This window comes from Rhodnius prolixus, unplaced genomic scaffold (assembly GCF_049639745.1).
Source record: "Rhodnius prolixus isolate KJV_2025 unplaced genomic scaffold, Rpr scaffold_9, whole genome shotgun sequence".
NCBI classification, from domain to species: domain Eukaryota; kingdom Metazoa; phylum Arthropoda; class Insecta; order Hemiptera; family Reduviidae; genus Rhodnius; species Rhodnius prolixus.
Genome location: NW_027411604.1, coordinates 23,188,494 through 23,406,906, shown reverse-complemented (window position 1 = coordinate 23,406,906; position 218,413 = coordinate 23,188,494). Strand labels below are relative to the sequence as shown.

Sequence of the window (218,413 nt, the reverse complement as noted above, 5' to 3'; positions counted from 1 at the left end):
TCACGCACCATCACTCTTCTGTCATCCATGACCATATCATGGATTTTATCAATGATTTCTGGAGTAGTAACCTCAACTGGGCGTCCAGAACGTTCAGCGTCACTTGTGCCCATATGGCCACTCCGAAAATTTTGAAACCACTTATAAACTATTCTAATCGAAGGTGCAGAGTCAACATAATGTTTATCAAGCTTCTCTATAGTCTCCTCAGGCGTTTTGCCTTTCATAAAGTAGTGTTTAATCAACACACGAAATTCTTTTTCGTCCATTTTTCTGAAAATCACTCGACTTCCTCGATTCAAACGAATGCCAAACACAAAGAAATAGACCGATCTGGCTGAAACTTGGTGTGTGTTCTTCCAAGAGATGCTACTAACTAAACATAACCTCGATACTCGCCAGTAGTGCTATCTCTCTGACTGTGCACGGACTTTTCAAACGACCCTCGTATAATACAATTTCCCGCAAACAAAAACTTTTACGTTCTATCTGGGAACCGCTCAATGTCCACGCTCGCAAAAACTACACCAAACTCTCCTCTAATGTTTAATAATAATCAATAAAAACTTGCCGCTAACATGAGTGGTATAAAAAAAGACACAAAATAACTAATTAGAAATTTTTTGACTGTGTTCGACATCACAGCGGCTTGCATCTTTATTCAACACAATCTGGTAACACTTTTATAATTTTTTTTTTTTTTAAATTTAATTAACAATATTAAACAATTATTCTAAATAACAATATATTATAATTTATAAAAATTTAAATTTACACCACATATTCACAAAAATTTACAATAAAAAAGCTTATATTTATAAAATATTTAATTAAATTAATAAAAATGGCACATTTCATTAAAAATTCTTGATCATTTTGAATATTATCTGAACAAATATTTAAGAACACCTCTAGCCTGACTAGAATAACCAATTACAATAAAATATGAATACATAATTTGGATACTAAATTTTCTTACGTCTAAAATTTATTTTCAAAAACTAAAGTTTTGGATTTCTTTTTTTTCTTTTTTTAAAGGAATTTTTGGCATTTAACTTATAATTAATATTACATTAAATGAAACAAAATAGATTGTACTAAAATTATCTTATTTACAATTATATCGAAATATACTAAATCAGTCAGTCCTTTGTTGATCTTGATTTGGTACTGGTATTATGACGCTGGGCATTGGCTCCAATGGCGGCATACTGAAAATATAAATTATATCTTATTTTAATAGCTTTAAGTAATGATTAAGACGTTCTGATGTGCAGTACATAATTTCAGCTGGAAAATTTCGTTCATTCTTATAAAACCGGTCAAAATATGAGGTCGTTCGGTAAAGCGACCTTTCGAGTGCACTCTCACGGCTGCTCTACAAACTATTCTCAAATTTGGCTGTCTCGAAAAGCAACAAATTTATTATTATATCTTAGATTATTGGTAAAAAAAAAATGTCATATCGCTCTGATTAGTGCAGCTAAATTCTTTCGAATCTTAGTTAGCCTTATTTGAAGTAACTTCGTTAACACACCTCCCTGATTTATTACAATTAGAAGGTTTACTGTTATTTCATACATTAACTTATAGATGCATTATCAGATGAGAAGCTGATAAGTAGAAGCAAATTGCTTGCTCGAATTTAGTAAGAGAAAATTAAGCTAAGGTTCTTGAGATACCTACTTATTCGGCACGTGTTTGTTGATCAAATTTGGTTGTGGAAAGAATATTGTGGACGGCAGCATGAACTGCTGATCAGGGTTAGTTATCAGCACATCGCCTTCAACCGAGCCTCCTTTACTATCCAAATATAATGGCGGAGAATTTACAATCTTCTCACCTGTAAAGTATTAACTAGATTAGATAAAAATTTATATTTAGAATTTAATGGAACTCTGGTATTTTTTATACTGCTAGTATTAAATATAATCTAAATGCTTTACTCCACACACTTTTATGGCTAATAAATTTCCAGATCGAAGAATTGTTTTGTATGGGATAATATTAAGTCGAACACTGGGTTCAATACTTCTCGCTTTATTGCAGCAAGTCGTCATCGTTATGCGAACTTCGTTTGCACGTTGTACACTTTTTATGCACCTAGGCGCAGCCTTCTTACTATGCCTAACTAGTTCAAGATCAATTTAAGACGCCAACTTGAAATTTAAAACATTTAACGAGTGAACGATTTATTTGCCAATGAAGTTTTTTTTTTTTCATTTATTTTGTTATTTACAATCTGTATACAATAAGTAAATAAGAAGACTGAATATGGTGAACTGGTACGGGAGGAGAGCAGGAGGAGAGAAACTACCCAGCGGTAGCACTCTCTATAGGAGAGAGGAGAATGTGGGGAGGAGAGAGGAGAGTAGTAATTTAGGTCTTCAGCCTGCAAGGAAGTCGCGGGGCCACCGGCGATTCAGTCGGCAAGGAGTGTTAGGGATGTCAGAGGAAGCGAAAGACAGTGCAAGAGGATTAGAGCTAGTCGAGAGAGTAGTGTGGAAATTTTGGTATTTAGTCTTAGCGAGTTGGTCTATGAAGGGAACGTTGAGGTTGTTGTGAAGAGTGAGGTTAGTCACCATAGAAAGGAGCGTCAGCTATCTGACGGAGGAGGAGTTTTGACTGAAATATCTTGTACAGTCCTTACGTTTGTAGGTTTGGCTGAACAGCTCTAGTCCGTAAGTCCACATAGGTTTGAGGACAGTGTTGTACTCGTATATTAAGCTTTTGAGTTCAATGGGTAATTTAGAGCGTCGTCCAAGAAGCCTGTAAAGCAGTTTCGCACGTTTTGTCATTGCTTGTCTTTTAAGTTTAGTGTGTGGGTTCCACGTGAGCCAATGAAATTAATTATTTATGTTCAGGAACCTTTAGAGGTTTTGAATTGCTACCATAACGTTAAAAATTGTTATTCAATTTTTATACACTAGTTTATGAGTATTTCTGAACCAGCGAAGATAGAAAATATTCTTTATGTCCAAGATAAAAAATATTTTTTTAAAAAAAACAACTTAAATCGGTACAAAAACGTATTTAAATACAAAATATTAATCCAATGGTAGAAATTATTGATAATTTACCTCATTTCTTAAAAATTCTTGCTAAAGATGGAATTTTCAACTACAAACATTTATATATTTTATCTACAAATAGTGCTTAAAAAGGCGTTTTTAGTTTAATGAATTAAATTTATTTCAGAAAAGTAGATATTGGCTTAATTAAAGGTTAAACGAAGATATGAGCTGCCAAATTTGATTAATAAACAGCGAAATAACGAGGTAATAGAAGAAGAATATGCTTAACGTAGTCATGTGCAAAAAAGAACGATTCTTATTTAGTATTAGGTTCATCGGGTTTCCGATCACCAAATTATCAGCAGAATTTTACCAGCAGAACCCTGGATTTAGGGCTTTAACTTCTGAGCTGACAATTGCGTTTATCATCCATTCCGGTCGCAAAGTGGCACAGAACTTAAATTCCAGACAAACGAGGCTCGGGGAGGCCTAATTTACTTTTAAGGCATTCTGCATCAAAGGTACAGTGCATTCATTTCCTCTAAAGATAGGTCCCGTTAGTCTTTCGAATTCCGCTTTAGTGCTAGCTAGTCACTACCCTTACTATCAATTTCATTCAGCAGTTTCTTCTGAGATTGTGTGTTCAGCAAGGCCACAGCATTAATCTGTTTTGTCTGTAACCTTCTTCTCAGTCCCATCTAATGTCTTCGAAAAACCTGCGGATTTTCTGTTGCCAGAGCCCCGAATGTAGACAGAAGGCTGTTTTACTGGGTAAGGAGAAAGTCATCTGACAGAATTTTCTTGGCCAACAACCGTTGCTGAGGTCGGATGGGCCTGACAGATGTCAGTGAAAATTTGAGAAGACGCTGAGAAGTTAGCATCAATGAAGATGCGGCTAAACCACTTCCCCTTGAGAGGAATTTAAGACGAAAATGTGGAGGAAAGTTTATTTAAACAAGGAACTAGTTATCATTTTGAAAGCTAAACGTAGACCTTAATTAGAAATGGTAGAGGCATGAAATGAAGCAGACAATTGTAGAAAAATCTGAGATAAAGATGTAAATACTTGAATCAAAATAATGTTCAGGTATTTTTCGCCATTTAGGTAGTTATTGTTTGAAATTACTATTCAAATTTACTAGAAACAGTTTTCTTAGCTAACTTGAAATGAAAAACCACAGAAAACGTAATTTCATTGGGTGATAAACAACTCCAAAAACTATTATTTCAAAATTTCTGTATTTTTTTAAAGCTCTTATCACTCAAATTATCTAAGAAAGTTTAGTCTATTACTATCAGACCTGGAAACCCCGTAGGGGAAGTGGATTAGCCACTTCTTCAGGGTACTTGGCGTCCTTGCGGGTATCCCAGTCTAACAACATGAACATGAGCAACATATACTGTTACACCCCAATACATTTACACAGTATACAGGGCATAGTCATCTGTACAAGGAGGGGCTTATTAGCTCGGAACCGTGGTGCAGATTGTGTCAGGTTGAGGAGGAAACGGCCTTTCACTGGCTGTTCGATTGTGTTGCAATCGAGTGGTTGCGCTATGAATCCTTTGGCTCTTTGAGGCCAAAGGAAATAGTAGCGCAAAAAGAACTAGTAGGGAAAGTCCTCCACCTCCTTATTAGGGGAGGTTTCGTCTACTAGATCCAAAGGTGAAGGCACAATAAGTATCTCCTGTGGCTGCGGTGCCTTGGGGGCATAAGTCTAATTTAATCAGGATCCGGACATTAAGAACTGAAATACTATTACACATTACTAATGATAATGAAGGAAACCGTACCATCATGTTTAGGACTGTTGCTTTGTGGGTTTTTTGGTTTTCGCTTTCTAGTTTGTATCCCATCTTTTTTCATTGCCAGCGGACGATTTACCTGTAAATAAGAAAAAAGTGTGTAATCACTGAGACACTTATGGAGAGACAAATTCATTTAAAGCTTTCGTAACAAACGAAATAAGGGAAAATAAAGGCAAAAAAGGGAATAAACGCAAAATTTATTTGGTTGATGCAGCGATTACTATTAAGCTTTAAAACTCAGTTTTTATCACTGAAAATTTTATAATTAATAGATAAGAATGATATAACTTACGTTATGTAATTTGAAATACAGTCCGCAGGCATTGCAGACCGGCTCGCCAGTATTGTTTCTTCGCCACAAGGTCGTGGTGGTTGTGTTACAGTTGGCACAGCTAACTCCGGCTCTTCTATTGCCCATCTGCTGTTAAACTGATTGTTAGACATTTAAAAGAAATCACATCATATAGGCAATAGTTTGGAAAGGTTACCGATAGGCAGATACCATGGCTTCCATTTCTTACTTCTCATTAGTAGAAACTAAGAGAAGTATAACAGCAAGTGGAAGAGTTTCTTGGGTCTAAATCCGAAAAGGTGTAATAATGCTAGAAATATTATTTCAGGAAAAAATGTTTATCAGAGATCCTGGAGGAAAGTTCACGTCAGAAAAGTGCCCTTAAGTTTACTATTACCCGTATAAGAGCGATTACCAATAGAATATTAATAGAAATTATATAAAATTCTACTTTTCCACCATTTTAAAACCGGTATACTCATTATTCTATTTTTTTTAAAGAGAAAATTGACTTCAAAGGCCCTAGCGTGGTCGCAAATTCCTCAGATATCTACAAGGCAAGGTAGAAGCTATCCCAGCCCAAAAACTCAAACAACCCTCTTATATCAGTTAAACAAGACAAAAATTCTAATAGCGTGCAGAACTGGTTGATGTGTGCAACTATTCGAATAGAGCTAGTTACTGACATAATCTAGCTCACTGCCTAACACATAAGGTAGGTCTTTACATAAATCTTTTTTTAAATTATTATTATGGTTGCAAATATATCAAAAAATGATGAATATTTCTATATGAGTCACAGCACCAAAATTAAGTTAGGGTAATCCAAAATTTTGACACGCCGAGAGCTAAAGGTTCCCCATCATAGAATATACTTTTCTCAGTTATGAGCTATAGTTTTTTTCTGTTCAGATCCACAACTTGAGAAGATTTTGTCAGTTGAAATTTTTTTGGGTCATGACACGCTCTGAAATTGCGCTCCCCATATCTGCCTTTGTTATTTTATCACATTTTCTTATACACTATACTTTTCTCAGTTATGAGCTATAGTTTTTTTCTGTTCAGATCCACAACTTGAGAAGATTTTGTCAGTTGAAATTTTTTTGGGTCATGACACGCTCTGAAATTGCGCTCCCCATATCTGCCTTTGTTATTTTATCACATTTTCTTATACACTATACTTTTCTCAATTATGAGCTATAGTTATCTTGTGTACAGATCCATAAATTGGGAGGATATTGAGAGTTGAAATTTTTTTGGGTCATGACTTCATGGATCGAATTTTGCGCCCCTTAGTAAACTAATGCAGTATTAGTATGAAAGTAGGTTCACTTATACACTATACTTTTCTCAATTATGAGCTATAGTTATCTTGTGTACAGATCCATAAATTGGGAGGATATTGAGAGTTGAAATTTTTTTGGGTCATGACTTCATGGATCGAATTTTGCGCCCCTTAGTAAACTACTGCAGTATTAGTATGAAAGTAGGTTCACTTATACACTATACTTTTCTCAATTATGAGCTATAGTTACCTTGTGTACAGATCCATAGCTTGAGAAGATATTGAGAGTTGAAATTTTTTTGGGTCATGACTTCATGGATCGAATTTTGCGCCCCTTAGTAAACTACTACAGCATTAGTATGAAAGTTCGTTCACTTATACACTATACTTTTCTCAGTTATGAGCTATAGTTTTTTTTTTTGTGCACAGCTCCATAGCTTGAGAAGATATTGTGAGTTGAATTTTTTTTGGGTCATGGACACGCTCTGAAATTGAGCCCTCTGCATCTCCTTGTGTAAAAAACGTGTTAGTATGAAACTTTATTTTCTTATACACTATACCTTTCTCAGTTACGAGCTATAGCTTTTTTGGGTACAGACCCATAACTTGAGAAGATATTAAGAGATGAATTTTTTTGGGGGTCATAAATCTCTATTAAATCGCGACCACCGTTAGTGATATCGTATCTCCGTCAGTATACAGCATATTAGTATGAAATTTGTCCTTTAGTAAACTAGCATATTCTAATATGCTTAGTCACTTATCAAGTGGCTACGTTTGCTGTGATAAATAATTTTATTACTCAGGATATCTAATATGACTTCCATACCGTGAATCCCCTTACCCCAAATCATACGGGTACTAATAATCCGACATATTTTGTGGTTCTGAACGTGGTTATTCGTACCGAAACTGCTGATATTAATTTAAAGGAATATTAATTTGTTTTTTGGAAAAGATCCAAAAGATTTTTTTGTATTTACATATACATATTTACATATGTAATAAAACAACAAACCGTTTTAAAAACAATTAAAAAATTACAGCTGTGACTGATTTTTTTTAACGGTACAAGTTAGCCATGGTAAAGTGTATTCCTCTAACATAAAACAAAATATTCTCGAAGTAGAAAGAATACTCGAGATGAGCCACAAAGTATGCGATATGATAGAAATCTGGGGACCGTATTCCTTGTGAATTGTATGAAATTAACAAAAAAGAAATATTTTTAGAAAAAAGAATTCTAACTTACATTTGGCACTTTCTTGTGGTGTGTTCGCACTGGAGGCCGGTTCACGCCGTTTATCCTATTGTAAAGACCGCAAGCGTTGCACAGATGATGTCCTGTACCGTCTCTCCTCCATAACGGTGTCACATTTGCTGCACAATTTACACATTCCTTTATTTCACCGGACATCTGACCTACAATTTTAATTACTCATCATTATTAAAATTTTTTGCTGCTAACATTAGCAACAAAATTTGGTTCCTTTTTTTTCTTCGAAGGTTTATTCCAAAGGGTAAATACTATAAACCATATGTTTCAAGCATAAACTTCTTTTTTTGGAAACGAGTGTTTGAAATTTATTTTTAAAGAATTCCCACGTAATTACTAAAGTTTTATCTATTCTAAGACATTCTCTAAGCTCATATTGGTGATAACCAATCTAATTCGAGATGATTAGGTCAAAGTGGATGACCAATTTTTATAATTGAAAAATATAGTTAGAAATCTCGACAATTCGTTACTGCGGTTTTCATTCATCATACTACAGTTCTCATTTAATCATTTTCCCAAATTTAAGCTATATCCTGAATAATTTTATTTTTAAATAAAAAACGGATCAATATCCAATTTACAGAAACAACAATAACCATAATAATAATTTACCTTTTAGAGGTTATTAAACAGATTTATAGAATACAAATAGTTCAAAGAAATGGTTGACATCTGACTTTATTTAGAAAATTTTGTATATCTGAGCCAAAGAAATCTAAGTCAAAATGATTGGCTATCCGCATCATACGAAAGATAGAGAAGTAAAAAGACGTAATTATGTTTGCAGTACGGTACATTGAACGGAGAAGAATGTCCGTGTAGTATGGGATGAGATATTAAAAGAAATTAGAGAAAGAAGGTAAGGACAGTCTATTTGAGAATGGAGAAGTTTGCAGAGGTAAGAGAGGTCGTAATAAATTCTTCTGGTGGTAATATTAGATAACTTTATACGAGATAATTAGTATAGCAAGAATAATAATGATAATATGCAAAAACGAGGTGTAATGCGCATGTTTTGTTATTGAAGTAATTTCTTTATAGCGAAAATCCTTTTTGCTGTACCAAAATCCAATTTGAGGATACTTATTTCTTAGTTTACAATAGATATGCCAAACCGAAAACCGAAATTATAAGTTAAATGTAATTTAAAAAAAAAGAAGAAGTTAAATTTCCCTTCAATTGGATATTATTATAAAATATGCTTAAAACACATAGGCTTTTTCAAACTTTTCTAAATGGCTGAAATTACGAACTGAGTATAAATGAAATGACCTTTCAATGACCTTACCCTTGTACTTGCTGATTTGTGTCCCTTATGGTCGTTTAATCAACCCTTATACTTAACTTAGAAATTGTTTAATCAACCCAATACTGAGTAATCAAAAAGTAAATATGAAATTTATTTAAAAGTTTAACTTAGACAATTTAAGTACTTTTCAACCCAAACTTTACTTGGTCAGAATTGTCAATGTGTTCATCAATTGAAATCAAGAGTATACTTATATTGCTGAAGTAAATCGAGTGTAAAAAATGTTCAATTAATAGATTTTATTAATTTAAAACTATCTTGGATTTTAAGATAACTATAAATGAAGGAAGAGATGAAAACTTGGACTGGATTTTATGGGAAATCATCCAGAATTTAGTCGCTTGGATTAAAAGAATGAGTCTATATTTCCAGCAGTGCATTTATCACTCTTTGACCTAGCTCATTAAGTTAAAAAAAGGGGATGACTTTCTTTTGGAATGAACTGCTGGAGAAGATGCTGAACATTTCCTTAAATGATGACCCTCTTAGTTTAGAAAAAAGATAAAGGAAATAAGAAAAATTCGGGTCATGAGATAATGCAGTACTTTGGATTAGAGAGACTGCTATGAATAGACAACTGTATGCGAGAAGGTGTTGTCAGAAGGCCGAAAAGATTCCTACCATCAGGAGAGACATCTAGGTGGGAACAAGAGGAATCTATGAAATGAGGAAGCAAGACAGAACCAAATCAAGGCGTACGACCGAAATTTAATAGTCTGGAGATTAAAAAAAAAGTTAGGTGTATAACAGCCAGAATACAAGACGTGTCTAACCCCTAACTCAATACGTCTTAAAATGTTTTAGTCCAAGTAGATTTAGTTCAGAGCGAAAAAGTACTATTTATCAGACTTATCTAATGATATAGCCTCCTAGATATCTGTCCTTACGATTAGTGGATTGCAATATTTATAAATTATAATTTAAATAATTAATTGTAATTTATAATTAATAAATTCACCTGGATCATAGCTCTCTTCTAGAGTCCAAGCATTTTGTCCAGGATTGGTGAGCATGTAAGACGATGCTAGTTGCAGTTCTGAAGGTCCTTGAGAGATAGCGCCACCAGTCGGCTGGCCATTACCTGCCGTCACTAGGAAGTCATGGCCCCAATAGGCCTGAGGTTTATTTATGTACTGATAATCATTACTGTAAACGGCAACCTAGTAAACAAAAATGTATCATTATATATGGATTTGTTATCAATGAAAATCACTTATTTATTTAAAACAACAATATATTGTAAAGTATTACTTAAAAGTGATAGCAAAAACTTAAGTTGCTTTAAAAAATGAAATAGTTTTTGTTACATTCAACAAATTTGAGCAACCTAATCAAAACAAAAGAAATAACCACGTCAACAACTGAATTCATTGGCAATTATTTGTAGAACCTTTTCCAGTGAATTGCTGGCCTCCGGACTGTGATATACGAGGTCTGTAAATTAAGTAATGAGACTGAACTTTTTATTCAAAAAGAATTACAATTCTATATTACAGCCGTTTGAATGTTTTCGACTGTCCCAAAATGAGTTCCCTTGAGATGATTTTTCAACTTCGGGAAGAGAAAAAAGCCACAAGGACTCAAGTCAGGCGAATAAGGAGGCTGAGGAGCCACAGAAATGTTTTTACTGGCCAAAAACTCTGGTTTATTGAAATTGCTGTGTGACAAGGTGGTGGTGCACGTGTCTTCAAATGTTCACGTGTAAATGAATCCATTTCTCCTTCACTTTACTTTGAATAAGAGCCATCTAGTCCGATACTAGAACTTACTGATACCGAATAGCTCCTGTAAAAGCTCTCCAACCTGCGCTTTCAGTCTCCCAATTGCCGGCAATCCCCAAATACCAGGGCGTCCAAAATTAAATATGACCTAAACATTATTTTGGGAAATTGGTAATAAAAATGTTCCGAATTACTGGGTTACTGGTAAAAAATATTGTTCAAACATAAGAGAATGTATGGGCCAAGAATGGAGTTAACACTCCTTTATTGGCCCGGAGCCTGTCCTGGGAATCAACTACGGCTCGGTTCGTGCGGCTCTCAGAGATTGGATCTGGAGGGAGCATAGAAAAAACAGGGTGATGCTTCCTGGGGTTAAACACAGTAAAAGTATGATGCCTTGGCTGTGTAAACAAAGAGCCAAAGAGACTCTATGCTTGGGTAGAAATCAGATTACTCTGAGAGGACTATTCACAGGGCATATTAGGTTCAGGAAGCATCTGTACAAGGTGAGGGCTTATTAGCTCGGAACAGTTGTGCAGATTATGTTGAAATTAGTGTTGTTCAAGACCTGAGCCATAAGGCTATAAGGTTCGAGCCTTGAGTGCTCGAGCTCTCAGGGCACAGAGGGTGGCTCGAGTCAGAGTTCGAGCTGAATCCTCGCAGAGAGCTCGGTGAGTCTCCAAGGCTCGGCTCAAAAAGCTCGAGCTTTTTTTTTTGCTTTTTATATGAAGCATTTTATTTATACTAATTAATAAATTCATTTCTTAAAATAAAATCAAGTTATAGCAGCTAATGAATTTTTCAATATATTTTTGTATAAATGAATACAATAATTTCTAATAGATTACTCGTCATTCCTTTAGAATTTAAAAAGGCTCGCACTTTGTGAGCCTTCATCTCCAGGTTTGTGAGCCTCCAACTTGAGCTTCACGGCTCGAGCTTCGAGGGCTATAAGGCTCGAGCTCTGAAGGCTCGAGTCGAAGCTCAACTCGGTTGAGCCTTCAGCTCGAACCTCAACTAAACAACACTAGTTGAAATCGAGCTGTTGCGCTAAAAAAAACTTTGGAACTTTGAGACCAAAGGAGATGGTAGCACAGAAAGAACTAGTAGGGAAAGTCCTCAAACCTCTTTAGTAGGGGAGGTTTCGTCTACTAGATCCAAAAAGGGAGCTAGCACAATAAGCCTCTTGTGACTGCAGTACCGTGGGGCGTAGGTCCTGTCCCGTTTCTAAATCTAAAATCTAATGTAACGTACACTGCTTTGTTCAAAAATTAGATGTAAAGGTTTTAAAATGGAAGTTGTTCAATTAAGTAAAGAACAATGTCTAAAACACAGGTATGTATTGCAAGGTTGAAGATCGTTATCCGTGGCTACCTGAAGTGAATGAAATTTGCTACTTACAAGTCTCAATGAAATCGTACATAAATCAATGACCAGAAATTTCTGAATGAAGTCAGCCCAGACGATAGTCTGTCTGGCCTAGATGCAATACACTAAGCAGGTAGCTGTGGTTAACAAGTCTCGTAGAAAACTTAATGTTTTTCTAACCAATATTTAAAGGTATATTTGTACCTACATTTCCTGTCCGTCCAACTTAAATGAAAAACAATGAAACCCATTTTTAAAGAAAAATACAGAAAACTGGATACAAAAAAAAATGAAGTAATTTATGACTTTTATACTAAAAAAATGCAACAGGTAAAAGAGAAGAATAGAAAGTGAAACAGATGGAATTCCCTTGGTAACAGTGTGACCGGAAATGGGCACGAACGGAACCAACTGTCAACAAACTTTGGGACACACCGCAAGAAATTCTTCTTCGATTTGTTCTCTCTTTCATCTTTTTATTTTTCATTTTACTAACCCCACCCTTGCAGCCAATCTAGGCGACAAGGCAGTGCTCTCAGTCTGGTGATAACCTTTACTGGTTTACAGGGATCTGTAGCCTTTTTTTTTGTTTGTACCTCACAGTGAGGGAAGAGGAATCTTGTAGGGTGGGTCAGCATCACGAAACTAGGTAATGTATAGTTACTTCACTTTCTATTGTTCCTATATAAACTTAAAGGGTGTTCATTTTAGAGACGGCTCTAAATGCATTTCATGCTTAAACGGTTGATCTGAGCAAAAATTGGTAGAGGAAAAATTTGTTGCCCGTCACCTCCTCTAGTTTCAGAATATGGGAATTGATTTTAGATTCCTGCCCGCATACGCGGCAGACGCGCGACCAAAAGTGAGGGTTTGCAGTTGACCCCCCATTTGCATACGTATACACAGTTTTAAAGAGTATAAAAAGTTATGAAAGAAAAGCGGATACCGCAATAATGCCTTCAAACCTTCAAAGGTGCCTCCTCAGATACAGGAGAGCAGTTGATATCTCCTGGCTAACCTGGCTTGCGAGCCACCCTTTGAAGGCACCAGTACATACTGCCCAAGCTGCGTAAAGTGCATTATTTGATAAATTAAGGAATAAGTTTGATCCTTTACATGAAAGATATTGATCACTTAAATATGTGGCAGGAGGTTTCCAATTTTTTTTGGTAATTAAACGCAACTCTCCCAAAATTACCAAAACATTATTAAACCTTCTTGTTTGTAACAGATGTAAAATTAATTTTTAGCCATTTTGTGTATGCTCAAGAACATCTAAAGCTCTTAACATTTGATTTTTCTTAGAAAAATCACTCGGAAAACGACTTATTTCCCGATATTAAGAAAAATACTAGCTTTACTGCCTTGGCAATATTTTCAGTAGAAAGGGGATGAAAGAATACATAAAAATTACCTATCGCGTGCTCTTCTTTCTCTTTGATAACAAGTTAAAAAATTGAAATATGATTAATAAATATCAGATTTTGAAATGGCCTAGCACCTATAGTTTTTAAGATTTCGAATTGCGGTTTCCGGTTTCTTTCATAACTTTTTATACTGTTTGAAACTGGGTATATGAAAATGGAGGTCAACTTCGAACACTCACTTTTGGTCGCGCGTCAGCCGCGTATACGGGCAGGAATCTAAAATCAAGTCACATATTCTGAAACTAGAAGGTGACAGGCAACAAATTTTTTCTCGACCATTTTTTCGCTCAGAACAACCGTTTAAGGATGAAATGCTTTTGAGCCGTCTTAAAATGAACACCTTGACCTATAAGCAGACTTTGTAGTTTTGAGTTAACACAGAAGTAAATATGTAAAGATCTACCAAATACAGAAAAGTGGTTTATAAAAACTGGTCTAAGTTTGTTAACCATGAATAAAAGAGGCTACAAAGGCTCTATTTCTGTTCTCTCTTTTTAATATCTATTAATTACTGTAATTGCTATTTTTTGTGGACTATGAATTCAGTTATTCACGGCCTTAAAACCAGTGAAGTATTTATATCTGAAATATATTTGAAAAATTACTCCAATTTTGAAAGATATGAATTATTTAGATGTTTTCCTTAACTGAACTGGTTTTTGTCAGTTCCATACAATTTTCTAGGCGAAGAAACCAGTGTTTTTATCTTTTTGGAGGTAAAGCATTAAGAGAGATTTAGCCTCACTACTGATTCTCCTCTCTTAGAATGCATTGGTTCTCTTTTAATCTGGGGAAGGTCTGGGTCTTGGCACGAAGAGTGTGAGATCTCCACTTTCCAGGAAGCCTGGATTGTTACTAGGTAAGATTGGCCACTGCAGGCTTAGAAAACACATGCATCGCATGGACCTGGCAGATGATAGCCTCTGTAGGTTCTGTCAGGAAGAGGAGGAGGAAACGGCACTGCACGTGTTATGTCAGTATGAGGGGCTCGTGTGGCTAAGGATGTTACTTCTCGGAGAGGAAAAACCAAGGCCTGTGAGCTTTACCCAAGAGTCACTCTCCAGCATTAAGAGTCAGATTAAAAGGACAGGCCTAGCTGGTGAGCTTTAGAGTGAGGGGAGCCACAATAGATCCAAAGGGGTCGCAGTGGCGAAGTCCTTGAGGCCGCCCTAGCTGAATCTAATCTAATCTAGGTAAGATGGTAACCGGCGTTACCTAGAAACTCTTGGAAGAGCTTTTGGTTAACATGAGTGGTTGTTACTAGGTGAGATAGGTAATAGTCCCTACCTAGAACACTTTTAGGAGAGTTTCTGCAGAATCTTTATGGAGGACAATAGAAGGAGTAAGTTGTTTCCAGAGTGTGGTTTATTAATACCGGCTCCCATTTTTCCTCCTCGAACTTCCCAAGAATATCTTGGTGTGTTGTTTCATCACCAGGATTCCTGAATGTCTTAAGTGACTCTAGTGATTGACACAATGGATCTAATTCTAAGTAGCAGAGCAGAATACCCAGTTAATGAATGTCCCGTCCCGCTAAAGAAACAAAAGAAAACATCCTTCGCGAACAACTAAAGCTAAGTCCGACGCCCAATTAATCCAAGTAAATACCTGTCATGTATAGAAGTAGTTCTATATTAAAGGTAGCGATGGCGCCTATATATTGTAGCTGAACTCTCTGTTAGGAGTAAGTTAGTTAAGAACCCTAATGTAGATATCGCGTTAATCAGACTAACTTCTTATTGCAGCAGTAAAGTCATAGACAAAACCATTAAACAGGATATCCTGATAATGTCTTCTATAATAACCAAAAAGATAAAAGATTTACCTGTTGATGCGAAGACGGAGGTACTGTATGCTCATATTGTTGTCCATGTTGCAATTGAGCATGATGTTGTACATGATAGTGTGCATGTTTACCAGCCATTGGATCGCATACTTCATTCTTAATACAAACTTCATCCACTTCCTCTTTGTACGGCCCTATCTGAGAATATTCTTGATACTCGTCATGCTGGGCAGTGGTATAAATGGCTGTGGCTGTATTCCCACCGCTTGGATGTGGAGCCGACGCATATCCGACGGTTTCCAATGTCACATATGAGCTGGTACCTTCTTGACCGTTCAGTTTATCGTCGCGTTCAAATTTAATATGTACAGGATTGCCATAGTACCTGTCAGGACTGTACCTGCCAGCTGGTACTTGTTGGATAGCGTAGGTCTCATCAACGTACTGATCGGCTAACAATTTCTCATTATCCTCCAAAGGTGATCTATGTATTTCATTTAATTTGTAATCGTATTCCATACTTTTTGGCCTGTAACAATAAATCGAGATTAAGTTAGGTAACAAATAAGCTGTTCGTTTTTTTGTTTTTTTATACAATCGTATTTCTCTTATTGTATTAATAGGCAAAAAAAGATCGTGCGTATTTTGAAAGAGCGTTATACAGTTTGAGACTCTAGTTGCAATGGGATTAGATAATTAGGCTCTAAATTCCAGTTGACTTTGAACTAACTGAAATATTTGAAATACATAACATGAGTTTTGATTTTTTTATGCTAACATCATTTCCACTCTATGGATTTTGGTTGATTATGAAAAGCTTACGTAGTCTGAGAACGCTTTTTTGTTCCTTATATTAGAAACTTTTCGAACTTCTCAGAGACCATCTTCAGTCTACGATTCAAAACATGTACTAGATATATCGCAGTAAGAATAAAAAAAATGGACGATGGCTTTGGCAAAATATCTGTTAATAAACTCATCATGCAAGAAATCAACCGCTTATTTTATTACCTTTAATGAAATTTTTTGGGAATACACATTATAGGAATACATGTAATTACAAGTATAAAGGAAATCTTAAAACCATTACTTAAAAATTATAAAAACCAAGAAGTGACTATTGTTTGGCGCTTCCACTGCAGGATTTTTACTAAAGGAGGAGTTACGAAAAGTAAGTAATAGTAAAATTAGGATCGAATTTAGTTAAAAAATGTCCTTTTTATAAGTTGAAGAATTTGGAGAAGTGAAAGTTGGGTAATGCTTCATTAGGGGCTTCTTTAAAATTTGTTTGGCAAGTAATTTCACCAAGATCAACGAACGAATATATTTCACTACATTTATTCGATAGGTAAAAATGCATTACATTTAATTATTAAAGAATATTTGAATTATGTGGCATTTTCTTATCGCTTTTTTTTTTCAAAGTTCTTTGCTACAAATTCTCCATAACAATTACAAATGTGGTAGCCCTGAATTTTATGAAGATAGGTAAACCTATTGCACTGAAATGACAGTTCAGATCTTAAACCAAGCTCAGCTCATTCTGAAATGAATTTTTCTTCGCATTAACATTTCTTTGGAGCAAGATTTAAAAGATTTTTGGAAAACTAGGGCAGTAAAAAATCCTTCTTCACGAAGGTCTAGCTAAGTTTACAGGGCTTTTAACAACATTGCGGGTATCCTATTGCGTGGGCCAAACTCCCCTTCTTAAGTGGCACAGCGTCGAGACTTTTAAAGTGCAAATCTGTAACAAAATTTCGATTCGAATGACATTTCATTCATGAGAATCGGTTCACGCGTCGATAATTTGAAACGATTGCTGTACTTCCCCTTAATAGTTGTAAGAGCAGATCGTCGCTTTAATGATACATAGAGGAGTCCTAACCCTTTCATCCTACCAATTTTATCAAAATCGGGACAAGATTTACAGAGTAATTAGTAATAATAATTTTAAAGAGGGCCTTATATAAATGGGGCTAACTGCTCCCCCATTTGATATACAGCGTCGAGACCCCCAAAAGGCACATCTACATAAAATTCTGAATCGAATGACATCTCATTCATGAAAATCGGTTTATGCGTTTAGGCGCTACGCAGTTTACAAAAAAGGGCAAGAAGAACAAGAACAACAATTTCTGAAAATGCCGTTTTTGCTCATTTTTGGCAACTTTTTTGTCAAAATCTATTTCATCTATGTTATTGCAAAAAAAATAGAGTTATAAAGGAGGATTTGCCCTATATTTTAAAGAAAATTTGGGAATTTTATCTTTTAAAGAAAAATAGAAAAAAATTGTCAAAGTTGGGTGCTTTTCAACGTTACGCTTTTTCGTGCACTTTTTGACGATCAACCCTTATACAACTGTCCTACCGGACAGTTTTAATACTAAAAACATGAGCCATTCTCAAACACTTTTGCGATTACAAGGGTAGAGTTAGTTGAAGTACGTAACCTCTTTGAGAATACTCGTGTATAGTCAATTGAAATTGACATTTCTGGACAGACGATTTTAAATATCTTCGATTATTATCAGTGGATACCTACTTAGCCGAAACAGTTTTAGCGATTTTTTATTTATCTGTTATTGTGTTCTTTCTCACAAAATGTCTGTCACATTTTGAGTTTAATTGATCGTATTTGTGTTTTCCACTTTGTCAAACTCTGCCAAACAAAGAAACCCTTAAATACCCACGCACAGAACGTAGAAAGGTACAAAACATTTTGGTAATAGAGTTTGGTCTATTCTCTAATCAAAGTGATTTAACTACGTCTGATTTTGGTTAAAAAAATACCAAAAAAACGGTCACAAAAATAGGTAAAATCAGCTATATTATTTACCACTACCAATCTAACCAAATTTGCTAGCAATTTTATCTGTATTCAGAAGAATTTAGTACCAGTTTAAACAATTTAAACCGGCTTTCATAGAAACCACATAGAAATCAAACAAGTTATAGAGACTCAAATTCCAAAAATTCTGAATCTAAAAAAAGAGAAGCTGTTAACCCAAAGATGAGATTATACTGAACAATTTTAAATTTCTTCATTTTTTCGGTACTCGAATGGTACTCGTTAATGCCATCTTCATAAAAAGAAATATTTGAATAACTTATCAGCACTTTTAAAGATTATAGTTTTTGTAAGGAGTTTGTAATAAGCACTTTTGAATGAAGCCTGAGGTTCACTAACTTCCTGTGAAGAATGTTTCAGATAATAGTGATAGCGCTATTTTTACTTTCACTAACTATACTTGAATAGGAAATGTACTGTGATCACGTTAAATTTCCAATTTTGTGTTTACACCGTAAGATTAATAATTTTGAATTTCTTTGAATAGTCTCTTTAAAATTTGATCTGTTGGTCTGTTATGTGGAGTAAATGGTCAACATTAATCTAAAACCAAAAATAACGCGGTAAACTCAAGTTTGGTATTTGTACCACTATCGGAACAGCGGACAGGAAGTAAATAAATTTGTTTCCCCTGTTTTTTGAATTTTGCTGTAAAATGATTACTACAATGAGTTTTACTGTAGCATTTTATTTTTAATATCTTCAGGGGTAAATATGATTTTTTGAAGTACTTCTGGGATATAGAAGTTATTAAGGCTTTCCTGTACAGTACCATTTCAATGAAATGCATGAATTTGACAACTATCAAGTATTAATAAAGACGAAATAAATATCAAATTTGAAAGAGATTGACTGACCATGAGTGCATTATACTGGTTAGATTTTTGTAGTTTCAGCGATTGAAAACGATAATTTTAAACTGAACCTGCATAATTTTTGAAATCAATTACTTCAATTGATGAACCCTTTTGACTTTTCAATGATCGAGTTGGGCCCTTTTTTTCTATTTACTCAAACCCATAAGATTTTGTAAGTAAAACATTTATTTCTTCTTTTTTTTTACGGTTAAACTTCAAAAACACGACACAAACTTAATGTTAAATTATCACAAAATATCTAAAAAAAAAATTTGTGTATACTAACTGCTCAATGTAGGCCTGATCCGGTGGCGATGGTGTTGGTTCATGGTTTTCCGGACTCGTGGTTATCGTACCGGCTGTAGTTATCGTTCGAACTCCTTGATTTCTAATCACTGTACCACCATTTTCTTGTTCACTTTGCTGTTGTTGTTGCTGCTGCTGCTGCTGCTGCTGCTGTTGGACAGATTGTTGATGGCTGTTACCATTCTGTTGAAGAGCTTGTTGATGGCTATTATTACCATTTTGTTGAAGTGATTGTTGATTAGTGTGTTGCGATGTATCGTGTTGTGAGCCGACACTACTTGCTCGTTGCTGTTCCTCTTCCATATCTAGTAAGTCCTGTACAAAAAAATGATGAGCTAGCATCGGTTTTAAAATGTCTGTAGTCATTATTAAAATATATTGGTTAAAGAAATGACTGTGTACGAGACCGGAACACTGTCACCGAAGAGTGGAAGTCTAGTTTGTAACACTACTATTTACTAGGCAGGTCTAAAGTGACTCAATATGAACCAAACTCTTCCCCTACTTTGCCCTCCCAGACACGCTTCAAGTCCGCCCCTCTTCGATTTCCAAATAAAAACTACCTATTGTTCTGTTCCCCTTTTTAAGCACCTAAACAATCCCTTACTTCTAATTGAAAAACAAAAAAGATAAAAACCACCCCTAAAATATAACATAAACAAATATGGCTGATCCCTTTTATGAGCAACCAATCATTATCCCCTTTACGCTACTATACCACACCCTCTTAAATTTAACCCTTGTCAATGGAGCGCCATTTTGTGAATTTTATTCACGAATTTAAAGAATTCTTGTATTGGAAAAGCTTTTTTTAAGGAATATAAAAGAAAAAATTATTGGAAACTTAATTTTCAAATAGTTTTAGTCATCTTCCAAACACTTAGTTGTTAGTTTACAGAATAAAATTATAAATACAAGAAGTTGTTGAAGAACTGGTAAAAACATGGCCGGCCTATGATTTTAAATATTCGCAAAAAATAAATTAAAAATAATTGCTTTCTAGTTTGCATCAAAACCAAAATCTCAAATTTGAACTTTCTTTTACTTTTTGGGAGGTTTAAGGTGAATATATTTGAATATATTCTTCCAATAAATCACACAGAACGATTTGAAAAAAAAAAACAAAACGTTTTTTGGTTCTCCGAGGCTTTAAAACGATTATTGATGTATTCAATTAACGAAAATAGAAAAAAATCAATGATTATGATACTCCTTCAATAGGTGAAGGAAAATAAATGTTAAAAAACTTTTCATAATATATTGAAAATTACTTGCAACAAGAATTGAAGAGCTTGATGCAAAAAGGAGTTATCTACATTTTTTTTTTTCAGAAAATGTGTTTAGTGGCGCCCCCTATTGTATGTTCAATTCTACATCTTTTGGTGCATAAACGAGTCTTATGCAGCAGACTCGTTTATTATTACTTATTCTCTAACCTAGGTTAGATTTGCGAGCAAAAATGAGTTTTCTACTGCAGATAACTTTCTTTTGCTCCAAACAGAAAAGATGACGCAATCAATGAAACAAAAATTTTTATATTAGGTTTATTTAATGTTTATATTTGGTAGATATTATTATTATTATTATTTTTTTTTTTTTTTTTTGCGCATCAACAGCTGAGGTTATTAGCGCCCGGAGCTTTTTCCAGTGCACTGCCGGCCTCCGGACAGTGTTCTCTCGTTACAGACAACACTGTCCATCACCGGACAGTGTTGTCTGTAAGAAGCTCCTAGGAAGAGAAAATCTAAGGGTCAGCTGCTGGATTCGAACCCGGGACCTCCGCGTGGGAGTCCAGTATGCTAACCGCATAGCTAATCCCTTCCCTTGGTAGATATTATTATTTTTCTTTTTGACAGGCATGATAATATATCTAATATTCGCTTTGACAAAACCCAAAATGCCACTTAAAAGCTCAAAAACAAAAAATCTGTTGGACTAAAGTACTTAATATGTACTCTCAAGTTTTACTGAAAATTATGATTTTGGTGCAAAAAAAAAAAAAGAGTTAGCTGCAAAATAACTTTTGCTTATAGCAAGCTTAAAAAATGCCCTAGAAAGTTCAAATTGAGAGCCCCAAATGACATCATCACAATATATTAACTAATCTATTACAGCAGACACAACATAAGGAATACATCTTAAAGCATATTTAGTTTTTTGTCCCTACTAAAAATTTTAAAAAAACTGTAGATAACTCCTTTTTGCACCAAGCTCTTCAATTGAACATCATCAGATCATCAGGGAACTTTTAGCTTTGCATTTCGCAAAACCTATAAACAAATTACATTCTTTGAAACCGTAATTTCCCAAATTTTATCAAAAATAAAATATTTTTCCTTCAAACTATAAGATAAAACAAATATAAATGACAAATTTCCAAGTTGGATTCACTTGTCCTTTGTTATGCTACTCGTATTTCCCCTTGGGATTGAGATACGTACGAGGGTCGTTTGAAAAGTCCGTGCAAAGTCAGAGAGATAGCACTACTGGCGCGTATCGAGGTTATGTTTAGTTAGTAGCATCTCTTGGAAGGACACACACCAAGTTTCAGCCAGATCGGTCTATTTCTTTGTGTTTGGCATTCGTTTGAATCGAGAAAGTCGAGTGATTTTCAAAAAATGGACGAAAAAGAATTTCGTGTGTTGATTAAACACTACTTTATGAAAGGCAAAACGCCTGAGGAGACTAAAGAGAAGCTTGATAAACATTATGGTGACTCTGCACCTTCGATTAGAACAGTTTATAAGTGGTTTCAAAATTTTCGGAGTGGCCATATGGGCACAAGTGACGCTGAACGTTCTGGACGCCCTGTTGAGGTTACTACACCAGAAATCATTGATAAAATCCATGATATGGTGATGGATGACAGAAGAGTGAAGGTGCGTGAGATTGCTAGTGCTGTGGGCATCTCGAATGAACGGGTACATAATATTTTGCATCAACATTTGGACATGACAAAGCTATCCGCAAGATGGGTGCCGCGATTGCTCACGCTTGACCAAAAACGAAATCGTGTAAAGTGTTGCAAGGACGGTTTGCAGCTGTTCCAGAAGAATCCGCAGGACTTTAAGCGTCGTTTCGTCACTGTGGATGAAACATGGATACATCACTACACTCCTGAGACAAAGGGGAAATCTGCGCCAAAAAAGGCGAAGACCGTTCCTTCGGCCGGAAAGATTATGGTGACTGTCTTTTGGGATTCGCAAGGAATAATCCTCATCGACTATCTGGAAAAGCGTAAAACTATTACAGGTGCATATTATTCATCGTTATTGGACCGTTTGAAAACCGAGCTGCAAGAAAAACGCCCACGATTGGCCCCACAAAAAAGTCCTTTTCCATCACGACAACGCACCAGCTCACACCTCAGCAGTTGTGGTCGCAAAATTAATGGAAATAGGGTTCCAACTCGTTTCACATCCCCCCTATTCTCCAGACTTGGCTCCCTCGGACTACTATTTGTTCCCCAATATGAAGAAATGGCTGGAGGGGAAAAAGATTTTATTCCATCGAGGAGGTGATTGCGGAAACGAATGGCTATTTTTCAGACTTGGACAAATTCTATTATTCGGAAGGGATCAACAAACTAGAGCAGCGTTGGACGAAGTGTATAAGCCTAAAAGGAGACTATGTTGAAAAATAAAAAAGGTTTACCCCAAAAAATTAAGTAGTTTTTATTTTTGCACGGACTTTTCAAACGACCCTCATATAAGAAAATAAATACTGGTTAGTTAGGGATAATAAAGGTAACCTTATTCGAAGTTATTATTGTGGCAATACGAAATTTACTCAGTTATATCATATAAAATATGATAGATAGGTAAATAGATTAATCAAAAAACTAAATTTATCTTACAAGAAGGATTAATATTGATTAACTTGATCAGAAGTGGATGTATTCGAGTGCCTCACATCATCGCTACTATTAATCATTTTAAATAAACTATTCATTACTAATTGCAAAAAATAAACGAACCGTAAACATCAAAATTTGTATTAAATGGTTTTTATTTTCTTTTGGTGGAATCCAAATTGTTTTTGCACCAATCAAATATAATAAAACTGTGAAAAACATGTTTGTTGGATGGTTCATTGCATTCTTATTTTCCTGTTTTTACTTGTTTACCAAAAAAATTGGTTGTTAATATATTACGGATACAATTGTTTGAAAAGGAAGTCTCACTATTGTTACGAATTTCAGGTCAGATTCGATGACTAATAGATCTGATGACAAAAGACCTCGCCAATGTAAACAAGTATGGTGACGTGGCTAAGGACTCGCCCTTTAAGACACAGTGCCATTCGCACGTCACAACATGTCTATTTATCCAGCATACCCACTCAGTTTTCTATTTACAAGGAAATTTGGTTAAATTTTATTCTGTAGTGAAAAATAAGTTCACCGAACTTAAACTTCTATCAGTTAGTAAGATAGAAGAAAAACTTCTATCTGTTTAAAGTAGATTGTACACTTACTATGGAATGACTACTGAAATATTGAAGGATTTTAAAAAGTTAATACAAGTTACGATATTTTTAATTAATTATGATTATACCCCCACACTAGACTTAAAAGAACAGAACTGAACACACGCTATCGACTACTTAAAACACTCCTAGACGACAGATCAAAACTCTCTCTGGACAACAAAAGACTAATTTATACATCTATTTTAAAACCCATCTGGGCGTATGGAATAGAGCTGTGGGGTTCAACCAAACGCTCCAATCTTCAAAGGATTCAATCTCTACAATCTAAAATTCTTCGAACTATTGCAAACGCTCCTTTTTATGTCTCCAACCTGACTATACACACTGACCTAAACATTCCTTTTGTCACACAAGTTGCTAAAACAAGATACAGGAAACTCCTCTACAACCTGCAATCTCATATAAATCCTCTAGCTCAAAATCTTTCTTCTAGAACTCTTCCTGACAACCCGACAAGACGCCTTAAGAGACAGTGGCCTCGTGATCTCCTCTCAAGTGAAGAGAGCGACTAATAGCCTATTTTGGAGTGTTACCACTGGGTAACTTCTCCACTCATTTACTTCTACTGTTCACTGTTATCACTGTTACTTATAGCGCCAACGCGCTGATTGTAGCAAAAATAAACGCAAAAAAAAAATTATGATTATGATATTTTAAAGCATTCTTTATATATTAATATGGCTTCAATGTGGTCCATCAATAGGAACTTACACCGCACAAAATAATGCATTTTTGGGGATGAAATTGGTGCTAATGCAATTCTCTGGAATTCACAATATCCAAAAAAATACACACAAAAAAAAACGCTGTGAACTTTGATTTTTGTTAATGTGGGGATAAAAGTCATTTCCTAACGATATACGAGCTTTTCATGAATTGTGTACTCGTACTTTTCGTGATTTATTAATTCAACGATATGAAAGCATCCTCAAATATACAGGGTGTTCATTTTAAGACGGCTCAAATGCATTTCATGCTTAAACGGTTTATCGGAGAAAAAAAATGGTAGAGGAAAGATTTGAAGCCCGTCACCTTTAGTTTCAGAATATGTGACTTGATTTTTGATTCCTGCCCGCAAACGCGGCTGACGCGCGACCAAAAGTGAGGGTTTGCAGTTGACCCTCATTTTCATAAACACAGTTTTAAAGAGTATAAAAAGTTATGAAAGAAACCGGAAACCGCAATTCGAAATCTTCATAATTAAAGGTGCTAGGCCATTTCAAAATCTTAATGTTTTAACTTGTTATCAAAGAGAAAGAAGAGCACGCGATAGGTCATTTTTATGTATTTTTTCATCCCCTTTCTACTAAAAATATTGCCAAGGCAGTAAAGCTAGTGTTTTTCTTAATATCGGGAAATAAGTCGTTTTCCAAGTGATTTTTCTAAGAAAAATCAAATGTTAAGAGCTTTAGATGTTCTCAAGCATACACAAAATGGATAAAAATTAATTTTACATCTGTTACAAACAAGAAGGTTTAATAATTATTTGGTAATTTTGGGAGAGTTGCGTTTAATTACCAAAAAAAATTGGAAACCTCCTGCCACATATTTAAGTGATCTTTCATGTAAAGAATCAAACTTATTCCTTAATTTATCAAATAATGCATTTTTTTTTCAACTTGTGTAGCATGTACTGTGCCTTTAAAGGTGCCTCCTCAGATACAGAGAGCAGTTGGTAACCTCCTGGCTAACCTGGCTTGCGAGCAAGAGGAGGGTCCTTTGAACATATTCCGAAACTAGAGGCGACGGGCAACAAATTTTTCCTCTACCATTTTTTGCTCAGATCAACCGTTTAAGCATGAAATGCATTTGAGCCGTCTTAAAATGAACACCCTGTATTATGATATTCTATAAAAAATTCAAAAAATAATCTAATAATAATTCTCATTATTAGTAAAAAGTAATTTTCTTACTGAACTATGTAGCTGGTTTAAAATTTTTGTTGCTTATTTGCCCTCAGAACAGAGAAAAACACGGAGAATAATCCCTCACACAAGAAATTTTGTCCAATATTATGAAGTTAAATTCAAATTAATTATTTGAACAACAATTCAAGTAGAAACTCTACCATCTACTAACCCTTTTTGAATTCCCATAAAATTTTACATAAAACTAAATTAAATTGGTGATATTTTTCTCCTAAATTATTCTTTTCTTCACTATTGGAAGCAAGGTAATTACGGATATATCTCAAAATTCGAGGGGGAAAAAAATTAAGCGATCGGTTAGAATGAGAGTTCACAAAACATAAAACAGTAAAAAGTGGACACCAAACTTTGGATAATTTTGTTCTTTTCTTTTTGTAGAACAAGTTTATAACTTTAAAGAATTTGTGGAATTTCTTTAATTTACCTATCGATTATTTTAATAAGTTAGGAACTGCCACAGCAGTCGTACCAACTGTTGAACGCAACTTCACTGAAGTGCCGTAAAAAAAGAAGAAAATTTCAAAAAATAACTGACAATCCAAAATCTTACTGTTATAATCTTACTATTTTTAACCTACGAGAAATTAATTTATTAAAAGCTGTTGAGTTTTCGAAAATAAACTTCAATACTTTTTTTCCCCTTCACAGTTTGACGTATATTTCATTTTTATTTTTCTAAGTGAGCTATCAATTTATTAATTAAAGAATACTAAGAATAAAAATTAAATATGGTCGTAGATCAATAAAAATCTTATCAAACCAACTATATATTAAAAAAAGTTTTGTAAACAAGTTCAATTATATCACGCAATCTTTTTGCTATTGTTCCCCAGATGTCATTTTAGGTATTAAAATTGCTGTTTTTTTTGTAATTTTAGTAAAACATCTCAGTTAATTAAATGATTTAATTATTTTAAAAGTGCAAGATCGAAGCAACATTTCTACTGTTTTTATCAGAATGTCACTAAAAACCACTTGTGCTTCTTCTTCTTTGATTTTCTTTTTTTTTTCTTTTGTTCAACTCGAACTAATAAATTCAGACATTTTTTCTTAACATAGCTCACGTAATCATTATATACGTATATATATTTAAAAATAAAAAAAAAAAACAGGAAATACTCGAATACTTTATTCACATAGAGATAAATTAAAATTGCATACTTCTGCATATTTTGAGGTATACGAGGGTCGTTTGAAAAGTCCGTGCAAAAATAAAAACTACTTAATTTTTTGGGGTAAACCTTTTTTATTTTTCAACATAGTCTCCTTTTAGGCTTATACACTTCGTCCAACGCTGCTCTAGTTTGTTGATCCCTTCCGAATAATAGGATTTGTCCAAGTCTGAAAAATAGCCATTCGTTTCTGCAATCACCTCCTCGTTTGAATAAAATCTTTTTCCCGCCAGCCATTTCTTCATATTGGGGAACAAATAGTAGCCCGAGGGAGCCTTGTCTGGAGAATAGGGGGGATGTGAAACGAGTTGGAACCCTATTTCCATTAATTTTGCGACCACAACTGCTAAGGTGTGAGCTGGTGCGTTGTCGTGATGGAAAAGGACTTTTTTGTGGGCCAATCGTGGGCGTTTTTCTTGCAGCTCGGTTTTCAAACGGTCCAATAACGATGAATAATATGCACCTGTAATAGTTTTACCCTTTTCATGTCGATGTTGATGAGGATTATTTCTTGCGAATCCCAAAAGAGAGTCGCCATAATCTTTCCGGCCGGAGGAACGGTCTTCGCCTTTTTTTTGGCGCAGATTCCCCCTTGGTCTCAGGAGTGTAGTGATGTATCCATGTTTCATCCACAGTGACGAAACGACGCTTAAAGTCCTGCGGATTCTTCTGGAACAGCTGCAAACCGTCCTTGCAACACTTCACACGATTTCGTTTTTGGTCAAGCGTGAGCAATCGCGCCACCCATCTTGCGGATAGTTTTGTCATGTCCAAATGTTGATGCAAAATATTATGTACCCGTTCATTCGAGATGCCCACAGCACTAGCAATCTCACGCACCTTCACTCTTCTGTCATCCATCACCATATCATGGATTTTATCAATGATTTCTGGAGTAGTAACCTCAACTGGGCGTCCAGAACGTTCAGCGTCACTTGTGCCCATATGGCCACTCCGAAAATTTTGAAACCACTTATAAACTGTTCTAATCGAAGGTGCAGAGTCACCATAATGTTTATCAAGCTTCTCTTTAGTCTCCTGAGGCGTTTTGCCTTTCATAAAGTAGCGTTTAATCAACACACGAAATTCTTTTTCGTCCATTTTTTGAAAATCACTCGACTTCCTCGATTCAAACGAATGCCAAACACAAAGAAATAGACCGATCTGGCTGAAACTTGGTGTGTGTTCTTCCAAGAGATGCTACTAACTAAACATAACCTCGATACGCGCCAGTGGTGCTATCTCTCTGACTTTGCACGGACTTTTCAAACGACCCTCGTATTCGAGTCAGGGTATTTTTGGGTAGGTTTATTTTGGATTTCTTTACTTGCTCACGAACAGAAAGTATTTTGAAGTGGTTTACAGTTTCATTCTGATATTTCTAGGTTGAACACTGATAGGATGGATATTCGCTTACATTTCTTTCAAAAACTATATACACTTACTAACGCTGTGAAAAGAACTAGTTTTGCTGCTAATTTCTAAATTGACATGCCACCGGAAAAATTTGTTTTCAAGGCATTCAAAACACGAAAACTGGTTTTTAGAATTTAGTTTTCTAAAATGTGCGTGTGTTGAGGGTGAGTGTTTTAAATGGAAAATCAAGGGAAAAAACCACCCTAATAAACTGAAAATTTAAAATTTTTAATTAGGTTGTACTCTAATCAAAAATAAATCATTCGGGTGTTCCCTTAAGTATTTTTCTCGGTTTTGCTGCCTTAACCTTCTGCACATTACTAGGTGTACCATTTTTAGTTGAAGTTTTGAAGAAGAATAGAATTTTTTTTACAGTTCAGTGAAATGTAAGCATCTGTATTATTAATTTTTTTTTTTGTTTTTTCGTAAGTTCGTACATTTAAATTCTCTAAAAGTTTTTCATTTCAGTTTTCTCTCAAAAAAGGCACCATTGAGCTTTAAACGTGACGTATCAAGTGCCCGTTTAAAGATCAGTCAAAGTTGTTGTTTTTTTAAAATTATTACGGACAAAACCAATCATTTAAATTGTCTTGTCAGTCTATTTACTGCTTTACCATCGATAAGGTTTTAGTTCAGATAATGTGGATTAAGTAATATAAATTCTGTAAATAATAATTCATAATAATATGAATAATAAATTACGATTTGCAGTAAATAGTTGATTATTATGAATTCCAGGTTATTTTGTTTTTTTAAAATCAATATTTACTGTTTACCATAACCGCGATTACGACAAGAACAGGTTAGATTTTGGATTGAGATCGGAGCTGTAAGACTAAATCTACTGCGTTCTAAAAGTACTATTGTGGCTCCCGTGAGTCCAGAGATAGTAAGCTCGGATAAGTATCATTATCATGTGCTATAATAAAACGTTGTTTGCCTAATAGAACTTAAACTCCATCAGTTACCCACTGTAGACCTCAGCAGGTCTATTTTATGAGTGTTGATGAATGTCAATTTAAGCCCTGTTAAAAAAGTTAGCTAGGAAGTCGCAGGTTTACCAACATCCCTAAAGAATCATTTCCTCCTGTGGGCAGACAGAATAAAAGATAATTTAAAGTATCGTACCTAGTATTTAAAAATTCAGATTCATGATAAATACTGTTTATACTGTTTCAGGGGTATGATATGCGGTAAGTTATCATTTGAAAATTCGAAAGGATTATTTATAACTATCAAATTTTTTTTCCCAAATTTAGATGTTTTTATTGATCATTTCAGTAATGGTATTAATATTTGGGTAAAAGTTATCACAAATATTGCTGTTTAGAAATTCAAGGCGATCTACTGAATTTGAATTATAAGCCATATTATGATAAATAAAGAATATCGGTGCTCTCTGTGTGATTTAAACTAGAATGAAGATACGTTCCATTTCACAGCAACCTGCCCGCTGTTGAATGAATTTAGAAAATCTGCCTTCAATAAGACTAACCTGACACAAGAAGAATTAACTGAAATTTTAAAGGGAAAAGATTGGCAAACATTGGGGCTATTTGCTAAAATGGCGGTTAATTATAGAAACTGTTTAGTAAGCAATTGCAACTATTACCCATTTAAATTTAGGTATTTCTGTTCAGTTTTTTCCTTAACAGTTTTTTCATTGCATTTTTGTTCTTTAAAAGTTGATTTTGGTTTTTACTTAGCACGGTAGGTCCATTTATTTTTATTAATTTACTTTTGTCTCAAACTATCACTTTATTTGCTAATTAATCTCAGAGAAGTAATTTTATTTTTCTGCAACCATGTTGGGAAGTTCTCATTACTCAATTAAAATCAGCTGTGTAATGCCCAACTTCCCACACTAGTGGGGGGAAATTCCCATTAGTGTCACTTTCCGCACAAGTGAGTGGAAAAACTTGATTGTGCTTCCTTGATATAAGAAGTTTTGTTATTAACATAAATATTTTCTGTAAAACTCTAATAAGCTTATTTAAATTTATTTTATTTAAATAATTAAAAAACGAATATTAAAAAATAAAATAAAAATTGAAAGGAATATAGAAATAAAAATAATACTTTAATAAATAATTAGATATTTTTAATTATAACAGTTAAAAAGGTTATAGTGTTACCTTATAGAAATTTAAAATGGATTCTAGTGATGCCTGTTTAGAAAACACTCCTCCATCAATAAAAGAAACAGCAGAAAATGTAATAAGTAATGTAAATACGTAAGTAATGTAAATAATTGTAATATAACAATAAATGTTTATAATAAATAAATTACTTTTTGTAGACTGTAAAAATGAAATTTTTAATTTTATTAGTTAATAAATGGTTGCAGAAAAAATATAATATTTAACTCTAGTGTAAAGTATTTTCCTCACACTCGGCAATTTGCACTTGCACTCGCATCGCTTCGCTCGCTCGTGCGTGCAAACCCTGCCTCGCGTGAGGAAAAGTACTACTTTCCACACTTGTTAAATAAATAACTATTGTTAGCAACAGCTCCTGGCAGACGGATTATCCATGTTAAAAAAATGATTAATTTATGTATGGTAATTATTGTGCATATTTTTGAAAATAAAGATTTTAAATTAAAATCTATCCATCTATTGCTTTTTAGATGTTCTAGAATCAATGCTAAAAGGATTTTGGGTATCTAAAAGATATACTTAGAATGTACAAGCAGGCCGGAAGACTTCTTTTGTAGGACATTCATGACAGTCGAGTGAAAGCTTGGTTGAACCATATTGGGCTCATCTTTGAACTAAAAGGGACTCCATACCCCATTAGTAATAATCATAGCAAAAAGACGACGAAATTAAGAAGCGTCATATAGCCTTGAACACAGGTTTTGGCCCCACAGCAAGCTAGAATTCGGGCATGACAGTGATCCCATTTCAAAAAAGCACAAATTAATACACGTAATTAAAAAAAAAAAAAATAGATATTAGTACAGTTATTAATTGTTTTCAACAATTAAATACTAAAAATTGTGCGGTGAACACAAATACGAAATCCAAACCAAAGATGGCGACCAGGTTTGATACATTACAGTCGCTCAGCCCAATCTCTTTGTCTCGCGTTCTAAAGCCAGAATACAACTTGTAAATACAATTTTTTTTTTTATTATTATTATTATTATCAAAAATTTATCTTTTTTGTTTGCAACGAGATACGGAGAGGTGATAATCTATGAAGTTATAAATTTGTTGTTGCCCTGTGTCTGTATCTACAATAATTTTAATCTATATCTTGCTTCTAGATATCTTTTTCCCACAAACGCCTTTTTTTTTTTTTTGATAACATATTATCATATACCCCAGCAGAGAGGAGTTATCATATATTTCAGGTATTATTATTCGTGCCCAGTTCAACGGTGACCTTACTACATTGTTGGAGCTCAGGGAAAAAACTTACCGTCTCAGCGATACAAATGGCCAAGCATGAGGTGACAAAGTGCCCGGAGAACGAGTATTGTGTGGTGAAGTGCCTCGGTAAAGTGTCTTGTGACAAAAACATGGGATCAAATAAAGAGTGAACAAGGATATGAACATTTTAGTAAGTGTTTACCTTATTTTTTTTTTTTTTTTTTTTTATTTAGGCTCATACAGCGGCGGCCATTAAATTTCCAATTAAAATCACGCAACGTAGTTTTTAAAAACAATTTAAGAGGGGATTGCTTACTTTTTTAAAAAATATAGTCGTTATTAATTATGAGGCAATTTAAGATCTTTTTAAATAAATAAATAAATAAATACATAATTATCTATATAATTTATTTAAATTAGAAATTGTTTAAAATAACCTATAATTTTCTTATTTATTTAATATTTTATTTTATTTTTGATTGGACGTAGCAAAGCATTTTAAAATTCTAAAACATTGCAAAGGCAAATTTAAAAAAGCAATTTAAAGCTGGAACACCATGCAACAATAAATATACAAAAAATAATGTTTTAAAAAATCAAAAACTTACCTGAATAATTGTTAATTAATAATAAAATTTGTGGTTTTTAAAAAAATATAGCATAGAATATCGATTTATCAGTAATTTAATTTAATGAATGTATATATCGATAGAACTTAATGTTTCAATTAAAAATTTTGTAGTTTTTTGTTTTGATGAGGAAAACAAAAAAAAAATTGTTAAAATTTTTTAAAAGTAATAAAATACTAGACACAGGTGAAGTACTGAATATGGACTGGCTTCTACTTTGGGAAATTTCTTATCTCTGATGGCCCCCTCTCCTAAATGTCCGTTAGCGCGTTGGTTCCACTTCAAATTATAAATATTTTTTTTTTTCTTTTTTTTTTAGTTACAAATTAATTGTTAAGTCTCACTATATATTCGTTTTCTAAAATACATTACCTTAAAAAAGCTTGTAATAGATATTATTTTCTCTTGTAAATTGCCCATCTTTAATTAATCAACTGAGCAATAAAGATTATCTTAAAAAATTTCTGTACCATATCAATGACTGTATCCATAATCTGTCCAGATAATGTATCATACATACATATCTTACATTTGAGATACGAAGTATCCATTTCTTTACCAGCATCTAGTGTTGAAGAAGGCGGAACTGTGTTTTAAATCCCATGGTGACGCTAGTAAGTCCTCAAATAATTCTCCTCGCTTATACGTTGAAAATTGCTGCATTTCTAGGTTTGGTTAAAATTTTAATATTTGTTTTGTATTATTAAAGATTTAGGTGAAATTAAAAATAGAATATCTCAGTAAAACCAAACTTAGAATTTGACTAAACTAAAATTCAAATTTAGGGTGTAACTGTCACAAGGCTTTTTCCAATTATAATCTTGGTTATCTTTTTATTTTTTTTTTTTTTACTAGAATAAGGAAAAATAATTGTGGCAAACTTTCAATATAAAATATTAGAGTATGTGGTCCAAATAACTCAAAAAGAAAACACGCAGAAAGTATAAATTTAATTGGTTTAAATGCCCTGAAAAAACTGTTTCTTTAAATTTATAAACTTACGCATTGTAAGTTAGTGTAAATAAGAAACTTTAATATGTACACGATAAGACAAAATCGGTTGAATGTAACATCTGATTTTTCCATTTGCATTTTTGAAAATTAACATTGTAGTTTTGTGCCAAGCGTATATTATACACATTAGGACGGCTAGTTTTGGATGTAGAGATTCAGAAAAAAGAGAAAAATACAAAATCTTCTTTAGTTTTACTGGAGTTTCCTTATTTTTAGTTTCTAACATTGTAGTTTTGTGCCAAGCGTATATTATACACATTAGGACGGCTAGTTTTCGATGTAGAGATTCAGAAAAAAGAGAAAAATACAAAATCTTCTTTAGTTTTACTGGAGTTTCCTTATTTTTAGTTTCTAACATTGTAGTTTTGTGCCAAGCGTATATTATACACATTAGGACGGCTAGTTTTCGATGTAGAGATTCAGAAAAAAGAGAAAAATACAAAATCTTCTTTAGTTTTACTGGAGTTTCCTTATTTTTAGTTTCTAACATTGTAGTTTTGTGCCAAGCGTATATTATACACATTAGGACGGCTAGTTTTCGATGTAGAGATTCAGAAAAAAGAGAAAAATACAAAATCTTCTTTAGTTTTACTGGAGTTTCCTTATTTTTAGTTTCTAACATTGTAGTTTTGTGCCAAGCGTATATTATACACATTAGGACGGCTAGTTTTCGATGTAGAGATTCAGAAAAAAGAGAAAAATACAAAATCTTCTTTAGTTTTACTGGAGTTTCCTTATTTTTAGTTTCTAACATTGTAGTTTTGTGCCAAGCGTATATTATACACATTAGGACGGCTAGTTTTCGATGTAGAGATTCAGAAAAAAGAGAAAAATACAAAATCTTCTTTAGTTTTAATCGGTTAAATTTGGTTATAGAGTGTAGTGGTGCTCTGTAAAAGATAAATTTTCTTCTTATTTTAAATTTTTGCCGAATATTTAGCTTTTGTAAAATTTTAAGCTGTTGGCGCTTTATAGAAATAAATATATTAAATTGAGCATAATTCCAAAATTCTGCCGAAGCTCATAAATTAAATTTTTTAATGAAAAAAAAAAAATAAATAAAAACGGAAAAATTACTTGTACTCTGTACGTTGTTCTTTCGATTCTTTTCGGGAAAATCGCAATATAAAAGAAAAAGTAAACCCTATTCAAAAAAAAAAAAAGTCTCTCTAGCTACATAGTTTATTTAGAAAGATTTGATTTCCACAGATAAAGCCACTTCCTCGTTGTCAATTTAAGCTCGTATATGTGATTGCTATTTTAGAAGTTTAAAGTAATTATTAAATTTCGGATATAAGTTGTAATGTTTAATTATTTGTTATTAGATTAACAATTTACGCCACTGAATGAAATAGTTATAATAATATCAATTAATATTTTAATCTATATGTTCGAAGTAAGCGATTAATATAGGTTTTTTTTAAATTACAGATAATGTCTAAAGTTGGAATTAAAGTTCTTATTAGACAGAAGAACAAAATAGAATTTAATATGAGTGCCCGGATATTTTTGTATTTGAAGAGATAATCAGAATTTGGAAAAGAAAATGACCTTTTAGAGATAGCAAAGGATGATGACTCATTCCCTTGAAATAATTCTTTCCACTCCCTTTGCCCTACAATAAACCCTTCTCTAAGTTTTCCTTAGACTATAAATGTTTACGAATTTCCACTTTACTAAGTAATAGTAAACAATTTATTCTTTACAACTATTCATTTAAGATTAAGTTAAGAAAAAAGATAATAATGAAATGTTTAATATAATAATAGTTCAAAATAAATGTCTTATCTTAAAACTGATTTACTGTTTGGGTAAATTGGAACTTTCAGATTTCCTATATTAACGAGAAATATTCAATGTTCGACGAAGATATCGATCCTACACTAAAATAAGGACCTTGCAAAAAAGAAAAAGGCAATTGTTTATGAATTCGCACATCTTTTTTGGTCAAAAAATCTAATCGATAAATTTTCAAAGATTCATTTTCTCTTACTGACAATAATAGTAAAATTAGAGGAGATAGCAAAATAACCTGCCTTCTTTTTTTCACAACCTGTAACAAAATGTCTTTCTTTAAAAAAAAAAACAACACAGAAATGCATAAATAATAATTATTTTCACAGTAAATTTTTAAAATAAAAGTCATTATTGATTTAATAAAAACTTTTTGCTTTGTTTTTAAAGATTATTTCAAAAAAATCTCAGAAATCAACTCTGTAAAATCACATTTCTGTTTAACCCACTTTCTACAAAATTTGAAAAGCTAGAATACTTTTTTATTATCCTTTTAATCTAATAAAATAAGATCTGCAAAATTTTATTCTTGAGATACTTTAAAAGGATACTTAAGATTACCGTTCTCTAAGAACCCTAAAATTGAAAAACAAAAATTGATAGGGTTTAGGTTGCCAACTCTATAAAGTTCCAAAAAAGGACACCCAAAAAATATTAGGTATATTCAGGGCAGTCGAAAGGATATTGGGGCCCGGGAATATATAGGGTGTACAGCATAAGACTACCGTTACTTCGGGAGGCGATTCTGGGCATCGTTTGCAACAAAAATTTCTATATAAACTATGGCTCGATTCGGCTCCGTTTTATAGATATTTTTAATTTTGTTTTTTCAAAGTATTAATACTTTTTAGCAAACAGTTGTCTGTATTTCTCAAACTATTAAAGCTACAGCAATTTCAATAAGCTCATTAGAAAGAAGGTTAAATTTCCTTTTAAATAAGTTAATTTATATTTCAAAATAATAATATCAAGTATTTCACTTTGTGGCCCAAACATAAGAAATTGCAAGTTTCTATTTTTTTCCAAAAACTTTCGACTTCATTTTTCTCAAAAATATTATATAAGTTTAAAACGTGCACTATTCATGAAAAACATCTACATACAATCACCTTTCGAAAGGTGTACAATGCATGGGGGTTATTTTAAAAATTGATGCAGAAATCTGTGATTAATTGCAAAAAAAAGTAGGCCTCAAAACAGCGTCGGCATTATGAAATGAATTCAACTATCATAAGAACATAATTAATCAGAATCATCAATTCCAGTACCATTTTTTTGCATTTTGTTCATCGTTACATCAATAACCTGTTGACCTATTCAGTTCAATTAGAACAGAAAAACAACACGCCAAATGAAGAAATCTCGGAAATCAGAACTTAAATCAAAAATACAATAAAATAAATTAGATTTGTGTGAATAATATCTGAAAAAAAGACAAAAGGCGTCCTTTCCCAATTTAAGAAAGGACAAGGACAACCAGGTGTTAAAAAAGGATTGTCTTTTCCAAAAAAAGGGCAGTTTGCAACCCTAGTTTACTATAATGTGAATATTTAGTAGTGGCCGAAGTGACGATTTCTAAACAATAAAACATTATCAAAATGAGAAATTATCATTCAAAATTCCAAGGTTTTTCTTATTTTTGAAAATATACCCTGTTGGTAATACTTCTTTTTAACAAGTGAGCTGAGTAATAAAAGACTGCTCCAAAGAGGTTTTGATAAAAATAATCCATTCGCTGCACACTTCCGTTTAGGAATATGATTTATAGAATTAATTAAACTTCTACCGTTACTTAATTTTTCACCTAGTTTCTACTGTGTTGCCAGCGAAGCGATGGAGTACGAGCATCAACATTTGGACATGACAAAGCTATCCGCAAGATGGGTGCCGCAATTGCTCACGCTTGACCAAAAACGAAATCGTGTGAAGTGTTGCAAGGACGGTTTGCAGCTGTTCCAGAAGAATCCGCAGGACTTTAAGCGTCGTTTCGCATGAAACATCACTACACTCCTGAGACCAAAGAACAATTTAAACAATGGGTTACCAAGGGGGAATCTGCGCCAAAAAAGGCGAAGACCGTTCCTTCGGCCGGAAAGATTATGGCGACTGTCTTTTGGGATTCGCAAGGAATAATCTTCAACGACTATCTGGAAAAGGGTAAAACTATTACAGGTGCATATTATTCATCGTTATTGGACCGTTTGAAAACCGAGCTGCAAGAAAAACGCCCACGATTGGCCCACAAAAAAGTCCTTTTCCATCACGACAACGCACCAGCTCACACCTCAGCAGTTGTGGTCGCAAAATTAATGGAAATAGGGTTCCAACTCGTTTCACATCCCCCCTATTCTCCAGACTTGGCTCCCTCGGACTACTATTTGTTCCCCAATATGAAGAAATGGCTAGCGGGAAAAAGATTTTATTCAAACGAGGAGGTGATTGCAGAAACGAATGGCTATATTTCAGACTTGGACAAATCCTATTATTCGGAAGGGATCAACAAACTAGAGCAGCGTTGGACGAAGTGTATAAGCCTAAAAGGAGACTATGTTGAAAAATAAAAAAGGTTTACCCCAAAAAATTAAGTAGTTTTTATTTTTGCACGGACTTTTCAAACGACCCTCGTAGATAACCCTATTAAAAGAGAGTAAAATCGCGAACAGCCCTTATAAGATTGTATTGTGTTTATTCTTAACAGTTAGAATATCAGGAATTTATGTTTAATTTTGTTTATTTCTCTTCCTAGGAGCCACTTACATCTCACCGTCCGATGATGAGGAGTGTTGTCTGTATGGAGAGAATACTGTAACCGCAGACCGGCACCGATGTATGGAATCATTCGTTTTTGATTTGGAAGCGAATCGCGAAGGTAATGGTGGAAAGAGGGCCAAAAAATATGTCTTGATGAAGGAACTCTAGGCTGTGAAAATAAAAATTTAAAACAATCAACCAGTAAATGAACGCTAAGTAGAAAAAGAAATGAGGTACGTACTAAAGATCAGGGAAAGTTAACGATTGAATTTATTTCTAGTTATTTATAATAACTTTGTAATTAATTTATTGAGGTTTCATTCGGTTATAAATTAAAAAATGAAGATTAATAACATAAAAACCAGCGAAGTGGTGAAATTGCAAAATGTTTGATCACTTTTCACTGTAATAAACGGGATCTTGCCGCCGGCTGAGTTCGGGAGTCCTGAACTAGCCTGTTCTTTAGAGTTTGCGACTCTACTAGTTACAGGTTAAAATATTATGCTTGCATTTCTCTTATGTTTTTACCAACAAAATATTAAGCAAAGGTTATGCATAGAAAGAAGTTGGAGCAATGGGCTTTCGTTAGCTTTGTTCAAATTGAGATTATAGTCCTTATAAATAAAAATTGAGATGTGCGAACAAATGTTTGATGCCAAATATCTTTTTTTAATGATCAATGAACGGCTGAAATTTTTTTGGGGAGGAACAAATTTGGAAAACGCAGCTGAAAAGCGTGGCTTCTCTGAGCAAGCTGGACTCCAACGATAGAATGAACGTCCGCTTTTGATAAACATACGAGGTGTGGCTATTAAATAACGAGACTATTGCTGTAAAGCATTTTATTTTAAATTTATACAAATTTATCACCTCGTATGTTTAAGTAAATAAAATCGACACCAAATGGTCTCAAGCGTAAGTTATGTACAGTTTTAGGTTTTCTAAACATTATTTAAATAAACTTTTAATAAAACTTGCAGTTGGAAAAAAAACTGCACACTTGTATGACGACTCCATCAAATGGGATTACTTCTGATGTATTTATGGTTGAATGTTAGGGGATTACGTCATACTTAGCTTCATAAATTTTATTAATATATTATTACGTAATGAATTTACTTTATTATTATGAGTCATCAATGTACAGAGATTGTTTTTAAAGAAATACATTTTTTTCTTATTCTCTTCAAAAATATGTTTAATTATGACTGCATAAATTTATCAACCACTGGTAAACTGAAGCAAGAGTTAGTCGTGTGAGCCTTTACACCAGATTTTCAGGTATCTGATTCTTCCAATGGTTTTTCCGGGACACCAGCAGGGATGGGAAATATAGGTGAAAAGGAAAATGTCTTGGATAATTTGGAAATAGCGTTCACTAAGAATATTAATTATAAGTGAAGTTGTAATTAGAAGAAAGAATTGAAGAAATTTTCTAGGATAATCCTGGGTGCATATGCGGTCAAATGCTTAGAGAAATGTCAAGGAAGGTATCCTGGGCAGTTTTGCTTCTTCTCAAGGAAGGGATACAATGGTTACTACAATTCTGTGAGTGTGGGGATGCGAGAGTAATAGTTATGGAAGTTCTACTCATCTAAACTCGAGAATGTTAAAAATCTATGAACAACAACAACCAAGAACTGCTACCAACTTAATCTATTTAGGCTAATACACATTTTAATTCATCGTGATCTGAATTTTTCTTTCTAATTCGGAAAAGCTAAACATGTAATTTCTGAGTACGGAAAAGGTTTTACATTTAATTTTATGAAAGAAAGAAGATAGTCTATAGTCTATTATGAAGAGAGTATGACCTCATGTAGTACTGACTTTGTGGCACTCATCCAGAGGAATCGAGAACGATTATTAGTTTTTTAAGAGATAGAAGAAGTAATATACAAACAGATTTGGAAAGAAAGGTTGATACCAGCAGCACGTTGCTCTCAAACAGGTTTGGACATGTTTAAACTATAGGTGGCCCAAAAAATTCTGTTGGATTATGCAGAGAAAGAGGCTGTCCTCTCCGTAGACAATTATGAGATTTATGGATTAGAGGTGATGCTAGCATAAATCACATCAATAATGATTATTTTTATTGAAGATTTGATAAAACACTTATAATTAGTGGGCACATCAATTTACATACTATGCAAAACGGTATTATTTGAGATTCCCAATTTCGTGTACTCCAAAATTTTTTTTTAAATTTATTTATTTTGTAATTTACAATCTGTATACATCGTGTACAATAAGTAAATATGAAGAGTATGATGAACTGGTGCGGGAAGAGCTGGAGGAGAGAAGCTACCCAGCGGTAGCACTATCTACAGGAGAGAAAAGAATGCATGGAGAAGAGAGGAGAGATAGTAGAATTTAGGCCTTCAGACCTCAAGGAAGTCGCGGTGCCACTGGCGATTCAGTCGGCGAAGAGTATTAGGGATGTCAGAAGAAGCGAGAGACAGTACAAGAGGATTAGAGCTAGTACGAGAGAGTGGTATGGAATTTTTGGTATTTAGTCTTAGCGAGTTGGTCTATAAAGGGACTGTTGAGGTCGTTGTGAAGAGTGAGGTTAGTCACCGTAGAAAGGAGCGTCAGCTATCTGTCTGAAATGTCTTGTACTGTCCGTATGTTTGTAGGTTTGGCTGAACCCCATAGCTTAGGCCGTAAGTCCATATAGGTTTGAGGATAGTACTGTATATCAAGCGTTTTAGTTCAATGGGTAATTTGGAGCGTCGTCCAAGTAATCTGTAAAGCAGTTTCGCACGTTTCGTCATTGCTTGTCTTTTAAGATCTAGTATATGGGTTCCACGTAAGTCGTTTGTCTATGTAGAGCCCAAGGTAGCGCACCAGATCAGTACAAGGAAGAGGATTGCTATTGAAGAGGACAGGTGGACAGGAGCCCCGCCGGAGAGTAAACGTGGCATGCCGGCATTTCTGTGGGTTCATTTTAATCCGCCCAGGATTCTATTTTGTGTAAATGTGTCTGTAACTTGTATGAAGCTGATGTAGGATGTGTACTTGCGGCTAGTATGGCTGTATCGACTGCATATGTACAGAGTAGTGTAGAGTGTTGTACAGGTATCTCTGATGTCCAAAAATTAAAAAAGAAAAATGCAGACAATGGTTTTACTGATAAAAAAAAAAAAAAAAGATAAAATTTTGTATGTTCCAGATAACAGAGTGCCATGATAAAGTTTAAACGTTTCGTATTTAGATGTTAGATTGTTCAGTACAAAGAAAGGACACTTTTGACAAGAAACTACCGATCTGAAGATTTATTTTCTAGCTTTACAATCCTGATTAAACCATCTTACATTTCAACAAATTTATACGCATTAAACAAAAGTTTGTCTCCAATTAGCCGTGTTAATGCTCGAATTAATGTAAAAGGATTGGTAAAAGCGAGTCTCATCGTTGGTGGACGTACTTCACTTTTTTTCAGAACAATCGAAATGCTGAAAGAATGTTGTTCAGGTATTTACAACTCGGAAAAGAATTATTTACTTAACCATCTTAACATTCCTTCCTTTTAAAACGGAAAGTATGGAGTTGAGCATTTTTTTAAAAAATGGGAACTTACTTAACCAATGTTTACTCTACTTATTCCGCCAGGTGTATTAAATTTATTTAAAAAAAAATTACGAATTTAATAAACAATATGGCCAGTAACTTGTAAGTTAATAATACAGTTTTATACTGTTACTTTCTCAGTGTTTATCAACTATAACAAGGCGTGAGGACAGATATATACGGGCCGCACAAATATTTGTTTAATGATAAAATGTATTCTAGATAAGTAATCACACCTTGGATGTTTCATAAAAACTACACTGTAAAACTCTTCCCATATTAATATAATTCCTGTAATAAAAAATAAGTAAAAAAAAATAGAGCAAAAGAATGTTTGAAATGATATTACGCCGTATTTTATTCAGTTTCTCAAAATTATATTCGTTCTTAATAATTATCAAGGTTTTTTAAAATTTTATTTTTACATCGTTCAACTACTAATACCAAGAGTTTAAGTACTTAACTACTCTAAAAGAAATACAAAATTAAAACAGTTAAAAATTTGTGTTGGTCAATTGATTTCCAGTATTGAGAAGCTACTTAAGTTTTTAAAAAATATTTTTTGAAAATGGTTGGGTCGATTATATTAAAAATTCAAATTAATTAATTATATCAAAAATATGTTTTTCTGCAACCATGTAGGGAAGTTCTCATTACTCAATTAAAATCAGCTGTGTAATGCCCAACTTCCCACACTAGTGGGGGGAAATTCCCATTAGTGTCACTTTCCGCACAAGTGAGTGGAAAAACTTTATTGTGCTTCCTTGAAATAAGAAGTTTTGTTATTAACATAAATTTTTTCTGTAAAACTCTAATAAGCTTATTTAAATTTATTTTATTTAAATAATTAAAAAACGAATATTAAAAAATAAAATAAAAATTGAAAGGAATATAGAAATAAAAATAATACTTTAATAAATAATTAGATATTTTTAATTATAACAGTTAAAAAGGTTATAGAGTTACCTTATAGAAATTTAAAATGGATTCTAGTGATTCCTGTTTAGAAAACACTTCTCCATCAATAAAAGAAACAGCAGAAAATGTAATAAGTAATGTAAATACGTAAGTAATGTAAATAATTGTAATATAACAATAAATGTTTATAATAAATAAATTACTTTTTGTAGACTGTAAAAATTAAATTTTTAATTTTTTTAGTTAATAAATCTAATGGTTGCAGAAAAAATATAATATTTAACTCGAGTGTTAAGTATTTTCCTCACACTCGGCAATTTGCACTTGCACTCGCCTCGCTTCGCTCGCTCGTGCGTGCAAACCCTGCCTCGGGTGAGGAAAAGTACTACTTCCCACACTTGTTAAATAAATAACTATTTGTCTAGTTATAGGTATGTAACAAATTATAATATTAGTAATCAAAAATAAGATCCAATGAAAAAAATAGTGGTCTCACATTTAACTCCTTTTTCTGGCTTTTGAACTATTTGTGGTTTCAAAGAATTGTTTTCCAAAGAGGGATTCGTTTGTGAGAATTCATTAATTTTTAAAGTTTTTCCATCATTTAAGATACTTATAACATAAAAAACTCTTTTTATGAGATCTTATTTACAAAATAATTTAAGCTAAACGCCATCTTAGAACTACAAAATAAACATTAGTTTATTGAAGGTAATTGAAAATTTAGTAGGTACTTTAAACTTACGATACTGTTATGGTTCTGGAGCTGCTCCTGGCTAGGTAAACGTAAAGTTTTTGGCGCTAATTCGAGAGGTTATAACCTCGGTAGGCATTCCAGATAGAATTACTAGTTACAATATATTTTGCTGCTGTGTTTAAAAGAGAAGAATAACCAATCCTAGAGTCGTGATTATCTTAGATATCCAGGTGGCTATCCAGAACCTGCGAAGATAATTTAAGGAGGATGGAACTGTCAAGATTGACTTCTGATAATGACAAGAATATAATTTCTGGATGTCCGGATATGAAAAGATAATAAGTCTGGCTCTCCATAGTATCTTCCAAGTACTAAAAACTGTTTACGGTGAAGTAAATACTGCAATAGTTCAATCAACAAAGCATGAGAACATCACAAATAGTCATAGCAATGGGTACCACAGGCCGTCAAAAAAGTTGATTTTATTAGCCAATCACGTAAATCGATTTAAGAAATTACTTCAACGAATCCTATAGACCATTTTCATCGCCTGGACCTGTAAATAGGATAGCCTTTGCAGGTTAGACAGAAAGAATAAGAAAGGGCACAAACCGTATTAGGTATTTTCTATCAATATGGTGGGCAAGCAATGACTTCGAGTCTTTGGAGAAGAAAAACTAGCGCCATAAAGCTTGGCCCAGGAGTTCCATTCCAGATTCTACAAAAATAAGGCTTGAGGATGTTACAACAAATTCCTCATGGTGGTTTTATAGGATGACTAACATCTACATCCTCTGATATAATCTAAACTAATGTCCAATTTTTAGATTACAGAATTATGTTTAGAATGCAGACAACAGTTAGAATCTAGTTTCTATGCAGATGTAAAATAGTTAAGCCATTTAATGTTGTCTTAGAGCAGGAATTTTCTAGATAGTTCTTGTAGACTATGTTACATTCACTTGTTTTATACCTTATTATTAGAATACTTTATTTATATATATTTTTTCATTTTTCCAGGGGGATTTCGACCTCTAAACTACCCAGGGTGCGCTATGTTACTGAGCTTTAGTCTAATCGGATGATCAAAACATTGTATTGACCAGTAACTCCTTAGATGCGTATTAGAAAAAATATTATTTAATCTCATTCTACTGAAAAGGCTGCCGTTCTTTGCACCATTGAGGAACAATAAGGTCGCTGAATTTAATCCTTTAGATTATGTTGGTATCTTATCTAGATGAGTCATCGGTTTTTAACCTCTTATTTACTGCACTGGCTTAAAATGTTTTTCAAAATAGAAAGAAATAAGTATAACCAAGAGCTTTTGTTTGGAATAGTCGATAAAGGGCAGATAATTTAAGAATAATACTACGACAAAGGGCAGATTGGCAAGTTAGTGCAAGGTCCTTAGTGTTCAAGGCCACTTTCTCTTATTTACGTCACGGAAAAGCTTGAAGTGGGTCCCTTCAGTCTGGAACAAATGTTTTAGCGATTGGCCAAGAAGGAGAGAGAGAGAAAATAAGATTATCCTAATTGTAAAAACCTGATGAGAATAGAATTAACATTGCACAATCTTATGTTAGTAACCTAACCATCTTTAAGCTCCCAAAATTTAAGAAAATACTTAATTCTTAAAAGCATTATTCAGTTTACAAAAAGGAAGCATTTCGCTTCAATCTTAAATAAATCTTAAATCAATTTAATCTTACAATTTCGTCGAAATATTGAAGTATCCCTTAAAATATACTTATAAGGCACAGGACCATTAAATACACTGAATACACTTCAGAAGTGAGCCTACAAATTCTTCTAAAAAAGTAATCCTTAATTGAATTTTTCACAAAAATAGTGTTAGAAATAAAAATTATTGGTCTTTTGTGCTTAAAGAATTTTATTCGCTCAGTTAGTAACCAATTTGTTCCTAGTTAAGACCAATTTGAAATTTTAAGTTTTAACTTCTTGCAACTTATTGTTTTTGAAATACATTGTAAACCAGTACACATCCACCAACCATTTTTTATGAAATCTAGGAATATTATAATTAAGAATAAAAATAAAAACGTCCAAAAATGCATTAGCGTGATACCTAGCGGCGTTTTTTAAAACTATTAGTTTTAAAGATTGTCGCTAGATAGCATTACATTGTACTTAAACCTTTAGCAAACAGGCAAATACATCTATAACCTGAAATTCAAAGATGAACCTTTACATTCAAATTTATTAGAAAATTTTTCTTATTTAAGTGGTACTTAAAAATGCTATTTTAAAACAAAATAGATGAGATCAATTGTGACTTATTTTCGGTACATGAGTACGTTTATGGGATCGATCATATTTTGTTTAAAATATTTTTTATTAATTAATAATCTATCTAAAGTGTGGCTTCCGCCCCTTCTAAGACACCTAATTTGGTAGTGAGACGTGAAGCCTCGCCTATAAACTTGACATAAATTAATGCTTTCGTTTTTTTAATTATTACAGATTAACTATAAAGGGAGTAATGCAAAAGTAGGAGTCAAACCTGTGAACCATTGGCCGATTTGTAAAGAATGATCACTTAATTCATCATGAATCATTGTGAAGGAAACCTCTTCTCTAGAGTGTACCGCTAATGTGACATGTAGTAAAACTTCAAAAACAGAACCTTGAGAATCTTTAGCCCGCAAGATCTTCAGGTTTAAATTAACTTTGTACATCATACAGCAGCAAAACCATAATGCTTTATTAGAAGTTGAAGAGAAATATAATATTTATGTATTCTAATGTAACAAAAACATATTGCGTATACAGAATACTCGGTGTTAACTATTTTTAGTTTAAAATCTAATTGCCAAGAACTAAAAAGTGCCATTTTGTTACGTTTACATTTGGTAGTGGCCATTGATTTTCCCAAATTTTGTAACGAAAACTAATGAATGATCTGAATAAGATGCTTCCACATGTATTTTTACCAGAGGTGAAGCTAGAGTGGAGTATTTGTTTTTGTATAGGAAAAACCCCACAGAATAGTACCTGCGGATAAAACCAAAAGATGGCAGCAGAAAACAGTCAATCACAATGCCATATAAATTTGGAATATTAATAGAACATACATAAAAAAAAACTAATAAATTTATTTAAAATCGAAAAGCTTTCATTTTTTACCTACTTCCTAAATTCCAAATACAGTTCTACTTCAAAGGAGACAAACAACGAGATTTTTACTCAAAAAGATTTTGTATCTCTGGCTTGACGTTTCTTGCATCATATAAATAAGAGGTAAAATTACATATCTTTTTTATTTATTTATTTTTTGGTTAGACACTCTTAAAAAATCCGTGCATTGTAAAATTTTGTATTATTCAACATATTTAAATTTCCAAGGAAAAATAAAAGAAAGAGAACTCTTAAAAATATATATTTACAACACAAACAAAAAAGGACTTATATTTTTAGATGTGAATACATTATAAAATATTTACAAATTTAAAAAAAAGAATTAACTACACAGTTAAAGAATTAACTGCAGTTAAAAGAATATAGGTACAGTTAAAAAAAATCCAAAAATATTATAGGACAAAATAAACATTTAAACTGGAATTTTTAAATTCTGAATACGGAGTTACTAATTGCTTAAAAAAGTCAATGATAGAAAATAATTTACTTTTATAAATTCATTTTATATTCGCTTACAAATAATTATTTAAATAATTTCAGATTATTACTGAAAAACTAATTTGGGGCATCTGTTTTTATATTATTTTTTGTACGATAATACTTCTTATCCTACAAAGACAATGTAATAATTAGAATCACTGGGATTATTGATTATTGATAATTAGCTTGAAGAAGTAAAACATAGAAGTGTGCGAATTGTAAGTGAATTTGAAATTTAAAGCTCTACTGAAATTTTAGACAAAAGGTCAGTGAAGTTCAAAAATCATTAAAATTTATCTTACGATTTCGTTAAGAAAGTTATTTTTTACTTCTTTAATATTACAAAAGTAAATATTATTTAAATTGAAAGCAATAATAGATTACTTGCTGCGAAGGCCTTCAAGAATTCCAAATGTTATGATAATGAAAAACATCTACATTTTTTGCCTTGTATTCATTCTAGAAATGTCTTGCTTAAATTTTAATTTCGTAAATGAAAATCCCAAGAATGAATCAATAAATTCTAAAGTATAATAGAAATTTCAAATTCTTCGCCTAAAAACCTGTTTTTGTGTTTTGATATTTCTTTTTTTTTCTGATTTTAATGAAATTTTTTCTGCAGAGGAACAAAGTTATCTCAAAAAATATTGTGGTTTTATGTTTCCAAATTAATAATATATGTAAGTCAAGTGTTAGGATAAAATGAAATAATTTTTCTTTCTGAAATTAATGGAAGAAACGCTAAGAAGTACTCAGACTGACAGGCAATTTTAAATTTCACGCCAGCCATTTTCAGATTAATTTCATAATTGAATTTGAGACTACGACTCACAGGATTCTATTAACATTAATTCATCGAATGAACAGACATTAGGGAAGAATTTTAGTAAAAACGAGGGGGAGATTTTCGAACTTTAACGATTAAATACTTTTTGAGTTGTTACGAAGTGAATAACTAAGTGATAAGAAAATTCGAAGCGTTTTCAACAAAACTGATCACAAAATTTCCAATGCGCAAAATGTTTGCTAGTTTATTTGTAAATTCCTGGGTATACTTTAAAAGAACTCGAAATGCTAGTTCTGTTGTTATACCTTTGTAGTATACCTTAGCTACGCCCAAAGAAAAAAGGTAATTCTAGAACACAATCGAGAAAAATGCATAGATTTCTTTTAACTAATTCAAGAAATTCCAATAAACGACATCTAAAGAAGTTAAAATAAAAAAACTAAAGCAATTGGAAGTTATACTTTAACAATTGGATTTTCGTAAACTACTATATATCTTTGGTATTTCTAACTGCATTTTGTTGCAATTTACAAATTGCAATAATTTGTTTATAAACAAAAAATAAAATTACTAACAAATCAATAATATAATAACTTTAAATACAGTAAAACCTTCAAAATAAGGTACTTTCTTGGAATGTTCACGTATGGATTACACCCAGAAAGAACTATAAAATTAGATTATTTACAATAATTCCTTAAAAATAAGTAATAAGGAAAACTAAAAATAAAATAATAATTACATAATTTAATTAAATCTAATTAAATTGGAACATACATAATATACTTTTCTGAGTTTAATATTTTCAAAACATCATAAAAAGTGTACAAAATATTTTATTTAAATATTTTTTAGATAAATTGCACAACAAAAAAATAAATAAATAATCAAAATTCAATGTTTAAACTACTTTCCTTTTGTGGTAAAAATCATTTAATCTTGAATTTATATGATTTCATTGTAGGCTAATAAAACTTAATGAAAATAATAATAATACATAAATAATAAAATATTTACAAATCATCAGGGGAATCTTGTTTTTTTTTTAAGAAACATGAAAAGGACAAAAGAAAAATTATTTACACTAATATTTTACAATATTCTGGGATGCGAATATTATATTTTCGCCCCTAAGGCATGGAAAGTAATTTTTGGAAAATATTCATCTCTATAAATTTAAAATATGAAGTGTAAATTGGTAGTTTTCTAGAGTATCATTAAATTTCCTTGTAAAATAAAAAAAAAAAAACATGAATTTGATTTCATAACTTCCCACTAGATAGCACTTGCAGACCTTTCATGACAACAATGAGAGCTTTTCTCAGGTTATGTTTAATCAGTTTAAATTTTGAAATCAAATAGTAACAATTCAGGCGATTACACATGGTAATAAATAATAATACCATTACAATATTACATAAAACTTGAACAAAAAATGAGATTCTTCAATTATTTACAAATTGAAATCAAGGTATGAAATTATAATAATTTTTAACATAAAATTAAAATAAGCAATTACCATCACTTACATTTTTGGCCAATTTTATTAATGATCTAGTCATACAAGTACTGATGGCCTGTCTTGTTTATTGTTATTATTACTACTATTATTGTTATTATTGTTATGCGTAGTGACAATATGTGGCGAATCAATATTTTGTACACCTAGATCATGTTTCGTTGCCATTTCAATGTATGATAAACTATGGGCTGGATATATTGGATAGGCTAAATTGTTTGTAATATTTGGTACAGTTGAACGAGGATCACTGAAACCTGTAAAAAAAAAAAAAAAAAAAAAATCATAAGTAAATAAAAAGAAATTAAACATGTCTACTTAAGAAATTTTAGCAATCACTAACGGATATTTTATCTAAATCTGACGGGTTTTCTCACAGGAGTGTAACAGGGCTCGATATATATCTGTAAAATATTGTAGTCCTAGATCGTAAAAGCACCTGCAGATTTTTTGGGAAGATGGAAGAGACCTCCAATTCACCTTATGGCAGAGTTGGAATTTTAATTGCATATTCTGACCTTCCTTAACTGTATGCAAGAGATAAGATCTTAGATTTCACAAAAATGGCACCTAGTAGGTTTCAAACTTTTTACCGAAAGTACTCTTAAATGAATTTATCTAAGAAAAAATTTTCAGATCAAAGTTATAGTTTTACATATACACATAAGTATACCAAGTTAAAGAAAAATAACTCCTAAAATCCTAGGCAGTTGCCAGATGTAGGAGAATAAACACTCTCTTAGCTTCTGAGCATTTTCTTAGGTTTTAACTCGAGGAGAGACCACTATGAAGAGCTAATTTTGAAGGCACAATAGCTAATCTAGGAGGCACAATAAATGTACCAAGGTTGCAGTGCACTATAACCTCCCCAAAATCGACACATTCCATGAACTTATCAAAACTTTTTGGTGTGAAAAATTAGTTTAAGAAAATTGCGGAAAATGGGGTGATTTTGACTACCCTCTAAATTTTGAGTTATTTTAATCATTGTAGATTTTTCATCTATAATTATTTCATAAAGTGTTCGAAAAGCAATAAAAACATTAAAAAACTGAATTACCATTGTGTTGTTCCAGTTTGAGCATTCTAGATGTGGTGTGCGCAGTTGCATTCTTATTACTACCTTTAGGTTTTCGTTTTCTCGTCTGAAATGGTAATTAATTTAAAATATTTATTAAAAAGGTAATTTTAACAGTTTTAATCTAAATAAGATATATGTGATTGTTTTTATTTTAAGATATTTGCCTATTTCTTTTTTAGTTTTTTTCCGTTTTAACAAAATAGTCTCCCATTTTCAGAAAATATATATAAAGGTTAGTGAGATTTATTATTATATATTAAGCCACTAGGGAGAGGATTAACTGAGTGGCTAGCGTACACTAAATTCGGCGCGACAGCATGTGAAGTTTAAGCGCCGAAGCCTTTTACCCACCTCCAAGAAGAGAATTGGAAATGCGTTTAATTTAATGGGTCTTGGATTTCAAGCATTGGGAATATAATTCCTATAATTATATAATATAATTCCCCAAAACTTCATAGTCTATGCTTATTCATTTAGAAATGTTAAAAGTATTATAAAATTAAAATCTAAGTTAAAAAAATGAAGAACTTTGGATCATATATAACAACAATTACCTGGATGCTATCTTTTTTCATGGCTAACGGACGATTTACACCATGTAATTTAAAATATAGACCACAGGCATTGCATACTGGTTCTCCTTGGGTATTTCGTCTCCATAGAGATGTTGCAGAAGTACTGCAGTTAGTACATGTAACACCAGCTCTTCTTGATGCCGACTAGAATAACAGAAGCAATCAGGAACGGAGTAATTAATATTTGTACATTGAATATTCAAAGTTTTGTTCTAATTAAAGTTTAGTTAGGTTAATCAGATAAATTCAAAAGACTAATTTTCAATAAAGAAAATTAGTCGAGATGAAAAACTAAAACATAAACTGCTAGATATTATTATAACAATTTTTTTTAATCAAATCGAATAGATTTCTACTCTGAAACTATCAAAATTAAAAAAAAGTTATAAAGATAAATAATTTTTAAGACCAGAGAATGTTTTTTAAACATGTGGCGCTGTAATTGTTCACTTTACGTACTAATGTCGGTGTTCCCTTAGAAAAGGTTATTTGTGCAAAGGTAATTTTCTGTTGATCGCCCAATAATTTTAAATTATTCATTAATCCTAGTGAAATGGTGGTTATTTTACCACAAAAAGCAACTACCAGAAAATATTTACAGGTTATCACTTATTATTTACCTTATTTTTAGTTGTTCCAAAAAGTAACACAAAATCAAATTTACTACATAACCATTTTTATTTTTTCAAACCCTGCAATTTACTTACTTATTGAATATTTTTATAGACTATAATATCTTTGGTTTGTCTTTTTTCTCACATCAGATTAACTGAAAGATTTAAGTTCTTGAATTCTACGGGCTGATATCAATTTCATGTTTTCAAATTTATTTTTAAAACAACTGTTTTTTTGTTTCTTTTACCTTTAACATTATTAATCAGCAACTTTAAATTTAAGAATTTTAACTAAAACAACAACAACACAATGTAGGATGTTTCTTAGATTTTCTTCTTAGAAAGTGTTAGGTTTTGGAGGAGTTAGATCCGCCCCTTACAATTATTAATAATTTGATTTTATTCTTAATTTTGTTTGTTGTGTTTCGTTTTAATTTTTTCTTGTGCTTTATTTTCTTATGTTTTATAAAGAAAGCGTGTAGTGAATTTTGGTTTTAAATTCTACCAATAAGACTGCTTAGCTTTAAAATATAACGGGCGACTCATGTTTGTTTGAAGACTACCTTTCTTAACTACAATTTATTTAATCTTTTAAAGACATTGAATTAGTAAAAATATATAATTTTTTTTATTATAAATTATAAATTGATAATCAATTATTAATCATTAACCCAAACAAGATCAATATTTCAAAATCAAATTCAAGCTTACACCTTGCCATAAACAGTTAAAGGAAGGTTATAGTATGAAAGAAGGATTTCGTGTTACAGCTGTACATGTTCAAATGTGTGTTAAAGACAGTGAACATTAATGTTCAAATATCTTTCCATAGCTTATTTTTGTTTAATATATTTTAACTGTGCGTTCACTTTAAAATGTTGTACTTCAAAAGTTCTAAAATTCTTGTATATTCCTTGCTTATTTTATACAGTAAAATAGCTGTAAAAATTGTACATTTATTCAATAATGTTTTGCTCAATAGTTTTTCCTATCTTCTGCTAATTTTATTTAATTTTTAGAAATGCTGTAAAACAAGAGTTACTGCTCATTCTCATGGGAAAGCTGAAGTCAATTTTCTTTTCCGCTCAAAGGTAATTTATTTGAATACATTGATTTATTCGAATTTTATGTTTAAAGTTCGAATATTTTTTACTTGTAAAAAATATATAAATATTTATTGGACTATGACTTGAGCACTTTCTAGCTTTAAACTTTATTAATTGAAACCGCGAAGTCCTGAGTTTTATTCTTCAAGAGCTTGCTTAATTTAGAAGCAATCTAATTACTTTTCATACAAATTTGATATAGTTATTTATTTTGAAAGCTTAACTTTTAAATTTTATTATTTCTTAGCACAGTACAGTGTACAAATTGGACAGTACTGTTCGAAGTTCTTAGTAAGAAAAAATCTCTGAACTGAGAACTAGAATCCGGGTCATGGTTGCCAAATTCTAACACAAATCTTCACCACAAGAAGATATATTTTTTTAGGATCAAACCTAAATATGACGGTGAACTTACCTAATTTTTGTTTTTAAAGATGTGTGTACCTTCGAAATAACATACCGAGGAATATCTACTTAATTTCACTCGTTGAAAGTTACTTGTAATTTGCTTACTGTTCATTCACAATCAATTCTTAGCGGTTGAAATAAAGTCTTAAGGATAAGGTTTTATTACCGTGAGGAGGTTATTAATGTGGCATCTAATAAAAATTACCTAGAGGCTCATCGAAGCTCTCCAGCAAGTTCGATTCCATTAACTGTCTACAAATTGAAGTTTTGCTCTTATGAACAAAATTTCAGCTTTATTTTTGCTGAAAATTCTATAGTACCGGCCAGACCTTTGAAATGCTGATTTTTTTTTTTGTAAGCAAATACTCCTGTAGAGGTACGACCTATTTGGAACTCGCGGTTTGATTTATATTTATTGCAATATTTTAGTTATTAATCAATGACATATTTATTTAATTCAATGAACGATTAGTCCATCCAGACACTAACAGCAATTTTAAGCAAAGAGAAATGAATTATTAAACACATCTACTGTTATCATTGGATTTATTGAATAGCTCCTCATTTTATCTCTTTGCAATTAAAAATCATCTGGATGTGAATTTAAAAAAAAAAACAAATTTATTGTGACGTAGGCCTTAATTGTTACTGACCTGTATTTCTTGTTGTGCTGATAGTAGCACTTATTTATTGGGCACGTAGCCGAGCACCTCAGGTTCATTGTAAGCTACCGAAGGTGTGCGACTTGAGGAACGTTACGCAGAGGTGATGATACTCTAGGAACACCAAGAACACTGAAGAAGTGGCTAGACTTTGCTTCAATTCTCTTTAGAACTAATAAAATATTTGCAGCTTTCCACCAATTTAAATGTATGTTTTCAAAATGTCCTTAATCAATTTACATAATGTTTATGCTGGATTATGTTAGGTGGAATTTATTTTCGGCAATTTTATTGTTAACTGGTGGTAGCAACATTAGCCGCTTTCACATCTTTAGCACGATGAAAACGAAGCACAGCGCTTTACATTTTACAGTCGGCGGGATTCTCAATTGGGATACTCACAAATACGAGGTAAACACGGTCGTATGTTTCCTTTATAGCGTCTGCTTTCTTACTGACAGATGTAGGTACACAGCGAGCATGCGCTGAATGCCGACAGCAGCACTGCAGCGGCCGAATATAGCAATTAGATTTAAATAACATGCTTTATAAGAAACGCCATTGTTTTTACCATTATTTACGAAGCACAGTTGGCAAGGTTGTAAATATTACTCACATACTAAGAACTTATTTCATTTAAATAGATTCTTTCTTGCTAAGTGCACCCTATCGTATATTAAGCTTTATTTAATTTCATAGTTTCAGAGCATAATCTTATATTATTCTAAAAGTAACAAAAATTCTTAAAATATGAAAAGCATTGAAAATGTTTGAAGAGAATAAAGAATAAAAGATAGAAATAAAATTTAAAAAAATGTTTTACCAGTCTCCTGCTTGGTTTTTCATCGTAAGTAGAAGATACCTGTGGTCTGGTGTAGAGAGCTTGGGCATTCTGGTAGAGGGAACTCTTGAAGACCTCACCACCGCCTGGTGTTGATGCCACTGCAACAGAGTTATAGTCATCATTGTAAATAGCCCAGGCGGGGGTGCGGTTTACAACAGGCCCCTTTACTCTCAGAAGACCCCAAACAACCTCAACAACCGATATTTCATTCTTAGCCAACATTTTTTTTAATTTTAAAATATTTAAATAAATATACAAAATACAAAAAAAAAAAAAATCATTGATAATATTTAAATAAATAGTTGGCTAAGAAAGATTTCATTTAGATTATAGAATATATATTCGGTTAATAGTTGAGTCTGAGGTCTTACCAAGCGCCTTGGTTGCCTCACCAATGGTCTGTTCATTCCATTCATTTTATAATATAATCCGCAAGCATTGCAGAGATAATGGCCAGTGCCGTCTCTCCGCCATAATGGGGTACTGATCGCTCCACAGTTGACACATTCACGGCCTTCTGTATAACATTCTACTTCTTGTTCACTGCTATAATCTGTTAAGCCATCACCTAGGGGTCATAACCGCTTTTGTAAAAAAAAAAAAAATCCTACTTTTTTATTTATTTATTTATTTTTTATTTTTCCCTAATGTGTTATTTTGGACATAATTAAATAATGCTGTGACTCACATTTTTTTAATGATTCATCTATATGAGTAATTCTTTTAATATGTGTTAAAATGAAGTGCCCCTTTTTCATATGTTTCATTGCGCGCGCTTTGTTGTGAATTGTTTACATCTTAGAAGGAAGGTAAAGTGAGGTTAATAAAGCAGTACTACACGCATTTAGAGTTGAAAGTTAGTCTTGTTTTGTAATAACATTATATTATAGAAATTGACTATATAAACCGATTTTCTGTTTTAGAATAAATCGGTTTACAGATACTGTGTCAAATTAATCCTATTAACAATATTATAAATAGGTTTTTATAGTCGATTTCTATAATATAGTGTTATTACAAAACAAGATTAACTTTCAACACTAAATGTGTGTAAGACTACATTATTAACCTCACTTTACCTTCCTTCTAAGATGTAAACAATTCACAACAAAGCGCGCGCAATGAAACAAATATGAAAAAGGGGCACTTTGCTTTTACGTTACAGCTGGCAATAAGATCACAAAAAAAACATATACATATCTTTGTATCTGAAGTAATTAGATATTTGTAGTGATTATATTGGAATATTTGTATAATTTTAATTTTGGCGCATCAACTAATGAGGCCATTAGCGCCCCAAATCATTTAAGCTTCTCTCTTTGCTGGGTCAGCACGTTGTGACCTTCTGGCTTCCAGATGCAACACCTTGTTGAGCAAGGTAGAGTGTAGCCTAGGTGCAAATAATTTTTTTATTATTATTACTTTCTCTTACCCTTCGAAAGAAGAAACATTGTTATCGTGCAGCTTTAAAAATTATATCGTGCACAAAAAAAAGTGATTCTAATCGATGTCAGGTTATTAGGGGTGAATGAATGAAGCTGCCGATGGTCTTGCAAAGGAAGGTAGGTCTTTATTAACGCTGTTTTCAGTCTAAATAATAATTATAGTCTGAATTCAGAAATAATTAAATATGTTATACAATTTTGAATCGGAAAAAATGTATAAGTTAATAATAGCAAATCATGTGAATGTTCACATCAATTTTTTTTAGGTTATGATTAGGTTGAGGCTTTAAAAATAAATTTTCAAGTAAACCAAAACTGCGTAAACAAAAAGTCCGATTGCGTAAATCAGTCGAAATTATTTCAATAAACAAAGATAAGAAAATTAAAAAATAAAATTACATTTCCTTTAAAAAATTTTGTTTTTTAAAAACGCGAACAGTATTATTATTATTACAATAAGTAGAATGTGTTAACTTAAGTGTTGATATGGGTATGATTAGTTAAAAACAGGGGCGTTACTAGGAATGCCAAGACAAGGGTTGCTCCGGAGGATGGAACATATTGTCGTAGTGTGTGTTTCAAGATATTCTCTCTCTTTCAAAAAAAAAAAATGTAACTGGGGGCAGATTTATGAAGATGTGCATAATGAGTGGGCGGTGACCAGTCATACAAACAAGACAAATTGTCCCATGGGGAGGTTATATACTGGGAGGGTTATACACTTGGGGTGGGGGGAGAGAAATAACCAAGGCCTGTCAATAATATTGTGTGGCGATGCCCCAAGCGGTTTGTAAAGGTCATAATAGAGTGACAGAGGACAGTTCACCACTACCGTCTTTCTCTTATCTCTCTGGTCCCACTGGTACCTCCCTCCTCCTCTTACCCTCCTCACTAGCTATATATATTAATATTTATATACAAACAAATATACAGACAGATATTGTACTCTTCTATATTCATCGCATATTGCTTACTTTAAAACGCCTACTTTTTACTCTTAAATTCAGAGATAAACATTACACCAGAAACTAGAAGAAAACCTCTACACTTGACATTTTGCTACTCAGGCTGTCGCTCAAGTTAGTCTTGTTAAATAGCGTGACAAGATAATTTTCTGTTACTTTGTTTATTGCATTTTAATTACCATTATTTTCCATGGCCACACAATTTCTGACTTGAGCATTTCTTTTTGTACTTCCTCTTGCACTACTAAGAGGAGAAGTTTTGTAATCGTACAGTCTGGGTTTTTGACAGGAAATATCAGTTGTAAGTTCAAGTGATTGTGTTCTTGTACAGAAATTGGTCTTTCTCCTCACTATTTCTGACTTTACGTACACAAATCTGTAACATCTGTGATGATTCTGAATTTTGATCTTTTATAGAAAAAGAGAAAATAAAATTGTTAAGTCGTATTATTTTTTTAACATTACACAACTTCGTGCAGTTTTTGACGATTAACCCTTTATAAATACTGTCCTAACGGATATTTTTAAAAATATATCAATTATAACTGAAAAACGATGAAAATTACAGAAAATTCAAATTTTATATTTAGCGTAGGTGCAACAGAGGATGCCATTATCAAATTTTGGTTTAAGTTATTTTTTTAAAAGATTTTCTTGAAAATAGTTTCCAAAATTTTCCTTACAGTTGTTGCGCTAATAATAAATACCTAGATCTAAAAACTTTTATTAAAACTGCCCGGTAGGACTGTCAAAAAGTGCACAGAAAATGCGTAACGTTGAAAAACACCCAACTTTGACAATTTTTTCATGCTTCCTTATCTTCCAGCATCCGTCCGACGATGCTGTCCGGAGCTATCGGACCGGTGACTTCCTACAAGCTTCTTCTTTTTTGTACCCATCGTGTACACTCAAAAAAGGTGTACAGGGCGTCATCCGAGTCTGAGTCCCCGTAAATCCACGCCCCAGACGGCCTTTTCCCTATTTTTTTAAGGAATCCTGCGAAATACCCGTGGCCAGTAAGGAATTGTGTGAGGTAATAATCCACCTCCCCATGTTTCCTTTCTGCCCAGATCACCGGGTCAACAATTAATTTTGCCGTCCATCGCCCATGGCGGTCATTGGCCCAGCAGGCTCTCCAATCTTGTGCCAGCCTAGCAGTGGGGAGATGAGGTTAGTTAGGGCTTTAATTTAAATTGTCAATTAGGTTCAGGAAGCATTTGTACAAGATTGGGCCTACTAGCTCGGAATCTGGTGCAGATTGTGTCAGGAAGAGGAGGAAATGACCTCTCACTTGTTGTTCGATTGCGAGTTGCAATCGAGCGGTTGCGTCATGAAACCCTTGTGGCTGTTTGAGACCAAAGGAGATAGTAGCGCAAAAAAGAACTAGTAGGGAAAGTCCTCAACCTTCTCTAGCAGGGGAGTTTCATCTACTAGATCCAAAGGGGAAGGCCCCGCTATTTAATCTAAAACTTAATCTAGGGGAAAGGAAGTAAGTTAGGCTTTAATCTAAAGTGTTATTACTGTTTATTGGACTAGCTAGTCATATGTATATTATTAATTATTACTGTTTATTGGACTAGCTAGTCATATGTATATTATTAATTATTACTGTTTATTGGACTAGCTAGTCATATGTATATTATTAATTATTACTGTTTATTGGACTAGCTAGTCATATGTATATTATTAATTATTACTGTTTATTGGACTAGCTAGTCATATTATTAATTAGAAAATTTTAGACTTTATATATATATTTATAAACAATAATAAATTCTAGGAGTTGTAAAAACTAAAGAGATTGTTCGCTATAAAACTAAACTTTTTTCGTTAAACAACAAGCGGTTATTTGTAATGTCTGAAGGGCAAGAAAAAAAGAAGGAAACCGGAGCCACGGTGTTAGGGATGCAGATGAGGGCGTGTGTATGCATTGCGATAAGAACGGATGTAATCCTCAGGTGTGTTTGTCCAAGCGAAGGCCCACATTGGGCCATTACGCGCTCTATAATACCACCACTAACTTTCACCTTTTCACTCACCGTGAAGCCAAAAATAAATATTGTTTTACAATTTCCGTTTTTATAAGTTATGGGATAAAATTAATATTATGTTTATTACAAATTGCATATTTGAATAACTAATTGAAAGGATTAGCTCAATTGCTGGATTCGAATCCAGTTGGCTCTACTTGGATTTTTTTTTTATCAGAAATCTCTTACAACTCACTATTCTGGACATAAATGGTGATCTCTGTAAAGAGAGAACGCTTTATTGTAACCGGCATTGCACTAGAAAAGATTCCGGGCTCGGATATTGACGCGCCTTAAATCTGGATTGAAAGAGAAAACCCTTTTTTTCCAAAAACATTTAATAAAAAAATGAAAGCAAAAGGTAAATAATTTTTCCTCTTTAGACCCGACTCATAAACCCAAAAATTAGCCCAAACGCTTCTAATTGGAAAACGAATAAACGACTTGAATTAATAGATAATTCGTAGTACCTAAGTTTTTATTATTATTATTTAAAGCGCGTCAAAATCGAGTGTTCACTCGTTATGGACAACTCTACTCATCATCAGAGACAATGAGTTGAAAGAAGTAAGAAATTCCTAGCTATAGAAAAATGTGAGGGACAGCTGCCGAAATCGTACCCGGGATTTTCGCGTGGGAAGTCTGTATCGATAATCACTTAGCTAATCCATTCTCTCAATAATTTTATTATTAAAAACAAAAAACTTTATGCGCCTAATTGAATCTGAGTTATTTTATACATGAAACATAACTAATAGAATGGAGGAACTACGTAATGTTAGCGCCCCGTGTCATACAGTTTTATAACTCGTTGAATGAATATCATGATGCCGCTGATGTGTGAGACGACAGGAAAGGTTATCTTGGAAGGTTATGGGAAGAAAGTTTTCTGGGTAAATAATTTATTAAGGTTGAGGTTTTACGAAGTTTCTTGTATGAAAGGAAGCAATGTTGTTTACAAATGGAATTTTAAGATCACTGTCTATATTGTAGTTAATTATTGTTGAAATTCTTATTTTTTGCACTCATTAAAAACTCTTTTGAGCAAGTATATATTCATAAACAATCTTATGAATGTATAACGACTTCCCAATAAAACAGTTATAATCTCTTATTAAGAAATATTGCCCGCAAGTTATTTCTATTTTAAACCCTTTAAAAATCAATTTACAGAAAGAATTTCAAATTAAAGGGTCAGTTTTGTTTATATTTAGTCATTATATCAAATTAAAAAAAAAAAAAACACTGCTGTTATTGAAAAATTCTAGAAATTATTGAAAACTAAAAAATAAATAAATGAAATAAATAAAATAAGAACACCTCCAGTGTTGAAGACTCTTTTAAAATTTATACACATATCTAGTTCTCAGAAAGATTAGTAGCTGTTGCCTTATAAATAGTAAACAATAAACAGAAATTGTACTATTAAGAGTTAATTATTTTAGAAGTTATATACCTTTCAATTTAAAGGAAAAGGATCTATAAAAAATACTCGTTTTATTTATCTAGTGTTCAAGAAAACTTAACACATATGTAGTGGTAATCGTGTGTCGTGTGTGTGGTTCATTAGATTGATCAAAATTAGTTTCATTTAGGTATATTGAGTAATAAAAATCAACTACTAAATTCTAGAATTGTTTACATGAAAAACTAACTAAGTACGTATTAGTAAAAATAAATCTTGTGTGTGTATATTAGATGTTAAATATTAAATTGGAAAAAAAGTTAATATTCATAGTGAATTGAGCCGACAATAGCCGACAAAAACCGATCGCTTTCGGCTTGTTAAAGAGAATTGAGAGAAATTATAATAAAAATACGGCGCAAAGGCTGGATGGGTTACAGATCTAGTAATTCCTAGAATTCTCTATATTTTCTAGCTAATTTGAGGTTCTCTAACCCATTGGGCATTGATGGCATAAGTTTGGACTGAATTTACTGTTCTACAGTTAGTTTATCCACCTTATATCGGCAACGGATGATCGTACAGAGTTCAAATTTGATATTTCGTTCAAGTGACATCACAGGAAGCGACAGTAACTTTTTTGATCAAAATAGCTTCTCTGGAAATACCACTTTACTGAATAGATTTTTCACTTTTCCAACTTTTTCTCAAAAACCGCTTCTTAGATTTTCTTCAAACTTGGTATAATTATAGCTAACAAATAGTTCTACAACATTTATAAGTAACATTTTTCTGTAATAATTCGATTAAGGGCACTTTTGGGGGAGGGGGTGGGTGGGTCAGTCCGGTAGAATGCCAGTTCGCTGTAATGTATGGACTTAGCTTTTTGGTAGACTACTCTTTACTGAATAAATATTTTGTAGATGAAAATGGTCAGTACAAGGGTCTGTGACATCTAATAAATTTTATAAAATATTAATAAAAAGTTAATGCAGTAAAATTACTTAAATGATATCAATGAAGTATGAATGAAATGTTTGAGTACTTGCTGATTTGTATACCTTTTGGCGTTTAACCAACTCTTATACTTTACTTTTTAAACTGTAAGTTTTTGTTAAGGATATTATTATAAAATCCATTGTATTTGTGAAATGCTTTTTTCAGCAAGCATAAGAAGTGTTTGTTGCAAATTTGGAGATAAACCCCTTTTTAATTTATATTGTCAATTATATTATTTGTCTATGGAACTCATTTCATGGCGGAAGTAACTCATTCCCTTATCTAAGCACTCCTGTTAATTACATTTAATGAGGGCTTAATTGCATAGCCATTATATGTATAGATTAGCAATAAAAAATGAAAAAAAAAAAAAAAATTTTGCGCCAAACATTTATTCTCTAATTTTTAATCCAAATAATTAAACCCATGTTCTCGGCGTTCCGTGCAATTTTTGACCCTACCAACTATTAAGCTCTTGATTACCATAGTTATATTTAGCATTTAGGGTTTTTTTTTTTCACAGTTCGAGAAATAAAAAAAAAATCTAAAGTACCATTGTCTGGAATCGAACCCAGAATGTAGTGGCGAATAATTAAAAATAAAGACTAACAATAAAGGGTAGAAGAATTGTGTTTAAGGTATAAGTGTTAAAAATGGTTTAGACCAGCAGATCGCTACTAGGTACTTGGTCAAGATAAACAATCACAGCTGTGATGTGCCGATTCCCCCCTCGCCGTTCTAACACCCCCTACTGCGCATACTATAAAAACAAGCCGAGTAATACTATAATAGCAAACTGCTTAATCTTAGTCAGCATATTTACTAAGAAAACAATACTCAAATTAATAACACCTTATACTTCCAGTACTAGGTCAAGGTATACCCCCACCATCTTTTTCTTATTAATGCCATTATTATTGTTGATCATTATGTCATCTATAAACTGGAAGGTTATTGACTTTTATTTCTTTTAATTTCCTAATATTATTCCTTTTAAATCTATTTTTAATTTTCCCCATTTAATTCATATAAATGGAATAAATTATTGGGTTAACAGAATGCCATTAGTTTGTAAATTACCTGTTTACAATATTACTCTGGGGACAAAATGTTCTTGTTTACTTCTTCAACATTATGTTAGCCATCTTTTTTTGTCTTTTTGTTTTGTTTTGTTCATTAGCAAGAGCCATCCGGCTGCTTTGGTCATGCTCAAATTCAAAGATTGATTACTTTTATTAAGAACAAATAGATTTAAAGAAGATATACCATTCTGAAATTTATTTAATCGACTTTGTCGATTTATTTAATCGACTTTGTTGATTTATTTAATCGACTTTATTTTAACTTTGTCTTATTATGTTTTATGCTAAGTATTAAGATCGTGCTAAATTTTAGAATTTGAAGTCTTTTGACGTCCGAAATAGTATTTTTTTTTTTTTTTTTTTAGAATGGTCTCTGCTTGCATGAGTGTTACAAAAAGCGAGAGAATGGTTTTAGCAAAATGATTCAAAGAAGAAAAATGGCAAGAAAATAATACATTATATTTTGATTTAATCTCAAATCAATCCGACGGTAAATTTTATTGATTTCAAAACAGAATTTTGATTTATAGCAATTAAATACTAGTTACATGGATTAAAATTCTATGTATAATTATGATTATAGCATTAGGAACTTTTGTGTTTATCACCATATTTTATTTCAAACTAGTTAATGGCCAACCAGCGGGGAAATATTTGTTTTTAATACGCTTCATTTATTTTGTTTTAAATTTTAAAAAGTAAATTAATAAAAAAAAATTTATTGTACAAAACAAATTATTATCTACAGACCACAATAATTACAAAGCGAACGCCAAGCGTTTTATATTATGTTACGCCCGTATAAAACAAGGCATTACCCGCCAGTTGGATATATGTATATAAAAAAAGCGTTGTAGTATAAAATGGCGCCAAAGACTGTAGTGAAGAGTACTTGGAGTGTATAGTTGGGCGGGGATCCCTCTTTTAACCTCTCCGTCGGCTGTGACGTCATCACCATTGTCATATCTACCGCCATTATAAAGTTCATCATTTTTTATTTATTTACTTCTTTTTTTTAAATAACCGCTTACCAGTTAATCTGAATATATTTTTTATCTGTGAAACCTTCATTATTCGGATGTATTTAGTCTCACAAAAACAAAAGTATCAGTACATTGTTAGTTAGGTTCTTTATTAGGAATACATTTTAATTAATGCTGTTAGGCGCTACAGTAGCCGAGCGAGGCCCGCAAAGATGTATCCAAAGCTAAGATGTATTGTTGGTTTAGCGGGTTCGATTCCCTAACTCTAAGTCTTGGATTTTATTTAGTGGTTAATATGAGAAATTTACAGGTAATGTACGTTTACTACTCGCCTCCGTCCACGTCACCTAATTTGGCAGTTGGGCGTAAATAACGCCTGAAGAAATAGGCAATTTACTTTACTTTAATTTATGCTGCACAAGTCGATTATTGTTCAGTAAGAAGGATTTCAATTTCTTAGTTGCCTAAATAGGTTTTCACCAATATTGTAGGCTCTAAGTAGTTATTGTAGGTTTGTCCTTAGATGACTGTTTAGTTATTCATAATTCGGATTAAAAAAAGAAGAAATTCCACAAAGTTAGGTTTCTTTAGTTGTGCTATACTTAGAAGCCTGCTCTAACTCAGACTACCACTTTGCTTGAAATGCCTTTTAGTTAGGGAGACTACAGTTTTCTTGGCCGAGGTTCGGATGTACAGACTCGCCGGACTCTGGTAAATAGCTTTTTATTTTTAAATTCACTACAAGCATATTTATTTTAATGCTTATTTTAAATAAATCTAACTTATTTTATGAAGTTACAATTTGGTAATTCAACTCTGTCTAATGAAGGTTGTCTGGTCGTTAAAATGGAATTCACGTAAAGAAACCCCAGTCACATAAAGTATTGCGCAAGATAAAATAAACGAATCCCTACCACCTCCACCCCCTCCCAAAGAGGATAAATAATGCCATTCCACATTTAACAAGAATATAGTTTGATAAGAAAAGAACTTCCTTTAAATTATTATCAACAACAATGTCTTTGAGTGTGTACGTTTTGTGTATAATTAACTAAGTTCTATAATTATCTAATTATCTAGAGGCAATGTACTAGAAATGGAAGCCTATGTACTTAGATTTCTTTAATTAAGTGTATGTACTCCTTTATAGTAGCGAGAAAAGCCTTAACGATTAACACCAGCGAGTCATACGATTGGTTGCAGTTTGTAATGTAATCTATAATTTATTTAAATAAAAACCACTATTTGCACAGTCTATTGTGTGCAATCTATCTGCACTATTTGTGCAGTCATTCATAATACTTAATACATCATAATACATTAGTTTTTTTGATAAAATGTAGTCATCACACGTGAGATTCGAACTAGGTATCTCCCACTTAAAAAGCCACACTCTTGACCACTAGACCACCACCCTGGCAAGATATTCTTACCCTAATCATAGGTCAAGAGGTATTGCATACTGGTTACATTAAAATGATGTGATGGTTACTTTTATTTGATGATAAAACAAGTTTATCCTGATTCACCCACAACCGTTACATTTCACTACATTTTTTTAAATCTTCAATTATTATTATTTTTGTTCTTTGCGTCACAAATAACATTTTTTGCAGTCAGAGGACAATATTGAAAACCGATCACGAATCGGATAAAATTGTAACTTTGATCTTAAATATCCCCGACAAATATTAGAGATATCGAAACGGGATCAACATAATTTTTCACAATTTTTTATGTAGTTTTCATAATCATTGTCAAAACCAGTGGTTCTTATGAAACCCTGATCAGTTTTTTGCCCGTAACTCCGCCAAAAATGAAGATACAGTATCGGGAGTGTAAAATTTGAAAACTAGACAAAAAAAACCTATAGTTTATTTAGTGGGTTTTTCCGGATTTCCGCTTTCCTAAAAAGTTATTAGCGATTGGTGCGTTTTAAATGGATCACCCTGTATAATAATTGTACCACCAAAAGAAGGGTTTAGCTCTGTGGATAACGTATACTGCATTCTAACTGAGTGATCCCGGATTTGTAAATGTTGTAAATATTAAATAAATGTTGCTCTGGAATAACAGGCAATTGCACAAGTTATTAGGTGAACCCACACTGGTGGCTTTTGTTAATAAATAAATAAAAGACTGCGGTGGCTAGGCCAAGCGCAAAGAATGCTAGATACAAGGCGCCTAAAAAGATGATGACTGGTAAACCAGAGGGGAAAAGATTAAGGTGGAAAACAGATGGGTTGGATGATGGTAAGGATGATCTCAGGAAGATAGGGATGATAGTGCTGCACGAGACCGAGACGAGGCGAGACTTTATGCAGTCTCGATCTCGGTCTCGTTCGCTCAAGTCTCGGTCTCGGTCTCGTCGAGATATCTCGGTCTCGGTTTTTTTGAATTTTTGTTTAAGCATTAAAAGCGGTTTGCTATTAATAATCTTTTCAAAAAATGTTACTATTTTCTAATAATTATTTTAATTTATATATTGGTAATGAAAATGTGTGTAAAAGAAGACAACTACTTACACTTCAATGCATCATATGTTACTATTATTGTTATATATCTTTATATAATTTCAAAAAGATGTTAAAAACGCGCCAAATGAAAGACCCAAATAACATATCTGCCTGCTATAACAAGTCGATTCGTGAAATAAAAAATACACTTCCCAACAAACTTCCCGCTCCATTAGTTACGGCTGTTGGTGAAGATAAAGAATCTGATGGACCTTCACCTTTTGACGACGACGACGACGACTGCATCAATATTTTTGCACCATTTGCTCAAAAATCAGCAAATATCACCGAAGCATGGAAGACAGAAATAATTAATTACATCAAATTAGACCAAGCACCAGTAGACGTTGACATTTTAGAATGGTGGAAAACACTTGAGAATTCCTTCAAACATTTGTCTAGAATGGCAAAAGATATTTTTAGTATCTGTGCAACTTCAGTGCCATCGGAAAGATTATTTTCGCAAGCTGCGATGATAATGACCAATAGAAGATCTTCTCTAACTTCTGACTCAGATGTATCAATGCTTGGGCAAGGTGTATCTTAAAAACGAAAATTTGTGGCAATATTTTTTAAGTGCATAGATAGTCTTTTTTTTCAAATTCACTAATTCCAAAATTCTAAAATATAATTCAAATAATATCTAAGTTCAAAGTATTAGATTATTAATAGTGAAATTTATGAAATTGAATGATTGAATGATATGAATAGTGAAATTTAGTGAATTTATGTAGAAATTATGTAATTCGAAGGGGGCCGCCACGGTAGCCGAGCGGTGCGAGACCTGCGAAGCTAATGTGTATTGTGGTACTGGGTTCGATTCCCGGTCTTAGGCCTTGGATTTTATTTAATGGTTAATATGAGAAATTTACAGTAAAGTATGTTTGCTAGTCGCCTCCGTCCGCGACATCAAACTGGTAGTTGGACGTAAAGCCCCGCCTGAAAAAATAGGCGATTACTTTACTTTGCTTACTTTACTTATGTAATTCGAAGTCAAATAGATATAGTAATATTGAACATATATAATAAAATCGTATCTTTTAATAATTAATTCAATACCCGTAATGATTATTTATTAATAAAGAACACAATTTTATAATTTTGTAGCTAAAAATTAATATTTGAAAAACCGAGACGAGACCGAGATTTCTCGACGAGATATATATCATGTCTCGATCTCGGTCTCGGTCTCGGTTGCTCAAGTCTCGTCTCGGTCTCGGTCTCGGTACCGAGACCGAGATTTGTCTCGTTTCTCGTGCAGCACTAAGGGATGATCAGAGGATGAAGAAGAAAATCCGAGAATAGACAGAAATAGCGATTCATTTTTAGTTTCAAAATAATTTAAATTGAAGTGATAGGTTTTTAGGTCAGTAAACAGCACATAACATAAATAAAATCTTTATATCTGTTAAATAAAATCCAAAATTTACTGCCCACTACGGCTGTATTTGCGCTTTACCCGAAACTCTGAACTTTTTGGGATAATAAAGTTTACGGAGAAACAGCGAGTATTGTCACTTAAAAAGAGCGCATAAATGAAATTCTGCAGAAAAACCTGAGAAAATATTTATTAAATTTCTATGTTTCTGTATAATTACAGGTGAAAAGAAATGCTAATTAACAAAACAGATATAAATCTTAAAAAGAAAAAAGAAAACCCTAATATTTATTGTTGTTACAATAAATCAACAATATTATGGCGATAAGAAACATATAAATGAAATACATAAATTGTTCAAGGCTCTTTAAACCGAACTTAATAGTTTATTGACGAGTTTTGCCAATTTTCAGTTTTTAATATTTCACTTGATTGCCTTTGTTTACTTATTCCTTTTAACTACATTCTTTGCTAGTTCCTCTCCTAGAAGTGGAGTTAATAGAATTTTCTTAGAAACAAAGTATCTAATCAATTTTATAGATCTGAATGCGTATAATGAGAATATAAATTGAAAAAATAAAAATAGAGAAATCCTCACATATTTAAGAAATCAATCAATCAATTCAGTCAAATATTTAACTTGCGCTTTATAGTTTCTGAGTACTAAGTTATTGTCATGTCTCATTAAGGTATCGAAACTACTATTCAGTTTCCATAAAACTTTTACTCATTCACGCACCTCCATGAAAAGATGATTTCTTTCTTTAAGCATTATAATTCTAAAATTCAATTCTTTCTTTAAGCATTATAATTCTTAAAATTCAATTCTTTCTTTAAGCATTATAATTCTTAAATTCAATTCTTTCTTTAAGCATTATAATTCTTAAAATTCAATTCTTTCTTGAAGTATTACAATTCTTAAAATTAAATTCTTTCTTTAAGCATTATAATTCTTAAATTCAATTCTTTCTTTAAGCATTATAATTCTTAAAATTCAATTCTTTCTTTAAGTATTATAATTCTTAAAATTCAATTCTTTCTTTAAGCATTATAATTCTTAAATTCAATTCTTTCTTTAAGCATTATAATTCTTAAAATTCAATTCTTTCTTTAAGCATTATAATTCTTAAAATTCAATTCTTTCTTTAAGCATTATAATTCTTAAATTCAATTCTTTCTTTAAGCATTATAATTCTTTCTTTAAGCATTATAATTCTTAAATTCAATTCTTTCTTTAAGCATTATAATTCTTAAATTCAATTCTTTCTTTAAGCATTATAATTCTTAAAATTCAATTCTTTCTTTAAGCATTATAAATACAATATTTAGATAAAATAATAAACTAAATTTTTTTTTGTCACAAAATTTTTAGTAAAATAAATTTTAATAAACAAACTCGCTAAAATTTAAATTATAATTATTTTCCTGATTCATGTATTTCTTTTAGTGGTTGAATTCATTTATGTAACAAGGAAGACGAACGGTTGTGGTGTTCTGCAAATAAGGCAGTCTACGTGACGTCAGGCCAGATAACGTATTACTGCCTTTCCTGACTTTTATATGTAAACACAATTTTCTTTCCAATTCTTTTCTTTTAATATAAAAGATTTAATTTCATCTATTATGAGATAGTTTCTTTTTTTTTTTATTTGTTTATAGTATTCAGAGTTAAGGGTGGGTTTTTTTAAATCACTAATGAGCATCAGAACGGTTGTAATTTAATTTTTAATTAGGTAACGAAAAACATTCAGGAAATAAGTAACCTTTTTTTCTCTTTAACCAATTAACCAATCACAGTATTGTTGGTAACTTCAGCGAACATTAGCAAATCAGTAAATATTGGGTATTGTCCTTGAGATTAAATTAATATTATCACATAATGTAACTAAAAAGGTATATTAAATTCTGTGCTAAGAATTATGTGATCGATTTGAGCGGTTTTAATAGTATTTTTTTGAAAAGACAATACATTTTTTTTTTTTTTTGCATTGTAGCTCTTATTTTTATTGTATCTCTGACGGTTTTTGGACTTACATCCTTCCTCAGTTTACTTAATTATTTATTTATTTCAGTTTTATTTAATTTAATATAAAACAGATTAATCAGTTTGTTGTAAAGATCTCCAACTTCACTTACTTCTTTTACTAAATGTTTTGGCTTAGTACACTGGTCAGCAAAATGTACAAGCTACAACGGATAAAAACAAATCTAGCGCTGCAAATCTAAAACCACATTTTCAATATTTTGAAGGGCTTAGATAAAACAGGGCTTAAAAGTGAATCTCGTATTCTAGGAGTATTTGTAATAGAGTGTAATAGAGACTAAAAAAAACAATTTTTTTGAACTCTAAAGGTCTACAAAATAAATTTTTCGACGAAAACTTATCATTGAAAATCTAGACGATTACCACATTTTTGGTTATTATTCGAGAACCGAAAATAAAAATGGACGTTTAACAAAATCTAACGTTAATGACTCACACGTCTACAACTCTCAACTTTTCTGCACACTCTAAAGTGAGCTCAATCCAAAAAATAAAATGAAATAAATAAATAAAAAACGTTTAGAGTCTTCTCTTTAACTCAGTTATTGATGAAATGAAATCGGCCGATAAGAAATAGTTACTTAAATTAAATAACTAATCTGCCAGAAAACAATTAGAACAAAGTTTAGTTTAAGTTCTTGTTTGTTTTAATTTTAATTTTATCGATTAGTTACTTAAATTAAATAACAAATCTGCCAGAAAACAATTAGAACAAAGTTTAGTTTAAGTTCTTGTTTGTTTGTTTTTATTTTAATTTTATCGATTAGTTACTTAAAGTAAATAACTAATCTGCCAGAAAACAATTAGAACAAAGTTTATTTGTAAGTTCTTGTTTGTTTGTTTTTATTTTAATTTTATCTTTAAACTTTCTAAGTTTAAACTCTAGTAAATATTAGTTATTAAAGTGGTTAGAAATACTCATGGAAAATACAAAACTAACAAACAATCCATCCAAACTTCTCTAGTTCTTTAGTAGTTTGTCTCCAAAAAGTAGAAAAAGCTAGAATAGTTGCTTATCTTTAGGATATTAACAGCTTTTAAGTATATTAGTATTTTTTTTCGTATGATTTTTTTTGTTCTGTTTTGTTTTTTGTTTTAAACATTAACTGAGACAAATGACTAATATTTCATGGTAAATTTCCCACTAAATGGCCTCTACGACAGCATCTCTTTAACCATTCATCATACTAGCGAACAATCAATCGTCTCTTTTACACAGGACCTCACTATTCTTGCTACTGTTCTTGGACAGTCCTTTTTTGTTTTACTAATAATCTTGAAATATATATATATATTTTTTTGGTTCGTTTGTGTATAAATGAAACGTTTCATACAAAAAAACACAATGAAGAAAACTACTAAGGGAGCTTATATGTTTGTTAATAACAAAACCATTACGTTATATGTGACAAATGCAGCGTTCTGTTGTGGGAGCCCATTAGTAGTGTGACTACTAAGTATTGTACCCCCCGCTAACCCCTTCCAAGTGTCAAATCACTAATGACTTGTGCGTCATTTAGCTGTTGGTCTCTTGTCATTATGACTGTCTGTTAGTTTGTATGTGCTATATTGTTTCTACAATTATTTCACTAAAACTTAACATTACGTTTTGTAGTAACTATCAAGAAATATTTGTTATTGTATTCTTAATAAATATAAATAACAAAAAAAAGTTGGAAAACAAAATTAAAAAACGTATTTCAGTTTGTTTGGTCATTAATTAAGTCAATATTTGACAACTTTATGTGAGACTCGACAACCAAAGGGGTTGTTTAGAAGTAGAAGGTAATCAGACGGTTTTCCTTCATCGGGTCAGGGCTTGGGCCTGTAATATATTATTTCCAAATATTAGAGCCTTATTTATTTTTTTAAACCAAAAATTCGTTTTAGGCTATTTCTAGTAAAATATAATAAATTAGAAGTTTTACTCGGTGCTTACAAGGTTGTTTTAAAATAAAATACGTTTAAGTCGATGTTGGCGTTTTTACTGTATAATACTATGTGCATTGCTGATCACCAGAGCAACGGAAATGTTGTTCATGTTTTTCTTTTTTCTTTTTTTAATTTTGGGGCGCATCAACATCTGAGATAATTGGCGCCCGGAATCTTTTTCCAGCGCTTTGTCGGCCACCGTGCAGTGTTCTCTCATTAGAATCTACATTGTCCATCACCGTTGTGAACTCTAAGAAGCTCTTTAGAAGAAAAAAAATCTAAGGACCAGCAGCTGGATTTGAACCCAAGAACTTTTAGTTTACAGAAACTTGACCAAGAAACTTATTCTTCTACAGCTAACTGTTTAGTAACCAAAGTGATGATCTGAGGATCATCTACCAATGAGGATGGATGAAAGGCTGAAATCTGTTAAGAATACAATAAAAATGCGTAATGCGACGGATAAAATAAAATAAAAAATGGAAAGTAGATACACCCGCAATTACTACTCCTACTTTCAAATCCACTCTCATAACCACTAAAGCAACACCTGTCCCTCTCTAATATTTATTTTTGGTTTTAACAAATTTCGTAGTTTGAAAATATGATTGATTACAAAGCGTTCCCAAAATTGATGAATTAAATACTCAAAATGGCTGTGCAAAGAACTCTCTGTTTGCATTTCACCATACTAACGTAAAGTAATCCTTGCTCTACTTCAGATTTCTGTTGATGATTGGGACTAAAAAAATGAACATAATAAATTGTTAAGTGGCACTACCATCAGCTTGTTACACAATATCTTAAGTTTGGACTAAAACTTAACCCTAACAAAACTTAGTGGTGTAAAGTGATGGACATCAAGTAGACAAATAAATTAGGTCGTTGTTAAATTTGTCTGTAAAGAGGATGAAATATAGGTAACCAAAAAGAATTTTTTTTTTTTCCTGGGACACTAATTAGGGTTTACCACAAAACTTGGGGGTAAAAAAATAAAAATCAAATCTGAAGAAACAGCCAATGGAGGGGTAAAGTTAGAAATGGAGGCACCATGACTAAAGTATTAATTAAGAATGAAGTATAGATGAATCGGTTTAAAAGAAATTAATTTATTACGTACGAACTCTGACCTAGCAATAAAGACGGGGGACGTTTAAGTAGAAGGTTGTCTGAAAAAGAGTTCATGGCTGGACGCAAGAGGGGTTGTTGTCTGAGCATAAGTGGAGAGGGGGATTTCTGGGTAAACAAATAGGGCCAGTTGTAGACATCGGCTCAACTATATATCAACTTATCTGTCACACGTACAACTTAGTCCTTAAATTAGTTACAACTCTTGAATCATTTGGGATACATGATTTTTCTGTAGCGTTTCAAATATTTGTTGAAGTGTTTCTACTCGTAGTTTGGAATGTTTATAGTTTACACTCTGTACATAGAAACAATTCAATAGTAACATGTATAAAATTTGCTATAATAAATCGTCTATAAATATGTAGTGTAAACAATAGAGATGTAGCGTTTCAAGGATTTGTTGAAGTGTTTCTACAATAGTTTGGAAAGTTTATAGTTTATACCCTGTACGTAGAAACAATTCATCAATATGTAGTAACATGTATAAAATTTGCTATAATAAATCGTCTATAAATATGAAGTGTAAACGATAGAGATCTAGCGTTTCAAGTATTTGTTGAAGTGTTTCTACAATAGTTTGGAAAGTTTATAGTTTATACCCTGTACGTAGAAACAATTCATCAATATGTAGTAACATGTATAAAATTTGCTATAATAAATCGTCTATAAATATGAAGTGTAAACGATAGAGATCTAGCTTTCTGTTTTTCGTACCCAAAATGTTTTTTTTGGAAGGGTTAAGGAGAAATACTGCTTTTGTCTTTCATACTGTCTGTATTTCATCATACAAATACATCTTTATTCGGGTCTAGTTTAGTTGGTCTAATGGTTATGAGCGTGGCTTTAAAAGTGGGAGATTCCTTGTTCGAATCCCGCATAAAGCTACTTTTTATTGGTTAGAAAAAATTGTTTATACTAATAATGAGCTCCCGCCCCTCCCCCTTGTCCACGACACCTAATTGGTAGTTGGACTTTAAAGCCCCGCCTGAAAAAGTAGGCGATTACTTTACAGCTTTACTCGAAAAAAAAAATTATATTACGTGTTCTATGAACAAACGGAGCCTAAAAGTACAAGAATTATATTGTTCTGCTTAAAAATAATGAGACTGAAGGTTAGCCTAAACCTTTCGCTTCCTCCAGAAGTTATGGGAAATGAAATTAGTTCTTACTGAACTATTAAATTACTTGCAGACGAAAATTTAATAGAATCTCATAACTTTTTAGAACTCAATAAAAAGAAAAATAAAAACTAAAAGATCTACTGAGCATTCTGCGTTGATTTCTGTTTTTAAGATGTTCTATACATACACACACACACATCCAAACTTGCTTTAAAAACAAATGAAATGAACAAGTACTTTTGCCAGGAAGGGAATAGCTGAGTGGTTAGCGAATACTAGATTCCAACACAAAGGTCACAGGTTCGAATCCCAGCTAAAGGCCCTTAGATTTTTATTTCTCTTCTTAGGTGCTTATTACAGCTCCACTGTTCTCGTTACAGTGTTGTCTGTAACAAGAGAACGGCACTGCACTGAAAAAAAACAAAAAAAATGCTCCAAATAACCTCATTTGTTGATGGCACGCCTTAAAAGTCGAAATAATAATAAATAATAAAGTGAAATTTCTCTTTCAACTAACTTTACAATCACAGTGAAAAGTGATTCATTCTTCAATATTTATTCTCAATATTTATAGAACTTACAGAGTTTACTATTTGATAACAATCTATAAGATATGTTTTCTATCATCTGTAAGAGTTAAAAACATAACGATCTTTTAGAAGAAATCTAGAATAGAACATTTTAAACTGGAACAAACCTAGTTTAACATTAGTTTGACTAGAAGAATTTAGGAATGCAATTAGTCATTGTGATTAGGGGGTGACTAATTTATCATTTTCTGTCTTCTATATTCAAACTTTTATCAATGTTTATAATAATGTTAGTTTTAATAATAATATGCTTTATCATTTTGATTATTTTTGTACTGTTGATAAAATAATTTGTTAGGCAGTAACAAAACGCAATTGTTATGAGGGCATCATATTTGTTAATTTCCCTGTTCTAGTCGCTAAATTTAAAATTAAATAGAAAAAAAAAATAAATTATTAATTCCCCAATTTATTTATCGTCTTAAAGAAATTATAGTATCATAATGCGTACTTTTGGTCAATAATGTCCTTGCTAATTTCGATCATTTGAGTTTTGGAATACTGCCGTAGTTTTGGTTACTTAAAATTCCTTTTTTAAAATTATTTTAATCAAGTTTTGAAGCATAAATTTCCTATGTATTTACAGGGTGATCCATTTAAAACGCACCAATCGCTAATAACGTTTTAGGAAAGCGGAATTTCGAAAAAAAACCCACGAAGTAAACTATTTTTTTTTTTTGGTCTAGTTTTAAAATTTTCCACCCCCGATACTGTAACTTCATTTTTGGCGGAGTTACGGCCAAAACCCGATTCCCGCTAATTCCCAGTTCGAATCCCGCGTATGCAGTCATTCTTATTACTTAAAAAATCATAATACTTTTTTTGATAAAGTGTAGTCATACGCGGGATTCGAACTGGGGATTTCCTACTTACAAAACCAAGCTCTTGACCACTAGACCAACACCCTGGCAACAGATTCTTCCGCCCATTCCTGGCAGGACATTCTTACCGTAATCATAGATCAAGAAGTCTTGCATACCGGGTGCAATAAAATGATGTGATGATTGCTTTTATTTGATGATAAAACAAATTTATCCTAATTCACCCACAACCATTACACTATATTACATGTATTAAAATCTTCAATTACTATGATTTTTTTTACTTTGCGTCACCAATAACATTTTTTGCAGTCAGAGGACCTCCCAAAACGTGTATTTCTGGTGGAAAATTAATATTGAAAACCGTTCACGAATAGATAAAATTGCAATTTTGATCTTAAATATCTCAACTAATATTAGGGATATTGAAACGGGATTAACGTCATTTTTCAGAATGTTTTATGTAGTTTTCATAATCATTGTCAAAACTAGTGGTTCTTATTAAACCCCAATCGGGTTTTTGGCCGAAACTCCGCCAAAAATTAAGTTACAGCATAGGGGGTGGAAAATTTTAAAACTAGACCAAAAGAAACATACTTAAAAACATACTTCGTGGGTTTTTTCGAAATTCCGCTTTCCTAAAAAGTTATTAGCGATTGGTACGTTTTAAATGGATCACTCTGTTTATATTTTTGCGTTTATTTATGCTACAATCAGCGCGTTAGCGCTAAAAGTAACAGTGATAACCGAGCAACAAATGGTAAGGTAACGAGTGAAGAAGTTACCCAGTGGTAACACTCCCAAATATTAGATGGTTAGTCACTCTCTTCACTGGAGAGGAGATCACGAGGCCCACTGTTTTTTAAGACGTCTTGTCCGGGTTGTCAGGAAGAGTTCTAGAAGAAAGAATTTGAGCTAGAGGATTTATATGAGATTGCAGGTTGAAGTGGAGTTTTCTGTATCATGTTTTCAGCGACTTGGGTGATAAAAGGAATGTTAAGGTCAGTGTGTATAGTCCAGGTTGGAAGACATAAAATGGAGCGTGTACAATAGTCCGAAGTATTTTAGATTGTAGCGATTGAACCCTTTGGAGATTGGAGCGTTTGGTTGAACCCCACAGCTCTATTCCATACGCCCAGATGGGTTTCAAAATAGAAGTATAAATCAGTCTTTTGTTGTCCAGAGAGAGTTTTGATCTATCGTCTAAGTCTTTTAAGTAGTCGATAGCGTCTGTTTAGTTCTGTTCTTTTTAGTCTAGTGTGGGGGTTCCAAGAAAGTCTTCGGTCTAAGTGAAGCCCAAGGTAGCCGGGCAACGTTCCCTACTGGTGTTAGGTTATAGATGACTAGAGGAAGAGTAATGCGACAAAGAGTGAAGGTGATGTTTTGCGACTTAGTTTCATTAAGCTTTATATCCCATTTCTTGGAACCATTGCTCTAATTAGGAGAGCTGTGACTGCAGATTTCTGAGTGCTAGGACAGGATCATGACTATATATATTTGAAATTTTATTATTACATGTTTTCTCTTTGTAAATGTAAGACAAATTTGACAAATAATTTATATAAATAAAACGGAAATGTGAGTCATAAACCACAAATTGTACTAAAAATTCCCTCTATATTTCCGGTACGGTTTTGTGGTTTCTTTCTTCTTTCTACCCAATGTACAATTCTTATTATTATTATTTTTACTTAAAATGTTATTAAAAATAATTTAAAAAGTTATTATCCATAACAGGGAAGGGATTAGCTATGCGATTAGCGTATTGGATTCCTACGCGAAGATCTCCGGGTTCGAATCTAGCTGCTGGCCCTTAGTTTTTTTTATTCCTAGGAGCTTCTTACAGCTCACTGTCCGGTGATTGACAGTGTTCTCTGTAAAGAGAGTACACTGTCCCGAGACCGGGCAGTGTACTGAAAAAAGCTACTGGGCGCCAGTAACCTCAGATGTTGATGCGCCTTAAATCATTGAAAAAAAAAAGGAGAATAATTCATAACATTCGCCATTTATCTCCTTTGATATCCTTAAGGGACCTAAGTCCTTAAATTTTTAAGGATTTGCAAGGAGAACACTTTTTTTAAAAATGTTATTGTAATATCAAGTTTTTATAAAACTAAAATCAACAAATGATGAAAATATTCTTTAAAAAAACCTCCCAAAAAAATGTTTTACACTAACCAAACAAATTATTAAGTTATTCATTTCATTTTTTACCAATTGATTTTGTGCCATACATAATAATACATAACATTGAGAATACTTAAATAATGCAATATGACTGCTATTATTCTGCAATATTAATAGTGAATATATAGGATCGTGACCGTATATTATTAAACTTAGGGTTCAAGATTGGCGAGGAATCGGTCCAAATAAAAACGATAACTCGTCTTTTTGCCAATTTCGACAAATACGAGGGTCGTTTGAAAAGTCCGTGCAAAGTCAGAGAGATAGCACCACTGGCGCGTATCGAGGTTATGTTTAGTTAGTAGCATCTCTTGGAAGAACACACACCAAGTTTCAGCCAGATCGGTCTATTTCTTTGTGTTTGGCATTCGTTTGAATCGAGGAAGTCGAGTGATTTTCAAAAAATGGACGAAAAAGAATTTCGTGTGTTGATTAAACACTACTTTATGAAAGGCAAAACGCCTCAGGAGACTAAAGAGAAGCTTGATAAACATTATGGTGACTCTGCACCTTCGATTAGAACAGTTTATAAGTGGTTTCAAAATTTTCGGAGTGGCCATATGGGCACAAGTGACGCTGAACGTTCTGGACGCCCTGTTGAGGTTACTACTCCAGAAATCATTGATAAAATCCATGATATGGTGATGGATGACAGAAGAGTGAAGGTGCGTGAGATTGCTAGTGCTGTGGGCATCTCGAATGAACGGGTACATAATATTTTGCATCAACATTTGGACATGACAAAGCTATCCGCAAGATGGGTGTCGCGATTGGTCACGCTTGACCAAAAACGAAATCGTGTGAAGTGTAGCAAGGACGGTTTGCAGCTGTTGCAGAAAAATCTGCAGGACTTTAAGCGTCGTTTCGTCACTGTGGATGAAACATGGATACATCACTACACTCCTGAGACCAAAGTTCAATCTAAACAATGGGTTACCAAGGGGGAATCTGCGCCAAAAAAGGCGAAGACCGTTCCTTTGGCCGGAAAGATTATGGCGACTGTCTTTTGGGATTCGCAAGGAATAATCCTCATCAACTATCTGGAAAAGGGTAAAACTATTACAGGTACATATTATTCATCGTAATTGGACCGTTTGAAAACCGAGCTGCAAGAAAAACGCCCACGATTGGCCCACAAAAAAGTCCTTTTCCATCACGACAACGCACCAGCTCACACCTCAGCAGTTGTGGTCGCAAAATTAATGGAAATAGGGTTCCAACTCGTTTCACATCCCCCCTATTCTCCAGACTTGGCTCCCTCGGACTACTATTTGTTCCCCAATATGAAGAAATGGCTGGCGGGAAAAAGATTTTATTCAAACGAGGAGGTGATTGCAGAAACGAATGGCTATTTTTCAGACTTGGACAAATTCTATTATTTGGAAGGGATCAACAAACTAGAGCAGCGTTGGACGAAGTGTATAAGCCTAAAAGGAGACTATGTTGAAAAATAAAAAAGATTTACCCCAAAAAATTAAGTAGTTTTTATTTTTGCGCGGACTTTTCAAACGACCTTCGTATATTGTCTTCTTCAGGGCCTGAATGTTACAAATACAAATTGTTTGTATTTTTGTATTTGTAATATTCAGGTCCTGAAGAAGATGATAAATTTGTCGAAACGTTGGCAAAAAGACGTGTTGTTATTTTTTATTTGGCCGATTGATTCCTCGCCAATCTTGAATCCTTAGTTTAATATTAATGGTGTTCAACAATTTAAAAAAAATTGCAATCTATTTATGTGCAATTTAGGTAAATCAAATTTTAAATGCTCTGCAACGTAAAGTTGGCAGAAAACGTTTATTTTAGAAATATCAAAGATTCTTTTTTCAATCTGTTTCATTAAAACTGAAATTGTCTCCGTCAATACTAATCCTAACTTTTCAGTTTCAATGTTTCAACCAAATTTCACAGCAATTCTTTTTTAAAAGACTTTAGAGAAAGTAAAAATTCGAAGTATTATAGTAAAGATGGTTTTGTAATTTTAAGCACAGGTTTTCTCCTTCTTAAACTGAATAAAGGTACTTACAGTATAATATATCCTTTTTTCAAGCAGCAAAGAAAAATAAATACATTAGGCAAATTAAAAATTATTTTTCAAATTCTTTAATTAGTAGACATAAAAATGAACATTGTATTTTTTTTAAAAAAAAAATCAAACCTTAACTAGAAAGAACGCGTTAATGCGACAAATTTCAACTTACTTATAATTAGCATAAGCTACACAGGCAAATAAGCAATACTTACATGCAGATAAAGAAGCTGCAGCCGGGTAAGCATTATGCGTACTAGCCAATGATACACTGGTCGGCGTCGTCCACAGTGGTTCCTGATGGCCACCTGGTGTTAAATACGAAGTACTGGCAGCGTATGCCGTTCTAGAAAATCTATTTGCAAAGGCTGGAAGCGCACCGCCAGCATATTTTATCGAACTAGCTGGTGTATTGTATTCTTCACAGGAGACCGGCGATAACAGTGTGGAAGGTTTACATTCTTTCGGTGTACAATATTCTGTATAACAAAAAAAAAAATAAAAATGGTAGATAAGAAGGCAAATAATGTTAATTTGTTGGTTGGTAATTAGGTTAAACTAATAAACTTTGTTTAAAATATGGTTAAGCGCATGGAGACTAGATAATATCGTTGATTGACATCTCTAGCTGGTTTTCGGACGTTCATCCATTATCAGAGGTCAAACGGATAAAATAGATTTTTTTATTCACTTTTATAGTCATCAAGCATTAACAAACTGCATTAAATCCAAATTTAAGGAATTTAAATTTCAAAAATACTTTTTTTTTGGCAACTTCTTTTTGGTTACAGACCCAATTAATTAATTACTTCTAGGCCGTTTATTGCGTGTGTACGAAGATAATTATTATGTTTTTATTTTAACGCTTAGTTTTTGAAATTTAATTAATTTTTATAGAAGCTTCTTAAATTAACAATAAATAGCTAATTATACATTTAAATCTTACGCACACAGTAGCCGAGCGGTTAGAGGCGAGATCTGTAAAGTTAATATGTACGAGGTGTGGCTTATTAAATAACGAGACTATTGCTGTAAAACATTTTATTTTAAATTTATACATATTTAGTTATTATCACCTTCAATATACACCCTTCCCCTATCCCTACAACGCTCCATGCGAATTTACCATTGTTCGAAACAGTGCTGGAAGTCTTTTTCTGTGAGCTCCTCCTGCATGACGCGTGCCGCTTTTTCTTTCACAGCTCCAACGGACTGAAATCGTGTTCTTTTTAATGCAGATTTGACTTTAGAGGAACAGATAAAAGTCACATGGGGGCCAGGTCAGACGATTAAGGTGGTTGGCCTAAAACTGGAATGTTGTACTTGGCTAGAAACGTCTTGACAGACAATGCAGTGTGAGCTGGCACGTTGTTTTGATGGAGAACCTATAACTTGTTCTTCCACAAATCGGGTCGTTTTTTTTCCTTATTCTTTCTCAGGAGTTGTGCAAGCACCTCACGGCAGTAATGTTGGATTAATTATAATCGATATTTACATCCGTTTTGGACGTGGAAGGGCGACCCGGGCGGTCATCATCTCCGACGTCTTCTCGGCCATCTTGGAAATCAGCTTGAACCACTCAAAAACTAGCGTACGTGATAAACATTCATCGCCATAAACTTCTTTTAATAAAAGATAAGTTTCAGTAGCGGTTTTATCAAGTTTTGATGTGAAATTTCGCGACAATTCGTTGCTCTACTACATGTGTAGTATCATGTTTTCGGCAAAACGAAACTAACACCTCTTACACAAACGACGGTTCCCGTCAGACTGATTTCTCTACAAACACGTGAGACGCTACAATCGAAAGAGAAGGCTTTACGCTGCACAGCTATCGGTCGTTAGGTTTTGGCGTAGCAGCATCAGCCTCGTTATTTAATAGCCACACCTCGTATTTGCACTTAAGTAAATAAACCATTATGCACTCCAATAGGGTCTTTTAAATTCCTAAATTCTATTACTTAAATTATATATTTTCCAGGTTTTCGAATACCCACAATGAAAACTGAATTCACTGCCTCTATAATACTAAATAAGAACAGCTTACTTCACAAACCCGCATTATATTAAAACGTCACGCTTCTTTGTTCCTCTTTGTCACGAATATTTATAATAATTTGTGCAAAATGATCATAATATTGACTAAAATTATTGTCCATTGTTTTACTTAAAGACTTAATTAAAGACTAATCTATACAATTTACATGTACTATCTAACTTTAAATTAACAATTCTTTTGCTGAATTAGTTAAATATGGCTAAGAAAGTAAATAATTCAAGACCAATTTTTGTTTGTTGGTCAATAGTTAACTGACAATGCGACATTATTTCATAATTAGCTTAATGCGAGTTAAATGACGAGTTTCAAACATCTCCTTCACTAAATTTCTGTTGTAAATTTTTTATTCTAAAATAGTGGAATCTGTAACCAAAAAAATTTGTTGAAATCAACCCAAACGATGTTCACGTACTTCTCGTTTTTGGCGTTGGACCAGACTGTACAGTTGCGAATAATAAAAAAATTATACGACATTTAAAGACAATTATTTTGAAGCCATTGATTGAAAACTTCCAATGGGCAGATGTTGGCCAAAATCTTACTATCTGAAGCCATATTATTATAAATCGAAATACTAAGTTCAGTTTATCAACTATTTTTCGTGTTTTTGAGTTGTTCTATTTTAAATACAAACTCAAATCATTCTCTAAAAATATTTATTCGTGTTTAGCGGGTCTCAAAATTCTTGGTGAAATTGCAATTTGGAATATCGGATACGATGATGATCTTTTTTTCTTTCGATTTAATCGGCATTCTTTCCGGTTTGCTCTAATACTGTTCTTTTTAGTATAATTTTGGACACGAATGCATCGAATTTTTTAATGTTCATTTGGCTTATATACTATATCGAAATACCTTAATTATAAAGATTTTAGAACCGTACCAAGTATTGATGTGGCACTTTTGTGAACAATTAATCCATTAAAATATTATGTTAATGAATCCTCATAAAAATCCATTTACAATCAAACCTGCTGAAATTTAAAAGTGGACTACGGAACATGGATACCGGTATCTCTCTCTCCTCTGGCTCTTCGGTCCTCGAAGGACCTTGGCCTCCTCTAACACCTTTCTCCACTCCTCTCTCACCAAAGCAACTCTCCTCCATGTCCTTACTCCCAGGCTTCTAATATCCTCTTCTACATTATCCAGCCACCTAATCCTCGGTCTTCCTCTTTTTCTTGCCTCACCCCTGGGTATCCATTCATTATCTTCCTGGGAAATCGGGAATCTTCCATCCTCACTAAATGCCTAAGCCATCTCAATCTTCCCCTCTTAATCCATCCCACTAAATAGCTAACCGTTACGAAACCTTAAGGAAAGGAAAATCGGATTGGACTTAAGGCACGACATACGAGGTCTGTAAATTAAGTAATGAGAATTTAAATTTTTGTTATTCAAAAAGAATTACAATTCTATATTGTCACCTTCAAAATAACTTCCTTCTGAAGCCACACAGCGCTGGAGACGTTTCTTCCAATCCTCATAGCAGTGCTCGAACTCCGATACTGGAATAGCCTTCAGCTGGTCGGTTACAGCCGTTTGAATGTTTTCGACTGTCCCAAAATGAGTTCCCTTGAGGTGATTTTTCAACTTCGGAAAGAGAAAAAAGTCACAAGGACACAAGTCAGGCGAATAAGGAGGCTGAGGAGCCTCAGGAATGTTTTTATGGGCCAATTAATCTCCAAGGCTCAAAAAAACAAGGATGGCGAAGTCGAAGATCAAATGCATGCTGATTTGTTTTTCTCGATATCCACGGAATCGTCCACAAAGAGTTTCTACCTCAAGGTCAAACGGTCAATCAACACTTTTACCTAGAGGTTCTTGAAAAAACTTCGAAAAAGTGTCATTCGTGTGAGACCAAACATCAAGAACAAGTGGGTGTTGCATCACGATAATGCTCCTTGTCACACAGCAATTTCAATTGCTCCTTATTCGCCTGACTTGGATACCTGGTGACTTTTTTCTCTGCCCGAAGTTGAAAAATCACCTCAAGGGAACTCATTTTGGGACCGTCGAAGAACACATTCAAACGGCTGTAACCGACCAGCTGAAGGCTATTCCAGTACCGGAGTTCGAGCACTGCTATGAGGAGTGGAAGAAACGTCTCCAGCGCTGTGTGGCTTCAGAAGAAAGTTATTTTGAAGGTGACAATATAGAATTGTAATTCTTATTGTATAAAAAAATTTAAAAAAAATCAGTATCATTACTTAATTTACAGACCTCGTATCTAAGTAGATAAGGGCGGGTGTTGGCCTAGTGGCCAAGAGCGTGGCTTTGTGAGTAGGAGGTCGCCAGTTCGAATCCCGTGTATGGCTACTTTTTATTTGTTAGAAAAAAATTGTTTACAGTAATGTATAAGCTATCCCCATTCGAGGCACGTAATTGGTAGTTGGACGTTAAGCCCCGCCTGAAAAATTTAGGCGATTACTTTATATCTAGTAGATAATACATCTGGATATCAGTGGGCCATATACTGGGATCCTTTTTTAAGGAATTATTGGAGAAAATTTGCCAATCTCGTTTGTATTTATTATAGCTAAAGGAAATCCTGTAAAGGATCGCTTCAGACTATTATTTATAAATAAGTTATAACTGCATAGTCTTTTGAGAGGAAGGAATCAGGAATTAGTCTGTCTGTCCATTCTAACTAACCGCTAGGCTAATCTTGTTCCCTCGTCTTATCAGTTTTATTCACTAAATAATCAGTAATACTATTTTACTAAGTTATCAAACGATTTTGTGAACAAGGATAACAATGAATTCCTGAAGATTAGTTTGTTTATAATATTGTATAAAATCAGTGGTGAATGTTTAATTGTTTGGAACATGCAGTAAAGATAGATACAAGTTTCTCTTAATGAAACGTTCTTGAATTATATTTAAGGATAATTGGCATCCAGGATGTAAAATGGATGTATTTTTCATTGGCGCCACGATAACTGAACGGCTAGAGAGATGTCTGGACCGCAATGCTGAGATGTAAAGTAAAGTAATCGCTTATTTTTTCAGGCGGGGCTTTACGTCCAACTACCAAATTAGGTATAAGTGGACGGAGGCGATTAGCAAACATACTTTACTGTAAATTTCTTTTATTAAATAAAATCCAAGGCCTATAGGCCGGGAATCGAACCAAGTACCACAATACATATTAGCTTCGCAGGTCTCGCCTCTTAACCGCTCGGCTACCGTGGCGCCCGCAATGCTGAGATGTATTATGAAGTTCAGTTCTATTTCCGGTTTAATGTATTGAATATGAATTTGATGCTTTCAAGGCGTTGGTTCGCTCAAATTGTATCAAGAAAATTTCTTTTCCCAAATATAAAGTCGTTAGAGTGTTCGCTCAAATATTTTTTTTAAATCCAGAAATTATTCTCTTTTTTCTTGTTCTTTCAGTAAAATATTAAGAACTTAAAACTTCTACAGAAAATAGAAAGAAGTCGTTAACATTCTTTTATAAATAGATTTAAATGAGATAAAATCACAATTTGTAAACAAAATACGTCATTATAGTAATTTCCCCTTCTCTTTTATACAGACACTAAACACTTACATCAAATCTAGTGTATTGTCCAATTTCATTAAAATTACTTTTCCTAATCCTTACGCGGAATAGGCTATAAAGACAATGCTGTCTACTTCCAGCATTTCCGGATACGAAAGATTCTTTTATTGTTAAATATCATCTGATCTCGTGGTCCGGCCCAGTCAAGGTTACCTTCATCGACAAAACCAGGGTAGCAAAAATTATCCTTCCAATATTATCCAACGAAGATTAGGTTAGTATCAGCGTTCCCCAACCAGTTGCTGGTTAGTGGTGCACGAAAAATAATCAATAATGGCGGACATAAAAAAAAAATAAAATTAAATCATAAAAATGACATAGAAACGTTTTTTCCCTATAATTCATAAAAATTATTTTAATTAATAATATTATGCAGTAAAGTTGTTAATATGTACAGTAATAAGGTTAGTCTGTCTCAAGATATACGAGAAAATATAATAGCACATTTAACGGGGATTAAAATTGTCTTTCATGGAGTATTTTCTAAAACCCGAAAATACAAATGATAATTGGATTTCAAACACCTTCTAGAATTAGAATTGCTCATATCATAAACCTAATATTTCTATAATAAAACAGGGAACATTTGTACTGATTTAAATAAAGTAAATAACATTACGTTTAATATATTTTGGAATTCTCAAAATGTTGGCCAACAATATTTAGATAAATTCATTTTTTTTTTCAAGTTATAAGAATTTTTTCTGAAATAAGATTGGGTGGCCACTTATGTTATTAATAATATAATTTATACAATCAAACCCAAAGATCATGGTTTAATGTGTAACAAAAGAACGAGCCGGAAACATTAATTGTTTATCAGCTGCCCAGTCTATGAAAGTTTTAGAATCCCACTCCATATAAACAAATATAATAATCCTAAAGAAGAAGTAAATTAACAAATAATTTTGAAAAGAAAAATACGTACGCAATTTTAAAGATTTTAAAGCTAAGATCTTACACTTTACAAAGTTTTGTGAAGTGAACGTGAACTTGAACTCCTTAGTAACAGATACATTGTATCTCTATACAAATAAAGATGATAATAATAATAAAATAACACATTCGGAATAACAAATTTCACGAAATGCAATCATTTTTACGAAGTGATAAAATTTAGCTCGAGCCAAAAAAGGTTGGGAAACGCTGGCTTAGTTATTCGGAAAAGTGCTTTACTACCAATTAGCCAGGTGATTGAGAAAGACAGTTTATAGATAGTACTTCGGCCAGAAGATATTAAGAATCAAAGGAGGGTAATGACTATGGAAAGAACAATCCTGAGCACTAATCCCATTCAAGTTCTCGGAGTTACCAAAATTATGCAGAACTAGAGTAGAAAGTAATGAGATGGAAAGAATAGAGGTTGTCGGATAGTGGCTATAGTTCCATTGGAACTACACACTAATGCAACATCCATGGGATTGGACCGAAATCTTTATATCCATCGGCCCCCCAAAAAAATGTGCCGTACTGTTCGCAATTCCTGCTTCAATCTTAGTATACGAGGGGGTACCCAAAAAAAACCGGAATTATTTTTTAAAAGCTATTTATTTACAAATTTTTTACAGAACAACCTTATCCCCTTCAAAATACTCTCCATTACAACTAATACATTTGTCCCACCGGTGCTTCCACTGTTCGAAACATTTTTTGTAGTCATCTTTAGAAATGGCTGACAGCTCCTTCTTCGTTTTTTTCTTGACCTCTTCAATGTTGTCAAATCGGTGACCTTTCATGCCCTTTTTCATGCGTGGAAATAAGAAAAAGTCGCACGGAGCCAGGTCAGGCGAGTAAGGTGCGTGGGGCAGCGGAACCATGCCATTTTTAGCCAAAAACTGTGTAACAGAGATGGCTGTGTGTGCAGGTGCATTGTCGTGGTGGAAGAACCAGTCTCCTGTTTGCCACAAATCGGGTCTTTTTTGGCGAACACTATTGCGCAATCTTTTCAAAACTTCCAAATACAAGGTTTGATTGACGGTCTGACCTGGGGGGACAAACTCTGAATGGACTACGCCTTTGGCATCAAAAAAGCAAATCAGCATTGTTTTGATGTTTGACTTGACTTGACGACATTTTTTTGGTCGGGGTGAAGATGACGTCTTCCATTGGCTCGACTGTTGCTTTGTTTCTGGGTCATAACCATAGCACCATGACTCATCACCAGTAATGACCTTTGACAGAAAGTCTGGATCAGTTTCAAGCTGTTGTTTCAAAGCACGACATGTTTCAACTCGATGTTCTTTTTGATTGTCAGTCAGAACTCGAGGAACAAACTTGGCAGCAACCCTTTTCATCCCCAAATCTTCCGTTAAAATTCGCTGAACCGAGCTCCAAGATAACCCACTACTCTCTGACAGTTGATCAATTGTCTGTCGACGGTCTGTGAACACCAGCTCTCGAATTTTTTCAACATTTTCGTCGATTCGGGCAGTTGATGGACGTCCAGAACGAGGTTTGTCATCAATCGACATGTCGCCATTTTTAAACCGAGTAAACCACTCGTATACTTGAGTTTTTCCCATAGCGTCATCTTTGTAAGCTGTTTTCAACATTAAAACACTTTCAGCAGCATTTTTGCCGAGTAGAAAACAAAATTTCAGAGCTGCACGTTGTTCACTTAAACTTGCCATCATAAAAAACGAAAAAAGAACAAAACAGCGCTGGTAAAAACAATCACTGCAGATGAACAGAACAAGCCAGGCAGACAACACAGGCAGGACTGAACTGGCAAGGAATTGCGCTATACACGTCTAGCGGCAGAAATGCGTACTACATAAGCTCCATGCGCGGCAACGCAATTCCGGTTATTTTTGGGTACCCTCTCGTAAGTGTTATGTTGTCAACAAAAATACGTGTGCGGATGGCTAAACATTTTAAGTTCAAGGAAACATAAATTATGGTAAGATAAGTCGTGTGAGTGTTCTTCCACCAATTTTTTTTTTAAATTCATTTAAAAACTTCTAAGTTCTAAAAATAAACGTAAATATTGGTACTTAAGAGAAAACTATGTAAATTATTTAAAATATTAAAAGAGTTAACTTCTACGAAAGGAAGAATTTATTACATTAATATAAAAATAAAATGAAATAAAATAAATCAAAGGAAATCAAAATTCACTTAGCCAGGGGCTAAGCTGCGTGACCTTGGAAGTCACCATTAATTCGCTAAGATAGGAACATTGGAATAAGTTAACTGTTTTATAAAACTCCATGTTAACAAAAGGAAATCTTTACAAATCAAAGTGGGGGTATGAAGCTGTTTAAAGTATTCCCCACCTAGATGATGTTCCCCCCTCTAACCACGAAGGGGAACAAGATGAATTAATGCAATCGAATCAGATTATAACCAGTGGGGGAGCTTCGAGTATCTGAATTTGTGGATTTGAAAATTATTTTTGTAAAAAAGAGAGGGTTCTTTTCGTATATTTTAGTTGCCCGAAAAAAAAAAAATTAGTAACAGAACTTTGGATTATTCCATCCGTTTTTCGAAATCTCCAAATTCAGAGGGGGATTAGTATGCCTGAAATAGCAAGATGCAGCCTCCAGGTGCCAATGACCTCCTTAGATGATGACGCGTCTCTTAACATTAAAGATAGAAAGAAAAATTATTAGTTCTTCCAATGTCTTTTCACAAATCAAAACAACGCACTCAATTTGCTAATCTTCAATGTTCAAAAATTTGCGAGAAAGTATGATTTAATGGAGGAAAAAAATAAATAAATAGATAATGATACAAAAAAGTTTCTGGGAATGGAAAATATTACTATTAATACTTTACTAGAATTAATGTTCAAATTAATAGTAGGCTAAATTCCATTTATTGTATAGTGATAGTTATTGTATTAATATTATCACTAAATAATATTAAAAGTTTTGAATTAAAAGAAAAGACTGAAATAGTTAAAAGTTAACAAAGTATTTAATTTTTAATCCCTTTGTTTATTAATAGATTCAATTAAATAATGTTTCTATTGTGTCAAGCAACAGTTAGGTTAACTGATATGTTTAGAACTCAAGTTATTTTCCTAAAACAATAGATTTTCCCTCTCTATTTAGTTTTTAGTCAGAAATTAATCATTAGGCTATCATTATCTTATTTTTATTTTTATTTTTTTTTATTTAATAAGAATACACTAGTTATGACAACAATAAATACCGAATCATCAGTAATTTAGGCTTCCACCAATGAGTCATCCATACTTGATTATGAGTACATTAAAAAAAGAAACTAAATAAAAATTAGTGTATATAAATTCACAAATAAATACCTGATGGCCACATATGTTGTTGAGGACTTGATGGAGTTTCATTTGGATCTGGGCTGGGCATGGCGTTGCTATAGTAATTTTGAAGACCGTTAAAGTTACTACTATTCCTACTGTACATGCTCCTAAAAACAGTTCGAAATTTTAATTAAATAATTATTTTTATAAATTAACAGGCCATCTCTCCAAATTATAACACAGAAACAAAAAAATTGTATTTTATCATCTTATTCAAAACTTATAAACAACAAATAACCTGGACTATAAATACAAACTGAAATAATCACCAAAGAGATTGTGCCTCTAATATTAAAAGTTATCAAGTAGGTGCTGGCAAGTCGACTAACTGTACACGACTAAAGACAGACGGATTCATAATTTAGTTATCGCAATATTATGTATATATATATATTTTTTTTTTCTTTATTCATTCTTTCTCCTCTTACTGTGCGTGATAGCTTCAACAACATACACCTTTAATATCCGACACCCTTTTCTTTTATAAATTTTATTAAAATTTTGGTTTTTTTTTAAATCATGATATTTGTTTTGTTTATATTAACAATCAAATGTTTGTATTTACAATCCTTTAGCTTTAGATTGTAATATGGATTTAACGGTTTTTCCATCACTTGACTACAATTGTTTGTTGTAATTAATTTAGATATTGTTAGTTTCTCCTTACTTCTCTAATTAAGGGGGTAATAGGATTATGTGAAATTGAGTTTTTATTGGCGATTACATGCTTTGAGCTCCTTTCTCTGAATAAATATTTATGGTTGTACAATTAGTGTGAACAGAATAACGAATAAACTTCACACTTGTATTTTGCTGCTAAACATCGTCTATGATTTTAGCCGAACACTGGGATTGCAGCCTTACCTAGAGCATTATAAATGGCACACAGAATTTGGGTTTGGTATGGTTAAAAACTAAATTAGGGGTACCAATTGAACAGGGTTGTTCTCCTGTTTTTTAAAGTTATGGATGATTCTCTTAGGAGCTTAGTTTAAAAACTTTTTTTAAAAAAGTATATGATTAAAAAGATGGATTAAAAACAATTAAAAAAAACAGCAACTGGTCTATTTTAACAATTTAAGAATGACCTGCTCACGGACCAAATGTCATTTTAATTAAAAAATTAAAATGCAATTTATCAGATTATGTTAGAGGTTTTTTTCATTTTCTGTACATGTATTAGGGTATTTAAAAAAAAAGTTGACTTTTAAATTTTAAAGAGCGCCGGGCGGAAAGTCAAAGTTCATTTAAAAACAAAAAGTTTCGTTCCAAATAGAGCAAAATCGATTAATATTTAGATGTCGCTACCATTGATCAATAGTTATTTATTTAACAAGTGTGGAAAGTAGTACTTTTCCTCACACGAGGCAGGGTTTGCACGCACGAGCGAGCGAAGCGAGGCGAGTGCAAGTGCAAATTGCCGAGTGTGAGGAAAATACTTTACACTCGAGTTAAATATTATATTTTTTCTGCAACCATTAGATTTATTAACTAAAAAAATTAAAAATTTCATTTTTACAGTCTACAAAAAGTAATTTATTTATTATAAATATTTATTGTTATATTACAATTATTTACATTACTTACGTATTTACATTACTTATTACATTTTCTGCTGTTTCTTTTATTGATGGAGTGTTTTCTAAACAGGAATCACTAGAATCCATTTTAAATTTCTATAAGGTAACACTATAACCTTTTTAACTGTTATAATTAAAAATATCTAATTATTTATTAAAGTATTATTTTTATTTCTATATTCCTTTCAATTTTTATTTTATTATTTACCTAATATTCGTTTTTTAATTATTTAGTTACGTTAAATAAGCTTATTAAAGTTTTACAGAAAATATTTATGTTAATAACAAAACTTCTTATATCAAGGAAGCACAATAAAGTTTTTCCACTCACTAGTGAGGAAAGTGTCACTAATGGGAATTTTTCCCCACTAGTGAGGGAAGTTGGGCATTACACAGCTGATTTTAATTGAGTAATGAGAACATTCCTACATGGTTGCAGAAAAAATATTTTTGTTTTGCTTCTTTTTTTTTTTATATACGTATATATAAAAAATCTTAATTAAATGTTTTGTATCTTTTCAAATAATTAGCAAAACATGTAGGTAATTGTACAAAGTTTATTTAAATATAATTTGCTATAAAGACAGAGGCAGTTGGAATCATTTTAATGGCCATTTTACTTTTAAAGTTATGAATAATTAAAGAAGCTGTATTTAAAAAAAATATATATATTAAGAAAAATATACATTTTTGAAAAATTTCGATTAATTAACGTTAAAATCACTTAATTTTTTATGTGTTTCGTACAGAATTTAAAAAAACAAATAATTTTGGTTACTAAAACGTCTAAATTAGGGAATATTTTGTATTTATTGTTATAATTTGAAATTGATTGATTGATAGTAAATGTTTTGATCAATGGTATCGATCACTAAATATTAATCGATTTTGCTCTATTAAGGACGAAACTTCTTTGTTTAAATGTACTTTGATTTTCCACCCGACGCTCTTTAAAGTTTAAAAGTCAATTTTTTTTTTAAACACCCTAATATTGTATGTTTGACATTATTCGTCGTAACACACATATTCCCTGACAGATTTCGCATTTTCTCATTTATCGTCAGAGATAAATTAGTCAGTTTGGTGTAAAGATTTCGACTTCATAACCGCTCGCACTACACATGCTGACTAGATTATATTATTGTCAGTAATACAATTAATACGAGTACTACAAGGGATAAAATTAAAGGTAATATCCAGAACTGGGGAGCTAACCAATTTTCAGTGAATATATTCAAACAAAATGATTGGTAAGCACTTGGTAGATAAATAGGAGAGATGAAGTTAGAAGAGGAATCGATGCCGTTGTTTGAGTTCAGGCAATCCTTAAAATGTATCTTTCCTACGAAAATCCAATTTGAAACAATAGCAGTACTTTCTCTTTTTATAAGCGAGAGAAATTCGAGAAAAATAGTTATTTATCTAACAAGTGCGGAAAGTAGTACTTTTCCTCACACGAGGCAGGGTTTCCACGCAGGAGCGAGGGAAGCGAGGCGAGTGCAAGTGCAAATTGCCGAGTGTGAGGAAAATACTTTACACTCGAGTTAAATATTATATTTTTTCTGCAACCATTAGATTTATTAACTAAAATAAAAAACTAAACAGGAATCACTAGAATCCATTTTAAATTTCTATAAGGTAACACTATAACCTTTTTAACTGTTATAATTAAAAATATCTAATTATTTATTAAAATATTATTTTTATTTCTATATTCCTTTCAATTTTTATTTTATTTTTTAATATTCGTTTTTTAATTATTTAAATAAAATAAATTTAAATAAGCTTATTAAAGTTTTTCAGACAATATTTAATAACAAAACTTCTTATATCAAGGAAGCACAATAAAGTTCTTTCACTCACTAGTGAGGAAAGTGACACTAATGGGAATTTTTCCCCACTAGTGAGGTAAAGTTGGGCATTACACAGCTGATTTTAATTGAGTAATGAGAACATTCCTACATGGTTGCAGAAAAAAAAAGTTATCCTAATATTTTTGTTGTGTTTTTTTTAGGATTTAAAAAGAATTTTTGGAGCAATATACCTGGAAATTCCAAATCAATCCCATTAAAATTTGGACTCCTTGTTCACACTGAAGACCTCTTAAGAAACCAGTTTTTTTGTAAACTCAAGGTACTTGTAAATTTTAACATTTCTTATGATATTCAATTACAGTAATTTTTCAGTATTTTCACGAAGATGAAGGTAAAAAACTGTTTAATCAAAAGGGGAGGGGTAAATCAGCAAAAAAAATCTTAAATTGAATTTTTTGATCGTAAATATGAGATAAATGTATTAAGAGTTCAATGCCTGCTAAATAATAGTGAAATTGAAATTAGTAAATAAATAAACGGCTAACCTTACTGTATAATTCTTTGTTTTCGTTACAAAGGTCATTGGCTTCACCTTGACAGTGATAAGTTATTAAAATATAGTGTAATAATATGTCATCTTTTTATTTTTTATTTTTACTCTTAACTCTTGAAGGAAGAAGGTATTTGGCCTTGTATGGTCGCTGGGTGGCTCGAAGAACTGGGGAACGCGATTCTTGAGGCAATGGATTGTAGGGCTAAGAAGGACAAAGATGGTTTTTAGCTGAGTTAGAACTGAACTAAGAGCTGTACGGTCTTAATTGTTGTGAGACTGCCATTGTTCACAGCGTACCTGATAATGCTGCTATCCTAAATTCCTATACCGAATCTATCTCAGCCTATAGGCACCTCCAAGAACGTCAGTCTTTAATAGGAAAAACAAAGATACACAAAATTGGAGAATAAGGTGAATGAACAGAAATGAATTCAAATCACTTTTACCCTCAGATACTCTAGCAGTGTTGGCGTTAAATTCACCAGGGGCTTCCTATTTCTGGCACAATAGGATACCTCGCGTTACAGATGGATAAACGACAAACCTTGAATCCTCCATAAGACCTAGAGTACCCTTTAATTCAGTGGTGAAGTGGTAAGCTAAGTGATCCGCACACGAACGTCAGAAAAGTACCACCAATGTCACTTCAAAACTAGCAAATCATCCTCGAGGAAACGCGTGTCGTTCTGTGGTATCAGGAAAACTGTTTGCTTCATGGTTATATCGCCGATGGATTGATGATAGGTTACACTAAAAATGTTGGAACAGGAGTATTCTCCGAAGGCATTAACCCAAATTCCATTACCTTCACCCATATCATTATAAAATCCTATATTTATTATTAATGGAACGGCAATTTTGCCATAAATAATACAGTTGTACTTCTGGGTTCGCGTGGAATCCCATATTCGATTCTACAGATTAGACTGTTCATCAAGAGATGTTTAGTGATAGTCTGGATCTATTGGCTAATAGTCCTGAGTTTCCTGCATCGTGCGTTCCCTTTCTTTCCGCTTAAGTCGAGTATGACGGTTTCATATTAGTCTTCTATCGATGAACAGCCTAAGTACTCCATTCTACACAGTATATATATTGCAGATAACCCTATCGACCATCATACTATCCTCTCCACGCTTCCATGTCACTGGTCTATCCTCTCTACTGTTCCTGACCCGACGGCGGACGACTTCAGAGCTTGGGGGAGAGGGAGGTTAAGTGGTAATATAGTGGAGGCAGTGTTATTTTTCGAAGAGTGATAGTAATATGGCGACACTTATTTCTATTTATTATTATTTTACACCTGTGAAACAATTTCTCTAAACTTGTAAGGCGATTCTGCACATTGTTGATGGAGATTACCGGGTCAGGATTAGAGGAGTGGATAGAGCAGTGAGATAAGGATACGTTGAGAGGATAGTATGAGGGTCAATAGGGATATCTGCAACGTATACTTAGTGGAGTTGAGCGCCTAGAATACTCTTTCGCAGGATATCCGGTTCCTCTTTTCAAAAAAGTAGATAAAGAGGTTCCAACCATTACTTGAAAGTAACTGTCAGAGAGCTGTATGATTTGAGCATAAAATTGGAGGACGTCTTTCAACTTTTAGAGCAGCCTAAAATACTATAGAAGGTATTGCTTCAAATTAAAAAAAAAAACAAAAAAAAACCCTGAGCAACGCGTTCCACATGACAACCGCGGTCGTTGTGATCGTGGCGAAAACGTCACTAATGACGCCATTATTTTCGCTCACGCGAAGCTCACAACGCCCCCCACCTTAAGAGCTGGGTCGAAGTGAGCGTTCAGAAATTTGGCGCAATTTTTAAAAGCAAAGATGGCGACCGAAAAAATTATATCATCTAAATGAAAGTATTATCTCGTGTAAATAATAGAATGTGTTTCTCGAAAGTCTAAAAAAAAGTAATAAAATGAAAAATTACTTATCCCTTCACATACTAAATCACTGAATAACGACCAATTACACTTTGATAGTTAATAATACGTGGCCTAAGTTTTCGCTTTTCACCATTGCGATTTTGTAAAATTGCATTCCACTTTTCATCGGAACTAGATGAAGAACTTTCTAATGCATTATTAGGTTGCATTAATTAATTTTAATTTTATTTAAACGTAAATTTTACAAATACTCCACGAAAATGTAATATAAAAATTGAACTATATATATTTTTTTAATACAAATCAACATTATCAATAATTAATAAAGTTTATTATAACTGCTTATAAACGGGGTTAAAATTAAAAAACCAAACTCTTCAAGCTTCTAACTTATTTTCGAGGTCGCCATTTGTAATGTCTGTACATGAACGGTTAAAACGCCCCATAATCCATTCCACTTGAGTTTTCAATTGTAACACTCGCAAGCAAGTGGAACGGGCAAAAACCACGCGGTCTTGAGCGTGATCGTTGTGAACGCTTAGTAGCTCTGTAATCTATCAGCATTCTTTTCAGAAAATCCCCTTCGATCACTGTGAGGCGACCAAGAGTGTCCAAGCTCCTTCTCTTATAAAATGTCGACACAATGAAATAGGGTAGTTTTTTTGGCTATTGTTGACTGAAATATTGTGGACTGGTCTGGACGATTTCTCCTGTGCCGCCATTTTTGTGTTTATTTGCTTGTTGGTGGATCCGCTAGCGGAGCAGCAGGTGTAAATTTTCCTATTATTTTTTGTAAAAGACCTGAAAGAAGCCATACTGAGATTACAGTTGCAAAGAGATTATTACTCTAAAATAGTTATTTATTATATTAATAGATATTAATCTCAAAATATAAAATAAGCACGTTCGCTTTACGTTTTCTAACTTAGGAGGAAGATGAAGTAAAAAGTAAAAAATAAAGACAATTTTTTTATGCACATAGAACGTAAATATTTTTTAATCTCATATATATAATATAGGACGCCTTCTTTTTAGGACGCTATTTTTTTTCTAGTTCTCGGTGTCAGCTTTAGTAATCTATTCGGGATGGTACCGATCCTTAGCTAAGCAGAGTGTTGGCCATCTTTTCCTTCATACTAACTCTTGAATGTTTGAAAAATAAAAAAAAATAAAAAATAAAAAAAGCTGCTGAGAGTAGATTCTGTGGAACTGGTTGTGCATTTCAACAGACGCCTACGGTTTAGGGCATTACTGCTTAGCATTGCACCTATTTACACATATTTCAACTCTTAAAAGTATTTATTCATATGAAGTATACTTATTCTTGAAGTTAAAAAACTTTCCTTTATTTGTACACTACAAAGTGTGGTTAGTTAGTTTTTTTTAAATATTAATGTAAGTTTACAAAAAAGGTAACAACAACAAGAAGAACAAGAACAAGACCAATTTTTGAAAAAGCTGTTTTTGCTCATTTTCAGCCACTTTTTTCTCAAAAACTATTAGACCTGGGTTGTTGCAAAAAAATTACAGTTATTAAGGAGGGTTTGCCCTAAATTTTTAAAGAAAATTTGGGAATTTTATCTTTCATAGAAAAAGAGAAACAAAAAATTGTCAAAGTTGGGTGTTTTTCAACGTTACGCTTTTTCGTACAGTTTTTTGACGATCAACCCTTATACCCTATAGGACAGTTTGTATAAGGGTTTTTTGATCATAATCAGTAAGTAATATCTATTTTATTTAGGCAGGCTTTACGTCTAACTACCAAATTAGGTATCGTGGACGGAGGCGACTAGAAAAAAAACTTACGTTACCACAAACTTCTCACGTTTAAATATTAAATAATTTTTTTTTTTTAATCTTTTATTGTAATTTGCCACTGCAACAGTTGTTGCAACAAGCAGATATGGTGAAAGAAAAAGAAATAACAGGGAATCATGAATGGAGAAGGCACCCAGTGGTGTCACTCCAGTAACGTGTTTTGCTATACTGAGAGAAGATCACGAGGCCATCTTCTCTTCAATCTCCTTAGAGGATTACCTGGTAATGTGGAGGAAGATAGGTGTTCTATGAGAGGGTTAGGATGAGCTGCTGTAAAGGAATGAAATTTGATGAAACGAGTGTTAGCAAGATCTGTAATGAAAGGGATTTTGAGGTCATTATGGATAGTGAGGTTAGATACGAGGTGTGTTCAAAAAGTAACGGGAATTTTCGTTTTTTGAAAAAAATATTTATTTATTCATCTACATTAATATTGTCGCCTTCAAAGTAGTCCCCTTCGCATACAATACACTTGTGCCAGCGCTTTTTCCAATCCTCGAAACACTTCTGAAACTCGATCTTTGTGATAGCTTTCAGCGATTCGCTTTTAATGTCATCTATGCTTGTAAAACGACGGCCTTTTAATGTTCTCTTTATGTTTGGAAATAGAAAAAAGTCACATGGAGCCATGTCTGGCGAATATGGAGGCTGGGGCATCGTTAAAGTTTTGTTTTTGGCCAAAAATTCACGAACAAGCAATGAAGTGTGAGCAGGTGCATTATCGTGGTGCAAAATCCATGAATTGTTTTGCCACAAATCAGGGCGTTTTTTTCGGATTGCTTCACGCAAACGGCGTTGAACTTGTAGGTAGTACTCCTTATTGATTGTTTGACCTTGTGGCAAGAATTCATGATGCACTATGCCATTAAAATCGAAGAACACAGTGAGCATAACCTTCACATTCGACCGCACTTGTCGAGCCTTTTTCGGTCTTGGCGATCCAGAATGCCTCCACTGGGACGATTGAGCCTTAGTTTCGACATCATATCCGTAAACCCATGTTTCGTCACCTGTTATAACACGTTTCAGTAGATCCGCATCGTTGTCGACTTCATTGAGTGACTCTTGAGCAACTTCCATTCTCCGCTGTTTTTGTTCGAAATTCAACAATTTTGGAACAAATTTTGCTGCCACACGTTTCATACCCAAAACATCCGAAAAAATTTCATGGCATGAGCCAATTGATATGGCAACATCATCAGCGACTTCTCTGATTGTGATTCGGCGATCGTTCATAACCATTTCTTTCACTTTTTTCACGTTTTCATCGGTTGTTGATGTGCTTGGACGTCCAGGTCGTTCGTCATCTTCAACGTTTTCGCGGCCATCTTGGAAACGCTTATACCACTCGTAAATCCTTGTTTTACTCATAGCAGACTCACCATATGCCTTTATTAACATTTCACACACTTTATTACACTTTATTTCATTTTTTACGCAAAATTTAATACAAATTCTTTGATCCATTTTTTTTAACAAACAAAAATCGCCAAGCTCGAAAAACACGTCTAACCTTAACGGCTGCCACTTAAGAAGTAAACAATGAATATTACTGAAAATTTTATCGTACTTCAGGGGCATGTGTACCAACATAATAAAAAATAAAAATTACAATCAGACTCTCCAAACCCGCGAAATTTAAAAATTCCCGTTACTTTTTGAACACACCTCGTACATAGAACGGAGCGTTAAGAAGTTTTCGAAGTATTTTTGACTGTAATGCCTGGAGGCGTAGTGAGTTGGAAATCTAAAGTCTAGAGAACGGGATTCGAACCCAGTAACAATAAAACTTTTTCCTCTATTTTAAACAATAATAGTGTATTCCCAAATTTGATATTTGGAATTAGGGCCTCCGAAAGAGCTGATAAAAACAGTTTTCGAATAAAATAAAATTAGCCAAGTTTATACTAAATCGATTTTTCAGTCTTTTTTTAAAGAAATTTTATCGATAATGGATCTATCGATTTTTTTTTTTTTGAAGTTTCTTGTGCTCTAAAGCAGGCGTGTGCAATCAGAAGTCTGTCTTACTGTCTTTGTGCGCCCCGAAGTACGAAGTTGAATTAAAAGTCGATTATCAATCTTATATTGAAAAATATTTATATTTAAAAAATAAATAATTACAAAAATAATAAACCGGTAAAGTTTGATTATGTCCAGAAGTCTCCGCTAACAGCAACAATACAATGCAATGCACATTACGAATTTACATCTATAGTTCAGTATAATAATAATGCTTGATTTACAAAATTAAAGAAAAATAAAAAAGAAATATGTAAATTAGTATTTTACGATTTGGATTGAAATTCGTCTGCCAGAATCTACAGTTTGGTATTCTTTCGGATAAGGAAATGCGATTCCTCTGGATTTATTCTAGAAGACCCAAAAGGAAGTGAGTGGGCTAGCTATTTCTTCAGCTATATTAGCCTAAACACGCTTATACTGAATAAACGAAGGGCCTGCAAAGATATAATTTGATGTGTGGTAACTCGTTTTCGTTAGCGAAATTCATAGGTAAAAAAAATCACTATTCATATCGCTTATCTTGAAACAATAAGTCAGTAAGTGCAGTGTGAGATAGAATCATTGTTGAAGCCAAATTCTCTACACCAAACTGATGAAATAATTCGAAACCGTTCAAGGATACAATAAACATGCGTTCTACGACGGTGCAAAACAAAGATATGGACTGCACATTTACAGTTATACTAAAACTGTACTTACAATAAAGAAAAATACATTGAGGAAAAAAAATCAAGTAATGTACGGCATGGAATTCCGTCAACCGTATCATAAAAATGATTATAAATGACATTTAAGAAAGCACAAATTGACGCTTAATCCAAAAGATGTGAATCATTAAAAAGAAAAAGAACTAATAATATAAAGGAATCGAGATAAAAGTGCACTGATAAAATCTAAATGTCATCAAATTTAATCATCAATAGAACCGTGGTGATGCTATATGAAGATGATGCAGTTTTAGTTACATACAAAGCATAAACCGTTCATGTTAAACGGATAATCTTACGCTTCGTACTTTTGGAGCGGTAAATGAAATGCATTATGAGTTAGTAGACTAATGACCAGTAATTCATTCTAGAGTGAACGCAATTTTGTAAAATTTTAGTTCGCAAAGTTTGGCTTGAACAATCTGGTTCAAACCAAATAACTAAACTACCTTGGTTTTGCCTATATACAGGGTGAACCAGAAGTACATCTAAAGTGGAGTTCAATGACGTACCGGCCAACTTCATATTTTCCTCTGTTCTTTAACAGTGACGTCACTTTAAAGTTTTTTTCTAAAATCATTACTTTTTTCCAATAAAAATGTTATTACTCAGAAAGTTTTAGTCCAAATTCGATTCTGATGACACGGTTAGAAAGACAGATAAATTTTCTAAAAATTGATACCATTTCGAACCATAAGTTATTCTCCAAACAGCCTCAATCTTCCTCCGGATGCTGGAAAAATAATAGTAATCGAAATTTTTAAGAAAACTCATTAGGCCCTTACGTGATCATTATCAGACCTAGGTGCTGGCACTTTTTATAAAAGTTTCCTTTCTTAATGGGCTTTCAAATGGTATATCATTTTCCAGGATTCCTTTTATCTTCGTATGAGAAATTACGTTTGTTTTACAAGAAAACGTGCTCACGAGCACTCAAGAAGATTATATCTTAATATCGGCTCTTTTCACATCCTAGATTAAGATCTCTTTACTGCCTTGGCAATATTTTCAGTAGAAATGGGATGAAAAAATACATAAAAATGACCTATCGCGTGCTCTTCTTTCTCTTTGATAAGTCCAAATAAGTCTGGAGAGCTTGGTACTTTGTTTTTGTCTAGGAGGAGCTTGTCTTAGAACATCTGGGAAGCCCCAGATGTGTTGAAAAACTCCTCGTTTCCTTCACGGTCTTGTAGTAACCATGTGTTAGTTATATTCTCTACTTAGACTCCTCTTCTAGGAATTTTCTTCAGAACGTTAAGGAACTATCTGAAGAAGTAGTTGATCACTGTGACTACTTCCTATACCTTGCTGTATATTTCTGTTCTTAGAATAGCTGGTAGCTTTGTTTCCTCACCGAGAAAGTGGAGGGCTTACTTAGTGGGAGCCACTGTAGATACAGGATGTTCATTTTAAGACGGCTCAAATGCATTTCATGCTTAAACGGTTGATTTGAGCAAAAAATGGCTGAAGAAAAATTTGAGCAGGCACCTTTGAAGGCACCAGTACATGCTGCACAAGTTGCGTAAAGTGCATTATTTGATAAATTAAGGAATAAGTTTGATCCTTTAAATGAAAGATATTGATCACCTAAATATGTGGCAGGAGGTTTCCAATTTTTTTTGGTAATTAAACGCAACTCTCCCAAAATTAACAAAAAATTATTAAATTTTCTTGTTTGTAAAAGAAGTAAAATTATTTTTTAGCTCTTTTGTCTAGGCTTGTGAACATCTAAAGCTCTTAACATTTGATTATTGCTTAGAAAAATCACTCGGAAAACGACTTATTTCCCGTTATTAAGAAAAATACTAGCTTTACTGCCTTGGCAATATTTTCAGTAGAAAGGGGAGGAAAAAATACATAAAAATGACCTATCGCGTGCTCTTCTTTCTCTTTGATAACAAGTTAAAAAATTGAAATATGATTAATAAATATCAGATTTTTGAAATGGCCTAGCACCTTTAATTTTGAAGATATCGAATTGCGGTTTCCGGTTTTTTTCTTATAACTTTTTATACTCTTTAAAACTGTGTATATGAAAATGGGGGTCTACTGCGAACCCTCAGTTTTGGACACGCGTCTGCCGCATATGCGGGCAGAAATCTAAAAATCAAGTCACATATTCTGAAACTAGAGGTGATGGGCAACAAATTTTTGTTCAGATCAACTGTTTAAGCATGAAATGCATTTGAACCGTCTTAAAATGAACACCCTGTATCATGATATTCTGTTAAGTCACAGATATCACGGTGGCACAAGTTTTCATATAAGATGTTACAACCACTGCCACTAATATAAATGATTTATTAAGTAACCGCTATGCCAGAAGTTGAACTGAACTGACAGACTTGATTGACAATTTATTTACAAGATTTCCTTACAATACTTCTTGAGCTTTACACACGACAAACTAAATTTTTGTGGCCCAAACTAAATGTATCATGAAATAAACTTTTCATTCTCATTACATGCTACTCATTTTTTATTAAAAGAAATAAAAAAAAAGAGGACAATTCAGTCCAATTATGGTATCTCTCGTGTTTACGATAAAATGTCCTCGGTATGATCACGTGCTTTTGGTCCGTGCATGACTTGTCATAAGTAAACATAGATTGTCCACTGCATGATTGCTCACATCTTATTTACGTCACTAGTTTTTTAACTGGTCAGAACTATTTTATAATTTAATTGCAACCAGTTATTCAATTTTAAACGCTACGTTCCAATATAACAGGTTCTGATAGTTTTTTCTCGATGTAGTGGAGAGGGTGGCAGATTTGAACAGAATTTACATTTTCTATTACAGAGTGCACAGAATCGTATTATTGAACCTTTCTATTTTGTTTTCTACAACTTTCAAGTCTTCTTAACAGATCTATATCAATAAACAGTTGGTACTTTACGTACATATCTATAATTTTTTAATTTAAAAAACGTTGTGTCAAATGTTAATATCTGCCCCCACTGGTAGAATTCACCCACTGACTTTACCAAACAATCAAAAACGAAGGAAAACTCTGTTAATTATACGAGGGTCGTTTGAAAAGTCCGTGCAAAAATAAAAACTACTTAATTTTTTGGGGTAAACCTTTTTTATTTTTCAACATAGTCTCCTTTTAGGCTTATACACTTCGTCCAGCGCTGCTCTAGTTTGTTGATCCCTTCCGAATAATAGGATTTGTCCAAGTCTGAAAAATAGCCATTCGTTTCTGCAATCACCTCCTCGTTTGAATAAAATCTTTTTCCCGCCAGCCATTTCTTCATATTGGGGAACAAATAGTAGTCCGAGGGAGCCAAGTCTGGAGAATAGGGGGGATGTGAAACGAGTTGGAACCCTATTTCCATTAATTTTGCGACCACAACTGCTGAGGTGTGAGCTGGTGTGATGGAAAAGGACTTTTTTGTGGGCCAATCGTGGGCGTTTTTCTTGCAGCTCGGTTTTCAAACGGTCCAATAACGATGAATAATACGCACCTGTAATAGTTTTACCCTTTTCCAGATAGTCGATGAGGATTATTCCTTGCGAATCCCAAAAGACAGTCGCCATAATCTTTCCGTCCGAAGGAACGGTCTTCGCCTCTTTTGGCGCAGATTCCCCCTTGGTAACCCATTGTTTAGATTGTTCTTTGGTCTCAGGAGTGTAGTGATGTATCCATGTTTCATCCACAGTGACGAAACGACGCTTAAAGTCATGCGGATTCTTCTGGAACAGCTGCAAACCGTCCTTGCAACACTTCACACGATTTCGTTTTTGGTCAAGCGTGAGAAAATCACTCGACTTCCTCGATTCAAACGAATGCCAAACACAAAGAAATAGACCGATCTGGCTGAAACTTGGTGTGTGTTCTTCCAAGAGATGCTACTAACTAAACATAACCTCGATACACGTCAGTAGTGCTATCTCTCTGACTTTGCACGGACTTTTCAAACGACCCTCGTACAACAGTTCTACCACAAAATATGGGGAAAATTACCAATCATAAATGTTTTAAATATTTGGCGAGAAATTAAAACTGTTCAAAGGTGGCTCCTCTCTCAACTACTATTTAATCTTATTGTTTTAAACATAATTTTTGTTACTTTGGGGTTTTAAATAAAATTTAAGTGTGAAATGTAAATAATGGCTCCCAGTTATCTTGAAGAAAAACCATTTATAAAAGAAATTATTTAGGCGAGTAAATAATTGTGAGGTTGGCTAAACTGTCTTCGGGAAATTAATTGTTATATCGGGATTTGAAAAGATATTGGTAACATCCGGTCAAAAAAAAAAAGACTGTTTATCAAACAATGACAAATAAAACTAAAAATATGGAAACTATTTGTATAACTATAACAGAACTATAAAATTCAACTCCGCCAAAACAACTTAGGTAAAGCGAGGAAAGCTTTTCAGTACACATAGAACTAGAACTGTTAGATAATGGCCCAAAATGTTAAAAGAATTTTTGTTACATTGATACCAATTCCAAAAGAAAATTTGGGAATTTCATCTTTTATAGAAAAAAAGAAGTCAAATTTGGATGTTTTTCAACGTTACCCATTTTCATCCACATTTTTGACGATCAACCCTTATACAACTGACCCAACAACTGGTTTTAAATTAATATTTTTGTTCTTTAAAAATCTGTAATTAATATGGAAAAGTTTTTAATTATTTCTATAAACTAAAAAATGAAATTAATAATAATATCTGTAAATGCAAAATTACAAAGATAACAAATATGCCCACACAGCAGCAACATATTGATGTTCTCTTATCTAGTCGTCTCTTCCAAACTAAAAAATATTTACTTATTTATAATTTATTTAATAAATGATAGATAACTTTATAACAAAAAATAAAATAAATAAATAAAATACTAATTTTAGGGAAAAAGTTGAATTGATAACGTTTGTTCCGCTTTGGTTTGCAAGAAATTGGGGAAAATTAAAAATAAAATTAAAAATTAATTAATTAAAAATTGTAAATTAATTAATAACTAAAAAAACACTTTTTCAAATTTATTTACCATAATTTTTGTTAAAAAATGTTTTCCTTCAAGCTTTTTTGAAATGGTGGAGCAAGTAAAATATAAAGAAAACCTAAAATAACCTCTTTCTAAAATTACTGCATCACAAAACTTTATTATCTAAGAGGCAATTTGTTCAATTTTTCAAGTTTTAATCGACAAAAAAAATTTGACAAATTTGTGAAAACTTCGAGTTAATTATTGTATTTCCTGTTGTAAAAGGATCTTGATAAGCCAACTTTCTATCCAACATAGGATATGGTTTTGCAAATATCTTACAATATAGATTAGATAATAAAGAAAATGTGGTTAGAACTCACAGGGATCTATACTCTTTTACCGATTTCATCTATCCGTAGAAAGCCAAAGTTTATTCTCTACTCATATCATATTCAGCAACTTTTTTCTCAAAATTTATTAGATCTGGGTTGTTACAAAAAATTACAGTTATAAAGGAGGATTTGTCCTATATTATAAAGAAGATTAGGGAATTTTATCTTTTATAGAAAAAGAGAAAAAAATTGTCAAAGTTGGGTGTTTTTTCAATGTTACGCTTTTTCGTGCAGTTTTTTTGACGATCAACTCTTATACAACTGTCCTACCGAACAGTTTTAATTCATAACCATAATTTTAGTTTTAAACTTTTTTTAAAACGAAATGTTTTTTTTTTTTAAATCTTTTATTGAAATTTGCAACTGCAACGGTTGTTGCAACAAGCAAATGTTGCTTGTCTAAATATGTAATGTCTTGAATGTAGATTGGAGAAGGCACCCAGTGGCGACACTCCATTAACATGAACAGATCGCTATGATTTTATGAAGAGAGTAGATCGCGGGGCCATCTTCTCTTCAATCTCCTTGGAAGATAACCTTCCATATTTGGAAGAAGATAAGTGTTCAATTAAAGGATTAGGATGAACTGCTGTAAAGGAATGAAATTTTAAGAAAGGAGTTTTAGTAAGGTCGTTTAATGAAAGGGATTTTTGAGGTCATTATGAATGGTGAGGTTAGAAATGTAGAACGGAGCGTTAAGAAGTTTTCGAAGTATTTTTTGACTGTAATGTCTGGAGGCCGTAGTGAGTTGGAACGCTTAGTCGGTCACCCATACTTCGATGCCGTATGATCAAATAGGGCGTATTAACAACAGGTATAAGAGTCTTTTGTTTTGTAAGTTGAGTTTAGATCGTTTGTCAAGTAGTCTGGCGAGAAGTTTTGTAGCGTTGGTTAGTTTCTTGTCTTTTCAGTCTACGAGGGTCGTTTGAAAAGTCCGTGCAAAGTCAGAGAGATAGCACTACTGGCGCGTATCGAGGTTATGTTTAGTTAGTAGCATCTCTTGGAAGAACACACACCAAGTTTCAGCCAGATCGGTCTATTTCTTTGTGTTTGGCATTCGTTTGAATCGAGGAAGTCGAGTTATTTTCAAAAAATGGACGAAAAAGAATTTCGTGTGTTGATTAAACACTATTTTATGAAAGCCAAAACGCCTCAGGAGACTAAAGAGAAGCTTGATAAACATTATGGTGACTCTGCACCTTCGATTAGAACAGTTTATAAGTGGTTTCAAAATTTTCGGAGTGGCCATATGGGCACAAGTGACGCTGAACGTTCTGGACGCCCTGTTGAGGTTACTACTCCAGAAATCATTGATAAAATCCATGATATGGTGATGGATGACAGAAGAGGGAAGGTGCGTGAGATTGCTAGTGCTGTGGGCATCTCGAATGAACGGGTACATAATATTTTGCATCAACATTTGGACATGACAAAGCTATCCGCAAGATGGGTGCCGCGATTGCTCACGCTTGACCAAAAACGAAATCGTGTGAAGTGTTGCAAGAACGGTTTGCAGCTGTTCCAGAAGAATCCGCAGGACTTTAAGCGTCGTTTCGTCACTGTGGATGAAACATGGATACATCACTACACTCCTGAGACCAAAGAACAATCTAAACAATGGGTTACCAAGGGGGAATCTGCGCCAAAAAAGGCGAAGACCGTTCCTTCGGCCGGAAAGATTATGGCGAATGTCTTTTGGGATTCGCAAGGAATAATCCTCATCGACTATCTGGAAAAGGGTAAAACTATTACAGGTGCATATTATTCATCTTTATTGGACCGTTTGAAAACCGAGCTGCAAGAAAAACGCCCACGATTGGCCCACAAAAAAGTCCTTTTCCATCACGACAACGCACCAGCTCACACCTCAGCAGTTGTGGTCGCAAAATTAATGGAAATAGGGTTCCAACTCGTTTCACATCCCCCCTATTCTCCAGACTTGGCTCCCTCGGACTACTATTTGTTCCCCAATATGAAGAAATGGCTGGCGGGAAAAAGATTTTATTCAAACGAGGAGGTGATTGCAGAAACGAATGGCTATTTTTCAGACTTGGACAAATCCTATTATTCGGAAGGGATCAACAAACTAGAGCAGCGTTGGACGAAGTGTATAAGCCTAAAAGGAGACTATGTTGAAAAATAAAAAAGGTTTACCCCAAAAAATTAAGTAGTTTTTATTTTTGCACGGACTTTTCAAACGACCCTCGTAGTATGGGGGATTCCATGTTAAGGATTCCATTCAAGATGATGGGAGGTAGGATCCGAAAATTTAATGCGAGAATCCTTGGGGAATTGCTATTTATCCAACATTTATGTTGCAGAATAAAAATTCTGTAGCTTTCACATTTAAGCATTTAATTATTCCTAGTCCGAAAATAATTTGTGTGTCACTAAGCCCTGTAATTGCATAGAAGGAGATTTAGGCTGTAGAACTAAATTACAAAATACCCTAAAATTACTTTATTATAAATATTAAAAGTGACTAAGAGAACATTAACAAAAATTTTTACGAAATTAATTGAGCAAAAAACATTTTAAGCATACAGTTTGGCACGTGTTCATCCGCCACCATCTTATCATGCATGACTTAATAATTCAAGACTTCTTTATGTTTGTTAAGGCCACGCGAACACTATATGCACGTGTGTAGGTTTGCGCGCGCAACAAGGCGTGAACGTCTTTTCTAATAAACTATTAATGACCGCGAAGTAATTGTGTGTTTTTTTAAAATTAGGGTCACAGTTGAATTGTTTGACTTGAGGAGGAACGCTTACACAATTTGCGGCGGTGATACCTCTTAGTACTCTTTCCGCATAATGTCCTTCCTCTTTGTTTTCATAACTGTTGGTGACACAACGGGGGCTGGTACCATTAACCAGAATAAAGAACGTTTTTTTGTTAGGAAGCGGGGTTATACAACTGAAGAGTAACAACTGAATGTCTTAGCGTTTAGTATTTTATTTCTTTAATTTTACTAACTCTTTGTCAGTTCGGGTTAAATTTTCTAAATTTTGGTTTTACCGGAAATAATATATTGGAGGTAAACTGATTTAATGCTGGATCCAGCAGGCAGGCGCTACATAAGTGATGTAAATAACTTGGAACTTTATAAGAGTGTTCTTTAAATTACGTGGGCAATTAATCTCTCATAGTAACAATGTAAGTAGATCAGAGCGACAGAGATGATGTGCCCTGTGTAATAGAGAAGAACAGGAGGATTTGTATCACTATGTAGGTGTCTGTCCAGTCCTGACCGAATATAGGGTAAAGTGGCTGGGAAAAAAGTATCTGAATCTTTCCGAAGTTATATTCCTGTTGAGTGGTGGATGATGGAAGCGGTTATTCTATTTCCATATTACCGCTTAGCCTTTATTATAAGAGCCATTAGCTCTTAAATACCCTTATATCAGACAGCACTTCCTGGCCCATATAAGTTCGTTACTTTAATTCTATATCAATTAGGTACTGAAGGGCAATCCCCAGACAAGCCTCAAAAGACACGAGCGCAAAAAAAGGTTACCAATTGCCAGTCCCACTATTTACAAGACGAATAAAACCGAAATTAAACAACAAGATACTGATTTCAAGGAATTATTGGAACCGCTCTTGTCTTAACGATTCAAAATGTAGCGTTAAACCAAGCATTCTAATACGAGGGTCGTTTGAAAAGTCCGTGCAAAGTCAGAAAGATAGCACCACTGGCGCGTATCGAGGTTATGTTTACTTAGTAGCATCTCTTGGAAGAACACACACCAAGTTTCAGCCAGATCGGTCTATTTCTTTGTGTTTGGCATTCGTTTGAATCGAGGAAGTCGAGTGATTTTCAAAAAATGGACGAAAAAGAATTTCGTGTGTTGATTAAACACTACTTTATGAAAGGCAAAACGCCTCAGGAGACTAAAGAGAAGCTTGATAAACATTATGGTGACTCTGCACCTTCGATTAGAATAGTTTATAAGTGGTTTCAAAATTTTCGGAGTGGCCATATGGGCACAAGTGACGCTGAACGTTCTGGACGCCCTGTTGAGGTTACTACTCCAGAAATCATTGATAAAATCTATGATATGGTGATGGATGACAGAAGAGTGAAGGTGCGTGAGATTGCTAGTGCTGTGGGCATCTCGAATGAACGGGTACATAATATTTTGCAACAACATTTGGACATGACAAAGCTATCCGCAAGATGGGTGCCGCGATTGCTCACGCTTGACCAAAAACGAAATCGTGCAAGGACGGTTTGCAGCTGTTCCAGAAGAATCCGCAGGACTTTAAGCGTCGTTTCGTCACTGTGGATGAAACATGGATACATCACTACACTCCTGAGACCCAAGAACAATCTAAACAATGGGTTACCAAGGGGGAATCTGCGCCAAAAGAGGCGAAGACCGTTCCTTTGGCCGGAAAGATTATGGCGACTGTCTTTTAGGATTCGCAAGGAATAATCCTCATCGACTATCTGGAAAAGGGTAAAACTATTACAGGTGCATATTATTCATCGTTATTGGACCGTTTGAAAACCGAGCTGCAAGAAAAACGCCCACGATTGGCCCACAAAAAAGTCCTTTTCCATCACGACAACGCACCAGCTCACACCTCAGCAGTTGTGGTCGCAAAATTAATGGAAATAGGATTCCAACTCGTTTCACATCCCCCCTATTCTCCAGACTTGGCTCCCTACTATTTGTTCCCCAATATGAAGAAATGGCTGGCGGGAAAAAGATTTTATTCAAACGAGGAGGTGATTGCAGAAACGAATGGCTATTTTTCAGACTTGGACAAATCCTATTATTAGGAAGGGATCAACAAACTAGAGCAGCGCTGGACGAAGTGTATAAGCCTAAAAGGAGACTATGTTGAAAAATAAAAAAGGTTTACCCCAAAAAATTGAGTAGTTTTTATTTTTGCACGGACTTTTCAAACGACCCTCGTATATGCGTATATATCGCTATCAATCATAAAAAAGGACCTTCCCCAAAAAATTCGCCATCGAATAACAAATGCTTTTGCGTTCAATAGAACCATTCATAATGATCTACACATACCCTCTTTCATCAAAAAGACATCATTTCAGCTCGATTTGAAAGAATCTGATTCCCACATCCAATCAGCTAAATCCAATCACTAATTCATCGCTACCTCTTTCTTTATCCCTTCCAAACAGCCCTATTTAGATGACTAAAAGAGTTCTCGCCCCAATGATTCTTAGGCGTTAGGAGTCAGTAAATGAATTTCTTATTTCGAATGATGGATGGAGTGATGGTCCTTCCCTCAAGAAACTCTAGGTCCCGCTTGTTGCCAAAGATCTATTCTTTTAGTTGTAAATTCCCAATGAAATTAAAACAAAAAACCAAATAAAAAAGTAGTTATCGCATTTTTTGAAATGTATTATATAATTTTTTAAAACGGCACATTATATATTAGACTTTATAATTATATTATAGAATAACGTTTACATAGCGAAGGCCAGGAAGCAAGCGAGATAAGGTGGCAAGGTTGTTCAAATAGTTTTTTCTGTTTTTAAAATTATTTTTTTAAAGAAAACGATGAAACAATGAGAATAAATGTCTGCAAAAAAAATGGTTAATTAAAAGAAGTAGATGATTCAAGGTCCTATATTCGAAATTAAGAGTACGAAGTGCGGGAGAAGATCAGTAAGTCAGCAATATCTTAAGAAGTAGAAGAAGTGTATTTGGATGCTAAATTTGTAATTAACATTTCAAAAGCCTGAACGATGTTAATTAAAATCCAAATTAGATCCAGATTTTAACAGGCGACTGGAATCTTATTTTTTTACTCGAATTTTCTCAAAAATTACTTCCCATTTTAGAAAAATCTGAAGGTTATTGAAGGACGTTCACTTTTTAAGTCGAATTTTCCAAGTTAGAGATATTCATTTCCAAAAAGTCATAGTTAGAAAAGTCATTAGTGACTCTAAAGTACCAGCCAAAAGGAACGCCGAATTGTATCCTGGATCAGAATTGATTTCCTTAAGGAGAAAAAGAAAACCTTTCAAGAAAAGTTACTTCTTTTTAGTAAAAAAAAATTGACATTTTCAGCCTGCCTACTTGATCGGTATCACATCATCAATTGCTACATGTTTGGAATCTTACTATTTTAAGGAACATTTAATCGTGCCAAATTTTGGAGACAGGATTTTCAAAATTGTAGATTTTAAATTTGGAAATTTTTTAATTTTTTAAAGAAGCTGAAAAAAAAATACCTCACAAAAAACGGTTTTGTTGATGAATTATTTGTAATTTGTGTTTCGATATTGATTACCGCACGATTACGGGGAACATTAACCGCATTTGAAGATCAACACAATGCTAGCAACCAATGGCAGGCCAGCCGTATCACACAATCACTTACCATACGATCATTGCTAAAGATTTATATTTTGAAAGTACCGCGCTACGTTTTAAAGCTTCTTATTACCGTATTCAGCTAGAAATTATACGATATTTAGTGTTACTAACATTTCTAGTACGATTACTTTTCAAATAAAGTAGTGAATACAACGCTTCAGCAACAAATTATCACTGAAGCAGTGAAGTTATCATTGAAAAGAAGCGTTGAAAACCTAGAATTGAGTCCAAACAAACACCTTCATACAAGATAATGTAGACAAATTTATTTACAAAGGCTTCAAGTGAGCCTTAAACCACCTTTGCCAGCTGTCATCAACATCCTATAGTTTTTCTTGGATTGATTTACAGAAGATTAGTGCATTTTATTGCAGAAAGGCAATGCTATACTGAACTTATCGTAGATTGAGTTCAATTTTGAACTAATTGTGTCAAATTCTACTCTGGATAACGGGTTTTCGACTAAAATCGAGAAGAGACAGAAAAAAGTAAAGTAATTACCTGGCACAATATAAAGTTTGGCTGGAATGAATGCAGGGTCATGTGGAGATCAAGGGGAATGAAACAGCCGATCAGCCGGCCAAGAAAGGAGTTAACACTCCTTTCATTGGCCCAGAACCTGTCTTGGGGGTCACCAAGGGTGCAGTTCATGAGGCTCTCAGTGACAAGATCTGGAGAGAGCATGAAAAGAACTGGGTGATGTGTCCTGGGGTTAAACACAGTAAGTGTACTCGTACGGTGCTTTGGCTGTGTAAACAATGAACCAATGAAGAGAGACTCTGTGCTTGGGTAGAAATCAGATTACTCTGATTACAGGCCTATTCACGGGGAACGGTAGGTTCAGGAAGCATCTGCACAAGGTGGGGCTTATTAGCTCGGAACCGTTGTGCAGATTATGTCTGGAAGAGGAGGAAACCGCCTCTCACTTGTTGTTCGATTGCGTTGCAATCGAGCGGTTGCACTATGAAACCTTTGGATCTTTGAGTAGCGCAAAAAGAACTAGTAGGGAAAGTCTTCAACCTCTTCAACAGGGGAGGTTTCGTCTACTAGATCCAAAAGGGGAAGGCACAATAAGCCTCTTTTGGCTGCGGTGCCCTGGAGCATAGGTCCCGTCCCTTTTCTAATTCTAAAGAAATCGCCTATTTTTTCAGGCGCGGCTTAACGTCCAACTACCAATTCGGTGTCGTGGACGGGGACGGAAGCTCATACTTTACTGTAAACAATTTTTTCTAACAAATACAAAGTAGTCATACGCGGGATCCGAACTGGGGATCTCTCACTTACAAAGCCACACTCTTGACCACTAGACCAACACCTGCCCTGGAAGTGACAGAATCAAGAGAGCAAATCCTGGAAATTCCCAAAAATGTGGCAGTATCGTGCCATTTATTTTGATAAAAATTAATAATTTGCTATCTTCTAATATAATGGAAGAAAAACTTGATCACTTACTGCGTATTATAAGCGTTTTCATGAGCTGGTGATGGTGCCGCATAACCAGGTTGTAGAGAGTGCAGTTCAGCACTTGAATTCGGACAGTATTCGTGTTGTTGTTGTGGTTGTTGTTGAGGTGATGTCTCTCTGGCGATATGTGCGGGACTTGAGTGTCCACTACCTTCGGATACCTCGCCAGTTTGTTGGTCGTAGCCAGCCTGGGTATTGCCCAGATTTGCTGTTATTGGAAAATAATTCATTTCTTCACCATAGACCGTCTTAACTCCGTATAGTGCTGATGTACGTAAGCCATATTGTCCTTGATTAACAAAGAAAAACAAAAACAAAAATGCATATAGGTTTTGAATAGATCAAAAAATTAATCGGTTTAAGTATTAATAATACAGGCAAGGAATGAAGGGGAAAGCTGATTGGTTAGAATATTTTGGATTCTTAGACGAAGTTCCTGAGTTAACATCCTGTCTTTTATGTTTTCTTTTCCTAGGAGCCTCTCACAGCACACTGTCCGATAAGGACATGGTTGGCTACTACGAGAAAACACTGTCTATTGGCTGGCAGTGCATTGAAAGAGGCTCCGGGTGCCAATGATCAAAGATGTTGATGCTCCCTCAATTAAACATAAATCATTTGACTCTGGTAATTCAACATGTATAATAAAATTTTCATTCAATATACACCATTTTTAAATTAGGGCAGCCCAAGATCTTGTTTTTTTTTATTCTTTTTTTGGCATTAGCTTTCGCCATTCAGCCAGCATCGTCTAGGTGCTTATCAATAGAATATCACTCACTCTCCATTCTTATAAATACATTCGCTTCACAAATTCATCTCTCTATTATATCCAACTATTTACATATACTACAACTAATGGATGGATCAGTACTCGATATTCCTGCCATCCTTTTCTTGCATTCATTATAATCGGCTATAACTTTTAAATACATTCATATTTCATTGCCAGCTCTGCTATAGACTTAAGCACATACATGTTGGTGGAGAATATTATGTCTTCGTAGCGAAATGGTGCATCTAAATACCAGTACGAGGGTCGTTTGAAAAGTCCGTGCAAAGTCAGAGAGATAGCACCACTGGCGCGTATCGAGGTTATGTTTACTTAGTAGCATCTCTTGGAAGAACACACACCAAGTTTCAGCCAGATCGGTCTATTTCTTTGTGTTTGGCATTCGTTTGAATCGAGGAAGTCGAGTGATTTTCAAAAAATGGACGAAAAAGAATTTCGTGTGTTGATTAAACACTACTTTATGAAAGGCAAAACGCCTCAGGAGACTAAAGAGAAGCTTGATAAACATTATGGTGACTCTGAACCTTCGATTAGAACAGTTTATAAGTGGTTTCAAAATTTTCGGAGTGGCCATATGGGCACGAGTGACGCTGAACGTTCTGAACGCCCTGTTGAGGTTACTACTCCAGAAATCATTGATAAAATCCATGATATGGTGATGGATGACAGAAGAGTGAAGGTGCGTGAGATTGCTAGTGCTGTGGGCATCTCGAATGATCGGAAGACCAAAGAACAATCTAAACAATGGGTTACCAAGGGGGAATCTGCGCCAAAAAAAGCGAAGACCGTTCTTTCGGCCGGAAAGATTATGGCGACTGTCTTTTGGGATTCGCAAGGAATAATCCTCATCGACTATCTGGAAAAGGGTAAAACTATTACAGGTGCATATTATTCATCGTTATTGGACCGTTTGAAAACCGAGCTGCAAGAAAAACGCCCACGACGATTGGCCCACAAAAAAGTCCTTTTCCATCACGACAACGCACCAGCTCACACCTCAGCAGTTGTGGTCGCAAAATTAATGGAAATAGGGTTCCAACTCGTTTCACATCCCCCCTATTCTCCAGACTTGGCTCCCTCGGACTACTATTTGTTCCCCAATATGAAGAAATGGCTGGCGGGAAAAAGATTTTATTCAAACGAGGAGGTGATTGCAGAAACGAATGGCTATTTTTCAGACTTGGACAAATCCTATTATTCGGAAGGGATCAACAAACTAGAGCAACGTTGGACGAAGTGTATAAGCCTAAAAGGAGACTATGTTGAAAAATAAAAAAGGTTTACCCCAAAAAATTAAGTAGTTTTTATTTTTGCACGCACTTTTCAAACGACCCTCGTATGTGTTGTTAAACATTCGTTTCCTTTCCACTACATAACGTGGACATATCATTATTATATGTTTGAAATCTTCCTCCTCATTGCAATCTACGCAAAGAGGAGAGGACCCTTGCTTCTTTTATTTTTTATTTTGTACTTCATTTATAAGATTAGAATTAGTACAGGACCTATACTGTACTTATAATTTAATTCGAATGCATTGATAATTTTTTATGAACAACGGTTACTAAAATATGGTTAAAAAAAAGTGTTAGTTTACGTTATTTTCACAAAGTTATGTTATAGCTGAGTTTGTAAGTGAATTCAAAGACAATCATAAAGTATAACTTTAGAAAAAGAAATAAGTAATCAGTTAAATCAAATAGTAATTCTATTTAATTAATTTACTATTATAAAATTATTAAATTAAAAAGAAATAATACAAAAAAAACGTGAAATTCAGAAATCTAAAATTATCTCAAGGAGGAGACTGAGGTTAATGTGGTTGTTTTTAATACCACAACGCCAAAAAATTTAGGCATCTTATTTTCTAGATGTTAATTCTTCCCAGCCTTCACTGTGTAGACCAGACCAATTCGCCAAAACACATTTATAGCCGTTGTGTATAAATTATCTATTTGAATAAAGCGCATAAGCTTGGCGGAACGTATCTAAATGGCTGAAATTACGAAGTAGGTTGAAGTATGAATGAAATTTTGGGTCACATCTACATGAAATCCCAGATCGAATGACGCCTCATTCATCAAAATCGATTCACGCATTTTAGGCGCTACGTTGTTTACTGAAAAGGTAGCAACAATTTTTGAAAATGCCGTTTTTTGCCCATTTTTTTTGGCATAGTTTCTTTGGAAAACTAATTAATCTGCTTTTTTGCAAAGGAGGATTTGCCCTATATTATAAAGAAAATTTGGGAATTTTATCTTTTATAGAAAAAGAGAAAAAAATTGTCAAAGTTGGGTGTTTTTCAACGTTACGCTTTTTCGTGCAGTTTTCAACCCTTATACAAACTGTCCTATTAGTTAATAAATTCAATTAGGACAGTATGTACAGAATCATTTAGTCTTTAAACGAAATGAACAAATTTATTTACAATATCAGAACGCACTAATGTTTGAGATTGTAAAATAGAACTGGTTTAATGCAGTCTATGGCTGGAGAGACGATTAACATTGAGGGCATTCAAATAGTTAGTGGGTTACGATGTACTGATGTAGACATTGCCGGAACTTGCCATGGTCAGCCAATTATTTGGGACACCTTGAAATCTGGAGTCAAGATTCTTTTACTATCTACAGGCGTCCCAACAGTGGGCAACTAATCTATCTAAAATCCAATTTGAACATGCACCGTTTTTTCTGTTTTTTTCAATTATACACCCAAAAATAAACACAAAAAAATTTAGAAAACCCCAAACCCATGTAGGAAACATAAATAATATACAGTAAAAGCTCTTTATTCGCGGGGTATATGTTCCATAAATATGCCGCGAATACAGAAACCGTGAATACGGAATGGTAATTTATATGGGATTATAGGGGATACGTTCCTAGCTGACAAAATAAAAAAAAACTAATATATAAAAAAATCAATTTAATTGAAATTTTTGAACATTTTGATTAATTATCTTAAGGGTTAGGCAATGGTTTGAAGAATTTGGTAATTTTCTCTTGCTTGGCAGTTTTTAAAAGCTTTTGTTTGCAGTCAAAGTTTGAACTTGCCACTACAACTACCATCAGGTTCTTTAAAATGAGCGTAAAGATACTTTGCCTTCTCCCGGACCATTGGACCACTCAGGGGCACCCTTTTTTTGGATGCGGTCTTCGATCCATAATGGCAACGCCACTTCCATTTTTTCTATTGCTGGATCACGAACAATTGCTTTCATTCTGTGCGTTTACATTCTCAAAAACACCGATCGCGGCGAAGGCGGCTTATGTCAAAGTCCTCGGCGATATCATTTAACAACATACTTTAGGCAAAGTTGTAATAAGATCTATTTTACTTTTTTTTATTAGTTCATTTGACGGCATTTACAAAGGATATTGGGTTGGATACCTATTGGAATCCTTTTACTTCCGCGAATATAGGAATTGGGTCGCATTTTTTTAATCCGCGAATAGTGAAAACGCGAATGAAGGAAGCGCGAATAAGGAGCTTTTACTGTATTTTAATAATTATTATATTGTAAGTGAGTGAATCACTTTGCAAGCAGTCTGATGTCATGTAACTCACCTAAAATTACATAATTTAGAAATTTAAGGGGAAATGTTTCAATGGCTTAGTTTCCAGCATTTGTTTTTTTGAAAGAACACTATCCTACCGGCGCTAATGACAATAGACGTCGATGGCCCGAAAAAAAAACCCTACCGAAAACCCTAAAATACTATCCTACCTATTTGGAAAAAATGTGTACCATTAACCCCTTAAATGGTAATTCCAATTAGTCCATTATCAGTAAACATTCGTGTTTTTATAACAATTGATTATCAAATTTGAGTTATCAATGAAATATCACGGTTCGCCTAGAACGATTTTAATTGAAAAGTTCACCAAAATGAAAATTTTTTCTTTCACCTTATTATTTGGGTCAAAACTAACCAAAATCCACTGAAAACCAAATCGGTTTACGTTGCGATTTTTTTTTTTTTTTTAATTTTTCAGGTCAAAAAACGGGAAAAACGTTTGTTTTTTTTTTGCATTGTTAAGCCTAATTTTTGCAAAACCAATGCATGCATTTTAAAGCTGAGGGAATTTTCGACAGATTGATGCATTTTATAAATGATAAAATAGTTATTTATTTAACAAGTGTGGAAAGTAGTACTTTTCCTCACGCGAGGCAGGGTTTGCACGCACGAGCGAGCGAAGCGAGGCGAGTGCAAGTGCAAATTGCCGAGTGTGAGGAAAATACTTTACACTAGAGTTAAATATTATATTTTTTCTGCAACCATTTATTAACTAATAAAATTAAAAATTTCATTTTTACAGTCTACAAAAAGTAATTTATTTATTATAAACATTTATTGTTATATTACAATTATTTACATTACTTAAGTATTTACATTACTTATTACATTTTCTGCTGTTTCTTTTATTAATGGAGGAGTGTTTTCTAAACAGGAATCACTAGAATCCATTTTAAATTTCTGTAAGGTAACACTATAACCTTTTTAACTGTTATAATTAAAAATATCTAATTATTTATTAAAGTATTATTTTTATTTCTATATTCCTTTCAATTTTTATTTTATTTTTTAATATTCGTTTTTTAATTATTTAAATAAAATAAATTTAAATAAGCTTATTAGAGTTTTACAGAAAATATTTATGTTAATAACAAAACTTCTTATATCAAGGAAGCACAATAAAGTTTTTCCACTCACTTGTGCGGAAAGTGACACTAATGGGAATTTCCCCCCCACTAGTGTGGGAAGTTGGGCATTACACAGCTGATTTTAATTGAGTAATGAGAACTTCCCTACATGGTTGCAGAAAAATGAAATTTCAACATTCAAAATCAATAAAAAAGACATTTTTGAGCAAAATAAGGCAAACACAAGGTGTTTCTCGCATTTCAAAGCTTACTTAACAAATAAATCATCGTTTTTTTGTGGAAGGGAATGGGACTTTTCAAAAATGAGAAAAATTCCTGCAAAATACAATATTTATACACTGGGAAAAGGGAAATTTTCCTATTCAAATTCATTTAATGAAACTTTTTGGATTAAAAGAGCCCAAATAATGTTTCTGTCAGAAATTCCCTCAGCTTCAAAATGCATGCATTGGTTTTGGAAAAAAAAAAACTGTATTGTTTTTCCATTCATTAGGCTTAACAATGCAAAAAAAGCCGTTTTTCCCATTTTTTGATCTGAAAAATTAAAAATCCGCAACGTAAACCGATTTGATTTTCAGCGGATTTTGGTTAGTTTTGACCCAAATAATAAGGAGAAAGACAAATTTTTCATGTTGGTGAACTTTTCAATTAAAATCGTTCTAGGCGAACCGTGATATACATAGTTTTGTAAATACAAGTTTCACTTTTAAAGGCATAACATTTTTTTGGTGTGCTAATTTAGCGTCCGGAAGTCTGGCAGGATCTTATTACTTCCGGCCAAAAGTAGATGCAAAAAGAAACTAACAAAAAGAACAAGCAAATCAAATATATTTAAAAACTATAAACTGATATTTTTCTAGCTATATAATTCCAGGAGAATATAAATTCTATCAGAATTTAAAATTATTCAAAATCTATTGTAAGGAGAATTCAAAATTTAACTTTTAAAGTGAAAAAAAAGAGAATGTGATAATTAAACTTTCATTTTTAGCGTCACAATTTTGTGGCATTCACTCTAAATATTTTGAATTTCAAACAGAATCGTTAGTATTTCAAAATAACAATCTTCAAAATAAATCTTTTTTTTGAAAATGTTCTAAATATTTAAGTACAAATTTAGTAATCTTTAATTACCGGAAGATATATATGCAGGAAATATGTACTGTAATGGTTGAATTGATAATACAGAACATGATATAAATATAAACACAGCCCTCATTTAGTAAAAACAAATGTTTAATCAATAGATTATTCCATTAAGATAAATAATTACTTCCTTCTTCTAGTTAGTCTTTATTCTTAAATTCAAATATCTTAATTCTTTGTATTCTTCTTTGAATTTAAATTCCCCTATAAAATACTGAAAACTTTGCTATTAATTAATTAATTAATTTTATTTCAAAGTCTTTTTAGGTTTTATAATACATTTTTGTTTAGAATGTCAATAAGAAAATCTATTAATAGATTAAATTTATCTTTTTATAGCTGTTCTAGTTTCTTTTTGAACTTTTTAGACCTCGCATTGTGGAGTTCACGATTTTAAGTAACCATTATGGTATTTTTGCCACATGTTTAATAATTCATTTTTCTTAATAACTTTCTCTTATTTCGAATTACTATTTTGCGAAGATTTATGAATCCTTTTAGATAAAGCTGGTTGCAATTATAATTCGTCCCAGTTTATTTACAGAAATTTCTGTGCAAAGTTGAAAGTTCGTCAACTTTATTTTATATTTATTTATTTATTTTTATTGTTAAACCAATTCAATATTTTGACGATTTATTTGTGATTTTCAAGTAAAAGCAGTTCTTCTGTTTCGCGTACTGTTTTTGAAATCAAAGATTTCTGCGCGATATTGGTTTTAAATGTGCAATCCAAGCGATGCAGTCAAATCAGAGTGTTTCTTCTATAAATGCGAGGCAGTTATTTATTTATTTTTTTTTAATCTTATATTTGAAATTTAAAACCATCAACTGTTGCAAGAAGCAAATATGATACAAGATAACAGTTTCAATAACTGCTCATATGATGAGAGTAGATCGCAAGGCCATCTTCTTTTCAATCTTCTTGGAGGCTCATCTGGTATTGCGGAAGAAGGTAGGTGTATCATTAAGAGGCTTAGGATGAGCTGCTGTAAAGGAATGAAATTTGAGGAAACGAGTTTTAGCAAGATCTTTAATGTAAAGGATTTTGAGGTCATAATGGATGGTGAGGTTAGATACATAGAACGGAGTGTTAAGAAATTTTCTAAGTATTTTTGTCTGGAGGCGTAGAGAGAGAGAGTTGGAACGTTTAGTATAAAGGTTCCCAAACTACGGCCCACGGGCCACATGTGATCCCCTGAGGACATTTATCCGGCCCTCGCCGCACTTCCGGAAGGGGTATCTCTTTCATTGGTAGTCAGTGAGAGGAGCTCGATATGTCGCTCATGTACGTACTACTTCCGATGACGCGGGACGCACACGTCACGGCTCCGAAAGCAGTGTTAAATCACAGTAGGAAGAAAGGCAAAGCACTATAACTAAACCGGACATTGACCATCTCATTAGCCAAAAGCAGGCCCATAGTTCCCACAGAAATACTGGGCAGTTTGGTGATTTAAATTTACTTGTTCTTTATTTCAAATATTCTATTTGTTCCCGTTATGTTTATTTTTTTTACTTTAAAATAGTTCGTTTTATATTCCGGCCCTCCAACGGTCTGAGGGACAGTGAACTGGCCCGCTGTGTAAAAAGTTTGGGGACCCCTGGTTTAGTCGATCCCTATACTTCGATGCCGTTTGACCAATTAGGTCGCAGTAACAGAGTAATTTTTAAATTGATTTTTTTTTTTTTAATATATTTTATTAATTTTGAGAAAAAATCTATTTGCTTAAAAACTATTATATTTAAATTGCTTGCCAAAAATAATTAATTTGAGTGGAAAAGGTATAAATTGGGTTTAAAAATATATACGAGGGTCGTTTGAAAAGTCCTTGCAAAAATAAAAACTACTTAATTTTTTGGGGTAAACCTTTTTTATTTTTCAACATAGTCTCCTTTTAGGCTTATACACTTCGTCCAACGCTGCTCTAGTTTGTTGATCCCTTCCGAATAATAGGATTTGTCCAAGTCTGAAAAATAGCCATTCGTTTCTGCAATCACCTCCTCGTTTGAATAAAATCTTTTTCCCGCCAGCCATTTCTTCATATTGGGGAACAAATAGTAGTCCGAGGGAGCCAAGTCTGGAGAATAGGGGGGGGGGATGTGAAACGAGTTGGAACCCTATTTCCATTAATTTTGCGACACACAACTGCTGAGTTGTGAGCTGGTGCGTTGTCGTGATGGAAAAGGACTTTTTTGTGGGCCAATCGTCGTGCGCGTTTTTCTTGCAGCTCGGTTTTCAAACGGTCCAATAACGATGAATAATATGCACCTGTAATAGTTTTACCCTTTTCCAGATAGTCGATGAGGATTATTCCTTGCGAATCCAAAAGACAGTCGCCATAATCTTTCCGGCCGAAGGAACGGTCTTCGCCTTTTTTGGCGCAGATTCCCCCTTGGTAACCCATTGTTTTGATTGTTCTTTGGTCTCAGGAGTGTAGTGATGTATCCATGTTTCATCCATAGTGACGAAACGACGCTTAAAGTCCTGCGGATTCTTCTGGAACAGCTGCAAACCGTCCTTGCAACACTTCACACGATTTCGTTTTTGGTCAAGCGTGAGCAATCGCGGCACTCATCTTGCGGATAGCTTTGTCATGTCCAAATGTTGATGCAAAATATTATGTACCCGTTCATTCGAGATGCCCACAGCACTAGCAATCTCATGCACCTTCACTCTTCTGTCATCCATCACCATATCATGGATTTTATCAATGATTTCTGGAGTAGTAACCTCAACAGGGCGTCCAGAACGTTCAGCGTCACTTGTGCCCATATGGCCACTCCGAAAATTTTGAAACCACTTATAAACTGTTCTAATCGAAGGTGCAGAGTCACCATAATGTTTATCAAGCTTCTCTTTAGTCTCCTGAGGCGTTTTGCCTTTCATAAAGTAGTGTTTAATCAACACACGAAATTCTTTTTCGTCCATTTTTTGAAAATCACTCGACTTCCTCGATTCAAACGAATGCCAAACACAAAGAAATAGACCGATCTGGCTGAAACTTGGTGTGTGTTCTTCCAAGAGATGCTACTAACTAAACATAACCTCGATACGCGCTAGTAGTGCTATCTCTCTGACTTTGCACTGACTTTTCAAACAACCCGAAATGTAGATCGAAATGTAAGACAAATTTACAGTAAAATTTGGAAACAGAATGAAAGACGTGTTTTAAAACCCTAGCATTTTTTTTTTTCAATTATCGTTGAAAATTAATAAATTTTTAAATAAAATTAGTACATTAATTGGCCAGATGTCTTTTAAAAAATTAGTAACTCATTTAGACTTGCTGGGCTTGCGTTGGAATGTTTTATTTAATGACTCATCCGGTTTTATACAAACAGTTTGGATCCTTCCAAGGTTTATTGCTTCTAAGAATTTTCATTATCACCATCTCTACCTCTAAAAATAAAATCATCTCAATTTTCAACCATAATTTTGCGTTCTGTTTAATGTAAAAGATTGGTAGTTCATGCTGGTAGAATCAGAATTTTTGTCACAATGTCCGTAAATAATATACAGAATAATCTGACAGAATCAGTTGAACTGAGAAAGGTACAGAGATTAATAATCTGCCACGTTGAACTTTTTCCGAATTGAATATTCTACCAGGCCATTCATTTATTTAAGTTCCGGTTACTATTATTATATTTCTTAATTTGGTTACTTTTAAAGAAACTGCGAGCGTTCTAGACAGCGAACGAGAAAACCTCTGCTAATTTTATCTGCTTTTAATTAATTTATTTATTTAATTTTTCCTCTTCACGATTAATTAGCAATTTTCAATTAAAAAGAGTACATCTGTTTCGCATGCTATTAGTGAAATCAAAGATGTACTGTACTGCACGATGTTGGTTTTTAAATGAGCAATCCAGGTGTCACAGCCAAATCAAAGTGTTTCCTCTATAAATGCAAGTCAATTAATTCTTAAATTGAACTTTTTTTGAATGTGTTAAAATCTGTTTGTACGAATATCGGCTTCTTACAGACTACACTGTCCAAAACCAGAATTTATATCGGTAAATCACAATTTACCTTCAGTACGACCTATGACCCGGCCGCAAGGAGTTTCAGCGTTAGTTTTCTGGCGTATTTGTTGAAATTGGTAGAAGAACACACCGTCCTTAACCATTGGACTGTTCTTTTTTTTAAATCAGTTAAGAATTATTATTATGAAGCCTCGTAGAGTTGGTAAGAACAATTGATGGCGAAACAAACAAAGTATTGTTTCAGAGTTATTGGGTAAAATATACCTAAAATCTGTTCGTACTAATATCGGCCATAAACGGCTTAAAAATCTACAGAATTGTGGCCATGTAATAGACATGTCTTTCGGGGATGAAGACTTCTCTGCTTCAATGGTAAGTAATGAGGACTCATTTTCCAAATACCGACTCCAGAAGAGTGAATTGGAACTGAAGAACTTGAATGTCCGTCAGTCCCGACCCACTTCCGTCGACTATAGGACAACACCTACACAAGTCGTGGACAAATTCAGGAAATTAAATTACTTGCTTCGAGAGAAATAAAGAGAGAGATTTGAATACGCTGGCTCCAGTTCTACGTCCAAATATATTTATTTGAAAATAAACCATATATTTATTTAATTTTAGCTCGAGGTACGACTTAAGCAGTTGGTGGTACGACTGAACTTAAGGTACTGGTTTCTTTAGTCGTACCGATTTTAATTTTTTTTTAATTTTAGGATTTTTAAGGAAAAAGTGCTCAGACTATTTAATTTTTTGGCAATAAATAGAAGTAGGTTTCATTAAGGTTTCCAATGATACCCAAAAGTAGGTGTTTACTAATATATTCTCTGATTTCTGAGAACGCTTTTTTTAAGGGGTACGACTAGCAGACTAGAGCAGCCATATCTTTTGATAGCTGAAATTTAACCTAACTAACAACCTCTTCTTCCGAGTAACTAAATTTAATCTAAAATCTAAATTTTAATCCTTAGCTTGTTGTTCTGTATGTCCTGTAAAATTCTTTTTTTATTGGAGGTATAATACTTTAACAAAATTCATCACGTCTTTTTGGTTTATTTAAGATTGCTGGACTAGGTCTACCTATTTTTTTGTTTTTCTATGCCAATTTACATGAAAGGTTTGGGTTTGAGCATTCTAGTTTTATCCATCGCATATTAAACCAATTGACTGCTAGTCCACTTTCTGTTGGTAATTACATCTTCCAATGGTTTTGTGGAAAAATTTGTGTAAACACAATCATAACATATAGCCCCTCGTTGGCCTTTAAATCATGACAACCAAGATTGTGTAAATATACGAGGGTCGTTTGAAAAGTCCGTGCAAAAATAAAAACTACTTAATTTTTTAACCTTTTTTATTTTTCAACATAGTCTCCTTTTAGGCTTATACACTTCGTCCAACGCTGCTCTAGTTTGTTGATCCCTTCAGAATAATAGGATTTGTCCAAGTCTGAAAAATAGCCATTCGTTTCTGCAATCACCTCATCGTTTGAATAAAATCTTTTTCCCGCCAGCCATTTCTTCATATTGGGGAACAAATAGTAGTCCGAGGGAGTCAAGTCTGGAGAATAGGGGGGATGTGAAACGAGTTGGAACCCTATTTCCATTAATTTTGCGACCACAACTGGTGAGGTGTGAGCTGGTGCGTTGTCGTGATGGAAAAGGACTTTTTTTGTGGGCCAATCGTGGGCGTTTTTCTTGCAGCTCGGTTTTCAAACGGTCCAATAACGATGAATAATATGCACCTGTAATAGTTTTACCCTTTTCCAGATAGTCGATGAGGATTATTGCTTGCGAATCCCAAAAGACAGTCGCCATAATCTTTCCGGCCGAAGGAACGGTCTTCGCCTTTTTTGGCGCAGATTCCCCCTTGGTAACCCATTGTTTAGATTGTTCTTTGGTCTCAGGAGTGTAGTGATGTATCCATGTTTCATCCACAGTGACGAAACGACGCTTAAAGTCCTGCGGATTCTTCTGGAACAGCTGCAAACCGTCCTTGCAACACTTCACACGATTTCGTTTTTGGTCAAGCGTAAGCAATCGTGGCACCCATCTTGCGGAAGCTTTGTCATGTCCAAATGTTGATGCAAAATATTATTTACCCGTTCATTCGAGATGCCCACAGCACTAGCAATCTCACGCACCTTCACTCTTCTGTCATCCATCACCATATCATGGATTTTATCAATGATTTCTGGAGTAGTGACCTCAACAGGGCGTCCAGAACGTTCAGCGTCACTTGTGCCCGCCCATATGGCCACTCCGAAAATTTTGAAACCACTTATAAACTGTTCTAATCGAAGGTGCAGAGTCACCATAATGTTTATCAAGCTTCTCTTTAGTCTCCTGAGGCGTTTTGCCTTTCATAAAGCACTGTTTAATCAACACACGAAATTCTTTTTCTTCCATTTTTTGAAAATCACTCGACTTCCTCGATTCAAACGAATGCCAAACACAAAGAAATAGACCGATCTGGCTGAAACTTGGTGTGTGTTCTTCCAAGAGATGCTACTAACTAAACATAACCTCGATACGCGCCAGTGGTGCTATCTCTCTGACTTTGCACGGACTTTTCAAACGACCCTCGTATTCTCATCATGTAATAAGAGTTTTGAAAATTGTAATGCCTTTTCTAAATCAAAAACTCATAAACGTCTGAAGGCTCTTAAACGATCATTAGCCGTAGAATTACGATCAATATCTGTATTTCGCAGTTATTGTGGGTTTGATGTTTTGACAAAGAAGGATGATTTGGTTATTATTTCAAAGTTTAAGCAAAAAAAATATTGATGAAAGTGGACTTATTCATAATGGTTTCTGAAATTATTATACAAAGTATTCAGAAGCTATAAAAACAAAAGCGCTGTCTGTCCTAGAAAAGCACGAAGTAAATCCCTCAATAACTAAAAAGAATATGATTTGTTCCATCAAAATTTAGAAAAAAATAATATACCAATAAATGGACTTGAATTCTGAGAAATGCTTTGAATTCTGAGCGACTCAATACCATTTAAATTTATTTTTAATTATAAAATTTTTATGTAAACAATAAATTGTTTGTAAATAATGGTAAATTTATCATTGTTTAAAAAAATAGGAATATATAATATAAATTATCATATAATTATCGTATTAATTCGATTAGATATAGGTTACATTAATTTAATGTTATCAAAATTATATTGATTTACGGGATTTATTTAGGTTAATAGAAAATATACGTCCTTTTTAAAAAAATTCTGTCTGATGCATGGGTTATGAAAAATTTTACTGAAAACATTAAATATTCTAGAGCAGAGGTCGGCAACGTTTTTAATGTAATGAGTGAAATACTAAATTAAAAATTCATGGCGGGCGCCAACTATTTTTTGACCTAACAAATACAGGGTGTCCCAAGCTATATGGATAACGACTTTTTCTCGAAAACTAAGATAGCTAGATAAAAACTAAAAAATACGTGTTCCCTTAGTTTTTTGTTAGGAATCCAAATTTACTTTGTAAATTTTTTTCGGTGCTTCCAGAAGCGAGATACAGACACCAACTTCATTTTTTCAAATGGGAAGGTGCGGTTTTTATTTAAGAAATAGATTCCTCTATTTTTTTAAAGAAAAATTTACTTGAACGTTTTTTTTCTGTGAGCGATATTTTAGAAGTTATGAATGAAAACATGATTCTTATAATAAACGTCAAAATGATAATATTTTAACGGTTTTTTGATTAAATAAGAAGAAAAGTACTATTTTATTATAAATTTTACTCCTCATTAATATTACAGATCATGCTCGAACTGGCCTCCACCATTAGAGATGCATAGACATGCTCTTTCCTGCCAAAGAAATAGATTCGAATTTAACCGACTTACAGGCATCTATTATTCTCTGCTTTAGTTCATCTACAGATGCAATCCCGGCTTGATTCTGATGCACCTAGATTTAGAAATGCTTTTAGATAAGCAGAAATAAGGAAAGAAAGAAAAAAGTTATGAATAATCACCTTGTTTTTCAGGTATCCCCAAAGGAAATAGTCCATAGAAGTCAAATCCGATGAGAGAGGTGGCCACTGAATCGCCCCCCGTGTAGATATAACACCACCAGGCATGTAAAGAGATTTTTCGATAGACAATTTGATGGGCGTGATTATATCGACTCGGGGGGGCGATTCAGTGATACCTCTCTCACCGGATTTGACACCTATGGACTATTTCCTTTGGGTATCCCTGAAAAACAAGGTGATTATTCATAACTTTTTTCTTTCTTTCCTTATTTCTGCTTACCTAAAAGCATTTCTAAATCTAGGTGCATCAGAATCAAGCCGGAATTGCATCTGTAGATGAACAAAAGCAGAGAATAACAGATACCTGTAACTCGGTTAAAGCCGAATCTATTTCTTTGGCAGTAAGGGACAATTGGCAGGAAAGAGCATGTCTAATGGTGGAGGCCATTTCGAGCATGATCTGCAATATTAATGAGGAGTAAAATTTATAATAAAATTGTACTTTTCTTTTTATTCAATCAAAAAACCGTTATAATATTATCATTTTGAAATTTCTTATAAGAATCATGTTTTCATTCATAACTTGTAAAATATCGCTCACAGAAAAAAACCGTTCAAGTAAATTTTTCTTTAAAAAAATAGAGGAATCTATTTCTTAAATAAAAACTGCACCTCCCCATTTGAAAAAATGAAGTTGGTGTCTGTATCTCGCTTCTGGAGGCACCGAAAAAAATTTACAAAGTAAATTTGGATTCCTATCAAAAAACTAAGGGAACACGTATTTTTTAGTTTTTTTCTAGCTATCTTAGTTTCCGAGAAAAAGTCGTTATCCATATAACACCCTGGGACACCCTGTATATAAAAATAAAATTCATATTTATAAAACATGTTCATTTATTAATTTTATAATTTATAAATTTAATTACAGAACAAGGTTATTATTAATCTGAAATAAATACAGAAGAATGTTTGTAAGTATATTAAAGATGGTGGCAAGAGCAATGACATATTTCTTATATAAAATTATTTTAATGGGATATTTGGGTTGCCATATCATCTGCAATTCTTTCATAATCGATCATATACGACGAATTACCCGCTCTTAAACAGTTATCTAAATGTGCATCCGTAAGCTGTGATCGATATTTAGATTTTAAATATGTCATATTTGAAATAAGGGCTTCACAATTATAGGTAGTTCCACAGTATGAAAATATTTTTAGAGCGCATTTTCTCAAAATAGGAAAACTTTCCTCAGTAACTAATTTCCAAATTGATTTATCAACATAATGTGATTTTAAAACATTATCATTTTGCAAATTAATTATTTCCATTTCTAAGTCCTGCATGTTAGTAACATCGAAATAATTTGAAATTTTGGAAATGGATTGACGAAAAATGGAATTACTGATTCTAACGGTAGAAAATCTTGAAATCTCGAGGAAAATTCGATTATTAATGTATCAATGGTTTTTATGTACGATGTAGTGTCAAATTCATCAACACTCAAATTTAAATTAATTTTCAATTATTCGTTTGAAATTTTGAAAGTGAGACAAGGAATTTTTCAACAAATGCGCTTTTAACAATTCCAACTTACATTTGAAAGAATTAACTGCGCTAATCATATCAGCAATATGGGAACTCGGCATTGAAATAATAAGTACGTTTTCTTTTCGATGAGTCCATAATAGGGAAGGCATAAACCTGTGACAAACTCTCTTGATCTATGCTCTCTTGTGTACTGACTACTACTGACATGATTGCTCAGTTCATTTCAGTTCAACGCGTAAGCGCGTCACCGTTGACGTACAGTAGATTCTAGGAATTTTAAAATTTACGTTTTGAATTTCTTGTCTAAATTAACAATAGTTTAAGGGAGCACTAAAATTTATTGAAGGGCGCAGTGGCGCCCGCGGGCGCCGCGTTGCCGACCTCTGTTCTAGAGTATTTCCCCAAACTTTGAACCGTTTTGGCCAATAAACTTCGGTTAAAACCAATAACCTGGATGGTAAAGGCATGGCAATGTCCCCCACAGTTGGACTTGAGTTGAAATATTCTAGCTCAGAAAACTATTTAATATCCGTTACTTTTCATCCGAATGTCCTATGTTGGGTAATTTATATGGATGAATTGGGCCCAGTAAAAGCGAAAGAATTATCAAAGTTGGGTCTAGTTTCTTTTGTAGCGCTTTTAGCGATTTAAGGCTGTCTTATTTAACGATAATAGCACTTTTCAAGTAAATTAATCCCCTTAAGGTTTTTGGGCTTATCTTTTAAATATGCTTAATATTTAACTTCTTTTTATTCACTTTATTAGCCATATTTACACCTACAACAAATGTTGCATCAAGTAAATTTGATGAAACTGGTTAAATTTTCACATGAAAGACATGTAAGAGTCACCACCCATCGATGGAACTCTTTCTAGTGGATTGCACTCACAACAGTAGGTCCCTAGGCCACCTCCGCTTCAAGCGACGAGGAGGATTGTCTGGAAGGTGAGGAGAGGAGAGCTGTTGCACAAGAGGATTAGGATGGAGAGCTAGGAGGCTGTGAAAGTTGCAGTAGCGAGACTTTATTAGATCAGTGACAAAAGGGATGTGAAGGTCAATGTGAATGGTAAGGTTAGAAATGTAGTATGGAGCATTCAGGATTTTCCGTAGGATTTTAGACTGTAATGTCTGCAGGCGTTTGGAGGGTTTAGTTGAGCCCCACACTTCTGCTCCGTATGTCCATATCGGTCTTAACAGTGTCTTGTAAATTGTCAGTTTGTGATTCAAGACAAATTTGGATTTGTGGTCAAGTAGTCTAGTAAGTAGCTTGAAGTGTCAGTTCACGTCCTGCTGTTTCAATCGAGTATGTGGGTTCCACCAAGTGAGTCCCTTGTCAATGTACAGTCCCTAAGTATCGTACTACGTCAGCTGGAGGAATCGTTACACCGTTCAGTTAAACTGGTGGACTCGCAGATTTTCGTAAAACAAACGTAACGTTTACTGACTTTTGTTCATTAATATTTAACTTAAAACTAATTCTACTACAATTTCTATTAGTTTTTTAAAAAATAATTCTATTAATTTAAGGCAATTGGCCAGAAATGCATCTTAAATACTTGTATTTATATATATTTTTGAATAAATACATTTCAATTTCGATGGAGAGGTTTCTGCTGTGAAGTATACTGCTCAATAAGTAAAATAATGCTCAACCCTACGAAAAGTGGACTTTTTTATTTATTTATCTGAGATTATTAGCACCCAGAGCATTTTTCAATGCACTGCCACTCTCAGGACAGTGTTCTCTCGTTACAGTCAACATTGTCTCAGTGAGCTGTAAAAAGAGAAAATTTAAGTGCAAGCAGCACTGGATTTGAACTTGTAATCTTCGTGTTGGAATCCAGTATTCAGCTAACCAATCAGCTAAATCCCTTCCCTATATTGTCTGTCAGTCTTTGGAACGCTTACGCAATATTTCGCAAAATCTGGTTTAGTTGCCCACCAATGGGAGGATCTGACATTTAGCTTTTTGGGAAAATATCTGGTAATCGGAAGATTTTCAGATTTCAATCTCAATTTTTCAGTTTTTTTTTTTTTTGCGATTTTCTTCTTAATTTTGCTTTTGCAATTTCTTTAAACTATACACACTTACTGCTCGTTCAGAGTTATAAAACTTTTATTTGCAATACTTTCACGAGAAAAATTGATTAAGGCATTTTTTAGGCTAGAAGGGTGGTTGGACTCTAATCTAAAGTGCTTATTAATGTACTTTATGCAATTATTACCATTAAATATTACTAAGAATTAAATGTATAACCAAAATAGGAGAAAATGGCTTACCGGAAGTGACATTTCACTGAATACGTTTGAAATTTTTTGATTTTTTTTTTTTTTTGAAAAATAATAGAAGTGAATATTTGTAAAATTAAAGTGACTTACTGTTCAGTAAAAATTTTAAGTTTTAAGGAAAATTTTTAAAACCCAAATTGCAGTAAGAAAACGTCATGTGAGTGTACAAGTATTTAACTCCAATTTTTTTGCTTACTGAGAGAAAAATGCAAACTTTTAAATTACATTTTTATTGATCAATAAATATTTTTCACAAAAATGGGATAAAATCATTGTAATTAAATTATTTAGCTACCCCTTATTAATTTAACTTTTAATTAAATTTCGTGAGATTAATACAAAATAACTACGTAGGACTCACCTAACGCCGTAGCCGTTGCAGGATCTGTAGCGTCGTAAACAAAATGCAATGGTTGTTGCACTTGATGATGTGGACTTGGTGTATTAGCTATCCTAGAAGCGGCTACATTATCCTCGGATACACTCTCCTCTTCCTTAATTGCTATCGATTCTTCTGCACCACCTTCCGTTCGCCATTCACCGCCTAAACCTGTATCACGTCACACACAATGTAGCCATGACACTTCACAAAAATTCAATTAAAATTATATTTCTATTAAAAAAACAAAACAAAAAAACAGAAAAAGAATAATAAAATAAGAAACATCGATATATAACTTTTTTCGATAAAAGAATTTTTATCTAAATCGTTCAAATTGAATGCACACAAAAAAACTACCTTTCTTGTCTTCTTCGATAATAATCGAATCAGACATCGTTCAGCGAAGACAGCTGACCAAGGTAGTAGACTAAGGCGTGGTTGTCCTAGGTCTCTTAACACTGTAAAATCTTCTGTTCTTTTTTAATTCGATCTTTGTTTCAATCGACCTTTAATATCTAATTTTTCACTCTTCACTAGATTATACTATCTGGTAGCAGTTATAAAACGATAGTGACTATCGCCCAGCTGGTTTCTGACTATCGCTTTTGAATACGATATGGAATATATCAGTTAAATTACGTTTTTCACTAATGAATGCATATAAATAATCAGATTTTTGATATTTATTTAAATTTAAAGAGCAAAGAGATTATTTACTTTTAACAAATTCTATACAACTTTCTACAAATCATGGAGCGCACTAATAAACTGAATGTTGAAAATGAAATATTATTCTAGCTTATAGTATAATAATTTCCACCACCCTTAGAATATTTAATATCGCATCTATAAACATCTTATCTTAGTTATAGATAATAATTCTGAAAGGTTCAAAGTTCAACTGAGATATTTTTCTATATATTTATTATTAGTCTAGTTAGTTCGTTGGATTGTTAAAGTAACCTTGGCATATACCCTTTTGTCCAATTAAAAACTGTCCGCCCTAATTAGACGAACACTATACTAATGCAATAGGCTACCAATATAGTTTCTAGTGGCGACTTTGTGACTGCTGTTACAACCCTTCATAATTCTAAACAACGTCTTCCTATATCAAATTCAATTTATATTAAATTTGAAATGAAAAGATATAGTTAATAATAACTATTGGATTATTTTATTTTTTTAAAAAAATTATAGATAAAACTAATAAAAATAATTAAGAAAAAAAAAGATGGTTCTATTAAACACCACGTTTAGGGTACAAAATTGTGTAATGCCCACACAGCCATTTAGAGAGTCAAAGTTCATTATTTATACTGCTGACTTAATAGCGTTATCTATTAAATTAATTTTGTATTAGTAATATTTCTTCGATTTAACTGTATTAATTACATACAAAAAATTATATATTTGTGGATAAATTGTCCCTTTTATTATTCCATTTTAATTAATAATGATAAACAGTTTTTATTATGTTAGAAATTCGTTATTTAATTTTGGTTTGATAATTTGGTAATTACGGAGATAGGTTATGCCAGGTTGTTGACACATAACAGACACAGTTTGTCTAAAGGCGAATCTTTTTTGAGACGTGGGTCAAATTTTGTTCATAACTGAACAAAACCTTACAAAAGTGTGTTTTATCTGAAGAAAAATTTAAATATGGTTATTTGCTTTGGGTTGTCGATTTTTTTAACAAACAAAATATGAGTAAAATTATACATTTTATTTGATATCTTGTAAATACTTTTGCTTTATTTCAAATACTACAAAAGCATTTGTCGTCATTTGCGTTTTAGAACAGTAATGATCAAACTAAATTGCTTTTTGTGTCAATGTGTGATTGAAAAAAAATACAGATAGAATATAAATTATCCACACAATTAGAAAATCTAAATCAATCCGCGTAAACAAACAAATGGTTGCCTAGCAATTGTGGGTCAGTGAAAAAGCTTGCACGGGACAGTGTCTGACCCGCGGGTCATTGGTTCGCCAACACTGGCCTAAAGCGTTGGGCTAATAATAAGTCAAGTGAGGGAAGGGATTAGCTATGAGGTTAGCATACTGGACTCCCACGCGGAGGTCCCGGGTTCGAATCCAGCAGCTGACCCTTAGATTTTCTCTTCCTAGGAGCTTCTTACAGCTCACTGTCCGGGTGATGGACAGTGTTGTCTGTAACGAGAGAACACTGTCCGGAGGCCGGCAGTGCAATGAAAAAAGCTCCGGGCGCCAATAACCTTAGACGTTGACGCGCCTTAAATCATTAAAAATAAATAAATAAATAAATAAGTCAAGTGATGTTCACAACTGAGGCTTTTAAATTTTCGTGAAGCTTCTTTTAACTCGTCAAATTTTCGCGTCATTTTGGTGCAGAAAGAAATATCAGTTAACACTAAAGATTATTTTTGTTACTCGTCGGCTAGTTTTATGAGATTAGTGGGGATAAAAGGAGAAGTTTACAGCAAACCTAGGCTCTCAAGTTGTCTTTGCTGGTAGACAGAAGATTTGCTTGTGAGTTTCCAGATCGTGCGGTTAACAACAGCAAGAGGAAAGCAAAAAAAAAAAAAAGAGTTGACGCGTCAAATTAAAAAAAAATAAATTTAGGGACATTGATTGACCTACTGATGTTCTTCTCTACAACTAATAAAGACTGCCTTAGAGAAAACCAGGCTAAACTGTTCACTTGGACAACCTCTGTCGTTTAACGACGAAAGTTATCCCCAAAGCTTCACTTTAAATACTTCTTAAAAACGTTAAATATCAGGAAGACAGAAATTTCTCTGAACAGGATCGCGCCATACTCGAAGCATACAAGAAATTGTTCCAAACAACGCCCAATTCTTCAGGAGGCTGGAGAGAAATTCCAGATTCATGCAAACCATACCCCTTTCGAAGTCGATTAATTCGATTAAGTCGATTAATTATGTCGATTTTTGGCAAACTGGATGTTGTTTGTTAAGTACTTACTCTTAAAATTCTAGGCTAAATACAAATTATTTTATTGTATAAATCTCAAAAATTCACATTTTTGTTTAACCGCTTATGACCTTTGCACCATAAACTACTTCTTTATTAGCATGTTTTTCCTAATAATTGAAATAATTGACTACGTAAGTTTGTATAAATAAACTATAGTAATGGCGTCAAGGAGGTTGATGGAAGTTGAAAAAATTTTGTTCGAAATTAATATTTTTCATATGTAATAATAGTAATAAACATGATAATTTGTGATTAATATTGGAAATAAGAATTTTTATAATAAATTAAGCTTGGAAAGTAACGAATTGAGCTCCTGTATGTAAGTTCTATAACGCCTTGAGCTCCTATATGTTACAAAATGTAAGCAGTATCGTAATTAATCCATAAGTGGGTATGCGTCCAAAAGCATGGTATCTGAGTCCTCACTATGTTTTTTGTTACCAAAATTTTAGCATCTAGATTATAAAACAAACAGCTTCTTTAAAAGTAAATCCAGATTATTAAGAATTCAATGATTTCATTGTTCATTAACCGAAATTTAAGATATTTTCTTCTGTGCGCCTGGTAGAAAAACACTTTTTGAAATATCATTTAAAAAAAAAATTATTATTTTTAAATAAAAATTAGTTATTAAATAAAACACAATACGTGCGAACCATAAATGGATTTGCAATGTGACTAATCAGAATTTATGAAAACAAACTTCAAATTTTAGTTTTGTAGGAGCTCAAGGCTTTACAGAACAAACATATAGGAGCTCAAGGCGTTATTGAACTTACATACAGGAGCTCAAATCATTGAATTCGTTACTTTTCCTAGCTTAATTTATAATAAAAATTCTTATTTCCAATATTAAACATAAATTATCACATTTATTAGTATTATTACATCATAAACATATAAATTTCAATTAGAAAGAATGTTATAAAAAAATTTTCTTTCAATATATATTTTTGTCTTTACCCACCACTGTCTGACTGGTTCTACTCCTATATCAATATTGTATTATCAGGGCAAAGCGGATTTCCTTTACAGAAAGGAAGTTATATTTGTTGTTATGGAGCCGTAGAAAGGGAACAACATTCTGTTAGTCTCTCTTCCAGTTTATTAATACTCCTATTTCTGTAACTAAATTACTTTGATTATAAAGCGATCCAGTTGTTTACTTGGCCCGCCATCAGTGCGCATTTACCTTGACTCTGGTCATTGTATTGTTTGCATATTTTTAAACTAAACTGTGCGATTCAATTTTTTTTTTCTTTTAAAATTTTCTGTTATTAAAACTACATTATTTTCTTTTAATTCTAATAATTGGGAAAATTGCTACAGTGTTAAGTTTTTAATATCATGTGTTCAACAGAGATATACATTTTTGATTTGGTGTGTGTTTTGTATAGAACAATGAAAATCTATAAAACATGAAAAATCAAAGTTAAATATTAACACAAACTTAAAATTAAGTTTGTGACTGACAGAGTTATTTATTATAACTCAATCACTCAATCATTCAATGTATCCCATTACAGAATTAATTTTGGAACATTCACTGGTTGCTTGCATTTACATCAATAAGTTTTATTTAAAACATTTTACCAAGAAAATAATGGGATTTCTTTAGGACAGCGTTGGGTCTGAGGACATCCTTCGCATTCTGAGTACAAGAAGAGAAAGTAAAAAAAAATTGTGTCTAAACTATAAGGGAAGATTTTCGACAGTGGATGGTTATCAAATGAACACGCCTTAAATCATCATCCTTTATCATGCACTTCCGCTGCCTTCTAGATCCATAAACAGTTGGAGAGAAAACTGTGACGTAATTGAATGTGATAAGACGGGTGGTTAACTAATTTTTGCTTATAAACAGAAACTATATCAATCTGGATTTCCCGATAGATTGCTTCCCAATAATACAAAACAAACAAATAATAAAAAAAAAAACGTTCTGCGAAGATAATGTAAATAATATTAAAAAACAAAAAACAAAAATATAATTTCACTTATTGTTTAAATAATATTAATTATTAGGGAAGAGATTAGCTGCGTGGTTAGCGATTACTGGATTCCAATGCGGAGATCTCAGGTTCGAATCCAGGCTGCTGGTCCTTTAGATTTTTATTTCTATAGGAGCTTCTTACTGCTTACTGTTCAGTGATGGACATTGTTGTCTGTAAGTTGGAGGCCGGTAATACACAGAAAAAAGCTCCGGGCTCCAATAACCTCAGATATTGACGCGCCTTAAATCATTAAAAACATAAATATTTTTTTTTTTTTAAAAAAAAATGTCTTTCGCCTAAATTTGAAAATTTAATCAAAGAATTTTTACTTCATCTTACTCTAAGAAAAGTTATAGCGGTCATGTCAAAGTTTTCTGTTTTGAGGTTCTAAAAGTTGATTTTGTAGACTTAGTGTTTTCTCGTTACTGAACAATACTCTCCATCATCCGGACAGTAAGTTGTCAGAAACTACTAGGAAGAGAAAAAAATCTAAGAGGCATGCTGATGTTGGTTTCGGACCCATGATCTCCATGTTGGAGTCTAGTATTCGCTAGCCACTCAGTTAATCAATTCTCTTTTCAATTGTTGATTCCAGGAGCGGTTAGCGTTTTTTTTTTTTTTAACAAAAATGCCAATTTTATTATAATATTTATATTTTTTAAAAATATTATCTAGAAGGCAGCATACCCCTAACTCTGCGATTAGAGATAAAGTAGGCATTAAGAGAACTATAGTGAATAAGCTCTATAGAATACGACCATCTAATGAGGATGGACGGAGATCGCTGGCCAAAAAGAGTTTACTACTATTACCTCTTAAAGGATAGACGCAATCGAGGCAGTCCTAGAAAATGCTGGATAAAGGATGTCGAATCAAGGATGTCTGCTGGCGGACTGAGAGAAGCAGATTGACTGGACCGGAAGTTATGGCTTTTGGGTATCCTAAGTAGTTTTGGTTTAAGAACAACTTCATCAGTTCTCATTCACTTTTGTTTCATTACGCCTTTTGGAGCCATTTTGCAACTTAACCTTTCCTTCCGTCAAATTTAACGACATTTTGGAACAAATTGAATTTGGAAGGTGGCCATACGAGGTGTGGCTATTAAGTAACGAGACTGATGCTGCTACAGAAGAACTATGCATGCGCCAAATCCTAACGACCGACAGCTGTCCAGCATAAAGCCTTCTCTTTCGATTGCAGCGTCTCACGTGTTTGTAGAGAAATCTGTCTGACCGGAACCGTTCTTTGTGTAAGAGGTGTTTAGTTTCGTTTTGCCGAAAACATGATACTCTACACATGTAGTAGAGCAACGAATTGTCGTGAAATTTCACATGAAACTGGGTAAAACCACTACTGAAACTTATCTGTTATTAAAAGAAGTTTATGGCGATGAATGTTTATTGCGTGCGCGAGTTTTTGCGTGGTTCAAGCGCTTCCAAGATGGCCGAGAAGACGTCGATGATGATGACCGCCCGGGTCGCCCTTCCACGTCCAAAACGGATGAAAATATCGATTATAATTAATCAACATTACTACCGTGAGGTGCTTGCTCAACTCCGTGAAAGAGTCAGGAAAAAAACGACCCAATTTGTGGAAGAACAAGTCACGGGGTTCTCCATCAAGACAACGCGCCAGCTCACACTGCATTGTCTGTCAATTGTCCAGTTTTAGACCATCCGCCTTATTCGCCTGACCTGGCCCCATATGACTTTTATCTGTTCCCCAAAATCAAATCTGCATTAAAAGGAACACGATTTCAGTCCGTTGAAGCTGTGAAAGAAAAAGCGGCACGCGTCATGCAGGAGCTCACAGAAAAAGACTTCCAGCACGGTTTCGAACAATGGTAAATTCGCTTGGAGCGTTGTAGGGATAGGGGAGGGGTGTATATTGAAGGTGATAATAACTAAATATGTATAAATTTAAAATAAAATGTTTTACAGCAATAGTCTCGTTATTTAATGGCCACACCTCGTACGAGTTCAGTAAAATTCACTTCTTTTCAGGCCTTATTTCCAAAAATTATGAAAGTGGATCTATGTTAGCCTTATTACATCATATAAGTTACATGATTATTATAGTTGCATGATTGGGCAACTAATGTTTACATTTTGTATTCTTTCAATTGGCCAAACTAAATATTCTTTAATTAACATTCTCCATAAAGAGTTATCCAATGATATTGGTGATAAATTAGTGACGTCACCAAATGGATTTTCAGTAAAGAAGGTCAAAGACCCAACGTTTATTTTGTTTGTGCTGTGGACGGATGTTGTATATGGCGTATACCATTAACTTACATGGATGAATAGTTTAGGAGTCATTAACGGCCGTTGCCCAAAGGCGTTAATGTCCAAAACTATTCATACAAAGATGTTGATTACTATTAATTTGATTATTTAAATTTAAGGCACGTCATCACCTGGCGAATGGAGCCTTTTTTTTTAGAACACTGTCGGTCTCTGTACAGTGTTCTCTCGTTATACAGAACACTATCACCGGAAAGTGGCTGATAAGAGAAACTCGTTGGGAGGTAAATAAAAATTTAACGAAGAATGGTTACTGGTAATTGAATGAGGGATCTCCGCAATGGACATCCATTAAGTCAAAGAAATTAGGAGAATTAAGATCGCCTTTATGCTGCTAACATCCTAGAAAGGATCTAGAAAATTAAAGAATTTGAGAGTCACAGAACAATGTCGAAGCGAAGAATGAGGATTCATGAAATAGAAGGAAATCATTTAATCCTTCAAATGCAGTTGTTCATACTCATTTTTTGGCTCGGTACTCGAAGCAAGAGCAAAAATCTAACTTTATTCGTCTGGATTAATGTATATTTGGTGCTAGTTCAAGGGCGATCTTTGGTGGCCTTTTCTTTAGTAATTACACCAATTAAGCATTTATCTTTAATTGAAGAGATAATTAGTTTTTAACAGTGATAATGAGCACCAGAATGTTGCATATTGCACTCACTAAAGTAACATTCAAATGTTAGAAATATAAGCCGTAATTCTACCATAAGTTAATTGTATCCTAAGTCTAGGATACACTACGCAAGTTGTGGCAATGAAAAAGATATTATGCGAGCTGTTTGCAGTTCTTTCTCTTATCGCAATCAATTGTTTTATCAATCGTTGAATCTATTCGTAGTAGCTCGTGTGTTTGTTGGTATCCCTGACTGGTTTCCGACCTTTCATCCCTGACGGGTTTTGGACCTTTCATCCCTGACTGGTCTCGGACCTTTCATCTCTGACTGGTTTCAGACCTTTCATCCCTGACTGGTTTCGGACCTTTCATCCCTGACTGGTCTCAGACCTTTAATCCCTGACTGGTTTCCGACCTTTCATCTCTGACTGGTTTCAGATCTTTCATCCCTGACTGGTTTTGGACCTTTCATCCCTGACTAGTCTCGGACCTTTCATCCCTGACTGGTTTCAGACCTTTCATCCCTGACTGGTTTCCGACCTTTCATCCCTGACTGGTCTCGGACCTTTCATCCCTGACTGGTTTCAGACCTTTAATCCCTGACTGGTTTCCGACCTTTCATCCCTGACTGGTTTCAGATCTTTCATCTCTGACGGGTTTCGGACTTTTCATCCAATCATCAGAGATAGATTAATCAATTTGTTGTAGAGATTTTAACTTCATATCCGATATGCGCTGCCAGTCACTACTCAATCTCAGCAACTGCATCGCTTGACGGATCAAATCAATGATATTATCTAACCACTGTGAACCTCATCACATTTTTAAGTTGTTTTATGCTTTCTTTTTTCTTATTTGAACGAATATGTAATTTCTTTAGAATTTAGAATTGATTAAGTTGTGAAGGAATGTGGCAGGGACTAGTACAGGCTAGATTTTCCCGGGGTGGCAACGTTTTGGACCTGTAGGAAGTCTTCTTGAACTGTAATGGGAGCCTCCTTCTCTTGGAGCGAGGGGAGCTGAGCCAGGATTGGTTACTCCAGGCTCCCATGGGAAGAAATGAAAATATTGTATTTATTAATTATGATTTTATATTATTTATAACTAATTTTAGATTTATGAGATAGGATGCGAATGAATATTCAGCGTTATAATGTGCCGGTGGTTGGTCTAGTGGTCAATTGCGTGGCTTTGTTAGTGGGTGACCCTCTAGTTCGAATCCCGCTTGTAGCCACTTTTTATTTGTTAGAAAGAAATGTTGAATACTAAAGTCGTATGGGCTTAGCCTCCGCCCCTAATTGGTAGGTTGCACGTGTCACAAACCCCCCTGAAAAAAATGTGCGATTACTTTTATATAATTCCTTAAAAAGCATTGCTACAATTTCAGTTTTGTAAGAAATCGATTAAAGGGAAAAGCGAGATTATAGATTTAAAAGCTTTCCAAGTGACAATTTTGGCTAAACAAATAGTTATTACGTGCTTTAAAAGGTGATAAATATAATTTGAAAATATATTTAGAAATTCGACGGTGGCGCAGTTAGGTGGTTTAACAGTTTAACTACTGGTTTCATGGTTGATATCCAGTCACGGAATGGTGGACTAGCCACTTCTTTAGGGATTGTTCATTTCTTAATCAAATAGCTTGTGGGTAACTATTCCGGAATTCAGTTCTTATTGTTGCACGGACAGTCATTAGCATTTCTCAGCGTTCATTTCCAGTCTCTCTTCTTCGTAGCAACAAGTGAGAGAGTCACGACAGACTTGTACAAGTTGAAGAGGATTTGGCTTATAGCTGTGGACTGTTAATTAAAGGGTTTTTTTTTTTTCTTCATTTTTGTTAATGTTTTAAGGCGTGTCAATATTTGAATTTTATTTTATTGGCCCCTCTCGTTGCAGACAACACTTTCCATCACCGACAATGAGCTGTGAGAAGCTCCTAGGAAGAGAAAATTTAAGTGGCCAGCAGCTGGATTCGAACCCGGGACTTTCGCATGGGAATCCAATACGCTAACGGCATAGCTAATCGCTTCGCTGATTTATTTATTGTTATTAGTAAAATACTTCCTTTTTTTTCTCGACAAAAAAAAAAAAAGTTGTGAATAACAAAATTTTCAAAACTACAAGGTTTTTCTATTTGTTATAGTAATATTTATTACTAAATAAATAGATGTTTAGTGTTTAGTATTGTCGTTATTATTGTATTGATTTGGGAAACAATGGGTAAAGGAGAATATTGTTTCTTTATATTGACGCGAGTGTTTTATAGCCCGGCTCTGCCCGTGGCCCAGCTAGAAGAACACAATAAGTTCTGCACATTTTGTTTGCTCAATGTGGGTAAACATTATATTGTTTGCCATCCCACTCTTACCAACCAAAGCGTCCACTTAGTCTAGTTCTATGCACATTTACTTTTTTACCCCTTCCTCTGCTTCTCGCCCCCCTTCTCACCTTGTTATATAAAACTGAACTCATATTTACACTATACCTGTGTTTATTTGCAAAGCAGGAACGTGCTAAATATCTGTGTATATTTGCTAAACATGTTTAATATTTCACAAAACTTTTTAGTATTGCCCAGTTTACACTAAATATTTACCATATTTTGTGCAACTATTAACGCCCTGTTTATAATTGATTTCATTTTTAGTAGAAGTTTATGGTGTTTATAGGTACTTATATTTGGGTAGGACATTTTATTCGTCCCTCTTTTTTTCTAATTTCCTTCTCAAAATGGAACTAAAGTGCTTGCCAGGGGGTTTATTTAACCGTACGGATTTTTAACTCGCAGTCCGAAGTACCATTTAAAATCAGCCGTGTACAGTGATATCAAAAAAAGAGATTAATTTTATTATTTATATACGTTTATTTATTCAATGCCAAAAGAATACATAATCCATTCCAATACACCGTAACAAATCCATAGACATAAGACCGTCAGGCGAGTTCCATTCAAAAAACAGTAACTACATTTTCATACATTATAAACCGTCAAATCCAGAATACTTACAGATATTACAGATCTTTTAACAAACTCAAGTCCATATTAAGTAAATATACAAGTTCTTAACACGTATTAAAGCATTTTCATTTAATATTTATTTATAAATTTTCATTATTTATAATATAATTTTCTTTTTTTATGTTCATTATTTATTTATTTTACTTTATTTTATTTTATTATTTTTATTATTATTTATTTATTTATTCCTCCCTTTCCATTAAATTAAAGTAAAAAGTAAAGTAATCGCCTATTTTTTCAGGCGGGGCTTAACGTCCAACTACCAATTAGGTGTCGTGGATGGAGGCGACTAGCAAACTACTTTACTGTTAATTTCTTTTATTAACTATTAAATAAAATCCAAGGCCTAAAACCGGGAATCGAACCCAATACCACAATACATACTAGTTTTGCAGTTCTCGTCTCTAACCGCTCAGCTACCGTGGCGCCTTCTATTTAATTAAATTCTATTAAATAATAGAAAGGATTCACTTTCGAGCTGCGAAAACGTACTGTTCTGGTTTATCGCTTACGATTGCTACCAGTTATTGTTTAAGGGCTAAACCAATCAGATATTATTGAAAAAAGGTGAAGATGAAGCATGGAGAGCTGAAAGAACCTGTGCGACGAAACAATGTTCGAATCATGCGCAGCTAAATCGTTACACACTTCGTGCACACATATTAAAATTGTCCGATAGGACAGTTGTATTAGGGTTGATCGTCAAAAAGTGCACGAAAAAGCGTAACGTTGAAAAACACCCAACTATGACAATTGTTTTTTCTCTTTTTCTATAAAAGATAAAATTCCCAAATTTTCGTTATAATATAGGGCAAATGCTCCTTTATAACTGTAAATTTTTTTGCAACAACATAGATTAAATAGATTTTGAGAAAAAAAAGTTGCTGAAAATGAGCAAAAACGGCTTTTTCAAAAATTGTTTTTTTTTTTGTTCTTGTTACCTTTTTTGTAAACTGCGTAGCGCCTAAACGCGAGAATCGATTTTCATGAATGAGGTGTCATTCGATTCGGATTTAAGTCAAGAATTCGTAGATGTAGATCAACGCCATGTAAATCAAAGCTTAACTTTTAAAAGCTATGTCTAACCAAATTTGTGGGTGTTTATTTCAAGCATGACCCTTAAGGTGCACTCCTACTGCAACTCCTCTAATTGGAAGCGTTGTGCTTTGAAATCAGCGCATACTTCTGGAGTTCAGTAATTCGTGTTCCAATCAGGCATACGCCCAATAGATCGGTAAGTTTTGGTTTGCTTGTCTAATGAAGCTAATCTTGTGGTTACTAAATTCAGAGGAGCAACATCCTGGGGAAAGTTGCTAGACGGATTTTGGAAGTGATTTTTCCTACTCTGGAGGGCTAGAGGATCAAAGATAAAGGATAGGGTCGCCCCTTATCACAAGCCCCAAACGACCTTTTAAATACAGAACATTTAACTTCCAAACAAATTTTTTTTAAGCAGAGATCAGTAGGAGAAATGCCTGAAAAATTAGACATTACTTTACCTAAATCCTAAACCAGAGTTGCGTGCTCGCATTTTTAAAAAGAAAAACCTAATATATTTGATTAAATTTATGCCCAGTTGTGGCCATATTTTCTACCATGCATAAATAATAAACCGTTTAAAATATCGAAAGCAAGTTAAAATGCTTGCAAACATTTAAAAATATACTACTATAAATTTCAAATTTATTACGCCGTTGAATATTATTTCGAATGAAGGACAGACACTCTTGAATACTTGAATAATTTTTATTGTTTTTCTAAGATTTATTTTTTAAACAAATGATCATATTTACTAAATAATAAAAGCTTTTTTTCTCAATTTTCCCTAACTAGATAAACAAAAAGTATTGTAATTACGTCAGATTCTTGATTTCGAATTTTAATCAGAAATATATCTGTTTTAGGTCCTCTAAGTTCGAGTGTTTTTTAGAAATAGTTTCCTTTTCTCAGTGTTTTGACAAGTGCTTTTTTTTTGGAATACAAATATTTTTTCTGTAACCATGTAGGAATGTTCTCATTACTCCATTATAATCAGCTGTGTAATACCAACTTTACGAGTACCTCACTAGTGCGGAAAATTCCCATTAGTGTCACTTTCCTCACTAGTGAGTGGAAAAACTTTATTGTGCTTCCTTGATATAAGAAGTTTTATTATTAAATATTTTCTGTAAAACTTTAATAAGCGTATTTAAATTTATTTTATCTAAATAAACAAAAAACGAATATTAAAAAAATAAAATAAAAGTTGAAAGGAATATAGAAATAGAAATAATATTTTGATAAATAATTAGATATTTTTAATTATAACAGTTAAAAAGGTTATATTGTTACCTTATAGAAAGTAAAGTAATCGCCTATTTTTTCAGGCGGGGCTTAACGTCCAACTACCATTTACTAGGTGTCGTGGACGGAGGCAACTAGCAAACGTACTTTACTATTTCTCATTTAACCATTAAATAAAATCCAAGGCCAAGACCGGGAATCGAACCCAGTACCACAATGCATATTAGCTTTGCAGGTCTCGCCTCTTAACCCGCTCGGCTACTGTGGCGCCTACCTTTCTCCGATATGTTCACGTACACCTTTATATTGATGTCCTAAATGGACGGATTCTTTGAAAAGTTGGTATTCATTTGTACTTCGTATGAAACCTTATAGAAATTTAAACTGGATTCTAGTGATTCCTGTTTAGTTTTTTTTAGTTAATAACCCTAATGGTTGCAGAAAAAAATATAATATTTAACTCGAGTGTAAAGTATTTTCCTCACACTCGGCAATTTGCACTTGTACTCGCCTCGCTTCGCTCGCTCGTGCGTGCAAACTCGTGCGAGGAAAAGTACTACTTTCCGCATTTGTTAAATAAATAACTATTTTAAAATAAAAAATCGCCGGAAATTGAAATTTTGTAGTAACCTACCAGGAAACCTGACTGTAATCTAGCGATTACAATTCCTGTTTCCGGTAGTACCCTATTACTAAAAACGAATAGTGACTTTCAGTAGCTGAAGTTCACTGATTAATTAATTCTGTGCAAGTATCATCTAGAAATAGCAGTTTTTATTCAGTGCACTGCCAGCCTTCATGTTCTCTCGTTACAGGCAACACTTATATTGACAATTCAACAGACTTTTAAAAGCTTCTAGGAAGAGAAAAATCTAAGAGTGATCAGATGGATTTGAATCCAATTTCTCTCCTTGGGAATCTACTATGTTATATACTTAGCTGAATCCTTCCTTATTTATTATAACTGTTCTGTAGGACACTTGTATAAGGGTTGATTGTCAAAAACTGCAAGAAAAATTCATTATATTGTCATTCATTTTATTTTATTGGGTATAGTAACTATTTCAGCATCTATCTTAGTTATGTTTCTCTAATTGGTTGTAACAAGTAAATGTTTTTATGTTCTGTACCAAACCCATGTAACATATAAATTCTTTTACATAATTACATTATTATTATTATTTTACAAAATATATATTTAACAGGAATTAAGTCCATATATTACTGCAAGCTGGCATTCTACCGGACTACCTCACCACCCCCTCCCCCAAAAGTGCCCTTAATCGAAGTAATCCAGAAAAATGTTAACTATAAAAGTTATAGAACTATTTTTTAGCTATAATTATTCCAAGTTTGGAAAAAATCCAAGAAGTGGATTTTTGAGAAAAAGTTCAAAAAGTGAAAAAACTATTCAGTAAAGTGGTACTTCCGGTGACCCAAAAATTGCTGTCGCTTCTTGTGATATCACTTGAACGAAATATCAAATTTGAACTCTGTGCGATTATTCGTTCCCGAGATATAGTCGATAAACTAAGTGCAGAACAGTAAATTCAGTCTAAACCTATGCTATCAAGGCAGGTTGGGTTAGAGAACCTCAAATTAGCTGGAAAAAGTAGAGATTTCTAGGAATTACTGGATCTGTAACCCAACCAGCCTTAGCCGTGTCTTTTTATTATAATTTCTCTCATTTCAAGTCGGATGCGATCGGTTTTTGTCGGCTATTTTCGGCTCAATTCACCTTAATTATTAACTTTATTTCCAATTTAATATTTAACATTTAATATAATATGCACACTCACACGGTTTTCTTTCTCTTCTATTCCAAACAAGCCGAATGCGATCGGTTTTTGACGGCTATTTTCGGCTCAATTCACCTTAATTATTAACTTTATTTCCAATTTAATATTTAACATCTAATATGAGGGAAGGGATTAGCTATGAGGTTAGCATACTGGACTCCCACGCGGAGGTCCCGGGTTCGAATCCAGCAGCTGACCCTTAGATTTTCTCTTCCTAGGAGCTTCTTACAGCTCACTGTCCCGGTGATGGACAGTGTTGTCTGTAACGAGAGAACACTGTCCGGAGGCCGGCAGTGCACTGGAAAAAGCTCCGGGCGCTAATAACCTTGGATGTTGACGCGCCTTAAATCATTAAAAAAAAAATCTAATATGCACACTCACACGACTTTCTCTTCTATTCCAAACAAGCCGAATGCGATCGGTTTTTGTCGGCTATTTTCGGCTCAATTCACCTTAATTATTAACTTTATTTCCAATTTAATATTTAACATCTAATATGCACACTCACACGACTTTCTCTTCTATTCCAAACAAGCCGAATGCGATCGGTTTTTGTCGGCTATTTTCGGCTCTATTCACCAAGATTATTAACTTAATGTATTTCCAATTTAATATTTAACATCTAATATGCACACTCACACGACTTTCTTTCTCTTCTATTCTAGGTAGCCGAATGCGATCGGTTATTGACGGCTATTTTCGGCTCTATTCACCAAGATTATTAACTTAATGTATTTCCAATTTAATATCTAATATGCACACTCACACGACTTTCCCTTACTACTACCTATGTAGTTAGGTTTTCATTTTTTTTTTGTCCCTTTCTTTCATAACATATATATTCAGCGATTTTATATAACTATTAAAAGAGAAGTATCGTTTTAACAGCGGTTTTGGACTGTTCAATATCCGCCCTTTGGTGGAAGGGGATACCTTGGTTCATTACTAGTGAGTCCTCACAAGAATTTGGTATTCCTTTTATTTATTTTGTTAAAGAGAATGCTGGAAGTCTTTGTGTAAATTTCTAGGTAAAACAGTGAATGTACCAGTCAGTGAGAATGAAAGCAACTGTGTTACTACAATGCTCCCTTAGAACTCAGCTAGTAGCTGCCTTTTTTTTTTCTCTCTTTCTAAGAGGTGACTGCAAATAAGTTAATAATAAATGAGAGGTTATTTAGTGTGTGGAAAATGATTATTGTCTGTGAAACATGTCTACAAACAACATATAACAGAAACAATAGGTTTGGATGTGTGACGCCTGCATAGCTGTTCTCATGCTAACCAGCACCTCATTCCAGACTCTTCTATTCCATGGACCCCACTCTGGTTATTGGCAAACTGTGTGAAAATAAATTTGCTTCGCTACATTTTATTATTATTATTATAATATTATTATTATTATTATTATTATTATATTAAGATTATATTATTATTATTGTTATAATATTATTTTATTTATTTATTTTTTAATGATTTAAGGCGCGTCAACATCTAAGGTTATTGGCACCCGGAGCTTTTTTCAGTGCACTGCCGGCCTCCGGACAGTGTTCTCTCGTATCAGACAACATTGTCTATCATCGAACAGTGAGCTGCAAGAAGCTCCTAGGAAGAGAAAATCTAAGGGTCAGCAGCTGGATTCGAACCCGGGACCTCCGCGTAAGAGTCCAATACGCTAACCGCATAGCTAATCCCTTCCATTATTATTATTATTACATTCTCATATTGTACTAGCTAAGAAGAAATTACGTTCTTTTCAAATGTTTTCGAATATCGAGTTAAATTGGGATTTTATTTTTTTGAGGCCCTTGAATTCAAAAAAAGTAGATTTTAAAATCTATGTGGCCGTGTGCATAATTTTTTAAGAAAAGAAAATGGCAGTAATGACAAAATTTAAAAACTGTATTAGGTGCCACTATCCGATTCACCAATAAGCTTTTATACAAAATCAGAATGCCGGACTAAAAAATGTACTATATTGTAACCAAGTGTGGAGTGGTAGGAGGCGTAACAACGCTCGCCTCAGTACGAAAAAGTTGGATGGAGAGGGGAGCTCTCCGCTACTGGCTCTGATGTAGTACGTTTGTATATAGAAGTGCATGTGGAAAAAATTTATATCTCATACTATACCTAATTATCTAATCTATTATAATGATTTCTTGCTTACATTCTTTCTCTCTGTTTGTTGTAAATATATAATTTAAAAGTAAAAAGTGAATTATCGCATGAACTCAGCCCTTCTCACCCTAGCATAGCTGAGGATTTTAATCTACTTATAAGGACTGGTGAGTTATCTTTAACTATCTTTAATTGACGAATTTGGAAAAAAATTCAGAACACCCACCAATAGGGCTTATAAATAGTGGCGCCCAACCTGAGGGGCTCGAGAGGCGAAAATTCATTTCTTGTAAGTAGTTATAATTTCTTTATTAGACAGTAAGTAATTAATCCTAAGAAAAAATTTATTTCATTATTAGTTTAATGTGAGAGATTTACATTTCTGTTAACTAATTTGAAAGAAAATTTAATTAAATTACAAGTATTCAGTAACATAAATTGTACTAGTAATAGAAAAAAAAAAAAAACTATATCTGAGCGTAATTTTACCAAATTATAAAAATATAAAATAAAATAAAAAGTTAAAAATAATTATTTTATGTAGGAAAGTAAGAAATACTGATGCATTGTTGTTGTTTACTGTGCGAGAGTTCAAATGAGTTGCTTTTATCTATCAAAACCAGTATTGTGATCTCTTACTACAACTACATTAACCAGTTGATATATAAATAATCACTAGCTTCAATAAACATCAGAAAATTCTGAATAAATCAAGAGAAATCTATTGAAATGTTATCTTGAAATTAATGTAACAAAATTGAATTTTGAAAATTTAAATTATTCTCATTTTCCTATTTCTTCAGTATTTTCGTATTCCAGAACTAGTTTTATTAAGGCTTAAACCATTAAAATAACTCAACTAGGAAAAAAAAAAAAAAAATTTTAAGACGCTAGATAATAATTACTTTAATTTATCCAGCATATGGGGTTTATTCTATAATTATCTAAGAATTTTGATGGTAACAAACTAGGTAAATGATTTATTTCTTATAAGTTATATTACTCTATTTTTCGATGTTCTAAGAGGAATCTTTTCCAATTTAGGTAACTCTCCTATAACTTCAAAGGAAAATATTTATTGTCACTTTTACCTAGACTAAATTTAGTTCATTAAGTGAATATTAGAAAGAAAAAAAAAAAAGAGATAAATATAAGAAAAATTGAGATAAACAAAACAATGAATATACTGAATGAAATAAACTGTTACTTAATTTTTGTTTTATTTATCGACTGATAACTTAGTTACCTAATTTATAGAATTTAATTCATCTTTCTTTGTCTATTCCTTAACAAATTTTAAATATATTTAACTTAAGGTATGGCTAATATCATTATGTATTTTTACTTACTACTATGCTTTTGTTCTAAACTATCTTGCATGAAGTATTGACATTGCTTTTTCCTTTGCTTAATTAATAATTATCACATACTTTGCATATTGATTTGCTTCTGATGTTCGCTAATGTACTATATACTTTATTATTTTATTATTTTCTTTGATTTAACTGTAACTATTTTATGCTTTATCTATTTTTTTTATTCATAAACAATGAAGAAGATTTTCTTATTTTAATATTAATTTAATGATTACAGGCTTTTAACTGACTTTATTCTTTGAATTATAATTATTAATTTTAAATTTTATTTCATTATTATTCCCTCGCAGAGAATTTTGTTCAATTATTTTCATTAATTGTATTTTTGTTCTTATTTCTTTCATTTAGTAAAATAAAATAAATTTTGTAAATAGTTTAAAGTTAAGAAGCTCTTAGAAAGAAAAACAAAATTAATCGAAGTAACACTATTTTTCATAGACAGACACACGTTTTATTTTTCTTAGTATTATTTGCATGAATCTGGAATGCTATTTTTTCATTTTTTTGGAATTTAGTTTGATCTATCTTTTCTTTTCTATTCAGTTCCTAACTTTTCCTTCCCACTTCTATAAGTACTACGAACCCTCGGCGAATGTCAACTGACAGTACACTCTCTCCTGAGGAACCTCATTTAAATTGGCTTTATTATTGGAAGAAAGAAGAATTACTGGAATTTAACAGGTGTTGGAATTTAGGGCCAAAAGACACAGTTGATAACCTTAGGGTTCGAATCAAAACATTTTTCTTAGAAAACCCTTGGCTTTGGACCGTAAGTTCTACCATATCTACTAAAGAACTCTATAAAATGCCACAACCAAAAGTTAATCCTAGTTTGAAGGAGGATCCGTCTCCTACAATATCCTCATATCCAACTGATTTTAGATTTCATTTCTTCAGTTCTTTAAAATTTGACAATACCACATCTCTCAGTGCTGAAGGTTTTCTTTTACGAATCAATGAAAAAAGGAAAGCCTCCAAAATCAGTGAAGAGGAGCTACTGTTGTATCTACCAGAACTGTTCCAGGACACTCCACTCAATTGGTGTCGCCTTGAAATAGACAATTGGACACAATGGAATGACTTTGAGACAGCTTTCAGAGCTACCTTCTTTCCTTCCAACTATCAGGAGAAACTTAAAAAGGAAATTGAAAAAAGGACTCAAGGGGAGTATGAAAAGATCTTGGACTTTGTCATAAGTCTCAAAACATTAATGAAGAAATTAACTCACCCTTTGTCCGAACCCGAACAAATTTCTACCATCTATAATAATTTACTACCCAAGTACCAGCTATATATTAGGAAATCTGAGGTGACTTCCGTGGCACATCTGATGAGCTTGGGTCAAGAATTTGAAAGGATCGAAGATAGGGCGAAGACTTTTCGATCCCCACCTCCAGTGGATCGAAGTATGTTTCCTGAGGTTGCCTATAAACCAGGTCCTCTACCTAAAGTAAGTTCTAAGAAGATGTCTTCGGTTGCCTCAGTCCAACAGGCTTACCCAAAGCAACAAAGACCTAAGAAACCAAAAACCAAAAATAATGCCTCTACCAACTCTGCTAAAGAGGAAACAGGTATTACTGCAATAGAGAAGAAGAACGATGCTGATACCTCTTCTAAGATTGTCTGCTGGAATTGCCTTGAAAATGGCCACCGATATCCAGCATGTATAAAGACTAGAACTATTTTCTGCTATCATTGTGGGACTCGAGGCATAACCCGGAAACATTGCCCTAATTGCCATAAGGGAAACTAAAGAGGGTCCAGTCTGAAGAGGTCTCCACTGGCCCTGATATCTTTCCCAATGACCTCAACCCACAACCACAACAGCAACATAGACATATATCTTCCCTCACTAAAGGTGAGGATCGCTTTTTCATATCGTTGAAAGTTGGAGGAATCTCTATACCTACACTGGTTGATACGGGAGCTAATCATTCTTATATAAGTACCGGAGGACTGGCTCTCATACCTTCGTCACAGATCAAAATAAGCAATATTATTCCTCACGAAGTTTCAGTCGCTAATGGGGGCAAGGAGATTGTCGAGAATGTAGTTGCCTTTATAGCCTTCATTCAGGAACGACAAGTTAAATTAAGCCTTACCCTGTTACCCACATTAACGGTACCTTGTCTACTGGGTATGGACTTCTTAAAATCGTTGGGGATAGTGATCGACACAGCAGCAGGCTTATGGTGGTTCAGAGATCAGCCAGAAAATACTTCATCCTTTTTAACCGAACCATCCTCCAGACCCTTTGAGGTTGCCGGCCTCAAACGACTAGCACCAGAGGAAGCAAAGCAGCTTGATTATCTTTTGGAAAAGGAAGTTGGAAGTATGGACAGTTCGATCGGGAAGACCAGGTTAACTGAACATTTTATCAACGTGGGAGATCACCCCCCAATTAAGCAACGAGCCTATCCTGTCTCTCCGGTAATTCAGGATGAAATAAATAAGGAAGTGGACAGAATGCTACAGGAGGACATCATTGAACCTTCTTATAGCCCATGGGCAAGTCCTGTGGTAATGGTTAAAAAGCCAAATGGAAAGTATCGATTTTGCGTTGACTTTCGCAAGATCAATGGTATTACTAAACCAGATGTATATCCACTACCTAATATGACGTCGCTGCTAGATCAGTTAAGAGCGTGCCGATATCTCTCTAAGATAGACCTAGCCCACGCCTATCATCAAATACCTTTATCTATAGAATCCAGAGAAATTACTGCGTTCATAGTATTGGGTCGAGGTCTCTTTCACTTCAAGAGGTTACCTTATGGACTTTGTACCGCTCCAGCAACTTTTCAGAGACTGCTTGATTCTATCATAACGCCGGATCTTGCACCGTGTTGCTTTGCCTATCTAGATGACATCATCATTGCTACAGCAACGTTTGAAGAACATCTTCATTACCTCAGACTAGTTTTGGAAAAACTGCGACAAGCCGGACTAAGATTGAATCCAGAAAAGAGCGAGTTCGCATGCAACGAAATCCGATACCTAGGGTTCTTAATAAATGAACATGGACTACAAGTAGACCCACAAAAAATAGAACCTTTGCTTCAATATCAAGCACCCAAGAATATTCATGAACTGCGGAGACTAATCGGTATGGCGTCCTGGTACCGCCGATTCATACCTAATTTTGCTGATCGTATCCGACCCATGACCGAATTACTGAAGAAAGGAAAACCTTTCATCTGGGATGAGGCCCAAGATAATTCATTAGAAGAAATCAAGGAGATCCTAACTTCAGAACCAGTCTTGGCCAGGCCAGATTTTAGTCAGCCATTTGTTCTTCAAACTGATGCCAGTTCTACCGGTCTCGGTGCGGTACTCACGCAACAGCAGGACAACCAGGAAAAAGTGATTGCTTATGCCAGTCGAGCACTAACTAAGGCAGAAATTAATTATAGTGTAACCGAGAAGGAATGCCTTGCCGTTATTTGGGCAGTGCGCAAATTCAGGCCTTACCTCGAGGGTTATCATTTTACTGTCATTACAGATCATGCCAGTCTGAAATGGCTCAACAATCTCAAGAATCCAACAGGTAGATTAGCACGTTGGGCACTGGAGCTTCAGAGTTACCAATACGATATCGTCTATCGCAAGGGATCAGCACACTCTGTTCCGGATTTTCTTTCTCGTCTTCCTGCAGAAGAGGCTCCTCCGGAAGAAGAGATCTTTCTTATAAACAACTTCACAGTCATTAAGGACACCTGGTATAAGTCCAAAGCGGAGCAGATACGCCGAAGGCCAAATGATTTGCCGGACTGGAAGCTGGAGGGAACACACTTGTATCGCCATATAATGCCTGATGAGTCAAGCATACCAACAGATTATTCTTTATCCTGGAAACTGGTTGTCCCGAAGGATTATATCAACCAGATTCTCCAAGAGAACCATGATCGTCCCGATGCTGGTCATCTTGGTCAGGAGAAAACCTTGCACCGTATCTCCCGTTTATATTATTGGCCAGGTATGCATGCCGACATCGGTAAATATATCCAACGATGCCAGGTATGCCAAAAAATCAAACCAGTTCAGAGATTACCTGAGGGAAAAATGAATCCTCGACAATATACAAAACCTTGGGACATTGTATCAGCTGATATAATGGGACCCCTGCCTAGATCATCAAATGGATTTTCATATCTTTTAATCTTTGTCGACACATTCACTAAGTGGACAGAAATTATTCCGATCAGGACAGCCAACGCCACCAATGTGTGTAAAGCGTTTCGACAATTTGTGGTCTATCGATGGGGAACACCTCGGACATTACACACCGATAACGGAACCCCGTTCGTAAATAAACTGGTCGAAGATCTAGCATCAAGCCTAGGAGTCACTCTCAGCAGAACACCTCCATACTGGCCTCAAGCCAATCCAGTGGAGCGAACCAACAGGGTAGTCAAAAGTATAATCTCTTCGTACTTGGTGGAGAAAGAACATAAGAAATGGGATCAGTACCTACCCGAACTCATGTTTTCCTTGAACAGTTCTATCCATAGTGCCACAGGCTCTACTCCTGCCTATTTGAACTGTGGACGCGAAATCCTACCTCCAAATACCTTGTATAGTAACTTAAATTCCAAACAAAAGTTAGACTCTGCTAAAACTTGTGTCTGGATAGATCACATTAAAAAACTGAAAGAGTTCAGATTAATAGCGGAGTCAAAACTATCCCGAGCTTCAGCTCGTCAAAGTTATTATTATAATCGTCGCAAAAGAATTGTATCATTTAAGGAAGGCGATTTAGTTTTAAGACGATCGCACCCATTATCTGCGGGCGATCGTGGGTTTGCCAGTAAGCTAGCGCCCAAGTTTGAAGGTCCGTTCCGAATAGTGGAACGTAAATCCACGAATACTTTTGGTCTGGAAACAGAAGACGGCCGACCAGCGGGGATCTCTCACGCATCCCAACTGAAGACCTATCATCCGGAGTCTCCGCGTGAAGGGTTTCACGCTCCCGAAGGAGGAGAGGTGTAACCAAGTGTGGAGTGGTAGGAGGCGTAACAACGCTCGCCTCAGTACGAAAAAGTTGGATGGAGAGGGGAGCTCTCCGCTACTGGCTCTGATGTAGTACGTTTGTATATAGAAGTGCATGTGGAAAAAATTTATATCTCATACTATACCTAATTATCTAATCTATTATAATGATTTCTTGCTTACATTCTTTCTCTCTGTTTGTTGTAAATATATAATTTAAAAGTAAAAAGTGAATTATCGCATGAACTCAGCCCTTCTCACCCTAGCATAGCTGAGGATTTTAATCTACTTATAAGGACTGGTGAGTTATCTTTAACTATCTTTAATTGACGAATTTGGAAAAAAATTCAGAACACCCACCAATAGGGCTTATAATATACTTAAAATAAGTCACCACCTTGGAGTAAGGTGGTGCGAACATGGAGTTAGGGAAAGTCAGTGGTGTATTCTAACCACATTTAATTTCTACTCAGAATATACGACAGTCTGATCCGGTTTCTAAATAGTAATTTAAAAGAGTCATTATTATTATTTTTTTTTTTGCGCATCAACAGCTGAGGTTATTAGCGCCCGGAGCTTTTTCCAGTGCACTGCCGGCCTCCGGACAGTGTTCTCTCGTTACAGACAACACTGTCCATCACCGGACAGTGAGCTGTTAGAAGCTCCTAGGAAGAGAAAATCTAAGGGCTAGCTGCTGGATTCGAACTCGGGACCTCCGCGTGGGAGTCCAGTATGCTAACCTCATAGCTAATCCCTTCCCTAAAAGAGTCATTATTATTATTATTGGAGCGGGTGTTGGGCTAGTGATCATGAGCGTGGCTTTGTAAGGGGGAGATCCCCAGTTCTACTTTTTATCTGTTAGAAAAAATTGTTTACAGTAAAGTATGAGCTTCCGTCCCAGTCCACGACACCTGATTGGTAGTTGGACTTTCAGCCACGCCCGAAAAAAATATGCAATTACTTTTATTATTATTATTTTGTAGTTAAGGCGCGTCAGCATCTAAGGTTATTGGTGCCCGGAGCTTTTTAAACTAGCCCTGCCCGCCTCCGGACAGACAACACTTTCTTCACCGGACAGTGGAGCTATTAGAAAAAGCTCCTAGGAAGAGAAAATTTAAGGGCCAGCAGCTGGATTCGAACCAATGATCTTCGCGTTGGAATCCAGTATACGCTAATCACTCAGCTAATCCCTTCCCTAGAAGTTATGGTTGCAGTATTATAAAATAAAATGTGATAGGCAGAAAGATTTGTTGCTAATTTCAATCGTAATTTTTTATTAATTTTTAGCCAATCTTTGTGCCTAGGAACTAGGTCATCTTCGGGGCTTGCACTTATTAACAATGATATTTTGTTTTTATACACTGTTAAAATTAAAGGTATTCTGTTAACCAGTTAAGCGTGGAATTTAGTTTTAAAATTCCCCCCCCCCCTACAGTGTGCAGAATTAAAAATAGGACGATGACGTCGTAAACACGTCGAACGCAGGGCAAAACAACCAAAAGTTTACAACGTCATAATAGTCGCTGCAAGCACTTTTTCTGTAATCTCCTGGCGCTTGAGATTACAGAGCATTCTGTGCTCATTCAAAAATCTTGCACCGTTTCACGTGTGCATTGCTCTAGTTAACTAGGGGGGCGCAAGAGCTTTTACAAGGAAGAAAAAAGAGCTTTTAATTCTGTGCAAAATGAAATCATGCACGTACTGAGATCTGAACCTCTATCTAAGGTAAAAACGGGCATTGCACAAGGGTTGAGAGTAGTGCTGCACGAGACCGAGACGAGGCGAGACTTTATGCAGTCTCGATCTCGGTCTCGGTCTCAGTTTTTTTGAATTTTTGTTTAAGTATTAAAAGTGGTTTGCTATTAATAATCTTTTCAAAAAATGTTATTATTTTCAAATAATTATTTTAATTTATATATTGGTAATGAAACTGTGTGTAAAAGAAGACAACTACTTACACTTCAATGCATCATATATTACTATTACTGTTATATATCATTATATAATTTCAAAAAGATGTTGAAAACGCGCCAAATGAAAGACCCAAATAACATATCTGCCTCCTATAACAAGTCGATTCGTGAAACAAAAAATACACCTCCCAACAAACTTCCCGCTCCATTAGTTATGGATGTTGGTGAAGATAAAGAATCTGATGATTCACCTTTTGACGACGACGACGACTACATCAATATTTTTGCACCATTTGCTCAAAAATCAGCAAATATCACCGAAGAGTGGAGGACAGAAATAATTAATTATACCAAATTAGACCAAGCACCAGTAGACGTTGACATTTTAGAATGGTGGAAAACACTTGAGAATTCCTTCAAAAATTTGTCTAGAATGGCGAAAGATATTTTTAGTATCTGTGCAACTTCAGTGCCATCGGAAAGATTATTTTCGCAAGCTGCGATGATAATGACCAATAGAAGATCTTCTTTAACTTCTGATTCAGTAAAAGCTCTTTTATGTATCAATGCTCAGGCAAAGAGTATCTTAAAAACGAAAATAGTGCGAGACCTGCGAAGCTAATGAGTATTGTGGTACTGGGTTCGATTCCCGGTCTTAGGCCTTGGATTTTATTTAATGATTAGTAGAAGAAATTTACAGTAAAGTAAGTTTGCTAGTCGCCTCCGTCCGCGACACCTAATTGGTAGTTGGACGTAAAGCCCCGCCTGAAAAAATAGGCGATTACTTTACTTTGCTTACTTTACTTATGTAATTCGAAGTCAAATAGATGTAGTAATATTGATCATATATAATAAAATCGTAACTTTTAATAATTAATTCAATACCCGTAATGATTATTTATTAATAAAGAACACAATTTTATAATTTTGTAGCTAAAAATTAATATTTGAAAAACCGAGACGAGACCGAGATTTATATCATGTCTCGATCTCGGTTGCTCAAGTCTCGTCTCGGTCTCGGTACCGAGACCGAGATTTGTCTCGTCTCGTGCAGCACTAGTTGAGAGCTTCTATTTGTGTGCGTAATTCCCCAATCTCTATTGCGGAGACCAAACATGTACCAACCACTTATCATCTGGCTGACTCCCTCCACCCCTTTGGCAGTTCTATTGCTAAGATAAAGGAAACATCCCACCAAATAAAATTCTTATTGAATTTTATTAAAATTTCGAGGTTTTGTTGTTAATGGCAATTTTATATTTTTCTCGACGAGTATACACGTCGAACGCACCGTAACAGAGATTTGGTTTGACGTGTATACACCTCATACACGCTTAACTGGTTAAAATTTAATTAAAAACAAAATTAAAATAAAAATAAATAATAAATAATATATGGTTAGCTAAAAATCAGCAAATACAATAGTGCATATGGTAAAAGTATAAACAGTTAAGAAAGCAATATTTTCTGAACGGGAATTTCGCCTCTTATCTGGCAAACTCTGGGCAATAAAATTTAAATAATGAGACGGACTGTTTTCTTGCTACTCCTTCATATATATTTTGTTTAACCATCGGATGACAAGCCATTTTTTTGATTCTCTTTGTACTAAATATACAAATCAGTTTGGTCCATCTTTTAAGGCAACTTCGTTTTATTGGGTTACAGACCCAACTAATTAATTACTTCTATGCCGTTTATTGCGTGTGTACGAAGATAATTATTATGTTTTTATTTTAATGCTTAGTTTTTGCATTTATTGAAATTTGATTAATTTTTATAGAAGCTTAAAGCTTCTTAAATTAACAATAAATAGCTAATTATACATTTAAATGTTACGCACACAGTAGCCGAGCGGTTAGAGGCGAGATCTGTAAAGTTAATATGTACGAGGTGTGGCTTATTAAATAACGAGACTATTGCTGTAAAACATTTTATTTTTTTTTACATATTTAGTTATTATCACCTTCAATATACACCCCTCCCCTATCCCTGCAACGCTCCATGCGAATTTACTATTGTTCGAAACAGTGCTGGAAGTCTTTTTCTGTGATCTCCTGCTTGACGCGTGCCGCTTTTTCTTTCACAGCTTCAACGGACTGAAATCGTGTTCCTTTTAATGTAGATTTGACTTTGGGGGAACAGATAACAGTCACATGGGGGTCAGGTCAGGTGAATATGGCGGATGGCCTAAAACTGGGATATTGTACTTGGCTAGAAACGTCTTGACAAGACAATGCAGTGTGAGCCGGCGCGTTGTCTTGATGGAGAACCCCGTGACTTGTTCTTCCACAAATCGGGTTGTTTTTTTTCATTACTCTTTCACGGAGTTGAGCAAGCGCCTCACGGTAGTAATGTTTATTAATTATAATCGATATTTTCATCCGTTTTGGACGTGGAAGGGCGACCCGGGCGGTCATCATCTCCGACGTCTTCTCGGCCATCTTAGAAACGCTTGAACCACTCAGAAACTCGCGCACGTGATTAACATTCATCGCCATAAACTTCTTTTAATAAAAGATAAGTTTCAGTAGCGGTTTTACCCAGTTTCATGTGAAATTTCACGACAATTCGTTGCACTACTACATGCGTAGTATCATGTTTTCGGCAAAACAAAACTAACACCTCTTACACAAACGAAGGTTCTGGTCAGACAGATTTCTCTACAAGCACATGAGACGCTGCAATCGAAAGAGAAGTGTAGGGGTAGTGAACCCCCCACAACTCATCCACTCTAACGTAGGGGTAGTGAACCCCCCACAACTCATCCACTCTAGCGTAGGGGTAGTGAAACCCCACCACTCATCCACTCTAGCCAGAGGGAGAGAGTCAGCCCCCCTTGGCACACAGAGAAGGGAGGCTCGGCGAAGGTATATAAGAACAAGAGGAAAGTCAAAGATGATAATCATATTCAGATTCAATTAGAGATTCAATTCAGTTCGATATTCAGCTCGAGAGTTCAAAGTCTTACACTTCAGTTGTACACATCGTTTAGCCACGTCAGTCAGTAGGTATTTCGGTGTGCCATAACGAGTGAATATTTCGTTGACGAGTATCCGCGCAATAGTCTCGGCTTTCTGATCTGTCATCGGAAACATTTCGAGAAAGCGAGAGTATTGGCAGATGACTGTCAAGATATATTTATATTCCTCGTTAGTGGTAGTGTTGGTGGAGATTTCCAGGGGGCCGACGACGTCAATTGATAACGCTCTGAAAACGTTTGTGGGCTCCTGGAAATCACCTAGTGGAGGTTTGTGTGGTATGTGTGATTTGTGTGTGGCACAACTATGGCAAGACTGAACGTACTCTTGAACGTCCTTGGAGATGTTGGGCCAAGTGAAGTATAGTTTAATACGTTCATATGTTTTGTGATTGCCATAGTGTCCTGATAGTGGGTAGTCGTGAAAAGAGCGTAAGATGGTGTTTCGTAAGTTTAGTGGTACAAGTGTGAGGTTGTCTGTCGTGTGTATGATGAGGCCGTGTTCATCAAAAGAATAATGCGGTGTGTGAAGGAGTTTTTGGCACTCTGTATCAGTTTGTTGTGTGTGTAATATGTCTAGTGTGTCGATGGTAGGATAATATTCGTCGTTGTCTGTGTTTACGCAACCAATATAGCGGCTGAGTGCGTCGGCATGCGCAATATTCTTTCCGGAGCGGTGTTCGATATAGAAGTCGAACTCGGCCAACTTCATACTCCACCTGAATAGCTTGTTATGGCTATCCTTTATATTTTTGAGCCATTGCAAGGCAGAATGGTCGGTGATTATTTTAAATTTGTAACCGTATAATTTGTATCTGTACGTTTTACATCCAAACATGATTGCTAATAACTCCCTTTCTGTTGTACAGTATTTCGCTTCTGTGTCGCTTAGTACTCTGGATGCAAACGCGATTGGTTTTTCGCTGCCATCAATTTGTTGGCTCAAAATAGCTGAGATACCGATGTTGCTGGCATCAGTAGTCAAAATAAATTCTTTTTGAAAGTCTGGGTATGCCAATACCGGGGGTGATATTAATGCATTTTTCAAGGCGTCGAATGCCTGTTGTGTGTTTGACGACCAAATGAATTTAACGCCTGTTTTTGTAAAATCGGAAAGTGGCTTAGCGATCTCCGAGAACCTCGGGATGAATCGTCTGTAGAAACCTACGAAGCCTAGGAATGCTCTGACGTCTTTTAATTTTCGTGGCACTGGGTAGTCTTTTACAGCCTTAAGCTTTTCCTCATCTGGTCGAATACCATCCCAACCTATGACATAGCCTAGATATTTACAAGTGTTTTTGAAGAATTGGCATTTACCTAGGTCTACGCATAAGTTGGCGGCTTGAAGACGCGACAGCACTTTTGTCAGTGAGTCGAGGTGTTCGTCGAATGTCTGTCCGTGAAATACCAAGATGTCATCAATAAAGGTATGACAAAGGTCACCGGTATAACCCGACATAACTTTATCGATGAATCTTTGATACGAGGTAGGGGCCGTCTTTAGTCCGAAGGGAAGAACTCTGAATTGATATGTGCCAAAGTTGGTGACAAAAGATGTTTTTTCCTTGCTTTGTTCGTCAAGGAGGATACCGTGAAAGGCACCGCTGATGTCCAAGGCTGTGTAGTAACGTGTATTGTGTAGTGTGGATAGGATGTGCTGTATGTCAGGTAGCGGATAGATTTCGTTGGTGGTGATAGCGTTGAGCTTACGAAGATCTACCACGTACCTATACTGTTGCGGTAGTGAACCCCCCACAACTCATCCACTCTAGCGTAGGGGTAGTGAAACCCCACCACTCATCCACTCTAGCCAGAGGGAGAGAGTCAGCCCCCCTTGGCACACAGAGAAGGGAGGCTCGGCGAAGGTATATAAGAACAAGAGGAAAGTCAAAGATGATAATCATATTCAGATTCAATTAGAGATTCAATTCAGTTCGATATTCAGCTCGAGAGTTCAAAGTCTTACACTTCAGTTGTACACATCGTTTAGCCACGTCAGTCAGTCTGTTCTGTTCTTGTAGTGTAAAGTATAGAGTCCTTGGCAGTCAGTCATATAAATACATAAAGTCTTATACCGATACTAAAAGTGTATTTTATCCATCAACATCCACAACCAACATCTCTCTCTCTCTCTCATCTGAACCCATTACAGAAGGCTTTACGTTGCACAGCTGTCGGTCGTTAGGATTTGGCGCATGCATGCGATAGTTCTTCTGTAGCAGTATCAGTCTCGCTATTTAATAGCCCCACCTCGTATTGTGTGGTACTGGATTCGATTCCCGGTCTTTAGGCCTTGGATTTTATTTAATGTTTAATATGAGAACTTTATAGTAAAGTATTGTTTGCTAGTCGCCTCCGTCCACTTCACTTAATTTGGTAGTTGGACTTAAAGAAAGCGGAAAAAGAAAAAAATATTTGCAGCAAATAGAGCTCGCTTTACTACGCTCATATCGATACTGATTTTTTTTTTTTTTTTTTTTTTGGCGCATCAACAGCTGAGGTTATTAGCGCCCGGAGCTTTTTCCAGTGCACTGCCGGCCTCCGGACAATGTTCTCTCGTTAATCGATACTGATTATCCACTTAGTTCGATCCTTTATTTACTGAAATCTCAGTAACTCTCTAGTAAATCTATTTTAACACGAAATTTTCAAGTAGATAATAGAGACTGCGTTATCAAAGATAGTCTTCTTCTCGTTCTGCGATAAAATGTCTTGGATAATACTAGTACGATTCTAGTAATGCAATATCAATAGTTCTACTAATTTGTCCATGAAGATATTTCTTAATAATAGCTGCCATTTACTTTTAAAATTAAGTAATTTTTCGTTTGTAGATTTCGTTAGTTCTTTTATTGAAATTGACTAAATTGCCTTTTATCATCTTCCGAAATCTTATATAATACGAGGAAACTAATTTAGATATAAAAAATGTATCTCCGAAAGAAAACAAAGTACAACTGATTTGTCGATAAGTTGGCCAATAATTAATAGTTAAGATTTATCCTCACTTCTATCATTAATTCTAAAAGTGCAAAACTGCATTTTTACTTACGTCAGCTGAAGAAATTATTTGCAACAATATTTTTTTTGGTTCAACTAAATTCTAGAATTAGAAGGGAATACTTTATTGGCTTTTCTCGGAACATTAGTTAGTTTAGAGAGAGGTTAGTTTTTAGTGAATATACTGCCAAGATGATTCACTTCATCTGAAACTTTACCAGTAAAATGACTGTTATTGTTTGGTATAAACATATAGCCACGTGCTAAAACTGGTCATATTAAATGTAATGTTATATGTAAACAAGATCAGATAACAATATAAACTACGCTAAACATCGTATAGAGGGATATTGTACCGCTTAATTCTCGTAGTATTCTCCTATATCTTGTATTTTTTTTTTTTACTCTTTTTAACGCTCATAAAACGAAGTACCAGTTTTAGAATTGATTTTCTTTGTGAAGTCCACGATATAGGTCATTCAGATGCAAGAAAAGGGTTCATGCGTTGTTTTGATCATCACAATGCGCAGATTGATTGAAATTGATGTTAGTCTAGGAAACCTAATCGAAGTATTAGGCTCGAATTCCTAAACCTATCAATTAAACTTCGTCTTTTATACATTGTTGTCTAGTCCTGCGCTAGAACTGAAAATAAAAGAACGAATCTCGGAAAATTTGGAAGACCTGAGGTGGCTAGATGGTATGTTTATTGATGCTAACATTCTATTGGGTTTCCCTAAATGGCGAACAATTGGAAAGATCTTTACTATAGAAGAGGCTAATTGTGGAGATCTAAACACATCTGGGTAGCTACTGTGAATGAGATATGTAGTTGCAGTAAAACATTCATTTTGAGAAGTTACTGCTGTAAAACTAAGCAAGTTAGCATGGTATTCAGAATTTAGCAAGATTCTTGCAATATCGGTACCCAGAGTCATCACCAATGGTGACTCTGGTGGTGTGTTTTGGCATGTGTATGCATTCGGAACACTGTGGTAAAATGGATTCGGTCATTCAGGCTACTTTGAAAGCTCTAAAATTCGTGTCATTTCAGTTACAGACTGGTGTTTGTTTGTTCTAAGTGGTCTGGAAGAGGTGGTAACTGTTGAAGAGGTTCTTCTAGTCAGATTTTCGGGTTATACGGGGATTGCGGGTAACGAAGCGGTGGACTAGCTGGCCAAATTGGAAGCCACACTTCCACTTAGATCACGAACCAGCTGAATTGAGAGCTCTGTAGACTGTTGACAGTCCGAAATATTGATTCGCAGCCAAACCAAAACTGTTAATGAGATGCTGATGACTCAGATCACAGGCACCTGGTGGCGCCTCCTCACTAGAAATTTCAAGCAGAAACCTCTACAAAATTGCTCACAACCTCCGATCCTATCAGCAGATTGTCTAAGATGGAGGAGGTACTAAGCCATCTTATAACGGATTGTTTAAAGCATAAGAAGTTTGGATTTTGGACGCTATAGATGGTGGAGAAGCCTAGGCTGTTTCCGCTTAAGCAGGTACCTCGATTTGAGAGTATAAGGTTGTTCAGACTGGGTCAGTTGCTGTTGGGGGTAGATGTAGAAGCCCAAAAGTGAAGTTAGATGGCGTATTTTGTCCAATCCTTTTGTCCAAAAATAGTAAATGGTTAATAATATCTCTACGTTCTACCAAAATTCCAAAATATGTCTACGCATTAGAATTATAAAAAGGTTTAGTCTGAAAGACTATTTGATCAGATGCTTTTCATTAAAATCTAGTAAGCCTTAAAGGAGCACTGCTATACGAATAATTTTATAGTGTAGAAGCCAGGTAAATAAAAATAAATAAATAATAAAGTATCAAATTTATACAGGTGGCAGTGAACTTTAAAAAAAACTACACAAACTTTTAATTCCAATTATTCTAAATATAGCCGCCATATAAAAATTTCTGTGCTTCAAAATTGTAATATACAAACTTGGACAGAACATAACAACTGATAATCCCGACCTGATCATTTCCATGTTCAAAGAAAACAAATTTAAAAATTGAAAAATAGATAGACTGCAGAGTCGAGCGTTTTTTAGAGATAAGATCTAGTAAGCACCGCTGGATGGATATACTGGGCCTAACCGAGTCTCAAGATAATTCCTTTAGTACTTGCGGCCGACGCAAATGAATTTGCTCTGTGGAGAAGTGCAGTTAAACGGTTTAGAAATAAAAAATATCTAGCAGTTTATTTTAAGAAACTTGAAAGATGTATTTCAAAATTTTGTAGCACTTATTCCATCATGAAGTGTTAAAACATAAGTATATCTCTTCATCAAACACTTCAAAACATCTATTAGAAGTGAAGGGTAATTCATAATATTTACTGGCCATAGACTGTGTTGATCTCTCGTGTTCAAAACGGAAGTAGAAATCAGGTGTAAACATCCATAAGACTTGCTATCCTTATTCATTAATATTTTTCAATCTCAGAATAATAATAATGATAAGGGAAGGGATTAGCTATGCGGTTAGCGTACTGGACTCCCACGCGGAGGTCCCAGGTTCGAGTCCAGCTGCTGACCCTTAAATTTTCTCTTCCTAGGAGCTTCTTATAGCTCACTGTGCTCACTTCTTACGAGAGAACACTGTCCGGAGGCCGGCAGTGCACTGAAAAAAGCTCCGGGCGCCAATAAAATAATTAGAAATAGTTAGACTTAGACTAAGTAATTAAACTCTTGTAATTAAAAAAAAAAATACGTATAATTCCAGGCAATTTTACAATTAATCAAACTAGACTAGTCTTTTAGTCTATTCAATTCAAGTAGGTCCTAGATCAGTGATGGTGAACCTAAGTCACGCGTGTCAGTGCTGAGCTCATTTTTGGTGACACGCATCTTCAAAGATAAAAAATTTCATAATTCAAATAATATTAAGACAAACAAATGGAATCGGTTAATAGATGAAGTCAGTGACGCTTGCTTGGCTTTGAAATGTACCCAAGTACGAGGGTCGTTTGAAAAGTCCGTGCAAAGTCAGAGAGATAGCACTACTGGCGCGTATCGAGGTTATGTTTAGTTAGTAGCATCTCTTGGAAGAACACACACCAAGTTTCAGCCAGATCGGTCTATTTCTTTGTGTTTGGCATTCGTTTGAATCGAGGAAGTCGAGTGATTTTCAAAAAATGGACGAAAAAGAATTTCGCGTGTTGATTAAACACTACTTTATGGAAAGGCAAAACGCCTCAGGAGACTAAAGAGAAGCTTGATAAACATTATGGTGACTCTGCACCTTCGATTAGAACAGTTTATAAGTGGTTTCAAAATTTTCGGAGTGGCCATATGGGCACAAGTGACGCTGAACGTTCTGGATGCCCTGTTGAGGTTACTACTCCAGAAATCATTGATAAAATCCATGATATGGTGATGGATGACAGAAGAGTGAAGGTGCGTGAGATTGCTAGTGCTGTGGGCATCTCGAATGAACGGGTAGATAATATTTTGCATCAACATTTGGACATGACAAAGCTATCCGCAAGATGGGTGCCGCGATTGCTCACGCTTGACCAAAAACGAAATCGTGTGAAGTGTTGCAAGGACGGTTTGCAGCTGTTCCAGAAGAATCCGCAGGACTTTAAGCGTCGTTTCGTCACTGTGGATGAAACATGGATACATCACTACACTCCTGAGACCAAAGAACAATCTAAACAATGGGTTACCAAGGGGGAATCTGCGCCAAAAAAAGGCGAAGACCGTTCCTTCGGCCGGAAAGATTATGGCGACTGTCTTTTGGGATTCGCAAGGAATAATCCTCATCGACTATCTGGAAAAGGGTAAAACTATTACAGGTGCATATTATTCATCGTTATTGGACCGTTTGAAAACCGAGCTGCAAGAAAAACGCCCACGATTGGCCCACAAAAAAGTCCTTTTCCATCACGACAACGCACCAGCTCACACCTCAGCAGTTGTGGTCGCAAAATTAATGGAAATAGGGTTCCAACTCGTTTCACATCCCCCCTATTCTCCAGACTTGGCTCCCTCGGACTACTATTTGTTCTCCAATATGAAGAAATGGCTGGCGGGAAAAAGATTTTATTCAAACGAGGAGGTGATTGCCGAAACGAATGGCTATTTTTCAGCTTTGGACAAATCCTATTATTCGGAAGGGATCAACAAACTAGAGCAGCGTTGGACGAAGTGTATAAGCCTAAAAGGAGACTATGTTGAAAAATAAAAAAGGGTTTACCCCAAAAAATTAAGTAGTTTTTATTTTTGCACGGACTTTTCAAACGACCCTCGTATATATATTACTTGATTTTCTATGTTAAGTGTCAATAAAATATGTAAAACAAGTCTCTAAATGTAAACCACTGGTTTCATAATTTTGGTTTTTGTATTTTATATTGCATTAAACAAATAATTAATTTAAAAAAATTATAAATATTTCTGATGTGGGACACGCCACGAAAATTATGTTTCGTTTTTTCAAAATTTTGACACACCGAGCTCAAAAGGTTCGCCTTCACTGGACTAGATTCATCTTTACTTTACCGTGCACGTTTTTTAAATATCTTAAACGGAATTTTATTTAAATTAGACAAATACCGATGAAGTGATAAATATTGTCGATCTAATTTCTCATTGTCCAGTACAATTTGATTTGATTCAGTGAAGATGTAGTAGTTTTAGTTGTAATTTGGCCTAAATTAATTCTCGCCAACATTATAGTTTTGTAAATACTGTACATTACACTGAAATATAAACTATCAAGAGAAGATTATCACCCAATCATTACGAAGTTTGCACAAAAAGCAAGAAGCCATTTTCGAGGAAGTGAACTGTACATTGAATTCAGGGATACTTGCGGTTACAAAATTTCCTTCAAAATCGATTTTAACTATAAATCGAATCCTTCAATAGTAATAATAAAAAATAAGTGAAATATTTGTCTATAATTCAAATTTATTGTAAATTAGTAAATAAGGGTTATTTCTTTGACTTTCGCTACGTCATAAATCCTTTTCTGTCGTCTGACCAAACTCGGGTGAAGTATCATCCTACTCAAGATAATGGACACAAGGACTTGCAGGATGCTCTTTACTTGGCATTAAGGGTTTCCGTGAGAAATCACTGCCATAAAAAAAATTCCCCCCAGTGCCACTCTAAAACGGAGCCATTTATCCATGAAAAAGGTTTGTTCTCGTTGGAACCTACATAATCTGACAAAATCTCAAAAAGACGCTCGTGTCGATTGGTGCAAACAAATGCTTAAGAAATACAATGGCGATGCTTCAAAAGACGTGTATAAGATTGTAACAGGTGACGAATCATGGATATATGCGTATGAGCCGGAAACTAAATAGCAGTCGACTGTATGGGTGTTTCAAGATGTACCAAATCCAACAAAAGTTGTTCGCGCTCGAAGCACTTCGAAACGAAATGGTCGCCTGTTTTGTCGGAAAAACTGGTCATGTGGCAACAGTGCCTTTAGAGGAACGTAGAACGGTCAATTCTGAATGGTACACAACCATTTGTTTGCCGGAAGTCTTCGATGAAATAAGGAAAACATACAAGCGCCGTCGGATCATTCTTCATCAAGACAATGCCAGCTGTCACACACATCTCGTCTAACAGCCGACTATTTGAGCACTCCAAAAATCGAATTAATGGTCATCCTCCGTACAGTCCTGATTTGGCACCAAATGACTTCTTTTTGTTTCCGAACGACGAGAATAAATTACGTGGACAACGATTTTCGTCGGCAGAAGAAGCCGTTGATGCATTCAAAAACCATGTTTTGGAGGTGTCTCAAGCGGAATGGAAAAAATGCTTTGACAAGTGGTTCGAACGCGTGCAGAAGTGTATAGATCATAAAGGAGAATATTTTGAAAAATAATAAAGTCACTTTCAATGACAAATTACTGTTTTTTTATTATTAGGCTCAAAATATAAATAGTGCCTCCCGTAGTTCAACTACAATCTTAGACATAGCCAAAAAGTATTGTGGCAAGATAGTCACTAAACTTTTGTTCATTATGACTCTCTTTTCAAGTTAGTCCTTAATTTTTTTTTTAAATTGCCCCAAAAATTGAGGCAAATTATCCTGCGAAGTACGGTACAAGAAGAAAGAAGCTATAGTTCGTCCTTATTTTCAATCAGATCAGTTGCGGCAATCGCTAAAACGTTCAGCTATTTCCAGCTAGTAGTTACATTTTACCAGTAATTAGTAGCGAATAGCAAAGAATATGTATCAACTTCTTCACCACTCTTATCCAATCAAGATTTCTTTGCGTTGAATGGCCAACTAAAGCTAACTTCGCGGTTGCTCCGCAAGAGTTGTATCATTCTAGTCAAAAACCGCTGAAGATAAGATATAATAAAACCTAAAATATTTCTAGCGAACGATCAAGACAATGACAATGAATCCTAGAATTACTCAAAAACATCTAATGATTCATTTTATTTGTCATGAATTTCTTTTTTTTTTCAAAGAACAGTCAGCTTTTTTTATATTTTTCATTATTTGATAAGATATTGTATTTATTCTATAATATCGGTTATTTTTTAAAACCCACAAATAGCTCAATTGATTCCTTAAATTTGTTTAAATAGTTTTCATATTTATTTTGAATGATAATAATTTGGGTTAGTTTTGGTAGCTGCGCGAGAACATAAATGTCGAGAATGATTTTTTGTCTATTTATCGGATCAAATGTAGCTCGAGTTCTTATCTAAATTAGAGTACTCTGAAACTGAACAGATTCTACAATATTTCTTATTAATATTTGCATGGATTGTGACCGATTTCTTTTAGAATTAGATTGTTATGAAGCGAAAGAACGAGTAAATATTTTGGTGCCGTTCATTGCACAAAGCAATTGGTTCATTCATGAGCTTTTTGTATTTGTTATAAATTTCCCAAATTATAAAGGATTAACACCATTAAATGGCAAAAAATTTTGAGGTCATTTAATAACTAATCATTTTTTTCAAAAGCCATTTTGTTTAACTCTGTGCTCTGGCGTAAATCGTTGCAATAATTCAACTCGAATTCAGTAGCGGCCGCTTGCATGATAACGGTAAATTTATTTGAATTTATAATATAAATAGGGATTTTAAGAGAACAATGTACATTATTTCATCGCATTTCTCCACATTTATTTTTGGTTTTATGGAGTTAATCGAGTTGTGCACTAGAACTGCTAGCATGTACTTCTCAAAGAATTTTTCTGAATAAAATATATAAAGCCGTGTTGATGATAGGATGTCTTTAGCAACTTTTCTTCCCTATTAACTATAGCAATTACGGACGATTTACTTTAATGTGTTCTGACTAGGACAAAAGCGCTGTTAAGATGGCACAAATCGTTAATATTAAATGATGTTTGATGCAACAGAAGTGTTGAAAGAAAACGTTTGTTGCAGAAATATCTGTCTGTTCAACAAATAGACGCTAGCGCACTGCATTTTTAAGCGTTTTAAAGTGCACTTTAATCTCCAAAAAATGGGTGTCTCAACTGAAAAGTTGAGAAGGTTTGAAGGTTTTTGTTCTTGACTATGTTTGTGCAACAAAAAAGGCATCTTTTTTTTGGACCGAATTGACTTACTAAATGTGGATCCTGTACGTGAATAGTACAAGACGACTGAGGAGCATTTAGGCAAAAGCACCATCAGAACTCTTGCAAAAATGTCATGGCTACAGTATGACGGTCGGCGAATGGTTTCATCTTTAAAAAAAAAAAAATAACCGGAGGAACTCATCGATCCAGGAAGGTATAAGGCATGAAATCGACACAACAGACGCCATTGCCAACAAAAAAGGGTGTCCGATCGCAATGTCCGCCCATCCGTTTCACATAACGCCTCCCAAAAATTGATTAAGTTGGATTCCGAAGAAGACCTCTGGCCAAATGGTTATCAATCTTTTCAAAGCGTCTGCACAACGTTTTTACTTAGCTAGAAGAATTTTTCCACTACTGAGAACCAGACAAAAATACTTTCATCTAATCACTTGAACCTCGAGGACCCATTTTTTTTTTTTTACAGTTTTTGCAAAGATTGTGGCTGATGATAATAGTGTTCCAATTCAATTGAAGCAGTATTAAGTTGAGTTATATATTTTAAGCTGTACCATCTAAAATTCTTTAAGAATCATTTAAAAAAAGCTTGTCTTCATAAGCAGATACCGCCCAAATTATATGAAAATAGAAAGTTGCTAAATATTTAAATTAAAATAGATTTGGACTTTATTACACAAATTAAAAAATAATAATAATAAACACCAATAGAATAATAACGTACCTAATATTTCTTGCGATTTGTTAAGAAAAGGAAAAAAATCAATATTAGAAAAGGTAACATGTTTATAATTCTGTCAGGTTATTTTGTTTGGGTATCTAAAAGAAGATAAGGTTATATTATAATAGTTAGATTACCCTGGTCCATATATATGTATATAACTATATATACTGCCGTGTTATCATTACAAATAGCACGATAACTATTATACAGAGTAAAAAGATAATTCGGTTTTGTACCCATATCTAGTCAGTCCTGGCGGTTCAGACAAGTAACATCGTTGGTATTTTCTTTTCCAATAGAATTGTTTTACCTGTATAGGTAAGTTTAATAATTTTTTATTATTAGTCGCTTTTTAATTTATATTTTTCATTTTTATCATTTATTACTTCCTCAATTATAAATATTTTGTATTTTTTTTTCTTTCTCACGTTTGAATTTCTGTCCTATTTATTAATGGTAAAAATTGATAAACTTTTTAAAATGATAACGATCCGGTTACAGTAGAAACGATTTACTATTTTTAATTCATTACTTTCTCTACGCAAAGAGAAAACAATTAATACCAGCTAGACTATGCTGTATTTATATTTTATAAGGATTATTAGTTTGTTTATTGATTTAATTTTTGAACAGAAGTGGGAAGAAAACGAGTAGGGAACAATTATAGTAATAAATGAAATCTCTTACCTATACTTCTGAAATAGCCGGATCCTGTTGACATTTTACACCAATTAGATCGTTTATAAAATTAAAAAGAAATTTGAGATTATTTCCTCTCAAATAAAACTACAAACAAAACCAAAAAAGTTCACAGAACACTAATAAAAATCAATTAATATCGATTAACTTCCATTAAAAAAAAAATATCTTGCGTTTTTATTTTAATGTTAAACATAAACAAAAATTAGCCAAAGATAAAAACTATTTCAGATACCAAGTTATTTTTACTATCTTTTTTTTTTAATAAAATATTATCTACAGTTGTTTATATGTAGTAACACAGTATGTGATATTAAAAAAGCTATTATCATTGGGAAACTATTGCCGGTTTATGTCCAAAGTCAGGACTGGTACATAACATTAGTACAGAATACTAGTTTGCTTGGTTGGGCAGAACCCTAGCCCACTAACAAACAGTCTAAACTGGTGGGGGTACTCATACATCCCCACTACACTAGTAAACCGACCAATACTGTAACGTTGTTTATAATTACTTGGTGTATAATTAAGTTCTAGTTTTTTTTTGTTTTTAATTTGTATTTTATTTTATTTTACTTCTTTTAAATAATGTTGGATTGTGCTCTTAAAAGTTTCAACTTTAAAAGGAAAAATAAAATAAAAGAAAATGTTTTTAAAATAATGACTTTTAAATGAGATTCACCAACTTTATTGGAAACCTCATTTAAACGTTCTCTGTAAACAAATTAATTATATCTTTAACACAAGAACTACTAAATAGTAAATAAAAATTTTTATATTTACTTCTTTCTTAACTAAGGAAATGATGATTTTATACGATTTTTACATTAATTATTGGTGCAGTTTAGTTGAAAATAACAATCTTTTGTTGGTTATTTAAGGATTTTTGTGGTTTACCCACATTGGTTAACTTGGTGTAACTTGATGGGAAATACTTACTGAACACTTTTAAGATCTCATTTCCTAGATATTGTTCTGGCTTGCCATCGTATTTTCTGTCCGTCCACCGCTACGTTTCTCGAGCCAAAGGAAGCACAAATTTGTAATTCGTTTGGAGGCTATTTTAACGTTTCGGTTTCACTTTTTTAGATTTAGATTTACTCGGCAGGACGGAACCCATGCCCCACGGCACCGCAGCCACCAAGAGGCTTATTGTACCTTCCCTTAAGTCTAGTAGATGAAACCTCCCCTTCTAAGAAAGGGGCTTTCCCTACCAGTTCCTTCTGCGCTATAATCTCCTCTGGTCTCAAGGTACCAAAGATATCGGTAGCGCAGCCGCTCGATTGCAAAGCAATAGAATAACAGGTGAGAGGCCGTTTCTTCCTCTTCCTGGCACAATCTGCACATCGGTTCCGAGCTAATAAGCGCTACCTTTGTGCAGGTGCTTTCTGAACCTTCCGTGCCCTGTGAATAGGTCTGTAATAAGTGTGATCTGATTCCTGCCCTAAACCTAGAGTCACTTTGGTTCTTTGTTTGCACAATAAGGGTATAACCCTCTTGCTGTGTTTGACGCCAGGAAGCATCACCCAGTACTTTTCGTGTTCTCTCCAGATCCAATCTCTGAGAACCTCGGTTGTACTTCGGAGAAACTGGAAATCTTTCAGATGCGATTATTTATTTATTTACTCAAAAGAGGCTACAAAAGTGGTTATTTTCGTTTTTCTTGATATACCGATGTAGGCCTATCACTGGTCATGTAGTGTCTAGTGTAGTGTCTAGTTTTCTAGTGCCTTCCTAGAAAACTGACAATAGTCGCCAAAGCAATCTTAGAATTTCTAGTTTGTAGGAAATCGTGATTTAATTTTTTTTTTTAATTTTTCTTTTTTTTTAAAAGTGGTGGAATTATACACACTTACATAAAATAAAATCCTGGGCCAAGAAGTGGCGGATGAACCCACAGAAATGCCAGCATGCCACGTTTACTCTCCGGCGGGGCTCCTGTCCACCTGTCCTCTTCAAAAGCAATCCTCTTCCTTGTACAGATCTGGTGCGCTACCTTGGGCTCTTTATAGACAAACGACTCACGTGGAACCCACACACTATACTTAAAAGACAAGCTATAACAAAACGTGCTAAACTACTTTACAGACTACTTGGTCGACGCTCCAAATTACCCATAGAACTCAAAAGCTTAATATAAAACACTATCCTCAAACCTTTGTGGACTTACAGACTAGAGCTGTGGGGTTCAGCCAAATCTACAAACATACGGACAGTACAGGACATTTCAGTCAAAACTCCTCCAAAAGATACTGACGCTCCTTTCTACGGTGACTAACCTCACTCTTCACACCTACCTCAACATTCCCTTCATAGACCAACTCGCCAAGACTAAATACCAAAAGTTCCATACTACTCTTTAGACTAGTTCTAATCCTCTTGTACTGTCTCTCGCTTCCTCTGACATTCCTAATACTCCTCGCCGACTGAATCGCCAATGGCCCCGCGACTTCCTCGCAGTTTGAAGACCTAAACTTCATCCTTCTCCTATAGAGAGTGCTACCGCTGGGTAGTTTCTCTCCTCCTGCTCTCTTTCCGCACCAGTTATCATATTTATCAAATTTACTGATTGTAAATTACAAAATAAATTTTTTTAAAAAAGTGGTTGGTAAACTGTTAAACACGTTATTCTCAAAATTTTGTTTCAAAAACTTATAGTTCTTTTGTTTTTCAATCATTCGCCTGGAAGAATGATTTCAAGGAAGTATCGGGTTTGATAAGAGAGTCGAGTGTTCCAGCTGAAAATAGGAATGGAGTTCTCCACTAATGGTTTTATTTGCGACAAGATCTCAAACATGCCAGAGATCTCAAAATCGTAGCCTAGTTTTAGTATCGCCTGCAAACAGGGAGGCCATTTTTACCTCTTCTACAGACAGAAGTTTGCGGTAGATCAACCTATGTGAAGAAAAGATCCTTGTAACGACACCAGTTGTGGAGGAGGAAGAAAACCATGGTTCATGGTTTAACAACCGGTCGTTTTTGCGAATTTCCAATTCGTTGGCTGAACTTCTCCAATTATAATCTCACGATTCTGAAAACAAACTGTACTAAGACATACTGTAGAAATATATTCTGATATACAGGGTGTCCCAAGCTATATGGATAACGACTTTTTCTCGGAAACTAAGATAGCTAGAAAAAAACTAAAAAATACGTGTTCCCTTAGTTTTTTGTTAGGAATCCAAATTTACTTTGAAAATTTTTTTCGGTGCTTCCAGAAGCGAGATACAGGCACCAACTTCATTTTCTCAAATGGGAAGGTGCGGTTTTTATTTCAGAAATAGATTCCTCTATTTTTTTAAAGAAAGATTTACACGAACGGTTTTTTTCTGTGAGCGATATTTTAGAAGTTATGAATGAAAACATGATTCTTGTAAGAAATGCCAAAAAGATAATATTTTAACGGTTTTTTGATTAAATAAGAAGAAAAGTACTATTTTATTATAAATTTTACTCCTCATTAATATTACAGATCATGCTCGAAATGGCCTCCACCATTAGAGATGCATAGACATGCTCTTTCCTGCCAAAGAAATAGATTCGAATTTAACCGAGTTACTGGCATCTATTATTCTCTGCTTTAGTTCATCTACAGATGCAATCCCGGCTTGATTCTGATACACCTAGATTTAGAAATGCTTTTAGGTAAGCAGAAATAAGGAAAGAAAGAAAAAAGTTACGAATAATCACCTTGTTTTTCAGGTATCCCCAAAGGAAATAGTCCATAGGTGTCAAATCCGGTGAACGAGGTGGCCACTGAATCGCCCCCCGTGTCGATATAACACGCCCATCAAATTGCCTATCGAGATATCTCTTTACATGCCTGATGGTGTTATATCGACACGGGGGGCGATTCAGTGGCCACCTCTCTCATCGGATTTGACTTCTATGGACTATTTCCTTTGGGGATACCTGAAAAACAAGGTGATTATTCATAACTTTTTTCTTTCTTTCCTTATTTCTGCTTACCTAAAAGCATTTCTAAATCTAGGTGTATCAGAATCAAGCCGGGATGGCATCTGTAGATGAACTAAAGCAGAGAATAATAGATGCCAGTAACTCGGTTAAATTCGAATCTATTTCATTGGCAGGAAAGAGCATGTCTATGCATCTCTAATGGTGGAGGCCAGTTCGAGCATGATCTGCAATATTAATGAGTAGTAAAATTTATAATAAAATAGTACTTATCTTCTTATTCCATCAAAAAACCGTTATAATATTATCATTTTGACATTTCTTATAAGAATCATGTTTTCATTCATAACTTCTAAAATATCGCTCACAGAAAAAAACAGTTCAAGTAAATTTGTCTTTAAAAAAATAGAGGAATCTATTTCTGAAATAAAAACCGTACCTTCCTATTTGAAAAAATGAAGTTGGTGCCTATATCTCGCTTCTGGAAGCACCGAAAAAAAAATACCAAGTTAATTTGGATTCCTAACAAAAAACTAAGGGAACACGTATTTTTTAGTTTTTTTCTAGCTACCTTAGTTTCCGAGAAAAAGTCGTTATCCATATAGCTTGGGACACCCTGTATAGTGCCTTTGAAGTCAGCTTGGGTATTCCGTCAAGTGGAGTTAAGACCAGCGGGATAACTAGAAGGCTTTGACTACCCTAGGCTAATATAACTTGTAGCATGCATGCTGCCTCCAAACAATCTACATTAGCGCATAAGCTGACAAAAGGAGATCCTGATCTAGTCGGAAAGAGCCGCCAGGTACTCGTCAAGATCGAAATGCTGGACGCCCAACGATCTGTCAACAGATCTCTTTAGATAGCGAGCAAAGCAGATTAGAAATCTATCTGCTTTATTAATATTAATCCCCAGCACTATATCGCGATTACATCAAGTTCACAGAAATTAAGGCTGAAATTCAAGAGACCAGTTACTTTTCACCATTTTTAGGAAAAGATCGAAAAGAAGATGATCGGGTTAGGAGGATATGATTTGAGATAAAAAGTTGAGACAGTTTCAGGGGTTAATAGAGTACAGTTAGTTACTAAGGAGGTTCTTCTAGTCCTTTGTGATTAATTGTCTTCTCTCTCTGTCAGGTTTTAATCCATGGCTGATGATCCTAATGAGGAATTGTAGAGAAAAGTTAACTCTATAACTGGTGTAAATTGCAATGTTTTAGTGATAATAGTAATTTAGATTTTGAAGGTTAAATTTTGGGCGTTCGCAAATTCGTTCAAATTTCAAACGTTTATATCTCTCTTCGTATTGTTCAGATTTCAATTAATTCTTTTCCGAATTGTAGAGGATAGTTAACTCTATAACTGGTATAAATAGCAATGTTTTAGTGATCATAGTGATTTAGATATAGAAGGTTAAATTTTGAGCCTTCTCTCTGACAGCTTTTTTAATCCATGGCTAATGATCCATCCGATCCTTGAATTTGGGATTAAATAAAACTTTTTCATTTCAGTTTTTTTAACATTGATGACGATGTTTGAAATATCATCGATTTTATTAACCTCATCCCGCATATTTATTGTATCCCTGGCCGGTTTCGGACTTAAATCCATTATCAGAGTTAGATAAAAAACAGTTTCATGAAGATTTCTACTTTACTTACATTACCGATCTCGCTCTTCACCTGCTAACTGAATGAGGGAGTTACATGGTGTCAATGTGGGTTATTCTAAATGTTAATCGTAAAACATTTTGTAAAAATAATGAAATCAAATTAGTTATTTTCTTTTTCAATTAAAAGTGATTTTTTTTTATTATGCCGGACGTAATAATAATTTTCTTTTTGTTCAATTAGATGTCGAGGCAGACACATTTACCGTGCAGGAAAGAGCTGACTGGGTAACTAGCAAGCACTTACAGCAATTAAAGTCCCAACCGTAACACCATATTAAGTCATAATATTAGAATGGCAAGGACGATAATATTGTTTTATACAAACATGGCGCACCAACTTCTTGTTCGACATCTTAACACTTTATTTACATTCTGGTTGTGACTCATGTTCTATGCTCCACATTGTGATTGTTAATCTTTGATTATATTGATTGTACTGTGCAGTTATTTTTCATAATTACCATCTTATCTAAGCGCCATTCAAAAGAGTTGAATATAAGATTTTTTTTTCCAAATTATGATTGGCAATTTTGTCAACAAATGATTTTTCGTGCGGAGAAATACCATTTAAGCTGTTACTACTTTTGAGAAGAAATTATTCTTTTTGAACCACTTTTTTGGGACATAATTTTGCATTCTTTTGAATGGAAATACATATTTGAAGTGAATAACCAGGGTGATTGAAGGACAAGTATCACGAAAACAATAAGCGCATTTAGATAAAAATTGATAATTCAATTAGTACCCATCATCATCGCATCCATTTTGACCAATTGTACGATCGTGATGATTGGTTCCATTGTTTTTATGAAATTTTTTCCATAAGGATTGAATATAAATTACAATGTTCTTGTGTTCAGAGTTAATGAAATAAGGACGGTTAAATTTTGAAGGTTTTCAAATACTTTCAAATTCGTTCTAATTTCAAACAATTATATCTCTCTTTGTATTGTTTAGATTTCAGTGAATTTTCTACTGAATCGTAGAAAGAAGTTAGCTTTATACCCAGTATGAATTGCAATGTTTTAGTGATAATATTTAATGAGATATAGAAGGTTAAATTTTGGGCGTTCGCAAATTCATTCAAACTTCAGACGTTTATATCTCTCTTCGTATTGTTCAGATCTCAATGAATTATTTACCGAATTGTAGAGGAAAGTTAACTCTATAACTGGTATATATTGCAATGTTCTAGTGATGATAGGTAATGAGATATAGAAGGTTAAATTTTGGGCGTTCGCAAATTCATTCAAACTTCAGACGTTTATATCTCTCTACGTATTGTTCAGATCTCAATGAATTATTTACCGAATTGTAGAGGAAAGTTAACTCTATAACTGGTATATATTGCAATGTTCTAGTGATGATAGGTAATGAGATATAGAAGGTTAAATTTTGGGCGTTCGCAAATTCATTCAAACTTCAGACGTTTATATCTCTCTACGTATTGTTCAGATCTCAATGAATTATTTACCGAATTGTAGAGGAAAGTTAACTCTATAACTGGTATATATTGCAATGTTCTAGTGATGATAGGTAATGAGATATAGAAGGTTAAATTTTGGGCGTTCGCAAATTCATTCAAACTTCAGACGTTTATATCTCTCTACGGATTGTTCAGATCTCAATGAATTATTTACCGAATTGTAGAGGAAAGTTAACTCTATAACTGGTATATATTGCAATGTTCTAGTGATGATAGGTAATGAGATATAGAAGGTTAAATTTTGGGCGTTCGCAAATTCATTCAAACTTCAGACGTTTATATCTCTCTACGTATTGTTCAGATCTCAATGAATTATTTACCGAATTGTAGAGGAAAGTTAACTCTATAACTGGTATATATTGCAATGTTCTAGTGATGATAGGTAATGAGATATAGAAGGTTAAATTTTGGGCGTTCGCAAATTCATTCAAACTTCAGACGTTTATATCTCTCTACGTATTGTTCAGATCTCAATGAATTATTTACCGAATTGTAGAGGAAAGTTAACTCTATAACTGGTATATATTGCAATGTTCTAGTGATGATAGGTAATGAGATATAGAAGGTTAAATTTTGGGCGTTCGCAAATTCATTCAAACTTCAGACGTTTATATCTCTCTACGTATTGTTCAGATCTCAATGAATTATTTACCGAATTGTAGAGGAAAGTTAACTCTATAACTGGTATATATTGCAATGTTCTAGTGATGATAGGTAATGAGATATAGAAGGTTAAATTTTGGGCGTTCGCAAATTCATTCAAACTTCAGACGTTTATATCTCTCTACGTATTGTTCAGATCTCAATGAATTATTTACCGAATTGTAGAGGAAAGTTAACTCTATAACTGGTATATATTGCAATGTTCTAGTGATGATAGGTAATGAGATATAGAAGGTTAAATTTTGGGCGTTCGCAAATTCATTCAAACTTCAGACGTTTATATCTCTCTACGTATTGTTCAGATCTCAATGAATTATTTACCGAATTGTAGAGGAAAGTTAACTCTATAACTGGTATATATTGCAATGTTCTAGTGATGATAGGTAATGAGATATAGAAGGTTAAATTTTGGGTGTTTGTAAATTCATTCAAACTTCAGACGTTTATATCTCTCTACGTATTGTTCAGATCTCAATGAATTATTTACCGAATTGTAGAGGAAAGTTAACTCTATAACTGGTATATATTGCAATGTTCTAGTGATGATAGGTAATGAGATATAGAAGGTTAAATTTTGGGCGTTCGCAAATTCATTCAAACTTCAGACGTTTATATCTCTCTACGTATTGTTCAGATCTCAATGAATTATTTACCGAATTGTAGAGGAAAGTTAACTCTATAACTGGTATATATTGCAATGTTCTAGTGATGATAGGTAATGAGATATAGAAGGTTAAATTTTGGGCGTTCGCAAATTCATTCAAACTTCAGACGTTTATATCTCTCTACGTATTGTTCAGATCTCAATGAATTATTTACCGAATTGTAGAGGAAAGTTAACTCTATAACTGGTATATATTGCAATGTTCTAGTGATGATAGGTAATGAGATATAGAAGGTTAAATTTTGGGCGTTCGCAAATTCATTCAAACTTCAGACGTTTATATCTCTCTACGTATTGTTCAGATCTCAATGAATTATTTACCGAATTGTAGAGGAAAGTTAACTCTATAACTGGTATATATTGCAATGTTCTAGTGATGATAGGTAATGAGATATAGAAGGTTAAATTTTGGGCGTTCGCAAATTCGTTCAAATTTCAGACGTTTATATCTCTCTACGTATTGTTCAGATCTCAATGAATTATTTACCGAATTGTAGAGGAAAGTTAACTCTATAACTGGTATATATTGCAATGTTCTAGTGATGATAGGTAATGAGATATAGAAGGTTAAATTTTGGGCGTTCGCAAATTCATTCAAACTTCAGACGTTTATATCTCTCTACGTATTGTTCAGATCTCAATGAATTATTTACCGAATTGTAGAGGAAAGTTAACTCTATAACTGGTATATATTGCAATGTTCTAGTGATGATAGGTAATGAGATATAGAAGGTTAAATTTTGGGTGTTTGTAAATTCATTCAAACTTCAGACGTTTATATCTCTCTACGTATTGTTCAGATCTCAATGAATTATTTACCGAATTGTAGAGGAAAGTTAACTCTATAACTGGTATATATTGCAATGTTCTAGTGATGATAGGTAATGAGATATAGAAGGTTAAATTTTGGGCGTTCGCAAATTCATTCAAACTTCAGACGTTTATATCTCTCTACGTATTGTTCAGATCTCAATGAATTATTTACCGAATTGTAGAGGAAAGTTAACTCTATAACTGGTATATATTGCAATGTTCTAGTGATGATAGGTAATGAGATATAGAAGGTTAAATTTTGGGTGTTTGTAAATTCGTTCAAATTTCAGACGTTTATATCTCTCTACGTATTGTTCAGATCTCAATGAATTATTTACCGAATTGTAGAGGAAAGTTAACTCTATAACTGGTATATATTGCAATGTTCTAGTGATGATAGGTAATGAGATATAGAAGGTTAAATTTTGGGCGTTCGCAAATTCATTCAAACTTCAGACGTTTATATCTCTCTACGTATTGTTCAGATCTCAATGAATTATTTACCGAATTGTAGAGGAAAGTTAACTCTATAACTGGTATATATTGCAATGTTCTAGTGATGATAGGTAATGAGATATAGAAGGTTAAATTTTGGGTGTTTGTAAATTCGTTCAAATTTCAGACGTTTATATCTCTCTACGTATTGTTCAGATCTCAATGAATTATTTACCGAATTGTAGAGGAAAGTTAACTCTATAACTGGTATATATTGCAATGTTCTAGTGATGATAGGTAATGAGATATAGAAGGTTAAATTTTGGGCGTTCGCAAATTCATTCAAACTTCAGACGTTTATATCTCTCTACGTATTGTTCAGATCTCAATGAATTATTTACCGAATTGTAGAGGAAAGTTAACTCTATAACTGGTATATATTGCAATGTTCTAGTGATGATAGGTAATGAGATATAGAAGGTTAAATTTTGGGTGTTTGTAAATTCGTTCAAATTTCAGACGTTTATATCTCTCTACGTATTGTTCAGATCTCAATGAATTATTTACCGAATTGTAGAGGAAAGTTAACTCTATAACTGGTATATATTGCAATGTTCTAGTGATGATAGGTAATGAGATATAGAAGGTTAAATTTTGGGCGTTCGCAAATTCATTCAAACTTCAGACGTTTATATCTCTCTACGTATTGTTCAGATCTCAATGAATTATTTACCGAATTGTAGAGGAAAGTTAACTCTATAACTGGTATATATTGCAATGTTCTAGTGATGATAGGTAATGAGATATAGAAGGTTAAATTTTGGGTGTTTGTAAATTCGTTCAAATTTCAGACGTTTATATCTCTCTTCGTATTGTTCAGATCTCAATGAATTATTTACCGAATTGTAGGGAAAAGTTTACTCTATATCTGATATAAATTGCAATGTTTTAGTGATAATAGTGATTGAGATATAGAAGGTTAAATTTTGAAGCATTTCAAATACTGTCAAATTCGTTCAAATTTCATACGTTTATATCTCTCTTTGTATTGTTCAGATTTCAGTGAATTATTCACCGAATTGTAGGGAAAAGTTTACTCTATATCTGATATAAATAGCAATGTTTTAGTGATAATAGTTATTGAGATATAGAAGGTTAAATTTTGAAGCATTTCAAATACTGTCAAATTCGTTCAAATTTCATACGTTTATATCTCTCTTTGTATTGTTCAGATTTCAGTGAATTATTCACCGAATTGTAGGGAAAAGTTTACTCTATATCTGATATAAATAGTAATGTTTTGGTGATAATAGTTTTTGAGATATAGAAGGTTAAATTTTGAAGCATTTCAAATACTGTCAAATTCGTTCAAATTTCATACGTTTATATCTCTCTTTGTATTGTTCAGATTTCAGTGAATTATTCACCGAATTGTAGGGAAAAGTTTACTCTATATCTGATATAAATAGCAATGTTTTAGTGATAATAGTTATTGAGATATAGATATTGATATATATTTAGTGATATAGATATTGAGAAGGTTAAATTTTGAAGGAATTGTTCTGATTTCAATGGATTCTGTACCGAATTGTAGAGAAATCTCTCCAGTGGTAGTTACGTTTTCATTTAATACCATATCTGGATATAATGAGAGTATTGTTTATTTCAAATGTTAAGAAAATCTGTAAAACAGATATGTAACTTTGTAGAATAGGCAAATTATAGTTTAAAAAGTTAAGTATAAGGGGTTGATTAAACGGCAAAAGTACACAAATCAGCAAGTTACCCATCATTTCATTAATATTTCGTTGAAATTATTTGTGTAATTTCACTGTATAAGGTTTTCATTAATATTTTTTTAGAATTTGTTAGATGTTACAGACTCTTAGAAGATATAAAAAGTTCACAGTATTTTTGTTTCGAAGAAGCTATGAGGGATAGATTTTGTCGAATACGTTATAACTTGGGATGAATATGGTCTTTATTTTTTCAATTACCATTCTAAATTATTAATATTACCAAAAGCAAAAGTTTTCAGTTAAAAAAATTTTTTTTTTTTTTCAAAGTGGATTTAAAAAATTACTTACATGCACATGGATTTGATTGATTGTAATCATAATATGGCTTTCTGCAGTTCTTAATCGACCAAAAATCAAGGAAATCTTAATTGAAGTATTCTTTATTGATCTTATGGATTTGGTTCCATAAGATACTGGACGATTTTAACTTTACATAAAATTGGTTTGATGTTCTTTTTTAATTCGACTTTTCGAATTTCTTTTTGAAGAGCGTTACAGCATTTATTGGGAGGCCCATCATGAGACTTTACGTTATCCCCTAGATTATAATTTAACAATTATACTAGTAATTAAACTATGCAACTCTTTTAACTGTTCATCGATGTTTGCTGTTAATCTCGATAACTGTGGCCTGGTAAATCTGCATGAAATTCATTAAATTTTCAAAAGTCAAACAGCTTTCTTGATCATTCTTGCCAGCCAAATTCATTCTAATCGCCTTTGGATCTGTTATCGCAATCATCACCCTTTCATCATTTCTTATAAAATTTATTTTTCCATTTTAGTGATAATAACAATAATGACTTATATTATTAAACTTATTAGAAAGGAAAAATAACAAATGAAACCTCTCCATCATTGTATTAGACATTTAAAGATAATATAAACGAACGAATAATTAAATATAATAATAAGTTGTAATTAATATCTTGTTCCCTTTCAAGGATAGTGTAAAATATACTCTTTTATACGGACATTGTTGCTGGAAACACTAACTTAGATAGAACAAACTAGAGTAATAGAGTAAATTTTGAAATTTAGTTAATATATAAATATAGACAGAAATAATTGTTTAAACGACAATAATCTTTAACTTTTTTTTTTTTTATTAATTTTTAAGATAAATCTCATTCGTCTGCATTTTCGAAAATCTTCACCTGAAATTCAAGGACTGAGTCTCGACAGAACGAACAGATAGTTACTAACAAATGGTGAGTGAACTATTGTTGCGAATGAAATACCTGGAACACAAAGGCAGGAAACTCCGAACTAACTTTTACTATCTACGTAACATGGTCTGATATTGGTTGTGGTATTTTGAAGAGTTATTTTGTTGGCATTAATAGTATCAGAATGAGGGTAAGGACTGTGTAAAGGAGGACGGATTGATGCTGGAGACAGACTATGGCGTTGCTGCTAGTTAGTGATGAGGAAGGGTCTAAGGGTACGGGCGCTCAGAGTCACATGCTTTGGCAAATTGGGTGGTTTGGCAATTTGGTAACTGGTCGTTAAAACTCTTCTCAACAAACAGATGATTACTTTACTTGGATGGTTTGGCAATTTGGTGGCTGGCCATTAAAACGTCTCAACAAGATTACTTTGCTTGGATGAAACTTAGGATTCAAGGTTGGCTTTGGAATCGGTCAAATAAAACAACTCGTCTTTTTGCCAACGTTTCGACAAATATATTGTCTTCTTCAGGGCGTGGATAGCGGGTTGGTTGAGTTACAGAAACAAATATATTCATATTTGCTTGGATGGTTTGGCAATTTGGTAGCTGTACGTTAAAACTCTTCTCAACAAACAGACGATTACTTTACTTGGATGATTTGACAATTTGGTGGCTGGTCGTTAAAACTCTTCTCAACAAACAAACGATTACTTTACTTGGATGGTTTGGCAATTTGGTGGCTGGTCGTTAAAACTCTTCTCAACAAACAGATGATTACTTTACTTGGATGGTTTGGCAATTTGGTGGCTGGTCGTTAAAACTCTTCTCAACAAACAGACGATTACTTTACTTGGCTGGTTTGGAAATTTGGTAACTGGTCGTTAAAACTCTTCTCAACAAACAGGCGATTACTTTACTTAGATGTTTTGGCAATTTGGTAGCTGGTCGTTAAAACTCCTCTCAACAAACAGACGATTACTTTACTTGGATGGTTTGGCAATTTGGTAACTGGTCGTTAAAACTCTTCTCAACAAGATTACTTATGATTTTCTTTACATTTGCCATTCGTACACTTAACAAAAACGTTTCAGCTACTTAAAATTCTTATGGTTAAGATTATTGTGAACCTTCACACCTTTAGAAAGCTAAGGAATCGAAATGAAATATTTTTTAAATAATAAAAAAAAATCGAGTGCACAGAGAACAGCTGATGAGAAGAATAAGGTCAGTCCGATAGTGGCTGAGGACGTCGGCTAGTTGAGTGCAAATCGACTCACAGCCAGCATGTCACGTCTCAAAGTACTTGTTGACTGCAACACCACACATCGTTCCTACCTTACGCTCAACACAATCCATAAAGTTTATGATGTGAACCGGTAAACTGTATAGTTAGTTTGTTGATCTAGTTCACTTGTCCCACTATTTAACCTTACTTCGACTTCCGTATTCAATATTTTTTATTTTTTCTATGTTTATTCATATATTTATTATTTGACGTGATCTGCTTGCATTCAGTACTCATTACTTTTTTTTTGCAAATTGAACTATAGTTTTTATGTTTTAATCGCTTTTAAACTTTCTCTGTTTAACATAAATAATCGAAAACTTAATCGCAAAACAGTTCCTAGTTTAAATTATTCTATACGCATTGAGGGAATACAATTTTAAACTGATTCCCAAAACAGAATTAGAAAAAATAAATCTGAAAAACTTGTTAGCCAACTTCGATTTGCACAAATTCAGTTTTTGAATAATTTATTTTTTGAAAATATGTATTTCCGTTTTCTTAACATTCTGAAGTGAAAACAGTAGAATACCCTCCACTCCAATGGGAGCATTACAGTAGCAAGTTGAAGCTTAAAGATAAATGTTTGCTGGAAGAAACGATTTGCTAGCACCATTATCATCTTTGTCAACAAAAGTAAAGGCAATTGGGTCATCGCCATCGAAGAAATTAGAGAATGCCTTTTTTTGACCCTTCTTATTCGTGAAGGTTCTACCTAAAGTATCAAAGCTATCTTACCTATTCGAAAAAGTATTGAAAAAAGTACGTTTTAATAATCCATTGGTAAGAGATTTGTAGAGTTTGGTGGTTGAGGCAATAATTTGATCTTTGTATCATTCAAATTTTTGGACATTTACTTATAAAACGTATGGCATTGTCATTCAAAAGGATGCGGTTCCTTCTGTAATCCCAATTTCAGCTGTTGTTCGCGTAATTCCACGTCAATTATTCTTTGTATTGATGTAAAATGGATGAAAACGGCAGCACTATCTTACTCTTAAAAACCATAGTTTTCTAAATCATGGGTTTTAGCCTTTAAGAAGTGTTTACACAGCACAAACTACTACAGAAACTGCCTCTTTTCTGTTTTCCTATTGTAGTACAGAAACCAAACTGGGGTTCTTCACCTGTCACGATTCGATCCAAAAATGGAGTCGTCCAATGTTACGTAGTGCTTCTTTGATTTCTAGATTTTATAATGTAAATGCTAGAGCTGTGGGGTTCAGCCAAATCTACAAACATACGGACAGTACAAACATTTCAGATAGCTGACGCTCCTTTCTAAGTGACTAATCTTACTCTTCACTAAGACCTCAACATTCCCTTCATAGACCAACTCGCCAAGACTAAATACCAAAAATTCCATACTACTCTCTCGACTAGCTCTAATCCTCTCGCACTGTCTCTCGCTTCCTCTGACATCCCCAATAATCCTCCTCGCCGACTGAATCGCCAGTGGCCCCGCGACTTCCTTGTAGTCTGAAGACCTAAACGCCATTATTCTCCTATCTCTCCTCTCTCCTCCTCACATTCTCCTCTCTCCTGCAGAGAGTGCTACCGCTGGGTAGTTCTCCTGCTCTCCTTCTGCACCAGTTCATCACTCTCTCCATATTTACTTGTTGTATACAATGTATACAGATTGTAAATTACAAAATAAATTTTAAAAAAATAATAATAATGGAAATGTTTTTTGGTAGTAAGTTAGTCTACAGTTAGTAAAGTTAGTTTGCAGGCTAAGTCTATAAGTGGTTTAAATTTAAAATGCATTGGTCTTTGAGACACTATTCTTGTATAGTTCTCGCATCTCTTGAAAGTATACTCGTACAGTTAATTAAATTGGAACTTTTTCTTAATTTACTTACTTTTATGGCGTCTCCCTCAATAAGTTCGCCATAAGTCAGCTGTTCCTGCCATAATATCCTATTGTTCCAATCTCCATCTGTGAAATCCCAGCCTATTATCTCCTTCTCTATCTCCTACTGCCATTCATGCGCTGTTCTTGCTCTTCGTCTTCTTTCTGGCGGGATCCAACTCCCACTCTTCGCAGGTCACCAGCTTATCAGCTTCCTTTCTGTTAATTTTTGATCGATCATTTTTCTTATGCCTATTTCTTTCAAAATCTCTTTATTTCTAACCCGGGTTAGAAATGGAACATTTTTTCTAAGACTTCATTTTATCTCTTTTTCTATTAAAAACTTTTAAATTCTCTAAAAAGTCCAACTTTTTTCTTGACTCAGGAGTAATATCAATTAAATAAACAGCAGTGAATAATGCAACAACGCTAAATTTATTGTTTTTCAAGCACGTACAGGATTTCTTATTCTGCTTTTACTTTTTTTTTTTTTGTTGTTTCAAATAACATTTAGTTTGTTCAATGTTTTGTCATTGTTTGTTGCTAATAGAACACAATGACAGAATATTCTTAGTACTCTCTTAATGTACACAACAAACCGCGGTGAGCAAATGTAATTTTTTTCTCTGCCATTCTTTAATTCCATCGATATTTTAGTGTCTAAAACGTCTTCTAATACCCAATATCCACTTGCTCCTATCTAAAGAATAATTCTCCTGTAAACGTCACAGCTTCATTTCCGAATTTATCCAGTTCATCCAAGGCCACAGACCACTTCGATCTACAAGTATCCATTTTTGTCATCCTTTTCGGCCTTCATCTCTCGCAGACCTTTCCTTCAAACACGACCAAACATTTTTTAGCAGCTGGGAGTTCTTCTGTCATCTTTAATTGTCATCTAGAACGAGTTACTTTTTGAATATCTAAATTTGTAACTTTATTTGAGATATTTCCAGAGTAATTAATAACCAACATACTTGCAAGATTAAAAGTATAATTTCGTCCGCAGCTAAAGAGAAAAAAATGCTGTAGAAGTGCTGTGAGAATTTTACACAAATTATGCAACGATTATACTCTCCAAAGAGCGAAACAAAGTCATTTCGTTGCCAAAGGAAGTAATCTTTCATGATTTTATTGCTTAGGCTAGTATTACATCTCCTTAACAAAAACTTAAGTATAAAAGTTGATTAAACGACAAAAGGTACACAAATTAGCAAGTACCTAACTTTTCATTCATACTTACATTTCAGCCATTTAGAAACTTTTGGAAAAGCTTATGCATTTTATTCAAATTTTGTAACAATTTTTACTGCATTACATTTTCCTTCACATTTTTTAGAATTTATTAGATGTCACAGACCCTTATGCTGGCCATTTTCATCTACAAAATACCTGTTTAATAGTGTAGTTACTATTTAACTTGGATTGATTGTAATTGGAGATATCAAACTATTTATCATTAAATCTTTAAAAATCATTATATAACAGCCCTATGCAAATAAACATACGAAATGGAGGTGAACATGAAACATGACCCACAATTTCCTTTTACCTACTTCCCAAGAAAATAATCGTTATTCCCAATTTTCTGTTTAACCATTATTAGTGTAAAAAACAAGACATTAGGCAAGAAAAATCTTTTATTTTTTGAGTTTTTATTGAGAAAATTTTTTATTACAAAATTTGAAACTTCATTAAATACCTACGGAGGAAAAATTAGTAAAAAAAATTTAGCCTATATTTTTCGTAGAAATAATTAACAATAAAGAATTGGCCAATCTCAGTGAAGAATGGAAGTGTGAAAAGTAGGTTAGTCGCAGAGCCAATCAGAAGCCATTTATTACACCACGCCTACCTTCCATTTATGAGACACCACGCCCTGTTTGGCCTGTAATTAAACGAAATATTTGTATTTGCCATTTTTTCTGCTTTCTATTACTTTTGGCAATCGAAAGTATTTGCCAACTTTAATTCCCATCGTTTTATCAATTTGAGTTCATTTCCTCACGGTAGCCGAGCGTTTAGAGGCGAGTCCTGTAAAGCTAATACGTGTTGTGGTACTGGGATCGATTCCCGGTCTAGGCCTTGGATTTTATTGAAATAGTTAATTAAAGGAATTTTACAGTAAAGTATGTTTGCTAGTCGCCTCCGTCCACGACACCTAATTGGTAGTTGGATGTTAAGCCCCGCCTGAAAAAATAGACAATTACTTTACTGTTCATTATTTTTGGTGACTGATTTATTATTTCAATAGAATGAAAAAAAATAAAATAAATGCTAATTTCAGTCATGATATTCATTTATTGTGCAGAGTTTTCAGCCTAGGGGTTAAGTCACATATTCAGGGCTTATTGTGACAAGATTGGACAAGGCAGAGGATACACTAACAGAACAATAACCTTGTAAAAATATCATATAGACAATAAGCCCTGAAGATGATCTAGTCCCTAGGTCGAAAGCTCGGCACAATAAGTAAATATCATGACTGAAATTGGCATTTATTTGTTCACCCTATTGGCATTACTTTACTTTTACTTTGATGGAATTTAGAATAAAATGTTCCAGTTGGGAAATATATATACATATATACTTCTTATGACAATCCAATATTTTAATATTTTAAGGTCTCTAGAAACATCCTAGAGACATTATTTAAACAAACTCGCGTGGCTGCCATGCATACCTACTCTTAAAAGTGCATAAAATCAATCGAACTTTCGGCAAAATGTTTTTATTGCAACTTTTAATTTTTATTACTATTTGTCGCCATATTTTAGATTTGACATTAACATCCTGAAAGTATTAATTAAATCACGCAAGAAAAATGTTCTGACAAAACGACGAAGAATGGAGAAATGTTTGCATTTCTAACAAGTTCACTACAATTATTGTGAACAGTGTCCATTGTACTTGAGCAAGTTATTACAAGAAAGGTAGACGACCCCTTGTTAATAATACACATTTCATAGGTACGCATACGTACGTTGAACATTATGTTTACTGTGCGGGCACGAAACTGTGACGTCATCATTACTGCTGGTCGTCCTTCCGGGTTGTATTATTTTATTACAATACAGAGGTTAAATGCTTGTTTTGCAGGTGGTACTTATTAACTTATTAGAAAAGTATTTGTAACTTACTTTATTTTTTTGTTTTCAACCAATGAATTATTTAGTATTTACAAGGGATACATCTTGTCGAAAGATTTATTGAAGATATGAGGCAGGTATATACACCTGCGATATATCTTCTCTTCCTCGAGGATGGTTCCTTGAATGAAGGTTTTTCGATTGTTACTCTTACTAATTTAGTGCCTTTGTTTGGCCAAAAATTTACCTAGCACAGCAAATGTGCTGAGAATCTGATTGTTACAACGGAGTTGGAAATCCGTTATCTGTAGCGACATCACACCTGGAACTGGATTTCAAGAGGCTTATAATGCTATAGTCTTAAATATTGCCCTCAATGCTGCAGTTAGCTTCTGGTTGATTGCCCTTAGAAAGGTTTTTTGTTAGGAGAAGCAGATAGACCACTTTAGGCTCTGAGCCTGCTTACAAACAAATATATGATTATATACGAAAAAATGCCCAGCGTACTAGTTGAGGCTAGCATCCACTAAAAAATGAGGCTTTACCTCAACGAGGAAACCGCTGAGTGCATTTCCTTGGGGTCGTTGCCTCGTACAATCGCACAGTAGAGCTCCTTCTACCCTTGATTTGGCCCCCGATTGTCTCACTGTACTTTCATTCTCAATAGTATCGTCCGGACAAAGGTTTTGCTTCGACAAACGTTATAAGGCCGATTTCGGCCTCCAGTTCGCTCCTTTCTAGAGCTTACCAATCACGAAGAAAGAGTGGTAGACATCATCCCTAACAGAGTCTTCCATAGATTCGTTTTCCCTATCCTGTACAGTTATAGGTAAAGTGCCAATGGCCTGTTAGAAATTTTGTGAAGAAGAAATCTATCTTGAGATGAGCCTCGATGTCCACCTGCCCAGACTTTTGGATAGCCTTCTTGTAGCCTTATGTTCCCCAAAAAAACCTTCTTTAACTCCCGAGTCTTTTTCCTCTGGTGGGTCAATTAATGGATGAGTATCACCCAAGGAACTACACTCAGTGAGTTACAAAACAGTTCTAAAAGAACTAACGAACCTAATGGCGCTTCTTCGCTGTAACGCAGTCATCTGTTTACGGTACTCCTACTTTTTAGCGCAAGAGCTCACACCCAACGCCCTATTGTATTATAGTATCCTGTAAACGGAAGATCCCGGTTTCAAATCCAGCAGCTGCCTTTTCTCTTCCTGGAAGTTCTGAGAGCTCAATATCTAGTGATGGAAGGTGTTGTCTGTAAAGCCGGCAGTTCACTCCGGGCGTCAAAAAACCTTAGATTTTGACAAGCCTTAATTTTTTTTTTTAAATCTTTTATTGAAATTTGCGACTGCAACGGTTGTTGCAATAAGCAAATGTGATGTAATACAGTGTCTTGATTGAAGATTGGAGAAGGCAACCAGTGGCGACACTCCATTAACTTGAATAGATGCACTATACTGCTCTTATGAGGAGAGTAGATCGTGGGGCCATCTTCTCTTCAATCTCCTTGGAGGATTACCAGGTAATGTGGAAGAGGATAAGTGTTCTATGAGAGGATTAGGATGAGCTGCTGTAAAGGAATGAAATTTTAAGAAACGAGTTTAAGTAAGGTCGTTAATGAAAGGGATTTTGGAGCCTTAAATTAAAATATTTTCAAAAAAAAACTTGGAATACGATTTCTTTGGGTGTTGTCAGAAGAACCGTGACATTTTCCTATGGGTGATATTAAGGATCTGTGACATCTGATAAATTCTATAAAATATTAATGAAAAGTTAATGCAGTAAAATTACTTAAATGATATCAAAGAAGTATTAATGAAATGTTGGGTACTTGCTGATTTGTGTATCTTTTGGCGTTTAATCAACCCTTACACTTATCTTTTTAAACTACAAGTTTTTGTTAAGGAGTTAAGATTATAGGTGTTTAACGTAGTGTGTTAAGAATTAATAAAAATTTAGTTATAAAATTTAAACCAGATTTATTTTTATAAAAAAATTAAACTTTTGGAGAGCATCAAAAACTGTTTTATTATTTGGAGCCACAATCTCCAATTGATTAAAGAGCTAGGACAGCAAAGCTAAGACGTTCCGTTCATGTCTATTAATTTCAACAATTCTAAAACATAAAATAGCTATAAAAACCCATCGAAGATCATATTAAAATTTTGATTGGCTAATTAATCGCAGCAATTAGCCACTTTTAAACTCATTAAATCGGTTCATTGTTACCGTAATTGCAATTTGATGTGTATCTCATTCATATTTTATTGCCACAATCTCGCATGTAATTACTTTTATCAATTATCACCTATTTTATTGCCATACCGTTATCTTTCTAACGTATATGTATATATTGCTGTATAAAATTTTAATTGATAACTTACGAGTGCTTTTTTTGTTTTTTGCTTTTTTTTTTAGAAACAAAAAAAATCTAAACACAATCAGTTTGATAATTGTTATGCAAAATGAAAGCTTCAATGGTCTAATGAATGGGTTAATTGCATAATTAATTGCATTTTTTATTTGATAATCAAGTCAGCTAGTGTAGTGGGAGAAGGAAAACGTAGGTGACATAAAATTTCCCAGTCAAACTGATTAATCTACCTGTGATAGATGAAAAGGTAGATTGACCACTATTTCCAAAATTATTAATCCACATCCGTTTAATGTAGGCTCAGGTGGCTCCCCTTAAAAAAAGCGTTCTCAGAAATCAGAGAATATATTAGTAACAACCTACTGTTGGGTATCATTGGAAACCTGAGTAAACCCTGCTTTTATTTATTGCAAAAAAAAATTGAATAGTCTGCGCACATTTTCCTTAAAATCCTGAAAATAAAAAAAAACTGAAATCAGAACGACTCAGGAAACCAGTACCTTAAGTCGTACCACCTACTGCTTAAGTCGTACCTCGAGCTAAAATTACATGAATATACGAGGGTCGTTCGTGCAAAAATAAAAACTACTTAATTTTTTGGGGTAAACCTTTTTTATTTTTCAACATAGTCTCCTTTTAGGCTTATACACTTCGTCCAACGCTGCTCTAGTTTGTTGATCCCTTCCGAATAATAGGATTTGTCCAAGTCTGAAAAATAGCCATTCGTTTCTGCAATCACCTCCTCGTTTGAATAAAATCTTTTTCCCGCCAGCCATTTCTTCATATTGGGGAACAAATAGTAGTCCGAGGGAGCCAAGTCTGGAGAATAGGGGTGAAACGAGTTGGAACCCTATTTCCATTAATTTTGCGACCACAACTGCTGAGGTGTGAGCTGGTGCGTTGTCGTGATGGAAAAGGACTTTTTTGTGGGCCAATCGTGGGCGTTTTTCTTGCAGCTCGGTTTTCAAACGGTCCAATAACGATGAATAATATGCACCTGTAATAGTTTTACCCTTTTCCAGATAGTCGATGAGGATTATTCCTTGCGAATCCCAAAAGACAGTCGCCATAATCTTTCCGGCCGAAGGAACGGTCTTCGCCTTTTTTGGCGCAGATTCCCCCTTGGTAACCCATTGTTTAGATTGTTCTTTGGTCTCAGGAGTGTAGTGATGTATCCATGTTTCATCCACAGTGACGAAACGATGCTTAAAGTCCTGCGGATTCTTCTGGAACAGCTGCAAACCGTCCTTGCAACACTTCACACGATTTCGTTTTTGTTCAGGCGTGAGCAATCGCGGCACCCATCTTGCGGATAGCTTTGTCATGTCCAAATGTTGATGCAAAATATTATGTACCCGTTCATTCGAGATGCCCACGGCACTAGCAATCTCAGGCACCTTCACTCTTCTGTCATCCATCACCATATCATGGATTTTATCAATGATTTCTGGAGTAGTAACCTCAACAGGGCGTCCAGAACGTTCAGCGTCACTTGTGCCCATATGGCCACTCCGAAAATTTTGAAACCACTTATAAACTGTTCTAATCGAAGGTGCAGAGTCACCATAATGTTTATCAAGCTTCTCTTTAGTCTCCTGAGGCGTTTTGCCTTTCATAAAGTAGTGTTTAATCAACACACGAAATTCTTTTTCGTCCATTTTTTGAAAATCACTCGACTTCCTCGATTCAAACGAATGCCAAACACAAAGAAATAGACCGATCTGGCTGAAACTTGGTGTGTGTTCTTCCAAGAGATGCTACTAACTAAACATAACCTCGATACGCGCCAGTGGTGCTATCTCTCTGACTTTGCACGGACTTTTCAAACGACCCTCGTATGGTTTATTTTCAAATAAATATATTTGTTCGTGGAACTGGAGCCAGCAAATTCAAATTTCTCTCGAAGTCTGACGCGATAAGTTGGAGACTAATGTGAGACAATAATATCGACAGCAAATGTTTCAATTTCCTGTATTTGTCCACGACTTGTGGAGGTGTTGTCCTAAAGTCGGCGGAAGTGGGTCGGGGCTGACGGACTTTCAGTTTCTTCAGTTCCAATTCACTCTTCTGGAGTTGGTATTTGGGACAATGAGTCCTCATTACATATTCATTGAAACAGAGAAGTCTTCATCCCGAAAGGCATGTCTATTACATGGCCACATCCTGACAGATTTTGAAGCCGTTTATGGCCGATATTGGTACTGACAGATTTTGGGAATGCTTTACCCAAAATAACTCTGGAACGATACTTTGTTTGTTTCGCCATCAATTGTTCTTACCAAATTGATGAGGGCTTCATAATAATTATTCTTAACTGATTTAAAAAAAGAACAGTCCAATGGTTAAGGACGGTGTGTTCTTCTACCAATTTCAACAAATACGCCAGAAACTAACGCTGAAACTCCTTGCGGCCGGGTCATAGGTCGTACTGAAGGTAAATTGTGATTTACCGATATACATTGTGGTGTTGGACAGTGTAGTCTGTAAGAAGCTCCCTAGGAAGAGAAAATCTAAGGGCTAGAAACCGGATTAAAATCCCGGTATCACCGCTTAGGAATCCATGGAGCTAATCCCTTCCCTTATCAAGGCAATGTATTTCCATACATTTTATTCTATCAGTTATATTTTGATTGATTGATTTATTTGGATCAGTAAAAAACAAATAGAAAAATAAATTATCTCAGGTGACATCTTATATTTTATTACTAATAAATTCATACTCTTAAAATTTTGGCAAAATTTTATTTGAAAAGAGACTTTTGTCTTCTAAGTGCAGCCATATTGAAGTACACGTGACTGTTGACGTCATCAACTTCCGGAGGGGAAATGTTCTTATCAAGTGGAAGTATTTGCTGGCTAAACTCTAATATTACTAAAAGAAACAGAAACGAAAAAAATTATACAAACAAATATCTAGGTTATTTTTTTATTTCAGTTTATTAAAATTTAGATCTATTGCAAGAATCTCTTACTGTACTAGTATTATTATGAAGAAGAGTATTATTATGGTGGTGCAGAGTTTAGATGGGGAAATTTAAATAGAGATATCCGTTATTTCGAGGTCCCCTTAGACCAGGCTTTAGGCGCCACGATAGCCGAGCGGTTAGAGGCGAGACCTGCAAAGCTAATTAATATGCAATGTGGTACTGGGTTCGATTCCCGATCTTAGGCCTTGGATTTTATTTAATGGTTAATAAAAGAAATTTACAGTAAAGTATGTTTGGTCCTTATCGCCTCCGTCCGCGACACCTAATTTGGTAGTTGGAGGTAAAGCCCGCCTGAAAAAATAGGCATTACTTTTCTTCACTTTTTTTTTAGACCAGACTTTATCAAAGTGGGCGATAACGCCCCCCTAGTGAGCACTGGAAGCCTGCAGAAGGGCGGTAAAGGACCCAGAGAAGGGAATTGAAGCGGTTTAGAATGGCAATGGCTGATTTATGTTTTTCTAATATTTTAAACTAAAATCAAAACCTACTTACTACATCGATTATTTCATTTTTTCGTTAATCCCGCCGCAATCGTACCGTGGATTGCGGTTGATTGTTCAACCGATTTTTGGTAGCATTCCCATCGCTGTATTTGTGTTGAAAGTGGATTTAGTGCTGTGGTAACGCTGCTAGCTAGAAAGAGAAATCGTTTGCTTGTTACCGTACGCGGTTTTTGAGTAAATTCGAGCCTGGTATTAACCACACACTCACTCAAGGGCTATAACGGTCCATGAAAGACCCGAGCCTCAGCCACTACAGCTCTCCACCTCTCCCTATTTCTTGCCAACTTCCTCCATCTCTGATGACCAAGGGCTTCCAAATCTTCCTGCACGTCGGTCAACCATCCTAGTCGAGGCCTGCCCCTCGGCCTTTAACCAAACTTGTTAAAAAATCATCAGATTCATCCTTCACATTAGATTAGTTTCAAAATTTAAATTGAAATGTTTCTTTTAATTTGAATAAAAGTTTTTCTAAATATTATTTATTAAGTTGCGTTTTATTAGAACAGTCTCATTGAAAATGTAAGTTCGAACTCATAAACAGGATAAGACTCATATGGCTAGCTATAATTAAATTAAAGTAAAGAATGCGATTGTGATTTTTAAGATGTGGTAAAGCTCAAAATTTTAGGGAACACTAGGAAAATAATTGATTCTCAAAGTGGGCGATAGACGAAATAATAGTTAGAGAACCACTGCTTTAGACTTTAAAATCCCATTTATCCTTGACCTAGCCAAATCCCCGTTACACCTTTCATTCCCAAACTTTTCCAACACTTCAACCCGCTCATAAACCATCTATCCAAAACTACTCTTCCCTCTAAATCAGTGGTTCCCAAAGTGGTCCCTACGGACCCCCAATGGTCCCCGGTATCTTTCAGGGGGTCCGTGGAAAATTAAAATTGATTTGGGGGTCCTTGAACAACGTTAGGGGGTCCGCGCAAAGGTTCAATATAAAATAATAAAAATGTGATCCATTTTTATTATTATGGAAATTAGAAACTAACAAAGTGACCAATTAAATTTAATCAAAACTAAAAGCGTAATATCTGCGTTTGTTGCAAAACGTTTTCTGTAAAAACAAAACTTGGGAAGAGGAGAATGTTCTCAGTTTCCAAATCTTTCGAAATTGCAAAATAGAGATGAAGATTTGTTTGCTTACTGTCGAACACTTAACGGCTCTTCATGCAGACCTGGACCAAAGATTACTCGTGGGGATTTGCGGTTGCTACTCACAAACATTGAGCTGGATATAAATACACTCATAACATCTCATCACGTTCATCCAAATTATTAATTTTTTTAAATTTTATTTTAAACAAAAGTTATAATTTCAATAAATACTTCTTCAACATAATGGTTTTTAAATTTGTACAAACACACATCAACCACTTACAGGACTGGCTTTTCAAATGGAGAATCAAAACCAAAGTTTATAGTATTTACTCTCAGACGGAAAATCCTACCTCCCATCATCTTGAACCAAATTCCTATACCAACTGTGGACAAAGTACGCTACCTTGGACTGCACCTAGACAAACGGTTGGCATGGAATCCCCATACTAGACTGAAAAAACAAGAAACTAATCAGCGCTACAAACATCTCGCCAGACTACTTGACAAACGATCGAAACTTAACCTAGATAACAAAAGACTCATATCTAATGTTATTGCGACCTATTTGGTCATACCGCATCGAAGTATGGGGATCGACTAAGCGTTCCAACTCACTATGCCTCCAGGCATTACAGTCAAAAAATACTTCGCAAAACTTCTTAACGCTCCATTCTATGTATCTAACCCCACTATCCATAATGACCTCAAAATCCCTTTCATTACAGATCTTGCTAACACTTGTTTTCTCAAATTCCATTGCACTCTACATCAGCTCATTCTAATCCTCTCATAGAACACCTATCTTCCTCCACATTACCAGAGTAATCCTCTAAAGAGATTGAAGAGAAGATGGCCTCGTGATCTTCTCTTATCGTGAGAGCAAAGCACGTTACTTCTCCACTCATGATTTTCTTCTATTTCTTTTTTCTTTTACCACATTTGCTTGTTGCAACAACTGTTGCAGTGGTAAATTACAATAAAAGATTTAAAAAAAAAAAAATTGTAATTTTAGATTATGCATTTATCACTTTTTCACTTGGGGGTCCGTAGGCAAGTTTTGACTATAAAAAGGGGTCCATGGGTCAAAAAAGTTTGGGAACCACTGCTCTAAATCCTCCCCGAAGACTGAAGCCGATGGCCTGATCGCATAATAGAAAAGGGCATCCTTCGAATTCACTTCAACGGCATCCTGCGTTAGTCGACTCATGATGGTTATCGTTGGATGGCCCTCATTCAAATCTTTAAAGCCATTTTTAGTTATATATTGTAATCCGATTTACTTGTTGCCAATAGGCAATTGTAAATTAAATAGAGTTAAAGAAAAAGACTTTAAAAGCTAATTTTTATAAAATAATCTGCGTACGTTTTGTGGTGTGACCGAGCTAAACCGATTTTTAAGTAAAATTGCAATAGAAAGCTCAAAATATACTTTGCTGTTGTATCAACATTGAAATCTTTAATCTAATCGATTTAATCGATTTAATCTAATTCAATTTGTCACACTATTCTTAGCCCAACATTGAAGAATGTGATGCCTGATTTATTAAGAATTCATAGAGAAGAAAACTTGATCGCAGGAAATAGCTCAAGAACAATGCTGACCTAATTAGTAATATAGAGCGAATATTATTTAAAAAAAGAGAGAAATGTTTTGTAGTATAATGTCTCAGTCACTTAGTGAGTCACAACTGGAACCATTCCCTTGTTTGTCTCCAATAAGGTCTGCTCAAAGCTGATTCATTCCTATCAAAATGTTTTTCTTCGCCTAAAAGATTTTTTCCATCAGGCTTACTTCTCTTTTAATTAAATAACAATATACCATTCTTATTTCTAATGAATCACTGGTTTCATTATTAGTACATTTTAACTGTGGTTAACAAATATTACGTAATAAGAAACTAAAAAAATGATTACACCAGCAACTCTGAAGATTATTGTCCGTGGTCAGTGTTCGACTTGTGAATAATCATCACTAATTCAGCATTGCTACTTTATCCTGATTATTTAATGCATTATTTAAATTAATTATCTTTGAATGTAGGCAAATGTAAAATATGTAACATTTACTTTTAACCAAAAAGAAAATCCTTCCTGCCTATTTATTTAAATGGGATATCCTTTACCATGCCACCACGAACGCATCCTTGGACTATATAGGACACAGGACTTCTGTACAGAATCCTTAAACACGTCTCAAACGCTCCGAATTCAAAGTTAACATAACGTAACGAATGGGTCCTACCACTTGTGTACTGTTAAGAAGGGTTTTAACTATTTAACTAAAATCAAGTGTAGTGAAAAAATTTAAACTAAAAGTACTTTTTTTACTGAAAAGATTTCAGTAAGATTTCACTATCTCCAAAATGGTACCTGGACATTTATTTTCTTTTTTTATCACTTATTTAGTTACAATCAACGCATTGCATTATAAGCAACAATGATAACAATAAGCACACATCACACATATCAGAGTGGAGAAGTTACCCAGCGGTAACACTCCAATAACATTCTAAATTCTACTGACTCTCTTCATCAGAGAGGAGATCGCGAGGCCACCGTCTTTTTCAAGACGTCTAGAAGAATTGTCTAGAAATGTTCTTGAAGATAGATGTTGTACAAGTGGATTGTGATGTGATTGAAGGTTAAGATGAAATTTTCTGAATCGTGTTTCAGCCACTTGTGTGACGAAAGGAATGTTCTAAGTCTGTGTGAATGGTTTGATTGGTGACGTAGAAAGGAGCGTTTATTACAGAGCGAAGAATTTTAGACTGCAAGGACTGGATCCTTTGCAGATTTGAGCGTTTAGTTGAACCCCACAGTTCGATACCATAAGCCCAGACTGGCTTTAATATACTTACATATTTGTCTTTTGTCGTCCAGAGTGAGTTTTTATCTGTTGTCCGAGTAGTCTTTTAAGTTGTCCGAAGCGTCTGTTGAGTTCTGTTCTCTTAAGTCGTGTATGAGAATTCCATGTAAGTCTTCTGTCAAGGTAAAGCCCATGGTATACGTTGACTACTGGTAATGGACATTTCTGTGAAGTTTATATTTACATTAAATAAACAATAATAATAATTTGTTTTAAGGGAATCCACTGATAAGAGAATGGATTAACTTCCATATAAAGTTGAATTTCAGTGTAATTTGCAGGTTAGAACCTGTACAATGTTGGTAAGGATTGAAATATGACTCTAATGTTTTGAGTTTTAAAAAAAATATGGAGTTATGTTAGGGGTGGCCAATCTTTCTTGCATACAATGCGCCAATTTTGTTTAAAGACGAATTCAGATGCGCCATGATAAGTCGTACACTTTGTTTTATAAAGAACTTATGTTTATAGTTAAGGGTTGGTAAATAGAGATAATGGTAGCAGTTAAAATAATTTATTTACAGCTAAATTAATGAAGCACCAATCTATAATAGTAAAAAAATGATTTCTTTCTATGAGAAGGTGAATTGTTTCATCTACCACGGTGTCTCGTTTGGTGAAGATAATTCTGGACTATAGTTTTTGGCACTGAGAGCAAGATCAGCTTAGATCTTGGATTTATCTGCTTGCTCCATTTGTAATCATCCAATGCGCCATATTGTGCCATATTTTGGCCATCCCTGAGTTAGATCCTTGAGAAATGTAGTTAGAATAAGTCGTGTGAGTGGCCACATGAGATTCACACACGAGCCGGCAGCTTCAGCCATCAATTTAGAATTTTATAATTGCAGATATCGATGATTTAAGTTGAATAATTTGTATTTTTACATTTTGGTTAGTGTATCTTTATAGATATCTTCCAGGTAGTTTTTCCGCAGAGTACTCTCGTCAGGCATTTTTTTTTTCCAATATAGGACTCTAAGAATCCTTTGAAATGAGGATTTTTAAGTTTGTGGAAAGGGATATCTGCTCTAATCAAAGCCCGACACAGATCTGTACTCAGAGTAGACTTACTGGATGATGGAGATGTAAGGAAGGCTTGAGATAGGACGTCCTCTCTTTCTTTCTGTTTTTATTCTCTATGTGCGATCCGGTGGCAATATGTTGGGAGACTTGGGAACGTTGAGAGCAAGAAAAGAAACGCGCTTGTCACAAGCTGTGCAGTACAAAATGTCTCCACCACTTCGAAAAAGTTCTGCTGGAAACTCGCGAAGATATTTAGCAACCAGTTGTTTGTTTGAGGCCGATGTTCGTGGCATTTCACCCAAAAAAGAATACACTAAGTGACCGAACGAAATGAATTGGACACTTCAACGAACGAGCTGAAAGAACAGACAACTTAAAGAACTAACAAATGCCCGTCACTGTTTAGCAGCATTCTGTGTAAATTACAATAACCATTGTACCCACTGTGATTCACAGCCCTACAGTCTGTGGTTCACAGTTCCTGTCAACCACCTCCCAATTATGAAAATATGCCCAAAATGAAAAATATGAAAAAATATGTACATATTTTGATTAAATATGTAGAAATATTTATTTATTTTAATCAAATATGTATAAATATGCGATAACATCCAAATATGTGGAAATATGTGAAATAAAAGTAGACTCAAACGGCTTAAAAAGTGTCAGTACGAATACTTCTAGTTGAAAAACGTCTGTAAATTGCCTAGAAAAAAATATGTAAATACATATGAATCCGTTCCCTACTGATCACTGATTCTTAACATGGAAGGCTACAGCTAAATTCAGATCAGCTCAGTATAATTTGAAGATTTAGCGAGCCAGAAGCTCAATAAAAAGGGTCCACAAAATTGCCAACCAACAACAACAAGCCAAAGGTTTATCGTTATTCTGTCACAATAAATGTTATCTTGATAGATTTGTCTTGCAACTACTGTGCAGCAACGTAATTCCATGTTTTGCAGACTACAAATAACACAACAATAAACATTGTTCATTTAACAATAAATTATTGTTAGTTTTTTTCTTTACTTTTCTTTTTTTTTTTGCGTTATCACAATTACAGGGAATAAGTGAAAGTTATTTATAATGTTGTGTTTTCTAAGTGAACAATACGCAATTTCTAGCTCTCCATTATTACTATTTTATTCAAACATGTTTAATCATGTCGATTTTAATAAAGTAAATTATTATTTTTTTCCTGATTTGAAATTTAAAAAACAAAAAATGAAACTATTCACAAGAAACATCTATTTTATGGAGAACAATTATGCCAATTTTTTTTTGAAATTGAGGTTCCATCCATTTTGAAGTTCCTTATGCCAAAAAAAAGGTGTTTTTCGAAATTAATTTGTGTTTGTTTACAAAATATTTTGGAAAAAAGGAAGTTCTCTGGAAGCCGAAACTGTAAAATCGAAATTACCTCTTTTCTGAATGGATTTTTCATTTTTTCTCAAAAATGGCTCCACCTTTAACTATTACATACACATTGAACTCATTGTTATAAAATAACTTTTTTCTTTAAAATTTTCGCTAGAAATTAATTCCATAAAGGTCGTTAATGGAAAAGGTCGTTCGATAGGTTTTTCCTTTAAAGTACTGTTTTTGTAAAATTTTTCCGATATTTATATTTTAAAAGAGTCTTGAACGGAAGTAATACAGAAGCGAAGTTTTATCTCTTTTTATTTATTTTTTTTTATTTTTTTGAGGGGGAAGGATTTTTGGAATTTCCAACACTTATAATAGAATTAATTATGTAACTGGATTTCGATAAAAAATAAATAAAATCAAAATATAATATCAAAAGTTTGAGCGGAACTTTCCGATTATTTAATAACTTCCTCTGCTTTTAGGTCATCTTCTTTTAAAATCTAAGTTTTCGAAAAAATTTAATGAACACAATTAAATTATTCTCAAATTTTGTTTTTGTTTTTGTTTTTCAGTTAGAATGTCCCAGTTGCAGCCCGAAACATCTATGGCAACCCCATCTTGAACCTCTGTAAATACGAACTCTTCTAAAAGGTTAGTTAAACTAAATTTTTTGTAACTAGAAGTATATCTACTTCCTTAAAGACATTCATTCAATTTAATAGAATTATTCCACCAGTTCAACTGAACGGCGTAACTATTCCTCCAACTGACGTAGTACGATACTTACGAGGGTCGTTTGAAAAGTCCGTGCAAAGTAAGAGAGATAGCACCACTGGCGCGTATCGAGGTTATGTTTAGTTAGTAGCATCTCTTGGAAGAACACACACCAAGTTTCAGCCAGATTGGTCCATTTCTTTGTGTTTGGCATTCGTTTGAATCGAGGAAGTCGAGTGATTTTCAAAAAATGGACGAAAAAGAATTTCGTGTGTTGATTAAACACTACTTTATGAAGGGCAAAACGCCTCAGGAGACTAAAGAGAAGCTTGATAAACATTATGGTGACTCTGCACCTTCGATTAGAACAGTTTATAAGTGGTTTCAAAATTTTTGGAGTGGCCATATGTGCACAAGTGACGCTGAACGTTCTGGACGCCCTGTTGAGGTTACTACTCCAGAAATCATTGATAAAATCCATGATATGGTGATGGATGACAGAAGAGTGAAGGTGCGTGAGATTGCTAGTGCTGTGGGCATCTCGAATGAACGGGTACATAATATTTTTCATCAACATTCGGACATGACAAAGCTATCCGCAAGATGGGTGCCGCGATTGCTCACGCTTGACCAAAAACGAAATCGTGTGAAGTGTTGCAAGGACGGTTTGCAGCTGTTCCAGAAGAATCCGCAGGACTTTAAGCGTCGTTTCGTCACTGTGGATGAAACATGGATACATCACTACACTCCTGAGACCAAAGAACAATCTAAACAATGGGTTACCAAGGGGGAATCTGCGCCAAAAAAGGCGAAGACCATTCCTTCGGCCGGAAAGAATATGGCGACTGTCTTTTGGGATTCGCAAGGAATAATCCTCATCGACTATCTGGAAAAGGATAAAACTATTACAGGTGCATATTATTCATCGTTATTGGACCGTTTGAAAACCGAGCTGCAAGAAAAACGCCCACGATGGCCCACAAAAAAAGTCCTTTTCCATCACGACAACGCACCAGCTCACACCTCAGCAGTTGTGGTCGCAAAATTAATGGAAATAGGGTTCCAACTCGTTTCACATCCCCCCTATTCTCCAGACTTGGCTCCCTCGGACTACTATTTGTTCCCCAATGTGAAGAAATGGCTGGCGGGAAAAAGATTTTATTCAAACGAGGAGGTGATTGCAGAAACGAATGGCTATTTTTCAGACTTGGACAAATCCTATTATTCGGAAGGGATCAACAAACTAGAGCAGCGTTGGACGAAGTGTATAAGCCTAAAAGGAGACTATGTTGAAAAATAAAAAAGGTTTTACCCAAAAAATTAAGTAGTTTTTATTTTTGCACGGACTTTTTAAACGACCCTCGTAGGACTGTACATTGACAAGAGACTCACTTGGAACCCCACATACTCGACTGAAACGACAAGACGTGAACAGACGCTACAAGCTACTTACTGGACTACTTGACCGCAGATCTAAACTCGACTTAAACTGACAATTTACAAGACACTGTCAAGACCCATATGGTCATACGGAGCAGAAGTGTGGGGCTCAACCAAACCCACTAACTCCAAACGCCTGCAGACACTACAGTCTAAAATCCTAAGGAAAATCCTGAATGCTCCATACTACATTTTTAACCTTACAATACACACTGACCTTCACATCCCTTTTGTCAACGATCTAATAAAGTCTAGCTACCGCAACTTTCACAGCCTCCCAGCTCTCTCCATCCTAATCCTCTTGTTCAACAACTCTCCTCTCCTCACCTTCCAGACAATTCTCCTCGACGTTTGAAGCGGAAGTGGCCTAGAGATCTATTGTGATTAAATCATTGTGAAAGAGTTTCACCAGTGGGTGATTGCTCTAACCATGACATTACAAGTGAACTGAACCAGTAAGATCAAATTTAATTGATGCAACAATTGTTGCAGTTGTAAATATACAAATAAGGTGAAAAAAGGAAGAAAGAATTATTTATTGTGTTGCCATTGTGGATTAACAGATTGTGGAATAAATTGTTACTAGTAGGTTATATAGACAAGCAAGAAATGCAGAATAAATGACATCAGAAAATAATTGTTTAAATAAAATACATTAATAGGGAAGGGATTAGCTATGAGGTTAGCATACTGGACTCCGACGCGGAGGTCCCGGGTTTGAATCCAGCAGCTGACCCTTAGATTTTCTCTTCCTAGGAGCTTCTTACAGCTCACTGTCCGGTGATGGACAGTGTTGTCTGTAACGAGAGAACACGGTCCGGAGGCCGGCAGTGCACTGGAAAAAGCTCCGGGCGCTAATGACCTCAGCTGTTGATGCGCCAAAAAAAAAAAAAAAAATTCATTAATGTATAAAGCGTGCTTATCGTTTTACAAACAGAGTGATTAACTGTTCGACTAACACTCTTCGCGTCCGTCCTTATTATTGGATTAATAATTATCGATATGTATTTATAAGATACATCGCTTCAAAGAGTTATCTTCTTGTAAACATTACTTTCAAATTTCCTATTCATCGTTTGTATTTGGAATTTTCTTGATAAGTGATTTAGTATGGAAAAATTTGAATTTACCCAAAAACTTTCCAATGGTTTCCTTATTTTATTATCATGGAAAGAGATAAAACTGTATTCGTGTTTTCAACGAATGGGTGATCTTGGACATTCATTATTACAATATACAAAAAATAATGTTCTACAATATAAACTACAGGATTCAGAGTTTCATCAGTCTACAGTTTGATTCCTCAGTTTAGATATGAGCCGTTCAACTGCATAAAACCCCCCCCAAAAAAATGGTGAAATGCGATGAAATAACAATGGTGAAATGATGAAATGCACATTGTGTTTTTAAAATTCCTGTTTATAATATAAATTGCAAATAGATTTACCGTTATCATTTAGCGGCTGCTACTTGAATTTGAGTTGAATTATTGCAACGATTTACATTAGAGCACTGAGTTAATCAAAATGGCTTCTGAAATAAATTATTTATTATTTAATGGCCAAACAATTTTGTCGTTTAATGGTGGTAATCTTTATTATTTGGGAATCTTATTATACATATTTTTTTTAAATTTATTTTTGTAGTTTACAATGTGTATACATGTATATAATCAGTAAATATGATGAGTAAGGTGAACTGGTGCGAGATGAGAGCAGGAGGAGAGAAACTACCCAGCGGTAGCACTCTCTGTAGGAGAAGGATGACGTTTAGGTCTTCAGACTGCGAGGAAGTCGCGGAGCCATTGGCGATTCAGTCGGCGAGGAGGATTATTAAGAATGTCAGAGTAAGCGAGAGACTGTACGAGAGGATTAGAGCTAGTCGAGAGAGTAGTATGGAACTGTTGGTATTTAGTCTTGGCTTGTTGGTCTATGAAGGGAATATTGAGGTCGTTGTGAAGAGTGAGGTTAGTCACCGTAGAAAGGTGCGTCAGCTATCTGTCGGAAGAGTTTTGACTGAAATATCTTGTACTGTCCGTATGTTTGTAGGTTTGGCTAAACCCCACAGCTCTAGTCCGTAAGTCCACATAGGTTTGAGAATAGTGTTGTATATTAAGCGTATGAGTTCAATGGGCAATTTGGAGCGTCGTCCAAGAAGTCTGTCCAAGCAGTTTCGCACGTTTGTCATTGCTTATCTCTGAAGTCTAGTGTGTGGGTTCCACGTTGAGTCGTTATTATAAATATAAAAAGCCCATGACTGAACCAAGTGCTTTTTCACTTGAATTTAAGATATTTAAAAAAGTGAAGTTGATCTATTTGTGCAGTTAACGGCTCATATAATGAGACCTCAATGAGATGGAGGAATTCTTCATATATGATACAACTTTCTGCTGTTTTACTGCTACCATCTTCTGACCCAAATGGCCTTGCAGTTGGTTTGGTTACTCCTGGATACGCTTCTTGTAACTTTGTGCTTCCACTTCCCATAGCTACAGACCTTAGCAACTATAGACTGGAGATCCGCTGCGGATTAATAACAGTGTGGTAGATATATCTCTCTTTTCCATTCAGTCTCCTGGATAGGGTTCACCTCCATCTTACACACGTGAAACCCTGCTTCATTATTCACTTACACCTTATAAATCAGGCCATGCTTTTGCTTGCTTGGCAAACGAGTGGATGGTCTTCAGAAGTTGCAAGGTGCTGCAGAAGTCTTAGTCCAACTTTGGTGTCGATGATTACATGGTCTATACAGCCATTCTTCATCATACAGCAGTAATGGTGGATGTTACAGATAAGATAGTGATGGTAAAGTTAGAAATGCAACAAATTAAGGATGCTACGGCTAATTTAGTTTGTGCCATTGCATTGTTGCGGCTCTCCTGGGTGGCTCAGAATCGAAAGATAAAAATTTCAGCCTCCTACGTTTTAGAGGTATTTAGTTTTTTACAGAACAGTACCTAATAATCACTTTTTCGGGGCTTAATACTGAAGGTTACTCTAAAAAATCCTTATATTTCCCATGATAATAACATTATTTTGATGAAAAATGTATTCAAGATTAGAGGACAGCTCTTAGGATTGAATTTTAGTGTTAGGGAGAAATGAGCGAGTGCATTTGTGCAGTTTTTGTGCTATTTGGGCCAAGTAGAGGATGTTTATCACTGTTTATTGCCGTCTGTCCTGTTTTAGGAGAGTTTAGAATTAGATTAGTTTTGGGACGAAGCTGTAAAGTGGACCCCAATTTTTTGAGTATCTGCATGGTAGGGATTGGACACAGCTCAATATGTTTTGTATATGCGCAGGTAGATATCAGAAGTTTATGGTTGATGAATGTAATTATTAGTCTCTTCTTTTAAAATGTATGTATTTTTAGTTTTATTTTATTTTTTGTTCTGTATCAAGTCGTAATTTTTAGTTAGGTGCTACTCTGTTGATGGACGATGTCCATGCATTTGTGTTCTGTATTATACAGGGTGTTCATTTTAAGACGGCTCAAATGCATTTCATGTTTAAACGGTTGTTCTGAGCGAAAAATGGTAGAGGAAAAATTTGTTGCCCATCACCTCTAGTTTCAGAATATGTATTTTAGATTCCTGCCCGCATACGCGGCTGACGCGCGACCAAAAGTGAGGGTTCGCAGTTGACCCCCATTTTCATATACACAGTTTTAAAGAGTATAAAAAGTAATGAAAGAAACCGGAAACCGCAATTCGATATTTTCTAAATTAAAGGTGCTAGGCCATTTCAAAATCTGGTATTTTTAATCATATTTCAATTTTTTTAACTTGTTATCAAAGAGAAAGAAGAGCACGCTATAGGTCATTTTTAAGTATTTTTTCATCTCCTTTCTACTAAAAATATTGCCAAGGCAGTAAAGCTAGTGTTTTTCTTAATATCGGGAAATAAGTAGTTTTCCGAGTGATTTTTCTAAGAAAAATCAAATGTTAATAGCTTTAGATGTTCTCAAGCATACACAAAATAGCTAAAAAATAATTTTACATCTGTTACAAACAAGAAGGTTTTATAATTATTTGATAATTTTGGGAGAGTTGCGTTTAATTACCAAAAAAATTGGAAACCTCCTGCCTATTTAAGAGATCAATATCTTTCATGTAAAGGATCAAACTTATTCCTTAATTTATCAAATAATGCACTTTTACAGCTTTTGCAGCATGAACTGTGTCTTGAAAGGTGCCTCCTCAGACTCGCAAGCCAGGTTAGCCAGGAGGTTATCAACTGCTCTCTGTATCTGAAGAGGCACCTTTGAAGGTACAGTACATGCTTCACAAGTTGAGTAAAGTGCATTATTTGGTAAATTAAGGAATAAGTTTGATCCTTTACATGAAAGATATTGATCACTTAAATATGTGGCAGGAGGTTTCCAATTTTTTTGGTAATTAAACGCAACTCTCCCAAAATTACCAAATAATTATTAAACCTTCTTGTTTGTAACAGATGTAAAAATTTTTTTTAGCCATTTTGAGTATGTTTGAGAACATCTAAAGCTCCTTAACATTTGATTTTTCTTAGAAAAATCACTCGGAAAACGACTTATTTCCCGATATTAAGAAAAATACTAGCTTTACGGCCTTGGCAATATTTTTAGTAGAAAGGAGATGAAAAAATACATAAAAATGACCTATCGCGTGCTCTTCTTTCTCTTTGATAACAAGTTAAAAAAATTGAAATATGATTAAAAATACCAGATTTTGAAATGGCCTAGCACCTATAGTTTTTAAGATTTCGAATTGCGGTTTCCGGTTTCTTTCATTACTTTTTATACTCTTTAAAACTGTGTATATGAAAATGGGGGTCAACCGCGAACCCTCACTTTTGGTCGCACGTCTGCCGCGTATGCGGGCAGGAATCTAAAAGTCAAGTCACATATTCTGAAACTAGAGATGACAGGCAACAAATTTTTCCTCTACCATTTTTCGCTCAGAACAACCGTTTAAGCATGAAATGCATTTGAGCCGTCTTAAAATGAACACCCTGTATATTTTTTGTTTATTGCTGTTTATTACAAATAATGATACATTTTATTATTACTGAAAGTTTGAGTGAAAACGCAAAATTTAAAATTCAAAATAATCGTAATATTCAAAAATTTGCTTAAAAAAAAGAAGAAAAGATTTCATTTGTCCACAATAAATATTAACAATAATTATAAAAATAAGCAATTTGCAAGCAATGAATAAAACATATTGATCAATAAATTATTCGATAATAAATTAATTTATTGGTATATTTAATCTCGCATTTATTTTTACAATTCTAATTACATTATTCTTCTGTTTGTTACAAAAAAGATTTTTTATTTTATTTTAAAGCGATAACATTTTGACCGAAATAAAATATTAGTTCTGTTGCGCATGTTTTCCCTGACCTCAAGGTCGTTGTGTTTAGTATAGTTCTATGGAAATTTACTATATAATATTTAACTTTGTTTAAATAAAAATAATTTAAATAGAAGTATTGTAATAAATACATAAATTTTAATACAATATATTTTAGATAAAATTGAATTTTTTGTAATTTTTTCATTAATGGAAATTTCACTATATTTTTAAGTGATTATTTTTTTTTAATGTATCAATGTTACGAAGAGGGTGATGACGTAGCGGCAGCTGATTATGTAAATCCAGTCTGGCCAACTGTCATGGTGATAAAATTTTCCATTGATTCCTTTTTCTTTGTTTTGTCCCTCAGAAATCAAATAAACAAATAATAAGAAATTCATATGAATCAGAAACAGGCTTTTACTCTTCTAGCAATTGTAATTGACAAATTTCCTTAAAGATGGCGTTTCTACTGTTCTATTTGGACCATTAATACTCAAATCAAGCCTGAAATTGAAGACGGCCCTTGGTATAATCTCTTAATTGTGGCTTCACTCTTTAGATGTTCCCAACAATCGTCATCTGAAATAAAAAAACTGCAATGAATTGTGGGAAATCAAACAGCAGAGTAGATTTTAATACAGTGTAAAGAATAGAGAGGCATCTGACCTGGTATTCTCCAATAGTTGTGATGTCTCCCGACGATGCAGTTGTTATTTGTAGGGGGAACATAAAATGATTCTGCAGGTAGGAGAGCAAAGTTGGATTTAGGAACCAAAAACAGAGCAGTATGTGCTGTTTTAGGGATGCACTGACATTTTCATTTCCAAGTTTGGCAATTGAACAGGTGATAAGTCCACACATTGCCCTGAAATGGAACATTAGAGGAAATTAAAACCATCCTCCCATAGCCCAAAAGTTCCCTTTAACCGAATTGCCCAGTTAAAGTGCAATATGCGTGTACAAGACAAAACAAATATACCCTCAAAACACAATTCCAAAAATAAAATAATAACGAAAATTCCCTCAGAAAGTCTTAAAACCAATACCAAAAATTTGAGATTTTAATTTCGAGTATACAATTTGAGAAAATAAAATTCTAGCTGTGGAAAAATCCTTTATCACTTATCCATGAAACTGTTTTTGTTTTTTTTCACAAAGTGCATATAAAAATTGCATAAAATTAAATTTTATCACGCGTCAGAAGTTTTATTATTTTTATTTTTTGAAAATGGTGGGCATGTCAATTGATTTTCATGTAATTCGTGAAATTTATCCCCATTTTCTGGAAACAGTGGATAATTTTTCGCTAATTTCTTCGATATTTCGAAAATGTGAACTATTAATTCTATTATCTTGCAATTAGCTTCCGTCTTTTTAAAGAGATAGTACGAGGGTCGTTTGAAAAGTCCGTGCAAAGTCAGAGAGATAGCACCACTGGCGTGTATGGAGGTTATGTTTAGTTAGTAGCATCTCTTGGAAGAACACACACCAAGTTTCAGCCAGATCGGTCTATTTCTTTGTGTTTGGCATTCGTTTGAATCGAGGAAGTCGAGTGATTTTCAAAAAATGGACGAAAAATAATTTCGTGTGTTGATTAAACACTACTTTATGAAAGGCAAAACGCCTCAGGAGACTAAAGAGAAGCTTGATAAACATTATGGTGACTATGCACCTTCGATTAGAACAGTTTATAAGTGGTTTCAAAAATTTCACAGGACTTTAAGCGTTGTTTCGTCACTGTGGATGAAACATGGATACATCACTACACTCCTGAGACCAAAGAACAATCTAAACAATGGGTTACCAAGGGGGAATCTGCGCCAAAAAAAGGCGAAGACCGTTCCTTCGGCCGGAAAGATTATGGCGACTGTCTTTTGGGATTCGCAAGGAATAATCCTCATCGACTATCTGGAAAAGGGTAAAACTATTACAGGTGCATATTATTCATCGTTATTGGACCGTTTGAAAACCGAGCTGCAAGAAAAACGCCCACGATTGGCCCACAAAAAAAGTCCTTTTCCATCACGACAACGCACCAGCTCACACCTCAGCAGTTGTGGTCGCAAAATTAATGGAAATAGGGTTCCAACTCGTTTCACATCCCCCCCCTATTCTCCAGACTTGGCTCCCTCGGACTACTATTTGTTCCTTAATATGAAGAAATGGCTGGCGGGAAAAAGATTTTATTCAAACGAGGAGGTGATTGCAGAAACGAATGGCTATTTTTCAGACTTGGACAAATCCTATTATTCGGAAGGGATCAACAAACTAGAGCAGCGTTAGACGAAGTGTATAAGCCTAAAAGGAGACTATGTTGAAAAATAAAAAAGGTTTACCCCCAAAAATTAAGTAGTTTTTATTTTTGCACGGACTTTTCAAACGACCCTCGTATACATCCAATATACCAGTGTTCCTTTGACAAAATGTAGTCGCTGACAATCAGCTAAGAAGTCAGATCAACTTCGACCGAATTGCGGCAGGTCCCTTATCCCACAAAGTTTTGATTAAAGAATCTCTTCGCACCTATTTCCATCAGGTTACTAATCTCTACAAAATGGCACCCACATAACTTTTTCAAAGATACTAACTCACAAATTTTCTCATTTAATTGAATACTATACTTTAATTAAATAAATATTCATTCGATAAAGTGGTATTTCGGATTCAGCTCCTGAGAAGGTATGCCAACAAGATACAAATTTTGAGACTACCATTTTTCTTCTTCTTCTTTTTTTAAGTTCGTTCTCATACTTAAAACAAAATTTTCTTGAACTCTTATATTTAACTGTGGTAACATCAAAACGTTATTTCCGGGAAAATATCGAAATTTGGGCGCACAATCTTTTTTCAAAAGCAAAAACAAAAAATAAAACTTGATAATGGACTACTTATAAATTTTTTATTAATTTTTTCCCCATAATTGCTTACCGGGAAATTCCCCATATTGTGAATTGAAATACAATTGAAAAGCGTAATTTCCTTATATTTTTTTTAAAAAACACCAAATAGGAGCCACAAATTATTGGTTTTACACAAAAATTACAAACTGAAAGTGAGCAGGATAGAAGTGAGGCTGAGGTGAGAGATCTATTTCTAAAAACGTATTTTTTTTTCTTAGTTTCCCCTCAAAAATTTTCCGCTGGTAATTCAAAATTGAAAAAAAATCTATCACGAGTTGTAAGAGAATTTAAATATGAATTTTTACACTATTTTTTGGTAAGAATTAAGGAATTGGTTTCTAAATAATATAATATAACTAATTCCTTACGTCACCAGCACCATTGTCTGTATTGCTAAATACACTGTCGGCCATGTTGTTTTTTTTTTCTTCTCCTTTGAAGTATTGAGAACTGTCACATTCACTAAAGAGTTTGGATCACTTTGATGAAAATTAAAGAACAAAACTTAGGTCAATTCTTTTTTGCTTGAAACTCACAATAATATATTGCTTGCCACATTACACTAGGTTATGTCCAAGTATCCAACTAACTTATAGACTGTTATTAACCAAAATAAGATAAATACATGGTATGTGATAGAAATAATCATCAGTTTATAACATGAAAACGTCATTACTATGATAATTTCCATGTCTAATCAAACTATACACCACGCAATATCGCTAGCTTTCAAGTATTTTTTGTTTATAGCCTCATTTTTCTTTAACGTTTTAGTGTATTATAATTATTATTATTATTATTACGTTCTCTAACAGCTGTTCGATGAAATTTCGCTCATTAAAGGTACAAATTTTTAGTTTGCTTGAGAATAAAAAGAAAAACATTAATGTCCGATGATTCTTTTTGTTGATAAATCCGAAAAAGGGGATGGACCAAAGGGATCTGTTGAAACACGATAACCGATGCACTGGCCCAATGCTTGTAAGCAGCCTTCAAAGCTTCCACCTAAGCGATGGGCGATTCTCTGGTAACTACTGAACTCTTAAAGTCCGGTCTGCACGCCCACCAAGACTCTTAAGCTCTACAAATTCTCAAGTCTCCTAGCAATTCCTTCGTTAACTTTGGCAAGATTTCTGGCACGAACTCCTTTATCCTGTCTATGTCCTTTGGGGAGAGAACTGAACACAGTCCTAAGCCCAGCCTAGAGTTGACTTGTCAAGCGCTTTAATTGCCGTCTCACTATCTATCTTCTGTCCTGAAGATGAATTTTTCTCATTGGCATTATAAATAATTGCCATCTCTGCTTAGAAGACAGTAGCGAAGCTTCTTTACATCCTCTGGAGGGCCCTGTCATTTACAGAAGTTAGACAGGAGATCGTATTTAATGTCGGAGTTTTGGAAGCAGTTGTCGCGGTCAACCTGAGTATTGTACGTGTTGGATTGATTATTGTTGTTAACATTATTTTATCTATTTTTGGGACGAAAATTTCTTTACAAAGAATCGGATGTCTTTTTAACTAAATATAACATTTACAAAAAATCTAAATAATTGTCATTAAAGTAAATTTTATTTCTAGTGTTATAATAAAAATGGAAAATATCTTTTTATAAGCTTTATTCATGTTTTAATGTATCTTTTAATACATAAATATAAGCGAAGTAACATTTACAATATCTATTTGAAACGTACTCTTAAAAAATTGAAATAGGGACTTGAAACGGAAGCTTGAATATGGCATCTAAGCTTATTTATTAATTGGAATTTCGAAAGAACTGAAGTAAATCGAGTTTGAGTGACTGAATCGGTATTACATCAGGATATTTTCAAAGGAATCAATCGAGTCCTTCCTTAAGAGCATTAAATTAGGTATATCTCTGAAAGACAGAACTTTAGCCAGGTTAATAATTTTATTCTAGGTACCTATTCATGCTAGAAAAACCAGATGAAAGACAAATTAGCACTGTCATCTGAAATATACCACCCTCGGTAGATGACTATCATCCATAATTAGGATACTTCAAGAAACTATGGAGTAAAGTGAAGTAATTGCCTATTTTTTTTCAGGCGGGCTTTACGTCCAACTAGGTGACAGTGGACGGAGGCGACTAGCAAACATACTTTACTGTAAATTTCTTGTATTAACTATTAAATAAAATCCGAGGCCTAGGAGACCGGGAATCGAACCCAGTGCCACAATACATATTAGCTTCACAGGTCTCGACTCTAACCGCTCGGCTACCGTGGCGCCTAACTATGGAGTCTTAGGGCTATAAAGTTGACTTCTTCAGTGTGTCGGACAACAGTAAAACAAGATCACCGCCATCCATTGAACAAGATCATCGTTCATTAAATCTTTTTTTTAAGGCTATGATCTTGGATCTTTGGTACTCTCTGCTAAGATTCCCGAAATTGTTCAATACTAAAGGTAAGATGGCCACATCATTTCATCCAACAAATCTAGACTGAGATGCCTTAAAATGGGATCGATGGAAGATGGAAGGTGTAAAATTGAATTTGTGTTGTTCGTTAACAATGATCATGTGTAAATATGTCATCATTTTCTTATGAAAACAGCTTGTTAATATAAGTTTTGATTGCCCAACAACTGTTTATCTAAAAACATTAATAAATGTTTAGTTGTGAATAAAGAATTAAAAAAAATAAATAAATAAAATAACAAATGCTACTACAATATGTACGGTGCGTGTGAATATGGTAACTAGAGTGACATACACGCGGTCAAGTGAGCATCGACGGAATAATTAAGGCTAGATAGTATGATTGACGTGCACACTAACCGCGTCTTTATCGCCATTTCTTATCGCCGAAGGCTGAGCCCACTTATCGCTACCGCTTCTCCTCCTCGCCATTCTTTACAGCTCTTCCCCTTCCAGACATTTTGTTATTCAAAAACACATATTTATATGAACTAAAGTAACCTGACGACCCAACTACCACCTCCTCGCCTATTTCAGTGGCTATCATTTCTCAGGAAGTGGCTAAGAGGCCCCCCTTTAGAAAGTTTATTAACGTTTCGGTCCCAATTACTCACGCGTGACCGACCTCCGCCAGCCAGTGACCGATAAAAGGTTGTGGACTTCATATATTTGTATTTATGAATATTCCTTACTGACAATGGCCAGTGCATAAATTTTCTTAGTGCTGTTGTTCATTACAAAAATTTATTTAGTTCGTTGAATTTCAAGGAGAAGAATTATTTTGGGAATTTCATAAATTTTTTAAAATATTTATTACATTTTAAATGAAAGAAATAAAAAAATAAAATAATTATACTAATATTTAATCAGCTTAGCGGATAGCGTATTCTGAATTCTCGCGCGGAGATCCCGAGTTCGAATCCAGCTGCTGACCCTTAGATTTTCTCTTCTTAGAAGTTTCTTACTGTCCGGAGGCTGGCAGTGCACTGAAAAAAGCACCAGGCGCCAATAAACTCGTGATATTGTTGCACCTTATATTAGAAATAAAACAAAATTGACTTAACCTGGTCTTTATTAGAAATATCAGAAATCAATATTTTTATTTAAACATCTCGAGAGTCTTCGAGGAAATTTTATCTGATCGAAAAAATTGTTCTTAACTGCGCAAATTAGAAATCTAATGCCATCTTTGGGATAAAAAGTGTAGAATATTAGAATATTGCTAAACTAGGCTAAAATCAACACCAACACTATCTATTGGTTTACATCTGAATTAAATATAATGCGATTTTTTTTTTCTTTAATCTTTACAAATTATTTGTAATTCTTTTCATGTTTTAACAAAACAGCAAAACTGCCTGCTCAAACATTTACATTATTTACTCAATCCAAATAAAATAAAAAAGAATCATATTTAAAACTTAAACCATGGGGTTTGCTTCTTTTATTTGTCTTCCTAGCTAGATAAAAAAAAAATATAATAAAAATTAATGTACTAGTGAATCCGTTTTATCAGATATTTAGTTTTTAGCAATGGTTTTAATTAAATAATTAGTGATGGTAATCAAAATCTCAAACTCAAATTAGCTCCAATTATATTGGGAAATTTTTAAAGAAATAGAGTAATTGCGCTACCAAGATATTTGTTTAATTAAGTTGATATTTGTGCAATTAAGTAAATATTTCAATTTTTTTTTTTTCATTAATTCTTTGTTCTACTCTATATTTTTATGTTGTTTGTTTAGAGTAGTATTGATCGAGTACTCTAATTCTATTTTATACTATTTGAAGTAAAACTATTTCATCGTCTATAAATAGTTCAGTTACATAACTAAGAACTATGGATTTTCCCATAATTTGCTTGATATGAAATGTTTTTATTTAAAAATAAAAACTAGTGTGTAGTAAAAAGTTTTATAAACAATTATTAAAATTTTAAAAACCTTCGTTATGCAAAATTATAATTATGCAGCCCATTTCTCTGTTTTCTTTTAATGCCTAAGTTGCAATTTTTTTTTTTTTTTGTAAATAAATTTATTTATATCATCTAATGGTAATAATCGATCGTAATAATGGTTTGTAAATTCTACATTTATTGTATTTCTCGATGGTTTGAACATCGCTTATGTCTTAACTCTAATATTGTCTTAGGCATCAGTTGTTGAATTCGTTCAGCACCTAAACTCTCCAAGAAGTTTTGTCAAGCACATAAAAATTAGGCATTTTATCCTTCTGCAATTTAAAAATAAATAAATCAATGAAAACATTAAGTATGTTTTCTGGGACAGAGTTGACTGTGGAGATTTTACAATTAACACTACTTTTAAAGATTACTGATAGTTTTTATTTTTTTTTTTTTTAATCATTTATTTAGTTACAATCAACGCATTTTGCGTTATAAGCAACAATGATAACAATAAATAACAATAAAAGAGTGGAGAAGTTACCCAGCGGTAACACTCCAAAAACATTTTACTTTCTACTGACTCTCTTCATCAGAGAGGAGATCGCGAGGCCACTGTCTTTTAAGACGTCTGGAAGTGTTGTCTGGAAATGTTCTGGTAGATAGATGTTGTACAAGTGGATTGTGGTGTGTTTGTATGTTAAGATGGAAATTTCTGTAACGTGTTTTCAGCAACTTGTGTGACGAAAGGAATGTTCAAGTCTGTGTGAATGGTTTGATTGGTGACGTAGAAAGGAGCGTTTACTATAGAGCGAAGAATTTTAGACCGCAAGGACTGGATCCTTAGCAGATTTGAGCGTTTGGTTGAACCCCACAGTTCGATGCCGTAAGCCCAGACTGGCTTTAGTATACTTACATATATTAGTCTTTTGTTGTCCAGAGTGAGTTTTGATCTGTTGTCGAGTAGTCTTTTCAGTTGTCGGAAGCGTCTGTTAAGTTCTGTTCTCTTAAGTCGAGTATGAGGGTTCCA

The 218,413-nt window shown here is 34.1% G+C and overlaps 2 protein-coding genes and 1 long non-coding RNA gene across 9 annotated transcripts; 1 reads left to right on the top strand and 2 right to left on the bottom strand.

The window, feature by feature from the left end:
• Positions 1-605: 605 nt before the first annotated feature.
• On the bottom strand, positions 606-32,531 carry LOC141454484 (uncharacterized). Of its 4 annotated transcripts, none has more exons than XM_074128744.1 (9): positions 32,294-32,531; positions 19,282-19,616; positions 15,330-15,819; positions 9,947-10,148; positions 7,653-7,780; positions 5,116-5,241; positions 4,809-4,899; positions 1,687-1,843; positions 606-1,211 (listed from the first exon to the last, which is right to left on the bottom strand). In XM_074128744.1, exons 2-9 carry the CDS (start codon positions 19,602-19,604, stop codon positions 1,139-1,141), a joined length of 1,590 nt encoding a protein of 529 aa, XP_073984845.1. In that variant the 5' UTR covers positions 19,605-19,616; positions 32,294-32,531; the 3' UTR covers positions 606-1,138. The 4 variants fall into 4 exon arrangements, with proteins under 4 accessions (XP_073984845.1, XP_073984842.1, XP_073984843.1 ...); XM_074128741.1 differs by having other exon boundaries at positions 5,116-5,244; positions 7,653-7,822; positions 32,294-32,530; XM_074128742.1 differs by having other exon boundaries at positions 7,653-7,822; positions 32,294-32,530.
• On the top strand, positions 31,636-46,190 carry LOC141454489 (uncharacterized). 2 transcript variants are annotated; one of them, XR_012458742.1, is made up of 4 exons: positions 31,636-31,875; positions 37,869-38,106; positions 44,079-44,254; positions 45,543-46,190. It is a non-coding gene; the product is annotated as an uncharacterized lncRNA (long non-coding RNA). The 2 variants fall into 2 exon arrangements; XR_012458743.1 differs by lacking the exon at positions 31,636-31,875 and adding an exon at positions 32,799-32,928.
• Positions 46,191-46,442: 252 nt separating this feature from the next.
• On the bottom strand, positions 46,443-171,974 carry LOC141454485 (uncharacterized). Of its 3 annotated transcripts, none has more exons than XM_074128747.1 (9): positions 171,548-171,974; positions 131,204-131,392; positions 112,400-112,700; positions 88,843-88,964; positions 79,167-79,430; positions 54,665-54,861; positions 50,639-50,803; positions 50,064-50,148; positions 46,443-49,260 (listed from the first exon to the last, which is right to left on the bottom strand). In XM_074128747.1, exons 1-9 carry the CDS (start codon positions 171,579-171,581, stop codon positions 49,043-49,045), a joined length of 1,575 nt encoding a protein of 524 aa, XP_073984848.1. In that variant the 5' UTR covers positions 171,582-171,974; the 3' UTR covers positions 46,443-49,042. The 3 variants fall into 3 exon arrangements, with proteins under 3 accessions (XP_073984848.1, XP_073984847.1, XP_073984849.1); XM_074128746.1 differs by lacking the exon at positions 171,548-171,974 and adding an exon at positions 131,582-131,975; XM_074128748.1 differs by lacking the exons at positions 54,665-54,861; positions 171,548-171,974 and adding exons at positions 54,273-54,391; positions 131,582-131,972.
• Between the last annotated feature and the right edge of the window lie 46,439 nt (positions 171,975-218,413).

Coding starts and splice junctions, on each gene's coding strand:
- LOC141454484 (XM_074128741.1), bottom strand. CDS start 19,604: ATGGAAGAGGAACAGCAACGAGCAAGTAGTGTCGGCTCACAACACGAT. Junction 5,245..7,652: donor ACCACAAGAAAGTGCCAAAT/GTAAGTTAGAAT, acceptor TCAGTTTAACAG/CAGATGGGCAATAGAAGAGC. Junction 1,212..1,686: donor AACAAACACGTGCCGAATAA/GTAGGTATCTCA, acceptor TTATATTTTCAG/TATGCCGCCATTGGAGCCAA.
- LOC141454485 (XM_074128746.1), bottom strand. CDS start 131,618: ATGTCTGATTCGATTATTATCGAAGAAGACAAGAAAG. Junction 79,431..88,842: donor ACAACATATGTGGCCATCAG/GTATTTATTTGT, acceptor TTTGTTATACAG/AATATTGTACACCGAAAGAA. Junction 50,149..50,638: donor TGAAAAAAGATAGCATCCAG/GTAATTGTTGTT, acceptor TTACCATTTCAG/ACGAGAAAACGAAAACCTAA.